The sequence below is a fragment of the Ictalurus punctatus genome, chromosome 6 (genome assembly GCF_001660625.3).
Source record: "Ictalurus punctatus breed USDA103 chromosome 6, Coco_2.0, whole genome shotgun sequence".
NCBI lineage: Eukaryota > Metazoa > Chordata > Actinopteri > Siluriformes > Ictaluridae > Ictalurus > Ictalurus punctatus.
In genome coordinates this window covers 26,236,246-26,524,603 of record NC_030421.2, presented here as the reverse complement: position 1 = coordinate 26,524,603, position 288,358 = coordinate 26,236,246, and the positions used below count along the sequence as shown (strand labels likewise).

At 38.5% G+C, this 288,358-nt stretch overlaps 10 protein-coding genes and 1 long non-coding RNA gene across 27 annotated transcripts; 5 read left to right on the top strand and 6 right to left on the bottom strand.

Annotated features, from left to right (window-relative positions):
* Nucleotides 1-7,721: 7,721 nt before the first annotated feature.
* On the bottom strand, nt 7,722-15,552 carry en1a (engrailed homeobox 1a). 2 transcript variants are annotated; one of them, XM_053681064.1, is made up of 3 exons: nt 15,376-15,552; nt 11,986-12,545; nt 7,722-8,429 (listed from the first exon to the last, which is right to left on the bottom strand). In XM_053681064.1, the coding sequence occupies exons 2-3, from the start codon at nt 12,470-12,472 to the stop codon at nt 8,119-8,121; spliced, it is 798 nt and encodes a 265-aa protein (XP_053537039.1). In that variant the 5' UTR covers nt 12,473-12,545; nt 15,376-15,552; the 3' UTR covers nt 7,722-8,118. The 2 variants fall into 2 exon arrangements, with proteins under 2 accessions (XP_053537039.1, XP_017324760.1); XM_017469271.3 differs by lacking the exon at nt 15,376-15,552 and having other exon boundaries at nt 11,986-12,884.
* Nucleotides 15,553-21,950: 6,398 nt separating this feature from the next.
* Nucleotides 21,951-30,469, bottom strand: marco (macrophage receptor with collagenous structure). The gene is made up of 17 exons (XM_047155936.2): nt 30,309-30,469; nt 28,955-29,056; nt 27,694-27,800; nt 27,480-27,603; nt 26,721-26,783; nt 25,660-25,731; nt 25,429-25,527; nt 24,943-24,987; nt 24,700-24,771; nt 24,533-24,586; nt 23,835-23,930; nt 23,703-23,747; nt 23,541-23,585; nt 23,414-23,449; nt 23,185-23,268; nt 22,838-22,999; nt 21,951-22,498 (listed from the first exon to the last, which is right to left on the bottom strand). Exons 1-17 carry the CDS (start codon nt 30,424-30,426, stop codon nt 22,368-22,370), a joined length of 1,455 nt encoding a protein of 484 aa, XP_047011892.2. The 5' UTR covers nt 30,427-30,469; the 3' UTR covers nt 21,951-22,367.
* Nucleotides 30,470-52,891: 22,422 nt separating this feature from the next.
* c1ql2 (complement component 1, q subcomponent-like 2) lies at nt 52,892-57,575 on the bottom strand. The gene is made up of 2 exons (XM_017469220.3): nt 56,145-57,575; nt 52,892-55,245 (listed from the first exon to the last, which is right to left on the bottom strand). The coding sequence occupies exons 1-2, from the start codon at nt 56,733-56,735 to the stop codon at nt 55,066-55,068; spliced, it is 771 nt and encodes a 256-aa protein (XP_017324709.1). The 5' UTR covers nt 56,736-57,575; the 3' UTR covers nt 52,892-55,065.
* Nucleotides 57,576-70,584: 13,009 nt separating this feature from the next.
* Nucleotides 70,585-82,100, top strand: steap3 (STEAP family member 3, metalloreductase). 2 transcript variants are annotated; one of them, XM_017470210.3, is made up of 5 exons: nt 70,585-70,667; nt 71,721-72,217; nt 72,879-73,406; nt 76,409-76,573; nt 76,795-82,100. In XM_017470210.3, the coding sequence occupies exons 2-5, from the start codon at nt 71,732-71,734 to the stop codon at nt 77,074-77,076; spliced, it is 1,461 nt and encodes a 486-aa protein (XP_017325699.1). In that variant the 5' UTR covers nt 70,585-70,667; nt 71,721-71,731; the 3' UTR covers nt 77,077-82,100. The 2 variants fall into 2 exon arrangements, with proteins under 2 accessions (XP_017325699.1, XP_017325698.1); XM_017470209.3 differs by having other exon boundaries at nt 70,587-70,667; nt 71,704-72,217.
* Nucleotides 79,155-81,996, bottom strand: c6h2orf76 (chromosome 6 C2orf76 homolog). Its single transcript, XM_017470213.3, has 5 exons — nt 81,862-81,996; nt 81,698-81,748; nt 81,287-81,324; nt 80,321-80,402; nt 79,155-79,711 (listed from the first exon to the last, which is right to left on the bottom strand). Exons 1-5 carry the CDS (start codon nt 81,989-81,991, stop codon nt 79,635-79,637), a joined length of 378 nt encoding a protein of 125 aa, XP_017325702.1. The 5' UTR covers nt 81,992-81,996; the 3' UTR covers nt 79,155-79,634.
* A 2,746-nt stretch (nt 82,101-84,846) lies between the features above and the next one.
* On the top strand, nt 84,847-93,276 carry dbi (diazepam binding inhibitor (GABA receptor modulator, acyl-CoA binding protein)). Its single transcript, NM_001200813.2, has 4 exons — nt 84,847-84,891; nt 90,018-90,135; nt 91,568-91,630; nt 92,955-93,276. The coding sequence occupies exons 1-4, from the start codon at nt 84,883-84,885 to the stop codon at nt 93,026-93,028; spliced, it is 264 nt and encodes an 87-aa protein (NP_001187742.1). The 5' UTR covers nt 84,847-84,882; the 3' UTR covers nt 93,029-93,276.
* Nucleotides 93,277-93,806: 530 nt separating this feature from the next.
* tmem37 (transmembrane protein 37) lies at nt 93,807-97,404 on the top strand. 2 transcript variants are annotated; one of them, XM_053680585.1, is made up of 3 exons: nt 93,807-94,204; nt 95,691-95,796; nt 96,642-97,404. In XM_053680585.1, exons 1-3 carry the CDS (start codon nt 94,143-94,145, stop codon nt 97,230-97,232), a joined length of 759 nt encoding a protein of 252 aa, XP_053536560.1. In that variant the 5' UTR covers nt 93,807-94,142; the 3' UTR covers nt 97,233-97,404.
* Nucleotides 97,405-97,685: 281 nt separating this feature from the next.
* Nucleotides 97,686-111,122, bottom strand: LOC108266633 (secretin receptor). Of its 2 annotated transcripts, XM_017470211.3 has the most exons (13): nt 110,671-111,121; nt 109,621-109,729; nt 108,123-108,218; nt 107,933-108,039; nt 106,311-106,420; nt 106,082-106,214; nt 105,721-105,874; nt 104,555-104,615; nt 101,557-101,626; nt 101,278-101,369; nt 100,980-101,118; nt 99,901-99,942; nt 97,686-99,523 (listed from the first exon to the last, which is right to left on the bottom strand). In XM_017470211.3, exons 1-13 carry the CDS (start codon nt 110,728-110,730, stop codon nt 99,374-99,376), a joined length of 1,323 nt encoding a protein of 440 aa, XP_017325700.1. In that variant the 5' UTR covers nt 110,731-111,121; the 3' UTR covers nt 97,686-99,373. The 2 variants fall into 2 exon arrangements, with proteins under 2 accessions (XP_017325700.1, XP_017325701.1); XM_017470212.3 differs by lacking the exon at nt 108,123-108,218 and having other exon boundaries at nt 110,671-111,122.
* Nucleotides 111,123-120,742: 9,620 nt separating this feature from the next.
* Nucleotides 120,743-162,300, top strand: cobll1b (cordon-bleu WH2 repeat protein-like 1b). Of its 8 annotated transcripts, none has more exons than XM_017470098.3 (14): nt 120,743-121,101; nt 121,356-121,448; nt 142,104-142,286; nt 146,788-146,995; nt 147,214-147,439; nt 147,595-147,636; nt 148,011-148,108; nt 148,502-148,720; nt 149,012-149,150; nt 155,178-155,436; nt 155,543-155,619; nt 155,825-157,263; nt 159,813-159,949; nt 160,810-162,300. In XM_017470098.3, the coding sequence occupies exons 1-13, from the start codon at nt 121,058-121,060 to the stop codon at nt 159,942-159,944; spliced, it is 3,159 nt and encodes a 1,052-aa protein (XP_017325587.1). In that variant the 5' UTR covers nt 120,743-121,057; the 3' UTR covers nt 159,945-159,949; nt 160,810-162,300. The 8 variants fall into 8 exon arrangements, with proteins under 8 accessions (XP_017325587.1, XP_017325590.1, XP_017325589.1 ...); XM_017470101.3 differs by lacking the exon at nt 120,743-121,101 and adding an exon at nt 131,651-131,734 and having other exon boundaries at nt 121,204-121,448; XM_017470100.3 differs by lacking the exons at nt 120,743-121,101; nt 121,356-121,448 and adding an exon at nt 133,709-133,844.
* Nucleotides 162,301-163,241: 941 nt separating this feature from the next.
* grb14 (growth factor receptor-bound protein 14) lies at nt 163,242-235,132 on the top strand. Of its 6 annotated transcripts, XM_017470313.3 has the most exons (17): nt 163,833-163,894; nt 164,276-164,316; nt 170,570-170,807; nt 173,719-173,827; nt 206,367-206,450; nt 214,237-214,393; nt 218,556-218,677; nt 219,192-219,266; nt 221,268-221,405; nt 223,226-223,336; nt 223,696-223,791; nt 224,057-224,119; nt 229,732-229,848; nt 230,556-230,622; nt 230,695-230,782; nt 230,930-231,023; nt 233,075-235,132. In XM_017470313.3, exons 1-17 carry the CDS (start codon nt 163,851-163,853, stop codon nt 233,219-233,221), a joined length of 1,791 nt encoding a protein of 596 aa, XP_017325802.2. In that variant the 5' UTR covers nt 163,833-163,850; the 3' UTR covers nt 233,222-235,132. The 6 variants fall into 6 exon arrangements, with proteins under 6 accessions (XP_017325803.1, XP_017325802.2, XP_017325801.3 ...); XM_017470314.3 differs by lacking the exon at nt 164,276-164,316 and having other exon boundaries at nt 163,242-163,894; XM_017470311.3 differs by lacking the exons at nt 163,833-163,894; nt 164,276-164,316 and adding an exon at nt 169,986-170,135 and having other exon boundaries at nt 206,370-206,450.
* Nucleotides 235,133-235,478: 346 nt separating this feature from the next.
* LOC108266677 (uncharacterized) lies at nt 235,479-236,760 on the bottom strand. The gene is made up of 2 exons (XR_001812929.3): nt 236,569-236,760; nt 235,479-235,728 (listed from the first exon to the last, which is right to left on the bottom strand). It is a non-coding gene; the product is annotated as an uncharacterized LOC108266677 (long non-coding RNA).
* Nucleotides 236,761-288,358: the final 51,598 nt, after the last annotated feature.

Genomic DNA, 288,358 nt, shown 5'->3' with positions numbered 1-288,358 from the left:
GATTTTTTTATTGTGTGGTTGTGCAGTTGTGCAGTTGTGCAGCTGTGCAATCATAGCATAGGTACCTTCATAATGTAGGTAATTATATACTTCCTGTTACAAACAATCAGAAATATAAATATTTATACTTTAATGTGTAACTATACCAAGTATTAAAGACATTTAACCTTTACATATTGTAGCAAAACCTGAGAAAGTCACATACTTTTTTTCACATTCAAACACACACCCCGCCAATAAAACATGAAAACAACAACAATTACAACAACAATACCAACAACAACAACAAAAAAAGAGAACAAACTTTTAATCTAGTAGTGAGCTGTATTTAAGGCACTTGTAAATATTAGTTTTAAGCAAGAGAGCTGAAAAGAGTCTAAAAACATTGTTTTACAGGTTATTTTAAGTTATTTTAAATGATGAACGCAGGCTAATTTCATTGCATACTGAAACTTTAGGAATGACTGCATAGGAACTACTTTCAAACTAATAAACAGCATTATTTCTGAATAGAGATAACTGAAAGAATCAGAAATGAAAATCTTAACTATAAACATAGAGTCTAACATCACTGTCTAAGTTAGATTCAGTATATGGAGTTTCAGGACTGTTCATGCAACGTCTCTCTCTCTCTCTCTCTCTCTCTCTCTCTCTCTCTCTCTCTCTCTCTCTATATATATATATATATATATATATATATATATATATATATATATATATATATATATATATATATATATATATATATATATATATATATATATATATATTACAGTAAACAGCAGTAAATGAACAAAGTCAATATGTGGCATGACAAAAAAATAAAAATAATAGTCTCCGGTACAATTTGTGCAGTTTTATAAGGAAATGAGCTGTAAGTTTTATTGAGCATCTTGCAGAACAAGCCACAGTTCTTCTGGCGACCTTTAACTGTTGTACTTGCTTCTTATTTTTGCAGCAAAACCCAGCAACCTTCATTATATTTTTTGTCTGAAAAGTGTCTCTTACGTAACATGCTGTTTTCTTTACTCACATAAAAAAAAAAAAAATCTGTAACTTTTAATTTTGTGCTAGAAAACTAATGTTTGGGAATCTAAAATGTTTTTTGTACTGACTTGATAATGTAGAAGTCATAAAATAAAAAATCTATAACAAAGTTTGTACTATACAAAATAGGGTAGCTCAGTTAAGATGTTGTGCTACTAATTGGAAGGTCATGAGTTCAAACCCGAGCACTGAACATGAGCAAGGCCCTTAACCTTCAACTAGTTAGATATATAAATGTAAGTCACTCTGGATAAGGGTGTCTTCCAAATGCTGTAAATGTAAATATACACTATATATCTATACAGGACTATTCTTTATGTTACACACACAAACAGAGCTTTAAATAAATATCTGAATTATAAGCTGAACTGTTGTTACAGAAGTCTGTGTGCTATGATAGTTCATTTATTTATTTAACACTTTTTAGGCTAGTTTATTCACTGAATCAATCCTCCTCCACTTTATAATAAATATACACACATCTATGTACAATATTTACTGTATGTTCACCTCTTACATTCTCACACACAAAAACACAAAACACAACACACACACACACACACACACACACACACACACACACACACAGAGCAACTTCCTCAGTGTTGATTTCACACCCAGAGTCTTGAATTTACACCCTACAGTGTATATATATGTCCAATTAGACACAAATGAACACTATGGGTGTTAGTTAAACTTTTACTGCCCACTTGCACACATACGTACACTTATACCTACCCCAACTCTCTCTCTCTCTCTCTCTCTCTCTCTCTCTCTCACACACACACACACACACACACACTCACACACACACACACACACAGCTTGAGAGAGAGCCTGGAATGGTCTAAATGGAGAGCAGTGGTTTCACATGTGTTTCCTTTTTCTCCACAGCATATGTACACACACACACACACACACACACACAAACACACACACACGTCTGTACAGACACTGACACACAGACATGCAGATGAGCACACACACACACACACACACACACACACACACACACACACACTCACACAGTCTGGGATTCACATGCTGTATGTGTCTGGGGTGCTGTCAACAAGCTTGGCCCTGACTGGTTCTGAAAAGCCTCTGTTGTCTACTTTGTCTCTCTCTGTCTCTCTCTGTCTGCCTTTCCCTGTCTGAGTACTGAAGCTAGAATATGACATGAATGATCAATTTCACTAAGCAGTCCAGTCAAACCTTGTTTTTTTTTTGCCTATCCCAGTCCCATTGCCTTGATGTGACAAACTATATTGCCGTATTCAAATAAACAGACAAATAAATAAATAGACAAATATATTAAACAAATTCTGCTCCTGCCTGACTATTTCTTCAAATAGAAGGCATTCATTTGTAGTTTTGACCTGTCCTATTATTGTAGCATGTCTAGCTTATCTATTATTTTTGTTGGGTAACCTTTTACAGCATTGTTCAATAACTCATAGATAACTATATAGTGAGTAGACACAAGTGATTTAGCTAGAGTCTCGTTTGATGATCTGGAAGAGTACAGTAAAATACACATAATACTGTAGTTAATTACTAATGATTAATAGTTCATCAAGAGATATACAAAGTAGTAATTACTGTTTAGATCAAAATGAAATATAAACCATTACTGAGCAGCTTGTAGCCCCTTGAAAAAGCAAACATGTTTCTAAACACATGAATGCTGGACTATCCACTCCATTCTGTTACGGTTAAAACATATTTCAGTATGTGTGAGAACACTGGCCAGATTTTCACGCCTTTGTGCCGGGGGAGAGTAGCGTGTGATAGCACAGTGTGTGATATTACAGTGAGATAGAACAGTGTGTAGCTATTAGATCAGTGTTTCCTGAAATAACTGCAGTCCCACAGTGTTTGTTTCCTTGCTCCAACACATCCGCTTTAAAATCAGGTAGGACTTGTTAGCTGATGAGATGAATCAGATTTAACAGGTTATAGTACAACATTCAACTGTGCAGTACAGAGTTGCTTGTGTACTCTCTCTCTCTCTCTCTCTCTCTCTCTCTCTCTCTCTGTGTGTGTGTGTGTGTATTCTCCTTTTTTTTTTTTTAAATATCCTATCCCACAAAAATAGAAATATCTGACAGTTACGAGGTTTTCAGGAAAACATTTTAAAAACAAAAATGCAGCTTTTACTAAACAAACAAACAAACAACAAGAAACACTAAAAGTGCCTAAATATTCCCTGTTACTGAGGTTAATGCTAGGTTTAGATGTAGGCATAGCATTAATCAGCTGATAGGTGTGTGTGTGTGTGTGTGTGTGTGTGTGTGTGTGAGAGAGAGAGAGAGAGAGAGAGAGAGAGAGAGAGAGAGAGAGAGAGAGTGCTGTTCCTCCATCCTTGTCTGTTTGGGCTGCGGTATTTTTGGAGCTGAGGAGCGTGGCTAACAGGTTTAACACCAGTCCCGCTGCACAGTGTGTGGTCCGGACGCAGTTTAACCATTAGCCGCATCTGTCTCTGAGAGGGTGTAAAGCCATGCCATGCCTAAATCTGTTCGTTATGTGTAAAAGCGGTGGAACGGCCTGCTGAAATCACAACCTGATATAAATCAGAACAAGCGGTAGTTTATGGTCATCTTACTGAAAGTATGTTAAGGTTAAAGCGATAGAGCTAGCTATATGATTGTTTCTGGTTTTCTTTCTTTTGTGTGTGTGTGTGTGTGTGTGTGTGTGTGTGTGTGTGTGTGTGTGTGTGTGTTCATTTAAGGAAAAAGATGTGGTCGATGTCTGCATCCTTTATAGTCTATTCCAGCAGACAAGACTGCTTCTGAAATTAGAATGTTTTGTGTTAAAATTGATACTCTCTAGGGAATTTATAAGGAACAACCATAGAATTGGATAGAATTTATTAGATTTGACTTAGATTAGAAATTGTCCTAAGTGCAAGTTTAATTCAGGAAAAGTAGTGTATTGTGCATTTTACATAGGCTGTATATAGTAATATATGTATTACTGCAAAGTGTCATGAAATGTTCTAATCAGGCCCGGATTAAGAATTCAGAGGCCCCTGGGCACAATGTCTTGTAGCCCCTTACACTAATTGACATTAGCAGCATTTTCTTAGCGATATGCTATTTACACTACGAGAAAAATAAATAGCGATATATTCTATTTACACTAGCTATATAACAGCAGCACTTCTTTGCAATAAGTGCAAATTGTTGTTAGATGCTCTTTATACTTATAATTTTGTATAATAGACATTTTTTTCTTCCCGTCGCTTGGGCCCCAATTGCGCATGGGCCCCTGGGCCCGTGTCCATAATGCCCATTGGATAATCCGGCCCAGGTTCTAATACCGTCAGCTAAATAATATTCTGTTTATAGGCAATATGCGCCTATTATAAATGGAGCTAAACGTAAACATGGAAGCTGCACTCTTATGGGCCAGTGTAAACATGTAGTCACATTCACTAAATAGTCTAGTTTACATCTAAACCCATTGTCATGTTTCGTTCACTCAAGTAGCCTACAATAACACGCAATGTCGACAGCAAGCTGAATTGGTCAGCTATGCCTCTATAATGTTTTATTTATTTACTTATTGATAAGTTTCATAGCAAGGTCTCTGGGTCTTAATTCTGAAGGTCCCTAGTTTGTGCGATGTGCTGGAGCAGAATTGTTCTGTGTTCTTGGAATGTGTTTTGAGCATTCCTAATCACCCCGCCTTTCACCCTCACTCTCTCTCTCTCGGGTCTTCTTCTTATTATTATCTGGTAGAATAAAGACGTCTTCTTTAGTTCTTATATAACTCGAACCTACGTAATAGATGTTCGGGTTTTATCTGTGACCTGTTCCTACTGATATTTATCATTCTTTATCAATATTATCTGTGTGCATATATACCATGCTTTCTGAACATTAAAACTAAGAAGCCTTTGCACTGAACTCAGTGTGTCTATGTAAACTTCTTCCTGAATTCAGACAGGGGGAAATCAGTCAGAGCAGGGTTCAAATTCTGGTTCTCTGACTGGTATCGAACAAGAGCTTAACATTTATTTATGCATTTCTTTCTTTCTTTCTTTCTTTGTTTGTTTATTTATTTATTTAGCATCGCCTTCTTTACGCGCACTGTTCTATCTGCTGGAAACTAGTCTAATGTGGCGCGCGCGGCGGGTGTCGGATGAGTCCTGTGGTGTTGAGTTCAGTTGAGTGTTTAGCCTGGCATAAGCTTATAGACAACTTAAGCCATTATAGACAACTTAAAATTTAGTGCCATGGTTCACAATGTGCATGGGAATCACGGAGCGCGTAAAGCAAAGGTCATCCTTGAGTCTGCGTTTTTAAAATGACGTTACAAGGTGTAGATCATTCATCAACCCCCATTATTATAGTTGTCCTATTATTTAGGCCTTGTTATTATTATATTTACCCTATTAGCCCAGTTGACTGCTTAATTGATTTGATACTGACCTTAAAAAAACAAAAACAAACAAACAAACAAAAAAAAAAACAGAAATGTTGCCATTTCGATTGTGATTGTAATTGTAATTAAACATAAAATGTGCTCTTCATAAACCAACAACCTTGTGATCTATATTCACAAGGTGGAGCTGTACTGCAATCGCAGGGCCGTGGACATGTTTTTAACTAGAACAGGCTACCAAAAGTTCAAGAGCTCCTGACGTTAAATATTTTTTTTTTAACACTTATAGCATGTAACATGGATTGGCATATAGCGTTGTCTTTTATAAAAGTTCAGTAAACTTCTCTTGATCAAATGTTTGAACTTGACAGTATTCGTGCGGTTCTGTCGAGCCTGTCTAGGCAAGCATAAATGTTTGAGCACAGCCTTACACACACACACACACACACACACACACACACACACACACACACACACACACACACACCAATCATTTTAGTTTCTTAGTTTCTTAGCAAGAATACACTGTGTAATGCAGTGCAGACCTGCAGCTTCAGCCTCAAGCCTTCTGAGACTATAGGTATAAACCTGAAAGACCATATCTGTTTGAAACTCTCTCTCTCTCTCTCTCTCTCTCTCTCTCTCTCTCTCTCTCTCTCTCTCTCTCTCTTTGTATGTGTGTGTGTGTGTGTGTGTGTGTGTGTGTGTGTGTGTGTGTGTGTGTGTGTGCTTGTTTGTGTGTGTGTGTGTGTTTGAGAGAGAGAGGGAGTGTGTGTGTGAGAGAGAGATTAATCTCTACATTCTACATTCATGTGTAGAGTGTAGAGATTCATTTGTGTGTGTGTGTGTGTGTGTGTCTGTGTGTGTGTGTGTGTGTATGAGAGAGAGAGAGAGAGAGAGAGAGAGAGAGAGAGTACACTGGGCAAAATGGAATGAGAGAAAAAAGTAAAACGCGCATTGCTCTTGCAGATTATTTCATCGTTATATTTTAAAGGATATGACGGTTTAGTTTGTAGCCTCAGGCAAAGCAGCTTGATAACATTGTCATCTGGATAAAGTGGGAAAATATCTTATTTTAATTTTTTGATTGATTAATTGCATCGGTTAATCTTTGACTAATGCAGTCACATCACTAATGCAGCAACAGGCGGACTAGACAAGATTTGGAGAGGCTACATTCATTTATTTCCACAATATAGCCATCGTTATAGTGCAATCCACAGCTTTGAACACCGTACATATAATGTAATTTATGGTTTATATATATATATATATATATATATATATATATATATATATATATATATATATATATCATTGCATTCATTATATCATATATCATTGCATATCATTGCATATCATTGATATATATATATATATATCATTGCACAGCCTATATATATATATATATCATTGCATTGTTTTATGCTGTGATAGTTTTACATTATTTTATGTCGTAAGCATTTGGTGCTTGTATGTTGTTTAACACTTTAACGTTTAATAACAACCACAAAACACACCAGTTTATGTACATTATTTAACATTAATCTCATTTGCAGTTTAGCCGAGTTTTGCGGAATGACCCGTAAACAAATTACGTCTTAATTAGTCTTATTTTCTATATAGCACATATGTCCTGAAATAATATTTGCTGGTTGGAATGCAAAACTCAGTAGGTTAAAAAAAAACATTTCTCAAATAAGATTTTACAATGATCAAATGGCACATAATCTATCTAGACGTACAGGAGATATACACATACACACACTTGTATGAATGTGTGTGTGTGCTATTTTTCTCCTGGAGGTCTAGAAATGTGCCATTTGACAATTGTAAAATCTATAATAACATATTGAATTATGTAATAACAATATATAATTTAATAATAAAAATATATCATATTTTATATTTAAAATACTTTACAAGGCTTTTATATATATATATATATATATATATATATATATATATATATATATATATATATATATATATATATATATATATATATATATACACATAGGCCTAATTAATTCTTAAATAGATTACTATTGCACAATACAGCAGCGCAGACTGAACAGCTAAAAGACAGCTTAAATGCCACTTTAATATGCAGTGTAATGCAAGGTTATATTCTGTGTGCATAGTGTGAGTGATATTTACTGGTGATTGTCAGGTGTGATAGGCCTGTTTAGAAGAAGTGGAATTAGGAAAATCTCCAAGACTGGAGCATTTTATCCTATTAAACACACAACATTTATTTTCATATAAAAAGAAGGAAAAAATATATCTCCCGTATATAAAAGTGTTTATTTGAACATAACAGTTCATATCTCAAGTAGAAGGCTAAAATTAGCAAAATCTTTGGCATGAGACTGAGATATTTGCAAATCTGATAGTCTGGTGGAATTTAAAAAATGTAATTGATATTGACATAACGTTAGACATAAAAACACACAGATAGACATAGCCCCATGATCGAAAAATATAGATGTGGGCCCTACAGTATGTGTTACAGGTATATTTGACAATAATACGAATTAGTGGTTATTTAATATGGGTTTTTCAAACTTCTTTTCAGACACATCGATGTGCAGCGTTTCCTCACTTTTTTTTTAATCAAGAGGGCAAACGCAGTCCTGCTGTTCAGTTTGTGAGTTAGTCCAGCTTCATGCCTCTCTCAGGCCTTTAGTCACTGTCGCCTTGGATGGTGGTGGTGGAGTGGTTGTACAGTCCCTGCGCCATCAAATGCAGCGCCAGTGAATTTTTGTAACCGCTGGCTTTTTTGATCTTGGCGCGTTTGTTCTGAAACCAGATTTTGATCTGCGACTCGTTGAGGTTCAGCTCGTGGGCGAGGGTCTGCCGCTGCTGCTCTGTGATGTACCGGTTCATCTGGAACTCCGCTTTCAGCCGCTGCAGCTGCTCAGCCGTAAACGCCGTCCTGGGCCGCTTATTCTCCATCTGGCTCTTCTTTTTCTTCAGTTTGCGGGTCCTTGGGCCTGGTGTGAATACAACAATGAGACGAATCCATGAATATCAAACGGAATACTAAACTCATGAAGCCAAACGAAAATGATAAGTTGCTGGAAAAACGATTTTATTATTAATATTATTCTAAATAAAAGGTTAGATGGCGCGTACATTGCACACATTTACAATTACATTAGGCTACATGTACATGTACATTTCAAATGGTAATAAAATGACTGGTATGCCTGCCCAACCAAGTATGTTATACTACTACTACTACTAGCACTAATAATAATAATAATAATAATAATAATAATAATAATAATAATAATAATAATAATTATTATTATTATCATCATCATCATCATCATAACCATCATCATCATTATTATTATTATTATTATTATTATTATTATTAGCAGCAGTAGTAGTAGTAGTAGTAGGTATTTACTACTGTGTAGCTTTTTCTAAGTCTTTTGAGTTGGAAGCATAATACTTCCAAGTGTGAGAAAAGATATCTTTTGGAATATCTCCCTATTAGCTGCAGTTTAATTTTAATGGCTGCTGTACTGTTTGTCGACACCATGGCTGCTTTTTATTTTATATTCATTTTTTATTTTTTATTTTTTGCAGCTCTTTCTGAGATTCAAATATCAGGTTGTGCGAAAGCTCACCAACTTACGAAGGAAGGACGACGAGGTCGAGTTTAGATGATTACACAAAACAGATTAATAACAGGCTATAACTATTTCCCGACTCAAATGCTGACGAAGACATGCAGGTTAAACGCCGTGTGTGAAGCATATGTAAATAAATAAAAGCCTTCCAGCAAATAATGTTGCTCAGTGGTTATGACTATATATATATATATATATATTTCTAGATAATACTGAAGTAGTTTATTATTATTATTATTATTATTATTATTATTATTATTATGTTCAAAATGTTTTATTTTAAGTAGGCTCACTGTGTCCCTATTTTTGCTTTTTCTTTCTTGCCGCAATCAAATAGGTTAGGCTACTGGGTTTATTTACAGTCACTCTACAGGGTTCAAATTAAAACTGGCCTGACAATATTAACCGATATAATATCCCATTCCTCACATTTCAAATGACTGGCCTCCAAACCCTAGTCTCCATTCAGCAGCTTATTTATCTATAGATCAGAAATCAAACCCAGTAAGTGTACTTGTGTAAATCTCCTGACGTGCTTCATAAAGTGCATTCCAGTTTCCCTACACTGAACTTCTGTTAGTTTCACTTAAACGACCTAAACTCCGGCCTGACCTGAAGCTGCGACTAATTAGATGTGAAACGTTTTCAGTGTCTCATTAAATCGACTTTATGTATGACTATCACATTTCAGTGTTAGTTACTGTTTAACTAATAAGTATAAATGTTATTCAGTATCTATCTAATCTCTATTACCTGTTAACTGGCTAATTAGACACTAAAATCATTCAACATCATTTTAAAGACATCAGTATTTAGAGAATAGTCATTTCCGTTTCGAATTCCTATTTCCTATTAGGAATTCGAATTAAACGAATTCCTAATCAGTTATCTAAACAGAAATTAGTCTATAGCGGAGATGAGTCAAGTCTCAGGTCTAGGCGATTCATTTGTTTGACACCGGGATATACAGGCTAGTAACACACTTACAATGCAAACTAACCAACAGTTCAGACAGTTCACCAGTTGTTTATGTGGCTTATAAAACTTGACGTTACTTTGCCAACGTCCTTTATTTAGATTCTGACGCTTAGATCACATACATCACAACGTTTTCGTAGCCGAACGTTATATTATCGTTATATTGAAGCAGGAGCATGGGTTAAAAACATCGAGGGGTTCTGGTGTGGGGGGTCTTATTTATTTATTTATTTGTATTTATTACATCTGAATATTTACAACCGCCATTCCAGCATTTGATATTACAATTAAGAACCTGAAAGAACTAAGCACTCTTTATTAACCAATTTACTTAGGACAAACTTTTTAACCAATATATATAGGCCTATGCTAGAAAACGAATGTTTGGGAATCTAAAATGTTTTTTTCTGACTTGATAATGTAGAAGTTATAAAATAAATAATCTATAACAAAGTTTGTACAAAAAAATAGGGTGCCTAAAACTTTTGCACAGAACTGTAAAGCCTATATCGCACATCAGTGCTAAATGAAAATGCATATTTTGTATATTGGCTCCACACATATACAGTGTTCTCCATTAGATTGAACTATTAAACTGATATTCAGTGCAAAAAGTTCAGATTTTAAGGAACTGCTAAACAACAGCTGAAACAAACACTACAGAATAAAAGTCTGCCACAGAAACATGAATGCAATCGGGTTTTCTATTGTTCATGTTTTTATATTTATTTGTTTGTTCGTTTTTACAGTGGGTTAAGCTAATAAAATTAGGCGAATTATTAATAATTTCTATCACGACACATCAGCATGCTCTCCACACTGTTTTAGGATGAGACATAACAATAATAGTTCCAGCTTGCCGTGTGTATAGCCAGGAAGACAAATCTATCCTTAATAACAACACTGTATCAGCTCTATTAACATTAGTTCCTTAATCATGCATGCACTCTATTTATCGTACGAGGACAAAAAGCCATGCCCCTGTGTGGCGTGTTTTGGATAGCCTATAGTTTTAGAAATTGGACACTGTGGTTACCTTTTTCGCATTTTCTGTAACCAAATCAAAAATTTAAAGTGTTGAGCGAACTGCAATAATTCTGCACATGGAAATCACGAAAATTTACTATTGCATTGTTTTGGCGGTCCTAATATATTATGGGTTTTTTTTGTCCCATGTTTTTTTATCCTGGTCGATATTTCACGAGTCTTCAGACACGAGCCAAATCATAAGTCAGTCAAGTCTCTAGAATTTTGTTTGAAAATGATTATTATTCTTCATAATCAAATATTAGATAGTGCTTATTATATACAAATGCTGGTGAAATTATTAAGTAATGCCCGTGTTAAAACATGCAAAATAATTTAAAACTATTTCCAATATTGCAAATTAAAATGAATATAAAGTTAAAGCGCCACCAGCTACATTTTGGAGCGTGTGGTTATGATGTTAATCTATTAACCCAGGTTAACGAATAAAATCCTGACATTTTAATATAATTCTAGGTAAATGTTTATCCTTCTTGACAAATATGATAGACATCTATTAACACACGAGTTCAAATTAAAATGCATAAAAAACGATGGCACTTACTGGCAGGATTATATAGACCTACGATTGCTAAATAATTAACAGGCCTATATTCCTTAACAACATAAATAGATGAACCTAGCCCTTTATGCATATCAGTTTACAAGAAATCCTAATACTGTAAATATAACGTTTCACATATACGTACGTATTTGAGGTTACAGTCAAAATTAGAACTAACTCCTCAAAGCCTAGTAAATTGTCCATTTTATTTATTTGTTTGTTTGTCTGTTTTATTTTTATTTAAGACATTTTCTACGTTAAAACTATATTAGACCTCGTATCTTTACCATTCCCCAAGTAGTTGTGAAGTAAAACAGTTGTAATGACCCGTTGCCTTACCGGATGAAGGTCGGTCTGAATATCTGGTGCAGTAAACCCAGGCGGGCCAAAGAAGCGCGCGAGGGTCCTTACCGCCCGCAGCTTCTCCGCTAGCGAGCTCTGCGCCTTGCGCTGATTCTCTAGCATGGTCTGGCATTCTCGATTTGTCATCTCTGGACTCTCTGTGGCTTGATGGTGACGAGGCCGAAGAGGACGTGCAAGAGGAAACGCTGTCGGTGTAATCTGGGCATGGAGTTCCGGGCGGTGCGGGCCTATCCTGCCCGCCCCTGTCAGAGTGATTAGGCCGCTCCCTGGTTCCTGTTCCCGGATCCTTCTTGCAGCCAAAGTCAGGACGGAGTATGTCATCGATGAAAAAGTTAGAGGTCCTGTGAGCTGGATGTAATTCAGGGTGCAGCAGAGGCGGCGGTGGGGACACCAGGCTCAGGGACAGAGACCCACTGTCCGCTTCACTCGGGTCCCGACTGGCTGGATCGTGCAGATCTTCCATGATTGACGGCTGCAATGTCTTTCTTCGCTTTCCAATACTGGCACCAGTCGGGTCTGGAACCAGCTACTCTTTCCTGAATGTGACGAGGCATACGGCGTTCAGAAATGTTATCTAAGGCGACGCGCTAATTGCCTGAGCGGATTGGAGCGCATTTTAATAGTCAGCTCGTCGACACGCCTCGGAAACCGAGCTTGCGCGTGCTTGCCGCATCCGTGTTTTGACAGGACTGACAGCGCATGGTGCGCAGCCTTCCCGCACCCTCCGCGACGTCTCCACAATTTATGACACTGGGGCAATCATGAACTCTGTTAGCCCAAGGATCTATCCCAATCTCGGACTCATTTAAGCCGGAAACAACGTCAGCTCACTCTATGTTTTGGGAGCCTATCTATGAGCGAGGCACTCTCTGCCACGTGTGTCTCCGTCCAATGCCGAATGGCTTCTGTTAGAGAGTTCTAGACGCGCTCAAAGCATTTGATCTCAAAAAAGCACACAGCCCGACTTTCCTTCTGAGCTACAGAAGTGCAGAGGGCTAATAGGCCTAAACATTCACAGTATGCTACCAAGCACGTGCGCGGGGTAATGTCGTATAATATAATATAATATAATATAATATAATATAATATAATATAATATAATATAATATAATATAATATATTAATTAGTCTAATTTTTATAATAATAATAATAATAATAATAATAATAATAATAATAATAATAATAATAATAATAATGAGCCTAACACAGTTAATAGTGATAGTAATAAGACTGTAACGACTCACTTACTGAAAATTCATTGGTTGATAAATATGAAACTTGTGCACGGCTTTGTGTTGTAATAAATTATGTCTCGGCGTGGGCAGGTCTGAGAACTCTATCCACAGCACTATTTGTTGGAAGGTAATTAAATTCTAATTAGGACACCACGGTTTGCCCGTTTTGTGAGTCAGCTCCATTCAGGCGCTTAATGGCCGAACAGCCTGCTATCTCTCCTGCAGGAAGCGCATCGAGAGCGTCCGTGAGAGATAATTTATAGGGTTTAATTACTCCGCATTCAGCGCGATCAGCTAGGCGTTCATCATGTTGCAGTGAATAGAGTAGAGTGAGACCCGCCGCTTAATCACGCGCGAGCGGGGACGAGTTTCCGCTGCCCCGCGTTCCACAGACGCTGCGCACTAACCCAGGGTTCACAGAGACAACATTTATATACCGGACTTGATTGACGCTTAAGCGTTTAGTGATTAATTTCAGCGCGTTGTATAAAAACATGATAAATGTCGTTTTCAACGCGGGAAAACATTGCTTAATGTGCAGCTAAATATGCTGCCCAGCTCAACTTGTTCCCATGAGAAATGACTGAAACATTGAGAACTTACTGCAAATGCAGCATACGTCTAGTGCAACTCTGATGAAATTAGACATGATGTAGGCTAGTTTTCTCACTTTAATTAATGCACATGGTTCATGCTTATTAAACGATTTAATTCAAGCAGTAGATTAACGTCTGATAGTAAGTGCCGGGTTCAGCAAGAGAAAATAAGCCCAAAATAAGGGTTATGAAGGATAAATTAATTATATGACTGTTTTGTTCGTTGGTCAATTGTAGCATGGAAATAGTAGATTCGCAAGTATTCAGCTGTTTAATTTCTAGAAATATTCGATTGCTTCGTGATCGTAATTTAATTTATTTTTAGTATTATTCAGGGATCTTCTGGATGTAGAAGTACACTGTATGTAATTTACGCGAATGATAATAATACTGTTGTGCATGCACGAGGATTTCATTTGATCGTGGAACCTCCGAGCTGTGCGTGACTGCGGGTTTATTCATGCGGCAAAAACGGTCACCCTGCAATCAATCACACAACACACGTGACAAGACACACCTCCATCTATTCTATTCTATTCTATTCTATTCTATTCTATTCTATTCTATAAAAATACAGAAATAGCCTACGTTATAAGGCATAACCTGCAATGGCAAAAAATTTAATAAATAAGTTTTGATTATGTCTCAGTCCAATGCCGAAACTCTTCTTTTAGAGAGAGTTCTGGACGCGTGATTGAGCTTAATTTTTTTTCGTATTGGTACGTTGAGGGCCATGTTCTTTTGTAAAAAAAAAAAAAAAAAAAAAAAAAAAGTAAAAAAAAAGCTCACAGGCACTGCGGTGGATGCAAAAAAAAATATCCAACAATAAACAAACAAACAAACAAAAACCTTTCACCTCTTGTTTAAGGTGGTAAACTGAGCAAGGAAATGACTATCGCCAACTTACAACTAGGCCTTCATTACTTTTCTTTTTATTGTAAGCGCTCTTCCATTATCATACAGAAATCATTCGTTTGAAATCTGACATTTCTGTATCTATATAATACAATAATTCGTAGACTTAAATTTAATGCGTTTAATTTGTTCGACTACAGACGAACTACTTAAAACTACTACTTTTACTTTATTTTATTCGATTTTTTGTTTTATTTTGACAATCGACTTAAAGAAAGTTAATCTACTGCGATTTCATAGCTCAGAGTTTATGCATATAAGAGAGACGCACTCCAACTATCAGCAAATGCGGATTGTTTTCAATTACCAGAGATTATTTGGTGTAAAGAGGGAGAATTTGTTTACAACCCCAATTCCAAAAAAGTTGGGACGCTGTGTAAAATGTAAAAAAAAAACAGAATGCAATTATCTGCATATCATAAACCAATGTTATTCACAATAGAACATAGAAAACATTGCCTATGAAATGTTTAAACTGAGTAGGCTAAATGTACCATTAAAAAAAAAAAATAAGGTAAGTTTGAATTTGATGGCCGCAACACGTCTCAACAAAGTTGGGACGGGGGCAACAAAAATATAAAATATATATATATATTTTTTAATGTGTTGAACAACCTACCTTCAAGCACGTGCAGAAACTCCATAGTGCACCTCTCACTCCATCTACTGGCGAATGAAAATTGAACTAGCGCTCCATGCACCATGTTGGCAGGGCAAAATGTGAATATGTGTCTAAACAGTGAATGAATATAATAAGCTTTCAGGTTGCCATTTAGCATTAATCTTCGTATACAAGTAAGACACTGCAGTTAAATCCAGCGGGACCAGTATTATATGCATAATAGTTATTGTAGGCTAAGTGTAACATTCTTGAAATATTAAACATTAAGAATGACCTAGGTTTGTTTTGAGAGTACTAAACAATAACTGGTGCCATATAAGCATTAAACCCCCAAATTCACCCGACTAGTTTACAAGGTGACTGATTTACAAACGTACTTTCAAGAATTAAATGACGCAATAGTGCTGACAGATGCTAGTTAATTTTATGTTTAGAATTTTCTCAGATTATTATGTGCTCTTCAAACCTAGGAACCAGGGGCATAACCTGGCCTGGCCATTGGGGGCTGTAACCCCGAATATCTTTTCTTTAGCCCCAAATAATTCTCCGCTTGGAACAGTTTGTCACTGCGTAACCGAACATTGGTAAAAGAACACGGCAGTGAACGGACTGTTGGTTTTTGTCTTTAGTGAACGGAGGCAAGTGCAATCAGACATGGTTTACAGGAAAATACATGGAAATACTTGTGTTTTTTTGGTTGACAGCTCTCAATTCTGCCAAAAACTAGATCATACAGTCAGTGTAAGGAAAAAATGGATTTTCACAGTTTTTAAAACAAGTAAACAGGTTGAAACAGAAACATCATCTGATGCTGAGCAGTAAAACAATGTGTGTAAATGTCTATATGAGTTCCAGTTTATGTGAACATGATATGAGCAGAGCATAAGGACAGATAATGTAATTTGCATGGCACTGTAGCAGCTAAACCCATACAATCATAGCTTAGTTGTGCCTCCCCTTGGTTAGCAACACCAAACTAGCCTAGTCTCGTGTTAGATAGGCAAAAAGTTTTATAGTTTATTGGTCTGGTAGTCCTGCAAACTGTGAAAACGCTTGCAAGTTTTATAATAAATCCAACTTTCTGCCTGATTATGTCATACATTGATAGCTAAGTTACCACAGCTTCCACAAAACAAAACTTACTACTTACAGGTTACTAGCTAAGTTGATAATTTTGAGCTGGAGAACTGACACTATTTTTGTGTCTACTGATACAAATATAGATGAGCTATACCGGATAGAGAGGGAACAGTAGATACAGAAGGAAATGAGACAAAAGAGGGTGATAAAATAGACAGTAGAGATGAGAGAGACCAGAAAAGAGGGCAGCTAATATCCCAAGAGGCAACAGGAAACATCCCAACTGAATTCACTGATTTGTGGACTGCAGATACAGGGCCAATGCAAGTAAAACATCACTGTTTTCCATGCTTTCAGCAGGTTTGACCAGCAAAAAAAAAAATTCCAACCAAGCTGGTATGGTATATTTGAGTGGCTGGAATACTCTAACTTCCAATGCAGTATTCTGCTTCATGTGCATATTAAATGGCAAACCAAACAAGCAAGGGATCAAAAGGATGCACTCACCAGCACAGGTTACACAAATTGGAAGAAAGCCTTAGGTTCTTTTAGGAAGCATGAAAAATCCAACATGCACAAGACCTCAGTGATGTGTTGGAAGAGCTTTAAAGCTACACAGGTCTACAGGGACATCATGTAGCAGATACAAGCTGCAAACATCAGTGAGATTGTGAATTGTAGGGAGTATCTCAGACGTATAGCAACAGTGACAGCCTTTCTTGGGAAGCAGGGGATTGCATTTCGAGGTCACATTGAAACGCCAGACAGTGACAATAAAGGGAATTTTATGGAGTGCATGCAGCTTCTTGAGCAGTTTGATCCTTTCCTGAAAACATACAGATCGCCAACATATTAAACCTACCTCTCAGCATTATCCCAATATGAAATAATTCAAAACACCTCTGATGTTATAACTTCAATAATCGTCTCTGAGATTAAAGAGGCAAAAATGTACTCGATTTTGTTGGATAAAACAAGGGATCACCGTTTGCAGCAGCTTACATTCTGTGTGCAATAAGTTAGCTCACAGGGCTTGCTGAAAGATAGATTCCGTGGATTTTCCCGGATTGAGGCATTTGATGCCTCCATCACTGACACCATACGCAACTTGAGAAACATGGAATAAGACAACTTACATGCTTTGCTCAATCCTATGGTGGTGCTTCTGTTATGAGTGGAGCAGTATGAGGTGTTCAAGCTCAATTCAGACAAAAGCATCCAGAGGCACTGCTATGCCCATGAGCTTAAGCTTAGCCTTTGCTCCACTTGCAAAGCCATCCCAGAGGCATGTGACTTCTTTGATCTCCTGGAGTGTCTCTACTCTTTCTTTTCCACATCTCTTGTCCACCATCATAAATTACAAACCTTAAAGAAGCAACTAGGTTAGGGGATAACTTGTCCAGCTTTCCAAGACTCGTTGGGAAAAATTTTGTTGGGCATACAGGCATGTTACCCTGCCTCAGAACAGTTCCTGAATGAAGAGGCACTCAAAAAACTTGCTAAATATTACAGCATCCACCTACAGCCTGAAGAGTTTACTGTCGCAAAGCACTCCCTTCACAGAAAAATAAGACATAGTACCTAGCATTCAATGTGTCTTTCCCTTTTGTATGGCGAGATGTTCTTAAAGCCAACTTTCAAGCTTCTTTGACCATCTCAGTCACCAGCTGCAGTTGTGAATGGTCTTTCAATGCCCTGCACCAACTGCACACATGCCTGAGAAATACAGTGGGCCAGGACCAGCTAAGTAATTTGGCTATAATGTCAATTGAGAGGGAGATGTTGGCTGATGTGGACCATGGGGAGGTCATCGACAGATTTGCAAAGCTAAAAACAAGAGGCTTCAGCCTAGCACTTCCACCCTCAAAGCACTAGGAAGAGAAGCATGGACAGTAAAGAGATTCAGCGATTCAGTTTCATAATGTCACCACCCCTTCCTTCCCTTCTACCCCTCGAATTCATGCCCTCACATATACAGTTACACACTAAGCACACATATAATATATTTTTCTCAATATAACAAAAATTAAAGGCCTACTCTATCTTCATTTCCATTCAGTATGAAGTAGCCTATATAGCCTACTTTTATGGATGGGAAATTAGACTATTTAACAAACTCATTGGCAATATAGTAAATTAAATACAGTATCAGCAATATCAGCTACCACATTGTTGGGTTTTGTTTTATTACTTTACTTTTCCATAGCCTACTATTTGTCATAGTCTTTTCATAATGTATGATAGGCATATGCACTCATCTATGTTTTTTGGGGGGGGTCAGAATTATAGCCTGGAAAGCTTCTAGAAGGACCTGTTGCTGTAAATATTTGGATGTTATTAGTTCGCAGATTATGGGCTTCCTTCACTTTAGCTAAAAAATGTAAGAATCCCTGATTATTGATCATGATAATTATAAAAATGTCTATTTTAGTGACAAATTTACTATTTAACTTACTATTAATCATTAATATATTTAAAGACTGTTCTCACTTCCTTGCAAGCACCGTTTATTAGCTTCAGCAAACATAGTTGTCTTTCTTTCTAATTGCAAATAAATTCAGTCATTTAATTTCATTTTAACCTTATGTCCTACTCATATTGTAGCCTGGGCAAGTTGGTTTGTGCCAATACTGAAGTAGGCGGAAATTTAACCAGATAATATAATTTAAAAGAAAGAATTCAGTCATTGTCAGTCATTTATTTTATTTTTAATATTTTCTCATGTTTTACTACCTGCACCACTGAGGTGGGACTTGTGGTTCATATCAAGTGGGTCTATCAACAATGATTTTGCAACCAGATTATGAAAGTTTACTTAATCATTTAGTTAGTCATTTTCAACTATCATTTGTGAAATTGGCATTGTATTACGGATTTTGATGATTTTCCATCATGTAGGCTTAATAATAATGGTAGTAGGTATCGGATATGATGCTGGGTGAGACATTTGACTGGCTGAAATGTTCATGTGCAGATTATATGGTAAATCAAATACAAATGTTCCTTCCTTCTCTCTTTAAAGCAATTAGCCCTCATATGCAATAAAATAAATTATGGAAACAATCTATTTAGAAGTACATTTAAAAAAAAAAAATTGACTGAGAAGAATCTCAGCCCCGGATGATTAACAGTACAGCTAACACCTCGTGCTACATTACAGATTTCCACACACACATATCCAGATTTTCTGAAGGGACACAGCATTCAATAGAAAAATTTTTCTTCTCTGCAAACACACCTAACTAATTTACATGGCACTTACCAATGCTTTTATCCAAAGCAACCCAGAATTGAGGTGTATTGCAGTCCAATCTTGATTCTATTTGTTAAAATAAAAGTCAAAGCAGGTGTGCTGGAGCACAGAAAACTGTCAAGTCAGTCAAATTAGGTTTGTTTGTTCGTTTATTTATTTGTTTATTTTTAAAATGCTTGCTTTACGTGCTTTTGTAAATGTTTACAAGCTTTTTAAACACTCCCAGCTTTAGTTGGTCTGAAATAATTAAATGGGGGGTGAATTCAGGTATACTGGAACATCAGGTAAATTTTACCTTAGCAGCATTTTCTGACTTATAACTGAGTCAGAACTTTAGACAATGTGGAAATTCACAAAATGAATTCATCCTACCTTTCTTCTAATAAATACTGTCAATTTCAATACTCAAGACTACTATATATATATATAAAAAAAAAACAGCCACTAGGTGGCGGACTAGACTAAAGTTCCAAAAGGCGTATTGTTATTTGGCTGATATTTGGTTCCCTTGGTTTCTATTTATGTCCTAAGGACAATTTTGCCTTTAATCTTGGCATTGTGAACTAAAGAAGTAAAGAATTCAGGCTGAAAATACTGAAATCAGTTCCATGCAGTACACTGGATGCATTGGATTCATTTGACTGTGCTTATATATATATATATATATATATATATATATATATATATATATATATATATATATATATAAATATATATATATATCACCATACATCCATTTCCTAGACTGCTTATCCTACAGGCTCACGGGGACCCTGGAACCTATCCCACCTAGCCTGGGCCACTGCCATGTGTGAGAGGCAGATAGCTCTGTGGCCCTCTCTCTTCCTTCACCGCAGAACTTTGGACGGTTTTTGACCACCCCGTGCAAGGGAAGGAGGCCGAAAACCACCTGCTTTTCCTCTGCTAGGGGCCTTGCAGTGTGGCGGAGTATTTGGCTGAGTTCTGTGTCCTGGCCACCGAGTCTGGGTTGAATGAGGAGGTGCTCCAGGGAGTGTTGCTGAACGGCCTCAGCAAGCAGGTGAAGGATGAGCTTGACGTGAAAGATGAGTCTGACTCTCTCAACATGCTGATTTCCCTTGCCATCCGGCTGGATAATCACTTGCGACAGCAGCACCAGAACAGAGCCAGCCAGTCCCTGCACCATATACGCCTGTAATAAGGCCTTACACCACCTGTCTGCCAGCCTACTATGACCGCTGTTTGTTTCCCAGTCACCCCTGGTCTCACATTGCCTCGGACTTTGTCACCAGTCTACCCCCTTCCCAAGGTAACACTGTCATCCCCACCATAGTAGACCGGTTCTCAAAAGCAGTAAATTTTGTGGCCCTTCTGAAGCTCCCTACCACCCGAAAAACCTCAGACCTCCTCGTATGCCACGTCTTCTGGCTGCACGGCATCCCCTAGGATATTGCCTCTGACCAAGGGCCTCAGTTCATTTCAAGTCTGGAGGTCTTTCTGTAATGCTTTGAGGCCACAGTCAGTTTGTCCTCTGGACTTCACCCTCAGACTAGTGGTCAGGCAAAGCGGGCCAACCAGGAACTGCAAGCAGTGCTGCGGTGCATCACTGCCAACAACCCCACCATCTGGAGTATGCCCACAACTCCCTAACTAATACTGCCAACAGCATATCCCCCTTCGAGTGCTCCCTGGGCTAACAGCCTCCCTTGTTCCTGGTCCAGGAAGATGACATCGCCATCACCTCCATGCAGCCTCACCTCCATCATTGCCGCTGGGTATGAAAAGAGGCTCGTTCCATCCTTCTCTTCTCCACTGAGTGCAACCGTCGCCTGGCTGACCGTCATGAGGTTCCAGCTCCCAACTACCAGCTGGGCCTCTGACTGAGGCTAAGAAACTCTCCCCTCATTATCTGGGTCCTTTCACCATTGAGAGCATTATCAAACCCACTGCTGTCAAATTCAAACTCCCCAGGTCCCTGGGCATCCAACCCAACTTTAACATCTAAGCCCATTCATGACAGCCCATTTTTTTTCATCTTCAGTAAATGCTTTATCTGGGTCAGGGTTGTGGTGGATCCAGCGCTTATCCTTGGAATACTGGGCACATGGCAGGAATACACACTAAATGGGAAGACAGCTTATAGCAGGACACATGGACACAGCCCAGGATCAAACCATCAACCCTGGAGCTGTGACATGACAAGCCTACCTGCTGCACTCCAACAAAAATTTCAACATAAAATTAATGCTGAGTGCTGTGGTTTCGTGCATTTTTGTTTATTGATGTTACTTTATGTTACATACTTTGGGGAGTAACCTTGTGTGTAGGAAACATAGTATATATATTGAATAAACAAATAAATAAATGTGTCTATCCTTGCTGTAATAATGTAATGGCTAATGCACAAATACAGACAGGAAGGCTCTATTTAACGGTTTATAGGGTATCTCCAAATAAGATTGAAATGTTAGAGGAGTAGAGATAGGTGGAGAAAGTCAGTGACTGTCACCATGTTATCTTTAAATCTTCAACGTGCATTACTGTATTACAACTGTGAGTATAAAAAAAAACATTGCATACAATCAGTCCAATTTGCATGTGTGTGTGTGTGTGTGTGTGTGTGTATGTATGTGTTGACTGGGTGGGTGGGGGCGGGTGGGTTGGTTGTTTTGGCCATTCAGGAACAGGTTATTCCAGCATCCTCACTGTGTTGGCAGTCATTCACTCCAATGCCTCGATGTTTACAATCAAATACGCTGGCCTCTGTTCCTGTACACTGCAAGTCATCCAGCCAGATCCGACCTGTTCCTGGAATACATCATGCACAGCACCATGTTTAGACCCACCTCCCCTCAAGGTTTTGGATGAGGATGTCAGTGTTAGTTACACAAATTTGAAAAACAAATTTTGTAAGAATTGTTTTTAAAAACCCTACTACAAATAGCATGCTGTCATAGCATGTTGCATCATCATTGAAAAATCTCATTTGGCACTAATCTTTCAGAAAAAAAAATTATTTAACTGATAATACTGTATGTGTATGCAAGACTCGCTTTGGATGTTGTTAACCTGATGTTACACTGATTTTTAACTAAATAAATGAGTATAAGATAAACAATATAGAAACAAGAAGCTGTAGTGACTCACCTTGTGGCGCTGTGAAAACACGTGTAGCTCGCTGGAAACCCAGCATTTTACACAATACTGTGGCGTCCACTGTGTCAAAGCTGTCATCACACACCGTGCCCCACTCTGAGTTATACAGTACCTCTACTCTGCCTGACGTAGAAGAGCCAATCAAGCGCACCACTAATGAGACAAACACAGGTCAGACATAAATTAGATACTCTGCAGATGATACGAGATACAATCAAGTAGATGGACACGCGCGCACACACACACACACACACACACACACACACACACACACACACACACACACACACACACACACACACAATATTCAATAATAAGTCCATTAGAAATATAATTACATGTATTAGCTTGCCGTTCTCCCTTATTTCCTTTAGGACCTGTAAGTCCTTGATCTCCTTTTTGCCCCTTTTGACCCATAGGACCTGGAGGTCATAAATATAGCAAGATAAACACATTAACCATAGAATTAAAAAGACCCATAGTTCATAAACCATTTATACTGATATATATGCTGCACAATCTACACATACACAGATAAAAAGAAAAAAAAGATACTTCTACACATACCTGCATCACCCTTTGGTCCCTGTAAACCAGGAGAGCCTACAAGATTGTGTGAGAGAGAGAGGCTAGTAAGAAGATCTTGAACATGTACAATTAATCTCAGAATAAACATTCACTTCAGTATACTCACCAGTGTCTCCTTTACTGCCTTGCGCCCCTTTACTTCCAGATAAACCTGCACATTGTGTATACTATAAATATACCTTCATAATTCCTTCAAGATCATATTATAATTATATAGTACATAAACCTAATGTCTGTAACATAATAATCAGTCTAATATTTTATTTACCAGCCAATCCTCTGTCTCCCTTTGCCCCTGGAACACCAGGACGACCTAGAGGAATTTGCATATTATTATAAAACTTCATACCTACACTATGTGTGATCCAATTATAGTCAGTGTGACTTGTGCTCTGCTTACCTGCAATGCTTTCTCCCTTGTTTCCCTTCTCTCCAGCTGAACCTTTCGCTCCAGCGGGCCCTTGCAGCCCATTTGGGCCCATTGGTCCAGGAGATCCTGAGAGTTCAAGAAAAAGTTCACATTAACTGAGACTTCAGTTAGTACCAGGTTAATTCAGCTGGACTGGTGGTTAGATGCACATTTTGCTCGCCCATCAAGTGGTTAGACCATTGTTACTGGGCAATACTAGGGATGTGAAATTTTGAGCTAGCTACAAATCAATCCAAGAATCAGTCAATGCTCTGATACTGTTCACTATTGAGAATAAGAATGACACAAAATTCTGTTTGGATATTGTTCTCCATTTAAGATCACTCAGCATTCTGATGCTGCTCTTTATTGAGAGTTTGGCCACAGCACGACTTCTTTAAACAGTCAATGTGTGCTAGCTGTAGGCCTCTAGCTGTAGTTTCACGTTGATTATTAACATCTCCTCTTGAGAACAAAGTTTCACATTCGTCACTGGAAAGTTGAAATTAAAACTCTCTGAAGAACAAAGGATTTTAATGCAACCCAGACAGCTCTCTTTTTTTCAGTGTGTTATAACACAGGATAATTTTTTTCTGAAAATTTATGACAAGAATATTGTCTAATGTACTCTATCCTGTTAAAGTATCACAAGAGTGGGGTGTTCATATGGAATGTTATCTTATTCTCACCACTTGGCCCTGGAGCACCCTTTGGTCCTTGTAAGCCTTGTATTCCTTTAGGTCCTATAGAACAGGTGGAAAATGCTTAGTACACAGCGGACTTGATAAACCGTATGTTTAAAAAAAAAAAAAAAAAAAAAAAACTTTATTATGAACGTGGTGATGTCCTGGATCACCTGTTGGTCCGCTGTTCCCTGGGGGCCCAGCACTACCTGGTTCTCCTGGCTGACCTTTTGCACCTGGAAGACCTGGAGAGAATAGACAGTAAGATCAGATTAAATTATTAATGTTATATGACTGCAATGACAGTTTTCAAACACACCTTACAATCAAATCATTTTTAATTATTTAATTTTTGGAAAATTTAGAATGTATAACACTTGATGGGTTATTTAGAAGCATTTTAGATTAATACAAACCTGGTAGTCCATTAAGTCCTTTTTGACCATTAATACCAGAGACACCTGGAGAGGAAAGAGGAGAGAGATGAGAGAGATTACTGAGAGATTTACAAGGCGGAAAGATATATAGTATATGCATGGTAGAACCTGCAGTATCTTTATAGTATCCTACTACTGACTAAAGAACAAAGCTATACAGTGCATATTAGAATTGCAGTAGAAGTAGGTGGTAGAAGAATTATGGTTTCAGGTTGTTTGTGCATCCATCTGAGATTCTCATTAGAGCGATATCTCAACAATGTTTAGTTGAATGTTTGTAGGATTTATAAGGAATTATCATCGTTATTAGCTGATGATTTTGAAATTGATCCAAACAGGGTCAACGTCACAGCAAGGTCAAATGTCTGAAATGTCAGAAAATTCTGCTTTGTCATCTATCTCTATAAATTATACATTGTATGGAGTTGTCTAAGGTGCACAGAAGCAATGCATGCAGTGCTTTACCAGGGGGTCCTGAGAGCCCAGGTGGGCCTACTTGTCCTTTAATGCCTGTTTCTCCTTTATCTCCCTTTTGACCCATGGCTCCAGGCTGGCCTGCTTTACCTTTAAAACGTGTAGGCACAAAGACATGGGCAGATTTGTATAGTAAGTACATAGAGCAAGGCTGTGACACAATAAACAGATAAGCACATACACATAGAAAAAGCCAGGTTATACTATATTTCACATACTGACCTGGTGATCCAGGGTCTCCTTTAAGTCCTGGTGTTCCTGGGAGTCCATCTAAACCTTTAGCACCAGGTGGACCTGACAATAACAGATGTAGGACAAGATCAAGTACTAAGATTAGGCAATAGGAGATGGTTGTTTTCCCCTCTAAACATAAAAGTACTTAAATTTTACTTATAAACAGGTTTCAATACTAAAACAACAAAGGCAACAAAATTAAATAAGTATAATGACTCTTTAGCACCCCCATTGTGTGCAACATGTAGTAAGTGTTTATTTAAAATAATATGCAGTTTGAACAATTACCTACAAGTATTTATTGTTATAAAAGTAGTTATTGTTATACAACCACCACAACACACAACCCCCTCCCCTGCCTGTGGGATCCCTTCATTGTATATAAATGTCTGTAAATAAGAAGAAATCAAGAAAATAACCAAACTAGTTTTGATTCATATTTATAAAGACTATGCATTTTTAACATCTTTTTTTCACTTCAGTACTCTCAGGTGAACATAACCTAACCCTATATGACCTGAACATAATCTCTGTAATGTAAAAATTATTTCAAGGCCATCTAAGGCTTAACATACTTAATCATTCATGCTGAAAATAGCTGCATTTAGTAAATAATTACAATGGATCATTTGGACTCTAGTAGTATGTAAGGGGATAAAGGATAGAACATGCATGTTCATTATTTCTGCATGTAATCCTGAGATTACACACTCCAAGTCAGTACTGGTCAGTCGGAGGCACTGTACACACAAACTTTAGTGAGCAAATTCAAGCTTGAGGATATTTGGAGTCTGTTTAAATTTGATCAAGTCTACATGGAATAGATGGGTAAAGTCGTGTATAATGTATCATTCTGGATCAGACTAGGGAAGGGGATGATATATAGGTGGGTTAGGAGCAGAATACAGATTTGACACTTTGCGTTTGGGGCATTAAGGTAATTTAGAGAGCTACTATAGCCTTGTTTTGTGGAATTTGAATTGAAGGAGAGTGTGGTAAGGTTGCTGTGGTGCTGTGATGCAGTTGCACTATTTTAATAGAGAACTCACCCCCAAAACCTTTCATCCCCATAGCTCCTGGTGGTCCAGGAGGTCCTGGAGGTCCAGGAAGTGCTAGTGACAAAAACAAAAACAAACAAACAAACATATAATACATATGTGCATAAGTATATCATGTGGTGCATGTATAGTGGCTGAATGCATATAATTTTTTACTTTACAAACACACTACAAACACACTGTCATTTTATTCATTTTAACTATTAAAGATGCATCTTGAAATGTTTGAAGGGTTTATAGATTTATAAAAAATAATTTTATTTGAAAATGCTTAAGACAAATTCTGATTTGCAGTCTTGTAATGCAAGAGATTTTGCTAATTTATTCATTTCCAGCACAGAAATTAGGTCCTACCCCAGCCAGAACCAATATGTTCAGCGCTACCCGTTTCCTAAATAGGCAACCTGTGAAGCATGTATAGGTTTAACGGAGTCCAAGTTTACTTTCATCTACAATTTCCGTCATAGGCAGAAGGGGGCACTACAATTCGGAAACTGCTACATTAATAGAGGTCACAAAACAGAATATGCTCTGGGTTTGAAATCCATGGCAAAATTGTTTGTTTACTGGAATTCTTTGGATATGTCAATGTTAATTAAAAACAAAATGAATAAATGTGTTTATGCAGTGCAGATACAGCTCTGCTAATGGTAAAATACGGTTATGCACCCTTTTGCGTGTGTGTGTGTGTGTGTGTGTGTGTGTGTGTGTGTGTGTGTGTGTGTGTGTGTGTGTGTGTGTGCAAGAGACCTTTCTCCTGTGTGATGTTGTCCACTCGATACTGGAGCTGGAGAGCACTGGAATTGAGTAGGTACACTTGTGACATCAGAGACTCCAGACCTCTCTCATCCCCACACAGGCTGGACAGGCAATGCTAAAGAAAGTCCAGAATTCCCTCAATTAAAGCTGTATTAGTATGTTTGTATCTATATGTGTGCCAGTGTGTGTATATGTATATGTTTACCTGATCTAAAGGAGAGCTCTGTTGTGATAAAATGGTGGAGGATTCATGCTGATCTGCATTTTGTTTCCTTGTCAGTTCAGAGTGAACCCATGCCTCCAGAGTGAAGACTACACACAGTACATGCATAAACAAACAAAAGAATAGACCAAGACTACATCACCACCTTTAATTTGATTTCCTGAAACATATCATGAGCTTAGCATTATCTTATATTATTTGGTTAAATAAATCTACTTTATAATCAATAAATAAATAAATAAATAATATTTTAAAGAACATTTCAAATTATATTGCTCAAAACAAGCATTACGGTCCTGTTGTGTGTCACAACAGGTGGTTATGGGTCACAAAAATCTGTTATAATGTTTTTATATGTGATTAATAGATTGAATAATTGTAAGACAAACAGTCTTCATCTAGAATATTTACTGTTCCTAAAATGTGGATTTTCTGAGAAAAATTCTGAGATTTTCTTGAAAATTATGAGATTATTATCAATGTTAATAAAAATAATAAAATTTTATATAACATTAATAAAAAATCCAAGTCACTTCATAACAAGGTACACAAATTAGTATATATTAATACTTAACTAATTTTGTACAAATTATCTTTTTAATGTTACAATATAAATTGACAGGCTGAATTACAGTAAACTACCTTAAATTAAGGCCATTTAAGACATTATTTATTCCTTTATTCCATTATTAAACCAAGCATAGATGCCAAAACCATTATCTCTAAGCAAAACCAGCAAGCATGCATTTTTAATCAATAGATGAACAAATTATAACATTTATTTAAAATGTGCTTGTCTCTCTCTGTCTCTCTCTCTCTCTCTCTCTCTCTCTCTCTCTCTCTCTCTCTCTCTCTCTCTCTCTCTCTCTCTCTCTCTCTTTCTCTCTCTCTCTCTGTGTGTGTGTGTGTGTGTGTGTGTGTGTGTGTGTGTGTGTGTGTGTGTGTGTGTGTGTGTGTGTGTGTATGTTTCTTGTGAAATTTGAAGAACTGTGTTTGTATAGGACATTTTTGGATTACTGGAATATAATAATACCATAAGTGGAAACTAAAAAGAACGCACAAGTAAAACTCATTTAATATCACATTTACAAGGACATGTTTGTGTCTATTATATAAATCGGTAATTAACAAAAAAAAAATCAAAATACTATAGTCTGTCAAGTATATTTTCAGTATATTCCATTAGCATTATCAGACTTTAGTGAAAGTATTTTACAGTCTTTATTCTCAGATGGTGCTTTACCTTTGTAAGTCAGGAAGACATTCAGTCCTAGTAGTAGAAGAAGAAATATAACAATCACTGGAACACTGTATGCCCTTCCTGATGACTTACTAGGCTTTACATCTGCAAAAGGATCATAAGCATATTATGGTACATACAAACAAGAAGATGCCAAATGAAAACTTTGAACCAAAATTAGAAAGCATTGTGATTTAGCACCTTGCTGTAAGCTACTAAACTGCAGTTTACTAGAGTAGTAGGACTTGTAGTAGTAGTAGTAGTAGTAGTAGTAGTAGTAGTAGTAATAATAATAATAATAATAATAATAATAATAATAACTTTGTAAAGGCTAGAAACCAACATCATTGTCTGTAAAACATTCCATACTGTGCTTTTCAGAACTTTTTCTGAACATTTCCAAAACAATTACATTTTTCTACCAAGAGGAAGAGATCCCTAAGCAATATTTGAAATAAGAATAAGCACATTGTTATTATTAACCACTTAAATGATTTTTTATTTGCTCCCAAACCCAATAACGCTGCTTTTGCCTTTAACCACATCCTGTTTCCCAGTGGTATAAATATGAGATTACATATGTAAAAAAAAAATAAAAATTATCCCGCACTGTGGGGGAAAAAAACAAAGATCTTTCAACATAAAAGAGATGATTGCTGACCAACACAAATCATGTAATGCATTTAAAAATAACTTTAAGCACAATAAGGACTACACAAGGTTTCAAATGCCTGAAACAGAACGTACTGTCCCCACACAGTGAGGAGGATAGTGAGAAACGGAAAAAGTCCCAAAGATTTTTTAGTTTTAGAATGGTACAGTTTATTCCGTTTATTCGCACTGGTGTTGATTCTTCAAGTATGCTTTTTGTAGTTGGAAGCCAGATGTGGATATGCAGACATGGGAAGAACATCTGAGACTCCACGCAGAAAAAAACTCAAGCTAAGGATTGTTTGCAAAGTTTATCTTCATGCAAATGAGAACAAAGGCATCAAAGTGGTGATTATTTTTTAGGAATAAACTCTAAAGAAGCTGTTTAAATTTACCTAAACTATTAAAACTATTAAAAATAACTGAAAGATCATGTTTTAAATAATTACTTTGAAAACATCACATCATTTCAACAACATTTTAGAATTTTGTGTCAGACTTCCCTGTGGTTTGCAAGTTTGCTGTTCCAGTCCATTTTTTGTGTAAAATACTCTGGATTCAAAACCTACTAGTGATATACAGAGGTAGTCTTCACAATTGTATTTACACTGCATTAGGAGCATAGCAGATGTGATGTCTGAAAATTGTGGACTAGTGCTCAAACTGGAATTAACCCAGTTCTGATTTTGGTGCATGTGATACTTACCAGCTGACTGGAAATCATAGCGGTTTGAGCTGGATAAATTCATGTCTGCATCATAGAGAGGGTTTTCTTTACAATATATTGTGTTTTTGTCCTGATTTCCATCTAGTGCTGTCTCCATCTTCTTCACCACAACAAAAAGAGTAAGAGAGCAGAGACTGCAAAACAGATATACACTGTTTTACAAGCTGACTCAACAAATTAGAAGTCATCTGACTATGGACACACATAAGGAAATCATTTCATTGGAAGGTTTATCCCAGAAAGAGGAACAAATACATCCCTTTAACAAATCGCACAATTCTGTTCTCCACCTTTACAGTATGTACACACTGATATTCCATACTGAAATAAAAATAAATATATGTATGTAAATAATATGCAATTCATCCTCAGAATGGAAACTGATACTATAAAACATAAAAGCTAATTAAAGTTGAAACTAATAAAACCTCACTAAAAATGAACTAAATGTGTGTGCATAGTGTCCTGAGATGGACTGGCATATTCCTGTCTTGTCCCCTGTGTTCCCAGGATAGATAAAATGGCTACTGAAGATAAATGAAGGAATGAATGAATGGATGAAAATGAACTAAAACTAAACTGAAATTTGAAACAAAAACAGTCTGGAAAAAGATTCCAGGCCTAAATAATTGTCTCAGTCTGGCCCTGACATACACACTTTTCACAATAACTCAACATCAGTCTTTTGCTGAAGTCGTTGGTCCAAAATCCATAAGTATAATTGTGAGATTTTTGTTTAGAAGTACAGTATTGTGTAAAGTTTTTTTTTTCCTTTTCAAATTTGTACTATATTTAGAGTTTTATGGCAATGACTTAAAGAAAAGAAAACTGAGCTTGTGTTACTGAGAATTGCAGGTAAATGTGCTATAATGCTGTGCAAGCAATTATAAATATCTGTTAACATGTATCATAGTTCTAAAAGTAGAGGCACAAGCTGATTCCGCATATCAGAAGTCATCTGATTGTGGGCACACATTAAAAACATTAACATTTACTGTTCCCCCACAACTGTATTTAAGAAAAGTTAAACAGTTCTTACACAATCAGAACTGTTCTGTTCTTCAGTACTGTGTAGACATGCAATGTATGGGAATTAGATGGATTAGCTTGAATGTACAGTAGATTATTACTACAATGTGAGCCAGCACTGCAGGCCACTAACATAACAGTGTTCAGTTATTTATTTAATTAAAAACAAAATCTTATTTATTTAAGTACAGTGCTCATTACTAGACAGTATCAACTTTATTGTAAATGATAATATAAATATCACGAAATAATATTATGAGATAATATTGTAAATATTTATTTTTCCCAGAAGGCAAAATACTAACAATTATTCTGTTCAAAAGTTTACACCCACTGGCTTTTAATGTATCATGTGGCCTTCTTGAGCATCAGTGAACGTTTGTACCTTTTGTAATAGTTGTGTACAAGTCCCTCAGTTGTCCTCAGTGTGAAAAGATGGATCTCAACATCCTACAGCCACTGTTGGAAGGGGTCACATATACAAATATGCTGGAAAAGCAAATAATGTGCAGGACCTGGAGGATTTTTCTGAAGAACAGTGGGCAGTTTAACTGCTCAGGACAAACAAGGGACTCATGAACAACTATCACAAAACAAAAAAACAGTCGTTGATCATCCAGGTAACAACACACAGGATTAATAATCAAGCGTATGTAAATGTTTGAACTGGTTCATTTGTGTAAATTCAGTTATTATTGTTTCTTGTGGCCTATATGTAAGCATCTGTTTTGTGAAATAGCTTATTTAGGGCAGCACTAAATAAAAAACAAAATGCAATTTTTATGATCCTTCCACTGTCATTTGTATCTGTAGTCCTGGCCAGATGTCAATCTGCATCTTAAAGTAGCTTACATTAAAATATAACATAACATTGTTATAAAACATACAAAATATAACTAACTTTCACAGCAGCAAACAGCAATGCTTAAATCTAGTTGAGGTACATAGACACACATACACAGAATAATAAATAAAATATACAGCTATAATATAATATATAATAATATATAATTATATAATAATATATACAGCTGTTACAATCAAGGTTATGCAGGTAACACAGTAGCTATACAAGCAGAGAAACATTCATGGGGAATCTTAGAGCAAGGGACAATTACAGGTATGAATTAACAGCAGCAACCTCTTAGTGTAAAAAGAGAACTCCTGTCACTATCTTACCAGATACAAGCATGTACTACATATACTGGTCTCAACATATGGCACTTCACCAAGCACCACTTAAGACTAGTGTGTTTGTAGGATTGTATTACTGACTAAAACTGTCTAATCTAATTTAATTATGCTAAAGACAGGAAAACTGGACACTCCAATCAATCCCTGTAACCTGTAGAAATGCATTTACTGATCACAGACCTCTGAAGTCTTTTGCCTGTTCTGAATGTGTGACCTTGTTTACTGCATGTCATTGATTTCTTTATACATTTGTCTGGTTGTGTATTTGATGAGAGCAGCACTCTGTTGCTGATGTGTGTGTTTTGTGCTGATGATCTCCGGTGACCCTGTCAGAGTTCATCTAAGAGCAGAGAGCAGGAGAGGCTTGAAGTGTGCTCTCTTTCTTCAAAACATCCAGGGCAAACAATCATTCATACCAACTAATCAAATTCATGTGCAATTCCTGAAAGGAAATGTTTGGTGTAACGAGATCTGTACATATGTGTGCATATTAATTGATGTCTTACCTGTTAAGTAGTTAAACAAAAAAGACAGATATATTATGTGTGTATATGTGTGTCCTTACACACTATTACTTTTTTGTTCTTTTTATTCCATCTATAGAAACATACAGTGAGTTAAAACATCTTTCTGTGAGAATCGAGAATTGCAACACAGTACAAAGGCTCTGTACACAGGATTATATAAGGTCATGTAGTATGACAAGTGTAAGATGTACAAAAAAAAGTTTACACTGAGACACGGGACAAAGTTTAAACAGGGACACGGTCACAATTGGTCATTCACCCCAACATCATTGTGTCACCTTGCACTAAACCTTCTTATATTTTCATTTTGGACCCTTTTGTTCACTTGTTTTTAATGTACTATATTCTCTACGGTTGTGTTTTATCAATCACTTTGGCTCGGGAATTTGGTGGTAAATGGCGCATTTATATAGCACTTTTTTCCAAAGCGCTTTACATTGTGTCTCGTTCACCCATTCACACACACACTCACAAACCAATGGTAGCAGAGCTGCCATGCAAGGCACTAACTTACCATTGGAAGCAACTTGGGGTTCAGTGTCTTGTCCAAGGACACTTCGGTATGTGGAGTCACATGGTCCGGGAATCGAACCGCCAACCCTACAATTAGTGGGCAACCAGCTCTACCACCTGAGCCACAGCTGCCTGTGGGACAAAGGTTGATTTGTTTATACTCTTTGGTTGATACTAAAGTAAGCATCTGATCAGGAAATAATTCTCTCAGGACTGCCACAACAGTTAGTCTTATACAGCCATTGGGCCTAATTTTTCAAACTTTTAGAAAAGTTGTGTGCAAATGTTTGCATAAGCCAAACTGAACTAAAAAAAAAATCCACCAGACTGAGAAACGTTTCAGACAAACTGACTTTCTTAGTAATTGCATGAATACACTATATGGCCAAACTTTTGTGGACTCCTGACCATCACACTCATGTGTTTTTTGAACATCCCATTCCAGATTTAGTGTCAACTTTGCCTTTATATTATTCAACAGTTAGTTGAGGTGCACTAATTTGATTGGACTAATGGCTTTCCAGTGGTGCTAATATTTAGTATAACCACACTGGAATGTATCACTCTGCTTGTCTGTGTTCACCACGTAAAATTCCAATTCTAGCAACAGTTCCACTGAATCTGTTACTACAGTAGAGTTAGTGAAATCATCAGCAGACATGGCAAATGGTATATTTTTCATGAGTATAATCTCTGACTTAAAATATAAAACTCATTAGATGAACATGAAAAGGAAGAAGGGAAGCCAATTTCAATGGATGTTCATTTACCAGGAATATACATCATTGAGAGCTGGTTAGCCAACGAGCCAAAGGACTATCGATGAGTGGGGATTCTTTGGGGTCTATTTTTGTTCACAGAGCAAAAATAAACAAACTATTTATTGTGTCTGAAATGTCAGTTTATACCTAATACAAATAATCTTTTAAACAGATCTGTGATTTGTTAAGATGTGTTCAATGATCCATCATTCTCATGTTGCAGCAAAGACATTGACCTCCCACTGACACTCTAGCAAGACCTCTGACCTTCCACTGACACTAATGGAATGTCTAATGATGTAGCATGTACAGTACAAAAAGAAAAGAATGAATATATTCAGCAAATTGACATTCTGCAGGTCTATTTACTTTAGCATTATCAGTGCAGTGTAATTAATAATGAATAGATTTTTTTCCCCCCATTACAATATTTATTATCCTGCTTGAACATGTAATTCTATCAAGCAGATAGGTGTTTATACCATGCTTCATTTGAATGGAAACATATGGCTCCATCTATTATTGCTCCAAATCCCTGAGATTTACAGGCTTAAACCAAAGTAGAAAATTGTATGGCTGTTCACACAAGCCAATCTAAACTCACATCTGCTTTACTCTCAATAAGAAAAGATAAAAGATCTTCTATTCTATTCAAAGGCCTCCAGAGTAATGATAAAAAAAAAATCACATAATAGGGTATGCATTTGGAAATGTACCATGCTCACATGCATGTTACCACAACCACAGTGTTTCAGGAAACCAACAAACCTAAAAATTACCACTAATATGGAAGAATGGAATGATGTGTGGCAGGGAGGTTGGGAGTTGTCAAAGAAAAATTTCACCTAGGGTGCCAAATAGATTAACTGTCTGTAGTGATCTGGACTGCTGGTGCAAACCGTACCATACATTAAACCAAGAAAGGCTGGATGAAGGTCAAGGAGGCAGCACTTAAAAGAAAGGTGAACTAATAAAACAAAAACTGATCTTTGCCCAAACCTAACTAGAGAAACAACACAATCAATCTGATTAAATATTGTGTAGATAAAATTGAGTTCTTAAGAGAGAGAGAGAGAGAGAGAGAGAATAGGAATTTATTTATAGCTGCCACAATAACGCTTATATGAAAAATAAACTCCCCTTTGCATCCTTTTAAATGTGACAGAGGTCAAATAATATTGTGCTGTAATAATACAGCTAAATATCCTAGCCAAACTAGGTATGAGTCAAATACACTCACATTCAACTGCTTTTATTTCCAGCAAATTTCTTAACATGCCTAAATATTTGTATTAAAATAAAAAACATTACAAACTGAGACATGAACTGAACAAGTTTCACAGACATTTGATGAGCAGAAATGGAATAATTAGTCCTTGAACAAAGGTGTGTGTGTGGGGGGGGGCAGTGGGGGGGCAGTGGGGGGGGGGGGGGGGGGGTCAATATTAAAAGTAACAGTCAGTATGAGGTGTGTCCACCAGCTGCTTTAAGTACTACAGTGCATCTCATCCTCATGGACTGCACCAGATTTGTCACTTCTTGCTGTGAGATGTTACTCCACTCTTCCACCAAGGCATTTGAAAGTTCTCGATCATGTCTTGGGGACACATGGTTACATGTAATTTTCCACTGCGAGGATGATCAGCTGTCCTTCCTGTCTCCCTGTAGCACTGTGTTAGTCGTCTTACATAACAGACATTACAGTTTAGGCCACATCTGCAGCCCTCATTCCTCCCTGCAGCAGGTCTATGGCATGTTCACGCAGGTGAGCAGGAACTCTAGACATCTTTCTTCTGGTGTTTTTCAGAGTCAGTAGAGAGGCCTCTTTTGTGTCCTAAAGAGAAACTCTTTAGTTTAAGTTATTGTAACTGTGACCTTAATTGCCTACCGCCTGTAAACTGTTAGTGTCATAAGGACTGTTCCACAGGTGCAATAATTGTTTATGGTTCATTGAACAAGCATGAAAAACATTGTTTAAACCCTTTCCAAAAAAGATCTGTAAAGCTTATTTGGATTTTACAAAATTATCTTTAAAATACAGTCCCCTGAAAAAGGGATGTTTCTTTTCTCTTTTTTTTTTTGTAATGCTGTGTTTATTATGGCATCTCAAACAATATAATGACCACAAAATGACTGAAATTTCTTTGGAAAGAACTGAAATCATTTTGCTGTATAAATGTGGACTCTGTTAAAATGTTTCATAATTACAAATTAAGTTCTGAAGACATAGATGTACAGAATATAAGGTATTTGTTATTCAAAAGTGCCAATAATGTTGACCAGATCTGTGGTTTAATTTTTTATGTTGCTTTATAGCTCTGTTAAATCAGATCTGGGCCCTTGGCTATGGTCTCTACTCTGCTACTTCCACCCAGTCATGTGCTAGATAAAAAACAACAACAACAACAACAACAACAACACACACACACACACACACACACACACACACACACACACACACACACACACACACACACACAAAAGAAAACACTTGTTAACAAATGATATCTATGCTTGTTCATCTTTATGAAAATAGCATGCAACAGCATAGAAATAAGAAAAGCTAAACATGCATTGTGTAATATCTATAACATAGTACCATGTTTTGTTTTTATACAGGTTTATAAATACATTATACATTATAGGTATATACTGGCAATCAAGAAAGACACTAACAAACACATGAATATAAGTCAAATCTCACTATAGACACTACTGTGATTCATCTTTGAATAGATCAGTGGCATGCTACTCGCCCATTTAATAGTTTACACAGATTAATCTGCTAGTCTGCTTCAGCGGCACACTATGAGATGTGTGTGAGATGTATGATTATGCTTCTGATTATGATATAAAAAAATCTCTTTACATCATAAACTGTTGGACCAAAAATAAACAGCTTTTTAGAAATAAACCCAAAACCCTTCTGCATGTATTCTACCTAGAGAATTATCCAAATGATTACATTTAAGCTTAGAGAAACCTAGAAATGTTTGCCAATGCTTGAGCTTCCATTAATTTTTAATTACTTAGTGACACACCTGAGAATAGATGATTGTGATTTCTGTTTACGGACATCTAAGAGTATTTTTAGCTCGTTTATATTTGCACTTATTCTCTTGGAAAACAGCTGATTATTTTGAATTCATTCATCTTAAGCAACCACTTTATCTTGGTTTAGGGGTGTGATGGATCTTGGGCACACTGGGTTTGAGGTAAGAATACACCATGTATGGGACTCCTGTCAATCGCAGGGCACCATGAGGACACCTTCCCATCTAAGGGCAAATTAATGTCACCAATCCACCTACAGGAATGTTTTTGGGAGGTGGGAGAAAATGGGAGAACCTGGAGGAGAACATGACGATGGACATGATGAGAATATGCACCGTGAAGAAAGTAACCCAAGCTGAGTATCAAACTGGAGACCCCAGAGCTGTAAGGCAGCAATGTTCCCCACTAACACAGCTGTGCTTCCTGAATATAGTTTGAAACAAGATATTATATAGGTGTTTCAGAGGAAATATAATTTCAACACATATAAACACATATAAATGCCAGGAAATAAAAGCTGGAACTCTAAACTCTCTTTTCATATTCATCTTTTGATCTCAAACCCAAATATCTTTAGTTTACAGCAAAAAAAATGCACACACACACACACACACACACACACACACACACGCACACACACACACACACACACACACACACACACAAAAAAAAACAAAACAAAAAAAAAACAACAACAACAACAAGCAAAAAGAATGGGCTTTCCAGTCCAACAGTCCAGGATTGTACAACAGATTATTCAGCTGTATTTCATTCTTCAGTTTGCTTTTCTCACAAGCTGTTGGTTGAGAATCAATTTAGAAATATTTAGCAATATGAACATTCTTGATTATGTTGAATCAGGAAATAAAATGTTCACATAACTTCCCCAAATATACAGGAAATGTCTCACAGAATGAGTTGCTGTTTCATTAAATCTCTCCAAAAATCTACACAGATAGAAGGAACTGAAAGTGTTCAGTAAACTCTTTTCATGACAATCCATCTTTAACGGTAATAAGTCATTCAAGATGGAAAAACACAGGTCAGTTCATTGGTCAGTATTTAGCTAGAAACTTGACTTGCTTTTCAGCACCAGTCACTCATAAAGTAATTTGGTGAAAATGTTCAAGGATTCAATTATGGATTTGCGTATAAGGTTAAATCCTTTCAGACAAGTTAATAAAGAAAATATATAAATGAAAATATAATAAAGAAATAAATTCACTTAAAAACAATAAGGCAGATGTACCAAACTGTGCCAATGAATGAGTGTTGCCAGTTAGTATAATATGGTAATAATAGTAAATATTAGTTTTTTATTATTGTGTTATTGTTATTATAATTTAGTTCCTGTTGTCATTTCTGTAATAGCACATTCCTCCACTCACCATTCTCTTTTCTCTCTCTCTTGAATTTAAAATCACATGCATTTAGTCATGTTACTGAGACTAAAGACTTCTTCCATAAATGTCTCCTTACAGAAAACTTGACTATTTCAACAATTATACATTTCTCTTTGTCAAATAACAATACATTTTCAATCTGTTTACTGTTACTATAGAAATTATAACTTATTAGACATAGCACATTAGTATAAACCTGTCATTTGCCTTTCAGCTGATGATGTGGTCAACACTTTCTAACCAATTAGAATTGAGAATTCAACAGCACTGTTGTATACATACATATAGACCATGACTGAATGCAGGCCAATGGATTCAAGAGGCTATGTAGAATCTAAACACAATTTAGATGTTGTGTAATATACAGCATACTGATTGAAAATTTTGAAAACAATAATTTTTTTCTTTTTGTTACCCCCCCCAAAGGATTTACAGTTACATTTTTGTCTGTGATGTTTTAAGAAGGCTATATTTTCAAATGTATATCAACTGGTTCATAAGTGAGGTTGTAGTTTTAAGACAAACAGCTTGGTCAGAATTAGGGGGTCATTTACTGTACAGTCAATTGAAAGCGTTGTCCTTTCTTTCCATACAGCCGCTGTTGAGATGTGCTCAACACAAAATCTACTCTAAGACCAAAAAAAACAAAACAGTTTAACGTCTCATTTTTAACGTCTATTCCTGTGTGTGGCAGGGAACTTAGGAAAAAAGGGATGTATGAAATGTCTGTTCAATACTGGTGGCAAGTTACTTTTAATGGCCTGTCTCCTATAATTCAGAAAGACAGATACACAGCTGCCTGATGCAGTTTAACATAATAAAAATGAAAAATTCTTATACAACTCAACAATGCAGAATTTTATTCCCTGTGCTGCTATTCTGCCAAGTCTTTTTAGCCATGTTATGTGACTTAGCAATAGTATGTGCAGTTTATTAGTATTATGTAAAGTGTCATTATGTACAAGGACTTTCAAAGGTACAGTATAAGCTAAAGACGTGATTTGCATTCTGACTCCCTTCTGGCCATGTGTCCAGCTGGGAGGCTCTCCCTCTCTCTCTCTCTCTCTTTCTCATCTCTTCTGTATTTCATAATTTAATATGACATTTGAGTGCATGTCTGTGTGTGTCGCCGCTGCGGGGCCAGTCTGCTGAGAGAGACGAGAGACAGGGGTGTGTGTGTGTGTGTGTGTGTGTGTGTGTGTGTGTGTGTGTGTGTGTGTGTGTGTGAGACAGAGAGAGAGAGAGAGAGAGAGAGAGAGAGAGAGACAGAGGGAGAGGGAGAGGGAGATGGAGAGGGAGGCTTGTTTGTCAGGCCTAATTGGACTGACCTCTTTCTTGTATGGAAAACAAATCAGGGATTATCAAGGAAACATGTGGGCAAACCTTAACTCGAGAGGGGAAAGAAGAAGGAGCAGGATAAAAGAGAGTGAGAAGGACAAAGAAAGAAGTGAATGGCTCTGTAAATGGTTGAGAATCTTTGGACTAAATGGCTAACAGAACTTTCATTTATCCTTCTCATTCTCCTTTTTCAGATGTGAGAGTATGTGACTGTGTGAAAGGAGAAGAGCACTTTGGTCTGTCTCTTCAGATCAGAGGGTTCGGCCATCAGTGCAGGACTCTGGATGGGGCAAAAGTAGTGATGTGGAATGTGTGCAGTTGTTTTATCCACTGTGACAGCAGTTGAATGTGGTGTCTGTCACCGTCAGTGCCCAGATGTCAATAGAGCCATAAAACACACCTGTGTCCTGTCAAACACACATAGCTAGCCACCCCATCAACCTAGAAGAATCGAAAAGTAAACACAAACCATTCTTTTGCTTGCTTGTTTAGCATCTTTGTTTCACTTATTGCGTTGACTTGCTCACTTGTTTGTTTGTTTGTTTGTTTGTTTGCTTGTTTGTTTTGTTTTGGCTTTTTTTCCCATTCCAATCCACTCCACAGGTAGAGACAGGACAGAGAAGGAAAAAAAGGAATGTTCAGAATTTACTCACAGTTAATACTAATACATAGCATACATCATTTTCATATTCATCAAACCATTCAGTAGGAAATACTTGAGTAAATTTACTTCATTAATATACTTAAGTATTATTTTGGAGTATGTATACTTTACTTGAATATTAATGAAATTGAATACATGTACTCATACTTAAGTACATTCTTAATAACTTTTTTTTTAATAACTTTTTTTTTCTTAATTATATTTTTATTTATATATGTATGTGGACACCTGACCCATATGTGGATCTTCCCCAAACTGTTCCCACCAAGTTGGAAGCACAGAATTGTCTAGAATTATGCGTTATTATATCCCTTCATTGGGAACTAAGAGGCCTAACCCAAGCTTGTTTCAGCATGACAATGCCCCTGTGAATAAAGCGAGGTTTATAAAGACATGATTTAGCAAATCTGGTGTGGAAGATGTTGAGTGGCTTGCACAGAGCCCTGACCTCAACCCCACTGATCACTTTTGGGTTGAATTAGAATGCTGACTGCATGCCAAGTCTTCTCAACTAGCATCAGTGCCCGACTTTTAGCTACACTCCAAAATCTAATGCAAAGCCTTCCCAGAAGAGTGGAGGTTTTTATAAAAGCAACGGGGGACTATATCTGCTATGGAATGTTCTACAAGTGCATATTGTCCACAAACCTTTGACCATATAGTGTACATGTGTGAGTACAATGAAAATCAGCATTTCAGAAAATTTTGTAAATCTGGCAGAAACTTTTAGTTCGATATGGCTTATGCAAACATTTACATCCAATTTTACTAAAAGACTGATAAATGAGGCCCAGTGGCTGTAGAAGCCTACTAACAGTATCTCAAAGGTCTTTTCAAGGGGGGAAAAACCCTCACTGCAGTGTGGAGTTTGATGATGAACATTTGAAGACATCTCCTTTGACTCCCTAGAACTTCATTTAATTTGAAAAAGCATGCTTAGGTTATTTTTTGCTAATTCTCTACATTTAACAGCAGCATGTTTGACTGGCTACTTCCAATTTTAAATAAGTAAGATTTTGAAACATTATCTATACTTTCACTTTATCTGTACTTTTACAGTAAGTATAATTTCTCAATACGTTTTCCACCCCTGCCTGTGGATCCTGGAAGAGATCATCTATCGGGAAATAAATGTTTTATCATACTACAAAGGTGATCAGTCAGAATCATTTTGTATTGATTTGCAATTACCCTTTCCTCTAAGTGGACAGAAGTGGACACAAAGCATGCCAGCAAAACACTCTACACAGCATTTAATTTGTCACCCATGTGTTTATTAAAAATAATAAATGTGTTCATTTCGTGCATTTTATATGACCAGTACAAATATAGAAATATATATTTGAATGAGGTGCAAACTGCACAATCCATCCATCTATATATCTTCTATACCGTTTATCCTTTTCAGGGTCACGGGGAACTTGGAGCCTATCCCAGGGAGCATCAGGCACAAGGCGGGGTACACCTAGACAGGGTGCCAATCCATCACAGGGCACAATCACATACACACATTCACACACCACAGACACTTTAGACATGCCAATCAGCCTACCATGCATGTCTTTGGACTGGGGGAGGAAACTGGAGTACCTGGAGGAAACCCCCGCAGCACGGGGACAGCCTGCAAACTCCGCACACACAGGGCCAAGGTGGGAATCGAACCCCCAACCCTGGAGGTGTGCGGCATCCCAGCTACGTTTGGGGCAAAAGTGCTAACCACTAAGCCACCGAAATTGCACAATTACATCTACATCTTTTATCTACATAGCTACTTGTAGTTTTAGCTTGTGGGCATGACAAAAGTTTGGAAATAGTATGGCTCATTATAGGGGTTTTTAATAAGTGTAGAGAAATTGAGAGAAAATAGCTTTAGACGCATTTTTATATATGTGTGTTTAATATATTTTATTAATTAAACTGTGATTCTGTGCCCACTGCTAGCTTACTAGGTCCCCATGACGACAGCCATGTCCCTGGAGAGGAAAATCATACTTGTAAGTAGTTAAATCATACACTTTCTGTCAAACTGTCAATCAAAGTAGTGTGCTGATATATGTGCTCTCCTGACCGACAGTTCTTTAGGAACACCTAATTTATGACCAGAGGTGGGGGGTGGGGGGTACCTTATCGATTCCCTATCGACTGTATCAGTGGGTCATTTTGGCAACTGTATGTCTGAGTTGGGTCCTTCCTTTCCAGGGGGTGTGGGTTTTGTGTATTGTGGGGGATCTCCCCCAACAAATGTGTTTATGTTAATGAGACTGTTGAGTTGTCTGAGTTGACTGTGTTTCTCCCAGTATTAATCACACACGTTTACCTTTTTGTGGTATAAGAGAATGTTTGTTGCTGAAATTACTTTTGTGGTATTGTTTTATTTTGAAGCTTATGGTTGGTTTAGGCAAAATATGTCTGATGTAAGAAAAAGTGTATCAAATGGTTAATATTGGGTATACATGTGTGCTACTGTGTGGGGGTTTTCGTTTTATGTAATGACATTGTTAGAAGAAGCATGATGGTTGAATGTGAACATATATGAGCAGAATGTTTGCTTGTGAAATAAATTAAAACAATTGTTGATTATGTTTTTGGGAGAACGGCGTGACTTTGAATAAAAATAAAACCCCTAAAACAGATAAACCATCGATATGGCCAAAGAAATTTAAAAAATGTTTTACATACCTTCTAAACATAAACCTTTCGGAGGTAAAACGTTTAAAAGTGCTGTTTAAAAGAATCGTGTGTTTTATTTAAACTATGAACAAGTTTTCGGAAAATGGTTCGCCAAAGAGGATACTTACACAGAACTGTCACTAAATACATGATTTTGTCTATGGTTTGACATCCCATGCCCCCACTGGCTGATAGTCAAGTTGTGTACATTTATGAGTAGTAGTAACACTGTTTGTGCTGAATGTGTGACCTTTCCTGGAAGTTGTCTGTCTGTGTGACATAGACACATGTTTTCTGGGGGTTTTGCTGACCAGAATAGTTACAAATGTTTTTATGTTGATGAATTAAGGAGAGAGTCGTGCGTCTCAGCGCTTAAATAATGGTTAAGACGTTGTAGTTAAAACACAGAAGAAACTCTGCAACTATCTGTTACAATGGCTGCTCCGAGAAATCCTAATACCCCTAGAAGAATGCTGTGTATTTCACAAACAAGAGGATCTTTGAAATGAGAGAGGACCTGACTTTTGCTCCAAGTAAAAAACAAGACGTTGACAATTTCTTCATGAAGATATTGTAAAGATGTTGTTGAGTAACCCTGCGCAGGGCGTCAACAACTCAGAAGAACGTCTCTTAAGTCCAAGTGTTCTTTAGGAGGTAGAAAAAACATTTAAAGATGATGTTGTAAAAGAAACGGGTGTTTCATCCATAATGGTAAAAAAGAAAAATGGTTGTACTCCAATGTGAAATAAATCGGTGGAGACACACATTTCTGTTCCACAGTCTATAAGGATCCCCGCCCTTAATGTAGTGTGAAAAATGTACATACTACTCGTGACTACATTACTTAAGGTTTAAACATTTGTATTTTGTGATGGCAGCAAGAAAAACTGATGTACATTTGGTATCTGGTGATTTTAGAATTAGTCCCCAACTGTCAAATACAGTCGGTAGGGTTAAACCCACCCCCCCACCCCCATCCCCCATCCCCCCACCCCTGTTCAGAAATTGGGTGTGCCTACAGAACTGTCGTTCAGGGGATCACAACGGGTCATAAATCAGCACGCTACTTTGATTGACAATTTGACAGAAAGTGTATGATATAACTACTCTTGTAATTTTTAAGAACCCTCCCAGCTGTCTTTACCTTATTAATTCACCACCACAAGTACCCTCATAATTTGCACCCCAGATTGTCTAATTCATGAGTGGATTAGACTATACTCAGAGTTTAAGCATGGCAGATCAGACTTTAGGTATGGGAAAGACATGGTGCATTAGGATTTAAATATGGCTGGGCTATGTAGTGTCAGGGGTGGGTTTATAATGAAGCTCTGGGGAGAAGTGCAGGAGAAGAAAAACACCTCATGAAAGCCGAACAAACTTTCTAAAATGCTAAAACGAGATCAGCTATTGAGGGCAGAAAAGATGGAGGAGCATGTCTAACTCTTTGCATCATTTATGCGTGTGAGTGTAGCGCTTTGAATGTTTTTGCTATTGGTGTTTAAGTAGTTTTGCTACATGTGCTAGTTCAATAGCTATATATTTGACCTGAGCTTTCTAATGGAGCACAAGTGATTTCAATGAAACCTCTCAATAAGGCTTTTTTCAGTCATTTCTAAAGATACACACTCCTACACACCAAGCTCTACTGTGACTAATTACCATAATGAAACTCTAACGGAAGTTAAGAGAGGTCAGCAGCACTGGCCTTTAGTTAATGAGAGCTGGAGTACCTGGGGACCAAGTGCAGGTGGAGATCAGCCACAGACACACAAACACACCATACGCACACACAAGGTTCTGCAGAGTTCAGCCCTAAGCACATGTATAATTCATATAGCTCTGTCTTTAACTGTGATTGACAGGTCCCAGTACCACTAACCAGGCCCATGCTCCCATACCCCATACCCCTCATAATTTTTTTGTTAAAATGATTGTTAATAATCTATAGAGTAGAAATACTCCAGTCTTAAACAACATGTAATATGTAGTTGACAGTTCCTAATTTTTATACATATATATAATACTGGTTGCAAAAGCAATTTTAAATAAAAAACATCTTCAGTATATTTGTCTTTGCAGGGTCATTTAATTGCAAGCAGGATACCTGTCATAGTAACTCACACACTGTGACGAGCATGTCTCGTTGATTAGAATTTCCATTGTATCATACAGTTTCATCCATGAATGCATAGAACAACAGAGGGAAATGCAGAGCCAAAAGGATTAGAAGATTTGGGATTAGGGGTTGTGTCTTTGTGTATGTTTTTTGTTATGAAAAAGGGTCAAATGTGTGTGTGTGTACGTGTGTGCGTGCATGTGTGTGTGTGTGTGTGAGAGAGAGAGAGAGAGAGAGAGAGAGAGAGAGAGAGAGAGATACAGCTGGGACCACAGTGACTCTTTAAGGGGCCACAGGCTAAATTTATATTTAAACTCAGCACCTCTCATACACACACACATAGACACCAGCTGCACTTTGGGCTCAAACTATCTTTCAGCAATAAATATTCAATATTCTGGTACTGCAACTGATCAGAAAGTTTGCCTTTGTCTCATAACTACATATATATATATATATATATATATATATATATATATATATATATATATATATATATATATATATATATATATATATATATATATATATGCTTTCATGAACTTTTCATATAAACCATTTCATGAGAATTGTTAAAAAAAAAAAAAAGTGTAAGACCATGTTGGTTTATTGAAATGCATGCAACAGCCCAAGCTTCAATTCTGTTGGTTAAATAAAATCTTCTTTGTACTGAACTTATAATAATAGAAGTTGTGACAAAGCAGCATTACACAAATACTGGTCTAGATCTACATCCATATTGAACAAGTCAGAGGAGACAGTGATGAAGAAAAAAAAATCCTTAGACAATATGGAAGATACTCAGAGAGGAACCAGACTAAAAAAGAGCCTTTTACTGGTGACATCATAATGGGAATTTGATAGTTATTGTAAACAATCACATAAAAAGCTGTGTCACACTTTTTGATTAGTGATCCTCAGCACTGCCAGATCTGCCTAACCTACCAAAATTGATTATACAGCAGGTGTTAGCATTCTTTTGGATCTGAAATTTATTTATTTATTTGTTTATTTATTTATTGGCAACTGTTATACCTATAACATCAATATATTTCATTAACTTTGCAGCAAATATGTTAAATTAGCCAGCTGGTAATCAGGTGTTGAATAAAACACTTCTACCTTTTTAACACAAATGGGAATAGCAAAGCAAAGAGATGTACACAATTATATATGGTTTATATGGAATGCAAACCACAAACCTCATCTCACATACTTAGAAAGGTCCCATATTTTGCTTAGGCCCAGAAGCATTGCTTCATGCAGTATTAAAATACCAAAGGCTATCAAGCATTAAGAATAAGCTACTTTAATTGAATCATAGAATAAAAACACACAGAGGATTTCAGCTCTTTGTGTGAGTTTTCTTATTTTTCTATATACTGAAACATGTAAAAGAAGCTCTTCAAATATTGGAGGATTCAGTATCAGAGCTGACCCTGCGGTGGTAGTCACAGTTTTACGGAATCTCATTTCTCAGCCAAAAATCATTACACTTTCGTAGCACTTAAAGAAAGAAAAATGCATCTCACAGACTGCAGCATATGATTTACAACAGCCATGTAGCAGTATGGAAAGTGGTGAATTGTGGACCTCAATAATGATGTGTCAGGATGATAAGAAATGATACACGCATGGATCATAGTATGAAGGCACACACACACACACACACACACACACACACACACACACACACACACACACACACACACACACACACACACACACAGATCCAAGTGTGAAGTGTAGAGTGCAGTGAAGGCCTTGGGGCTTGACAGCTCTTGATGATGGATATTTCATAACTCCATAATGGCCTATTATGTAAAAGACTCATGAATAGAGATGTGACGAGCAGTGAGGAAGCGCAAAAGAGGGATGAAGAGGGGAAGAAGCAGAGGAAGCCAGGGAGCGTAGGTGAGGGGATGGCCAGTGATCTCTGTGCTGCTTCAGTCTTTCTGATTTAGTCTGTCATTATCAGCCATAATTTAGTCACCATGACAACTAACCGCAGGCTGGGCTGCTTTAATGTCGACAATACAATTCAGAAGTCACACAAATCACATATGTTAGGGATATAATCCTACTGACCACACAGCATTTCACACAGAGATGACTGCTCCTCTGATAGCTTACTATAAAGTCTGTATTGGTAGAAAATGCAGAATCATTTCATAGGCCTCTTGAAGGTTTTCAAAAACAATCAGCATTATGATCTTATTTATATAATTACTGTATTTAAAAATGGTGTTATTTGTTAACTCAAATGGTATTAAATATAACAGTTCACACTTCCAGGGTCCCAGGTTCAATAATGAGCTTGGTTCGTGTCTGTGTGGAGTTTCTAATGTTCTCCCTTTGTTCGCGTGGGTTACCTATGTGTTTTCTGGTTTCCTCCCACCTCCCAAAAAATGGTAGGTAATAGGTAGGTGGTAGGTGGATTGACTATGCTAAAATTGCCCCTAGTTAATGAGTGTGTGAATGTGTGTGTCGATGGTGTCCTGTGATATCCTGGTGTCTCATGGTGTATTCTCGTCTTGTACCCCGTGTTCCCGGGATAGACTCCAAATTCACCACAACCCTGATCAGGATAAAGTGGTTACTGAAGCTTAAAGAATTCATTCAACAGTTCATTTCTCTTGTTAAGTATCCATAACAATCAAATGATTTTTGACACCTTATAGCTATTTATGACAAAAGACGTCAACTGTATAAAGGATAATAGCTAAAATGAAAATAATGGTAAGACTTTTAGAGTGCGGGCCTTCATTACACATTCATACGAACAGAAGAGAAAAGAAATCATAATTAGCATTATATGCATCCACTTCGAGATTATAATTTTTTATCCTTAGGTTACAAATTATTTATTTGTCCTTACATTCATGAAGCTATGCAATGTCTTTTATGAAGTATGCACTATGTCATCTTACATTTTAGTGTATTTATAGTAAGCAAGATAGAACTGGATGTTTTTCTGAACCAACTGAATTTTGGTAGTCAATTTGCATTCAAAACTCTTAAAAAGCATCATTCTAAATCAACTTCAATTATTTAAGAAGCCCAAAATCGCAGCTAAATGATGATCATCATGCAATTTTGCATTCATAATTTTTGTAACAACTTATCAAGCATCAGCATTCCTTTTACAACTTCCTTTCTTTTTGAAGCCCATATGTCAGCTAAATAAATAGAATTGAAAATGGAATCGATACTACATAAAAGGTTTCTTGAATGTGCTGATAGTACAAAAAAAAACTAATAACCTTTGCAAGAAGAATAAAAACACTCTACCCATTTAATTATATTCTCATGCTACATAAAACTTTGAATGTTATGTCACACGTTTTGTCATAAGCTTTTCATAAATCATCCATCATTACTTAATAAAAGATTCATGCAGTGCTTATGAATGTGAATGAAAGTCCAGTGCAAGTACCCTTTAAACAAAGTGTTACGAAAATGACTGCTAGGAAGGATTTTTTTTTTTTTGTGGTAACAGAGATGGGAAAAAATACTTTTGTGATTATTCAGCTCCTGAACTTTAACACGAAATGTGCAAATAAAGGAAATGGAAGAGTTGTGAAATGTTCAACTTTATGTTGGTTATTTTAGTGGACAATAATACACTCTCTGGAAAAAAACTCAACTAAATTGTATAATTCAGGATAATGAATCAACAGGATCATTAAGCAACATTCAGAATGCTTGTTAGTAGGGTGGTACATTCAAAGATAGTTTTTTGTACCTTTAGTTACCAAAAATGAAATTTTAAATCTTATTTAATTGACATATTTGGACCTTTAAGGGCACATTTAAAAGTCTGTACCTTTGTACAAAAAATAAATAAATAGCGAGAATCGTTTGCTTAGAGTTCTTAGAGTGTAGAACTACAATATGTATCCATCATTTCAGAGAGAGAGAGAGAGAGAGAGAGAGAGAGAGAGAGAAAACTATAGAGTCCCTCAGTCAACTCAAAGATTCTCAAGAACCTTAGTTCAACTTTAGAACTGTTACACAGCGTGGTATGTGGCATATGTATTTTGATATACTTAACCTCAAGATGTGATTGATATTTTTTGATTGATACACCCAAATGCAAAGAAGGCAGAGAATCCCACAGAGCACATATTCTGAACAACAGACCAGCAATGTGTCATTAAAAAAATACATGTAAGGATCTACAAGAAGTATGTGTCACCAGGTGCAAAATTAAAACTGTTCCCCTTACACCTACAGTAGTGTTAAGATCAGCATAGTGAAATGTCAATAATTCCCATGGCACTCTAGGTTTGATTAGTTGACAGGTCTGTAGATAAATCAGCTTATTGCACACGTGAAAAAGAGGGAGGGGGTTGGCAAGTGAGCATGAACAGATGAACTGAGGATGGATGAGGCATGCATGTCATGAGATTCAGGGAAACAATGGTAAAAAACAAACCCCCAAACTGACACTTTATATCCCCTGAAATCACCAATCTTGGGCATTCATGCACTGGAAAACCTCTCATCTTATCTAATCTAAATAACAACTGGACCTGCACCTGTTTAGGACCAGGTGATTTATTCGTTGTTAACTTGGATCATTTCAAAAAAATTTTGGTGCAGATCTGTAAAACGGATAACTTCTGCTTCTGGCCAGTTGGGCAAAAAGACACCCAGTGGTTGCAGCACTATATTTAGCCCTAATCTGGTGCAGTGTACATATGTTGCCTGAGTACTCACTGTGATAGAAGAGATTACAGGAGGCTGTCCCCAACACTGAGGGACCGGATATCTGTAGCTCTGACTATAAGCTCCATCACAAGCTGTTAAGCAGGAGCTGATAGCTCCTTATTGTGTACAAGTGGTCTAAAGTATCACACGAAGCAATGCCTCAGTCTCAATAAATAATTAATCCATCGTATAATTTGTTCAGTAAAGCCATTTTAAGCCTATAAGACCACATTGTATATTCAATGCTTTGTTTAACAATACAGTTGTAATAATATACATTGAAAAATGCATAAAATGTTTCTACCACACAAATACTTACATATTAAGTCTGCTAGCTGAACATTAGACCTGGTTACATTGGAAAGTTCAGTTTATTAACCATATTGCATGTAGTTAACTAATATTGGTAATATTTAATGCTAAAGTTTTAGTAGCAACAATGTTTCTAATATGGCATAACATTTCCACATCTAAAAACCAGTGAGTAAAGTATACTAATCTTATTTTTTATACTTACTTTTATTCCTCCAAGGGAGCCTTACATTTGTACACATCTATGGCAATAAACAAAAGTCTTTAGTGCCATAAGCAAGTAACAAGTCCTGAGCACGACTGATGTTTTGAACAAAGCTGGGTTTGGGTGACAAGTTGCCTTTGATATCTTGATGTCCAGCAGCGAGACAATGATGAAATAAAGTAGCAGTGACACTTGTGACTTATGTAATGGATAAACTGTAATCACTGGCAGTTCCAACAGATGATGCTCATGGGGAGTGATAAATGTGTTATCCAAGTGGTGAGAAATGTGTGTAAAAAAAATTACAAATATGGCTGTACACCAGCTGTTTAATTTCATTCTATGAAAAAGACTAGACATCTAAAATACTTTATATATGTATACACATATTCAGTATGCATACTTGATCTGGTATTATTAGAACTGTCAGCTGCCCATTTTTGTTGAACCTGTGCCCACAGTAGTCTCAATTTCCTTTTCTTGGGTGACCGGAGTGGACACCAACGTGGTCTTCTGCTGTTGGAACCCAGCTGCCTCAAGGTTTGAGATGTTGTGCATTATGAGATGCTTTCTGCTCACCATGATTGTAAAGCATGATTATTTGGGTTATTAGAGCCTTCCTATATTGGAGGGTATTACTGACAACAGCGTGAGTGAAAATAGAATCTTTGACATAAGCATTTCAGAGTTTCTTAGTATTTGGTATGTCCCCTATTTGCTTTAATGACAGTGTGCATTCAAGCTGGCAAATCTGACCTTTTGTACAAAGCAGTTAACATTGTCAATATTACTAATTACATTTTCAAGACATTGAACATTTACTTTCTTTATTTTAAAATATCTCAGAATTCTAAAACCTTCTGTTTATTTCCAATTGTAATACCTGTAACAATAATTATGTTTTCACACCCACACTCCCCAACAATCAAAAATTGAGGGGAAAAAAAAACCTTACAATATCTAGCTTCCATAAGTCTGCACATCCTTTTATAATTGGGAATGTGGCAGTGTTCAGAATCAACCAATCACATTCAAACTCATGTTAAATACTAACTAGTATACACCTGCCATCAATTAACGTGAACGATAAACCCCAAATAAAGTACAGCTGTATAGTTGAGTCTAAAGATACAAACAAACTATAGCACAGGCAGAAACAAGAGAGAAGTAAATGAGTCATACATGTTTGTATTTTCTTACCGAAGAAATGTATTTCAATCTTCATTGGAAGAGAGTGTGCTGCTGTTTGATTTGTTCATTGCAAACAGCTGAAAGTCTGTAAATTTTGACAATAAATCTGATTTGCAATGAGGGTTGAATAATATTATGTAGATATAAAATATATAGTCAAACTCAAATCAAAAATATATATATATATATATATATATATATTTTTTTTTTTTCTTGGTAAAATTAAATAATATAAGAATATTATGAAATAAAATGTGTATTACTACATGCGCATGTGAATCCTAATAATACTAAAACAATTAAGCTAAGAAACTAATAATATGTCTACTGTTTTTACATATAGAGTAATGTACTGTAGAATTTTCCTGGTGTTCTCTAACCTTCTGATATCTTAAATTAAATATTTGAATTTTATTATGTTTTGAGAAGGAAATAATCTCTAGCTGCAAAGGGGAAAAATATACTTGTGATATTTATCTAATAATAAAGGTTTGGGTTAGAAGCACAATCATTAAGGCCAACTTTACTCAACTGTCTGCCAGTTTTTTCAGTCAGTGGGGGGTCAGAGGTCAATCTCTCTGCTACAGTAGGAGAATGATTGGTGATTGGTAGCCAAGTTGGTGCTGAGCCAAGGCTCTCAGTGCTGGAAGCCTGACAGCTAGACCAGCCCACACACACCAACACACACACACACACACACACACACACACACACACACACACTTGCTCTTCCACACTCCTACAAAGACATCTATACAGGCTGAAATGTTTGTTTCCCAATCATCCTTTACTCATTAACTGAGATGTACATGAAAAACATTATTTGGTAATATCAATTTTATACCATACACAGAGAGCATATGTTAAAGTTTTTTTTTTTTTTAATCCTGTGATTAAAATCTTGATGTGCTCACCATGATTCATGACTCAGATGTATCTGAGGACGACATTTAATACATACAAAGAAAGCAGTTATACAAAACATCATTTATTGAAATACCTAAATAAATATTAACAGTGCAATGTATAAATTGTGCTACAGGGCAAATACATCATATAGGACTAGCAATCCATCAACATCCCAGACAGATCTATACTAATAATTCATTGTCCTCATAACTTTGCTTTGACATATAGTTTAAATACATGTTTGATACACACAACACATAGTCAAACAGGCTACACAGCAATAAGCCCAGTGCTGAATGAAAACCTACTTATTTAAATTAAATGTTCCCTATTGCAAGGCACAGAAAGTGTGTCTTTGAGTTCTTATATGGAAATATGAGAGGGTTTATGAGTCCACACTAGCTCTGAGTAGGTATGCCTTGATGGCAGTCGGTGAAATTCTTGCCATGTATTTGAGTTCCTATGTGGAAAGATAGTCAGGGTAGTATTTCTGAAAGAATCTTAAAAACAAGTTCATAATCTTCACAGCTAATATTAGCTGTAGTGGCACTATGTCAGTAATTTTCATAATGTTGTGACACAACAGAGCTGATGGAGACATAGTAATTGTACACACCTCACATGAGTCCAAGAATGTTCTTTTTGCAAACCATTCAGGCATACTGTCAAAATACTGTGTTACACACAGGTCTTGCAGCTCTGTACTAGTAGTTGCTAGGTGACATCGCTACAACTAAGGGAGCATCTAGCTAATTAAAAATATATATATATGTTTATATTTTTAATTTACTGAACTGTGGCACCTACACCAGCTATCCAGCTAAAACTAAAACTAAACTGACAGTATACCTTTGAGTTTAATCAAAACTGCCTTTGACTGTTGGGTCCCTACTAGGAACAAATATGTAAGACATATCTTTGAATTCATATCTGATTAATGGCATGCCTATTTAAGCCTACACTGTAAAGAATTTTTCCGTAATTTCAACAATAATATACTGTATTCAAAACAGTATGACAAATTAAAAGTGTTTACAGTTTGATACTGCAGCTCAGAAATGATTAACAGAACTGCTAGGTTATAATTTATCGAAGAAGCTTATTGTTTAGCCACAGTAACACTGCTGTGACTATCAACTGTAAAACATACAGCATCAATAACTCTACTGTTAACTAGTCATTAATAGCATTTACCGGAAGCAGCAAAAGAATTTTTTTTTTTTTCAGTTCTTCCATTATTTTGTCATCCTTAATTGTGGTTTGTTTGTTTCGTTGGTTTTAAAGAAAAACACAAAGATGTGGTTAGTTCAGGGAGGCAGGGCCAGCTGGAGGTAAATCTGTAGTCAATATAATCTAAGCCTAGCTAGATACATAAAGCTAGCATGATATTTTATTGTTTACGTTCTTGTTTCTTTTTTTTCTCTTTGGTGTTCAGGTCAGTGACCCATTAATTGTCACATTTGCTGTCTTATGTTTGTTCTCATATGAAATGAACTGAAATGATTGCTGTAATAAGCACATTTTATCATATTCCTTTGTTAGAATTAACTTTTCTTTTTTTTTTTTTTTTACATTTATTTAAGATTCATATTTGTCAATAAAGGAGGTATAATAATATAACTAAAATTTCATCAGTGTTTTTTTTACAGTAGTACATTGCTAACAATATATAGTACTGTAAAGTGTAATTTCACTGGACTGCAAACAGATCAAACACACTCTATTAAAATAAATAAATAAACAAATAAATAACAATGCAATGTATCATTACTATAAACAAGCATTACAATAAGAATGCTGTATATATTATTTACAATGTACTCAAAGACACACCCATCAGCCTGCTATCTTCAGACAGACCGTCTTTACTCTTCCAATGTTTATTTGAGCCCATATGGACTTACACAAACACTGTAGGTGTTAATTCTACTCTGGAGATTTTGCTGTGTGTAAAAAAAAAGCTCACTTCAAACATTAACTTCTCACTGGTTGTATACTTTATGGTCCAGTAAGTAAAATAGCATATTTCCACAGATACACAGAAATGAAGCACTAGATTGGACAGGGCTTCAACCTGTGTTAATGTCAACTTGGTAAATGACTATTCACTTCAGTGTCTGTTCTTGTGGTCCAGCTCAGTCCGGGTACAGTATGAAGCCAGAAAAAGTGCTGTATTTGTTGTTGTTTCCACCATGTGCCTTCCCGCCATCCAATTTCACATATATCTCGTCCCCTGAGTCCAGATGTAGCACTACACTGTTGCTTGCGTAGTCATAGTTCTGGTCTGCATCCTGGGCTATGGCACTTGCTCGAACCTGTTCACCAACAAAATGCCAAATGAGAGATGGGACATGTGGGATATGTGTGTATGTGTGTGTGTGTGTGTGTGTGTGTGTGTGTGTGTGTGTGTGTGTGTGTGTGTGTTTATATATATATGTGGAACAGTTAATAAGCCCAAAGCCACATACTACAGAATTTAACTGTAGGCCTAATTACTAAATTGTTAAAAGGTCACATTTTGTGCCCTGTTGCAGGTCGACAAATGTAAATTATGCATGAGTGTAGTTGTAATATCTAAGAAGATATAGGCTAGGTTTTGAGTTTAGATTAAAATGTTTACGCTGTTTGATGATAAGAACATATTTTAGTTTATACAGCTTAAAAACTTAAAAGGTTTTTTATTTCAAAATAGTTTATAGTCCTACATTGAATTATTTTAAATACATACATTTCAATTTAAATACATACAGAAATCGGTGACGTTCAGTAGATATACTTATAATTAGTGAACACGTGCAGTGTTGTATGCTGTAGTTTAATAAGTTAAAGTTTATTCCATTTGACGCATCTTCTGATCAGATCTGATAAAATCAGGTTGTCGGTTGGTACAGTATCTGTATCTACATGTTTGTTTTATATCTAGAGCATGAGAATATATAACAGATAATAGAACATATTTTGATTCTGACACAAGTTTTACTCCGGATGCCCTTCCCGACGCAACGATCCACATTTTCCCGGCTTGCGACCGGCATTGAGAGTGCTCTGGCTCGTGCAACCCTCCAGTGTCTGGGGTAGGTTTCCTGACTGGGAATCGAACCAGTGAAAGTCCACCACGCAGCCTAGAGCATGCGAATATTACTTCCCCCTAATTACTTACCGGAACGAAAATGTATATGCTGTTAAAATGGGGCTTTAACAGAAAGTCATTTACCTGTCCGTTTTTGCAGAGGTCTGCCCACATGCTGGTTCCATCTCCTCCGCGCATCAGTATATGGTAAGTGAAGTAGTAAATTCCAGACACCTGGCATGTGAACTTGCCAGTGGAAGGGTCGTAGTGGTTGCCTAGGTTAGTTACCACATCATCGAAACGGAGCACCTCGTAACCCTCGTGTGGGTTTTTAAGACCGACGTAGAAGGCGATCTTGACACTCGCAAACGCAGAGCCAAGTTCTCCCGTTTCAGTCCGAGCTGTTCCTTGTGGACCCCCGGTAAAGCCGATTTTTCCGGAGTCTCCACGCTCACCCGGCGGCCCTCTCGGTCCGGGGGGACCAGGTTCACCTGGAGGACCTCTCGGTCCAGGCTTCCCCGGGCGGCCCGGTTCACCTTTGTTCCCACGGGAGAAAGATGGAGGAGGCGGCGGCGGGATCGCACCGAGGTCCTGCATGACTTCTAGCGCCGTGGCGCTCGCTTTCGGGGTGTACGGGTCACAGATCATGCGACAGGTGCCCATCATCTCGTAGTGCGCGGAGATAGTGGAGCTCTGGACCAGCAGGGGAATCGCGACAAGCAGCACCACCACCATGACGACGAGACCAAGCGCTGCACCGATCAGCCGCTTCCTTTGCAGCCCCCGACAAGCTTGCGTTAAAACGCTGGAGTGGTTTTTGGGGGCAATGGTGGACCGCTGCAGCCGCGCAGACAAAGTGCGACAGGGAAAGAAAGAGAGAAAAAAAGAAAGAAAGAAAAGTAACAGGTAGAGGAGGTATCACTGGATGTGCATCAGGAGGTACATGGATGTGTCGTAACCTTTAGCGCAGTTGACTGGAGGCGGATTTGCCTGGTGCCACTCTCGCTTATACTTCACGGAGTTGACAGGGAAACTCTCCGCACTGGCACGGCTGTGATGCGCGCTGCGAGTTTCAGACCCAGCAGAGGAGAGACCAAAGACGCGCTGACGTAACCAACGCAGGGCAAATTGCCCGCTGCAGTTTGGATTAGTGGCTCGGTGATCATATTTACGATCCAAACGCATGAATAACAATCGTCACTTGTTCCGGAGATTACAGAGATCAAAGGGAATTAGGGACGCGCACGGGTGCTTATTAGGACGCAGACAGTAATCCTAAATCTACCCCTTTATCTCGACTTTGTCTAATTCTTTGGCACCCTGAGGCCAAGTTTAACGCTGCTAAGCCTCGTCAGCTCAGAGCTGCTTGATAACCCTAGGATCTGCGTAAAAATCTGCACATTCATGTTCATGCTGAGCACAAGCTGGAGCTGTTCTTTCAGAACCTCTACACCCGACCTTTAGATCAGGCATGAGTGACGAGGAAGAACAAAGCCCAAACTGTGCAAAGAAAGTACAGGACCCAGCATGCCTTAGAATAGCCTCAACATTAGATTGTTGAAGAATAATTTGGAGAGTGGATACATTGGAGGATTGACCTTCATCCGGGTGGTGGGATTTATAGTTTGTGTTGTGGCCTGTGGATATGTGGGTGGCTGCCGGCTCCTCCTGTTTATTCTTATAAGCATAGCAGAACAGACAGACAGACAGACAGACAGACAGGCAGGCAGGCAGACAGACAGATACAGACAGACAGACAAATAGACAGATAGACAGATAGATAGATAGATATCTGTATGTTTGCCACCCACATTTATAGAGAGATTCTCATGCAGGAAATATTCGCCCCTTCTCTAATAAAATTTTAAGCATCATCATTATAATTCAGCCCCTTTGTGCCAGTGTCTTATCCTGGGTTTAGTTTTCTTGCTGCAATTCTAATACAGCTGTATCTCTTATTATTATCACTACATCACAACATGCTCAATCTTTCACAAAACATGTGATTGCATAAGTTTTCACCCCCTTGAATTTTTCCACATTGAGTAGTGACACAAGCTGGAGTTGAAATGAATGTAAACTAGAGTCACTGTTGTGCCATAATTTTTCATTTTTAGTAATAATTTAATGGGGCTCTGTAGGATAGTTGGAAAATTGGATTTTTTTTTTTATAGCTTATCCCTGATTGACACTGACACTCATGGAGGCATTGAGGTCAATCTGACATTGAAGACACACTGGGCATGTAAAAAGATGAGCTATTGTCTCCAACTGTACACCTACAAAGTGGACCAACAAAATGTATGTGTTTTATACAGAATACACACTTACTGTACTGATGATGATGGTGGTGGTGGTGGTGGTGGCGGTGGTGGCCTTCATACCAGCACCACACACATCACCACAATAAAGACTGAATGCAAAATATATTTGCAAATTCTGGTGCCCTTTAGTATCTACTACTGCTACAAATATGAGTGAACATATAGAACTCTGCTTGCCAGAAACATTTAGCTTTTGTCATACACAATGGTCTCCCTTTGGCATGAAAAGACAGATTTGTTTGTCCTTGACACAAAACTGCTAAGATCTTGCAGATATGTGCAGTCATAACAAGTCTCCTCTTTTTCTCTCAAACTCATTCACATACATTTGCAGCTTTTGCAGATGCCTCGCTTACTGTTGGGGAGGACATCAGACAGACAAGGGCATACATGTGCTTTCTCTCCCTCTGTCACCCTTTTTCACATGCATGCATACACACATACACACACATATTGCATCATTCTGTGACAATAATATTTAGAGTGTGTGTGTGTGTGTGTGTGTGTGTGTGTGTGTGTGTGTGTGTGTGTGAGCGCGCGTGTGTTTGTATGTGTGTAAATGTCAGTTTGCCGTTGGCAGTACATGGTCCTACTTCACTTCTGCATAAATTAACACTCCTGGAGGTCAAGCAAGTTAGGGAGTTATCATATAAAGAATGAATGAAAGATGTTTCATGCAAATTATCACGATGGTTGATAAAGCCATATTATTTATAACTTCAGGCCTTGCATTTTGGTGATAGTGATTACTGCTAATTTAAAATGAAATCATTTTACATGACTGACTGTCTCCAAATGTGCAATACAATTTACTGCAACATGCTGTGTTGCCACTGCCTAAATAAATAACAAAGGAATAACAAATACAGTAAATACTTCTCATAGTTAATGATGTCCTGTTATATGTCTCTAAAGCAGTGGTCACCAACCCTGTTCCTGGAGATCTACCTTCCTGAAGACTTTAGCTCCAACCATAATCGTGCCTACCTGACCATCTAACCACTGCCTTAAGTAGTTCTTGATCAACTAAAACAGGTGTGTTAGATTTGGGTTGGAGATGAAACCTGTGCAAGGTAGAGCTATAGGAACAGGGTTAGGGACCACTGCTCCAAAGGGTGTGGTTCCCTATTTGCTATGATTGAAAATACTTTCTTTAAAATATCAGGTCTGTGTATTAGTGTATGGTAACTGGTCATTAGTGTAGAGGCTGAGGGTCAAAACCATTCAGTGTTTTAGGCCAGGTCAGTATGTAGCCTAAAGATGAAACGGCTCCCAAACTGTCTCCTTGGCCAACAGTTCAATTTTACCTCTCTACAGTTTGTAGGTCTATGAGCTGTGAGCTCCTAATTAATTGGGATTGGGGGAGTTTATTTGCCTAAAGTGTGCTGTTTGGATTGGATGTAAAAGTGGGATTAAACCCTACTACACACACACCACACACACACACACACACACACACACACACACACACACACACACACACACACACACACACACGTTTGTCTTACTATCCTTGTTGAGAACCTCCCACTGACATAATTATTAATAAATCTAATTAATGCTAAGCCTACACCTAAATCTAGCCCTAACCTAAACTTCAGTATCAAAAAAATATACACTGATCAGCCATAAAGCACCTGCCTAATATTGTGTAGGTCCCCCATGTGCTACCAAAACAGCTCTGACCCATCGAAGTATGGACTCCACGAGACCTTAACAGCAGATCCTTTATGTCCTGTAAGTTGCGAGGTAAGGCCTCCATGGATCAGACTTGTTTGTCCAGTACATCCTACAGATGCTCGATCGGGTGCCCATGAACATGTCTCTGGTCCACCAGTTGTCCTTTTTCGGACCACTTTTGGCAGGTACTATCCACTGCATACCGGGAAAACCCCATAACACCTGTTGTTTTGGAGATGTCCCTGTCATCTAGCCATCACAATGTGGCCCTCGTCGAAGTTGCGCAGATCCTTCTGCTTGCCCATTTTTCCTGCTTCCAACACATCAACTTCGAGAACTGACTGTTCACTTGCTGTCAAATATATCCCACCTCTTGACAGGAGCCATTTTAACAAGCTAATCAGTTTTATTCTCTTCACCTGTCAGTGGTTTAATGTTACGGCTGCTCAGTGTATATGAAAGCAGTTTTCCTCATGGGGACAAGCCAAATGTCACAACAATATCAAAACTACCACGTATTCCTCTCCTCCTCCTACACACACACACACACACACACACACACACACACACACACACACACACACGACACAGGTGCTTATGAGATCTATTAGAACACCATCTCCATGTTTCATGAATGACAGTTAAGATATTAACCTCAGTTAAAGTTAACTGGACAGGGAACTTTATACTACACTTTCAAGTTAGTGAAATTAAATACAAGTGAAGTAAAATCAAAATGATTTTCAGTGATGGACTCAAATCCTAAAGTAAAACCATTTTAGCAGTATGAACTTTAAATCAGTTTAAAACATTACATCATCATTCTTGTTCTTGATGAATTTGCTGTATAGTCTTTAAGAGCTGCAATGGCATTTTCATCCTTTGGTAAGACTTAACTTTGAGAAATTTGTTGTACTAGTTTTCTGACAGGAACTAGGAAGCTTAAATACATTAGACTACATGTATAACAAAATGTCTGTACTTAAAAAATAGTCATCAGCAGAAGTAGTAGAGACAACAATTATGTTTTTTAATATATGAATAAACATTAGTTCAAGCACTCCTATTTTCCATACTTTAGGTACTATTGTAGTTTGGCCCAGAGATGATACCATCATAGCTTGAGTGTGTTTATATTTGTCTGTGCAAACTACAGCTGGCTTGAGGCAGCATGATGCTTGTCTGCTTTTCAAAATACACCAGATGACTTTACCTTTAGAACTGTGCGCAGGAGTGTGGGAATGTTGAAGTTAGCATATGAACAATAATTCCATCCTAACCTTAAACTTAACATTTTTCATTTGTACTACAAATTGAGTTGTGCAACTTGTTATGGATTTACAAGTTTGAGAACAAAGCTCATACTATTCTTTACTCCACCAGCTTCCATATAGGCATAAAATGTATTCAAAATATGCTAATTGATGTGACAGCTAACAGAGAGCATTGTAACTATTCAGAATTACAGAAACTACTAGAATACGATACATAACTACAGGAATTCATTGTTTAAAGATGTGTACAACCTTCCTTTCTTGTTCATTTCATGTTCTACCTAATTTGGATGCTGATTTGACTGATTTCATGCTTTAATGCCATCTATATGTTACCTATGGCTTATTTGCTTTCATTTGCCTGAACTACTTACAAGTATAATCATTATACCATGCTCACTAAAGCAGCCATCTCTGCCCTTTCAAACAAAACATGTAAATTGAACTTTCTGACCAGTCATTGGTCTAGTAAATGCTTATGAAAAACACAGAACCCTGGTCATAGTTTAGAGATCCTCTTTGATTGGCTAAGCTTGAACAGGTCATATAACAGGACTACAGTATATTACTGGTTAACTCAAAGAAGCAGTCACCTTGTAAACTCATCACAAGTTAGCTCAGGAACTTTTCCAGGTCAAAATAAAGATGAAGGGTACAGTTGCTGTACTGCTCATCATGGGTCTTTATGGACTGACATACTGCATTGTTAGGCAACACATCTATGTGAGCCATTTACTGACTTGGCCTGAAGCTCAACAGTACTGCAGACTAAGATATGATGATCTGTCAACTGTGACAACCCAGGAGGAGATAAAGTCTCTTCCAGGTACTGTGCCTCCTTCTTGTCCCAACAACACAAAATACTATGGAGCGTGTCTGACTGGGAAGTGGATTGGAGTATATACAGACAGTAATAATCTGACAAAGTGGTCAGGAGGGGACAATGAACCATTTTGTCCACCTGCTTTTAATACAAATTATGCTACAGGATTGTGTAGTCTAGTATGGAATGCATTACAAGTATGCATTCCTGTACCATGTGCATGGAATCTCAGCTTTTACTGCATGGAGAAGTTTGACGTGATTCTAGTGGAGCAGAAAATGACATGGGAAGAGGCTCTTGACTACTGCAGGACTAACTACATCGACTTGGTCAGTCTGACATCAGAAGTTTGGATGAAAGAAGCTATAAAGATAGGCTTGGCAGCACAAACAGAACATGTGTGGACTGGTCTGCGCTTTCTCAATGGACACTGGTTTTGGACTACTCAACATGCCCTGAGGTACCACGCCTGGTCTAGTGAGGGTGAACCCCAGTGCCCTGCCAGAAACCTGCGCTGTGGAACTTTAGCACAACAAGAAGGGATTTGGAAAATGAAAGACTGTGAGGAGAAACTGAACTTTCTCTGCTTCCGTAGGTCACTGAGCTAACTCTGAGCTAGCTATGAATAGATACTATCTGTATGTCACATCACATCTAGACAATTCATTTTGCAATGTTTAAATACACTATAATCTAAGTAACTTTATAATGGCCAGAGCTAATGCTAGCTCTGCATCTCAACTTGAGGATATTGTTTTAAGCTGTTAAACATATTTTGGCTTGCATTGTTTTATATTGTTTTGTTTATCTATCTATCTATCTATCTATCTATCTATCTATCTATCTATCTATCTATCTATCTATCTGCTTATTTGTTTGTTGAATAATCTTACATATTCATAGAAATAATGGAGAATATTTATTCTGTACAATTTATTTATAGGCTTGGCTAAAGTGAATTTATAACTGTTGAGCTTTAATTCATAATAGAACTATACTGTGTAAAGTTATATCTGTTAAACTAAAATATTTATAACTAATAAGTCATTACTCCACCACTGGCGTACATATCGTTGGTGTTGACTGCTATGTTGGCACATACAATGTAAACTAGTGTTTCTGAAACTTGTTCCTTTATCTGTAACACTTTTAACATATTTCCTTAATAAATTATTAACTGAATTAAATCATAAGTTTTTCACAGTTTGATAATGAATTAAATGTTTCAAATCAGAGCTTTACCCCTTCACTGACTCCCATGAGTACATATTTATTTAATGAATATCATTAAAAAGATTTTTAAAAATTCATACAAAAATTGAAGCCATGCAGCTTTTTATTCTTTAGTTTTTTTTTTATTCCACTGAAACTGTCCTGGAATGAAACACAGTAGTTTAAGTTGGCTATAAATCCATGTATGGCCTATGCACCATGTGGAATCTATGCCTAGAGGTATTTAACCATCAGAACATTAGCATTACATTTTGATTTTATTTTATTTTTTAAATTTTTGCACATTTCATTAGAATATAAATAATACTCCACAATACGGTACTCTATTTTAATGTGTGGGGTTGCACTGCATTGTTGCCTTAGAGATCCAGGGTCCCTGGTTTTATCCTGAGCTCCGGTTGCTGTCTTTACTTGAGAATTATTGAAACTGAATAATTGTACACCTACTTAATTACATTTCCAAGAAAAACAAAACAATACATTTTACTCCCTATATTTTTATTTTGACCTTCAAAATACTCATTACAAATCATTAAGTTCTCTTCTTCTCTCATCCAGCAATTGACTGTACCCTATATAGTAAATGAATGGGCTCAGTTTAGCCTCTAATCCTTTCAGTTTAGCATTTAATCAAGTACATCAGTGTAGAAAAACTATCAAAAATCGTGTTGAGGTAAGTTTGCCTAATTTAGTATCATTAACTAGCTATCTTTAACTAACTGAATTAACCTGTTTTCTTTGCTAATGCCAGGATAGACTTGCATTGATTCCAGTAGATAACATAAACTGGACTGGACAGTTCCACTTTTAATTGAGCAAGATTTTGACATTTTTTCTATACTTTTATTTTATACATAACTTCATAACATAACATAACATGGTGGCTTAATGTTGGCACATATGCCGTGCACCTCCAGGGTTGGGAGTTTGATTCCTGCATTAACCCTGTGTGTGCAGAATTTGCATGTTCTCCTCGTGCTTCAGGGGTTTCCTCCAGGTACTCTGGTTTCCTCCCTCAGTCCAAATACATGAATTTCAGGCTGATTCCCATTTCCATATTGTCTACAGTGTGTGAATGGATGTTTGTGTGATTGTACCCTACGATGGGTTGGCACCCCATCTGGTGTGCCCCGCCTCGTGCCCAAAATGTCATGCTCCGAGTCCCCTGAGATAGGCTCCAGGCTCCCCACAACGCTGTGTAGGATAAGTGGTACAGAAAATAGATAACCTCTCAGGACCTTTTAACTCCTACTGGCATCCCATCCTGCATGTATTCCTGCCTTTTATTTGAATACACCTGCCCCACATTTGGTTTCCACTCAGACTTTGGATTTAAAGCAAATTGGAGTTTTTTTTTTGCCATCCTATGCCTCATTTACTGGGCATTGTGTATGTTTAATCACCCATAATTGCAGTGCACATGGATAAAGCCTACTCTCACTGCCAGCAAGATTTAGCAACTTTTTGACATGTTTACAATCCTGTCCACACAAAAATTAACATTATATTTAAAGTTAACAAACTAATTTATACACATACTAATTTATTTTGTTGTAAGTTTCAGAGTGATGTGACATAACCTTGAATGTGAAGAAGCACTGGGTTACACAAGTGGTGCTGTGGGTAGTGTTACCATCTCTCAGTTCCAGGGTTTCTGGTTCAATACTACAAGTTCTACTTAATGTCTGATTTCCAGTTACTATCTGTGTGGGCATGTTCTCCCCATGATTTTGTGGATTTCCAGCACTCTTTCCTACCACTGTTTAAACCTTGCTTTTAGGTAAATTAGACTGTAATTATTATTATTATTATTATTATTATTATTATTATTATTATTATTATTATTGCTGTCAATGGCAGTGTTAATATTGCCATTTTTAACTGAAATTTTTATTGAATTTTATTTATTTTATTTTATTTAACTGAAACACAGCAGTTGGTATTGCCCCAAAATCTTTTTTTGTTGGCTGTGAATCATATTAAGTTTGTTCACAAACGAGCCCATTTGTTTTTCTCCACCCAAGTATTTTTAACTTATAAAATACATTCAAAATCAGTCCAACTGGGAGCACATTCAGTCTGCCATCATTGTGTATACTGCTGTTTCTAAAACACTGAGCCATGCTACTGATGGGCTGCCAATGCCCTCTAGTGGTCCATAGATCTACATAAGAAGTCAGTAGTCCAAACCGGACCAGTGACAACGCCTCATGTCATGCAAATAGCAATGAAAAATAATAATTTAATAAAAAAGAATTAAATTTTGAAGATTTTTCTGAACATAAATCACATATATATTAACAGAGAAGTGCAAATAATCAAATATCCATTCAAGTTCAAATACTGTGGTTGACACATGAATGATATGTTTGCTGCAGAAGAAAAGAATTAACACAAAAAAAAAACCTTGGTGGATGATGATATACAAAATATTCAGATACTGTGCAGTGAAACCATTCGCTGATTTATAGGTCAGTAGTAGCATTTTATAATCAAGCATTTAGTGCAGTGTCAATAAAACAAGGGTAATGTGGTCAAACTTTTTGATTCCTAGCATAGCAATATATTGGATTATGTCTCACGCAGCTACACCAAAATGCCCATAATATTGAAGTGGGTGGAAAAATCAATATAGTTTGCAAAATTAGGTTACACATCTCAAGTCTTCCCTAGGTCTCAGTGGTCATCCTTCTTGTACTTTATTAGATCATCAGGAATGGTTGGAGGTTCTTCCACAATACTGATCACTGCTTTGTGAAATATTTGTGTAAAAATGCTAGACAAATACATTTATATAATACTAATATCATACTAATATGCACAGTAAAATCCCTAGTGTTGAATTAACACCCAGAGTGTTTATTTGAGTCCAATGGGCTTTAAGAAACACTGTGGGAGTAAATTCAACACCGTGGGTGTTAAATCAACACTGGTGATTTTGCTGTGTTCACAAACAAGTCAGTTTTGGTCATATGTCTGCTGTTGATGCTTGTGTCGCATCACTGGTGGTCTCACCACATAAAGCACTATACTCAAATGTGCACTGCCCTAATGCTGAGTACTGATGCTTTGATGAAACCCTGGTGAAATATTAAGATATTGCATTGCATGTGGAACTGGTAACCGTGCAGACAGGATTGAAGATGATCTAGGAGTTGCACACTGTTCCTGCCAGTTGTCTAGGGTTCACTGAAGAACAGTTACTTATGTAACTAGCACTGATGGGAGTACATCATTGGGTCTAGCAGGAGAGAAGAGTGACATTTATGAGTCCAGTTTAAGTCTAGTGGAGGAGTACTGTGTGCACATGCAGTCACCGGTGGACTCAGTGAAGCTCGGTGATGAGGACAGACCACTGCCTTTAAAGAGAAAAAGAGCAGAAGAAAAAGACCAAGAAAACTTTAGAAGTCTGTTTTCATTGGCTGCAATACTTTTGTGTGTATGCATGTGTGTGTTTCTTCTAATAAGACATGTACAGGGGAGCAGCATCTTTAAGTGGGATTGGACTTTCCTACAAAAGAACCATTTCACAGTAAGAGCTAGAGTAGTAAAGAATGAACTGCATGTCATGATCATGCTGCTTTCAGCAAAGAGCTGGTAAGGGCCTCTTTGTGTGTATGTATGAATTCTTAAATGCAACCAAGCATTGTTGATTTTTCAATTTGCAAAAATAGCTCATTATGATTAATTAATAATAGAAAAAAAACAACATTTGAAGAATAATAGTATCACCCATGGACATACAATGATCATAAACAGTCATTATAGTTTTCTGCTTTGTCTCAGATGTGATTTCAAAAGTTTGCTTCTAGCACTGAGATTATTTTTGTGTGGTGAAATGACAGGAGAGCAGGCAAAGACATTGAGCTGTAACTCACCTCTCATTAGATTGTACATGTTCAGGTAGTTGGTTCCTGAATCTAATATAGTGTACCAGCTACGAGATGTAGAGTGACCCTGCAGGGCATTTTAAGAGAATGAAAGTGAGGAAGAAGCAAGAATGTATCTCTGATCTTAGCCATATTATTATATTGTATTATAATTGTAGAGTTGTAAAAACAGTCTTCGATGTTGCTCATACAGAGACATATTTAATTACGCTGAATTTAAGATACTGTAGACTTACTTTCATTCCATGTACACACCTGAATCTCACAGCTGTCTGTGCTTGTGCTGCTGAAGTTAAATGTGATGTCATCAATGAACCTCATTACAGGAGTGACACGAGTGGCAATGATATCATCACCAATTACAGACACCAGCTACCACAGACATATGGAATGTTTTATTAGTCAAGTGCATGAAAATGTACTTTGACTGCAAACTAACACATTTTATCTGTTACAGTGTGGCCCCTCTTTCTCTCTCTCTCTCTCTCTCTCTCTCTCTCTCTCTCTCTCTCTGTGTGTGTGTGTGTGTGTGTGTGTGTGTGTGTGTGTAGATACTCACAGAGAACAGGCACTTTTGGCTCTTTGGGGGGCAGCTCTCTGTTGTCCACTCTTTTATCTGGTTGACCAGAAGGGAGGAGGCATCAAAGCATGGGATGTCTACAGTCCTGTGAACATCAGGATAACATTTCATTGCTTTACATTACGTTACTTATTTATTTATTAATATACTTATAATTGAGTGGCACAAATGGGCTTATGGGCTTATGAACACTTCATATTCATACATACTCTTTTTACCACTATTTTACCACATTATCACTATTCCTATACTCTATGTACATATTATTATTATTATTATTATTAATATTATTATTATCATTATTATTATCATTATTATTATTATTATTATTATTATTATTATTATGGTTATTCTCTAGTTCCTACTACACAGTATGGTGGTTGGTAGATGCTTTCAGTAGCTGTTGGTGTTTAAATGCTGTGTGTGTGCACTAGGTTATTAGCCAGGTTATTACCTACCATGTGACTGAGCAGTGCGCGTGCAGTGGTCCTGCCGCCAGAACGGAGAGAAGCCCACCGATACCGAGCACTAACACTCCCATAACGGACACACACCCCGCCCTGTGCTCAGACCCTACTGCTGGACCAGAGGTTTCCCCAACCGCCTCATCGCTTAACAAGTCTTTAGATTCGCTCCTCATGCCCGTCAGCCTTACACATCACATCCGTACAGACGTTCTCCAGCGCCCTCCTCCTCCTCCTCTTCCTCCGCCACAATCTGTCGTATGGAAAGCCACCCGGGTCATGTTTGCACGAAAAAAAAATCGCGTTAAGGTATAAATATATTGTAAATAACAGTTGCTATTAGTCATGGGAAGCTCGGATCATTTTACTGACTCGGATCTTTGAATCTCGTTCAGCAAAATGAACGAATGTATTTTTTGAGTCATTTCGTTCTTTTCAGCAGAATATAATTAAAATGCTACATGTTAAATTCCCCATCACATCTAGTACTTACTCAAACGTTGATCATTTTGGAATAAAACAAACAAACAAAACAACAACAACAACAACAACAACAACAACAAAAAACTATAGGCTAATAATAGACTTCTTTGAATGATGGATTGTGATACCTTCACCTGTGGTTGTTGGTGATGCCACTGACTGTTGTTTTTGGGTTTATCTTCACAGCTCTCACAATGTTTCTGTTATCAGCTGTTGTTGTTTTCTTTGGCTGACCCATTCAATGTCTGTTGCTCAGTACAACAGTTGTTTCTTTCTTTTTCAGGACATTCCAAATTGTTGTATTGGTTATTCACAATGACTACTTTTACATGGACAGCAGTAATCTAATTATTGACCTTATTCTGTATAAGACAATATTGTGATTAAGGTGTTTACATGAGTCGCTTTTAGAATACTCCTTTCATGTTCCCGTTTTACATGTTATAGAACATAGTTCGATTAACAGCACATGCCATTATGTCCCCGTGCTACGCCGTCCGACGTTCCCTACAGAATTTCACGTATCAACATACAGTTCGTCTTCGTTATGGTACCATATACAGTTTTGGGTGTTTTTATTTTTATTTTTTTACGAACGCTTCAAGTGCGGTTAATTATTTGTCTTGCTGTACGTGCAAAAAGACAACTGCTTGAAGCCGTGGGCTGCGTCCCAAACCATGTACTTACCCACTATATAGTAGCAAAAACAGAATTGTCCTCTCACATTCAACTGCTTTTATTTCCAGAAAATGTCTTGACATGTGTAAATATTTGTATTGACATAAAAAAAAATTCAACAACAGAGACATAAACTGAAGAAGTTTCGCAGGCATTTGATGAACAGAAATGGAATAATGAGTCTCTGAACAAAGGGAGGGTCAATGTTAAAAGTAACAGTCAGTATGTGGTGTATTTGACCTCCAGTTGCTTTAAGTACTACAGTGCATCTCATTCTCATGAACTGCACTAGATTTGTCAGTTCTTGCTGTGAGATGTTACCCCACTCTTTCACCAAGTCATTAGCAAGTTCTCATTCACATCTGGGCGGATACATGGTTACAAGTGGTTTGCCACGCAAGGACGTTCAGCTGTCCTTCCAGTCTCCCTGCAGCACTGTCTTAGGCTTCTATTTGAATTTTACAAAATTATCTTTAAAATATATTCTCTTGAAAAAGGGACATTTCTTATTTTTGCTGATTGTGTGTGTGTGTGTGTGTGTGTGTGTGTGTGTGTGTGTGTGTGTGTGTGTGTGTGTGTGTGTGTGTATCATTGGGCTAATTAAGCACATCATATCTGGAATACATTAGTAATGACAATTTTACACTGCAAGGGAGTATAAGTTTTGACATTAGTAATGCAAATTTTGACTCAAAGTAAAATGTTGCTATAGTTAACTGATGTCTGAAAACGACTTATTCACAGACTCGTTTATTACGACTTGTTAACAGACTAACGTGACTATTGTGTCAAAGCTTTAGAATATTTTACTCATAATATCTAAAAATAAATTTAAAAAAAATAAAAATAATACTGTCACATATGCTACAACTGTCCCCACTCTCCGCTATAACACCATGATCATTATCGTGATACAGCAGTTGCTTCAAAGGTTCTATTTGAAGTTTATTAGAACGAAGGAAACAACACACTTTACAAGTGTATTGGTGTTGTTGCGGCCATAATCTATACAGCACTTTTACTTGCTGAGCCTGCAGTAATCTGATAAAGGCTGTCAACGTGCCTATGAACGCACAGGCGGGCGAAGGGCGGAACTTGGGTTATATGCATACACCCTTACACCCCCCCCCCCCCCCCCCCCCACCCCCACACACACACACATATACACGCAAGCAGACGCACGCACACACTCACAGTACAGAGGGCAGAGACAAGTTGGGAGCTGCTCAGCGCACGAAGTGAGTGAAAGAATGCATTGCTTTATTTGAATAATTCTGTTTAATCTGGTTAGTCACGTGTTTTTTTCCCTACTCATGTAAATGGATAACGTGTTGTAACTGCAGTGTCCAGTTCTGTGTTTAATCAATGGCATGTGCTTCATGAGTGCACTGCTTTCTATTCTCCCGTTAGAGTAGAAATGAAACTTAACTGTTATTCTAGATGTCATCTGATGGTTCTTATGCTGGCCACTTTAAATGAAGTATGTTATAACTTATCTTAATGATTATAAATGTGTTGTGAGTACACAGATTCCTGAAGACAGAGGATGAAAGTTAGACATGGCATCATTTTTACCTTTAATATGCATCTTTCACCTTGAAACGCGAATATGGAGACTATTTTAAACTATTTAAGGTAATTGAGCTCAAGGACTATTGATGTACCTTCAAAGCGTTACTCTAAAAGCTAATTAAAGGTACACTATATGCACCTTCTTTGGTGAAAGATATACATACTAAAGATACAGAAGATGCACCCTTGATGGTACAGAGACAGAGAAAAGTAGTTTGCTACATCTATTTTTAAGTTCTTAGTAGCTATTTCACATTTTTATTATGATTGCAGAATTTTATTCCAATATCCACTTCATGTGCCATCTATAAAATTATAGCTGATACACAGTCAGCAATATGCCTTATGGTGGAGCCAGTTTATTTGGTAGCTATTGTTTGTGTAAAATGTAAATCTAGAACCCTTAAGTTCTAGTTCTTTGGCTTATCCCTCTGGGGAAACCGTAAAGCTTCAATTAGATTCAAAAGGAGATCCAACTCCATTGGGGTATTGGAATAATCAGTGGAAGCATTACTGTGGTGTTATGCTGTATGTTTATGTGACACACACACACATATATATATATATATATATATATATATATATATATATATATATATATATATATATATATATATATATATGATAATATGAATGAAAAACCAACCTGTATATTTTCTGTATGTAAATTCATACCTTAAATCTATATATTTCATTTTAAAGTATTTCCCCATACCCAGGAACAGTAGCTATGTCGAATGAGATGCATGTCCCTCTTCTCTTGGATGAATTGGACACAGTTGATGCAGTGCATGTGACTCCAGCTTCTTCCACTGTGGCTATACTGGGTTCCGGTGACTTCTCACGCTCCTTGGCTATGCGCCTGGTGGCATGTGGGTTTGGTGTGGTGGTGGGGAGTCGCTGTGTGAGGCGCATCTCTCCTGGCCTGTTTCTGGATGCGGTGGAGCTGAACAGTCAAGAAGCGGCAGTAGCCAAAGCTAAGAGTCTAGTCTTCATGGCCCTGTTCCCTGAGTACTATCCATCCCTGCTGGGCCTCAGGTCAGCACTGGCTGGAAAGATTCTCGTGGACGTGAGTAATGCTGTGGCGATGAACAGCAAGCGACCATCTAATGCAGAGCAGCTTGCAGAGATGTTCCCAGACAGTGTGGTTGTTAAAGGCTTTAACACAATTTCTGCCTGGTCTCTGCAGACTGGTGCACAGGATGGTAACAAGCAGGTCAGTGATGCTCTACACATGTGATTATTAAAATGAGGCACGCAGACTCCCAGATGTATAAACTGCAGGTCTGCAGCTTCATTATTACTTTTATATACATTACTACTATCCATTTTAATGGCATTCTAATGGCAATCACTATTAAATGCTTTTAGAGTTGCATGTTTGTGAGTCTTTAAAATAAACACAACAGTACATTTTTGCCTAATGTGCATAATAAACTTGGATTATTCTGATAAAAGTTAGTTGTTCTCAGATTATAAGGGGGTCTGTGATTTGTTTATTTTTTTACACTGGAAGAGATGGCTGGGAAGCCCTCTTGTAAATGTTTGTTTGGTTAGACAACTCAATTGAAAGTACAAAATAAGCTAATTGACATGTGTAAAGCTGTTACTTGAGATCTGTTAGACATACAACAAACCCTAAGTTCAGTTGAGATGAATCTAAAGTTAATGTTTTGTGCATGTGCATTAAAACATTTTATGTCTTTATAAAGCAATTAATTATTGGTATTGTAACATAATGATCCACATTATACTGTAATATATTGTAGTATATTTTATTATCGTCAAATAAGGGTTTGTATGCTAGGTTTGCAGCTGTAGGAAAACTATTCCCATGCCCTGTAAATTCCCTGACCTTTGACCCGACTCTACTGTAGGTGCTGCTGTGCAGTGACAGTGCAGAAGCAAAGCATGAAGTGGGCAAGCTCGCCCGGCGCATGGGCTTCTACCCAGTAGATGTTGGTGGCCTATGCTGTGCACAGAATCTTGAAAGAAAGCCCTTGCATCTCTTCCCGTCATGGCGAGGCCCTGTCCTCACCACCTTCCTGCTCTTCTTTTTCTTCTACTGCTATGGATTTATCCGTGGGATTCTTCTGCCATACTTAGCCTATGGATACAACTCCTTTTACAGGCTAGTCCTTGACCTAGTGAACGAAAGCCTGCCATGCGTGGCGCTGGTCAGTCTGGCACTAGTGTACCTGCCGGGGCTGTTTGCAGCATGGCTGCAGCTGTGGAGAGGCACCAAGTACCAGCGTTTTCCCCGCTGGCTGGATGCCTGGCTGCTGCGGAGGAAACAGCTTGGCTTACTGAGTTTCCTGTGTGCTGCTCTGCATGGAGTGTACAGCCTCTGCCTTCCACTCCGTACCATCACGCGACGTAGGCTCATCAACGCTGCTTTCTCACAGGTACTTTTGCATTTGGATAGTTTTTCTAATGAAAAACATTTGTTTTAACTTACTTAACCATGACGTCATATTCACTACTTTGCAGTAGATGTCACACTGGCCTGAGGCATCTCTTTTCACACAAGTGTGTACCTACATTTACATTTATTCATTTAGCATATGCTTTTATCCAACGCGACTTACAAATGAGAAAATACAAGCAAAGCGATATATCAAGCAGAGAAAAATACAAGTAGTGCTACCATACAACATCCGTTAATTGAGTTCCAGAAGAAGCAAAGTGCGCAGAGTAGAGGTGTAAGTGCCAGAGTAAATATTTTTATTTATTTATTTATTTATTTTAATGGGTTGGTTAGGTGTTCACGGAAGAGGTGGGTCTTTAGCTGTTTTTTGAAGATGGTGAGAGATTCAGCAGTCCGGACTGAGGTTGGAAGTTCATTCCACCACTGAGGATCAGTTAGAATGTTCTTGAAAGGAACCTTGAGCCACGCTGAGTAGGTACACTAAGCGTCGGTCGTTAATTGATTGCAGATTGCGTGAGGGAACGTAAGCCTTCAGGTGAGAGTAGAGAGTACCTCTTAGAGAGCGTTACAAAAAGAACAACAGAAGAAGCAATTAACTTATAATAATCCTAAGAACTAATTAGGAAACTTTTTTCTTAAGAGTATACTGCATATACTGAACAGCATGGTGGCTTAGTGGTTTGCCTCGCACCTCCAGGGTTGGGGGTTGGTGTGCGGAGCTTGCACTTTCTCCCTGAGCTTAGGGGGTTTCCCCCGGATACACCGGTTTCCTCCCCAGTCCAAATTGGATTGGCATTTCCAAATTGTTTGTAGTGTGTGAATGGGTGTGTGAATTTGTGTGCGATTGTGCCCTGAGATGGATTGGCATCCCAACCAAGCTGTCTCCGGCCTTGTGCCCTGAGTTCCCTGCGATAGGCTCGAGGCTCCCCTGCTAATTCCTGCTTAGGATAAGCAGTATGGAAAATGGATAGATTGATGGATACTGCATATACTGTGGCTGACTGTTATTTGTTTATACTACCTGCCTTTCATTGACAGAAAATACAATAACAAGGCCTGGATGCAAACATGGGGTTAGTTTAACTAACAAATAGGCCAGGCAATAATCAAAATCATGAAACAGTAACAGCTCAGGCAAGCTTCGAATAAGCTAAACTAGGTGGAGACATGGCTTGTAGTTTGCTGGCAGGCTGGATCATAGGAAATATAGGCCTGTTGGGGTTGGTAGTAGAGGCAGGTGCTGACATAGACATGACTATAACTAGTATCAGTTATAATCATTTCTTACTCATATATTAAATAAATACAACTTTAAGGAAATAGACAGAACCTCTTTCATTGTTAGGGCTCTTCCTAATGTCAGGTGGGAGTATATATATGAGAATGTGACAGCACCTAACAGTACCTTTATTTCTCCTTGTGTCTTTTAGACATTATTTTTCATGTTATTTAGGGGAAACTGAACCATGCATATTGTCAGCAGTGGAGGTGTTGATGGATGCAAGGTCAGATAAAGGTTTAATGACAAACACAACAAAACACAAAACAAGAACTCTGTAAACGTGAAACGCCGTAAGAAACAAAAGCATGAATCAAACATAAACACAGAAACAACACAAACACATAAAGATGAAGGACACAAGACAATGAAAGGTGTACAGACTGACTTAAATAGTGAAGCTGATTAACCAAAAGTTGAATCAGGTGAAACCGGTCATGTGACATAGCAATGGCTGCTGGGAATCATAGTCCAGGGCTAGTTCCCGTATATTCATGACACATAATAAGGGAAAACATTTTATTTTTATCTACTTTAGTAAAAATGTAAAGTGGTTTCCCCATTCACTGCATTTTGGGTACTGCTTAGTACTACTTTATACCGCAGCGCTGCTGAATTCTCAAATCTGATTGGTCAGATGGTGTTGATTAATTTTCCCTAACAGAACAGCTCTTACAATAGCTCATGCTGTAATTCATATTCACATATTTATTTTAATGTGCTCATTCTAATACATTATCATTGAATTACAGTTCTTTCAGAGGGACATCTTTGGTGGGCAATCCAAATAACCAAAGGCTAATAATAAACAGATCAAAAACATATTTAACAACAAGAAACATATAGATTAGATTAGATTAGATTCAACTTTGTCATTATGCAAAGTACAAGTACAGAGCTAATGAAATGCAGTTAGCGTCTAACCGGAACTACAAGAATATAGTATTATATACAGAATACAGTGTTGTATACAGAATAGGGTGTTATATGCTTTATATACTTTCTAACCAGAAGTACAATAATATAGTGTAATACACAGAATATACTTTCTAACCAGAAGTATAAGAATATAGTGTTATATACTTTATATACTTTCTAAGCGGAAGTATAAGAATGTAATGTTATATACAGAATATAGTGTTACATACAGAATATCGTGATTATATAAGTTATATATTTTCTAAGCGGAAGTAAAAGAATATAGTGTTATATACAGAAAAGTGCAAAGTAAGTACTACAACGTAAATGAAGCTATAACTTACAATATGTACAGTGGATAACAATATGCAATAATCACTTATACTGTGTAGCTTTCTGTAAGAAGTGTATTTAACATTTATGGAAGGATTATGAGGTCTCAGCACTTTGTAACGGTCATTACTTTTCTTAAGTACAAGACTTTAGGACAGGGGACTTTGCACTTTCCGGTTTCGTTGTAACATGATAAACTGCATATTTTTGTTTTACTTACTTAACGAGAAAAAAAAAAAAGAAAGACTGATGAGGGGGATGATGTTTATAGCTGTAATAATGTAAGTGATAACAGGAACTAATTTGTCTCGTAAAGGCCACTATAAAAGATTAAACAGCATGACGTGTTGTTAATTAACTTAAAATGTTGTCGTTGGCAAATTGCTATGGTATGAGAAGAATAAACCATATTGGGACATGCCGTTTTATCTTTTGCACGCGTACCTCAGGTGAAGTCAGGTGTGGAGATGCCATGGGATGAACAGGATGTATGGCGCACTGAGCTCTATGTGTCCAGTGGAGTGTTAGGTCTGGGCATCCTCTCCCTGTTGGCTATCACATCTCTACCCTCAGTGGGCAACATCCTCACATGGAGGGAGTTCACCTTTATTCAGGTAGGCAATGCAAACCCATGTAAGCACATAACACAGGTAAAGCAATAAAAGAGCAAAGACTTCCAAGACCTCAAGCTATAATTACACTTATACAATTAGAGTGTAATACAATCAGACCATAGCATATTTTTTAACAGATTAAGAAAGGGATGGCAATGGAAGTACAAATGTAAAGGAGATAAATACTTGACAACTTATATTTTCTCATTTTCTTCCACAAGTCTGGACTAGGATACGCTGCTTTGACTCTCTCTGTCATGCACACATTGGTGTTAGGCTGGAATTTTGCCTTCTCCCCCCAGTCCTATGCTTTCTACATGCCACCCAGCTACATGCTTGCTGTGGCTCTCCCATGTGCTGTGCTGGTGTGCCGCTGTTTCCTGCTGCTGCCATGTGTCTCCGCCAAGTTAGCACGCATACGCCGGGGCTGGGAAAGCACACGCAAATGCCCTGTGTCACAGCACCACCGAGTGCAGGCGAACAGGACAGTTCCACAGGTCTAGGTGGGACAGTCAGGTGACATTGATGATGCAGTTACTGGTTAATAACATTAATACATACAGCATTAATTAGCACTTACACAAGGTTAACACTGTAGACGTTTTAAAGACTCTGTAGTCTTATGGGCTGCAACCAGAATAGTGGCTGTCGTGTTCTCTAGTTTTATTGCAGGAGTAAACAGCACACGAAAACACCTGTAGACACACTTACTAGCCTATTTATTATTATTTATTTATTCTCTTCCCCACAACCCCCCCCCCCTATATAGTTTCACTATATAGATTATCCCACATCTCCTCTTTTAACAAAGAGAAAACAATGAGAAACATAGCATTTACATCTTACTCTTAGTAGACATCGCTTAGAACACAACTCAGCAATGAGCGATAAACAATATCTTTCGTGCAGATGAATGTTACCTGAAAACTGTTCATTTCAGAGTATGAAAAAGTTATGGAAAACACATTACCAACAGTTACACAATGCCACCATAACAGCAACAGTTTCCCTTTTTTCTTTTTGTTACTTTCAACCAGGGGTAAACTGCCTGACTACTGTGAAAACTGTCCTCTAAGGCTACAGAAGACTGACTATAAATCCAGTCTTTTAGGTGTCACGACTTGCCTCCCAGATCTGGTTCTAGTTACTGGTCCTTTTGGACTGACAGAATATGTTTACATAGATTATCCCACAGTGGCATTACTTTTTTAAATTTTTTTTTATCAACAATTAAGGGGGATGAGAAGAACCAGCAATGGCCTTTCTCAAGCTTTTAGAGTCATACACAATCCTGCAACCTATTAATGGGCTTTGAACTAGCAATTGTGTGATATGCCAGTATAATAACAAGCAATCTTTTATATAAGGTACCATTTTACCATTATGCTGTGACAGTCCAATAATAATAAAAATGCACTATTTTAAAAGTGCTAGTGAACTTTTTGAAATATTTTTTAACGGACATACCAGGTGCAAACAAGATAAAACAGTATTTCTGCAGTGTTTAGATACATTTTGGAAGATGCGTTCATCTTAACCCCCCCCCCCCCCCCTCCCCCCAGCTAATAAAAAACAATTTGTAGTTTCCTCAACAATTCAGTAACTGCCACTAAAGTATTGCTTTATGAAATAACATCCACTTGGAAATCGCCACATTGTAAGTAGACACAGATTGCTGTTCTCATTTTTTTTTTGTTTTTTTTTAAATATATAGCTTTACACCCATATTAGCAGCCACTGTCAGCCATTCCACTCGGCCAATATCCTGTCATCAAAATCTTACCTTTATTGACCCACAGTAAACATTTTACCACTAAGGTTATACCATAATCAGTACTTGCTAATGACTTCCAACAATTCCCATGCTAAGCTAGTTGCTATTCATTCTCAAACATTATTACAGCAGTTAAAAGTCTCCTTATCTAGTGAAAGTTTACCTTGATGGTTATACGAAAGGAAATGTGTTGTATAGCCCCTAAAATGAGCCAAACACAATTCCAACCTCTAGTCATGCTTACTGAGATAAGATAGGCTTTAAAGTGAAGTGTCTAAAGGACTTATCATTTGCATTTTAATTTTGGTTGCCACTACAGAAAAATGGCAATGCAAATACACATTCTGCAACTGAATTTGAATTACATCTCAAATTATACACCCTCATCAGGGAAATGCAATTACAAATACATTTGATATTTACATTTTCTAATCAGCATTGGAATTTGAAGAAAGTCCAGAAAATGATACTTTTGAACTGGTTCATTTGTGTAAATGTAGTTATTATTGTATCTCTTATTTTTTATTATTAACATTTTGCAGATTCTGCAAGGTGTATGTAAACTTATGACATCAATCATGTTCTCAGGTGTGAATAACTGAATTAGCCCATTTGTAAGATACCAAATCTGGCATGTCACTTTATCATGGTTTTGTTAAGCAAAGAACAGGGCCCAGATATTCACTGAAATTCATCTTCTACAAAAAATTTGTGTGCACTAGAATGCATCAAACACTATGATATACACTTTGGCACTGGACCTTTCAAAACTTGTGATTATTACTCTATTGGAAAAACAGACAAAAATTAGTTTTAATGAGATTCATTTAATAAACACAATTTCAGTCATATGCACCACTGTCATAAGAAATTAAAAGAAAACAGGTGGTATTAAAACTTGAAACATTATAATGCATGTAACCCCATCATTTTTTTATACTGGTAAATACTGTTAATGTACTTGTCAATGTATACATTTCTGTGAAATTGTGAAAGCTATACAAAAAAACTCTCCTCTATTAAATTTGTTATAGAACCTTAAATCATGTCTGTCTATTAAACTTATGGAACCTTAAATTATGTCTGTCTGAAAATAAAGTCTGCTGACAAAGTGAACTTTTTAAACTGGCTTGAAGAAACTGGAGTGAAATTAAAACACCATTTTTGGTCCGGCTGATCCTGGAAAAATGTAAGCGCAGGTAGATGTGAAGCCGTTCTGGATGTTGCACTGCTTCCCCTAAATAAAAACACATCAGAATTCCCTTACACATGCCACTTTACTGGGTCTCACCACACAGTCTGGGGATTGGCCTTATACTTTTCATAGTCACTCATCTTGAAGAAGGCCAGCTCTGTTTCATTGGCTGGAAGAAGAACAGAGACAGAGACAGCACAGTGAGACCAAATGGGATATACACAAAAAACTTCACACAACTGTGTCCAAAAATGGTATGCCTTAATTGCAGGTTTACAACACTGATAAATAATGATGTACAGTGAGGTCACATGATAAGCACACATGGTGACATTCCAGTGAAATGATGATCCACATTTTGCATGTGGTAAACTAAAGGATTAGAGACAATGAGCTATAATGTCAGATCACATATGTTCTTAATCTTAGTTAACATTACTAACTTAGATATTAACAAACTAACTTAGATATTATAATAGAGCTGCACAATATTAACTATATAGCACACTGGGATTATATTGCTAGACAGGTGATTTGCCTTGCAATATATTAAAGCAAACTGCTGGACCTGATGTGCCACAATTAAAGACTGAACTGCATTAGACCATAATTAGCTGTTCTGCACCATTGTTTATTCTATCACTCACAGAAAGCTTATCTGGAATCTCAGTGTTTTGATAAAAGCAAATAAGCAATACATTTTAGCCCTATATTTTAGATTGCAGTAAAATAAGAGGAGAAAGTGTGTGACAGCAGTATGGGAGAAGAGGACATTTACCTATACCACATGCTCGTAAATCGAGCCCATTTTGTAGAATCAGCTTTTCATCATCCTCTAAACTCATCACCAGTTCATTAGTCTGAAATCAGAAATGTCACATTGCATTATTCTTCAGCACATTTAAACACTGGGGAGGTTATTATTTAAAATTTTAAAATTTATATGGCATCGTGTTTATCATCTGGTTGGTTGTTAACTAGTCTCTGCTATAACTCAGTGTTACTATGGTATAGCTGTATTGCATTCTGGAAATTTGAGTCCATTGTTTGCTCTTTCTCCACTACTTCTACACTGATTTTCTCATTAACAGTGAACGTCTCTGGGAAATGGTGAGTGAGAAAAGATCTTTTGTGAAATCTGACTCTTGAAATACCATTATACAGTCCATACAGGATTTAGTTTTTTTTGTGATTGTTGCAGCCAGAAATGCTTGATTTTGCTGCAGATCTTTTTTTTTTTAAATTTGCAAGCCAAGTTGCTGAGTTTTTTTGTGGAAATTTACTTGAGTTGGTGAAATTGAAATAGCATCAAATTGTTTTGCACGGTCTTTACAGTGACGTTTGTTGTTAGATGAGACCTTTTAGCTTTACTCATGCTTGATGCACTTGAATCAAAGAGGGCTTTGGCTGAATGCATATTGTGATGATGTCGAATGACGTGTCTTGGCCCAAATCTGTAGTTATTTTGAAGAATTGCAAGCTCCTCTAAATATAGATGCTAGATTTTGTGCTAATATCTGCGATCGCAAAATTATGAAATCCTGGAAGGACTGATTATAACTGCACTAGCAATGTCCCCTTGTGACACCAGCACAACACACAACAGCACAACACAAAACAAATACAGCAACAACCAACCATTTAACACCAGAATCGGTATGAACATCATAATAAACATCAATATAAACTAATTTCACTTGTTTCAGGGTGGAGTTTTACTTGTGATCTGAGTCAAGCGCCGTACCTTTGCTCCATGTGCTTTATGAATTATCTTCATGGTGTCTGTAAACATGAGAGGGGTTTGTCAGTGTTGTGAACATATATATTTATCACATCAACCTTCCCTGCTGGGGAAAAACAAAAAAACACTAGAAACCCTCATAGAATTTGTAGTGGTTGTAATGGTTATAATGGAAATTGTATTGTTTTAATGGAAACTCTAATGGTCCCTGTAGGTCTCTACTGGTAATTTGTTACCTTCTGCTGGTGGAATATTATGTCTAGTGGATACCATTAAGGACTAATAATGGTCATGATAATGGTTTCAATGGTTATCTGATGGTTTGTAATGGTATTTGTAGTGGAAACCATTAGAATTTCTGTGATGGTTTCTAGGCTATTGATCCCCCCAGCAGGTTTTGCAGTGTTAACTTACCATAGTCATGTTTCTTAAAAGGTGGGGGCAAACCAGCTCTGGTAGAAACGTCTAGATACAAAAGACGTAAATGGTTTATAAGTTAAGCAATTTACATAAAAGACTTGTAGCGGAAAAGCCACCATAACTCAATAATTTGTAGAGACATGCATGACACAGTTTACCTTTCTTTACAAAAGCAATAAACTCCTCGACTTTCTGATCTACATTCACACCTCGGAACACCACTGGCTTGAAGTTTCGATGTTCAAAAGAGCGAACCAGGCGCACAGTGAGAATAGTTTCCGATGACATGACTGTCAAAACGAGCTCTCAAGCTAAAAAGCTTGTCGTGCAAACTAAGCTACTATGCTACTGTTTGCTAAAGTTAAGTCACTCGCGGCTTCAGCCTTTACTTAAGAGGGTCAGCTCCTCATATAAGTGAGAATAACAACGTGGTTATGAATTACACATTACCACGCACATTGTACTGTTTTGGATTTTTTTTTTCTTTTTCTTTCTTTTTTTTTTAATGTTTGGATCATTTCAGACTAAATTAGCTGCATCCAAGCCTGATGCGGAAGTCTAAAGCAATCGCACACAAGCACAATCCATCCACTCAAGTCGCTGTGCACGGTTCAATGCAATGCAATTCAATATTATTTGTATAGCGCTTTTAACAATGGACATTGTCTCCCTAATATGATAAGAGGAAGAAACCTTGAGAGGAACCAGCCTCAGGGGGGAACCCACCCTCATCTAGGTAACATCAGATAGTGTGAAAGTAAAAGAAAGTTTATTATGGTTTTAACATGAAGTCTGTTTGGTGAACTAGTCCACTGTTCACCAAGGAGACTTGAGGGCAAAACTGCATGTGGTAATTGCAATCTCAAGGCCATAGCAGCAACCACAGCGAGATTGTCCATGTGGAATTGAGGTCCAAAACCTTTTCCACGGTACTTCAAGCGATACCTAAGCAATCTCCAGGCTCTAGCCTCCAGTTGATGAGAGCTCCAACCAGAGGTAGGGCATCAGGTGAATAAATAATGATTAAAAAGTAGAGTTAAAATAATAATTAAGCAAACCTTATATTGAATTCGGATTTGGATTTAAATTCAATATAATTTGAAAATGATGTTTTACACAAATTTCCATTATAATCCTAATAGATCCAAAGTTGACATAAACCCTTAATAAAGTAAAGTGGTAATAAAACAGTTCTTGTTCATCACACTCGTGACTGACCTTTAAGATGTTTTGCCAGCGCCATCGGAGTCATTAATATCACCTCCATGTCTAATATAAATCTTTCAAAACTACAGCAGTATCCGTATAAGGCAATTCAATAAATGAAGATGAAAGATGTAGCAGTGATTGAATTATACTGATTGCTTAAATGAGCAATTCAACAATCTGCTCTTTATTATCTGTGTTTCTGTGAAACATTTATTTGATATATATATATATATATATATATATATATATATATATATATATATATATATATATATATATTTGATCTTGCTCTTATGCTATTATAAGCATAAGAGCATAAGCATATTTTGCCTCCTGATAATGGAGAATAATGCATTTTATACCACAGTGATGTGTGCGTGTGTGTGTGTGTGTGTGTGTGTGTGTGTGTGTGTGTCTCCCGCCTTGTGCTCTGAGTTCCCTGGGACAGGATCCAGACTCCCCGGGACCCTGTGTAGGATAAGCAGTACAGAGGATTGATGGATGGCCACAGTGCTGATGAATTCTTGAATCTAATTGCTCACAAGGTCTTGATTAATTTTCTATAACAGCAGCTCTCACTCAACACAATAGTGCCGGCTGTAATTCAAATGACAGGTTTATATTAACCCATACTTGGCGCTCATTCAAATAAGTTATCATTTCTATATTAACAACTTTTCACAACAATTCACAGCGACTTGTGTGACAGAAGATCTACACAATCTAAGGCTAATTACAAACATATTAAAACCATTGGTGAAGACTTCTTTAAGGAGACATATATTTAACATTTAGGGAAGGAATCTTGAGTGTCAGCACTTTGTAACAATCAATACATTTTCCCACCTGAGGAAAGTCTTCAGGACAGAGAAATTTGTGCTTTCCAGTTTCTGTAAATTGTTTTTTTTTTTCTCTCTCATTACCTTCAAGAGAGATAAATAAGAGGTTGGTGAGAGAATGATGTTTATAGCTGCTATAGCATAAGTGATATCAGGAAAGGACTTGTCTTATGATCTTTCGGAACATTAAAATATAAGAAATTAAAAGTATAACGTGTTCAAATGAAAATTTTACTTGTCACACACAAAAATAAATACATAGTATGAACTGTAGTGAAATGCTTTTTATGACTGTCTGTGACATAAAGTAGAATTTACATAGACCAGAATTTACTTGTATACAGTCAGAAAAAGAAAAAGTATTACAAAGTATTTTAAAGAATATATAACATAGTATATAAAGATGGATGGCAGCAACAATCTGACTATAATTGGTATAAAGTGCTGATATGTACAATTATTTGTGCAATGTAATGCTGTGCAACATTAAGTAGCTGTGATGAAGAGAAAGTGCAAAAAAATAAACAAAAAAAAAGAAAGAAAAGAAAAATAAAGAAAGTGTGGTCAGAGCAGTCGTGTGTCGCCATCTTGGAAATTCTTTAATAAATTACAATACTTTTAGTAATTTAAGAAATTACTATAACAGCAAGCTCTGTTGTATTTTATTCCTTACTTCACATATAGGAGCAGAACAGTTAATTTTACACACATATAATGTCATATTTTGATGTGCTTCAAGCCTACAGTCAAATGGTCGTCACTTAAAACGTATACCAGGTTAAATGTGTTACATTGGACAATAATCTAACACTTTCTGGCCCATGCTTAATTACTAGCACACTTAGTAACTCAAGTTTAGTGGTTAGGCAGTCTGAGTGCCCTATGCCCTAGTTAGCACACTTCCAAAATGTTGAGCTAACACCACTCATTTCTACCACCAGCTCATTGTTCATCTTCACAAATCCAATTGGTTTATTTTGAGCATACATGCTGAAACAGCCAATAGTATGAAAGGGGCGGGGCGGAGCATACCCTCTGGAGCATGCGTGTGAAATTGTCCATTGCACAACTACAGAGTTCATTGTGTCCAGTGTTGTGGGACAGCTTGTTAGCGGATAAGCGACAGAAATCATGACTGAGGTTAGTGTTGACTGGAATGATTATGGTTTTTCTTTTCTTCTGTCGATTGCTGTCTCTGAGATGAAGTCATTTTACATCGACTGTCACTGAAAGACACTTCGCTAGCTGCAGGCGTAACCCTCTGGCTACAGTTTATGGTTTACTAGAACATTTGATAATCTTCAGTAACTATAAACACACCCATGATTAGCCGCGATGCTACCTAATGATTCAGTCAAACAGCAGACAATAAATAGGTTATTTAATATTGTGTGTAGGAAGTCTATAAGGCGTAAATTGCATTTAGGACATTGCTAAAGCAGCTAGCAAGCTAGCTTCATAACAGCACTGAAAAGTGACGTGCTAATTAATTTCACATTATATTAGTTAACGGCATTTATGCACTAGCATACAGCTCACGACTCCCACATAAGATTACTGACAGATATGAGAAAGTGAAAATAACACGATAAGAAAAGAGTATACCCGAACTGAGACGTGGTTTCTTGCCTTCAAGTACATATCATGTTTAGTTCTTATAATCGAAAAATGAAATGAAAATACAATGCAGATGATTTTTAAAAATTTAAAAATGCATGGGCATTGATCGCGCTATAACGTGCTCTGAACAGGTAGGCCTGAGCGCCAGGTTCAGTGGATATGGATATAATTATCGGGTGATTTTGATTGTAGAGTCCAATGTTCAGATGTTGTGTAGATAAGGAGGCAACTTGCCGGTGTTGTGTCGAGATCTGTGACTACGTTTACCTGGACAGCAGTAATCTAATTACTGACCTTATTCTGTATAAGACAATACTGTGATTAAGGTGTTTACATGAGTCGCCGGTTTGTAGTAGACCGGTGTTGTGTCGAGATCTGTGACTACGTTTACCTGGACAGCAGTAATCTAATTACTGACCTTATTCTGTATAAGACAATACTGTGATTAAGGTGTTTACATGAGTCGCTTTTAGAATATTCCTTTCATGTTCCTGTCTTACATGTTCTAGAATATAGAGCGATTAACAGCACACGTCATCACGTCCCCACGCTATGCCGTCCGACGTTCCCTCCAGAATTTCACGTATCAACATACAGTTCGTCTTGGTTATATTACCATATACAGTTTTGTGTGTTTCATTTTTAATTTTAAGAAAGCTACAAGTGCAGTTAATTATTTGTCATGCTATACGTGCAAATAGATGACTGCTTGAAGCCGTGGGCTGCTTCCGAAACCGCGTACTTAACTACTATATTGTAGCTGAAATACATGCATCTCACCTACTATACAGAAGGTAAGTACGTGGTTTCGGACGCAGCAATGCTCTCTTGTTTGCCGTAAAACGGTTGAGCACTGCCGTGTGTGTGTCCTGTCGCAAAAAGCAGCAAAAACTCCCACACGACGTTAATAGTGTGATTAAGGTGTGTACATGTCTATAATGTACAGTGATAAATTGACTAAAACAGGAGTACTCCACAAGTCTTAATTCAATTTGAGTTTACTTCGAGTATGACTTTATTTTTATTAAGGTAATCAGTAATTACTGTTTACGTGGTAGTTTCTTAATCAGAGTATCGTCTTAATCGGGTTAATATCGGATTATTGTTGTCCATGTAAACGTACTGTTTCCCTGTGTTTGCTGCTTTTTTATTTATTTATTTATTTTTATATCTTTATTCACCACCTGCTGATATTTATTTCAATAAATAATGTGACGTTTGTGTGAGTTTTCATTTTGAATGTTGTACAATTTTGGATGAAATGTGTGCTCATTCACATATGAACAGAGTTCAACACCGGGAACCAGAAATGCAGTGATTTTGTTTTATTTTTCTGTCAAGGTCGAGTTTAACTTTTTTTTTTTTTTTTCTTTCTCTCCCTTCTCTGCTATACAGTGAGGGGAAAAAAGTATTTGATCCCCTGCTGATTTTGTACGTTTGCCCACTGACAAAGAAATGATCAGTCTATAATTTTAATGGTAGTTGTATTTGAACAGTGAGAGACAGAATAACAACAAAAAAATCCAGAAAAACGCATGTCAAAAATTGTATAAATTAATTTGCATTTTAATGAGGGAAAAAAGTATTTGACCCCCTCTCAATCAGAAAGATTTCTGGCTCCCAGGTGTCTTTTATACAGGTAACGAGCTGAGATTAGGAGCACACTGTTAAAGGGAGTGCTCCTAATATCAGTTTGTTACCTGTATAAAAGACACCTGTCCACAGAAGCAATCAATCATTCAGATTCCAAACTCTCCACCATGGCCAAGACCAAAGAGCTCTCCAAGGATGTCAGGGACAAGACTGTAGACCTACACAAGTCTGGAATGGGCTACAAGACCATTGCCAAGCAGCTTGGTGAAAAGGGGACAACAGTTGGTGCGATTATTCGCAAATGGAAGAAGAACAAAAGAACTGTCAATCTCCCTCGGCCTGGGGCTCCATGCAAGATCTCACCTCGTGGAGTTGCATTGATCATGAGAACAGTGAGGAATCAGCCCAGAACTACACGGGAGGATCTTGTCAATGATCTCAAGGCAGCTGGGACCATAGTCACCAAGAAAACAATTGGTAACACACTACGCCGTGAAGGACTGAAATCCTGCAGCGCGCGCAAGGTCCGCTGCTCAAGAAAGCACATATACATGCCCGTCTGAAGTTTGCCAATGAACATCTGAATGATTCAGAGGATAACTGGGTGAAAGTGTTGAGGTCAGATGAGACCAAAATGGAGCTCTTTGGCATCAACTCAACTCGCCGTGTTTGGAGGAGGAGGAATGCTGCCTATGACCCCTGGAACACCATCCCCACCGTCAAACATGGAGGTGGAAACATTATGCTTTGGGGTTTTTTTTCTGCTAAGGGGACAGGACAACTTCACCGCATCAAAGGGACCATGTACAGGGCCATGTACTGTCAAATATTGGGTGAAAACCTCCTTCCCTCAGACAGGGCATTGAAAATGGGTCGTGGATGGATATTCCAGCATGACAATGACCCAAAACACACGGCCAAGGCAACAAAGGAGTGGCTCAAGAAGAAGCACATTAAGGTCCTGGAGTGACCTAGGCAGTCTCCAGACCTTAATCCCATAGAAAATCTGTGGAGAGAGCTGAAGGTTCGAGTTGCCAAACGTCAGCCTCGAAACCTTAATGATTGGAGAAGATCTACAAAGAGGAGTGGGACAAAATCCCTCCTGAGATGTGTGAAAACCTGGTGGCCAACTACAAGAAACGTCTGACCTCTGTGATTGCCAACAAGGGTTTTTAAACCAAGTACTAAGTCATGTTTTGCAGAGGGGGTCAAATACTTATTTCCCTCATTAAAATGCAAATCAATTTACAACATTTTTGACATGCGTTTTTCTGGATTTTCTTGTTGTTATTCTGTCTCTCACTGTTCAAATAAATCTACCATTAAAATTATAGACTGATCATTTCTTTGTCAGTGGGCAAACGTACAAAATCAGCAGGGGATCAAATACTTTTTTCCCTCACTGTATGTTATTTCCCCGTCCACAACATGGATGAGCTCAAGGAGTTATTTTAGTTCAAGCATGCCTAGTGCTATCCAACAAGTTAAGACTCCAGAAAAATGCAGGATTAAGCCACTTCTGTTTTGTTCAGTGAACTGAGATGACGAAACGGTGCAAAAATAAATCTTGCCACAGTTTCAGAAATATTACTTCAATAGCCATGCTTGTGTAAGAAGTGTGTGCAGTTTCACCATGACCTTTGCACACTGCCTCCTTCCTGTTAATACTTTTGTCATTTTTGTGTGAAAATTCAGAATTTTAATTTTTTTATTATTTTTTTTTAAGTTGTTGGTAGCATGTTTAATGATTAGGCGTGCTTCTACACGCTTCTACCATCTAATTTAGGCTGCCTGTTTAGCCAGGCAGCTGCAGATGACACACTTACTCTTAACCGTTACCGTTTCATGTACTGTGAAGGGCTGTGGGTGCTAGTATGAAATAAAGATTGTGTATATAATTAAAATCTGAAATATAAATAGAGAAATCATTAAAATTACACAAGAACTTGAATAATTAAATTTAATATTTGTTTATTCAAGACTTTTAATTAGTTTTATATGCTGTAATTTGTCAGCATGGGCCACTTGTATGTCATGAAATCTGTCAGCATAATAAATAGTGGGCAGAATTTAACTATATTTGTCAGGAATAATTGATAGTAGGCTGCTCCAGAATAACGGATCAGGGGTCTAGTGTGCACTGTTAAAGCCTGACTTAACCCTCGTTTATGCTTCCATCACAACATGCTTAATAGAGATGAACACGATTTTTTAAATTAATGTTCATTTACAAAATGGTACTAACTACATTTTTAAATTGCATTGCATATTAAATTTTAAATCATAAAGTGGGACAATTTGCAGAGCAGTCATACAAGCATTCTGCTTTAATTGAAATTATTTTATGGCATGAGTAGGGTAATAAAAAAAAATAACTATAGTAAATGTTAATAGACAATTAAACATTAAAGTCCATTTAATGTTTAATTGTTTATCCATTAAAATTGTCTTATTCATTACCTTATTTCTATAGTGAACTGTATACCAGTACAGATGTATATGTTGTTTAGAGTGCTGTTTCAGTGTATCACAGCTGAGCAAATCTGCAAAGGCAGTTGGTATATTTGCCCAAAAATACTGAACACTAAAAAATAAATGTGCTCCAACATCCACAAATAACTACAAAGTATAGTAACTCATACTAAATTGTGACTGGATATGACATGTCAGATGACAGTTAATGATGCATGAATTTGTCATCTATTGACATTAATTTTTCATTCATTCTCAGCAGCTGCATTATTCTAGTTAGGGTCACAGTGGATCAAGAGCCTGTTCTGAGAAGTCTGTTACAGTCATCAGTTATGATGCAAAATTTGGGAAAATATTTCAGCCACATCACCCGTGGTTTCATATGAAACTGTTTAATTGTTCTGTCAGGTCTGGAACAGTGCTGTAGGTTGTGAACACTGAATTATTTCACTGTATTCTAGGCAGCTATGACATGATGACACTATTACCTTTGACAAATGTAAAATGTACAAATAGTATCATGAATATTAGCCCATACGTACCCTGCCTAAAAGAGGTTTAATGATTTCTCTTTAACACAGGAGGCATTTCAGAAGGCAGCGGAGGAAGTGAAGCAGCTGAAGGCAAAACCAGCTGATGCCGAGATGCTGGAGATCTACAGTCTGTTCAAACAGGCTACAGTAGGAGACGTCAACACTGGTGTGCCTATACACTATTTTATTACACAGTGCACAAACACTATGGCATTTGTATTCCATTTTTACAGCCTGTGCTCTCTTTCATGCCCTGGAACATATTATTTAAAATGCAAAAGACCGTGACATCATTATTTACATTTATTCACTTAGCAGATGCTTTTATCCAAAGCGACTTACAAATGAGAAACATACAAGCAAAGCGATATCAAGCAGAGAACAATACAAGAAGTGCTACCATACAAGATTTATTAATTGAATTCCAGAAGAAGCAAAGTGCAGAGTAGAGGTGTAAGTGTTTTTTTTAATATTTATTTATTTATTTATTTATTTATTTATTTTTATTTATTTATTTATATATATATATATATATATATGAGAGTTGGTTAGGTGTTCATAGAAGAGATATTTGAAGGCTGATCATCCAATAATTGTTGACATTTTAATTAAAGTAAATCAGTTACAAAGACACAATTACAGAATATTTTTCTGGTGGATTCTGGCACATAGTGGTGTTTTTGGTCATGAAAAAGCAGGAAATAATCAGTGAGCAAAATCCCTCCTTTTGAAATAAGAGATAAGAATCTCCATCCATCCATTTTCTGCACTGCTTATCCTACGCAGGGTGGCGGGGAACTCGGGGCACACCCTAGACAGGGTGCCAACCCATTGCAGGGCTCAATCTCGCACACACTCAAACACCCTTTCATACACTACAGACAATTTAGAAATGCCAATCAGTGTACAACACATGTCTTTGGACTGGGGGAGGACACCGGAGGAAACGGAGAGAACATGCAAACTGCGAACACACAAGGTGCTGGCAGGAATCGAACCCCCAACCTGGGAGCTGTAATAAACCCTGTGATTGGAAAGATGTACATCTACCACTTTCAAACTAGACATGATCAAGTGATGTACACAAGGTGCCGTGTAGGCCACAACAGAAAGACCCATGGGTTTTTATTGAAGGGCGAAGTACCACCATAATGTCAGTATTGTAACACTCCCTTGACTGTGCAACATATTTTTACGATTTTTATCACAAGTTCTTATGAACTTGTGTTCTTTTATAGAGTTGGCATGTTGCACAATTTTTTATTTTTTTTTTAATAAGCTGCATTTTATTGAATGTTTGATTAATATCTGCCATTGAAACTGGTATGGCAGTAAACTTAAATACAAAGAAAGAAAAAAACTAATACAATGATTATACTGATTACAGTTTTTACAGTCTATTTTCAATAAGAAGTGCAGAAGCAAATAATGTGTCTGTAGTAAGAGATTAGACATTTCAGCGATTTATCAACACAGGTCTTTATTTATTGTAACATAGCTGGTTATATGAATTGATATGAACATATATATTTCATGTTAAAATTTATCGTATCTGTAAATAATCTCAGTGTTGTAAGTTAAGCTTTCCTTTTTTCCAGCTCGACCCGGCATGTTAGACTTCACTGGTAAAGCCAAGTGGGATGCCTGGGACGCAAAGAAAGGTTGGTTCCTTTTGCCTGCCGCTGTATAATAATGTGCATATGAGGGAAGTGGTAGCTCAGCGGTTAAGACATTGGGCTACTGATCGGATAGTCGTGAGCCAAGCTGCCACTGCTGGGCCAGTGAACAAGGCCCTTAACCCTCAACTGCTTGGTTGCATTTTTAAAAAAATAAATAAATAAAAAGGAGAGGGAGAGTGAGATAAATGTAAGTTGCTCTGGATAAGGGCATCTGGCAAATGCCATTTTAAAAAAAAGAAGAAAACATGTTAATGTTGTAATGTGTAATGCTTCTGGTGTACATGTGTAATGCTTCTGGTCCTAGGGCAGCATTTTTTATTATTTTTTTTAAAGCTAAAAATCAAATCATTATGTATTCGTCATGCCCTGTGTTCACAGGAAGTCCATGAGATGTGGTGTTGAAAAGAAGCTTCTCCTGGCACTGTGTGAAAACAGAGAGCAGCTCTGTCACGGTGTGCAGGTTCGACAGGACTGAAAATACTGGCAGGCAGTTTTTACCCTAATGCTGATGGGAGCAGGCAGTTTTTACCCTAATGCTGATGGGAGCAGACAGTCAGATATAAAGCTTTTGGTACAGAAGAGCAAGAATACATTTCAAATAATGTAAAGTATAACTCTATTAGAATTGTCTGAACACATCACTTACTCAGATTTGCAGATCAAGTCCATTTCTGACCAGTGACTCCACTCTAGGACAGTATTCGTTTATCATGGGTCGTTGTGCATGCTTGAAGCATTCATTTGTTTTTGTTTATTGGTTTAGTAAATATCATGTACAGTAACTACTATCGGATTATAATAAACATGAATTGACATGGTTAAGATTGTTTAATATTTTCACTCCTAAATCTCTGTGTCAGTTAGAATATTCACTAACTTCGAAAGATTAACAGATGCTGGAACTCTTCGAGCTACAGGATGAAATATTGAGCTGACATTAAAGCTCTTACTGTGCATTCACTGTTTCAGATCATTAACTGTCTACATTAGATTTCTCAGACAGCCATGTGCACCACAGGCAGAAGTGAGGTTAAATTGCATTAACAGTGTTCACCACCCCTTTTCCTGGAGATCTACCTTCCTGAAGACTTTAGTTGCAACCATAATAGTGCCCACATGACCATCTACTCATTGTCTTAAGAAATTCATCAACTAAAACAGGTGTGTTAGATTTTGGTTGGAGATGAAAACCTGTAGGAAGGTAGAGTTCAAGGAAGATGCTTGGTGACCATTGCACTACACCAGATTAATGGGTATTATTCTGTATTGGTTTTAATGTTTCTGTTCTCACTGTGGTTTTCTCTAGGTATGACTAAGGAGGATGCAATGAAGGCTTATATCAGCAAGGTGGAAGAGCTGAAAGGAAAATATGGAATCTAAAGTGTGAAGGTGTGACTGACCAGTGTCCCCTTCTGGCAAGTCTGTCAATACCTCCGGTCCTGTGTAAAGCCTTAAACCTCCTGGTGTGTGTGTGATGCATCTCATTCACAAGATGTTCTGTTAGAACAAAATATTGCACAAAGCCCCGTTGGACTTACAGAAACTATTCAACAGCAGCTGTGTAATGAAACCCTCTCCAGCCTTTATAAAAATGTCACTAATGCCATAAAGTCATTCACATTTCAGAAGCTTTATATCTTTTGTGTAGTTTTTAATTATATTTTTGTTGAGCTAGTAATGGCAGATTGTGCATCAGTCAATCATTAACATTGATAATGAACATTGTGTGAGGATTTTAAACAGCTCTTGAGTGTTTTTCATCTGTATAAGATAATACACACACTGTTTTTGAGACCACTAATTTCTACAGATGTATTGGAATAAATAGCAATAATAGAAGTAAATGGAGATAAAATAATTAAATGTAATATGTGGATATACTCGTCCAATTTCTCTATATTAGGACTGGCTCAAACACAGGATTTGATATATTTTCAGAATCTCTTGTTTTAATCTGCCAGTACATGTGATATTGACTGACCCTCCACACAGCCTTTATACATGAAGAGATCATATTAAAACACGATGCCATCAAACCTTTGTTTTTGTCCATAACTTGGCAACAGATATTTGCAAAGAACAGTATTAAGTACAAGCTGTGACTCAGAGTTCTGATCTCTGTTGTGTCTGAAGCAGTGGAAAGTGATTCATTCCTATTGTTTACAGATGTTTGATAAGACTGTTCAGTTGTTTATCACTTACCTCAGCAGTTAACGTTAGCCTGTATATACAGAATTGTTGCACATTAATAATTCACTCCAGCTAAACTGACCTGGTTCAGCATTGACCTGCAGGTTAATGGTATCTAATTCATACCAGTCATGTACACGTGCAGTTTAAACATTATCTTCTCTACCGCTTATCCTACACAGGGTCACAGGAAGCCTGGAGCCTATCTCAGGGGACTTAGGGCACAAGGTGGGGGACACCTTGGACAGGGCACAAACCAATCATCGCAGGGCACAATTGCGCACACATTACAGACAATTTAGAGATGTCTTTGGATTGGGGGAGGAAACGAAGAGAACATGCAGACTCCATGCACACAAGGCGGAGGTGCAAGGCAAACTAAGCCAGTGGTTTTCAAAGTGGGGGCCGCCTGGGGAGCCTCAACAGTTTGGTGTGGAAAAATAAATTCTCACTCTCAGACAACCACACACACAATCAGTTCCTAATGTAATGTAAAGATGTAATTATTAATTTAAAAAAGGGGGGGGATATATTCAGAAGTCTGTATTTTTAATGTGTTTTAAAGATATCTTACAAAAGGGGGGCCTTGGTCAAATGTTAATGCCATTTGGGGCGCCTTGCTCTGGAAATGTTTGGGAACCCCTGAACTAAGCCACCATGCCCAGTTTGAACATATCCTGCATTTCATCCATAATTATGTACCTAACAGCTTTACATTTCATATGCCATGTGGGAATCGGTACTGGGAATAATACCTCTGTATTATTCTGTTAGTTTTCAAAAAAGGACAGTATTCTAAAAGACCGCATAATTGGCTTTCAGCTGTAGCCATACAGCAGGGGTGTCTGCTTAAGTTACATAATGTGGAGGCGGTCGCGCGCCGGTTTGCGAGAAAAGTGAGCGGTAATGGTCTATACCTGTGGTCTGGTCTACAAAACACAACATCGTTAGCAAAGTCCCGCACAGGTGTAGATTAGTGATGTGTCTTTCATTTGGAACGAGTCTTTAATATGATTCGGTAAAAACGAGTTGTCTCAGAGAGTGATTCGTTCATTTCGTGTAAATCCACATAGGTTCTGCACAGGAAACAAATTATTAGCTCGAGTCTTCGGGTTCGAGTCGTTCATTCTTCCAGTGACCGCCCCATAGACAATGCACCATGCGGTACCGGAAACGGTGAATGAACGGCTCAAACCTGAAGACTGGAGAGGTGAACTAATTATTTCTGTTTCCGGCTAACAGATGTGACAAATGTGACGTGACGAAAGAAAGAACGACTCGGATCGGGAGTGAGGTAAACTAACAGACTGCATAGACTAAAAGCCCAGCTAAGCTATTAATTTATCATTTCTGTTTCTCATAAATCAGCCTTGGTTGCGTTATCCTATAGTTTATTTATTTTTTTTTTTTATAGTTTATTAAGTATTAGATGTGTTGGGGAATTTAACATGTAACATTATATTATATTCTGCTGAAATGACTCGGAAAAAAAAAAGATTCGTTCATTTTGCTGAACGAGATTCAAAGATGCAGTCAGTAAAATGATACGAACTTCCCATCACTAGTGTAGCTCATTACCACTCACTTCTCCAGGCTCCGCCTACCATTCCACAAACCGGCGTTTGACCACGCCCCCGCTTCAACACATAATAATCATCAATATGTTATTGAGAAATTGCAAAAGGCAAGGCGAGGTTTTCAGCCTACCTGATTGACAGCGTTATTCTCTCTCTTTCTCCTGCTGCCGAAAAGAGACGTGACCAGAAATTTAACCACATAATGCCTCATAGCTGACTGTAGTTGGAGGATTAATGGTGAACTGCTGATTCTTGTCTATGTCTGTTAATGTTAGACCGAAGTTACACTTAGACTTTCGACCGGTACCACAGGTGTTGTTTGACACCTTCAAGGCTGTTCAAAGTTTGGAGTTGATCAGAATGACGCCAATAAGATTTATGGTAAGGATTTATTTAACTTTTTTTTTGTACATTTTGGGAATTGCTAGTTTGGGTTTAAAAAAAAAACCCCAAAGCAATAACAATTCATGTTAAGAATAACATTAGCCTACTTTAAAATTCATAGGAAGATTTCTTTCTAGTGATAAGTGAATTTGGAAACGAATCGGTGGGCGGAAGGAGCCATAAACGAAATGGAGTAATGTACAGTAGCCTGCTGTAACATGATTAAATGACTCTGACACTACAGTGAGAGAAGCGTGGCTGTAGAAAGCAAAGAGCATTTTGAACGCAGGGCACAGCCAAAGTGTTATTGTCGCACAAACATGACGCTACAGTATCTATTGTTTACAGTTTACTTTGCTGTATTAAAAAGTTCTGGAAGGATTGGAACGTACAGGTTTGTTAGCTGGAAACCCAAAACCCATTGCAACCTGCACTATCATGCAGTAGATTTACTCTCTGCACGTCATCCTTTTGACCACCAGATGCCACTAGTGTGCACTGTATTGAAACGCTACACTTGTAAAGTAATAAAATAGTGTCTGGGTGTGTACTTCGTATAGTGACCACTTTATTAGATTCATCTACCTGTCTATTTTTATTTAGCCATTTATATGAACAATTATCGCCTGTAGCCTAAGTACAGTATAGCTGCCCCCCCTCCCCATCCATCAGTAGAAAAGGACCATCAGTGGGCAGATATTTTTGGCTGGCATGATGCTTTTTTTTGTTTTTTTGATAATGGACAGTTCTGACAGGATAGCATCTAAGGCATTTTTTTGTACTATTTTATGAAAACCCTTATCTGCCTTTTTTGTGACTTTACCTAACTACATCACTCACAGGCCTTGGCTCCTGCTGCCCAGGAGAAGTCTCATCCTTTTTTCCTGGAAGTGTTGTGTCGCACTCTTATCATCCTGTGTATGGCTCTCTCCATCGTCCTTTCCTCCATGGCAGTGTGTGATGGATACTGGCTGCTGACCGAACAGCGCATGTTTGGCCTCTGGTTCTTCTGTGAGGTGGACACAGAGAACTCTGGTGCACCCCCTAACTGCAGCAGGCATATTGGAGAGGAAATAGGCCAGCTCCTGGAGCATGGACTTTGGTTGTGTCGCTGTGTTGCCTCTGTGGCTGTGGTGAGTGCCATCTTTGGCCTGGAGCTGCTGGTATTATCACAGGTCACCGAGGGACAGGCATCTAGGCAGCGGTGGCATCTAGGGGCATGGCTTGTCCTACTGGCTGCAGTATTGGCTGCTGCAGGGGTCATGATGTTTGTGTTCCTATTATGGGATTATGCTACACCTCTGGGGTTCACACTCACCTTCTGGTGCCAGTTCAATGCAACCTTCCTCTTCTTCCTCAATGGCATGGCAGCATGGCATATTCCGAATATGGCATATTTTCTGCCCTCCAGTGGTGATGTGGGGAAACCGTAGGTATTGGCCATTTTAGACTTATCACTGCTGGCTTATGTTCATCATTCACAGAAGAAAAAAACCTCACTTTATACCATAAAGCTGGATTTATTGATGTTGAATTTGAGTTATACATACAAATTAAATAGTTTATTATTAAACTTATCAATAAAGACGTTTCACAAATTCACAATTTTATATCTTTGTATGTTTAACAAAAATATCATATTTCACTATTTCACACAATTCACAAAGTCAGACTTTAATATTATTTTATTATTTATATATTGTACTAAACAGCAGAAAAAAACCCTACACCATTACTGTATTTAGCAAGTAAAAACAAATAACATGAACCAACATTATCATTAATATCTCTTTCAGTGCTATATGATCTGTTATATATATATATATATATATATATATATATATATATATATATATATATATATATATATATATATATATAAGTGCATCTAAAAAAAATTAGAATATTGTGGAAAAGTTAATTTTTTCCCGTAATTTATTTATTGTAGATACATTACACAAAGTCAAATATTTCAAACCTTTTTTGTTGTTGTTGTTTTATTCTTGATTATGGCTTACAGCTCATGGAAATCAAAAATCCAGTATCTCAAAATATTAGAATACATCATTTATAATACAGAAATGTCGACCTTCTGAACATTATGTTAATTTATGCACTCAATATTTGGTCGGGGCTTTAGTCCTTTTGTACGAATTACTGCATCAATGCGGCGTAGCATGGAGGCAATCAGCCTGTGGCACCGCTGAGGTGTGATGGAAGCAGGTGGTTTTGATAGTGGCCCTCAGCTCGTCTGTATTGTTGGGTCTGGAGTCTCTCATAGATTTTCTCTGGGGTTCAGGTCAGGTGAGATGTCTGTTCAATCATGCACAGTAACACCATGGTCAGCAAACCAGTTACTAGTAGTTTTGGCACCTGAAATCATCACTGACCGTGGAAACTTCACACTTGAATTCAAGCAACTTGGATTCTGTGCCTCTTCATTCTTCCTCCAGACTCTGGGACCTTGATTTCCAAATGAAATGCAAAATTTACCTTCATCTTCCTCATGATTGTGGTTGTGTACTGAACCAAACAGAGATTAAAGGCTTGGGAAACCTTTGCAGGTGTTTTGCATTAATTAGCTGATTAGAGCTCTTCTCAGGTCGACATTTCTGTATTATAAATTCTTTATTCTAATATTTTGAGACACTTTTATTTCCATGAACTGTAAGCCGTAATGATCAAGATTAAAACAAAAAATGCTTGTAATATTTCACTTTATGTGTAATGAATCTAGAATATATGAAAGTTCCACTTTTTGAATAAAATTATGGAAAAAACTTACTTTTCCATGATATTAAAATTTTTTGAGATGCACCTGTGGATATAGACACATCAAGCTAAATGGTATTTAAACTCAAGGATAGTGGTTTGTTTTCTTCCCTGGGAGAAGTGCTTTGAGAAAATTCTCTTTTGTAAACGAGCCCTTAGCTATGAATTAATCATTATAACTGTAGTAAACATTGACGGTGGAACATGATCCAAGATAATTTAATTTAAACAATATATTGTTTGGAGTGTTCAGTTTAGTGGAGACAGTTTTTTAAAATGTTTTAAAACAAAAAAGTTTTTTCTGCAGTTTGCAAAAAAACATTGTAAATTTATAGTATCACATAATATAACCCAAGTTTAAGAAAACTGAATAATCCACCATTTATTTAAACTGTGCTGTTGGTAGCTTTAAAGCCATTTTACAGTATCATATAAATATAGCATAAAACATTTTCCTTATATTGCAGTGTTTTAAGTAGACTCGTGAAATGCTTGTACTACTCAGTCAACTATGATTCTGTTAACAGACTGAAAACATTGCAACTGGAACTGTGTGTGTGTGTGTGTGTGTGTGTGTGTGTGTGTGTGTGTGTGTGTGTGTGTACAGTACATGAGAGAAAACAATCTTCTTTCACCCATATTGAATCTTGCAGTCAGACTACACTAAGACTGTTAATGTTTATCGTTTGAGCTATTTGGACATGTTTGTAATTAGTAAGAGCTAATGTTTTTTTGCTTTACAGTAGATTGTGTATATAATATTTTATTGAGTTTGACTGTGTTATGGTCTGCTGTAAGTTTGTTAGGATATGTTATTAACTCTGGCTAAGAGAGAGATCTGTGTGAGTGGTATGCCACTTTGGCTAAGGGAACCATGGTGCAATCTGGCGTCGCCATGGACACGCTGCTTTAGACGCCACCGTCGCCAGCGCCGCGTAATCTCATGCTGAACCTGCCAAACGTCAGAGGTTACAATGTATTATGAAGGTGTATGTACGAAAAGCAAATGCCAGCAGGGCTCAAAGATGAGCAAAAGCAGCAAAAAAGGTAATATTCCTAAATAGCTTTATGAGACAACTGAAAAGTATGTATGGAATGGTGTTATGTAATATTTATAGATAATACCTCTAGTGCCATTTGTTATATAGTGAATGTTTTAGTTCTGACTCCAGCAAGCATTTTATATTTAAAAAAAAAAAAAAATGCTGAGTTAGCTTCTCTAATTTTTCCACTTTCTTTTTGCTAGGAAACCTATTTTTTTGCACTATTGCTTTAAGCTCCAAATAAAATTCTGTAATGAATGAGTGAACATAAGTCAGAGACACTTACCTCTCCATTCAGGAAGCAGTATAGAAGTGCTACTACGAAGCCCTGCACAACAAAAAGACACAATCACATACAGTGCCCTTCACTTATATTGGAACCGTTGGTAAATATGAGCAAAGAAGGCTGTGAAAAATTGTCTTTATTGTTTAATATTTTGATCTTTTGTTAAAAAAAACAATTGCAAACAAAATACAGGTTTATTAAAAAATATATATAGGATAAATATAGGTGTGCAACAATTACTGGCACCCCTATGAATTCATATGAGAAAATATATTTGAAGTATATTCCCATTGATATTTTACATTTTTCTTAGTACACCTGGGTGACTAGAAACAGGAAATTGTTCAATCATGACTTCCTCTTTCACAGGGGTATAAATATGAGGCCAAACACATAGGCCAAATTCCCTTAGTCATTCATAACAATGGGTAAGACCAAGGAATATAGCTGTGATGTGTGGCAAAAGGTTGTTGAGCTTCACAAAATGGGAAGTGGCTATAAGAAAATAGCACAAGCATTGAAAATGCTCATTTCCACCATCAGGGCAATAATTAAGAAATTCCAGTCAACGGGAAATGTTATGAATCAACCTAATCAATAAAAAACAACTCAACGCCAAAGCAGTCAATGGACCTAGTCCTTCTTGTTACACCTTTGTATGCCTGAAATACCCTTTATATATACTCCCAACAGGAAGGAAGCTCTTGAAAAAAAATATATTTCAGACACTTGAACTTAATTTAACCTTTCCCCTTCTTGGATTAATTCCAAATTCGAATCAGTTCACCTTCATGGTTACAATGATAATTCCATATACAGTAAATCCTACAAACATTCAATCACCCATTCTTGAGCTATTGTGCTAAAGAGAATCTCGGAAAGGACAACCTGAAACCGAAACAGCTGTGGTATAGGAGGAATAAAACACTTTGGGACATGCTGCTATTGGAAAATAACTTCTGGGTAGCGATGTCGCTTCATGTCAGGCCACATTACAGCACCCTATTGTTGATTATTTTCCAAAAACAGCACACCCAGTCATGTTTTATACATTTTACATATGAACTGTAGTTCATTACCTGTGTGGAGGCCAGGGCGAGCTCGATGGTGTTCCAAATCTGGAAGGTGAGGATGTTGATTCCATCAGGGAAAAATGTGAAGAGGGCATACTGCACACCAAACAGTGACACTAGCAGCAGTGTGGACTTGGCCAGCTTCCTTCATACAATACAGCAGATAAACAGCATCACGAAAGTAGGTTAAACTAAAATACAGAATTGTTCCATCTGTTCTGTGTCTATTCTCTTTTTCCTGTTTGCCTGGAGCATTAAATTTTTTATGTGGTGCTCTGGATTGGCTGTTGCGAGTTTAACTTACTTGTGCTGTTTAAACTCATTTCCAATCATGTCAGGAGCTCTCATCTTGCTTATTATTGTTTGTATGATTCTCAGGAAAAACAGGAGGTTCACCTTATGTGTTATGATGAATGAAAACAAACACACTGGTAAACATTAGCTAATTCAGGAAAGAAATATAGATGCTATTTATAGATGGTGGTAGTAATAATAATAATAGTATGGTGATACTAGATAAAATGTGACAGTTGAGAGATCTTAGGATTGTGGAAAAATGTGTTTCTGTATTTTGTAATTTTACTGTAATGAACAGGATCACAGGAACTCTCAGAATCCACCAGATCCAGCCTCTGCTTCTTGTCTCCCAACACCTGCACACACGGCACAAAATATCACCAAGATGGCTTCATTTAATTTTTTTAAAAACATTTACTCTTTTTTTTTTTTGAAGAAGAAGAATTTATGACTAGAGGAAGTGCAAGTGAAGGATATTTGAATTTACAGCAAATACCTCTGCTTCTAGTTTATATCATCCATTAGTTCTGACTGCAAAAAGTGTAACACAGAAGATTTTATTGTCACCTCTGGTTTGGCCAAAAATAAAATGCTCCAATTTACAATTCGTACATTTTTACAATTTTCCTATGAATTTTCCTGTGATTACTCAATCAATCAAAACATGTTTGGTGGGTGAGGTTTACTTCTTTAGCTTTGTACCGGAGGTATGAATCTAATGTTCCCTAACAAATATATCTACCAGTTTAGCATTATGAAAACTGCTTGTCACCAACTCAACTCAAGATTCCTTGTCTTAGTAACATCATATACACAAACAATTTTATACAACCTCAATTCCAAAAAAGTTGGGACAGTATGGAAAATGCAGAAAAACAAACAAAAAGAGTCATTTGAAAATTCTATTCACCCCGTACTATATTAAAAACACATTATTAAGACATTATTTTATGTTTTACTTTCTGAATGTAATTTATTTTTTAAAATATACACTCATTTCATTTCACATCATTTCAAATCTGATGACTGCAACACAGTCGACTGTTTACCACTGTGTAACATCAACTTTTCCTTTAATAACACTTGATAAGTGTTTTGGCACCAAAGACACTGGTTGGTTAAGTTTAGCGGAATTTCCCCCCATTCTTCCATTATGCATTTCTTCAGTTACACAACTGTACAGGGCTTTCATTGCCTTATTTTGGTTACAGGACTGCAGACAGGCCATGCTAGCACCCGCACTCTCTGCTTATGCAACCATGCGCTTGTAATCCGGGCAGAATGTGGTTTGGCGTTGTCCTGCTCTGGATGGCAGCATATGTTGCACCAAAATGTGTGCATAACTTTCTGCATTAATGGTGCCCTCACAGATGTGCAGGTTACCCATTCCGTGGGCACTGACACACCCACATACCAAAACAGACAGGTGCTGGCTTTTGGACCTGACGCTGATAAAAGCTTCCATGGTCCTTTTCCTCTTTGCCACGGAGAACATGACAGTTGTTTTGTCCAAAAAATATTTGAAATGTCGACTCGTCAGACCACAAAACACGACTCCACTGTGCTAATATCAATCTCCAATGAGATTGAGCCCAGAGAAGTCAGCGGTGCTTCTGGACAGTGTTGATGTATGGCTTCTGCTTTGCATAGTAAAGCCTTAACTTGCATCTGTGGATGCAGCGGCGAATGGTGTTGACTGACAAAGGTTTACCAAAATATTCCCGAGCCCATGTGAGGATATCCATTACAGACTCATGACAGTTTTTAAGACAGTGACGACTGAGGGAGCAGAGATCATGTGCATTCAGAAGTGATTTTCGGCCTTGCCCTTTAAGCACAGAGATTTGACCGGATTCCTAGATTTTTTAAATTATATCGTGCACTGTGGAAAGTGAAATGCCCAAAATCCTACCGATGTGTCTTTGGGGAATATTGTTCTCAAAGTGTTGATTAGTCGCTGATGCATCTGTTGGAAGATTAGACGGTTGCCTCATCTGTTTCACATCACCTTATTATTTCAATTTGTCACATTGCTATTAGTCCTAAATTGCCCCGTCCCAACTTTTTTGGAACGTGTTTCATGCATAAATTTCAAAATAAACGTTTACCTTCAAAAAAAAGCTATGAAGTTGATTAGGTAAAATGTTCTTGGTTTAAATACAAGTAAAAGTACATTTACAAATCACTCCTCTTTGTTTTTATTAGCATTTTCCCTACTGTCCCAACTTTATCGGAATTGGGGTTGTAACTCAGCAGATAAGGCCCACGTAAAAAGGAAATTAAATATAATAATTAGATATTCAATATAAACAAGAACTATCCTATATTATCATATAACCGCACACAATGCCTTGTAGCAAAAAAAAATAAAAAATCTAACTTCAGCCTTTCAGCCAAATCAGTTATTTTGTCCATTTATATAGAAAAGTCATATAGTGCCTGAAACAAGTATATTTGAGATACCATATAACTCCTCATAGTTTAATTCCAATGTGAGATGATTTAAACAAGCAGTTTCACAATGCTTAACTGGTAGCTATAAGTTAGTCTCATAGCTCCAGTTCAAAGAAGCAAACATCAAACATGATGTTTGAATGACTGATTGAACAACCAATTATGGGGTATGTGGAAAATAGCTCAAAATTCACTTTAAATGTAAAATATGCAGACTTTGCATGACAAGCTATACATTTTGTTTTATTAACTTCAAGAGAGAGGAGAGGGGCAGGTGAGAAAATGTTTGTAGCTGCTATAACTTAAGTGATAGCAGGAAATAACTTGTCGTGTGGACGTTCCACTACATTAACCTTAATGATAAATTTTTCAAATGTATGGCATGCCTTTCTTTAATAAATAGTTAGTTGTAATAAATGTTAGCATTGAGAAAATCCTGTGGTATAAGAGGAATAAAACACGTTGCACCATGCTGTTATCACTGGGAAATAATCAACTTCCAGGTGGTGACCTTACTTTGCTTCATGGTAGTCCATGTCACACCACCCTGTCGTTGATTAATTTCCACAGTATGCAGACTACAGATATATTTTATCAATCAATGAAATTTCAGGATTATTTAAACCTGGTTTGTAATGCATGAAGTGTATATGTATTGCATATCACACAAATGTGGGCAGTGCATTTCTTTACAAACTTAAAATTCAGCCACTGGATATTTCTCTCAATGTTCACAAACTGACTGTTGCCAGATCTACTGCAGCATGTATGGAGATTTTTGAAGAGCAAGACATTATATTGTATTGATATTTTGGTCTGTGTGAACTCACCCCTCGTCCTCCTGCAGATATTTGGCGACACTCCACACGATGATGATGAGCATAGGAGTGCCTGAGTGAAAAAGAACAGAGCCGATGCTTAACCCATCAGTACTGTTCAAGCTTGAACTTCCCACCATTCCAGCATTCAACAGTGTAATAAAATATCACAGTGAGATGTTGATAATAGTTGTGTGAAAGACAAAGCATTTTTTTTTTTGCTATGAAGTGTTTACATAGCTAGGCTTACATAGCTGTATGTGTGTTTGAGAAATATCAATGTGTGTTAGAGTGTTTGAGAAAAATGTATAAAAAGAGGTTGTGGAGTCCACTGTGGAATTCATGGTAGGCTTCTTGAAAATGAGCAAAAATGAAAATAACACATGCAATGTATATTAATATGAACATACATTTTTAAGATGTATGTTTCTTTGTTTGTTTGTTTTATTAACAAAACCTAAAATATTTCCCTAGACAGTACATTTTTACTTCACATTACTTGATTCAGTGTTATTGGCACCCCTTCAGCTAATATTTGGTGAAGACTCCGATTAAAACAATAACAGCATTAAGAATCGTATAACAGTGTTGGAGATACTTACACTGAATGCTCTCTTCAATTAAAGGCCAACAATCATCCATCTCTGTTCTGTTCAAAGTTGTCTAGTTTACCACATATTGATTAATGCTAATGGGATTTTACTTGTGTGCAACCTCATATTTGGCAACTTCATATCTGGCCAACAACTGGTGCTGCAGTTTGTAGCATTACTATCCCACTGCTCCAGGGTATGTGGTACGTGTGGTACGAGCTTCAGTTACTGTCTGGGCAGAGTTTTGCATGTTCTCCCCATGTTTGTGTGGGGTTCCTCTGGGATCTTCAGGTTCCTCCCACCACCAAAACAAGTTTTAAGGTGGATTAGCTGCTCTAAATTGCCGCTAGATGTGAATGTGTGTACGCAGGTGACCAGTGATGGAATGCCGTCCCATAAAGTGTGTATTCCTACTTTGTGCCTAGTGTTCTCAGGCTAGGCTCTTGATCCAGTGTGACCCTGACCAGCATAAAGTGCTCGCTGACGATGAATGAATTAATGTTAGTCCATTCTCTTGAAGAGTGTCAATAATTCTGGTTTAAACTGTATGTTTTGTGTGTGCATGTAAGAGAGAAAGAGACATACCCCATCCAAAGCTGATGTACCAGTGCAGGCGTTTTCTTGGTGAATGTAGGCACAGGTGGATGAGGCTGTGCAAGTAATGACCCTCCACCAGCAGCCAGCTATAATTAGCCAGTATGCCATAGTTAGAGAAAATCAGTGCGACCTTACAGCCAAGCTGAAAGAAAATGCAAAGCCATATTTTGCACAGTCAGAGAATAACACATTTGTTTATGTAAACAAGTGACAGATTATTTTTTAGCTATAACTATTTAAGTATTGCTTGTGTGTGTGCATGCCTAGTTGCTGGATAAGAGTCCCCTGTGTGTGTGTGTGTGTGTGTGTGTGTGTGTGTGTGTGTGTGTGTGTGTGTGTGTGTGTATACCGGGTGGGATTCACAGTGGTAATAATCCTGTGAGTTGTGTAACGCTGCATCTCTGATGAAAATGAAAACAGCCCGCAAAATGAAGGACAGAAAGAGCTGCATGTGGATGAAATTCCGAGTGCAGTGGAGCTTTCTGAGAAAAGACAACATTCCATAATGTATTTATATTAATGACAGATTTATTATGTGTATATAAAGGAAACATACACACACACTTACAAGGCTGTACCTGAACACACACAGCAGCATGAAAGCAATGGTGAGGGAGATCACTGAGATGCTGTACCCCACTGTGTACATGATCTTTACCCACATGAAGTACTCATGTGATGCCACCATCTACAGACAGAAACACACACAGATGGGACTAAGCATATCATAAAATCACAGAATTTTATACAGGTCTACCTATTCATGGATTAATGCAGAACAGTATTTTTTATGTAGTTGGATCATTTAGACTCCATGCAACAGATATAAACAAAGATTAAACAAAGTTTAGGATTATCTCTGTTGCTGACTGAAGGAATACTTCATCATTTTTCAACCTGATGTGTGTCTATCACATCTGTAACAAAGCATAATTATTATGCCTGTTATTATTAATATTAATTATTAATAAGACAGTAATTCAGAAATATATTCAGAACCTTCACCATGTAATGCCTAGTACATGAGCACCAGCAGTTTAAAATGCATCCTAATATTCACTGTTAACCAGTGAAGGTTGGCAGGAATTGGTGTTGTAGCTGTTTAAGTAAGATTATTATGTTTATGATGTATAAATATTCTATCTGATATAGTTTAACTGAAATTTACATGAGAAGGCGTTTCCCAGAACTTGAACCTCCGCACATAATAAGACCTGTCCAGAAATAGCTGGTTGATTAAATGTGGGAAACATCCACCACACTCCAAAAACAATTTGGATCTCTTCAGTACATGTAACTTCACAGATGTAATGTACTTTATTTCAAAGCCTTTGAAAGCTTATTGGAACCATGACACAAACTAGTGCTTTGGAATAATAAATCGATCAAACTACCCGGACGTGTCTGCAAAAATACTACAGACTCCGCAATTGGAGTAAAGTGCTCCAACGTTTACTCGTTCCTGACAAGCTCCAGACAAGCTAGAACTCCATGACTAAGGCAAGTAAACAGTGTTGCAGTAGTCTAAACGTGATGATAAATACATGGATGATTCTCTCTATATGATGAAAGGCTAAGGCATCATAACAACATTGACAGCAAGAAACTGAAAACCTATTTCCTCAAAACTCAGTTTTAATAGATGTTTAAGGGCAGTTTTTCTGAATTAGATCAAAATGCTTAATTTGACTGACGAGACATGTTAAAGAATGTCGTACCAACATTTTTTTGGTAAAAAAATATTTAAGTTCTCTCTAAGGTTTTGTGTTATCTGAGCACCATCAGATCCACACAGCTACACTGGTGACACACAGCTATAAATCTGTATATATATATATATATATATATATATATATATATATATATATATATACAAATACACATTTAATATACACATTTTCCCACCACCTCACACCCACTGTTCCTGGGTTAGGTTCTGGATACACCACTATCCTGTCCAGGATATAGCGATTACTGAAGATAAATGAGTGACACTTATTGATGGAATTCAACAGATGCCATTATGTAAGTTTCAAGTAAACAGGTTTTGTGTTCTCAGTACATCTCATAAATGTGTTGAAAATCTAGCCTATAGTAATCAAACATAGTACACCACACATACAATAGATAGAGATTAGGTTGAAAAATGCTGGAGTATTCCTGTAAACCACTATTATGTGTGAGGTTGTGTTAATCATACCATGTCTGAGGGAGGGTGCACTATGCCATTCATGGATCCGCAGGCCAGCATGTATGGTGGGACTGGATCAGACCACCCATTCTCTGTACAATTTCTCCTTACAGTTCCTATTCATGTGAATAAATACATAGCATATCTATAATAACATAGCTGTGCTGAATGACTGGCTCAAAATCACTACCAAACCAACCTTTGACCCTGAGGAACATGGGGCACTGTTTAGAGATCACATCTCCAACCTCTGCATGAGGCCAACAGTTCACATCATCCCATAATCCACTGCAGCCTGCAGGGGTTATATAAGGGGAAATGATGCTAGCATTAGCATTATTTCTCTATGAACATTATATACACAGAGTGTTTCCCATTTGCCAGATGAACTTTGCTTTTCTATGACGTCTAAGTTCATAGGTTAATGACGAGAAATAAACAAAATGTTTTTGTCCATAATGTTTACAGGAAATTTAATATCTCCCCATCAGCCCAAAAATATCTTACAACCGAGTCTCCAAAACTCCTCTGCAACTCTTCCATTTACTTTAGTATTTATCCCTAAACATGCACATCATGTACAATAATGTGATAATAGATAATGCGATCTAAATGGTCTCCTCATTCGTAGTAGCTGTAATTGAGTAAGCCAGTCAGGAGATACAATCAATCAGAAGAAATCAGGAACTACACACACATGCACACACACACACGCACACACACACACACATGCACATGCACACATACACACAGTATCAATCATGAGAGAGGAGCCATTCAGATGCTGATGAATGTTTTCCTTTTAAAACAGCAGACATTAAGGATTCAGCCTTTCTCTCTAGTGCTATAATGTCTTAGTCTTCTCATGAACGGCAGGAACACATAAGAGTCTTGTTATTGTAAGTGTGTTTCACACAGGTTGATACAAACGTGGAGCTCTCTGTCTTAGATGATATATGTGATGATTGAGTATACCAGAGAGAGAGAGAGAGAGAGAGAGAGAGAGAGAGAGAGAGAGAGAGACCTGTATTGCATTTTAGTGTTATTTTAATGTCAGTGAACTGACAGATTAGTATTTACAGAGAGTGTGTGTGTGTGTGTGTGTGTGTGTGTGTGTGTGTGTGTGTGTGTGTGTGTGTGTGTGTGTGTGTGTCTGTGTGTGTGTTCAAGCCTGGTGTTACTGACAGCCCTATTAAGCAATCATACAGGTCTAAAATCAGTCTGTTGAGCTTCACATAATACAAACCATAATCTAAAAATAACCACTTGGATGCATTAGGTTACAGTGAAAAAAAAAATGCACTAACACAAAGTAAATATCCTTGGCTAAGGAAGTAAGTGACTTGTTGTTGAGGTTGTGTGTGGGAACTGGTTGAGGTGGAAAAGGCTACATGTTTCATATGATAACAAGCAACACTGCATCATGGTGGTTATTTGTAATATTCACCATCAGATCAATTCACATATTCCAAAGATAAAACCAAAATGTCATGTTTCTCCACTAACCTGTAACATACAGAAGCATGTGAGTATGAAAATGCATTAAGTGTGTGTCCAGGTATGGACGGTAATATTGATAACCCTATGTAGTTTGACCGTCCTCTGAATCAAACATTTTGGTTCCTTTTAGGAGTGACTGAATAGTGAAAAAATAGAGTGGACATGCACACGTGTGTGTATGAGTGTATATGAATTACCTGTAGAGTTAGTGTGTGTAAAATTGTCTTGGTGGATGATGTTGTTGCAATTCATCTCCTCCTGAAACCACAGGTACTCTGGATCACACTCTAAAGGGATGGATTTTACCTGCACACAAAAAACAATAATTTGGGTTAGACTACTATAAACTATAAAATCACCATGGTTTTTAAAATAAACTCATTCCAGACTGTAAGGTTCCAGCCCTTAAAATATTTTGTACATATTTTCTTGTGGCTGTCTTCTTACATGGCACATATTTTAGATGCCACCATGGTACATACAGTATATACAGCAGGGCTATTCTTAATTGCAGACATTTATTTAGCACAGATTAAACATGCCAACTACCATGAAAAAACAGCTATATAGCAAATATAAGATTAATATAAGCTATCTCATTCAGGAAAAAATGCAATGTTGAAGTTAAACACATACTATTAAAACACATACTATTAAAATTAATAATAATAATAATAATAATAATAATAATAATAATAATAATAAGTATTATTATTATTATTATTATTATTATTATTATTATTATTATTTAAATAGTTCAAAAGGAAATTCATTATAAATGTGCAAAAAACATACTTCATGAAACTAAAACAGGTTTGTTGAAGGTGAGTTAGGCTTTCTAGATGTACCTTCATTATCACAAATAACAAAATAGTTGTGTATCCTATGATATTAGAAGTGAAAGATTCAAAATGATATTCCACACTGTGATATACATTAAATGTGGACTTGCCTCTAAGTTCATTTACCGAGTAAACAGCAAGTCAGGTTTGTTTTGAGGCATTAGTCACTTGAAGCACATTGAGATTAATTAATTAAAGCATGTAAAGAAGAAAGCAAACTTTTGAAGTTGCTGATAAAGGTTGCTAATAAAATCTGCTGACTACTCACTTATTGTAATATTTGGCACCATTAAAAGAGCATTGAATTCTTGTTTTGTAATTAAACTGTACAAAACATACAAACATATTTTTTTTTTACTTAATAAACTCAATGGTGGTCAATAAACGCTGTAATAAATAACTTACGTGTGTACAGAAAGTGAGGAGAGCCGCAACTGCAGCTTTGTGGAACTCCGAGCGCTTCATTGTGCAGGAGGTGAAGTGACGCTCTCTCTCTCTCTCCTGTACCTGCTGCACAGATATTAAGCTTCCCTTCTCTTACCAGCACGCATGTCATAACCCCATATGGACATTTCTAGGCTTGTAACCCACATATCTGTGCGTGAATGACATCACTCCGCGTCCGACAAATCACAGCTTTACACTTCAAGAATTTACTCGATTGTGGTGGGGTAGAAAAAGTTGGCAATCCAACTATCCCTTTAAACCGTGCAACATGAAACGTGATCACATCCTTTACTCGAAGATTCGATCACATCCTACACTCGGATACGACCTCGACCCCAAGTCCTGTATTGTTTGACTAATTGGAGGGTCGTGTTACATAAACAGCGTCATGTGAAAATCATGTAGTGCGAGTCACTTCCCATTTTTTGGTACCTTTCTGAGCCCTCCCTCATCCCCCTCCCCTAAACGGAAAAAAACCCCTAGTTGGTCACAGTAATTCATATTAGTTTCCGACTTCCCCAAACATCCTTCATCGTTTATGTAATCTTGTAAGACCAGAAAAGCAATCATCCTAAATAAATCTATTATTGCTAACCTTGTGTGCTGTTCTGCAAGGCAGCACAAAAGTAATGATTTTCATTAGGAATTAAATCATCTCTGGGTCTCTAAATGGCTGGTCACTGCTGTTTTCTTATTTTGGGAAAATTGGGCGGGGGGGGTTTGTTGTTTTTTTTTGTATGTGGTAGAGTGTTTTTATTTAACCCTCAGACATTTGAAGAAGAACAAATGAAGAAGAACATTAGTGTGTTATATTATTAGAAGTATCATTCATTCATTTATTCATTCAATCACCCATCCATCTTCTATGCTGCTAATCCTTCAGGATATCTATCTGAGATACTCCTATCCCAGCGAGCATCAGGCACAAGGCGGGGTACACCCTGGACAATCCATCGCAGGGCACACTCACATACACATTCACACACCCATTCATACACTACAGACCATTTGGACATGCCAATCAGCCTACCATGCATGTCTTTAGACTGGGGGAGAAATTCGGAGTACCTGGACGAAACCCCTGCAGCATGGGGAGAAACTGCGCGCACACAGGGCAGTGGCGGGAATGGAACCCCAAACCCTGGTGTTGTGAGGTGAACATGCTAACCACTAAGCCCCGTGCGCCCTCATTCAATCATCTATTCATTAATTCATATTCAGTAACCACTTTATTCTTTTCAAGGTTGTGGTGGATCCAGAGCCTGTGCAGAGCACTGAGCACATGGCAGGAGAATTCACATTGATGCCAGTCCATTGGAGGGCTTCATCGACATGCATATTGACACTTAGGGGAAATTTTTTACTGTAGTCAATTTGCTTACCTGCATGTTTTTGGACACCATAAAACCCAGGGGAAACCCACTCAAACACAGCATATGAAACGCCACACTCAGGATTGAATCAGGGACCCTGGAGCTGTGGGCCAGCAACACTACCTGCCGTGCCACCAACAGTTGTAGCAGAAACATTCAAGTAGTGTAAGTTATTAAAAGTAAAAACTAAAAAATCTAATCAGATAAATACTTTGCATCCCCCTTTCTGAATGTGATATAAATGTTCCTTAATAACTGTATTCCCTACCAACTGCTTCATAACAGCCTTCAGGCTCGTATTCTCCGTGCAACTCAAATTTGTAATATTTTCCCACATTCTTTCTTGCCATCTCTGTTCTAGCCTCACAGCTCCAGGTTTAACTCAGGTTACTGTTTGTGTTGGGTTTTGCATAGGGTCTTCATTGGTTTCCTCTAGGTTCTCTGTTTGTTTGTTTTTTGAAGTATTTGTTTTGCTTTTACCCAATTTAGCAATTGCCAATCCTCACCCGCTAGCTAGTTCTTCCCTATCACACAACAGCTCCCATATAGTTGGTTTAGATGTTCTGTAGTAGTACACTGACATTATCATTTTCACTCATGGTATCTACTCTACTGCAAAGTCAGTTCTCCTTCTCTCATTGTTCTCTCTCCCTCTGTAAACAGTAGAGAGGGTAGAAGATAAAGATTATTGCTGTTCTGGCCCCTCCCCAGTAACCAACACAAACACAAGAAGCTGATTGCATACACGCATGTATTACGTATTAGGGGTATGTGAAAGAGAGAAAGATGAGGTGCTCTATCAGATGATCTGTTTATTCATAACCCACCTGACGTAATTCTGGGTCTGTCATGAAGCTCTGTATAGCTACTGCAGCCTTTGTTTGGATCGAGGACAGGACAGTGATCGAGGATCTGTCTGTATCTCAATTTTATCTTATAGTAGTATTTACTGGTATAGTAAAGCAACTGTGTAAGGTTTACCTCAATATGTATCTCTGCAATTTTACTGTTTTATGGACCTGATAATAAGTTTTCAACAGAGAAGCATGTGGTGTGTGTGTGTGTGTGTGTGTGTGTGTGTGTGTGTGTGTGTGTGTGTGTGTACAGAGATGATCAGTAATCATCAGGGAAATGTCATTGCTCTATGAACATGTATCTCTCTTACTCTACCTCACATGCACTCTCTGATGTATGGCTGTCTTTGTACACTAAAAACTGCACTATTTACAGTTGAAACAACCATAACACACCTTCCATGTGCCCAAACTGGTTGGTGCCAACATATCAACACAAGTTTCAGAAAATTTATCAAAGTGAAAGGAAATGTTTACAGATTTAAATCATCCAGTGTTACGACACTACTCATGCTGGTACAGCACAGTCGTTCCTCATTAACAGCAGCCAAAAGGAAATGAGTCTGAGAACTGTTTTAGCAGACATGCTTTGAAAAAATAAATCCACACACCTTGTTTGCAATAACAAAGGAACAAAATGTCAAACGATATGGCGTCAGTAGCTGGGTAAATGCTTTCAACATTAGGCAGCACTAAGGTGCTTTTTCATATCAGTAAAACAGTTCTCATATCAGTAAAAGACAGCATACCTGAATGTTATCGTGTTAAAGTGTTTTTTTGGCAAAGCCCTGCATCAGTGTAGATTCTATGGTGGGATCTATGCTCCATGTGATGGTAAAGCCAACAAGGAATAAAAATAACCCGTAACTGCTTCCCCATGGTTATAACAAAGCAACATTTCATTTAACTTATCGTATATATGTGTGCCACAGACAGATGATGAAATTTTAATCAGGTACAACTAAACAGATGTTAAGTTCAGATAAAAACCATACAATTTAGAACACAGTCTAAAACGATGATACAATGCATCTAAGGATCTAAGGATTCATGTTTGAAGGTTGTGTATGTGTTTGGAGCCAAGTTCAACAGAAATATGGACGATCTGGAGGAAGAAGTGCAATATATAATCTCTCTCTCTCTCTCTCTCTCTCTCTCTCTCTCTCTCTCTCTCTCTCTCTCTCACACACACACACATACACACACACACACACACACACACACACACTCTGTTGTAATCTGTTGAAAAGCTAAAACATTATGGAGCTCCCTAAAAGAATATATGTGGATTGTTATTATATTGCTATTATAGGAAACTAATCAGACAGGGTGGTGTACGTTTAGCCCCTCCCCCCCCCCCCCCCAAATTTGATGCCCCACCCCCCAATTACATCATGCCCTAAAGTGTTTTATTCCTTTTATGCCAAAATAATTTGACAGTGATTACAATTTTTTATTTACTATTGAAAAACACCTCACATTTTAACCCATATATTAATTACATTTATGATTGTGCCCTGGGATGGACTGGCACCCTGTCCAGGGTGTACCCCGCCTTGTGCCCGATGCTCCCTGGGATTAGCTCCAGGTTCCCCCGCAACCCTGAAGAAGGAGTAAGCGGTAGAAGATGGATGGATGGATGGATGGATTAATTACATTTAATGATGTGGAATGTAAAAAAAAAAAAAAAAGTTAAGTAACTCACCCCCCACCACATTAATATAAAAATGTTATTTATATTACAGCTGGAACTACTGTCAGATCTATGCTGTTGTAGAAAATTAATCACCTTCTGACCAATCAGGTTTGAGAATTAAAGAGCAAAGTGTTATTAAAGTATTTAATTATCGCATGTTTGTATGAAATTTGTATGAAACATAAGCTTTTCTTTGATGACCAGATGAGGATGCTCTTTCAGAATAGCTGGTATCCTGCTAAAAACAGTATATATTTAATATTTAGTTAGTATCACATTTTTATATTATAATCCTCTGCTGGACATTCACAATTCATAAGAGTTAAAGTAGGAATGGTCTGCTCATGACAACCCCGGCAGTGCACACACTTCAGCTTTTCCTGCTGGCAAAAGGTAGCTTAGCTAATCAGCCCTCTGATCAAGTTAAGTTGTGGGATGGCTTTAACATCATTTCCTTCAAAGTGGTAAACAAGGAAAGAGGCTTGGGTATGGTTAGTTCACAGAAAACAGATTGAAAAAAATATATTTAGTCCTTTCAGTTCCTAGAGTTCCTGTGTTTATATGTTTATGTAGGTTTGCAGCTGTATTCCTCATGCCTTGATGTGTGCATGAATGTCTAAAAATTTTAGCATGTAACATGTGATCCTGTTTAATCTAGTAGTTGGGAGATTTTTGACTGATTTGGATTGTCTAAATGAAGGACTAACTCATTAGGATTGACTGGTTTAACAAAATGAGATAACGGGGCCAGCTCCAATATCTCGGTACCATAATGCTATCAAGAGTACAGTGATTGACAGGACAGTGTGGGAAGAAATGTGTTTAGAGTTGATTAAGTATTGCATACACACTGGGAAATCCACCTCACGTGTGTATTAATCTACCACAAAAGCATTAATCAAGTACTCCTTATCAGGTGTATGACAGGCGAAACCCAGGACCAGCTTATATACACACTGATGGGAAAGAGTAGATCTAGCATGTTTCTTATTTCCTCGTTCCACTGCACCAGGAGGTTTATACTCTTTTTTTCAGGTCCAGCACAAATTAATGAGTTACTAATCTTTAGACTACATTAGAGTGTTATTTATTCCGAATATATCACTGGTTTCAGAGTATATGGGGTAAAAATGCTCTAATATTATTCAGCTAAAAAGCCATATACACTAATAATATGCCATTGTTGTTTAATAGTTTTATTAATGTTTTGTTTCAACAGTTAATTGGAAAAAAATTATATTTTATGCAAAGTCATTCATTCATCTTCAGTAGTGGGTTTCTTCTGGAAAGGTTGCTGTGGAACGTATCACAGGAGCACTAGTCATGAGGCGGTAATACAGGACACCAGTCCATCACATGATAAACGCACGCACACACATACACATGCACACACACACACACACACACACACACTCACACACACAAGCTCAGGATCAAACTGATGGACCCTGAAGCTACATGCTGCTCCACCATGCCACCCTGTAAGACAGTGGTCACCAACCCTACTATCTCTGATCATCTCAAAATCCTAATCCCACCGGCATATCATTTGCACTTTTTTGATAAAAAGCATACAGTACTTTGTTCTTAACTGTTTATAGAGCTTTTGTGCAGTATTGCTATCCTTTGTATCCTGTGAGACCATATCAACTTCATTCATTCATTCCTTCCTCTTCTCTGACTGTATTATCCTGGTCAGGGTTACTGGAGCCTGTCCTGGGAACACTGCATGCAAGGCAGGATCGGACTGCCAGTCTACTGCAGCGGCTCATGCACACACAAATTCACACACTCAGTCACACCTAAAGGCAATGCTTTTTGTTTTTATCATAGCCAATCCACACACTAAAACTTTATGTCTCTAATTTTCACAATAAGCAGAATTTTAGGCTAAATAAGGTTCCTTCTAGATTTAGGTTTAGATTTACCCTATGAGGATTATCCTGAAACTGAGTTTGCTGTACAGCATCATGGTAACCTCATAACACAGTATGTGAGTGGCACTAGTCAATTTACATTTCATTTATACTAACTCTAATACACCTCTTGATTACAGTCTTAATATGATCCTGGAGTATTTTCATATTAAACTGTATTCCATGTAAGGAGCCAGAATTCTGTTAAGTCATTAATAAGTGTGTTTATCAAAAGACGTTTAAAGGGGCAGTTATAAACAAGACCGCATAGAACAGTGAGGTCTTATTTAATATCAGACCTCTGTCATCATACTCAGATTACAAAACACACAGGGACAGTTTCATGGCGATGAGCAGTGCTACATTATACACCATAATTAAGTCTTTGAAAAGGCTTAGTCTGAGGATAGGCTTAATTAGAGCACCCCAGTCTCCTAGCTAAATGTCCATGTTCTTTCATAGGTTGGATGGATGGATAGATATTTAGCCCTTGTAACTCTTAAAAACAAACCTTCATTTTAAACGTTTAAGCCATTCAGTCAACAATATAATGTTTTTACAAGGTTTCTTCACTGTCAGTGGCTGCATTTTGCTCTTAAATGACTAAAAGTGCTGAAAGTAACAGGGCTGAGGGTTTTTTATTATTATTATTATTTATTTATTTATTTATTTATTTTAAGCATAGAATTAGCAAATAAACATGTAGTTACCTGCCATACATATTAATTACATGAAAACATTCTAATGATTTACTTTTTCCTAGATATTTACTTTCAATCTGTAATTTGGGCAACAAGGTATTAGGCTACTTCCAGAATGACCTTGTCAATCAATATCACAAATATACTGAAATTAAAATGGACACAAATGGCACCCCAATTGTGGAATCAACCTTGTATCAAACTTTCATTAGACTCCTCTGTAGGTCATGCTCTGCACCAATGTAATTTAACCACGCCCACAACCTCCCTCTGAACAAGTCTGATATAAATGCTTTTACCCAGTATTTAAACATTCTGAGCAGAGCCCACTTCACTTGTAATTCAGTGCTTTTCACGGATATGGTTAGACTTAGAAGGCTCATAAAATAATCCTCAACGATAGAAAGGCAATAGGGTTTACAGGTCACGTGGTAATATAATATAACATAATATAATATAATAAAAACTACATAATAAAATAAAATAACATCATATCATATAATATCATATAATTATTTAGTAAAGCAGTAAAATGTTTACCGTGGATAAACAATAAAAACTGTTGGGGGATGGAAGGTTTAGATACGTATTTTCTTTAGATATTACTTCCATGATTTGTTGTGTAGGCTATTACAGGTGCTACCTTACTGCTCCTACTGACCATACTTAGTACTGGCAGGGTATCAGTTCTAACATTAAGTATTTACAACAAAAATATCGAAAATCTTAGAGGAAATATTTTTTTAGGTGTTTAGGGAAAATGTGCTATTTGAGGACGGTTATACAATGGCGTCTATGGTTGTTTCCAGATTACTGGCCGTCTCTTGACACAGCTGTCTTTTTGGCCGGGTATCTCCATCACTATTATTCATAAAATGGGTCAAGTGGGCTGAAGCAGGAAAAACCTGAAAATGTAGATGACTGCGAGGCTCCACGGACTGAGGCTGAGTAATTCTTCTCCGGACTACACAGCCGTGCTACAACATTTGGGCCACAAGATGACGCTGTTGGGACAGAAATTCACCAGAGCTTTGTTTGGGACAATTGGGACGGACAACCCATGTAGCTCTAACGAAACTTTTGCCGTATTTGCATATGGGCAACCAGTAGTACAGTCAGGTTAGCGAGGTTTCTTGTATTTTGCATTTTCCCCCCTTATATCACACCATGCACAACCTTTAGCAAGATTTACACACACCTTTATCTTTATTCGAAGATGTTGCCAGGGATGGTTTCAGGGGTGGCCAGGTAAAAAGAAAAGTACCCAGAACAAATTATACAGACAGAAATTCTGCAAATTCCACAGAATTTATAGATAAAAACATGTACACAATGAATTTAAAGTTTCCATTTCCAACACCACACAAAAGAAGGAACTTTTTAAATATGATTAATTTCAGGGGAAAAAATTACAAAAAGCTTCATAAAGTCAGCAAACAAGAAAATCTTATGGGACTCTTATTAAACAAAATGAACACAATTCTTTCAGAGATAAGCAAAAACACTCATGTAGTCAGTCACTGGGCTACACAAGTTGTCTCTGCAGACTTATGTAGCCTATACCTGGTGGGCAATGACTGACTATGAGTGTTTCTGCTTGTCTCTGATTCTGATCTGAGTTATCTGTATAGGGCTCTCCACATGCTCCCTCTCTGACTGTATCTCTGCTTTCTCCTTGTCTCTGTTAGCAGCAGACATTTCCCCTGCTACTTCCCTATCTGTAGTATTCATTTCCCCTGCTTAAGAAGCGCACACACAAACACACCTATCAATAAACATTTTTATTATTATTAAAAATGAATAGCTATTTACAAAAACAGTGACAGATTCATAATGTAAGCATATGTGGTAAAGTGTGTGTGGTAAGATCATCATTATTATTATTATTATTATTATTATTATTATTATTTTAAAGCTAGCTAGCGGTTACAGTAACTTTAGCTAATATTAGCTAATTATGCCATTAATGGTAAACTAGCATTTATTTCTCATGATGAAACATCGCAGCACCTCAACTTTAACAAGCTTTAACAAAAAGGTAGTGAAATCTAGGTAAATAACAGTTTTTACTAGGGGCATTATCTGGACTGTTACAGTAATCGTCCAGGGCTGAGCCCAGATTCTTCTTCATCAAAAAACATTTAAAAATGTACTTCTAGATAGAATGTTTCCATGCATTTTTATTGCATCTGAGAGCTAATTGCTAATATATATATATATATATATATATATATATATATATATATATATATATATATATATATATATATATATGAAAAATGGACAAAAAGCTGGATTAATCATGAAACTTACCTCGGGTACCAGACTGATAAAATATAATTTTTTGGATATCTAACATGAGACTAGGCTAGTTTGGTGTTGCTAGCCAAGGGGAGGCACAACTAAGCTAAGATTGTGTGGGTTTAGCTGCTACAGTGCCATGCAAAGTACATTATCTGTCCTTATGCTCTGTTCATATCATGTTCACATAACTTGTTTTCCTGCTCAGCATGAGAGGATGTTAGCGTTTCAGTTTCCACCCCATTTTAAAAAATCGGCATATATCCATTTTTCCTCACACTGACTGTGTGAGCTAGTGTTTGTCAGAATTGAGACAAACCTTTCGGCCAATAGGACACAAGTATTTCCATGTATTTTCCTGAAAATCTGTCTGATTAGTCTCACCTCAGTTCACTGAAGATAAAATACAACACTTCATTCACTGAAGATACAAAATTGCAACACTGCCATCTTCTTTTACTGATGTTCAGTTACATAGTGACAAACCTCTCCAAGTGGAATCTTTCGGGCTAAAGAAAAAAATCAGGTTTTTACTCACCTGATCACCGTATCGCCTTGTGTTGCTCACTTGAACCGGACATCACTGGACTAACTACCAAAATTACATTTTACTGATCCTAGCCTCCTACACACAGAGGGTTGTGCCGTGTGGGCAATTTGCTGCTGGTTAGACTAATAGCACAGACTGTCAGCGTCATAGGACTTTGAGCGGCGAAAAAAAGTCACCAATCGGTGTTGTCACCTAACAGGGGTGGCCAGAGGGGTGGCCATGCTTCAATCAGGGGTGGCACTTGCCACCCACGGCCACCACGTAGCTATGCCCCTGAGCAGTTTCAATTAAAACCAATACAATTCCCAATATATTCCTTAAAACGATTACAAATTTCATGAGGATTTCTATTGTTTTTTTTTTTTTTTTTATTTCGGCAGGGTTAAGCAGTGACATTACTGAGCTGTATTAACACCAACATATATGTGTCTGTCTGCGTTTCTGTCTGTCTGTCTGTCTGTCTGTCTATCTAACTGTTTTTCTCTGTGTCCTGCATGTTGTCCCAGTTGTATGTGGGCTTTAAGCGCAGCACATTATTCCCTGTTCATTTTTGCTGAGGCGGAAAATACCACCCCTGCTCCAGCGCAGTGTACAGCGAAGGACGCGTTGAGAAAGCTGCGCACTGTGTGAAAGGGGATCGCAGGGGGGCGCTTATTGGCGCAGACTCGGGCCGTCGTGTCATGACTGGAATATGTACTCTGCTGTCTTCCACTGAAGAGCTAAAGAGCAAGTGTGTGCAGGCGGGGATCTAAAACAGAGGAGCGACTGTTGAGTGCAGCAGGACTGCTAGAGAAAGAACAAAAATGGTAGGAGTTGCAGGATTGTGAGTTTCAAAGGAAAGCGGGACACAAGCAAGTTGCCTGGATGGGAAACGATGTGGAAAGCAGCGGGGCAGAATAGTGTACGTGCATTAGGGTTACAAATAAAAGTGACGTTTAAACGGAGAAGCGACTGATGAGAGTTGAGAAGGATCAAGTTGAGGATCAAGGAGGAGCTGGGTAAGTTTCAGAACTTGTGACACATTTTGTTTGCTGATTACAGAGCATGGCTATGCTCATTAGAATATTTTCCCCATCAGTAACACTGGAGCTTTGTTATAGGCGCAGCCGGCACACTCAGCTCACTATTCCTGCCAGGTTCATTCACTGAGCTCGGAAGGTGCGCAGTCAGGAAGTGTGTGCGTGCGTGCGTGCGTGTGTGTGTGTGTGAGAGAGCGCGCTTTTCTTGTTTCGGACTTATTTCTGTTTTGCAGTCCGGTGGTTGGTTTGAGAGGCTTGCAGCCGAGCAGAGGAATGGATGGAGATCTTTCCCAGGACGCCCAACTCAGCCGGCAGACGCACAAACGGTAAGCAACAGACTTCTGAGTAAATGGAGCTACACTCTTACACTCATTACCAATCTGTCCGTACATTGTAGTCTAATGCACAGCTTCTCAATCCGGTCCTCACTCCGAGACTCCCAGACAGGATATTTTGTTCCAGTTCTTAGCAAACCTGAGCCAGGTAATCAACTGTCTACAGCAGGGCGTAGCCTTACTGTTTAGATTAGACCCAATTACTTTATTGGAGTGGAAATGAAGTTTGAGGCAAACTACTAATCCACCTCCATACCAAACAACATAATGTGGCTACCTCTATGTGAATATGGCCAGAGTAGGCACACACCTAAGCAACAGTAGTTTGTCATCTAGAAAGCTTCAAAAAGAGTTAGATCTAACATAACAGTAGGCTAATGAAGTTCGCTAGTGATATGATAACTATACAGAATATTGTTAACAGGGTTTCCTTATTGTTAACTCCAGGGAATCCCTCTTCTGCCTTGTGTGTGTGGTTTTTGCATGTTCTCCCTGTGCTGTAGGCTGATTGGCATTTCCAAATTGTCTGCAGTTTGTGAATAGGTGTATGATTGTGCCCTGTGATGGGCTGGCCTTCTGTCCAGACTGTCTTCCACCTGGTGCCCTGAGTTCCCTGGTATAGGCTCCAGACTCTACCCTGTGTAGGATAAACAGAAAATGGATGGATGGATGGATGGATGGTATATTGTTAACATTGAGTCTGTCAAGTGTTTGCTCACCTGTTGTTTGTTGCGGTCAGTGGGAACAGGGAATAGTGATAGTGTGCTTCTGTATTAACTAGCTAAACTTGCTAGTTACTGTCTTACTGGCCACCCTTGGTCTGCAGACTTTCATCCTTGTAATGTGGAACATAAATAAAATTACCCTATGGCCTATGGACCAGATTCTTATTTGCGTACAGTAGTTCTGCATTGTTTATTATTGTTCATTGTCATCACATTTCAGCCTTTGCGATACAGATTTTTCAGAGGGAATTGTGGGTGTTTTGATGATTGGATTATAAAATTTATCCCTAAATTCCCAGGACCCTTCAGTGGATCGAAACATGCATTTCTCACTCTCGTTACTGAATCCCTTCACTATTAGTTTCACTGTCGATACAGACTACTTAATAGTAGTTACTGAATAATATGCTGAAAAACGAAATACTATGCTGGGATTTATGGGGTTAATACAGGTCCATCAGTAGGCATGATGCAGCAAAGGTTCACTAGCTTTTAAAAAAATATATTGCAAAGCATATTTTATTTGCAGTAACAATGTGTAGCATTATAATTACACTATGTTTTATTTTTTTCCATTCAGTGCACTTCTGAAGTGCAACTCCAGCGTTCTACAATGGAAATTTTAATAGAATTTCTAGATGGATGTTTCAGTATTTACTGTATGTATAGAGCATGTCTATGAGATATCTGTCTTTGTGCAACACTTAATTTTCCAAAACCATCCATTTCCAACCAGGCAACAGACATTCAGTGCAGTCTGTTTGACACGCCAATGACATAATTCATATATTGAAAGAATAGACGTTTATTTTTCTGTATTACGGACTAAAGGAAAAATGCATTACAAAATTACTACAGCAAAGATTCAATTAAACCATTATATAACCATTATAAACAATTATATAAATTTGCTTCACTCGTCTGCTACTCCGCTACCCACCATTTCTGTCTCTTTTTGTTTCATATAAGCATACACACACACACACACACACACACACACACACACACACACACACACACACACACACACCCCTCTTGTCAGTGGGGTCAAGAGTGTTCAAAGTTGACTAAGTAAAGTGGTGTGCAGGTTTATTGTTCAACATTATCTGGCTGTGATGCTGTTTGTAACTTTCTAGCTTTAATTAACATCCTGGTTCTTGCTGGCTTTTACACAACCTTTGACTTTTCCCTGTTTCCTGCCCCAAGCAGAGCAAAGAGGGATCGTGGGAAACAGACCATAGGGAAGAGAGGCAGGAATCATGGTATTACATAAAGTTAGATAGTTCTTCTAATTTGTGTCTATTCAGGAAATTAAGCTTTAATTTAGCTTTAAAGGCATATGTCTTATCTAATCAGGAATCGTTTGTTTAAAGATTGATGGATTTTGCACCCCTGCTTGATTATTCAGGTGAATTACATAAGACAGATGTGATAATTGTCATCACATTATCAACATTTGCAATACAGATTTTTCAAAGTGAATTGTGGGTGTTTTGATGATGGGATTATAAAATTAATCCTTAAAATCCCAGGACCCTTCAGTGGATCTAAACGTGCATTTCTCACTCTCGTTACTAAATCCCTTCGCTATTAGTTTCACTGCAGATACTGAATACTTAGAAATAGTTATTGAATAATATGCTGAAAAATGAATGCTGGGATTTATGGGGTTAATACAGGTCCATCAGTAGGCATGATGCAACAAAGGTTCACTAGCTTTTTAAAAAATATATATTGCAAAGCATATATTATTTGCAGTAACAATGTGTAGCATTATAATTACACTATGTTTTTTTTTTATTCACTGCAGTTCTGCAGTGCAACTCCAGCATTCTACAATGGAAATTGTAATAGAATTTCTAGATGGATGTTTCAGTATTTACTGTATGTATAGAGCATGTCTATGAGATATCTGTCTTTGTTTCAACACATAATTTTCCAAAACCATCCATTTACAACCTGCAATAGACATTCTTCTATCGTTCCAACAGCGACAGTAAGCCAAAATGCTAGCTTTATAAAGAAGGTATAAGTTCAGAAGCATGGAGCTGAAGTTGGCTGAATAGTTCAGTGTCTATGGTCTTAAATAAAAGAAAATAAGTTTGAAATTAGTGCTCAGGTTCAGCTTCCTGAGAACTAAGTAAGCTGTCAACACTCTAGTAGCTGGAAGGGTTTTCTCTGGGAGTGGCTTTCAAACGGCTGTCACTGTCTTCATGAAGTTTATCCAGAAATACTAGAAATGCTATTTTAGTTCTGCTATTTGGCATATGAATTGTTGATTATATCTGATCAGACATGGGTCATACTTTTAGTGCAACCTATCCTCTTATGCTTTGTCTGTCCCTCTCTATCCATGCATCTCTATCTTTGTCAGTCCACTGTAATTCCAGTGAAATGTTTTCATAAGAGCTTAGATTTACTTCTAGAAATATCTGATGTTCATTGTCAGGGGACTTCTAGTGGGAGAAAGGGATTTTGTAATACAACATAAACCCTACTTGCAGGGAGATGATTGTGTAATATGGGTGCAGAGCCTTGGTGCCTCTGGAACTGCTACCCAATGCTGACTGTGGTGAAACTATGTGGAGAAAATGTGTGGAAATCCAAACAACCCTTAGTCCCTCATCTGTATCTGTGCTGCACTACCATACACACAGTCCTGTCAGTGTTGCTTCCTGGGTAATGGCTTTTGATGACTGGGTTTTCTAAAATCAAGATAGATTAACTACCATGCCATCACTTATATAAGTCCAATGTGTGAAACTTCAGGTGTTGGAGAAAAATCTGGGTAATGAAATGTATTTTGTACTGCTGTAGCTGGCAGGCTCGCTCTCTCGACAGCTGGTCCTGGAATTTGCCGACGAGAAAGCCAAAAGTGTGGGTTATTGTTCACCTATGATGTCATTTATTCTTTTACTCAATACCAAAAGATCACCATGGACACAGTTATTTGTGAACCACTGCACTGGGCATTGGGTTACTGTGAATTCTGGCCAATGTTTTCATTCTTTTCATTTTTAACACTTTTCTCCCAGTTGTTCACACACATGCTCTAATTCAATAATACTAGCTATCATAATTACTGTGAATGTGAAATGACAAATATGAGGTAAGAGTAGGGATGGGTAAATAATCAATTCCTATATGCATTATAATTCCAGAAGTGCCAACATTGATGGTTTAGCCCTAGCATTAAGGATTTTTGACAGTGATAGTGGAGACAGACGAAAACCTACTCTTTTCTGCTTTTTGAGATAAACCAGTGGTCACACTATGTAAATAAATTTGCTCAGTGCAAAGATTCAAGATGATGATTAAAGATTAAATTATTACGTCCTGCTTACGTCATCAGTCAGCATTATTTGGGCCATTGCCATTACAGTAGTTTTAGCTGTCCAATAAGCTTAGCATTCATGCTTCTATACTGTCATCCTATATGTAGCTTTAAATGTGTGTTGTAGCAATGGCCACATTCTGAGATTTTAATAAAAAATTTCTTGACACTGCCAGAACTGTCGAGTGTCCTTGGTTGCAATGCAACTAAATCGACCACTACATTATGCATTCTGAGATCACTGATATTAGCTCATGTCCAAAGAATTATTTTACCATGCACAGTTTTATTCCATGACAGCAAAATTGCGTTAAAAATTAAATGCAGCTTTACTGGATACTATTGCTTTGCTCCATCTTTCTGTAAGTGAGTGGGAATGTGGTCTCCTTAGTTTGGCCTTTTGCCTTGCCATTGTCTTCAGTTGCTTAGTGCCTAGAAAAAAATATATAGTCTCGTCCACTAACGTAGGCATTTTGTGGTAAAATTCATTTTTTTTCCTCTCTGCCTGCTAGGATTTTCTTGTTAGCAATTTTGGCATCTCTGTAATTCACTTTTGATGAATTTTGCACTAACGTGCTTACGCTTCTGCTTTAAAAAAAACCAAAAACATAAAACAATCAACATGACTAATTTCTGATCAAAAATTAACACTAAAAACAGTAAAATAACCTCTAATGTTTGTGATGAGAAATAGAAATGATAAAGTTTTATAATCTAGTATACATGATTGTTCTTTAGTTTGTCCCACTGGTTTTTCTGTATGTAGAACCCTACAATACAGGGTTAGGTTCTAGAGTAGAAAACTATTAGAAACCTAGAACCCTTAACCATTCAAAAAACCACAGCAGAACCCCCTTTTTTTGTAAAGGTAGAAATCTTAAATTGTTTTATAATGCTGGTATGGCATGCTGAATTGAAATCAGATTGCCACCACATTTCCATCCACAGGTAAGATAAACGTTTAAGTAAGAATTTCTGTTAAGTGTTTGTTTGCCTTAAGTGTCTGCAGGTCTTTAGTGTATACTAAAATAATTGTGACTACGTGGAAAATTTATTTCCAGATCATGAAATATATGTTTAATATAACTAACAAGAGTTACAGGGGTGCACATAAATAAGACTCCCCCAGAGTGCTGCATAATGCTCACTCTGTCTGCACGTGCCATACATCTACAGTACATACCATGTGTCATGACTCCTCCACATACCGCACAGACATGCACATACACTTTTCCCCTCCCGTCCCTCTCTCTCAATAGCCCCATTTAACACTACTAGGTCTGGTACTGTTTTGCTGAGGTCTGAAGGAAAGCATTTCCATGGACCCTAATGGACCCTAAAAGAGAGTGTAAGTGCATGTGTATCCTTCGGTCCTGCTCAGGGTGTTGAGACTCATTTTGTTTTTAGATGTTGGCCAGTCTGAGCAGAACTACAAGGTTCTATGGCAAATTATTTTGCCTGTACGAGGAAAAAATATGTGTCACAGGGATTTGGGAAGCTAATTAAAGTAAATGTTTTGGGGGAGATAATAAGGTGTTCTTGCTCTCTAAAGAACATTGCACATGGTCTGGATGGAAATTATAGGGATTCAGAGAAAGACACGGTTAATAACTACATCTTGAAGATGCCATGTGTGTGAATTCAGCATGTGTGTGAATTCCTCATGTGTGACGTGAGTTTTTTGGCAACACTACTAGAGCCCGTGATTTATCTCTGTTGTGTATCTGTACAACCAGCCTTGGAGCAAGCAAACACACACACACACATGCCTGGCCACACACCTCCTCTCGAAACATGGGGACTCAATTCTGATGAAATCTCAATGCTTTCACAATTATACACACCCATTAAGACACACAAACATGCAGGCGTGAAATGATGCATCAACAAAGCATGTTTGGTATGGCTACAATACAAGAGCCTGAAAAAAACGGAAAAGAAAAAATGTTATAGTGAATACTTAGATATGGTGAGTGTATATCATGCATCGTAAACAAGTTTTGTGATAAATGTTTTGTGATATCTCTCTTGGTATATTGACACACTACTGTCTAGAATGTAAATAAAATTTGCAACTATATTTGCATTGTAATGTAGAAGAAAACTGTAGTTTTGTATACTATTGATATCTAAGGATGCTTTGTTGTCACATAATTTCATGCCTGCATGTGTGTGTTTTAATGGGTTTGTAGACTCGTGAAAGCATTGAGATTGTCAGAATTGGGTCTCCATGTGTGTATGTATATATATATATATATATATATATATATATATATATATATATATATATATATATATGTGTGTGTGTGTGTGTGTGTGTGTGTGTGTATATATGCCAGCGAGTTGAAAAACTTCAATTATGAACCACTGGGTAACACCCCAAACCTGCAGCATGTGGACACACATTCACACACTCACTGACACCTAGGGGCAATTTTAGAGTAGACATTTGACCTACCTGCATGTTTTGGGTAGTGGGAGAAAACCGAGAACATGGATGAAACCCACATGGATACAAGGAGAACAAGGGAAACTCCACACAGACACAGACCTTGTAGCTGTAAGGCGACAATGTGCCACCCTAAATAATTCATATTAATGATGCAGTATGATGAACATATAGCTGACAATTTAGAAAAGCTTGATTTACAGTTGTTCCTGTAATCCATGCAAGCAAGCAACTACTGTACTAAATTAGAATTCAGTATATAACGTCAGTTTTTATGAAGTAAATCATGAATATAGTGGCACAAATGGTATCTTTTCTGAACTGAAAAAGAAAATTACTGCTTATTTATATAAGTCTATAACTATGTCTATAGTCTCCCATTTAGGACCAAAAATATAAATATTCTTGTTTGATTCTTGCACATTTATTTAGCCTTTTAGGATAAAACTCTAAGCCCTAGTTAAGTGTGGAATTTTTGTCTGCTCTTTGTTTTTATTTGAAGCCACTAAGCATGTGATCTGCTACTAGCTGCTGCTTCTTTGGCAAGTATTTCTGCACAGACAATGCACCTTTGTCTTTGAAGAAAGGATGCTGTGTAATGGCCATAATTATGACTCCAGACGCAATGGCAGTTTTCTGCATCTATGTAAATGTTGGCTCTTTACTAACATACTTTTATTTCAACATGTTCACACCCCTTAGTGACTTACACACAGTCGTATTAAGGCATGTGTTTTTTGTGGGCCTTTTGGGGGTGCTCGGAACTCCTAATTGTAGTTGGCTTATCTTGTAAACAGTAAAAGATATTCAAGTAAATTTCTGATTGAAGTAAGTTCATTGCTGCTTCTTTATCTAAAGCCTTGGCAGATACTCTAACCATTATCCAGAGAGATTTTGTTTGTGTGTGTGTGTGTGTGTGTGTGTGAGAGAGAGAGAGAGAGAGAGAGAGAGAGAGATTGATTCAATCTGGCCTTGGCTTGTTGTGTCTGTGTATGTGCTGGGAACTTCGTGTTCAGGACGTATTGGGCCCAGGAGAAGCCACGGGTGAATGACAGGGTGGCCGTCCTTCAGAGACCTTTTTTTTGACCTTTGCCGGATGCTACATGACAAGTAAATTCATTGAAACCTCCCATTAAAATGAGCATGAACATGAACAGAGCTCTCTCTGGAGAAACAATGTTAATGTTTGGTATTGTATTCATACCCAACAAATGGAAGATTGAATTTAGTGCGTACACTGTGAGAGACTGAAGCACATGATTTGATCAATTTCAGAATCAGTATAATGTCCTACGACTTCACTCGTGTAAATTGAATCCTCATAGAACTAAATTGGGATCATGGATGGTGATTTCTCTACTTAACAAAACTCACTTTTTCAGTGAACTCTATTTGCACCTTCAGATTTAGCATTTAAATGCAATGTATTGCTTTCAAAATTGTAAGAACCTTTGATCTCTGCCCTCATTGCTCTAATTTTTGTCGCATTATTTACTGGGTGGAATGGACTGATTTATATCACAGAGCCGTTATAAGGATGGCTGTAAGTGTGTGTGTGTGTGTGTGTGTGTGTGTGTGTGTGTGTGTGTGTGTGTGTGTGTGTGTGCATTTTGTAATCTCTCTGGGATGGTTATCTTTCTCTTTGAACGAGTGAGAAAGTTCTAGTGGGGTTTTGGGGGCAGCAGTGTGGGAAAAACATTTTGTTTTGGTTCAAATAAGGGGGGTGCACAGAGGACATGGTGATTTCACATACAAAATGACTCTCTCTCTGTCTCTGTCTCTGTCTCTCTCTCTCTCTTTCTCTGTCCATCCCCCCAACACACAGTGTCATCGGAGTAATGGTCTTCCCAGACCTTCCCTTAAGAAGCCTCTGTTTACTGTTAGTGACCCCTCTTACAATATTACCAGCTGTGGCCCTGGCTCTGGGCTTTGTCTTTCCATTGGGAATATCTCTCTTTCTCTGTCTTCGTTACACATTCCTCTGCTGCCTTACCTCCTGTCAAATATCCTGCCTTATAACAGTGCTTCTAGAGGCTTCAAAACACACCTATTTTAACTCAAATCACTGAAACCTGCCATAGAATATGACACTTTTTTGACTTTATTTAAAAGTAGTGAGAATTGCATTTGTTTTAACACGTGGCCATGCTTTACAATCCCAACAAGTATAATGCTTTCACGGATGGTCATCACACATTGCAGGCTGCTATGCCGACAGATCCTGTCTACACAGTATGTTTTTAACATTGCCCCTGTTTTCAAAAGGAGACAGGAAAACTGGCAAGATCAGCATTGTTCTGCAGACTGGGGCAAGGGGGATGGAAACTAACAAACAACAAAAAGACCCCTCTCACCATGTAGTGGTGCTTTACTCGCACTTTGTATAAGAGAGCCACCGCTGTGATCTCAAGGTCACCTCTTCCTGCCTTTATGCTTTGCCGCACTCTATGCAGCTTACTGAATAAAACTTTCCATACTGCAAACAATGATTCAGAAGTCCAAATAGCCTGCTCTGTGAAGAACACTAAATAGCCTGAGAGTTATTTTTTGTGTAAACTCCAGTGAGATTATGGGTGTTGTTTGAACATGTGGGTATAATCTACTTTTAAAGGATAAGAGTGTTAAGAGGATAAGAATTTTTTGGGCCTCTCCCTTTTTTTGTTAATTGATTATTTCAGTAGCATTTGTCCTGTTCCTGTATTGTTCTTATTATAGTACATTCACACTCAGAATTACACCTAGATTTACCTATATGTCAACAGAGCTCCCATAAAAAAGTAGTATTCACCTGAAAAACCAAGATCCATATTACAATCTAACAAAGCAAAAAATCAAACATGGAAGATATTTCTCTATTAAACTATGATAGAGACAAGGGAATTTGGCTATAGTACAGTGTAAATGTCCTCTGACTGTAGCTGTATATAAAGTAAATCCCAGTGTTGACTGTGCATTTGACGAAAGCTACAGTATACTGATATGGGTGTAACTTTCCATTGTTGATTTCCTTGTTTGCAGTATATGGAATAAGCAGAGTAGGCGTTGCTGAGTAGCTCAGACATTAGCTCATTTGGACAAACTCTGAAGGCTTTCAGTTTTATATCAGTGCAACAAGTTCAATATAAAATATAATGAATGGTAACAGCAGCTGAGTGAGACTGAAAATGATGCGGCTGGCTGTTTATACTCTCCCACAGTTTCTCTCTGCCTGATTGCTTTCGTGATCAGTATGTCAGCAGCCCATCTGTCTGCAGGTTTAAAGAGCTACAGCTGGCTCGGTTCGGCTTAGTTCAGCTCAGCGCTCTTTCCCGAGATGTCCCAGCATCATTTTGTCATCCTAAACACATCACAAATGCACTTCATTTCATTTGTGATGTGACCATGCTTAACTGGTCGCATCACAAATGACCATGCTTCACTGACCATGCTTAAAACAGATTTATTGTACAGTTGTGATTTGTGATACTAATGGAAATGCCATTCTGAAAATAAATTAACACCAATTTAACGCTAATTTAGCACCAAATAACAGTAATGATGTGTACTAGATCAGGATCAGGGTGGCATGCTGGCACATGAGGTTGTCTTGGTCCCTCTGGGGTTCCTCTGGCTACTCTATTTTTTTCCCAACTCATGCTGGCAAGTCAATTGGCCACTCAAAATTTCTTTTTGTGTGTGTGTCCAGTGAGGGACTTGTTCTCCTGCAGCCAGGGTTCCTGGGATAGGCTTCAGATCTGCCACAACCTTGACTGCAGAGTGGTTACTGAAGGTAAATGAATGTACTAGATCCTAGATCACCATTAGTACTACCAAACAATTCAACAATCAGTACAATTTATTTAAATAGGCTGACAGTACGTTGACATTTTATTATGCTTAAAGACTATAATTACACAAGATAATGGGTGGGGTGGTTATTGTGGTACTGTACTTGGTACTGGTATTGAAGTCAGAATTATGGTTTGTGACACTGCTAGTCAGGACTTTTATTTTGAGAAATGGTGAGTCCTAGATGTTTCATGTAACTTCATGTAATACTCATACAAAAACATGTTTTTTGAAAGTATTTTATGTAAATACTGATTCTTCAGATATTTGATAAACCTAAAAGTTTTCAAACAAGAACTATGATTAATTTAATTAAACTTGATTTGTAAAGCACTTTTAACACGTTGTCCAAGACACTGTCAAAAAGCAGCTTTAAAGTAACCCAGATGTAGATTTCGATCCTTAATGAGCAAGCCAGAATTAACAGTGGTAAATAAAAACTCTCTGAGACAACATGAGGAAGAAAACACTTTGAGAGGAACCAAATGCAAGTGAGAATCTGGTTGATACCAGATAGCAGTATTATAAATCCTTTCAGTATACAGTTGTAGAAAAATAATGACAAACAGTATGAAGTGTGTTGAAAGAATGTTTAATAACATATTGTGAACAAGTGTCCTGGGATAAGTAAAGGATTACTTATTTACAGCAGCAGCTATTAGAAGGCACACATCATGCACTACAGTATGCAGATGAGATTATACACGAAAGAAAGGGTGAGGCAGCAGCTGTATCGGTATTCAGAGAACAGTGACTGACTACATTGAATGTTGGCAATCTTGTCTTGTCTGAATGATAATCACTCAATCAGCCATCAATACAGAGTGAATGTAATCTAATCAGAAGTTGTTATGTCTTGATAAGCTATTGTTTCAGACATCAAGCTTTTTTATTATAACAGGTCTATTAGGTTAACTTTGCATTACAAAAGCACAGGCTTGGTAAATTCAGCTTTTTGCCACATGATTTAATTACACCACTGGGGATCAACATGCCTGTACAGGAATGTGAGTACATACATCATGCTATTGCAGTGCCGTGAAGACTGCAGCTTTTAGGTTCAGTTAGATAAAATTCACACGTTAGCTTTTTTACGTTAGCTTTTTTTAAATACACATACAGTGTCATTTCATATACATTATTGATACTAAGTTGTTTTCTGTTGTGTAGCCATTTAAGCTTTACTGATACATTATTAATAAGCTTCTTATAAATGCAGACAGAACGCTTTTCCAGTTATTATTTTCATATAGATTTTAGCTCACCCCAGAAAGGCAAAAGAATAATTTTGCCCGAGAACCCTTAGAGTGCTAGCTGGAGTGTATTATCTCCATCTAGATTATTTGAGCTATTATTTGAGACTGGGAACAACTCGATATGGTTACAAGTGAATGCATTACAGTTTAGACATACAGTTTGCGTAGTGCTAAATTGGTAGCAATAAATTTCCCTTATCTGTTAACAACAGCAGCCTTGTAGCTTTAGTGCAAACTAAAAAAGCACACTTCAGACACATAACATGTCTTGGCTGCTCGACTGAATTTGAGGTAAGGGTGGGGGGGGGGGGGGTATTGTGTAAATGTCAGCTGCAAGAATGCACATGCCCGTGCTTAGGTAAAACTGATAAAGATAAAGCCTGATTGAATTAGTGCAAGTCTTGCCTCATAGTTTTAGACACAGTATAAGAGATAAATGTATTAATGCATGGAGGGCCACACCACAGTCATTTATCCACCTTCCACAAAGTCAAAGCTGATTACTAGTCTTCTTACAATTGTCTGAGGCTGCCCTAGCAGGATCATCTAATCTTACATACACACACTCACACACATGCGCACGGCTCTTCAGCACTGGAGGAGTTCTCTATGACAGCTAGCTGGAGTGAGAGAGGTATGCGAAGCCAAGTTTTCTGATGTCATAAGCAAAGGCGTGGCATTAAGGTAGTCCGGTGTGTACAGGCAGTTTGAAACTGACTCTGTGTGAACTTCTATCAGGATTTGTGCACTATGACAGCTTTGTAAACAGGGGAATTTAATCCAGTGGATCAGGAGGTAAGAGTGAAATGAATGGAGAAAATGTGAATAGAACAAATGGTTTCTTTTACCAGGTTTGGTTTGTTCTGCTTATAGTGTGTTAGGCAGCATTTTTGACACTGTCTATTTTACTCATAGTGAAAAGTGCACTGCTTGTCCGTTATATTAGTATATGAATTATTTTCATTACGTCATGCAGAATTGATTATATCATAACCTTTTAAAAGTTTAACAAGTTATTTTATTTAATTTAGTTTATATTGAATAGAGTATACTAATTCCCAATGGACTGCTTTGTAGTGTTGAACTGTTCCTAAAATATTCTGGGTGTAGTCAAGTAGGTAGCAGGACAGTTTTGGTTCATTGTTCAGAGCTCAGAATATAAACCCACCTTTCCTCAGTGGAGCAGTGGGTTACACACTTTACAGAAGCACTGCAACAGCCAGCTGTTTTACAGCCTTTAGCCCAGAGTATTGCACCAGTTTTTGGTCATGACCTTGGCTAAGTTACAAGCTAGCTATGAACTCAGATGCCTTCTTTATTGACCGCCTAGACATATATTTTTTGCAATGCTGTGTATACTTTGTATTTGAATTGTTCTCTTTATAATGGCTTTCTACAATGGCATGATGTAACGGTATTTATTTCTGAAAGCTTTAGTACATACCAGCAGAAATAGCAAGAACTGGAATGTATGGAATCCACACAACATGTATCTCTGCCTCCTTTCAATATCTGACCATAGATACCTTGTGCTACAGCAATATATTGGTCTTGAATTCCACGCATTTAAAGTACTGTGTATCTACATAATATTTGAAAAAACAATTTGCTGAGTAAGTAATAAAAACATTAATCAGGCACACGGTAGTCACTCCTTAGCCTCCCTCAGTCCTCAACCACTTTATTAATGCTGCTGAAAATGGGCAGGTTTCCCTGTTATGCATGGCTAGTAGCTAAAATCAGATCAGTCTTACTGGGTGCATGCTTCAGTTCATGAATAGAGGAAGCAATTTAACCTGATAAATGTAACTGTAAGTTTTTTTTCCATTCCTGATGAATGAAACCATTATCAGTGATTTTAGGGACTAGTGGAAACATGATAATCTTCATGTATTATTCCCACTGTTCATGGGTGATTAGCAGAAGCTACTGTAGCTCTAAATGCAGAAACAGTAGCACAAGAGATAGAACTGAGTTAAATCATCAAGGGTGTGCATTCTACACTGCATTCTGCACAGAACCGAGCTGCTGTTTGTGTTAAATGTAGTTTATTATCTAGTCTTCTTGATTGCTATGTTCTACACTGAGGCCTGGAACTGAGTGTTCATTCATTCTGATCTACGAGAGTGAATCTCGGTCTTATCACATGATATTTGTTATGCAAATATCACACAACCTTATATAGCATAACTCTGTAATATCTGACCTGAGATTGAACCTGTCCCCCTTTCCCAAACTAATAGGGTAGCATTTCATAGCTCATTTATATGATTTATGAGTCAACGTGTGAAATGTTTTTCCTCCTGCACAATTATTGTTCTATTTTTGTAAACTCCTATTCAAGTGCAATTTCAGTTCACAGACTTTATTTACTTATTGGTTCTAATAAAGTAATTGTCTGATTTGTTTTAGTTCATGACTGCTGAGCTTGTTGCAGGAATAGAATCATATGCGGCCTAAATCTTTAGAATCAGTACTTGTTTGAGAAGTTTATTGGCATCTGATGGCCGCGTGCTCTTAGCGGCTTTCTGAATGCTGTCTGGGCTCTTGAGCCGTTCTTTTAAGGGCATGCAAACCATCTGCAGCTGTGCTGCATACTTCTCCTAGCACCAGGTGTTCCTCAAACAAAGCAGGCCAAATGCCCACTGAACATCTGTTCCCATATGTTCCTATGGCACTGAGCGACATGCTGAGTTGGCACTGGTGCCATTAAGTATTCAGACACTCCTAGGCAGAGGGAAATGTCAGCAACCTGATTGTACAGTATCAGATGTACAAGTGCTCTTCACATCTATCTAAAATATAGATGAATCTTCCTTTTGTAAAAGTGTGAGAAAATTATTTGTCACAGTGGCATGTTTTTTTTTTTTTTTTTTCCAGTAGAGTATTAATGCCAATTTTCAGTTAGGATTGCTGTAAAATTAGGTGTGCCTTTGATGAATAAGTATGCAGTGATCAAATCCTGGTGTTAGCTGGTTGGAGCAGGAGGAGGCCTCTAGCAGGTCAGGCTGGAACATGTCAGGTGTTGAAAAAGCACAGTGCCACTGTGTGCAAATAGGGCTTTGTGTGAGGCTCTCCGTCACATGTGTATTGCACTTACATGCCTGTCTGAATATTAGAGCCAGAGGGGTAAACAAAGCTCTTTCATCAAACAAACTGAACTCATATACCAAATGCTACCAGGAAGCTTCTATGTCTTTGAGAGGTATTTTTCAAAGTAAACATTCACCATCCAAAGTCTAGATCAATTTTCATCAGCCCATAACGTCTCTTTGACTCAGATGAGAACAATTATGTCTGCTCTATGATAGTTGATTAACTTTTATTAATGGTGATAAGTGTTGATGGGAGGTGGGGGTTGGCGTTCTGAAATGAGGCTTTCATATTATCCTAAAGAATAGTGCACTTCATTATAATTTAATGCTAGTTTTGCAATGAAGAGGGTGATGATTTGTAAAAACTTTGGACTTTGGAGCTTCTCTGTGTGAACCTGTGTTTGAGCATGTGTCTATGTACATTTGCTTGTCCAGCCAATTAGACATCAGCGACTATGGTATTGTAACCTCTTTTCAGAATAATTATTGCTGAGAAATATATTTAGATAGTATATTAGATACTTTTGTTATTTTGTAAATGTACTGTCAACTTATTATATATTTTTTTAAATGAATTCGCTTCTTACTCTTAGTTATAGCTTCTGTGGTGACTTTACCACCTACTGCAAAGGCAGAACAGTACTACTTTCTTTTTCATTTGGGATTTCTGAATTTCTTTTTCTGTCATTTTCCCTCTGTTTTGAGGAGGACTACATTATATACAGTTTTGAGATGGGCAGGACTATATTATATACAGTTTTGAGATGGGAAGGACTATATTATATACTGTTTTGAGATGGGAAGGACTATATTATATATAGTTTTGAGATGGGCAGGACTATATTATATACAGTTTTGAGATGGACAGGACTATATTATATATAGTTTTGAGATGGGCAGGACAATATTAGGTTGAGTGGATGTCAAAGTAATTTTATTTGTCACATGCACGGACAAATGACAGAGACAATTATACTATTGAACAATGCTTGTGGTGAGGCTCTGTAAACTCACAAAGGCAGAGATACAACAGAAAAGAAAACATAAACCTTCTTTAAGAGAAGTGACTAGAAAATAATTTCAATGAATACAAATAGAACAAATAGTATACAATACTGGAATGTGGTTGGGTACAATATGTATTTAAAGAGCAGCAGAGGATTACTGAGTACATAAAGTCAAAAAAAGCAGACCAAGTTTCTTGAGCCTCCTTAGGTCTACCACTGTACTGTACCAATCAAAATTAACCATCTGCTTACATCAGCTACCTGCTTTAGATTTTACACAATCTCAGAAACAGAAGTGACTTCTCTAGAATTTGTATCAATTTATACAGTAATGTACACACTAATTTAGTATAATAGTTTATGTTTGGTAATGCTGAGTAATTAATATTTTTTTAAACGGTGTATGGAATGAGAATGATCAGAATATCTGCACTATGACTGAGATAATCATGTTCTCTTTACTACTGTAAAAAGGTAAGCTACATTTTTGCTTAATTATTTGTATCATATTGATTTACACTGGGCACAAGACATGAAGTGACTTCATGCTTCATGATAAAATCTCATAATGCTATAAATGGATAAATATGTTTGTGATCTTGTTGAGTTTCACTGGAAAACTTACAACCCTAAATGGTTACTAAGTCTCCTGCCACAGCGTGATATTAGGCAATATAAAAGCTAATTTTAAACCATAGATGTGGTATACACATGCTCTACTTATCAGTATACAGGTGCATCTCAAAAAATATCGTGAATATCGTGGAAAAGTTATTTTTTTAATGTAAATTTAATTAATTAAGTGTTAACTGGTAAGATGTTGAATGTTATGCAGTAACACACACACACTCATTTGAACACAGTAACAGCTTACTTTATTAATGATAATGAGTCTATATTGATCACATATACACTACAGCACAGTGAAATTCTTTTCTTTGCATACCCCAGCAGGGTCAGAGCGCAGGGTCAGCCAAGATACAGCGCACCTGGCGCAGAGCTGGTTAAGGGCACAACAGTGGCAGGTTGGCAGTGCTGGGGCTTGAACCCCCACCCTTCTGATCAGTAACCAAGATCCTTACCCGCCAAGCCATCAAGCTATGTCATACATCTAAATGTATGACACTTCTTACATTTCTATACAATTACGTGTTATAACCCCATTACACTTACTGCTCTCATAAAAAACACAATTACTTTTGTTTCTAAATATAGCTAAATATAGCATCAAACAACATATTTGATCCAAATTTATATCTTAGTCAGAGTTATTGTGCTTCCTTTCTATTGCACGCTGTTTGCGTGGACTCGAACTCATTCAGTGAAGTTTAATGGAGACTCACTTGCTGTCAGGACGAGCCTTTATGTTAAATTGGAAATACTGGCATGAACATTTACAGGTAAGGATATAAAGGTAAAAATATCATTTCTGTGCCAAAGAAAACACATCTGGAACACATTAAACAGCACATGCATCTGTCGCAGCGTCTGACACGACAAGCCGTGTTAATACACTTACAAGTTAGTTTGAAGCGCTTAATATAAAACATTCTCATGTTTTGAACAATAGAAAATGAAATAGAAATGCGTTTTTCACCATTGTGAAGTACGGTGGGGTGGGGGGGGCAACTAATCCATAATGAAATTTGTTGTTGATTATTTTAATTATCGATTATTATTGTTTTTATCAATTAGTTGTTGCAGACCTAGTACAAAATACACACACACACACACACACACACACACACACACACACACACACACACACACACACACACACACACTCACACACATACACACACGAACACACACACAATGACTCACAACTTGCGCAAAACAAAAGCGCTGTGGAAACTTTGCTTTGTCATTCCTGCATGCTTTTCTAGTGCTAGCAATGTTCTCAACTTGTTTACATTGCAAGGGATACACTGCTGCCAATCACTGTGCGATCTGACACGCCCACTCTATTCTGATCAGGCAGGAAGATTTTTTCTTTTAGCTTTTAGTTATAGTTAAATAGTTGTAAAATATATAATATACTGTATACTTGTGAATATACCATTGTTAAATGGATCTTTATTACCACAATTTTTTCTTTTTCTTTTTTTTTTTATTTGAAACTGTGTTGCCAGGGGCTTCAAATTAACAACATTGTAAGTCCCACTTTGGTGTACCTTTAACCCTTAGGAAAAAAAGGGTTCCTCAAAGGTAGTTCGGGTTCTTTGCTCCCTAAAAGGGTTCTTCTTAAGAGTTTATTGCAGGGTTCTACATAAAACATTTAAGGGCTACCTACCAACCAGGTAGGGTGAAGACTAGCACATACTTACTCTGAGAAACATTAATCTAGCCAAACACATCTTTTCAAACTGCTGTTGCTGATGTGTCACAGGGCAGCTTAACACACTTAGAAGGAAGCACTATCTGCCCTCTTCTGCATACATCAGCTAATAGACACCCACAACTGGCTCTTGTCTCTGTGATGGACATGGGAGAGAAAGTATGCCATCCCTCCCATCCAGAGAGCATGGTCAATTTTGCCCAGTGAAGACCATTCAAAAGTGCTTTCTTATGTGTTCTTTATTTAATTAATGGTTCTAAGCTCTCTGAAAGAATGCTAGATGGCTAGATTAACATTAATTCCAATAGTCATAGGATTTAAAGCTAAAACATGTTTGAAGCTAAAACATGTTTGAATTTTCAGGTTTGAGTCTTGATTACCACCATTTTGCGATTGCTATCATGCCTCAAGCTGGTGTCATTTCAACATTGAGCAAATCTGATTGGTGGCATTTACCATGAAAACACCTTTAACTGATTTCTGTCAGAAAATCTGAATTGAGTAAATACTTCTGTGGTGGAAGAGGACACATGTGACTGTTTATCTAAGTTTATAGAGTACAAGGAAGTTCTATTACACAGAAAACTCAACTTGTAACGACAATGGAAGATTGGCATTGCCCATCATACGTACGAAGAGGCTTTCAGAGGATGTCATGCATTAGAGGTCAAACCAGTTTGTCTTCTTGCAATCAACACAATGTTAGTTTAATGTGTGTAGCTACTGAAGACATCCATCGTGCCCTATTTATGTGTGTTTGTATACTGAGCTTCTTAAAATAGATCTGTGGAAATGAAGCAGACGTGCAGCACCGTGAGTCTCGGTGTCTTGAACACAGTAAGTCTGCTTGTTTCGGATCTTTCCTGTCCGAAGGTCAAAATGAAATGTAATGGTCTGCTGATTCACCCTTACAAAAACAAACGTCTGTTTGCTTTGGCTTACTCCTTTTCTCAGCTTTAGTCAAATTAAAGATAACATGAAGCCTAAACATATGCATGTTCCGGGGCGTTTTGTCTCTAGCAGGAGGATATTTACTTCCCAGTTAAGGACTATACAGGGAGTCCACTAAATCAACTCACAGTCATGTCATTAAAATAATATACAGTGTGCTGGAGTTAAGTATGCTGTGTAACAGATCAGCAGATGGTTCTGTGGGGTTTGCGTTACAGTATATCTGTGTGCTACATGTCCTGTTGTTCATTGTCATGTTTAAATATGACCACAGTTTCACAGAGTGTGCTGCAATCCAGTGTTGTGTTCAATCACTAAATCATGCAAAATTGTGTAGTTATATCCAGCACAGTGGCTGGGTTTCTCATCTGTATGGTCTTAAAGAGGTTAGTGTGGATCTTATTTGTTGTGCTTTCATCTTCTGCCTCCCACTTTCCTCCTTCATCGCATTGAATAAATCACTTCATTTGAATGTCTTGTGACTTGTGTGTAAAGTGGATCCAGCCTGCTTCATTAAATAGCTGCTTGCTTTGGGTCTTCAATAAAAGATCACTTACAGCCCATTTCACACAGAGTTTAGTCCGATTAGGCTGTTTTTGCAATAATAACACAAACAGTTCTGTTTCAATTACCATAAAGCTCCACAGAGACAGGAGTCTAGATTTGCGAGATGAGATCTGAGTTTATTGTGTATACCAAGGTGTAATAATGTATAAATAATGTTTATGTTTTCTGGAATTGTATTACTGGGTTGCTAAGAGTCACATGGCTCTTGAAACATACAAAGTAGCCTTTAGTGCTGCCCCAACCAGAAAGGCTTAATAATTTAGGGACTTTACTAATTATTTTATTAGTAGATTAGGGGATGGGCTTAATCCAATCACTAAGGAATGATAATATTTTATAATGGATAAGCAGTCTACAGCACGAGCACTACATTCTATGAATCAAATCTGAGCTGTACCATATGCTGTCCATGAGTTGGTGTTTGATGTTTCACGTTCACATTAATTTGACCTCGAAAGGTGGTTTAAACTTCCATACTGCTAATATTCAATATGTGTATGTGTACATTTACATTTGCAGTCATATAACATTTAGCTCAGTATTTTGAGGTTAGAAAAAGGACTAGTGCTAGCTTTAATTGTATTTCACATGGTTAGCATTGAACTACCATAACAGAATTTGAACAGTTCATCTATGGTCTCTCTTTAAGTTAGTATTCTATTTGAATGATGCTTGGACCCCACAGATACAGCCGCTTGTGGCTGTATTAGAGTATTGAGGTTATATAAAAAAACAGAGTACTGTCTTTAATTGAAGAAGATCACTATTTATTTCTTGAACCAGAATGATCTAAAGATGAAAATATTGTGTTTGAAATGCACTCTTGCTTTCCCCAAATGACAGCTCACTGGTGGAGTCCAGGCAAGCACTCGATACTTGATTACTATCATTTGCAGGAAGTGGACATTAACAGAGGCCAGATCTCTGCTTAAGTTCAGTTCCAAATGACGTAATAGTTTAAACATACTTAATCATTGCCGCTAGCCAAAACACAAGAAATACTTAAGAAGTGTGTATCTAAATAATCAGATCACTGTCTCCATACTCTCATCTATCTCTGGCCAAAATCACCTCATTTGCATGCTGTCTTTTGTAGGAGGTCATCTAAAAACAAGGCCCCCCTGCCTCCAGCCGTTGTGCATGGTCCATGCGTGTCATCTCATGCCCCTGAATTAACACACACTACCATGGAACAGAAGGAGAATCTGCTGGAGCAAGAGCTGCTACTGACAGTGGTGCTGCCTGAAGGTGTGGAGAAAACCACAATGGTGCATGGAAGGTGAGTCAATCCAACAGTCCTGTATTTTAAGTCAAGTTATTGTTTGTTAACCAGGAGCCCAATGCAACATGTAACACAACACAGCATCTGTACACAGCATGTGAGAAATGTACAAAGTCAGAAACTACAGGATTTCTGCTCAGACATTCTATTACTGCTGTATGGTAGGTGAAGTTCTCAAGGCTAGAATTGAACCCAGACAAGGCAGTAACAGTCAGATTGTGAAACTGTGACTTCATGCCACATGTCAAGAGATGCAGTAGTGGTGTGGAGCTGCCTAAATTCTGCTTAAGTTCAGGTTCTCGTTACTTGTTTCCTTATAGCCTCAAATGGTCTGTCACTGATATAGAGCTTTTTCTGAGGATGAGTGGATGATTTCTGCATCATAGTTGTTCTACTGTATGATTTTCATTTGCTGCTCAATGTGCATTGTGGCAACAAAACTGTATTTATCTACTAGGCTTGAGTAATACTGATTTTCCCTGCTCATTTACCTTTTTTGATCAAATATTCTGATTAATGATTAATTCAGTAAGATTATGCCAATAAATTATGAACCAATTCAATCTTGAAGCAACTTTTTATTTACTCACTTCATACTTCATGGACTTTTAAACAAAACTTATAATATTTAATAGGTCAAATATACTTATGCACTAAAAATAAACTTAAATATTAATAGCATAGTCTTACTTAAAAACATCTTTGGGTTAAAGGATACACAGCAGATAAAATGATTTTGACTGCCTTGTTATGGAGTAACAGTGATTAAAGTCGAAGAATCCATTGACACAAGTTTCACAATAAGATAGAGGTGTCTTTCTTAATGGACTTTACTCACTGTCAATGACGATTTTGTACAAGTATGCAGTAACTTCAGCCATGATTCTCCTCTGTAGATAGCTGTTTTATTTTTATTCCCACAATTATGTTCACAACACATGGGTCCATAATAAGGTTACAGTGTATATTTGATACATTTTAACAAACTAATAACTAATGCAAAAATAAGAGAGGAAAAACTGAATTAAAAACAATTGCTTTGATACATAATATACTGTCATAAATGCCACTCAACTTTACCGTGGCAGTGTAAAAGCATGTAGGAAAGATTACATTGTTGTAATTATGAAGCTCAGCTACTGCTACAGCTCGTCAATAGGGTTACCATATACGTACTTCAGGATTTCAACAAATGTTAATCCACATTCACAGCTCCATACATTTAAAAATTCGATTGAAATATTAAGTACCTCTTTTGAGTGACCAATGATTAAATTTATATATATATATAAAAATATTTTCATAAATATTTTCCATTGATTTCTTCAACTTTCTGGATGTTGAACAATCATGGCAACATACTTACTTCCCCACCTAGCTTCCATAGAGTTATTATTTCACCTAGTGGCTGAAAATGGGAACTGCACAAGCGCTAATAGAGGCCTACTGGGGTTCAGTAGGAATCACAAAGATTTTGCAAATTAACAAATAATTGGAATTAAAGCTAATATATTTACATCAATAAAAGGCAGAGTATAAGTACAATGTACAGAATCACAGGCTGAGTGCCGCAGGAAATCATAGCCATGCCGATATAACAGTATGTATAACAGCATGATTGTGAGTGCAATATCGCTTTTATGCAGCTGTTTTATAAATAAGAAATTAATATTGAGTAACAGACAATATGGCCAAATAATTTTGAAGAACCCACACTCACTGAGATCCTGTTGGCTAGTTGGCTAGCTAGATCACAATGATTTTTACATTCCCGTTAAAGATGCAGCTGGGGGAAATTGGCTTCCCTTCTTCCTTTTCATCTTCATTTGACAAGGTTTCATATTATTTATTTATTATTGCAGATAAGTCAGAAGTTATGCTCATGAGAAATTATCCACTCATTGTGTAGCTAACTCTACAGTAGGAATGGTTTCAATGGGACTGTTGTTAAACTTAGGCAAACTCCGTTGTTACTGTTAGACTCCGCAAACAGGCGGAGTGATACAAACAGGGAAACATCCCAGTGCAGTTATACTAAATATAAGCACTCGTGCAACACTGCGCATACAATCAAATTAGTGGAAGAGAACAGTTGTATAATGTAAGATGCACTATAAGGCCAAACATTTGTGGACATCTGACCTTAACATTCATATGTACTTTTTGAACATCTCATTCCAGATTTAGTCCCACCTTTGCTGTTATGAAGTGTGTGGATAATGTCCACAAAGCAGAAATACAATGCCAAATAATGTGGTGTAGTTTCAGGTCTTTTGTGTGTTTTTTAAGATGCAATTGGTCTGGAATTATTTATGAAACCTGGCAACCTGGTTAATGATAGTAGTTTTGTGTTTGTCCTGCACTTTGTGACAATAGTGATGGGAAACACACCTGCTGTATAAAACACAGTTGAACAAAGGTATTCTGTATGAGTGACTGAATATTGTTGACTCTCAGCTGCCTATTATAGAGTTATTCTAAAAATTTGCTAGATAGTAGCCTGTAGCATAAGTCAACTGTTAGAATCTCTCAACTTTTATTGCTTTGTAGACTCCAATAGATTAAACCATGGTCTAAGAATACTACAAAAGCCAGGTAGAGAGAAGTCAATATTTTTACTCTGTTAGGATTTTTTCTGGGCAAATTTATTGAAGAGTTTGGTCTTTAGTCTTCACTTCTGAAAACTGAACTTGAGACTTTTTTTTGAACTACCAAAGAAAAATTCATTTCACCATCCTAGAGTCAGCATGGAAAACAATCTTGATCATTGTCTGGCTTAATTAAGATGTACAACTTAAAGTCTGCATCTGTGTGGCTACACTGACCTGCACACGTAGCCCCTATGTTTACTTCCAAGTGGTCTGTACTGAAGTTTGGTTTTAAGGACATAAGTGAGATCATTAAGGTCACCAGTCTATTACATCAGTGTTAAAGCAGCTTTTCTGAGTCAGCTGGGTGGTGCTACACAGTGCTGCACTGAGGCTAGGATGGAAAATGAGAATGGTTTTCAAACATCCTGGAGTCAGTGTGATCTTACAATACAGCAATTTATTCATCAAAATTCAGTATCTTATTATGGTTTTTTTTTTTTTTTTTTAAATCTCCAATCTTCTTCAGATCTGCCTTTTAAACGGTCCAGAGTGATAAACCTCCATTTTCAATGTGCAGCTTTCTCCTTTGCCAACTGATGGTGTTGTCTTGGTTCAGTTCTTGGCATTGCAAAGATTGCAGAAAATGAAGTGAGGTGAAAAGAAAAACACTTAAATGGTTTTTATTAAAGCAAATGAACTAGCATGCTGGTGATCTTCCAGGCTCAAACTGAAACCAGGTTCAATTTAAACGGATTAAGTATCGAATTCCTCCCAGTCTTTTCTGCTGGGACGCTAATAGTGTCCCCAACCTTTTCTTTCTCAAGATTTAACTGTAGCTGTATATTTCCGAAAGGCATTCCAGAAGCAGTTGGAAAGCATCATGTAGCTTATTCGGTGTCACCAAAGGATTTTCCATACTCAGTGTGCTCCTGCAGAAACATTCCTTCCTATATATATATATATATATATATATATATATATATATATATATATATATATATATACATATATATATATATATATGCTAGCTGCTTAATCCTTTAAAATCCCAGCTAATCATTAAATATTTTATAGTATATTAAAGTATATAGTATTTTAAAGTATATTATGCAGTAACTAGTATGTATTATTTAGTAACCACAGTGAAACTATTAGGAAAGCTCTGCATCTATGAGAGTGAGAGATGTAAGTCTGGGAGTTCAAGGGGTTCAAGAATGTTTCTGAAGCTTCAACCTGAGATAAACAGGACAGTATTTTGGTTAAAACCCAAAGGCTTTATGGAATTTGGTTATTTCTACTGGTATGACATTATTCATGCAAATGAACACACTGGAGTGTGTGCTCAACACTTTAGAGAACACAGAAGGTTCTTGTTTTAGTCTCAGATGCACATTGCCTTTATTATGTTATGTTGTACTTTTATATGTTGTTGATTATAGTGGTCGTATTGGCTACATCACCACCCAAACTATATTTTTTACATTTTATTTGAAATTTTGACTCAGGCATACAGTGTGAGAGCAGCCAATGTCATTGTTAGGGAAGGGTGGACTAAGCCTAGCCACAGAATATTAGCTAGTTTCTCCATAGCTATATTCAGTTTCTAATCTTTTGTCTACAGCTGTACTTGCCATAGACTGATTTATGTCTCCGAGTTTCATGGTGTTGTTCAAGGATTTGCACAGAATTTTAAAAAAAAATATTCCCAATACTGATGCTTATTATTAATTAAGATGATAATGTAAGAAATGGCAGTGTCACGACATATCATTTTGAACACCCAGACTTCTGAAAATTTGCCTCCACAACAGCTCCATCCAGTGGAAACAATGTATTTAGAGCAAATATTTATCTTATGAAGTGTCTAAGTGTATGTGTGTAAAAGTCTGATCTGTATGTGTTTACAGTAAGCCCATGATTGACCTACTCGTAATGCTGTGTGCAAAGTACCATCTCAACCCATCAGGACACACCATTGAGCTAGTCTCCACCAATAAGAACCACATTAAATTCAAGCCAAATGCTCTTATTGGAGCTCTGGAGGCTGAGAAGGTTCTGCTCAAACCCAAAGGTGTGGAGGACAAGAACCTGAAGACTGGACCACAAATGCCAGAGGTAAAGCTCTAATCTTTAATTAGGTCTCTTAAAATGTATAATTTTCTATTCGCAAATCAATTCTACAAACTTGTTAAGGCTTGATTTCATTCCTAATGTCAAGTTTAGCCTTTTTGATTTATTCAGTGTCTCATCTCATTTAATGAAAACACCCATAGGCTCTATTTCTCCCTCTCTTTTTATCTCTTTTTTAATTTGATCACATCTATCTCCCTCAGGCTACTGTGCGTCTTGTAATAAACTATAAAAGGACCCAGAAGACAATTTTGCGAGTGAACCCTAAGCTTGCTCTGCAGGAGCTTCTGCCCGCTATCTGTGAGAAATGTGAATTTGATGTGCAGAGCACCGTCCTTCTGCAGAACATGCACTCACAGGAGCCTTTGGACCTGAACAACTCCCTCAATGACCTCGGCCTCAGGGAGCTCTACGCCAGAGACACACGGGGTAATGACAATAACAAATAATAAAAAAAGGCTTATTAGAAATCCAGCTGGCTCTGGCTGCACAGACGTGTATTCACTTCCCCCAACTTATGTCCTCTACAGTAGCTCCCTGTCACTGCCATTTTATTAACTCATCTTTCTGTAATCTCTGAACAGTTATCAGTCTTACAGACTTCCCTTCATCACCAACTCATTCAGGTAACAGTCACTATCAGCTGTAATATAATGTAATTTATGGCTGCATAATATACATGCAATCTAATCTTCTATATTCCTGTTATATTGCTGCATATGCAGCATGTCTTACTGTATATTAAAACATAATGGAAGCCTTGATGTGACCTCGATTAACTGCTTTTGCTTAAAATTATTTGCATTGATTGCATTATGTGAATCTCACAAGGGATCAAATCATGCACAGAAACACTTATCAGTCAACATGCACTAAAATGTAGTAATTTGCAAATATTTTGATAACAATTAACAAATGATGTATTATGCAGTCATTTTATATCGTTTATAGTCGTTAAACTTATATTTCTAATCCAATTATTAAAAACTTTGTCTAATAGATGTTATTCAACCTGGCAAGGACAAACTTCAGAAAGAAAAAGAAAATAAAGGCCTGTTTGGCATGTTCAGAAGAGGAAGTAAGAAGAAACCTGATCAGGTGGGTGCTGATTTAACAGGGTTTCATATCAGAAGGTGGTAAATTGGTTATCAGTTAAATGGTTTAAAACATTATTGTTTCTGAATGTTTAGGAATCTACTGAAAGAGAAAGCAGGTTTTCCAAAAGTAAATTCACTTACAAAGCTAATTTGTTTGCCATTGCACAGGCAGGTCATAGCTGATGGAGTAAATGTTTGTTTTTGGTGCCCTTTAAACTTTGCATGGACAAGCCCTGAGCTTTTCCATTGGTCAGTGGTCATGCTTGTCCTTGTACCCAAATTCAGACTTTTGCTGGCTAGAGTCTGGTCTCAAGAGTTCCTGCCATTCAGGAGTGTTGGACTGTGATTATCTGCAAGGCTGTGACATTGTTTGCTATTTTGTCTCTTTTTAAAGGCATCAACTGTAAGTGCACCAGCATCTCCAATCAACAGGAAATCAAGACCTATGAGCATGAGTTCTCTCAGCATGCATTCCTCAACGTACGACTCGAACACTATGCCATCTGACACACCGAAGAAGAGACGGGCCCCTCTACCCCCACACATGAAGCCCACTGACCTCAACCATCAACACAGCAACTCTCAAACAAGCAGTCATCCTGATGGCAACCAGGTACGCAGTACTTATGTTACACTTCTCTTTAGATTTATATTTAACTTTAGAGCAAATCCTGTGCTATTAGTTAATAATAATGCTATCAATGTGTGTGCTATGGTCTTCAGGTTCACGTTTGTCATTTTCAGAACTTACTTATAGTCATACGTTTATATACTACACACAAAACAGGATTAATTTCATTTAAATACAGACTTAGATAAAATGAACAGACAATTCAAATCATTTAATCTTTTATGGTGAGTGAAAGCAGTTCAGTTTGTGGTCTAACTTCTCTGGATTGTGAAGGTCACAGCATCTCTGAGTCGAAGTTCCTCTACCGAGTCGTCTCTGAAGAGGAGTAAGAGGAAGGCCCCACCACCCCCTGCCTCCCCCAGCAGCCTTTCAGTGACCCATGGTGAAAAAACACAGGATACCATTGTAACAGGTCAGTCTATAGCCTCGAGCAGCTAGTAAACCGTTAGACATTTATTAAAGATGTAAAGGCTTAGGACAGTCCATCAAAAGTCATGTTTCTCCAGCTGTTGCCCTACCCTGGTTGGTGATTTGTAGCAGTGCTGTAAACATCCTTTCAGTCAAAATGGAAATATGGATAATCTGTACAAACGTATTTATTTTATTGTTATATAGTTAATCTTACGTTTGTCATTTAATAAGTTTTTGATGGTAGCCAACTATTCGGTAAGTAGTTTTGAGGTTCTGACTTGGACAGAGATAAACAGCTGTACTTTGCCCTGCATGTAAACGCAGCGACATATAGCAGGGAATGAGATTATTGACAGTGCAGGTTTATTAAGGCTCAATTTTGTGTACATTCTGCCTCCTAGTGGTCGATTTGGGAAAGTACAGCTCTTTCAAACTTACTATTTCTCTTTTCTACATTTACATTTACATTTATTCACTTAGCAGACGCTTTTATCCAAAGCGACTTACAAATGAGAAAGATACAAGCAAAAGTTTCTAAGTTTCTAACTCATCTGCTCTGTTAATGCTTTTCAATAAAGTGTTAGAATTCACTTAATTTCATCACTATAAAGCTGTGGGACTGGAATATAGCTGTAATAGAATAGCTTTTGTACTACAAGGGTCTCCCAAAAGTCTTCAAAAATAGGGGACTATGTTTGCCAGCACCACGTCGGCAATGCCTTTGTCAGTGGTTGTTCGTGGAGGTCCTCATCTCAGTTGAAGACTTACAGTCTTTTTGAATTTGTTAATAAGTTTGTGTGATGTGCTTGCCATTTTTCCTGTTTAAAGTCCATCACAGCCTTGCGACAGCTTCCCAATCCAGCCATGAGAATGATTTCAGTATGTACTTCTTTTGTCAAAAGCTTTCTTAAAGGCTATCTGAAATTATAAAGAAAAAAAAATTGGAAGACATTTTGCTAAAAAAAAAAAATGTTAATTTCCTCTGTGTGGAGACTTTTTGGATGTACAGCAACTGGCACAAGCTGAAGAATTACAAAGAGTACTACATGGGCCATGGCATTTCTCCAGTAACACTCTGGCACAGAAATGGCTTGAATGGCTATGTTGAGCTGATCATTTCAGTCAGGTTAGACTTGGTGATGTTAGTTAAAAAAAAAGCTCAATTGAACTATAGTGCTGTAGTGAGTGGCCTTGAATAACAGACCTCCCCTTCCACTAGAAAAGAAGGTCACTTCAAATCAAGCTCTTAGCACAGCTGACATTTTGAACAGCAGTACCATTCTTTTCACATAGTATCCTTAACTCTTTTCTTTTATTAGTTGTAGAATGGTGTGAGGAGAAAAATAGAATGTTTAAGCAAGACAAAAGAATATAGTTTGTCATTTCTATCCACAAAGCTAGCTAAAGTATCATTAGATATAAGATTTTAATGACACCTTTTATGTTGTGTACTGTATGAATCTCTTTAGACCTGTGACATTTATTTGAGTTGATTGCAATTATTTAAGCTAAGTAGGGAGTAAAAAAACAACAGTGTGCTGTTATAGTATTATAAAATAAAAATATGATATGATGTTATTTTCCAATACAAACACGTCCAAAAATGTTTTATACCCTTGCTACCACAGGCATTTGTCAATGCTAAAATTTATTTATTTAATAAAGAATGACACATTTTATCCGTTTAGTTACAGTTTATTATTAAAATTGTTAAATACACATCTACTAACAGAAAGCGTCACCATATCAACAATTTCACACGTTTTAATCCGTTTCTGTGGAGTCTCTGTGAATTAGTTGTTACTGTAGTATAATGGAGGATTTGAATGAACACATGAATAGAAACTGCTGTGCTGTTATAGAAATGAACACCCTCTGACCAATCATAATCAAAAATTCAACAGCGTAGTGGTATAATCTCAGTCGATAGATTCAACAGATTTCATTTAAATATACATAGTGGAGCATGTCGGCAAACATAAAAGTTCTTAAAATTTCTCCAACAGTTACATAATCAAATTGCCGCACCATTAAATTTTAATTATTGCTCTTGGCCACAGGCTTTAATCTATTAACTATGAAATCTGTACAATTATTTAATCTATGAAATCTATGTTTGTAGTTTGTGATTTAATATATTTTATGGATTAACAGTAATATTTCATGGTATTTAGTGGCAACTCTCTCAGCTCTCCTGCTGAATCTTGTTACACATGGCAAGATTTAATGCATTACTTAATAATAGTAAATTATGTATTGAGTTTATGTTTATTGTGTTATTTTACACTCTAAAAACAGCCTGTGTCTGTTTCTACAACTAATCATTTATTATTAGATTCATAATTTTGTATGTAATGAGAGAAAGATGTTGTATTCACAATTTTTTTCATGACTGTGATGCTTCCTCTCTTGCTTTAAAAGCAATTATAGTGCTTGACTTTACAGACTGTCCAGAAGGGGGCGAATAACAGACACACGGGTTTTTTTTCTCCTCTTTGCTTGCTGTTGCTCCTCAACCTCATGTGGTGGCGTCTTCTCCCTTTTCCATTTAATTAGATTGTAATTATAGGTTCATGTGAGTGTCTGTATTTTTTCCCAGAAAGTATCATTGTCTCGATATTTTTTGTGTGGATACTTTTCTTTCATTGTGTGTATAGTTTATAAATTATTCTGTGTTTTTACTTGCACAATTATTCCAGACTTTATCACTCTTCTAGCAATCTTTTAACCTGGTGCTTATTTACTGTTATCTGGAAAGGGTAACAAAGACTATAGCCATCACATTTACAGTTATTATCCATCTATCATCCTCTGCATCAGTCTCAGGGGAAAAAGGAAAAAATAACAATAACCTAGTTGTCTAAGTGTGCACACCCATAAACTAATACTTTGTCGAAGCAGAACTTTTTGATTTTATTACACCACTCAGTCTTTTTGAGTAAGAGTCTATCAGCGTGGCATATCTTGACGTGGCAATATTTTCACACTCTTTCTTGCAACAACATTAAAGATCCACCAAATTATAAGGGCATCTCCTGTGCAAAGCCCACTTCAGGTCACTGTACACATTTTTGGTCGGATTCAAGTCTGGGATCTAGCTAGGTCATTCTAAAACTTTAGTTTGGATGTATGGTTTGGGTTCGTGTCATGCTGACAGGTTGAATTCCTTTGCATCTTCAGCTTACTAGCAGATGTTCTGCACTAAAATCAACTGCTATTTGTAGCTATTCATGATCCCCCTCCTCGATCCTCCACGATTCCCTTGATAAATGCCGCAGTTCTAGCTGAAGAAAAGCAGTCCTAAAGCATGATGCTGCTTTTCTGGTAATGGTGATTTTTGTGTTAAGTCACAAAATCATAATATTCACGCTTCATTAAATTCATTAAACCTACAACTCCAGGATATTCAGATTATTCAGATTACTTCAGTCAAACAACTGTCTCAAATAAATAAGCTTTCAATCACATTATGTTTAGAAAGGTTTTTTTTTATTCTAGCCCAAAAACTCCACAACAGAAACCACCTTTCTATGGGTTCAAATTAAAATCATACAGTCCTCCAAAATTGATGTATGTCTAAGTGAAATTGTAAATATAACTGCATAGCCACTTGAGTGTCTGTCTCAGTCTGAAGCACCTGAAAAACAGTTCAAGGTGTTGCCACATATTGCTGGCAACAACAAAAAACATTATATATATATATATATATATATATATATATATATATATATATATATATATATATATATATATATATATATAAAATTATTATTATTATTATTTTTTTACAGGTCTCATTATGCTGTTTCAGAATGCATTGTGTAACTGTATATGTTTAAGGCATAAGACTGTTGTCTTTGTTGGTGATGGCTGGCCAGGGTCATGTTTTTGGTGGCTCCTATGAAAGACTGTCCTGTACTATGAGCTTTCACAAGCTGACTACTAATACATTTAGTGTTTAGTAATACAGTTAAATGTGTTTATAATGTGATGACACATACTTGGGTGCTCATCAGTATACCCAGATGTACCACAATAGTATGACTTACGTATGAGAAAATCTGCACGCAGTGCTCTCCCGACTTTTAATAAGCCACAATGTTTGTTTGTTTTTCCCGGAAACACAACTGTGTGTCATCTAGAGAGGAATCCTAACAAGAGATCTCAGTGTAACCATGAATATTTTACTTTTCAAAATGTCTTGAATACCCAGGGCCCCAGTGCCAAAAAGCTCTCGTAAAAATGCATTGTTCTTAGATGTGATAGCAAGTCTTTCAGTAAAAAGTGACTACTAAGGTGAAGTGGGGCCTAGCTGTTAGTGAGTAATTGCGCTCTAATCAGGGATGTGAATCTACAGACAGACTCAGCTTGTCATTCATAACCACAAAAAAGCAGCCACTTGAGACAGGAGAAAATCTTTACTGAGTTTGCTTTCTTCTATGTATGTCTTTGAAATGCTATTGCTAAACATTTGTTCTGCAATACAAGGTTTTACCTCTCAATTTTAACTTTTTTGTTTGTGTGCTGAATTTTTAATATCCTTTTGCCAGTATATTAGAATTTCATATGTCTTACAGTATTTCAGCAGTAAGTTTTGAAGGCTCAATAATAAAGTGTTGGCAAAGTTTGGAATCTTCTCGGAGTGCTTGTGTCTCCAGTGCTGTCTCGTTTTCCTGCTGACAGCAATAATCAGCTTCACAGAGGAGGAGAGGGAGGCATGGAGAAAGGTTATGAAAAACGGAGGGGGACAGAGTGAAAAAAGAAAGATAGACAAAAAAGGAGATTAAGATATATAGTTAGTGGAATGATAGGAAAAAAAAGCAAGAGCATGGAAATGAAAAAGAAAAAGAAAAAAGTCAATTAGAGAGTTAGAAAGAAAGGAAAAAATGAAAGTAAAGCCCAGTTTTTGATTGCTGCTATCTATTTCCATGGCACTCCACAACTCCAGAAAGAGCGAGAGAGAGATCACAGAGCGCTCTGCAGAGAAAAGCTCTCTCTTTGAATACTGCTTCTGCTCTCCAGTCCCCAGCGACAGCCCTTGAAGTGCTGAATGCAGCGGCTGGCGCAGGGAAGTGAGATGTCTTAATTAAGAGCGATCCACTCACTCTGAAGAACCGTGTGGCACAGCAGCACTCTGGGCTGGCTGCTCCATTCTCAGACTAATTCTACTCCCATCAGCCCATTATGTAAGCTGCTCCTGGACACCGTTGAGGAGCAGAATACGGATCTCTTTATTAACCCATGCAGGCCACTGAGCCTTCTGTGAAAATGAAGCAGATAGAAAATGAGCCAGGCATTATTTGAGACAAAGATCCAAAGTTAATGAACACATTATAACCAATACGTAACCTGGAGTAAAGGCAGCCCTTGTCTCAGTTTCAAGTGAAAGCAGCTTTTCATGCACTTTTAATGATCAGATCAAGTGCCTGGAAGCATAAAGAAGAAACCTAAAGAGGAGCCAAAGCTCAAAAAAAGAAAAAGTCGAGAGGAGTACTACTTTACAAGTAGCAGTACTTTCACTGGAGGAGACATTAGACACCCACCCATGTTTACTCGCCATGTTTACGCAAACAAAAATCTAATAACTTTTAAATACGCAAGGCTGTGTCTATACCTTGCTCAAAAGAGTTCATTGTGCAAGTGTTCTAATGTTTGTTTTCTCATCACAACCTACCGTACAGAAGTGAAAATACACAAAAGTATGAAGAACCAATCGGATTGAAACCTACAGTGCAAGGTTCTGAAGCTTGTGGCCAGCTAAGTGTACAAAAGATATCACATGCTCTGTGAGCAGAGTATCTGAGGACGTGACTACTTATTATGTTGGTTAGTGCAGATTATAAAAGAAACTTGAGCATGGGTTCTTGCTTGAGATAGTTGTCTTGAGTGAGTTCAATTGGAAGGGTGGTATCAGCTTTTATGTATATAATGCTGCAATTATCTTAACCCATGTATCTTCAGAACATTTGGATTTAAACATGTCTTAGGGTTTTATTATGTAATAATAATATTTAATGCAATGTTGCAGGGTTGCCAACAACTCCTGAGGAGATCCAAGAAAATCAGGAGTCTTCTATGGTCCCGGACGCCCCTGTTGTCCCTGTAAATTCCAGTCCTGAGAGCTTGAGTCCTCTGCCAGAGCTTCTGGAGAATGACAGCAGCATCAACCTCTCTGTCGACATCTCTCTGGACTCTCTGGACCCGACTCAGGATTTGGAGATGGAAAGTGTAGCTCCACCTAGGGAGAGTCCACAAGAAGTATCATCTGATCTGACCACAGATGGCAAGTACGACAGTTTTGATGAGAAGAAAATAAGGCTTTATTAAAAACAAAAAATATGATTGGGTTGATGTTTGGGTTTCTAAACCTTTGCATGATTTTTGTCCTGACAGACTAGCTGCAGACTCTGAGGTGAAAAGAAATCAGCCAGAGGCTGATTCCGATGCTCGATTACAGTCAACAAACACTGGTGTGATGTGTTTCCATATTCTTTTTTCACTTTTTCTGTTTTTTTTTTACACTACTCATATACAGACACATAGTAAGATTAGTAAAAGCATATACATGATAATAATCACATTTTTGAGAGTAACTTGATTAAAGTTATGTGCTTATGAAGTGGAATTTTTGTTGTCTGACTGCTCAACTTTCTTTATTTTTCTCCTCTTATACAGCCAGTGTTGACGAGAGGACTGAAATGGCATGTTTAACTGCTGAATGTTCTACAGCAGTGAAGGAAGAGAGCACTGCACCAGTGGATGCAGATCAGGTTTCTATGCACAAAGTTGCACACACCCGGCGAGCAGAGCCACAGGCTCCCCCTAAGCCCAGCTTTGTAGCAGCTGCAGTACAAACAACATCAAACACTTCCTCCACTGCAACTAATGCAAGTCAGACACACACTGAAATTCAAACAGAGATATACAGCTCTACTGAGGCTACACCGACCCCGGAGTCAATCATCTGTACGTCTGTAAACTTAGGGAGCCCAAAAAGGGACATGGCCACATTGACAGAAGAGTTCCAAAAACAAGAAATTCACCCAACCTCTACTCAAGACTTTGATATGCAGACATCCACATCCACTTACCTCCCTGAAAGCCCAAAATCCACACAGACTTCCAGTCCTGAAAATCAAAAGTCCACACAGATTTCCTCAGCAACTAAACATGGAAATTTACAGTACCTTGTTGCATCCGAGCCTAAGCCTAAGCCATCAAATGAACTCACCCGCGAATACATCCCCAAAGTAGGCATGACCACCTACACTATTGTGCCTCCAAGGACCTTGGACAAGCTACGCTTCTTTGAAGTAGAGCTGACGCTTGAGTCTTCCAGTGTGCCTGGAGTTCAGGAAGTGAATGTGGAGTCTTTAAGTCAAAAAGCTACACCAACAGCAACATCAGCATCTCCCACCAGGTTTGAGTGTAGGCCTGACAGTGCCAATGATCTCTCTCCATCCATTTCCCCAACTGCTGAATCTCCTTTAGACTCCTCTTATATCCCTCAGGCCAAGGAGAAGAAAGTTCCACCTGCAACCAGGCCCAAACCAGCTTCTTTCCGCTTACCGCAGCACAAAAGAACACCTGGAAGTTACGTCAGCTCAGCGGTGGTGCGCAGTAGGAGTTTGAGTGAGGAGAAAGAGCCTCTAGGTAGCCCACAAAGGGAGAGTGTCCATGGGCTTTTGGAGGAGACATTCCCCCCTCCTCCACCACCCATCCAGTGGGAGGAGGAGACAAAGACAAGAGAGGAACAGCACATTTCTCCACCAATATCTCCAGTTAAGCAGGAGAAGATGGAGAGATCTAGTCCAGCTTCCTCCCTGAGAGAGCCTGAAGTGTTCAGTGCATCAGCGCATTCGGTTTTGCCACGCCAAATGAGTTTACCGACTGCTGGCCTGACTCTGGAAAAGCTTCAGAGTTTTGCAGCACCAAAGCCATACTACTCATCCACACCATCACGCTTTGCCCAGGCTGTCAATTCTGCAGTCAAGAGATCTCAGTCTCTTACCCATAATACTGTTAGGCTGTGCGGGCACAAAGTGCCTTTGTCAATGACTAAACGCTGTACAATCAGAGAGACAGATGAGTTTGTTGAATTACCCACTTTCATGGTGAGTATGTTTTTTGTTTGGGTTTTAGTTTTTCATGCAGACATCAAGGAGGTTGAAAAACTTCTGATTTTAGATACTAATTTTTTTGAATAGTTTTAGGCTATTAGTAAAATATTTACAGTCATGTTAAAAAATAAGTACACCCCATGGAAATTGAAGCAGTGCCTATTAATAAAGCTGATACATTCTATCAAATGACATAAAATTTACATTTTGTAGTAATCAGATCAGTCACATGGAAAAAGAAAGTACATCCCTTAATTTATCACACCTTCAAATCCATAAAATTAGAATCAGGTGTTTGTGATTGGGTGCCAGTGATTAGAACCTGCTTAGGGAGTGCAGGTGGAACCTCACTTATTTATACCCCTCTCATATCATATCATGTCTGGTGTTCCCTTTGCTATTGAGGTGTGTTGTGTCATCATGCCAAGATCTAAAGAGTTCTGTAAGGCATTCAGAAAAAAAAAAGGTTGTGGATGCCTGTGAGTCTGGCAAAGGATATAAAAAGATCTCCACATTATCTGATTATTACAATTATTGTCTGATGCAAAAAGAAGTCTCCCTATGAAGAACCCCAAAATTTAATCACAGGATCTGATAGTAGGTCTTGCAGCTGTTGGCGTCAAAGTGCGTGCCCCTACAATCAGAAAGAGATTGCACAAATTTGACCTGCATGGGAGGCGTGCCAGGAAAAAGCCTTTGCAAAACTACAGTTTGCCAATGAGCATGTAGGCAAAGACCAGACTTTTTGGAATAATGCGCTCTGGACAGACGAATCAAAGATAGAATTGTTTGGCCATAGTAAAGCAGGTATATTTGGAGTGGACCAAAGACAGCTTTTCAGGAGAAGCACCTCATACCAACTGTGAAGCACGGTGGTGGAAATGTTATGGTTTGGGGTTGCTTTGTTGCCTCAGGGACTGGACAGCTTAGATTCATTGATTCAGCTATGAATTCTGCATCATTTCAAAGAGTGCTTGAAGATAATTTGAGGCCATCTGTCCAAAAGTTGAAATTGAAACAAGAGTGGACCTTTCAAAAGGATAATGATCCTAAGCACACTAGCAAATCCATAAAGGAATCTCTCAAAATGAAGAAATGGAGGGTTATGGGATGGCCTAGTCAAAGCCAGATTTAAATTTAGCCAGAAGAATATCACATCTATTGATATTTTGTTGAATGAATGATTGAAAAAGCTAATTTTGCTTCTGGTTTTGTTTAACTTTATTAATAGGCACTGTTTCAAAGATGATCAAATGCTTTCTTGTCCAAATATGTCAAAAAAGCCAGCAGTTTCCATTGGGTGTACTTATTTTTTCACATGTTAAAAAAATAATACTCAGTATGCACAATTAGCCACCACAGTGAATTTAATAAAAGCAGCACAGTATACTTTTAGCAAATTTTTGTTACTTTGATGTATGTGCAATGTGTGTAATCAATTGCGGGATTGACTTGCGTCCTTCTCCTGAACTTCTGTGACTGAGGTCATCAGTGAGTGTGTTCAGCTATGCAGGAAAGCACTCTTCTTTTCTTTCAACCTGCACAATGTGCCATTTTTTGGTGGGATCACAACACATCTCTAAGAAAAGCTTTTGTTTGATGATGGGATAGAGTGTGCGTGCTATTGTGTTTATTGACAGATGATCCTGTGTGTTTGTTTCTCTCTGCTTTCATACAATATGTCCTTGCATGAGAGGTGTGTCACAGTACCAGTGTCTCCTATCACTAGCCTGCTGCCTGAGGGACATGCCTGTGTGTGTGTGTGTGTGTGTAAGAGAGAGAGAGAGAGAGAGAGAGAGAAAGAGAGAGAGTAAAATCAGTGTCAGAAATAATTTCACAGCTCACACATTCTCGATTTAATTATCTATAATTTCCAAGAACACAATATGCCTGCTCCTTCTCCATAATTCTTATCTACTCCTTTTACATTTACTGTATATTTTAGGGGTGTAACTCAATGCCGTTATCTGTATTGGTATTTGCTAATTGCTTCAAATATCTGTATCTGTGTCTGGAATTAAATCTGAATTGGGTGTGGCTAAAAGGGTTTGTTTATTTGTTTGTTTGTTTGTTTGTTTGTTTGTTTTAATGATCCCATTAGAAATAAGTAGAAAAGCCAGCACTGTCAGCTTGTTCACTGCAAGTTCATGTTAATGAACGTTGTCTTTGTCCCACAAGCTTCATACTCGCTCCCTTCATACTCGTGCCCATATCACATGAAATATGCCTCCTATTTTTATATAGCACCTCGTATTTGTGTCTGCATCTGTATTCATTTACAATATATTATCTGTTCATTCAGAATAATGCATTGATATTTTATTATATCCCCAGCATACTAGAGGTGTTCGGGGATTTGGTGCCTTTTTGTGTGCTCATATTTATTTTTTGTGATGTGTGCACATGTGTATATGATTTAACTACTGAGGTATAATTGTTACATGAGAGAGATGAGTGATGTTCCATGACAGAACAGAAAGGGGATGTTAGTGCACATGTGTCTAAGGACTGACTGCATTTGTATATGTGTATATTCTGCGTAGGATGTGGACAGTGGGCATGGACAGAGGAAGAGCAGCAGTGACTCCTATGGTTCTCCAGTTGAAGAGAGTGAGGGGGTGTGGAAAAGGAGAGTGCCTGATCTCTCCTCAAATAGTGGATCTAATGCTCACTGATCTGAGTAAGTATAATGGCCCTTATTATTCAAAGTTGTTTAGAAATGAATACGGACTCAATGAGACGGAATGATGCACAATTGAATTTGCATCTGAAAGAACAGCTAAACGAGCTGTGATTTGAGAGCAACTGATAAATCAGCCTCAGCTGTGTGGTCACAAGCTTCCTTCCATATGTCCCTTATTTACATATCATATGCATATGGTCCCAGTTTACCCTCATATAAATCTAATTTATATTAAACACGCCCTAATATTTGCAGGTGTTATGCCAGTGAGCAAAAAAGAAGAAAGCATTTGACAATGTATACTTCTCAAAGATATAAAGTTCTATTTTATTTAAATGATGGGCACAAATTGAAAACTTGAAATACACTAAAATCAACTATTAACAGTTTAATACAGCAGTTCTTTGTTTTTACTTAATGACATCACGTAGGCTTAGAGTATATAGACTATTATAAAAGTGAACTTCAGTCATTGATTTTTATTTTAGTATATGAAAAGCTTAAATTAGATTCAACGCTTAAATTAAAACCTAAAGCAATTATTATCAGTAATACTAATTTAAATAATGTTAAATGTATAGACTTTTTAGTTGTTAAAACTAACATAGTGTTATATTTCAGTTTAGTTTTAATAAAAGGAATTAACTGAAAGTAAATGAAATTTTGTAGGCAATTTAAAAATAATATTGACTTAAACATTTCAGAAAAACAAAACAAATATACAGGGGAAAAAATGTTTTCTAACTTTAACTGTGGCAGAATTCTACCCACTACCTAGTTTTTCCCTTTTACACAACACCAGTTATTTAAAATTGAATACTGTTTCTCCAATCCTAACTGAAGGCTATGTGTATTAGTTTGCAGGGATGTTTGGTGTCGCCTGTGATGTGTCCAGTCCCGAAGACTTTGCTTGCACAGGAACAGAGTATTTAACCACTTCTTCAGCTTTAACCTTTAACCCACCTTAATGAGCCTTAATGAGCACTTTTTTAGCTCAGTGCCTTTACACCTTGTCCTCACCCCCCCAATGCCCCTTCTCCGTCCACTGTGAGGACACTCCAGCTCAGTGCACCTAAACTAGGAACAGTACAGGAGGACAACAGCTCTGTAAATGAGTTTTGGCTTGTTCTCATCTTCTGTAATGTCCCTTTTCTAATGTGTGATTGAATTTCTCTCCAGGAAGTAACATCCTCTGAGAAACACTAAAAGAACATGCCATTTGGTGCAGTATAAATATATCTTGTATAACAACAAATAGCTGCTAGAAAAGAGATATTCACAATTTGTCAGTGGACACAGGGAGAGTGATTTCTTTCATTACATATTCATTTTAATTTTACATTCATAAACTCTCACTGTGCTCAGCTGTTTCTCAGAGTTAAAACTGACATATGCTAGCAGGGCATTGTTGGAATACATTGAAAAATTATGGCTAGGAATTATTTTCAGAGACCATGTGCTCTAGTATTTGGGACATTTATAGTATTCTAGTAAGAATAGACTTTAGCGCTTCTCGCCATGTGGGATTGTTAATCAGGGTCTTGATAATTAGCTGATCATCTGAAACAGGTGTGCTAGCACACAAAACAAAATAAAATGTGTCCTGTACTGCTGGAAATGTCCATGCACCCTCTTAACTGTACTTTTGCTCCCCTTTTCAGTTTTATAGCATGTCTTTGAATAAGTGTGTAAAATCTTACTTACTAGTAGTTAATACAGACAGGGTTTAAAACATTATTATGCAGGTAATTCACAGCATTTGCCATTGCCATTTTTCAAAGCTTGACTACACTTGTTGCATTTATTATAGTCTCTATCACAAATGCATTATATTAAAATCCTTATTCTCATGTTCTGAGTGATTCCTATTGATTCTGAACCTGATATCTGATATAATGTTCAATAATTATGAATATATTCAGGTTTATGGAAAATGGGTGTGTTATTTGTGTGTGTTTTCCTTTAACTTATTAGATGTAGTGTGTAGAATACTGTGATTATCAGTTCAAGTGGAAAAGGTACTGGTGTTGCCCTATACTTGTGTGCATGTATACTGAATGCATACCTTTAGTGCAGCTAAACATTTCAGGTGGACATTACATAGCTGTAAATTACATGGATCACAATGAAGTAAGCAGTATGTAATGGCACACATATAATAATGCACTACACATATGAGGGTTATGTGTAACAAACAGGTATGAGGGCTGAGAAAAGGAAAAAAAAAAAGCTTTTTGACAAAGCTGAGCACAAAGAGAAACACACTGGTCTGCTCATGCTTGTTTCAAAGACAGTTCTGCTGTAATATATTTCCAAATTGTGCATTAAAGTGTAATGCATAAACCTTTCATGTCTGTGTTTTTTGTTGTACTTCACATAGCAGTATTTGTTTTTCACAAGCTTTTATAAGCAAGTAGCATAGCTGAGCATAGCATAGCATGCCTTTTTAATTAGATATTAATTATGTCATATTTTTGGATGAACTTAAAAAACATGAAAAAAACATAAATTATAAGATGCATATGTAAGGTACAATCTACAATATTGTGCTTATGTCTAAAGCAGAGGTGCCCAAACTTTTTCCTGTGAAGGGCCAAAAATCCAAACTTGATTGAGGGCCATGGGCCAAAAGTAAACGCTGCATTACACCAAACTGTATTATATTAAAATTAAAGTTGCCATGGTTCCCCTCATTTATGATATTTAAAAATAAATAAATAAATAAATAGAAAACATTACTCTGTTTAACTAAGGCAGGTTTATTTTCCAAGTTTTATAGTTCAGTGAAACTTATAGTACAATGAAAACATAGAAACAATCCCATTTATAGTACAGTAGAGTTCAATGCCTAATAATTCAAGATATAAGCAAGAGATCCATATTCCTGCAATATCAGTGACATCTAATGATAGACATGAAGTTAGTTCTTATTTTTCAAAAGTTTTTTCCAAATTGGGCTGCAGCTGACTTACTGACAGGGTATTATGTAGGTGAGAGTCAGTTAGTCTCAGTTTACACTTGTTCAAGTTCATCAGATTGATGGTTAGCACGTTTGCCTCACATCTCCTTGGGAGCGGGGGTTTCTCTAAACTGTCTTGTTGCCTGCTATGGGCTGGCACCACGTCCAGCGTGTCCCCTGTCTTGTTCCCCGAGTTCCCTTTGATAGGCTCCAGACACCCCACCACCCTGTGTAGGATACGTGGTATGGAAAATTTAGTTTTTGGTTCTTGTTATTAACCTGTTCGACTGGTCACTTTAACTGACTGGTTTCAATCTAAATGTCAATAACTCAAAAACAAATAGGCCTATAAATAAGTTCAACTTTGATCTAAGGTGTTCTCTTGATGTAAAGTTCTACAATTTATTCGAATAGTTGGATTAGCTACAGAATAATCATAAAACAGGCCTATGTACTCAGGGGGTGCGTGGATTTTTTTTGTCGTTGTTAAAGGAGCCCTTTGCTGCAAAAAGTTTGAGAACCTCTGTATTAGAGGATTACAAGTACATGGTAATCCCCCCCCAATTAAAAAAAAAAGAAGGAAAAAAAAGTCATTGCAAGGCTTTCGGCCTACAAGCAGTACTGCGGATTTGTATACATTAGACAATGAATTCGACACATTGGTGACAAGTAGGCTACACAATTTCACTTAAATATACGTAAAGGTAAGGTAAGGTATTTGTAGGTATCCCAGGTGTCCTCGCACAGTTTTTTTTTCCAACCAAACACATAAACACAGATCAGCATTTTCATATACTCTACAGCGCTTTATTTACAGCTGAACGTCACCGCGACATGACGTGGCGCGTGTACTCGACTAATAACAGGCGGCCCTTTAACCCAGCGCGAGCACGTGAATAATAAAAAAAAAAAATGCGCGCGGCCGTTTACCGGGTAGCGATGGGAGCACGAGGAAAAGAAACCCAGTCGAAACCGAGCAGCAGGTACAGTAACTCCATCACACATTTATGCTCTGGTGTCATGCAGATCACGCGCGCATTTGTTATAGCGTGTTTATTATGTACACTCGGTGTTTCTGAGCCATTTCCCCCCTCACAGGGTTTTGGTAATGTAACCCAATAGCTTATGTAATGTACTTCACTGCTGCTGTACATAACGAAAGATTAACGCTCCGCGCGCAGTATGCATGCGTCAGCAAAAAAGTGCGCGAGACACATTTATACCCGGGGTTAAAGGCAAACGACGAGACGCCGGGTTTTTATTATTATTATTATTATTATTATTATTATTTTATTTGTATTTTTTAAATGATTATTATTTTAATCTGATATTTCGAATGTATTTCCCCTGATGTGTGATTTAAGGCAAGAAACGGGTCATACCAGGAGGTATGATTACACAACAGGTAGGCTTTTATTATTGCTCCCCTTACTTTGTGCCAGATCAGCAGCCCTCTTTCATTTAAAAGATCCGAACATTTTATTAATAGTAATGAAGACTTTGATGAAATATCTCAAAGTGAGAAGAATTCTCGTCACATTCGCCTCTCCGTTGTGTTTGGTGTCTATTAAGAAAACTAACACTTTCTTGGAGAAATATACATGCACTTGGCCAGGATGCTTGATCTGGAGCTTGATTTAGCCAAAGTTAGGATAAGACATGAATTTGTGAGGTATCTGACTTATGCAAATGACTGTTTTAAATCATGATTCAGTGTAAAAAATTCTAAAGTATGTGTTCTAATTAGCGAGATAAACGTATCTAAATTATCCAGGAAATAAAAGTACCAAAATGCACCTTTCCTTGTTATTATGGTTGTAACATCAAGGGTGCGCCTTATGTCCCTTTAGTGTAATATTTTAAAAATGATTAAAGATAAAGTGTGTGTGTGTGTGTGTGTGTGTGTGTGTGTGTGTGTGTGTTATTGCATGTGATTGCATGTTAATGCCACTTTACAGTTAACAGGGTGAATGTTATTGCTGCAGGTAGTGTGGCTGTGTGTGCGTGTGGCTGGGAGCATGCTTCAGGCTATAATTACCTGCTCTTTTGCATTACCTGCTTCATGCACTGAAATGAAAAGGCATGCAAGTTGAAAGGCATGGTGATGAATGTCGTGCAGGGAACCGGTTGTAGAAGGTTACAACCGGTTCCCTGCACGACATTCACCAACAACTGGATCCACAGATTGTTAGTTTCTTTTATAGCTGTTCCATTTTATAAGTATAACACAATAAGGACACTGACATGTAGAGGAGGGCATTTGTCACTTGACATTCACAGTTAGGAGTCATTGTTTTCTCTTTGTGAAGTGAAGCTATTCTAGCACATATGGATGAATCATTTTAAAAGGAGGATTAGTGTATAAAGAAAGCATGTTCTTTAAGCTTCCTTTGGACAGTTTTGCTTCATCAAACAGAACTGATACTCATATGGCTGTAAGAATGCAGTCAGCAATGGTCTACTTTAGCCATATAAGATTGTGGTTAACCCAGTGGTTCCTATAGCACTCGGACCTGCTTTATGCTTACTCAGCTTATTTTGCACTTACTGTAATATACCTGATCCAAGTAGTCATAATCATTTCTTAGTTGACATTAAAAGACAGGAGTCCTTCAGGACCAGGACTAAAGTTCAGTAAAGTATATTATGCACAATTTGTGGAGATGTTGGGTTTAATTAAATAATTATAAAAAGCAATGCTCAGGCATTGTTTTGGATGGAATTACACAATCATGTGTACTCTTCTTTAAAAACAAAAACACAGAAAAAAAACCTAAAAAGCCTGTGTGTGGGGATGTGAAGAACAATTTCAGTTTAATAGAATTTTGTGACCTGTTGTCTTACCTATTAAAAGGCTTGAACTAGCTTTATATTCATCCATAAGTCTCTCAGCAAAATTACCCAAATTTAAGTTTGTAATTATTAGCTCAAATCCTTTGTATAGCCTCTAGCTTTAAAAGTCTAATCTTCCCTGTTCAGGCTTTCAGCGCCATGGGTTTCTGTGCCGTGCTTATGAATGACCTCATCGCAAGACTCCAATCTCCTGCAGAGAGACTCAGGGGAAATCATAGCAAACCTAACCCACAGGATAAAGTATAGAGTAGGTTTCTTGATTAATCATTAATTAATGATTAGGAAATGCAGACCATAAGTTTTTTCCTTATGTGCAGGCTCCACTGTGTATCAGATAAACACGTGCAGATACTGTACTGTTTTGACTTATCATATTACTAGCTGATCATATAGATTAAGCTTCATCTAGCCTATTTTTGGCACATAATGATGAATTTCATGGTGCAGATGTCTTGACAAAAGAGTACAGCCTTTGTAGGAACTCTCAAACAGATACCACAAGCTTAAACCCTGAAACTGCCTGTTTAAAAACTTGATAACATTAAAAGAAGTTAAGAAAATAAAACTATTATCATAAAGATATTTAAAGATGTTTATTGTGCACATAACTCAGAACTTGTGACTTTATAAGGAGTCCTGTAGCAGTGTTCAATACATGTATTCTTCCTCAGATTTTACGTAACTATGTGATAATAAGTTAATTTTTGACATTTGTTAATTTTGTTTACAGATTAATGACTGTAACTTTTGCCTAATTGATATACTTGAACGAATGAGAATGAACATTACCAAGACCTCTTATCAGCTCCAATATTATTGTTCATTCAGTTCATAGAGAAGAATTGGTTATAATCATCAGTGTATCCAATTATACAGTGTTATTCTGTAATGAAGAGGAATTGTATTGTGTTTCATTCAGAAAGAATCTATTAAATGACATTGACACTTAAGAAAATGAAGAGGTAAAAATATTGGATAAATGCTCATGGATAAAGATTGATACGCACAAATTGTCAGAGCCACATAATGATCTTGGTCTTGGTATTTGAGTGGGAGAGAACAGCATGAAGAGAGCACAGAGGGTTTCTATTATTTCAGCAGGGACGTGGTTCTCTCTAAATCACAAACTTCTACAACTTCACCGCCATCAGGAGATTACTTACCTCGGCAACAGAATGGCAAACATCTAAACATGTTACTATGGAGAAGACATTTTTAAAAATACATTATAGCATACCAACCATTTATAATTCCACTGATTTATAATGACACTTTTATGTGTTATCTACATTAGCATACATGTATAACAGTATATGGAGAGTCAAGATTCAAATCGTATTTAGTACAGTCAGATTTGATCCAAGATAATTGTAGTTAACTGCAACTATCTAATTAGTTCAATGCAAAACAGTAGTTGATTTATTTCACCTGTGGTGAGCCTCCTGTGCTATATTTAACCATTTCTAGATACAAACAAGTGTCTTCATTAATGAATAGCTCCTCTCCACCAGTATCTCCGATAGCCCTCTGAAATGGCCCTCTTTTAATAAGATCCCAAATAATTTGCATGTAGGGGATAAAATGTTTGCACAAAAAGTGGGTGTGGTTTGAGTGTGCTATTTGTTCATCATAGCTGTATCGAATTCGTATCTCTATGAGTTCCATAAATGTCAAAGCAAAATTAAATGTAGCCAGAGACACATCATTTATTGTTGATTAAATGTTGTGAGAGGCACCAAAACCTGTACAAAACACAATACACTCAAACTTAAATAAACTTAACTTTTCACCGTTTCTAATTGTAATTGTGAAAATGTGATAAATATCTAATATGAAACCAACCTATTGCCTTTATTACTTTAAGGAACCTTTTGATCATTTTGAGATACTGAGGCATAGCTCTTTTTATTATTAAAACCTAGCAAAATATATTATTTTTGCTTTCATTTGGTGGAAACTGAGTTCTGAAATTTAAAATATGGTTTCTGGACATATTAATTACTGTTCTTAAAGGTATTTTCAGGTTTAGGCCTAGTCCATACTAACATGGGTAATTTTGAAAACACTGTTTTCATGTGGATGGAAAGAGAAATTTTTCTTAGGGTGATACATCTTAGTATATTGCTCAGTAACTACAATGAATTATTCAGTACGTACTGTAAAAAACAACAACAACAACAACAACAACGACAACAACATAATTACCAGACCATTGTGATTTTGTGCTTCCATTTATAGGGCAGAATCTTATATCAGGCTCTTCCATGCTGCTGGAGAGCTCTTTTTTATTATTTCTTCTTGGGTCTTAATGTATAACAGAATGTATGTATGCGACAGTAGGTAAGTTTGTTTGATCGTATTAATGTTGGATTGTGTATTTGTTGTCATTCTGATAACATATACTGATCTACCTTAAGGCATGTAAATGGTATATAAAGTACTGCACTTTTATGCATTCGTATTGTAGTCACTCTAAGGTGTTTTGAAGACCATGGCATTTTTCCTTGTGTTGAATAGCACATAAAAAGCTATTAACCTACAGAAAAAGGCACAGACGCATATATAGACATTTTTGCATCATCAAGAAATTCTAGGAATACACATACTGAAAACACTACATGCACATAAACTCTTCCTCTTGTATATCAGTGTTAACTGGCCTTCATCTGCATATTAGATCAAGATCAACTTTGAACACTCAAAAGCTAGTTTTCAACAACAAGTTCTAATAAGACCTAGTTAGACTCCTATTAGATACTTAAGATACCTATTAGTCAGTTAGATACTGACTAGTATCTTCAGTTTGCCAGAAATGTGTGTTGTTACACATTTTTTGAATACATATTTGCTGAAGCTTTGCTTTACAGCTTAAAAACATGTGTTTGGAGGTGATACTAAAATATGAAAATGCAGCATGACCTGTTTTGCATTAGCATAAATACATGTGTATGTGTGTGTCTGCAACTATCTGAAAACTTCTCTTTAGTTGAATTTTCTTTTCTTTTCTTTTCTTTTATGGACACTATGGAGTTTAACAGCTCAATGGATCAGTCTACTCAATTTTAATAATTTGTATGAGATTTGATTAAAATAATGAATTTCATTAAGTTATGTATATGCATACATGTTTATCACAAAAAAAACCCACTTAGGCCCATATGGTGTCAGTCATGTCCTTTAGTCAGTATATGTTCAGTATATGAAGGTGTGTGCTAGTGTTACAGTATTGCTGTCATGGAGCCTGTGTGATGATGGCTCCTGATTTGGCTGTGCTCTCCTGCTAATGTAATTAGAAAGCATTTGCATTGACTGATTACAGAAGAATGTGACTCGGCTGAGTGTTATTTTTGGAGTCAACTGGGCTACTTGGCCTTAGTGTCCTTGTCTTAGACATGGTAGGGTATACACACACACACACACACGTGTGCATATGCACGCACACACACACACACACACACACAGACCCTGCTAAAGAGTTACTTAACCTCAGTATGTGCTGCTCTGTGTTTAACTATGCGTTTTCCTTTTCTGCACTTTTTCACTACTGGCTGATTACTGCTTTTGATGTTGATGTTGGGTCTCTAAAATGAGTTAAATGGTATAGTTGAGAATTCAAAATGCTGTCTAATGCTTATGTGAGAAATGCCATACCGGGATACACATGCATATCACTTTTAGGCCTTTGGTGTTTAGGAAAGTCTGAGCTGCTGTCCCCTATTGGACCCCTGTTTGCTGCCTGGAGATTTAGTATTTATTTATTTATTTATTTATTTATTTATTTATTTACCTTTTCACAGGTCCAGACTCACATTGTCCAGACTCACATTCCTCACTCTTGTAACAAAATATCTAAATAACTGTACATTTGCTATTGCTTTCATCATAGTTAATGAATGATTCATAGTAGTAAATGAATAATGTTTTTTTAAATGAATAACTAAATAACAAACTGGGAATTTAAAGGGTTAAAACAGGCTTCTGTGTCTAACTGCGTCAAACGGTACTGATACCAGGCCGTTGTCTTTTCAGCTGATAACATATCTCTTTTCCTCTGACTGCCAAAGTCTTGTGCTGTCATATTATATTCGCTGTCATTACATAGAAGTCTGTGACACACACACCCACACACACACATGCACACACAGCCTTCAGGATTTGTGATGCAGCTGATCCGAATCTGTCTCTGTAGTAGTGGAATAGAGGAACAGAGAAGTGGAAGGGGGTGGAGGGCAAAGCGCAAAGTCCGTGACAAAGGAACAGTAGGTTTTACTGTCTGGCTGACCTCCAGGGCTCATTATTGCACTAAGTTGCATACCAACAATGAAGAGACCTTTTGTAAGAGTGAGCTGCCTGTGCAGGTCTCCTTTCCAGGTACAAAAAAATGAACAAATAAAAGGCAGAAATGCAAAATTAAAATGAAAAAAGTTAGAAGGAAGAGGAGCGAGGGAAGAAAAATGTAGATGAGTAGTGAGGCTCTTTGAAGCAGGACTAAGTGGAAGGAATGGAGCAGTGGATGAGATTTTGAGCTGGGAAGCAGTGTGCGAGTGTGAGCAGTGTTCGTTCGCGAGTCATCGAGTTAAAAATAACTTTATTGTGGTAGATCATGTTTTGGTAGGAGGGACCTGCTTTCCATGCTAGGACAGCCCGTTGGGCAAGGGAGCAGTATGCATGTGTGTGCGAGTGTGTGTTTGTGCGTGCGGGTGTGTTCACGCTGACTGAAGAGGAGTGAGTGCTCGACACACACGTCCACACACCCCTTTGTGCTGTTCCTCTACTATTCTGACGCTGTGTGTCCTGTGCTTTAGATGATGCGGTGGATATAAAGCTGGGCTCCATGAGTGCTATGAGTGACTCTTTGGATGAGCTAGACACTCCAGGCAGCCTCGGCGAGAAAGCAGCCATATTTCATGAAGGGAAGGGCAATGTAAGAACACTCAGTGGCGGCGACCATGCCCTAATCGCTCTACACTCGCCCTACCAGCTGCCCAGTGCCGTGCACAACAGGACCGCCACCGCAGCAGCAGCTCTCTGCAGAGGGAATAGGTAGGACTGCTTTCCTCCCTCCCTCCTACAGACTTCTGTTCTCTTACCTCTAATCATGTCTCTCTGGTAATGGGCTCTGTTTGACTTACTATTGATTACGATGTTTAAACAAGTCCTGGCTTGTGGAAATGAGTGTGGGACAAGTGCGGATCTATAAGTGTGACTGAGAGTCTATGTAAGTGTACATGTGCAAATAAGCAACCCTTATTTGCACAAAGTTTCCCTTTTTTGTATGGATGTGTGTCTATCTGTCTGTGTAACTCACTTTTCAGCAGTTAATCTTTAACATATGTAATCGGTAAGAACGTCCCAACGAGACACAGAGCAGCCTTTGTGCTCTGGCACAAGTTTGGCTGAAAAGTGCAGTAGACTTTGTCCCTGTAAACATCGTCTCAACGTTCGGGCTGCACTTCAAAACCAGACAGCGAACTGGACTCACATCAAGCACCTGCTACTTTCCAGGCTGCGCTCAGTAACTCAGTAAGCGTGGTGTTAACAGAGAGCTTATGATACGCTGGGAGATGGCCTGAACTGGGAATGCAAGGCCTCTAAGTAGAAGTGTGTTTAAATTTTGATTTTGCTACCTCGTCTAATGCCATAGCCACATCACTTTTTGTTTGCTTTGTCTGGACATTCCAGGATTATATGGTTATACAGACATGTTCTGCTTATTTGTGGCGTAAACAGCAATCAAAACAACCAAAATGGCCGACATGCTTCCTCATATCACAGACACACCCCAGAAAGACACATGCCAGGATTACACACAAACACACAGTATATGTTAATACCTTGCTGCTCAAACATGTTGACATACAGTGCCCTCCACTAATATTGGCACCCTTGGTAAATATGAACAAAAAGGCTGTGAAAAATTGTCTTTATTGTTTAACTTTTTTATCATTTGTTCAAAAAATTCACAACACAGCTTTATCAAAAAAATATCTTTGTTAAATATAGGTGTGCAACAATTATTGGCACCCCTATAAGTTCATATGAGAAAAATATATTTGAAGTATATTCCCATTGATATTGAAAAAAATTTTAGTAGATAATCCACGTACGTTCCTCGTACATGGATAACGAGGAACAGGAAATTGATCAACCATGACTTCCTGTTTCGCAGGGATATAAATATGAGGTAACACATAGGTTGTTGAGCTTAGGAAGTGTTTATATGAAAATAGCACAAGCACTGAAAATGGCCATTTCCACAATAAGAGCAATAATTATGAAGTTGGAAATGTTGTGAATCAACCTGGTCGTGTGTCTATATTGTCTCAACGCACTGTGAAGAGGATGGTTTGAGTGGCAAAAAATCTCCAAGGATCACAGCTGGAGGATTGCAGAAGTTAGTTGCATCTTGGGGTCAGAAAGTCTTCAAAACTACAGTCTGACAACAAGTTGTTTGGAAGGGTTTCAAGAAAAAAGCCTCTACTCTCATTCAAAAACAAACTCAAGTATCTTCAGTTTGCCAGACACTGCTGGAACTTCAAATGGGATCGGGTTCTATGGTCAGATGAAACCAAAATAGAGCTTTTAGGCAATAAACACCAGAGGTGGCTTTGGCACACACAGAGAGGTAGCCATATGGAAAGTACCTCATGCCCACGGTTAAATGTGGTGGTGGCTCTTTAATGTTTTGGGGCTGTTTTTCTGCCAGAGGACCTGGACATTTTGTTAGGATACATGGCATCATGGACTATCAAATATCAACAGATATTAAATGAAAACCTGACTGCCTCTGCCAGAAAGCTTAAAATAGGTCGTGGTCCAAAACATACATCAAAATCAACACAAAAATGGTTTACTGACCACAAAATCAAGGTCCTGCCATCACTATCTGAGTCCCCTGACTTGAAACCCATAGAAAACCTGTGGGGTGAACTGAAGACGAGAGTCCATGGATCTGGAGAGGTTCTGTATGGAGGAATGATCTCAGATCCCTTGCCATTTATTCTCCAACCTCATCAGGCATTATAGGAGAAGACTCAGAGCTGTTATCCTAAGGGATGTAGCACAAAGTATTGACTAAAAGGGTGCCAATAATTGTTGCACACCTATATTTAACAGAGATATATTTTTTATAAACCTGTGTTTTGTTTGCAATTGTTTGATATCCATGAGAGCAGAGTATTTTTGTGAATTTTTGAACAAAAGATCAAAAGGTTAAACAATAAAGACAATTTTTCACAGCCTTCTTTGCTCACATTTACCAAGGGTGCCAATATTAGTGGAGGCCACTGTATGTAAAACTTTCTCAAAGGTGTTAGACAAGAGCTGGAAGCTGTTTAAGATAAGGCTCAGTAACACACTGTTGCAGACAAGGACTGTGTTCTCCCCCTTTAATGCACTTCTTCTGCCCTGTTTCTCTTTTTTCATTCTCTCTCTATTTCTTTCTCCTTTGCTCCCTGGGATATTTGCATTGTGTTATGAAATTTCTGTATTTTAGCCTGCATACACACTTTTACTGTTTGATTTGGACCACTGCATTCATTTCATTTCATTCATCAATGCCAGTAAAAATTTGCTTGAGGTTTATTGACAACATGCGGCCCCTTATAAAGGATGAGCTCACCACTCCAGCCTGCTGTTCTCCAGGCTGCATGAGAAATTAGATGTCTCAGGTAGACACAGTGATGTCATCCCTGGCTTAAGAGAGTGTGTCTCCAGGGAGACGGGGTTACACTCGACTGGCCCACCATCAAAATGACCTCACCTCTGTCTCCTGCCCTGCAACATAGCCTTTCCTAATAGCAGCTCTGTGACTGCATTAAGAGCACAAAACTGACTGAAGATGATTTCTTTTTAATGGTTCATATGCTTTGATGGCCTGTCATGTAATAGTGCTTGGAAAATGAGTCTCATTTGCTAGCTCTCTCTCTCTCTCTCTCTCTCTCTCTCTTGTTAGGAAATGTCGACAGGGGGAGGAGATGCAGATGAATATGGTCCAAAACCCCTTCCCAGACCTTTTTCCCTCCGAGTGTTTATTACCCTGGACCAAAAACAGCGCAACTCAGGTAAAAAAACTCACCTAGTCCTTAACTCACTCTTAGCACCTATACACATGGACCACACATTTCATAGTTGCAGCTGAAAAATATTGAGGTAATGTCTAAAATGTTATGGCTAAAATTATTATTTTCACTTTATTAAAACAAGCTGTACCATTTTTTTTTAAATCAGCAGAAAACGAATGTTAGCCAGTTGGTAAGGTTATCCAATGATTTAGGTTTCATTTCAACTTTGTGGGTGGACACTGCTTATCGCACCTAACCCATCATATGATTAAAGTTTTTAACCAAAAATTATGTAAGTGTAGTGGCAGTTCCAGTATAGTTCACAAATTTCTAATTAAACAATGAATGGACATTTCAGACAAAATTTCTACATCAATTGTGTATATACAGGAACATTTATAACATACTGCTTATATAGGCTGTACCCATGGTTCTCAAACTGGGGTCTGGGGCCTCCTAAAGGTCAGTGAAACATAGCCATAGCATTTTAAAGGCTCTATGGCTACATGGCCAAAATACACTATATGGCCAAAAGTATTTGGTCACCTGACCACACCCATATGTGGGCCTTCCCAACTGGTTGCCACAAATTTGAAGCCCAGTTTAGAATGTGTTAGTATGCTGTAGCATTAAGAACTTACTTTCACTGGAACTAATGGGCCCAAACCTGTTCCAGCTTGACAATGCCCATGTGCACAAAGTGAGGTTCATGAAGACACAGTTTGTCAAGGTTGGTGTGGAAGAACTTGAGTGACCTTCATAGAGCCCTGACCTCAACCCCGCTGAACATCTTTGCTCTTGTGGCTGAATGAGCAAATCCCCACAGCCACGCTCCAAAATCTAGTGGAAAAACCTTCCCAGAAGTGGAGGTTATTATAACAGCAATCTGGAATAGGTTGTTTAAAAAGCATATATGAGTGTTGGTCAGTTGTCCACAAACATGTGGCTATATAGTGTATCACTGCACACATTTAAACAATGTCCCTAATATTAGTAGGATTACTTTTGTAAAATAAATATTTAATGAGAGGACCTGAAGATTTTCTTAAAGTTAATGTGATCCCTGGCTGCAAAAAGTTGGAGAACCCCTGGCCTGTATCATATAGCCCATCACTCGCCTTATGACTATTCACAATTATAACTAGGCAGCTTGGCACTGTTGGTAACTGTTATACTATAACTCATTATATAAAACAGACCACAGGCTTCAGTGGTAAAATTGATGGTTTATTGCACCCACGTCACTGTTTCAGACTCTTGTAGTCATTTTACTGCAGTAATAGATATTCAGCCAACAACTGAGAAATGCAGGTGTCATAACTGTAAAGGGGAAAAAAAGAATTCTTTGAAGTTGAAAATGTGAAAAGCACCTCAGATTCAATGAAATCATACTGAACCCACAGAATCTAAAAGGTTTACAGTATATACACCATAAGCAGTTATTTACACCCATGTGCAAAACATTTGGCATTCTTTTAAATAAGATGATTCTTTTTATTCTCTTTCTGATCCCATATTATGATTTGCATAAGTTCCTGGCCAGAAGTGAGGAACTTTCTTTGTGATGAGGATTACTGGGACATTGGCTGTAATGTTTTATCAGAAGATGAAGCCTTTATTTGTCACATATACATTACAGCACAGTGAAATTCTTTTCTTTGCATATCCCAGCTTGTTAGGAAGTTTGGGTCAGAGCACAGGGTCAGCCATGATACGGCGCCCCTGGAGCAGACAGAGGGTTAAACGCCCAACAGTGGCAGCTTGATGGTGCTCCAATTTGAACCCCTGACTTTCTGATCAGTAACCCAAAGCCTTATCTGTTGAGCCACCACTGCCCTATCAGCCTTATAGCGTGGGAGAGAAGAATGTGAGGTGTTTGGATTCACATCACACCAGGTCAAAACACACTTTTCCAGAAGTCACTGCAATTGCAGTATAAACAGAATAACTGCTCCATATGGAAACCACATAGGCTACAAACAATTTATTCAATTTTGAACAGATCACGGACAACAAAGAAGACATCTAAATAATTCTCAGAGTTTTCACTATGGTTATGGACATTACAGGCTAGCATGAGATGAGAACTGACTTTGGTCCTGTCACAAAATTGACCTATACCCATGACCTTCCTCCAGGTCCACTGTTTTCTGATGTAGACAAAGTGAGAATGTCTTGAAAACCTCATGGTGCATTAATTTAAAAACTGGACACAGCATTTGTTTTCTGATACATACAGTACACAGTTCCATTAGCATTATAACAGTTTCAGTCACTCTCATGAATAAATATGGCTATTAATTCTAAACACTGACTGTATGAAGTAAGTAGCTAGCTATGTTAAAAACACCATAGGTTGTAGCATTAATATTTCCTTTCCTCCTGACTGGCAGTGTCTTATATTTTAACATGTACTTAGTTTACCTCAGTTTTAGCCTTGTCTGTCACTAGGAAAATTAAGAGGTTGTAGGTGTACCTCTACCACAGAAGAGGTGTCCGACAGTCAATTTCACACATGTGCTACATGCACAAGAATAAAAACGTAACAATAAAACGTAGAATCTATAGATTTAAACTGTTGTAGTTTCAAAATATGATTTTACAAAATTAGATTACATACACACTCTCTCTCTCTCTCTCTCTCTCTCTCTCTCTCTCTCTCTCTCTTGCTCCACAATCAGCCATGGTAGGCTATCAGTGAAAAGTAAACACGGTCAGTATGTCAACTTATCTCTCCACTATTTACACTTTTTTAATGCCATGGCAACCATTTTCCCTTGTATTAAATTTTGTTTGCCATGTTATGCAAGCTGACGAGAGCTCTCATGTATCACATACATTGTGCTGATGAACAAGATCTACTGTACACCCTATCCCTATATTTACACTGCCTCTGTGAAAGTGAAATAAAATAAATATGACCAATCTTTTATTCTTCCTTTAGTCTAGAAATTTGCCAGTTGTTGTAAATCTTTGGCACTTAGCTGGAGGTTGGTTCATGTGTGTGTGCATGTCATTAGTCATGATCACAATTATCATTAAATTAAACAAAATTCACCCGTGGTATTGGTGTGTCATGAGTTCCCTATTCATGCTTTAATTGTCTGATCAGTCTCTGACAATGCTCTGCGATTTCTATAGTCTCAAATTCCCAAACAAAGGCAATTTGATTAAGCTGCACAAAAAAATAAAGCTCAATAGATAGGGTATTAGGGTTGTTATGCTCCCTTAATTTTGCCTTTAATATTGACACAAAGTATTGTGTAATATAACAATGCACTATACCAGTAGAGGTCTACTGCAAAATAAATGTATAAAAATAAATAAAATGAAATTATTAAGCAGCTAGAAACAGTAGCAGACATGGCTCAACTGAAATTAATGATCCAGGAGCTGAGACCATGTCACACAGAGGTCTGAATTTCTCAACAGAGCCCTTCTTATAGCTCCATGGCCAGTCATCTTTCTCACCCCTAATCAGATGAGCACAATGATGCAATGTCTATAGCTTGGAGGGAAGTTCCTCCAAGCTGATAATGACCAGTTAGGTTACCACATTCAACTCCTCCAGTCTTGGCAGCATCTGGGCAAGGGCTGTTTCTGTCCTAAAGCAAGCTGTGAGAGCCATCCTGAAGATGGTGGTGGTACAACATCAAATACAATCTTCCATATGGCACTTGTGATGGCAGGGCTTGCAATGCCACACTGACTAGTATTGGAGCAGTTCCTCCAATCTATAGATGTTGACCACTCTATAAGGGTTAATACCTTGCTTCTGCTGGTGGGGAACCTGGGCCAGAACAGGGGCCTCCTGTCAAAGCAGGCCTAGACATCTAAGGGTGCAGGTTTCAGAATCATGAAGGCAGCTTGGCCAAAATGTGCCTTTAGGGCAGCACACCCTGGACCTGTCTTCTAATGTCTATAGGGTGCCTGCCTGCCTTGCACTGCCTCTAGGCTGGGGGGAACACCCTCAGTCTTTTTGTAAGTTTTTGAATGTCCGTGATCTACTCTGCAGGCAGAGGGCCCCAAACAGAGCCCCTCACTGACCTCAGCACTTATACAGATTCATCCACGGCTTTCACTCTATGCAAGATTCAGCATCTAGTCCCGAGCGATACACATGTCAGACCTTAGTCAGAACATCCTGGCAGCTTCCTCCACAATCAAATCTGCTGTCCCAGATGGATGGTGAGATTTGGCATCCTCAATCTGTGTCTGTGGGTTTGGCTCCTTGGACTAAATCACCCAGTGAAAGGTTCTTTCACACTGAACACGTTATGATAAAGCGAAGTGAATCACCAACGAACTGTGCTTTCACACCGAACATGAAACGATTGATCGCCTTCAGCTAATTCATGCCTGCACGATAGGTGGAGCTGACTGAAAATGCATTTTACGCCTGCACACTAACTGGCACAAATGACAGATAACAAATATGAGATGACATACTGAATATTGTTTTCTGCTACACAAAGTCCAACTGTAACATTATGAAAAAATATTTGCTTACATTCAAACAAATATGAAGTATTTCAGTAAGAAATATACTTTATACTACGGCATGTGTTGACGGTTTGTTTATATCTCCATGGTACGTGCACTTGTGTATGTGTGAGTGTGAGTGAGAGAGAGAGAGAGAGCACGTGTACTGAGAAAACAGCACTTTTTAATGCATAAATAACTGATGCGCACCATTTTATCGGTAAAGGACCAATTGAATGGAAATAGGTGGGAGACAGTAAATATCGCAAAAAAGGGGCAAGGTACCTCCTTAAGCCATGGTCCCATAGGAGGACCATGTTTCCATTCAAGAGCATCATCATGTCAAACATTTGTGTCAATTAATCAAGCTGAGTGTGAAAGAACCTGAAGACTATAATCTAGCAGTTCAGGAAACACTTCTGAATTCAAGAGCCCCTACCACACAGGCTGTGTATACCCTTAAGCAGAAATAGTTCTGTGAAAGGTGTTCAACTTATTGTCCAATGGTCCCTGTGCACAGTCAGGTTCCTAGCATTTTAACATATAAGCATCGCTAAACATTGGTGGTGTACCAAAAATCTTGCAGTCATCTCAGCATACCACAGCACTGAGGACAACATATCTCTAGGGCTTATTGCCTCTTGAAAGGGGCAAGGTACCTCCTGAAGCCATGGTCCCCTAGGAGCCCTGCGAGGGACCTCCACCTTCTACAGAAGTCCTTTAAAGATCATCCTTATGAGCTTTATATGTAAAGGCACCTCTGGGTGGTGGACGTAATCACCTTGGCTTATAGACAGCCAAGTGTGACATGCCACTCTACGAGAGTGTCTCCTCATCATGGGCTTTATTTAGAGGTGCCCCACTTAAGGATGTCTTTGCTGCTGCTACCTGGGTGTCACCATGCACTTTCTCAAGATTTTACAAGGATAACTTTGCCTCTCTCACTGGTGTGGATGTAGTGGTCATCTATGAGCAACCTTTTTAGGGCTGTCCTTTATCTCATGACTGTCATGGCAGATATTATCCAGGTGTTACACACCATCCCTGGCAATTACAAGATGTGAAATATAATGCTAGTTACACATGTAATTGTTGTTCTGTGACCCAACATAACCACCAAGGTGTCTTGTCTTTTGGAATGAGAAAGTTTTAGGAAATTCTTGCTGTCTGATGGAGTTATTTTGTTATAATGCCTCAACATGCATCTCTCCATGACCTTGTTGGAAAATCTTGGTATCTTGGTACAAGAAGTTACTCCTGGCTTATATCCTGGATTAATAGAGTTACAGTTACATAAGTAACTACTGTTTATATAAAGCAATTGTGAAATGTTTAATATACTATACTGGACTCTTTTTTCTCTTTACTCCTTGCAGTTTTTCATAGCATGTTTATGTAACATAGATTGCACTTGCAATACTCATGTTACATGCATCTTTTGTTTTATTTTAAATTTATAATTTGATCCTTCATCCACGAATAGACTACATATTGAATTTATTTACTTTGTGTGTAATTTATCCCCAAAGATAAATATGTCCATTATGGCACATGTTAAAAGTGTTGTGGCTTCATGTATGCAGATAGGAGGTGAACTGAGTTAATAAATGGCTAAGTGAGTGTCTGAATGAGAGGATTAAAGAAAGACAGGTGAAATGGAAAGTTCCTTGAGTGCTATTTTGAGTGATCTGTTGAGTGAAACAGTTTGAGAGACTGATCCAGGCTTTTGCCCATGCAGACATCATGACCATGTGGCTGTATAATTACCATCAGTTGTGTGTAGGGGTGTGTGATGTAGAGAAAGGCCAGATCAGCAGGCATTGTACAGTGTGTGTGTGTGTGTGTGTGTGTGTGTGTGTGTGTGTGTGTGTACAAGATATTAAAGCCGGCTTGGCAGGCTCGCTCTCTCTCTCTCTCTCTCTCTCTCTCTCTCTCTCTCTCTCTGTGTGTGTGTGTGTGTGTGTGTGTCAGAAAGGCCAGCTCGGACTTGAGTTAAAGGCTGAAATTAGAGCAGCATGCAGCTTAGTTGTGGAACTTGGGGCAGTATCAGAGCGGGCTGTGCCCAGTCTCTTAATGAATCTCTTTCAAGAGTCTCCTCCAAATTACAACTTTTACCATTAATTAACTATATCCTTAATGCCTCAAACTCCCAAAACCCTGTAGTTGGGTTCAGACATAACATATCTAACTCTCATAACCACATCCTGCTTCACTGTGGTTACTGAGTAATATGTTTTAAGGTGCATAACTTAATATGTCAGGAGTTTAGGGTATTAAAGAAGATGCTTTGTGTACCCTTGTTTCAGGCTTACTCATGCAATGAGAATGATCATATTCAGGAAAGAACATAATACATTTAAATAGTGAACTTCATGCACATCAGAAGCAGATGTGAAAATATTTCAGTATTTTTACATCAACTAGGTAGTACACATTCCTTGTTTTAATGTGCAACTGAATAGTTCCTACCCTAAAAGCATCAATACAAGACAGGTGTCCTTAAACATTACAAAACTGAGGCATTGCATATTTTCGTCATGGGGCAGATGCAAGTGAAAAACATGTTTATTTACACAGGCCAAGTAACAAACAATCCAAAATCATGAGACTAATAAACAGTATAAAAAAATTTGCAAGGGCAGAATATCAGTAAACAAAACTTGGCACACCAGAAACAAAGAACATTTACCAAGACTTCACACTTTTGATGTGTGATTATATAGTCGTAAATGGTGATTGAATCCAGGTGTGTGTAATCAGAAATTGGGTGACTATGACAGTGATTGTGTGTATGCTGGGAGCTGGAGTCCAAGATAGCCATGTTTCTAGCCTGTTATATGTTGGAAATGGCGTTTGAGGTGGTCATATCTGTAGGCATCAGGCTGCGTGGGATTTGGAGTCCCACATATATGTATGACAACTTTTCCTAGTAGTGTTATTTAACAAAAAATTTTCAGTGGAAAATATTGTTATGTTGCTTATCTTAGACTCTTTGACGTCACACATTAGTCTCATCAGACTCAGTCACAGATCAGTCACAGTACAACTTACAATTTGATACCTCCAAATGAACATGCTAAAGCCTGTAATCTATTGTGTTGTTTGGCAGTTGCTCCAATGAAAACACGAGTTTGAGGGGAAAAGGATTCTGGGCTCCTGTTCATTCTGTATTCTTTCAAAAGTTTGCCAGACAAGTTGATAGCTATTATGGTAGATTTGTTATAGCTGAAAAGTCATAGTTGAAAGCTAGCAGTCCTTAAATTCTTTTGTTATTGCTACATATATACTGACAAAAAAACAGAAAAAAGAAAAAGAAAATAGCCCAAAGGGGTCACTCTGCATTTTATTACAGCAATACGGTAACTAGGCTTTTTACAGCGCTTTTCTTAACAATATGTAACATTATTAACATGTCTGTCTTATATTTTGGGCAAGGCCAGTAAGGATCTCCAACATTACCCACGGTTCAAAACTTGTTTTAATGGCATGATTAGAAATGTTTGGTCAGGTTTTGCCTGTAGGAAGGTTTTTCAATGAGTTAAATGTACTAGGCACAAAATGTGCCGGTGTACGCAACCCTGTGGTAAATGCCTTTTAGTGATCACCAAATCAGACTTCTGGTTATTCTTTTGCTTCTCATCTTTAAATAACTTATAACAAATAGCAAATATCTTTCATGGGGTATTCATGTCTATTATATGAGGCAAATTGTCTACTCAACAAATAAGGCCAAACAAGGCTTTGCTATCTGATTCGGCTCACACTTGACCCCAATTCGACATCTCTGCATTCGCAAAAACTATTGCACTTCTCTAATGGCTGTTCTGCTATTGTTCAGGACTTCTGGGAGGATTAAGTCAGGCTTTCAGCTTTTGTTTTTCAGTGGTTGGCAGGAGTGGAGCTGTGAAGTCACAACTATAGAATCAGGTTGGTACCTCTGTGACCTTGGGCTCCTCGCTGGCCTGTGTGAATGGTGTCTTATGGGCCTGACAGGCTTTTCATGGAGCTGCTGCTATGGCCAGAACAAAGGGAGCATGTCAAGGAGCCCAGCTGTTTGTCTGTCCCTACCCTGTAGATATGAGGGTTTGTATGCTCTTTCTGCACACAGTCTTGACATCATCACCTCCCCCATCTTATTGTTGAATAGAGGAAGCAAGCATTTCATCACTCACTATCTTCCACTCTTTGTAGAAAAAGGTCTTATAGCACAGACAGCTGGGAGAATAGGTGCACACTTTGCTTGACCATGTTTACTCACGTAACTTACATCTTATATAAATATTTAAATATTTTGGTTGAACAATTGTAGATTCTGTTGGTCATCTTATTTAACAGCAGTTAGAGCAGAAATGGATGTCTGTTTTTCTGAACAGTGTTATGATTATCAACAAGAGGGCACTGTTTACCAGATAAAATAATACAGAACATTAACACAAAGAATGCCAGGCCTTTCATCTTGCGTCTATGTAAACAAAAGAAGGTCATCATTGCAGTGTCACTGTCTACTGTTTTATAACAATGCTAATAATTTCTGGACTCTAAAGATGGAACCTACTGTGGCTGGCTGTCTTGCCATGTTTGACTTTTAGCAATATGAGTAAAATGCGTACAGGGTCGACTTTGAGTGATGGGTGAGTTGTTAGCAGGTTTGTCAGAGTGGAGCCATGAAATGTGGAAAGGCCCTGGCTGCTGACATGCCATTGTTTTAGCTGTGGTTTTAAGGAGCTATTTCAGTCGTGAGAAATCGCTTCTCCCAGGCCCCACATTTGCAGTGTCATGATAGATTTTCATGACAAAGGCAGCGTGGCAGACCTGCTGTCTCAAATCTCTATTGAATGTGAGAGCCATAGCCCTTGTATTATTTGAATAAGCTGTGCCACTGCCATCAGACTTCTGTCCTGATCCGCTTTCACACTTCAATAAATCCATATTCAACAAAAGGACTTCACCTCCCATATTAGAGAAGCATTATATACAATTCACCCCCCCCCCCCCCCCCACACACACACCCAGATCCTCCATGATGTCGTATTATAAGAAAATGTGAATTTTTCAGCTTGTGTAAAATGTACACAGTTTTAAAGAGAATTCGTGATTGAAGTTGAGAGAAGCTTCCCTGTTAGACCTTTTTATTTTCTGAGCGCATTGCTGCAGCCGGGGGTTTTGTGTTTACATTGGTCTCAAATAAGTATCTTATCTCAACCCTATACTGCTGCATATACTTATGTAATCATCCCTATACGTATGGTCTCATAGTAATTATGTAACTTTTGACCATGACCGCCAGTGTATTTATGGAGCAAATTACAGCTCTAAACACATCTTGACATAATGCTTTATAGTTCAAGGACTGCTGCAGGTTATCCTTCTCCCTCGGCACAGACTAAGAACATGCTGCAATATTTCAAGGCAAGAGAGAAGGTATTATTAGCCTAAACACTCATACTCTTTCCACGCACCATGGTTTGTCCTTTCTTTATTTGCCGAGCATGCTAAATGTGTTCCCCCAAGAGCAGATTTGGCTTTGTGAATCCCCTTCCCTTGAGCTTGTCTTTATGTCCACAAGCTGAAGCTCTGTTTCCATAAGCACTGAGTGAAGGGTTACATGGAAATGACCCATACATGGTACTTCTTCATATCGTGTGAAGAGTGTGTAACTGTAAATTTGAACTTTTATTTATTGCATTCATTTATGGCATCTACACCACAGCACACTGACATATAGTACTGTGCAAAATTTTTAGGCACCCTATTTTTTTGTACAAACTTTGTTATAGATTTTTATTTTATGACTTATTACATTATAAAGTCTCCTGAAGAACTGTGGCTGGTTCTGCAAGATGCTCAGTAAAACTTACAGCTCATTTCCTTATAAAATTGCACAAATTGTACCTGAGACTTCTTTTTTTTTTTTTTAAAGCAAAGGGTTGTCACAACAAATGTTGACTGTTTCATTTATTACTGTTTACTGCTCTTTATAGTATTTTTTTAAATGTAGAAACGTTTAATTTCATTATTTTTTGAAGGCATCTTTGCTCTACAGCATTTCTTTGCATGAGCCTAAAACTTTTGCACAGTACTGTACATATTAAGTTTTGACATGATGCTCTAAATGCCTATGAGTGTGATGTCTCAGGACCATTAAGCTCAACTTTGTCCAGCTTTATTGTGTATGTGCTATTATGTGTATGTCCAAAATATCCATTCAGTAATGCTAAAAATGCCAGTATCTATACAGGACGCTGCACGCATCCTACATATCCTACATCATGTATTAACTTACCCATTCACTCAGACTGTAATAATCAAAAGTGTTTGTACTTATGTTAACTAACTAACTAATGTTAGTAGTCTTAATGTTCATACCTTAATAGCCAAGCTCTATGTGTGTGTTTGTAAGGTATTTGGTGGATGAACTTGTGAAATAAAATCCTGCTGCTCTTTGGATTGTGACCTCAGTCCCAACCATCGACCACAGGGACCCAAAACCCCTTGTTCCAGACAGCAGCCTGCTCTGCTTTCCTAAAATGGCCTTATGGCATGGAAAATCAGCAATTGGCCTGTTTACTTCCTTTTTCTGTTTATTTCTTTGTCATAATCGTTTAGATTTCAATTTGGCTACATTTCCATTCTGTTTCTTCTTGGTTAGTTTGATTTCTTTTGAGAGCCTTCATGCTTCCCAGAATACTGCAAGACAGTGCACATACCACGCAGTCATATATTTTGTATATATGTTGTTAATTAAGTTTAGGTGTACTTTTGTGGTCAAAGCTGCTGGCTTGAAATAATGATAAGGATTTATCTTGCTGACTGTAAATTTGACTCATGATGACCAACCCTGTACAGCTCTGAACAAGCAACTTTCTGATTAGACAAAACCAAACAAGCAACTCACGAAGTTCCATATTTTTCATGTTTTTTTATGTAAGAAACATGTAAGGTGAGACACTCTATCAAATGACAGATAAAATTGACATTTTATAGTAATTTTCGCAATTTATATTAACAAAACAACAGCTCAGTCACATGGAAAAAGTACCCTGATTTATCACACGTTCAAATCCATAAAATTAGAATCAGTTGTTCAAGATTGGGTGCCAGTGATGAGAACCTGCTTAGGGAGTGCAGGTGGAACCAGTCTTATTTATTTGTTATTGAGGTGTGTGGTGTCATCATGCCAAGATCTGCAGATGTGGTGTGTCAAAGGAAAAAGGATCCTGTGATTTCATGCAGTATTAAGCATTGTCATGCACATGTTGCAGGTGCAGGAAAGACAAGACCAGGTGGCAATCATGTTTCATTTGAGCAAACATGGCTTGCTAAGAGATACAGTAGTTATGCCACAACGTGTTTTTAACAAGTTTCTAATTACAAGATTCAGTTATACAAAATAAGCGTGATTGAATTACATAGTACAGGTAGAATGCCAGCAACTGGGGTTGGAACCTCAGCTCAGTTGAGAATGTTTAATTAAATAAACATTTATTTTCAGTGTAGAAAGTCAATTCATGTGTGTATTAATGTTAATTAAATAGTAATGTCCTTCCTCAAAGTAGCATTGAATGAATTCCATTTCTCCCTTCTTGCCAATGGAATCTTTTTTATTTTCTTAGATTTAAAGTTTCACTATTGAAAAAAACGGGTTTAAAGTGAACTCAGAAGTCCACACACTGAAAAAGAGCTCATTGAATTTACTTAATTCAAATGTGTACATTGGTTCCATGCTCGCACTGCTTGTTAGGCTGCCCACCTCCTCTTAAGACTTTTTTCCTCTGTCCTACAGCTGCCCACCTTACGGACATGACTGAGCTCTGTGCTTCACCGCCATGGCACGTACTAAACTGAATTCGGCTTCCGCCGGGGATAACCAGTCGCATGCCTGCCTGGCTGCGTGTGGTGCTCTTATCGCAGCTATGGATTCTCATCCCTTCTGTATGGTCTTTATGGGCCTCAAACACATGGAAGATGCCTTCTACAGGGTTCAAATGATGATGAGGCCTTCCCGTCTTCTTTAATGCCCCAGGCTAATGTTCCTGTGGCCTTACCTCAGTCTGCCCTGTTCGAGGTCTGTGAGCGAGTGTCCGCTCGCCTCAATATCAAATGGCTTGCCCTGCAAAGTGCCACCAACCAAGAGAGGGATGTTTATGGTGGGAAACTCTTAGGACCCCCTCCCACCTGGGAAAACAGCTCCTCCCAGTCCTCCATGCGGGTGCCAAGCACATGAAACACTCGAGGTTACGGAAATGCCGGCTCTTGGCATGAATGACCCCCCCACCATTGAGCCCTCCATCGCCAGACACCTTAACCCCTCCGAAGGTGGCCTACTCGCTCCCCCCAAGCCCACTCTCACCCAGTAAAATGGACCGTTTTTCTACGTCTATCCACCGGGCCTCTTATAAGGCCTCAGCCTTGGCTCTCAGGGCCCTCAATATCTCCTTGCTTACCAGGCTGAGCCTGGTTGACATGGGGCAGCAACTGGAGAAAGTGTGTCCCTCACCCTAGCTCTGGAAAAAGATCGTCACCATTAATGACCTCGTCCTCTGCAAGGCATGCCAAGCCATCCAGGCAAGTGGGCATTCCATGGCCCTCGTGGTGGTTAGTGAGTGTGCGCTCTGGCTTAACCTATCTGGTCTCCCTGATAGCGAGAAGCGGCGCATTGCAGGAGTGCTGGTGGAGCCCGACCAGGCCCTTTTCGGTCCCACCGTCACTTTGATGCAACAAGGCTGTGACGACAAAAAGAAGGAGGACGAGGCTCTCAAACTGTGTCTGCCGAGGAAATCCATGCCGTGATCCCCCTTCTGCCAAGCCTTGGGGAAGAACGTCCTTCGCCGCAATTGCGGCCAAAAAACCCTCTAGTCTGGCTACCTCTGACCTCGAATGGAAGCGGCCTGATGCACAGGCCGAGGGGGTTTGAGTCCACATTTTTGGGCAGCCAGCCCTCTGGACTCAAGTTTTGCTCTCCTGTCACACCCGTCCAAGAGAAGGAGTCTTTCTGTTGGTGGGGTTAGCCCCCCCTGCCATCTCCCTCCCCAGTGGGTGCCCACCTTGTGTTCTTAGTGGCTTCACAGTTCCCAGTATGACTTCCCCCGGCAGCCCCACAAGTCCCCCAAACTGTCTGCTAGATGGCCCCCTTGTATCACAAATGAATGAACCGGGCGCATGCACAGTTCTGAGCGATTGGCAACACTCGCAAGTAACATAACAGCTTGGCAGTATGTGTCGGCCCCCAAGTGGGTGATTCAAACTCTAACCAAGGGGTACAGACTTCAGTTTGTGAAGAGGCCCCCACTTTCCAGCAGAGTTATCTCTTCTCATACAGAGGAGAGCTCCACTCACATTTTGAAAGGCGAAATCTCCCTCCTTGTGAAGGTGGCAATTTGAGTGGTTCCTCTGCATCTACATCATCAGCAGGTTTACCCCGTTATTTCCTGGTTCCAGAAAAGGATGGCTCACTTCATCCTATTCTGGATCTCATAGTGTTTAACAAACATTTGAGGAAATACTTTCAGAATGCTGACACATGAATGCTTGTTTAATTCATCAGAATGAGTGGTTCATGTTAGTCAATCTGAAAGATGCTTCTTTCCACCTAAGCATTTATGCCCCACACAAGAAATTCCTTAGTTTTTCCTCCCAAGGCATACATTACAAATTCACAGTTCTTCCTTTCGGTCTCTCATTGACTCGGAGAGTGTTTTGTCTGTGTGAGGAGGCGGGTTTAGCCCTGTTGAGAATGACGGGTCTAACACATATAGATGATTGGCTTATCATAGCCGATTCCAGAGAGTTAGTGGTGCAGGACACTCATAATGTGCTCCTGCACATCACATCACTCAGTTTCAGAGTGAATGTGAGCAAAAGCAATTTCAATCCCCCTCAGAATGTTATATTCCTGGGTTTGGAGCTGAATACTACCCACAAGTAGTGACTTACTGTGGGAGAGATTTGGCCAAGCTGTTGTAGATCTCTTCACCTCATGCGAAAACATCCATTGTCCTATGTTCTTCTCGCTAAGAGACAGGGACACATCCCTTAATGTGGACGCATTGGCCCATCCGTGGCCCAACATGCTCTGTGCATTCCATCCCCTTTGCTTAATAGCCCTAACCATAGCCAGGATGAGAGTTCAGAGCCTGACCCTCATTCTTATGGCACCCAGGTGGACCAAGGCTGGTGGAGATAATTCCCCTCCTGTATGCCCAGCTGTGGCCCCTCCCATTATGCACAGACCTCCTGTCTCAGGCAAAGAGAGAAATCGATCACCCCCACCCAGACCGGGTGGCTCTCTGGACTTGGCAGTGGGGATCCCTCCACGTGTAGTCACCACCATACAGAATGCTAGGGCCTCCTCCATGCATTCCCTTTATAACTGTAAGTGGCAAGTATTCGAGGAGTGGTTTGATGGGTGTTCAGTTTCTGACATTTTCTGTTTTTTTCAATACCTTATGGACTATGGTAAGTCCTTTTCCACTATCAAGGTCTACCTAGCAGCTATCGCTGCATGTTATGCTGGGTTCGATGGTACGACAGTGGGTCATCACCCACACGTTCAGCAGTTCATAAAGGGCTTTGTCACTCATTTCCACTCATTAGAAGAGCTGTTCTGGAGTGGGACCTCTCCATGTTGCTGGAGGCTCTGCCCCAATAGCCTTTTGAGACCCTGGGGGACATTTCCCCTAATCTTCTGTCCTTGAAGACAGCTTTACTCCTGGCCCTGGCTTCAGCCTTGAACCTTCTTCTCCATCTTGAAGCTTTGGCTGTCAGGATTCACTTATTTATGCCACCAGCATGTCCTTAATGTTCTGCCTGCATACCACTATCTCTTTCGTGCATGGTTTTACCAGGCACATCATTGTGGGATACGTCAAGCACCACCTATCTAGGTGACCATCCCCTAGGGTTACAGGGACTCACTGTGAGTTTGTTGGGCAATCAGCGAGTTGTCCATTTCTCCCATAGGTGGATCTCGAACACAAGATTGCATTCCATTGGCATGAAATGACAAAAAACGGAATTCATTTAATATTACTTGAGGAAGGACATTCATATTTACACATGCACGCACAAATTGACTTTCTACACTAATTAAATGAACACTCTCAACTGAGCTGAGGCTCGGACCTCGGTTGCTGGTGTTCGTCCTTGGTGTAATCTCTGCACTATTCTAGCACACGTTCATCCATGTTAATTTAAATAATATAGTTATTGTACCTGAAATACGTGACTCGATCACTCTTACTCTGTATAATTGAATCTTGTAATTAAAAACTTGTTTAAATGAGGTTTAACATACGTTTTGATGAGAAAAGTAATATTTTTATGTGAACCATATGCAATATTTTTTCTTAAATCTAACCGACCACACATTCCATTTTTTATTTATTGTACTGTGTTCAGCTACAGTATGTTGTTGCATGCACCACCTGGTGGTTATTGTGTGAAGCACAACAAATGAATTTAAATTCTAAGAAACATTCCTGTAGGGTGCTGCATGATCACACATGACGAATCACGTGAAACCATGTGAAAAAATGTGCATTCTTAAAGGCCACATCTGTAAAAATTTCTGTAAGGCCTTCAGAAAAAGGTTGTGGATGCCTATGAGTCTGGCAAGGGATTTAAAAAGATCTCTAAATTATTTTAAATACATCATTCCACTGTAATGAAAATTATCTATAAGTGGCGCTGATTTGAAATGATTGCCAATTTGTCCAGGACTAGCCATCCGAGCAAATTCAGCCCAGGAGCAGACCGTCTGATGCAAAAAGGAGTCTCTAAGAACCCCAAAATTTAATCACAGGATCTGCTAGGAAGTCTTGCACCTGTTTGTGTCAAAGTGCATGCTTCTACAATCAGAAAGAGAAATGTGAACTCAACAGACCACAAAACATGATTCCACTGTGCTACTGTCCATCTCAGATGAGACTGAGCCCAGAGAAGTTGGTGGCGCTTCTGGACGGTGTTGATGTATGGCTTCTGCTTTGCATAGTAAAGCCTTAACTTGCATCTGTGGATGCAGTGGCGAATGGTGTTGACTGACAAAGGTTTACCAAAGTATTCCAGAGTCCATGTCAGGATATCCATTTCAGACTCATGACGGTTTTTAAGACAGTGATGTCTGAGGGATTGGAGATCAGGCGCATTCAGAATTGGTTTTTGGCCTTGCCCTTTACGAACTGAAATTTTGAGGCTCCTTATAATCTATGATTATACGATTGCCTCACCTGTTTCACATCACCTTCTTATTTCAACTTGTCACATCGCTATTAGTCCTAAATTGCCCCTGTCCCAACTTTTTTGGAATGTGTTGCATGCATCAATTTCAAAATAAACTTTATCTTCAAAAAAACTATGCAGTTGATTAGGTAAAACATCAAATACCATCAAAAAATAAGTTTTTTTGTCAAAGTACATTTACAAATCACTTCTCTTTTTTTGTTATCATTTTCCATAATGTCCCAACTTTTTCAGAATTGTGGTTTAATACTGGATCAAATATAGCCCATATAACAAATAAACCATAAAATATACAATGATTTGAGTACTGTTTTGTTGTCATTTATATATTTCTTCATTGTTCCGAAATATGTACAAAAGAAAAGAGTACAGAAGAATGTTGAGCCCAAAAGAAAAGTTAATCTTGCAGCCATTTCTGTCTACTCAGTTTAAATAAGTCAAAAGAAAGAAAGAAAACCCCTTTTATTTATTAAGTATTCAATCATTACATTGCAAGTACATCATAAAGTTGAAAGCTTAAAGTGTATTAAAGGGTTCTAAGTTATACAGTAAGTGTGTTAAGGGTAATACATTTAAGGTCACAGATTTAATTTAAATGTTATAAGAGGCTATTGAGAAAATCACAGTGGTTAGCTTTACCCTGGCTGTGATGTATTATGAATAAGCCATTGGAGTTTATTTCTGCTGGCTAAGACATTATAACAGGGCATAGAGAGAGAGAGAGAGAGAGAGAGAGAGAGAGAGAGAGAGAGAGAGAGAGGCCAATCTGGATTCTTAGCAGTCACAGACGCAGCAGTCACAGGCCTTCTGGTGTTGCATTTAAACACATGGCATTGATTGCGTGTGTGTGTGTGTGTGTGTGTGTGTGTGTGTGTGTGTGTGTGAGAGAGAGAGAGAGAGAGAGAGAGAGAGAGATAGAGAGAGAGACTCATGCACAGGTCAGCATTTACATTTTCAGTCAACACCCAACTAACCCAAATTAAAGAACAACATATTTATACACTTGTATTTTCTTTTCTCATAGGTGTATAACATTTGTTTCATTTTATGTACCAAAAAAAAGTAACCGTTTACCTAACCATTTTATATAAACATTTTTCCAGCCTCTTTGTGCATCTAAGACTGGAATGTGAAAATGACCTTTTATTGTCATCAATATCAATCAACACAACATATGACTTTGTAATTTATTATTAAAAGAAATTTTGTAAGAAATCTTTCCCTTATCAGAAATTGTATATTTCCACCTCCACAGGCTTAATACCAGGATTGAACAATCACCCTATTTCTAGCTATGTTTTACATAAAATTCAGGGGATACTAGCTCTAACTCAAGGTACTTTATCTTTATACAGTATCTTAGATAATCTAGCAAATCTGTAGCTAGGTAGTGCATTACCAACATGTTCTGTATCTATAGTTCAGATAAATATGCTTCCTTTAATATTCATACTAAGTATTCTTCAGTAGATATAACAATAGACTGAAATGGACAACTCACAGCTGTTGTATTTGCTGTCATGACAGTAACCCCACTTCTTATCACTTCAGCAGTTTTTTAATTCCTTTTTTTCCCCTTGACGTTTTGAATCAAATATAGGAGGCCATTTGTATAGTAAATGTACTCATGGTAGTGATGAGCATGAGGAATTCCAAATGAACTTTTTTTTACAGCTTACATTCCGCATATGGAGTGAGGTCTTTTGAAACATCAACATACTATTCTATGTTTTAAACGTTGTATTTAAAATCTACAAGTTTGGTCCATTAAATAATAGTAATATAATCATGATGACTGAAACATTGAAGATTTTCATTGATTAATTTTCCTTCTGTTTCTCCTGTTGGGGGTCATGGTGGCAACAGGCTGAGAAGTTCAATAAAGACAGAGATAGGAACTCTCCAGTGGGTCCAAGGTCTGCTCTGGGGTCTTTTTGAGTGAGACATGCCTGTTACAGCTGTAATGGCATGGGTGCCATTTTAAGATGCCTGAATGATCTCAGTTGGCTCTGCTTGATTTGTCAGAGCAGGTTCTTTAGTCTTAGGCTCTCCCAGATTGGTGAGTTCTTCTAAAAGCTTCAGAGAGTAAGCACAGCAGCCAGAGGAACCTCATGTCTGACATCTGTATTTGTGACCATTTTCTTCTAATTGTGACCATATGTGAGGATAGCTTATATATATACACATGGGCGTAGGAGCCATTGTACATGGGGGGGCCCCCTGCATATTTCAAAATCTAGGTTTTGATGTCCACCCCCCCCTCCACTTTTTCCTAATCTCAAATTTTATTTCGTATTACCTGCCTGTCTCAGAGGATTTCTGAGTTGGACAGTCTCCAAATTAACCCCTTCCACAACTTTTAGAAACATAATACAATAAATAAAAACAACTTTTGCTATAATAAGCGAAGGGGTAAGACTTGAGTAGCTAGGGCTCCCTGGGCTGACTGCCTGTTGCCAAGCTTGATGAGACAAGCTTGTCTATCACTGCAAGGTAACAAGCAAAACCTGGTATGGATTTTCAGAGAGGTGGCTACTTACACAATGAAAGCAGAATGGATTCATTTGGAGATGACTCGAATGTACCGTGACCATCCGTGGAAAAAAATACTCGCATCCTGAGGTGAGGGCGGTTACGATACAGCATTCAGGCGCTCTTGAGCACACGAACGTACAGATGAAAGATATACCACTTCATAATTGAGGTGGGATATTGTAGCTATTTCAGCCCATGAAATTGCTGATTGTTTGCTGGTTTTGATCGACAATAATAATTAAGCCTATTAAACTGTCAAATAAGCTAGCTAGCACACCAAAACTGTGTGCAAAATGTTCACACAGAGATGAGCATCCTTCAGTATTTTAAAAGGAAGAGGACAGAGGAGGATGAACAGCAGGTCATAGAAGTAGAAAAGACTGAGGAGAATGAGCTTGTAATTGTATGGATAGCTACCAGTTAGCCAGCTAGTTCACATCACACCATATTGGATGTTTGTGATGTGGGCACCATCGTGTGAGGATCGCTCCTACTGTTGGTGAGTTGGAGCTGTGAGTTGGAGACTGAGAGTTCTCATAGCTTCAACTCACCAACAGAAACAGCAATCCTAACAAGATGGCACCCATGTCTCAACATGCACTGTGGCTAGCTACATTAACTAGCAGCTGTTCTTAATGATTATAGTAGCTACTGTTTTAAATGAACAATTCTCTGTTTGGAGTAATAAAAAATCTAAATAAAAAAGAAACTGTCATGCCACGGCAAACTAGCGACTCCATTTCCCAGAATACACTGCAAAGTACAAAAATGGCCGATGACTACAACTCCCAAAAGTACACACAGTCATGTCACCATCTCCTGAGGACTAATCGCACACACCTGTTCCCAATCACACTCACAATCACACCACACTATATAAGAGACTGTTCAGTCACTATGTTTTAGTGAAGTAATACGTTCAGCTGCTATTATCTCTGTCGTTTACCAAGCCAGTCCATTGTGTTGTTATTCTGGTTATGATTCTGCTTTACACTTGACCTTGATTTCTGCCTTGCTTGCTCTAGCCTGTTTACCTGATTGCCTGAACTCTGCCTGTCTTCATTGTTGTTTTCTCCTTGCCCTTTGGATTATATGCTCTTCAATAAAGCTCTTAACTGTGATTGCATCTGTCCAAAACCTCAGTACTTTGCGCATACCATGGATGCAGCAGGAGAGCAAGGAGAGTGTCACACTGGGATCTTCATATCAGCTTTTGATTCTGTGCGTTTTCCCAAGTGGTACCACCTGGATGTTCCAGCTCTCTTCAATGGCTTTGAGGTATATCCCGATTGTATATCCCAATCTCCTGCTATGCCAGTTTTATTTTTCTAGCCTGGAGAACCCCAAGCCCACAGAAGAGCAGTGAATGGGATTCATGCTATCCTGGCTCACTGGCCCAGCCTGCAGTTGGGCAGAGTTCCTAATTACCAAGAGGACTGGCGAGCCTAGCAGCGTAACACTGTTAGTAAAATTTTTAGTTCAGGTGTTTGGAAGTCCCGAGTTTAAACCTGACCTGGAAAAGATGTTAGGAAGGCTCAGCTAGAACCCACTCAAACTTTCACCACCTTTTACAAAAGGGAGCTGGCAAACAGGATGGCCTCCACAGTTCAGCCCCAGGTCGACAGGCGATGGAGGTAACACAGACATGCAGGACTGAGGGCTGCAGTAAAGAAGTCAACCTACAGTGTCCAACATGCTGTAAACTCGGGATACACAAATCATATTTCTGCTCCCAGGAATGTTTCAAGAGCAGCTGGCATACGCACAAACGGCTCCTCAAGAGAGCAAGAGCAGCGTTCCAGTCAGGGTTCACGTGGTGACCTCCTCCCCAGAGCTCCAGCATGAGACCCATAAGGGGGTCTCATCTCTGGAGTTCCAGCATGAGGCCAATGAAGCAACCTCAGCTCCAGACCTCAGCTCCAGAGCTCGATTCGGAGGTCAACATGGCAACCTTCTCCCCAAATCATGAGGTCAATGAGGCGACCTCCCAAGCCAAACTCCAGCCGGATGTCAACACGGTGACCTCATCTCCATAGTTCCAGACTGAGACCCTCAAGGTGGCCTCCTTGGCCGAGCTCCAGCCGGAGGTCTGCGTGACGACCTCATCTCCAGAGCTCCAGCCTCAGACCCAAGAGGCGGTCTCAACTGTTAGAGGTTGAAGAGATGACCCCCCAAGACATGTTCCTGTTTGAGGCCAATGAGATGACCTCCCAAGCCATGCATAAGATGTTTCCCCACTGTCCCTCCCCTACTGTGGATCTCATTCAGCCTGCCAAGTCAATGGAGAATGTCGCTCAGTTTCCCTGCTTGACTGGTGGCGCTGCTCAGCATCCAAATAAGCTTTACAGAGCTTTATCTGAAAGGGTTTAAACAATGTTTTTCATCCTTGTTCAATGAACCATAGAGAATTATTGTACATGTACCTGTTGAATAGTCCTTAAGACATGAACAGTTTACAGGAGATAGGAAATTAAGGTCACAATTACAACAATTTAGCACACTAAAGAGAACTTTCTACTGATTCTGAAAAACACCAGAAGAAAGGTGCCTAGGGTGCCTGCTCACCTGCGTGAACATGCCATATGCCTGCTGCAGGTAGGCATGAGGACTGCAGATGTGACCAGAGCAATGAACTGCAATGTCCGTAATGTAAGACACCTAAGACAGTGCTACAGGGAGACAGGAAGGACAGCTTATTATCCTTGCAGTGGCAAACCAGGTGTAACCATGTGTCCCCCCAGACGTGATCGAGAACTTGCAAATGCCTTATTGGCAGAGTGGATTATCATCTGGGTTACGCATGTAACCCTGTTCCCTGAGAAGGGAATGAGACATTGCGTGAGCTTCACACTGTAGGAAGCACCCTCGCACATGCCTGGTATCTGAAGCTTGTGTAAAATCATGCCTATTTATAGGCCTGTCACGATCAGGTGATGTGGCAGTTAAGCATGTCATGTAATATAAAAATGGCACCTGTGAACCGTGCCATCAGTCTCTATTATCTGAAACAAAGATGCAATTTACAGGCATGCCCCAGTATGACAAAGCAACACATTTTCTCGTTCCCTTCTCAGGGAACAAGGTTACATGCATGATCAAGACGTTCCCTTTCAAAGGGAACTTAACGTTGCGTGAGCTTCACGCTGTGGGAATGAGAATACCCACTTCATCATACTGAGGGCACGGCCTGTTCAAAAGATCCGAGCCCGAGGGTCACTGCAAGACACTCAAACCTGGGGTGGAATGCATATCTAGGCTGTAATATCGAATGAATGTGTGCGGCGTAGACCACCCCGCCACAGCACACACATCCTGTAAGGGTACCCCTTTGGACAAAGCCTTCAAGGAGGTGACCCCATAGTGGAATGAGCCCTCATGCCCAGAGGCGTAGCGAGACCACGCACCTCATAAGCGATAGAGATTGCTTCCACTATCCAATTAGAGATGCGCTGCTTAGACACATCACCTCTACTATCACCGCAAAAGCAGATCAGCAGCTTCTCTGACTTATGCCACTGGCCAGTGAGGTGGACATAATTACAGAGAGCCCTTACTGGACACAGTAGGTGCAGTTTCTCTTGTTCCTGTGTGAGGAAGAGTGGAGTACATTCAGGCAGTTGCCCATCCTCTCTAACACACGGTGACCTCTGAATTAAGGAAGAAAAATTTCAGTGCTAGAAATGTGGCCCACATTTCTAGGCGATTTATATGTCACTCCAGATGAGGGCTGTTCCAGAGACCACGAGCTGGACAGCCATCTAAGAGCACGCCCCAGCCCGTGAGGGAGGTGTCTGTCATTACCATCTTGTGATAAGGAGACACCCCTAGAGTGTGACTTGAGGCTAGAAACCAGAGAGACACCTCCAAATTCTCAGAGCACGTAGGCATCGCCATGTGTCCTTGATTACTCTCAGAGGTTTCGTCCTCAGACAAAACCCCCGACTTTTCAATCACTACTGAAACGGTCTCATGTGCAATAGGCCCACTGGAATGATGTTGGCTGCTGCTGCCATAAGCCCCAACAGTCTCTCATAGAGACTGAAGGGAATGCCCAGATCCAGCTTTATCTTGCTCAATGTTGATAGGATTGACCCTACGCATGTTGCGGATAGAAATGCCCCCATCATAGTAGAATCCCATATAACCTCTAGAAAAGTTGTCCTCTGCACTGGAGAAAGAATACTTTTCTTGAGGTTCAACCTGAACCCCAAGCTCTTCATGTGGGCGAGAACAACATCTCTATGTTGAATCGCCTGTTCCCTGGATCGTGCTAGAATTAACAAGTCGTCCAGGTAGTTTAGTACACAGATGCCCTGGAGTCGCAATGGAGACGGAATGGCATCCATGCACTTTGTGAAGATGCGAGGGGATAAAGCTGGCCCGAAGGGAAGAACCCGATATTGGTATGTGTTGCCTTCAAACACAAACCGTAGGAATTTCCTGTCACTGGGCAATATTTCTATGTGGAAATATGCGTCTTTTAGAGCTATCGTCACAAACCAGTTCTCAAACTGTATCTGTGGAACGATAAGTGTGAGCATCAGAATCTGGAACCTGTATGTCTGAAGAGTACGGTTCAAATGACAAAGATATAAAATTGGCCACGTACTCCCATCATTTCCCTCAGGGAAAGAGTTACATGTTCTATGGACCCTTTGTCCAAGAGGGATCTTAGTTCCTGCGCTAATGTCGAACTCTGCTCTGTGCTGATATCTGTGGTGAGCGCAACTCTCAACCGAAAGGGGTCGAGCTCTGGACCCGGTAACTCTTTTCTACAGTAGACAGAACCCATGGAGACACATTTGGCAGTAGTTTCCATGCTAACTCTTCCACATTCTGTTGGAGGGAAAGCATCAGATTTTAGTTGCCCTGTGGCAGCTCACCGACCAGAGAAGACTGAAATATATATATATATGCACACACACTACCGGTGAAATGTTTGGAGACACTTGACTGAAATCATGATCTTAAAAAACTTTTGATCTCAAGGTGTATGATTAAGTGTTTGAAATCGGTGTAGACAAAAATATAATTATGCCAGCATATTCATTTCTTTCATTAGAAAAGTAACATTTTATTTACAAATAAATATTTTTTAAGTGGATGACTTGGAGCAAAATATTCCAGAAAAGGAGCCAATAAGTGTCCTTTAATACTAAAAAAGCATATCAAGGTGATTCCTCAAGAAATTAGTTTAGAAAATTAGATTAGAAAATGCCAAGAATACGATAAAATATCAATTTTTTCTAACTAGGCTAGTTTGGTGTCACTAGCCAAAGGGAGGCACAGCTAAGCTATCATTGTCTAGGCTTAACTGCTACAGTGCCATGCAAAATACATTATCTTTCCTTATGCTCTGCTCATATCATGTTCACGTAAACTGGAACTCATATAGACATTTACACACCTTGTTTTGCTGCTCAGCATTAGAGGATGTTACTGTTTCAGTTTCAACCCCTTTACTGGTTAAAAAAAAATTGCCGTATATCCAGTTTTTCCACACTTTGACTGTGAGTTAACTTTTGGCAGAATTGAGAGCTGTCAGCCAATAAGTCGCAAGGGTTTCCACGTATTTACTTGTAATCCCTGTCTGATTGTTCTCGGCTCCGTTCACTGAAGATCTAAAATTACAGGTTACTCTTTTACTGACGTTCAGTTACATAGTGACAAATCACTCCAAGTGGAGAATTATTCGGGGCTAAAGAAAAAATCTTTGGGAAAAAACGTGATTTATTTTAAAAATGCATTTTACTCAATATTGTTTTTTTAACACTAAATTCGTAACACAAGTAACAATTTTATTGACATCAGTAACTGTAATCAAATTACATAAATGTACAATGTAATGTGTTACTTTACTGCATTAGCATAAAAAGTAATTAAATTACAGTAATTTGTTACTTTATAACGTTACTCTGATTACAACATAGGCCCACCTCATTCTACTGGATGACGTACTAATTAGGTGATCACCTGTATCAAATCTTAATTAACGAGAAAAATGATTAAAAAACACTTCTGTGGTCATCACAATCCTCTTGCAATAGGACCAGCTGGATGGAAAAGACAAAAGTAATTGCAATCAAAAAATAACGATTTACCATGCCAAAAGAGTTTAAAAGGAAGGTTTTGAGTGAGGAAAAGAAGGGTTCAATTCTGGCTTTACTGGCAGAGGGATACAGTGAGCGTTGGTTTGCTTCCATCCTTAAAATTTTAAAGATGGCAGTTCATAAGAACAAGGTCAAGCAGCAGACATTGGGGACAAGAAAGCTACAGAATGGCAAAAATGACTCTCCACTAACCCAGATGACTGCCAACTCATTCAAATGTCACTCAACAACCATAGAATGACATCAAGTGACCTACAAAAAGTATGGCAAATGGCTGCTGGGGTGAAGTGCATGACGAGGACGGTTCAAAACAGGCTCCTAGGGGTAGGGATGAAGTCATGCAAAGCTAGAAAAAAGCCAGTGAAAAGCATTGAGAAGCAAAGAAGAAGCAAAGAAGAGCCAGGCTGAGGTTTGCATAAGACCATAAGGATTGGACCCTAGAGGACTGAAGCAATGTCATCTCTTCTGATGAGTCCGATTTCAGCTTTGCCCAACACCTGGTTGTCTAATGTTTAGATGGAGGCCTGGAGAGGCCTACAAACACAGTGTCTCTTACAAACTGTGACAATTGATGGAAGATTGGTGATGATCTGTGGGTGCTTCAGCAAGGCTGAAATCGGGCAGATTTGTCTTTGTGAAGGACGCATAAATTAAGCCACATACAAGGTTGTCCTGGAAGAAAACTTCCTTTTGCCCTGACAATGACTATGTTTACATGGACAGCAGTAATCTAATTATTGACCTTACTCTGAGTAAGACAATATTGTGATTAAGGTGTTTACATGAATTTCTTTTAGAATACTCCTTTCATGTTCCAGTTTTACATGTTATAGAACATAGTTCGATTAACATCACATGTCATTAAGTCACCGCGCCACACTGTCTGACGTCACTCCAGAATTTCACGTATCAACATACAGTTCAGCTTCATTATGGTACCATAAACAGTTTTGGGTGTTTTTATTAAAAATTTTTACGAACGCTTCAAGTGCAGTTAATTATTTGTCATGCTGTACATGCAAATAGACAACTGCTTGAAGCCATGGGCTACATCCCAAACCGCATACTTACCGTCTATATAGTAGCCGAGATACATGTATTTCTCCTACTACAGGCCTATAGTAGGCAAGTACACGGTTTGGGATGCAGCCGTACTCTCTTGTTCGCCATAAAACGGTTGAGCACTGAAGTGTGTGATTGTGTCCTGTCACAAAATGCAGTGAAAACTCTCACATGACATTAATAGTGTGATTAAGGTGTCTGTAATGTCTGTAATGCACGTCGATAATGCGACTAAAACAGGAGTACTCCACATGTCTTCATTCGATTTGTGTTTATTTCGAGTATGACCTTAATCGGATTAAGGTAATTAAAAATTGCTGTTTACATGGTAGTTTGTTAATCAGAGTATTGTCTTAATCTTGTTAATAGTGGATTACTGTTGTCCATGTAAACGCACTGAGTGTTCCCCAACTCTGAGGAGGTCAATCAAGATGTGGATGAGGACACCAAATCAAGACACTGTCATGGCCAGCCTAATCTCCAGACCTGAACCCAATTGAAAACCTCTGGAATGTGATCAAGAGGAAGATGGATGGTCAGAAGCAATGAAACAAAGCCAAGCTGTTTTAATTTTTGTGCCAGGAGTGGCATAGTCACCCAACATTACGTTTTAATTTATTTATTCATTTTCATATGATTCATTTACATGTGATTCATATTCATGTGATTCATTTACATGTGATTCATTTGCCTTTTCTCTTATCTCCTCCCTTCCCTTTCCCAAATATTTCATTGAGAAGAAGAAGAAGAAAAAGAAACCCCCCCCCCCCCCCCCCCCCCGCCCCCCCCCGGCTCATCATGGCTACTCAATAACTGTCGCTGGCTATATAAATATTATAAAACCCAAGAACAGGCACAAAAATTTAAGTGGGAAGTGTCTGTAACTCCATAAAGTATAAAATAAAGGGATGCCATTTATAAAAAATAATAATAATAAATTAAAATAATAAATTAAATAAATAAATAAATAAATCATATAAGTTAGGAACGTATACAATACCTGTCTTTGCATTAGAATACCAGCAACTATAATATATCTACCGTTCGCATCAGCGATAACGTTAGTGGACGAAAACTGTAACCTTTTGTCAAGTAAAATAACGACCCCTCCTACTTTCAAATTAAAGTTCGAGTGGAAGACATTTCAAATATGTAAAAACCTTAGATCTCTTGACAGGATTACCTCTGACGTTCCAAGAAATAAATCTTAAAGGCGTGCCTGTCCCAGCCGGAGTGGGACCCCCCCTCGCCCCCAGCACACCCAAAGTCTCCATAAAACAAAGGGAGACAGCAGTGTTTCCCACCAAGAGTTGTCCACAATGTGAAAACAACTCAAAGAGTAAGCTGAACTAACCAACTAAATTACCTAAACAAAAAAAAAATTCCAGTAAGAGAAAAGTCCCCTACTGACTTCAAATCTGATAAATAGTCTGCGCACTTTAACAAATATAATGTCCTTACCTTTTAAAGACTTGTAACAAATAATATAACACAGTGTAGCACATAAAGATGAGGAAACAACACTAATAAAATAAAATAAACTCTAACCCAGTCAGAGCATCAAAACAGAGAAGCACGTTAATACAGAAGTACATTTAAGAGGAGTGAGTCCACAAAATCTAGACGAAGTAATGCAATGACAATATCTTCAATAAGAATCCGAATTCTGTAGATCTGGAAGGCCAAGTACAAAAAAAAATAAAAGTGAAAAAAACTCCACTATATAGGTGATGCAATTCATCCCGATATCAAGAGTTCAATGTAGACTCCTGCTTTCTCCGCTAAAATAAAGGCCTTCTGGAGACCGTTATATGTAATGCGAAGCCGAGCTGGGTGAAGTATTCCATAGCGAGCTCCCTCAGTACCACGAAGTTGATGCCGAACCTCGTTAAACGCGGCCCGGGCGAGGGCCGACTTGGCTGTGTAGTCAGGGAAAACTGAGATGGTCAGATCCCTTGTTTTAATCCGCTGGAACTCTCTCGCACAGCGTAAAATATCAACACAGTCACTGTAATAGTGGAATCTGCACACAATAGCTCGTGGTCGTTCACCAGGCTTGGGCTTCGGCTGAAGGGTTCAGTGGGACCGGTCCAAAACCGGTAGTCACCCAACATTAATGTGAAAGACTAGTGGAAAGCATGCCAAGACGCATGAAAGCTGTGATTGAAAATCAAGGTTATTGTACCAGATATTTGTTTCTGAACTCTTCCTATGTTAAAACAGTATAGTGTTGTTTAAAAATGAATATGAATTTATTTTCTTCGTTATTATTCAAGGTCTAACAACTGCATCTGACAACATCTTTGTAGTTATTTTGACCAGTTGTCATTTTCTGTAAATAAATGCTCTAAATTACAATAATTATATTTGGAATTTGGGAGGGAATGTTCTTAGTAGTTTATAGAATAAAACAAAAATGTTCATTTTACCCAAACACATAGTACAACCAGAAAAACCGATAATTTTGCAGTGGTTTCATTTTTTTTTTTTTGTACAGGTGCATCTAAAAATTTTTTAATATCAAGCTAAAACCCTGTTAGGTGGAGGTTAGACTCATGTTTGGACAGCCTGAGGAAGTTAATTCCACCACCTGGGTGCCAGGATTGAGAAGCGTCCTTCCTTGTACCTTGCTGGATGTTCGAGCCAACACTAGAGGCTCAAAGGGATTGTGGTGCAGAACATAATAGATAAGTGCCTTCATATAGGAGGAGGCTGGTCTGATTATGGCTTTGTAGGTAAACATCAGTGTTTTAAATCTGATGTGGGTGGCAACAGGAAGCCGGTGGAAGGAATGCAGCAATGGTGTGATGCGGGAGAACTTGGGAAGATTGAAAACAAGACTTCTAGATGCATTCTGGATCTGTTGCAAGGGTCACAAGTCACACACTGGGCAGACCTGCCAGGAGTGAGTTGCAGTACTCCAGTGTTGAGATGACAAGAAAAGATCATAGTAACTTCAGCCACAAGAATAGATTCCAAAACACCAGAGATTTCAGATTTCAGACAAGCAGAGCTCCGTACCAACCTCTCCTGTAGGATCTCCAAAATAGGACAGAAACTATCCTCAGTTGAGAAGTTTCAGAGCAGAGCCCATACTGTGTGAATGAAGGCCCGAATAGATCTAGTCCCTACCTTTACCTTTTAAAGATCAGCTTTTTCTGTAGGATTTGCTTGACCACTTCTTGGTTTCAACTGACTGCTGAAGCCATGGTTCGCAAAAAGAGTTTACAAAGAATGTACATGACATTGCCAAGAACAGGACTCCAAAATCAATGAAAGGACAATAAATTGATGCAAGGACAGTCACACCAAACCATGTGGCAAAATGTGTTGTGGTCTGATGAGTCCATGGTAGAAGTTATTGGGCATCTAAATCTAAAAGATATTTTTGGTGCAAAAACAAGACTGCTATCACTCAAAACACCATACCCATGGTAAAACATGGTGGTGGCAGCATCATGCTTTTGGGCTACTTCTCTTCAGCTAGGACTGGAGCTCTATTCAAGATAGAGGGAAACATGGAGAGCTCTATATACCAGTCTAGTTTGTCACAAAAGATGCAGGGTCAACAGAAGAAGAAGATAAAGATTTTGGAATGGCTCAGTCAGAGCCTAGATCTAAATCCTATTGAAAGTAGAAAGACTTAAAGAGGTCTGTGATTTAACATAGTTAAGGGGTGTGCACACTTGTGAAACCTGGTTATTGTAAGTCAACCCTCCCCAAGCCCCCTCCCTCCCCCTTCTATTTGTATTTGACTTGAATTTTGTTTTCTGTTTTATCACATTAAAAGTTTAACAGGGGTATGTAGACTTTTTCTACATCAACTGTATGTTTCCAACAGGAATGTCTATGAATGCCAGAGTCACTCAAATCAGTATGGGTACGTGATCTCAGCACAGTCATTCCTCTCTTGTAGCCACTGAGTAAATCTGTACTTTAGTACATGACAGGAGCTGAAGATAGCACTGCCTTTTTCTGGCCTCTGCTGATGGAAAATGTTTTAAACAAAAATATTTTTCTAAAAACATATTTAGTAATGTAAGAAGCATACATTTGAACTCTAATCTATAACTGCTTGGAAATTATAAATAGAGCTATTGTTGCACCCAGAGTTGCCCTATAGCAACTGTATATGGTAACAGCTGCATGGCTCAGGATATTGCATCTCCTTTTAGCTTACGTTATAGAAATATAGAAAACAATATGCTTTGAAGATTCAAGATATGTGCATATGCTGTGTGTATGTGTGTATGTTCTGTATACTGTACAGTATATGTGTGTCATTCTATAAGCCAATATGTAAACTGTGGCATGGTAGTTAGATCGCTGTCTTTCTTGGCCTGTGTGCTGATTGGTGCTTGTCTTTTGTGGCCGGTCAAGGTCAGTGTCTCTGAGGCTGCCTATGTTTTGGGAATGGCAGAGACTTTCTTATCAAAGGGTTCTATTTAATTCACTGTATTTCTTGCTAGCTATGATAAGTATTAGCGTCTGCCTGTCTGTGTTACCATCCCTGATAATTCATGTGAAATTAGTGGAGCACATTGTTATACTTAACAGACAAATAGACAGACAGGCAGAGAAACAGACAGGCAGAGAGACATATAGATAGATGGTCAAACAGTGATCGTGCCCATTAGACATGTGATGGACATTCAAGAAGATCATATCAAACTGTAAAACAACAACAACAACAACAACAAAACAAACTAAAATGTCAGCAGATTCCTAAAGCAGATCAGGGGTGCCAACACAGTCTCCCTGTCTCAAACTCCCACAGATCCTCTTAGGAAAAGAAGAATATTGAATTCTTAATTTAAAAGTTCTTTAATCCCTTCTTCCCCTCTCTGGTTCAGACTAAGACTAGACTGACTATAAGCAATGTGTGCTGGAATGTGGGTATGTGTCTATGTCTGTGTGCTTCTGATGCTGTATCTATGGACATTTGCTGAATTATAAAAGTTGTCCACTATAGTTGAGTTAGCTGGGTAGCGCCAGCTATTGCTAATTTAACCCAAATTTCATTTCACTGATCTTAATATATTTTGAAAAGTTTTGTTCACTAAAGGCAGCAAGTTATTAACAGCACATTTTCTTTAAGAACAGCCATGCGAACAGGATGTTAGTGCATACTTTAATATTTAAGTATTTAAATTGATTTTGTATATCTCCCTCATAATTTTGAACATATCTTGAGGACCTTGTTTTGTTTTGTATAGATGTAAAAATCATGCTTTGCCATTTAAAAACTGCATATTGTCACGTCTCTCTCTCATAGACACTTCCTTGGTCTAATTTTTTCTCTCTCACACACACTCGTCCCTTACTATTCCCTCTCTACTCTCCCTCTTCTTCTCCTTTCTTTTATCAGCTCAAATATCCATTGTCCCTTGTGAGGCTCAGCTGATGTCCTCTGTGCTATGGGGACAGAGGTTGCCTTTACCATACTTCATTAGTTTATTTAGACACCTCTCCCTGTAGTCTCAGATTTTTTCACTAAAAAATTACTGATTATTTTTCTTGATTATGTATATTGTGCAAATGTAATTGCAGACTTACATGTATGTTCTCAGTATGATTTAAATACAATGTTACGTTCTAATGGGAATTCCAATGCTGCTTAAATGTCTTTGTCCCAGGAAATGTGGTCTAATTATACTGTTTGCTCTGTAATATGACCCAATAATACTTAGGGCTCTGAAACAAAAGAAAAAGTATATTTCTGCCTTGTTTAGTTCTTCAGAGAGGCAAGTGAAGTATGGAACTCATACCATCCTTGGATGCCTTTTTGAGGGAAGGTTTACATGTTGTCAGCAGATAAAGTTACTGTAGGTCTTTTCCCTGACCTTCACTGTTCACATTTAGCTCCTCAGTGCTTTATCAGGAGTTTTTATTAGAAGGGAAAGCTTTTCTTACGGGAAAAAAAACACGGCATGTTTCCAAGGCCACAGGAGGAGTCTGAGTTTCAGTCTCGTACAGACACTGTGCCTGCTACAACTCCAGACATCTGGACAGGCATTTTCAGCTAGCTAGATCTTCAGAAATATTTAGCTGAGCAAGGAAAGTGACATTTTTCAAAAAAAGATAAAGAAATTGGATGGACGTTTTCTGCCCAGCAGCCTGCTGAAGAGAGCAGTATGAATTTCCAAGCCAGACGAGTCACGCTGCCTGCCATCACTCCACTTTGCCTGCAGAAGCGGGTAGGAATACAAACACTTTCTTGTACAATCAATCAACTAACATCTGTTTTCTCTTCTTTGGACAAAAGTGTAGCAGACCAAAACACTATCTAACATTTGTTTGATTGCTTACATGTGCTTGTTTCATCAACTTTTCTCTAATATTAGATATGGTTTAGAATGTGGTTTTCCTGTGTTGTGGCGTGTTTGGAAGGCTGGTCTTGTGGTGGAAACCATAGACATTTATTCCCTCCACAGAGTTTCTCATGCTGGAGAGCCTGATTATGCAGGAATTTTGGGAACAGAAACATTTCATTCAGTTGCTCCTGCTCCTTTGAATCTGTAATTCTCATATAATAGAAAATGTCATCTGTAATTCTCATATAATTGAAAATGTACTGATTTATCATATTATAGTGTGATGTGCCTTTTGATATCATGAGGTTCTGTAGGCTTATTACAGTTCACTGACTACCAGTTATGCATCCACGTTCATGCACTTAGCGAAAATGCTGTGTTTCCGCTGGAAAACCAGATAATTTCATGGTCCCTCATTATGAGGAATCATCAGTGCAGTTTAGAGAGCAATCCAATGGGACAGGGTGCCGTGGAGCACGTTAAATTCACACACTTGTCCCTGTAGTGAGACAGGAAGAACAAGCTGTATGTTTTGTGAGAGTTTTGCGTAAGGTTGGGTGTCAAGTGCATGTGCATCAAACGGGTTAACCCCTTAAATGCTCGAGAATCTGTGGATCCAGATTCTTATTCCACAGTTTTATGAGGACTACATGTATTTCCCATTTAGTTTGATCATTATTAGTTTTATTACTAAGATGTCAGTGAATAACATAACCATAAATGAGAAAGGGTTCAAATCATGTGGAGAAAATTCAGAAGAAAGCACATGTGTGGATCCAAAATATTTGTCTTGTGCAATGGACAATTCACTAAGAATTGAATTAACAATTATAGCCAATTTAACAGTTCTAAAATGTAATTTCGAGTTGTGTGCATGAGAAATGTCACAGCTGTTCAGAGATGTCGGAGCTGTTTGGGACCCTGCCATTCATGCCGAGAACAAGAGATGGATGGATGGCGAGAGACTGAGAGAGCATTGGATAAGTACTGGCCAGGCTAAGGCCAGTTGTCTGATTCTTAGATAAAGATGCAGCTGTGGGGTGAGAGGTCATACAGAAGGTCTAACAGAAGGCCAGACTCTAGTGAACTGGTCTATACTGTCCTGTCCTTGAGTTCAAGACTGTAAAGCATCTCTACAGGCTGAAGAAGGGCTAACCTGGAGAACACATTCTTGTCTTCATTGGAGTTCAGCAGTTCAGTACACATCGTTCTGCAGTGTGCAGGGTTAAATGGCAATTCTAACACTTTTTTGTGACTAAGCATACCCAGTTTGTAACCCCTTAAACCCCTTAATTTCATCATGCTTACAGTACAACTTAAAAATAAACTGGATGAACAGTATCAATTCTGAAACTGATCTGAACAAACAAATTAAAGCTGTTTAAAAGTTTTTCCCCCCAAACCATCTCTTACTTTCGGTTTGCAGTCAGGTTCAAGATGGGAAACAGAAACTTCAGGGCACAAAATGTCTGTCATCTATATTAATCTAAAGTAGAATAGAATGTGTTTAAGTCTACTCACAGATACATCACTGCTGAATGATTACTACTGAAAATACTTTAGTTCTAAAATTCCCTTTTACAAAATGTGCAAATGATGTGAAATAATGCACTAGTGTCTGTGAGGAAAAGTGAGGCATATTTATTTTTCTAAGAAAGCCACTATAAAATGTGGTTTGCAAAGACATCACACTTTTATTCCATTATTCTCTGAGGAATGGAAAGATGGTGCAGTGTTTGTGTTTTGTTAAGGCACTATACACCCCTTAGGCAAAATAAATACATTTATAAAGGGTTGTAAAACAGCAATACCTCCATGAGAACTAATTAGGAACTGGAAAGAAGGAACAAATATTTATCAATGCAGTTCCTTAATTGCATTGTACAATGAGATGCTGACAGTTGGTGCATAAAGCTGTCATGGGTGTAATCAGGTTACTGCTAATCTTATTTCCTTGTTTAACTGAGCGATAGACTGAGGGAGACAGTCTCTCAGTGTTCTACTCTCCCCAAGCATGCTCTGCTTCAAAGCTTATCTCTACACACGGAGAGCCAGACACCCATTATACACACATTTTTTAACACTTGACTTGTGGACTTCCTCTATCTCAGGTTTTAGAATATGCTGAATGGAGCAGCTGAGTTAGTTGTGTATGTGTCTTTCCATGTGTGCATAAAGTGTATGATTGTATGATTTAGAGGTGCACCAGGAACAAACAAAACCTGAACTGGACCTGCACAAACTCTTCATTCCCACTTACCCTTCACAGAGAGTAGAACTGAACATACTCAGAAACCGATCGTACACATGCGTTTACTTTAATCGGCTACTATGTCGATAAATGGAAAATTCATTTATCTTAGATAAAATTTGTAATACATTTGAAAGTGGGAATGGAGTGGTAAGATTTGTAATTGGCATTCCACATCAAAACAGCATGAAAGCCAACATGCTAGAAAGAATGAGAAAAGAGAGAATGAGTGATGAGAGGTTGTTGAAAATTGTATGTAAATATATATATATATATATATATATATATATATATATATATATATATATATATATGTGAAGCCCTGTGCATGTACGTGTGCATGTGTGAGTACGTGAGAGAAAGAGAGAACGATACTACTGAATGCAGGTCTTTGTGCCCAGTGATAGTACTCGGCACAGCTTGCTCTGCCCTTACAGATGTTTTATCTGCACTCTGCATTGTGCCTTTATCACACACACACACACACACACACACACAGACGTGCTGTGTAAAAAAGAAAAGAAAGAAAAATCAATCACTAACTAAAGACGTCATTTAAAGTTATTAAGTGACAAACTAAAACGTTTCAGCACTGCACCAGACAAATGGGTTCTCTAACAAGCAGCATTTGAGGATATCTATGAACTGTTGTTTTTTTTAGTTAGTTTTTTTTATTCTCCCTCATCTGTCCTCAAATTTGAAAGGACAGCTCACTCAGGGATGCCAAATAAGGGCACAGTGAGAAAGCTGAGCCTCTGCACGGTACTGCATGTATATTTAAGTATCTAATCAAAGAAGAGTGAACTGTGGCCACAGATGTGTGTGTTCTCAGTGAGGAAGAAATGGGCATTTGAGTTCCCCATATACAGGGCTGTGAAAAGTATTTGTCCCCATACTGATTTCTTCTGTTTTTGTGTATATCTCATACTAAATAGTTTTAGATCTTCAAATGAAATACAACATAAAACAAAGGCAACCTGAGTAAACACACAATACAGTTTTTATATATTATTTTTTTATTGAAGCAAAAAAGTTATCCAACACCTATCACAAATGCGTAAAACTAATTGTCCCCTTAAACTTAAAATCTGATTGTGCCACCTTTAGCAGCAATAACTACAACTAAACACTTCCGATAACTGGAGATCAGACTTTCACTTACTTCTAGGACTAGGACTTACTCCTATGCTTTGGATCATTATGTTGCTGCATAATCCAGTTGTGCTTGCATTTCAGACTGAAGTATTTCAATCACCTTTTTCCTCATCATTTCTGGAATTTCTTTCAACTTTGGCATAGTGTGTTACTGGGTAAGACCTTTTAATGAACTTCATGCTGTTGATAAAGTTCTATTTAAGTGTTGATTTGATTGAACAGGGTTTGCAGTAATCAGGCCTTGTTGCGTCTTGTCCAGCTGAACCCCATTATGAATGCAGTTTCATAGATTTGGAGAATTAGTAACTACGGGGCAAATACATTTCCACACAGGCTCAGTTGGTATTGGATAACCTTTTTGCTTCAATAAATAACATTATCATTTAACACTGTATTTTGTGTTTACTCAGGTTGTCTTTGTTTTAGCTTAGATTTTGTTTACATTTCTGAAACAATTTAGATTGAGATATACACAAAAACAGAAGGAAAAAACTTTTTCACAGCACTGTACAGCACCCAAAAAGTGTACAGCAGATAACTACAACTTAAAAACTTGAGGTTTGAGCTCAGCTCATGAAATGAGTGCTCTTTGTCATCATTCAGAAATGCACTGCTTTTTTTAAAAATTGACTTTGCAACTGTGTACCCCAAACATCCACATACAAAATCAACGTCATGCATACAAATCTGGAAGCCATTTTAACTGTACTGATGCTTCCTGTGACACTAAAGAGGAGAGGAGAGTCATGATTTAATACAGTCTGAATTTGGTGTATGGACTATATGTTCCACAATATCTGTTTCACTATATCTGTCTGATACCAATGCAAGACACACCCTTCAGCAGTGGAGACTGAAAAGTATTCCATCTCCACAGGCTGCATAGGAAGCGAAGACACTTTTGGTACTTGATCAAGTCAGCACTGATTTGAAGCTTTGACAGTCTATGAAGGAACTGCAATCGTACAAATCCAAAAACACCCTGTCTTTTGGGGTCTCTAAACAGCACTTATTGTTTCAAAAGTAGATTCCTTTTAGAGATAAGGCTATCACAGGAGGTGAGGATTGGTGGGTGAAAACAATTTCTAGCACCTTGCAGATTTTGCTTTACTTTGGTAAAGGAACATAAGTAGCAGGTGATGCTGCTTTAGACCAATGTTGTAAATTCCAAAGGTTCTTCACTTTGTAAAAATAGTTTTTACAATCTAAATAGTGTGTACAAACAGAAAGTAGCTGCTGTAATAACTCTAATAATAACTAATAATGCTGTAATAAAAATAAGTGTCAGTGCCTTATAAGGCAGATGTTTGTTAACTCTGATGTGGCAGTGAACAGTTTGTGATGGCACATGTCATAGTTAACCTGTTGAACTAAGAGTATTAATTGTACTATTTTTTTATAGGGCTTGGGAATAGAAAGCATTTTATGTTGTATTATGCGATCGTTGGTGAGGTTAATTATTTGTTTACATGCTACAAACACATTCACTGACACTGTAAGAGCCGAAAGAAATTTCGGTTTTATTGTGTTTTTTTTGGCGGCGGGGTGGAGGGGGGGGGGGGGGGGGGGGGGGTTTGGTTCGTGCTTGAAGGAGGAGGGAATATACAGTATTGCAAAAAAATCCAGAGGAATGCCATGCAATGTTATACGGATATAATTTCTCTTATTGAACATGTGGAGCCATATGAACTGCTAGAGAGAGTGGAATAATATATTCATATACTGCCTCTATAAGCTAATGTTACAGTTAAAGTGTCATCATTGTTCTCCACAGCAATTTTATAAATGTTTTCCCTAAGGTGTTTTGATAATTAAAATAAACATTTAAGCATATATTACCTCAGAAACATATCTTCCCTTGTTTCGCTTCCACATAAGAAATCATTATAATGGTAGTCCATTTGTAGATTCCTTATGATTGCTGTCGTGGGTGCTGCTGTGGCAGTTTATAACACAACAATATCTTCTTACCATAATGATTCAAACACTAGTTAGGCTAGTTATCTGATTAGATGACTGACTGGCCCTTCCAAAATAACGGCTCACCTATAAGATACTGCGTCAAGACCTCACATTGACAAGCCATATACAGGACATAACAGATGCTCTCAATTGGCTCTGATTGATGGGCAGAAGGGAAGGCCATTCCTCCCACTCAGAGAGCAGGTTCTCTTCAACTCTCAGCCACAGCTGGTTATAGCCTTGCCAGAATTCAATGTCATGAACTCTCAATGATGGGGTGACTTCAAAAATCACTGCTCCACCAAAGATACTGACAATATTAATGTTTTCTAGCTTTAAATGGTCTGTAAGATTGGAGGGAATAAAAATAATTTCATAATCATTGGAGATAATAGACCTAATGTTCCCTGACAACACAATCTGTTTATTGTCAGAAATAAGATCTTAAGGCATTTGTGCACAAACTTATCCAGGTCTCTTGCTGTGTTTGGTGCCATTTTTTTCGTTTGTTGCACTGTAGATATAGCACAGGGTTATGGGATGTGTAGGACAATGTACACTCCCTTTAAAAGTTCTTCATATGGCATTATGTCATCAATCAATATTATATGCACACGTTTGTTTATGACGTGCTTGGAAACCATAACTGGATAGCGTTTGTAAAGTTTTGGTCCCACGTTAGGTCTACCACTGCTGATTAGTAAAATTAAGGGACTTTTTTTGTGAAGGTTAAGAATATCAGAGCAACATAAGTAGCACATCTGTGTGTTTGCCATACACATGAATTGAGTGTGTGTGACCTGTTTATTTTCACCTCATCACCCTGAAGTCTGATATTACTATGAGCATAAATAATAAACTGAGCCTTGATTGGACAACCTAACACCAGGACAACAGTCTTTCTGTTTCTTTTTGCCTCTCTCTCCCTCTCTCTCTCCCTCTCTCTCTCCCTCTTGCTCCCCCCTCCCTCCCCCCATGCTTCCTCTCCTCACATTTCATCTCATGTCTCTTTACCCCTCTCCTTCCTTTACTTCCCTTCCCCCCATCTTTCTCTAACCACCTTTTTTTAACTTTACACAGACTTGATCTGAACTAAAATTACATTTAAGCAACACGGTCATAACGGGTGCAGCTCCCATGCTGAGCATTATAGACAGGGCAGGGGATGGGGTTGATCTCGGCCATGGGAAAAGCTAGGTGAATTGAGCCTTGTGACTTTTTCTACCCATTCTCCACTCCACCTCCTTTTTCCCAGCTCCCTTCTCTCGCCACTATCCTCCTCCACTCCCCTCTCTCTGGTGGTGGTGAGGGGTGGGCGGAGCTTGTCCTGGTATGGGGTGGGCAGGGCTTACCCCTGGAGGCTGCAGTTAGTGAGAGATGGCAGGTGATTGGGCAGAGTTTGGGTGACATACAGCAGGAGAGGCAGGAAGTACTGGAGCTCGGAGCCTGTTCTCTTAATTACCTCATTTCAGTTCAGCTGCAGAGAGAGACAGACAGAGAGAGAGAGGAAGGAGAACGTCTGGGAAAGACAGAGAGGAGACAGTAAGAGACAGAGGAGGAGGAGAACAAGAGAGACAGTGAGAGAAAAAATAGAGGGAGAGAGCTGCTGCTCCCTCAGTACATGCATGTTTCTATGTTTCACCTAAAATCCTGCTCTTACAATGCTGTGTACGCAGCCTTACCTAAACTGCAGAGCTAGCCCCAAATCACAGCTCTGCTTGCCGTCTAATACGGGGGTAAGTTATGCTAAAATACAGATTTTCTGATTTGTTTTAGTGCATGCATGTGTGTGTTTGTGGTTGATGCCTTGCAGAAGAGGCTAAAACAATCCTCTTTTTCTGTAAGGGATAAGTCGAGCTATCATTGGTAGCTGTTCTAAACTTAATCTGGACCGAAGGGACTCCGATTTGGCGATAATACGCACTGCTCGTTCTGCTGTTCCTTTTGGAGAGTGCGAGACAGGGAACTGTGAAGCAAGTGAAAGGGAACATTCATGATCTGCTCCCTGCTTGCTGGCCTGGTTCTCACTGCTTCACTGTCATTCGAAATGAATGGGGTGTTGAGTGTGGAAGGCGTGAGGTGTGAGGTAGCTTGCGGTATCAAATGAGCTCCATTAATGACACGATTCTTTGCCCTTGCACAAAAGGCATATACTTGAGCATTAGGCTCATATGTTTGTTATGTCATTTTTGACACCTTATCTGGATCAGTAGTTATAATTGTATATCAAATTTCATATGATTTCCCAGTCACTGCAAAATAACTTTTTCACTGCCTAATTAATGGGTTACTGTATGGAAGGTGATCAAGGTATACAGTGAGGACAACAGCAGTCGAGCCGTGGAGGTCCCTAGTGACATCACTGCCCGGGATATCTGCCAGCTGTTCATTCTGAAGAACCACTGCATCGATGACCACAGCTGGACGTTGATTGAGCACCTTGCTCATCTGGGTATTGGTAAGTGGATACATCTGTGCCCCCATAATGCCCGAAAACTAATTTAGCTTTAGTGGAGCATAATGGTATCACTGTTATGTATGAATTTTGTTTTTCTGGCTTTCTTGCACCATCACCCCTTGCCTATAGCTGTAATGTAACAGAAACCAGAACAAGAAATACGGCCTCTTTCTGGTCTAGCTCTAAATCCTCTGATTTAGTCACTTGCTATGGAATGGGTCTTTTGACACAGATCTTATCTAGTCTTGAACAAAACATTATCAGTGGTGCTTTAAATACCTTTTTATTATATCAGCAGTCGGTTTTCCAACCATGCTTAATCTTTTTCAGAGTTACAGTGCCATGTAAAGCTCCACAGACATTGTCCATGTTTTAACCTAATTAAGAAGATATTTGTGTGCATATGTGATATCAAGTTCTTGAATCTTGAGAGCAGCTCTCAGGGTGACTACAGCATCAGTGGCCTAGTAATGCTTTGCATGATTTGGATAATTTCAATGTCAGAAAACCACATACATTGCAGGATTTTACTGTTGCATGCATGTGTTAGCACTGGTGATCAAATGATACTAATTTACAGATAGCATTACAGTTAGAGACCTGGTTTGAGATTCTGTATGAACACTCTACAAAATATGTCATTTTATGCAATTTATGCTACAGCTCATATCAGACTGCAAACTCCCTGATAACCACCTCCAACACGTTAGACAATAATCAGTGCTTAACAGACCGTGGGAGACCACCATCTCCAGACTGTTTCTTATACTGCAAGACTGAAGATCTGTGTCTGTGCGAAAACTTGCCCAAGCAGAAAACCTCCTATAAACCCCCCCCCCCCCCCCTTTTATGTGTCAGGCAGAAGGATAAACAGCCTTTATGGGGTTAATGCTTTTTCAGTCTGAAGCAGACACCAACGGTTTAGTGTAGTGTCTGAGAGTGCAGACCTTACCTTCAATTAATCGATTGTGGTTTGAGTAGCAAAATGTAGAAAGGCAAAAGAACTCAAGAGAACTCTGTCTCTAGTGCTAAACAGCTTTTGCTTTGTGCTAGAAGGCTGAACCCTCCTTAATGAAGATGTAAGTGAGGAGTGTAGGAGTCATGGAGAACAGAAATAAGACAAGAAAATAGTGGGGTATAAAAACCCATCTTGGAGACACACTTGGAGAACTTGGGCTGGAGCTGCAGCTTTATCCTCTAAAGTTGGACATCCAAAACCACCAGCTGATCTTAAGTACAACTGGGGAGTTTTGATGCCCTACATTTGTATTGGGCACGAGGAAAGAATACACCCTGATTGGCATGCCAGTTCACAGGGCATGGTTTCTGAGTTAAATGGATAAGAAAAAGCTCTGTCAATTTGTACATGATTTACATTTTTGGACTACTCTTGTGGTCACAGACTGAAGTGAAATTCGGGAATGGTTGATTATAGAGGGAGTAGTGGAGCCATGAGGAGCAGGGAGCTCAAATGTGTGCTCTTGCTTCAGTATTTATATGGCTAAGCAGAAGAGTTTGACAGAGTGAAAGGGAATATCGAAGCCCTCAGGTTCATATTTTGCCAAGACAGAGGTAACAGTGAAATAAGAGTAGAAGAAGGGAAGTGAGCATGACTGAGAAACCTTTGGAGAAGCTAAAGTCATGCTCACACCACTTGGAATAATAGAGAAATAGATGTAATCAGAAAGTCAAGCTGGAGGAACAGTGAAGTCTGCAAATGGTGTGAATGAACGGGTGGTGGTATAAATGGATTTTGGAAGGTTACAAGTAGAGTTTGGGATAAGAAATGGTAATGATGAGTACAGAATAATCTATCTAAGAGGTCTTCTAAGCATGGTCTTTCTTCCAAACATAAATAATATTCAATATCCAATGGGCAGGAAGTGGTTAACATTGGCAGTGACTTCTGCCCGGTGTAGGCTACCTTCCATACAGGAATATTCCTCAACACAATTCTTCACACCATTGCATAATTCAACCATCTGTTCCTTCCATCCTCTTTTTCAGTCCATGTATTTCTTTCCTCTGTGTATCCCTATTATGCATCTATCATTTCTGCTGCTTCATAATGATTGCACATTCCTTCTATCTTTTTTTCCTCTCCTGGGTATATTTTTAGAGAAGTCATCACTGAGACTTAACTAGCACATATATTAAACAGGCCTGATTGAATGCTATCATTGAAACAGCATGTTTCCCTGAAACCTACCTCTGTTTAAATCATTGACTCTAAGACCTGCTGCGACAATTTAAATGTAATTTGTTCCATAACTGTATGATTAGTGCCATAATGAGCCTAGTTGTGGTTAACAGGCTTTTGCCTAAAGGAGTCTGATTTTAAAGGTAGCTAAAATACATTATTCAGTTTCTAATATTCTAAATATCAGTTAGAATATTTCTGTTAGCGGTGGACTATTGTGGACTATTGAGAGTGATTTAATTAAACAGCGGGGCTCCTCTTCACATGATGCACACATGTAACAGTATATTTCTTGATGGTCTGATGTGTCAGCCGTTAGCAGTACTGCTTGCCTGTAATATTTTTAACCAATGAGACACTGTTATCCTCAATTGCTCTCTAGCTAAACCGAAGGCCTAAAAAGAAATAATTTATAAAAGAATGGCCAAAATAAATCCATGCAAATGTGTGACAATGGGAAGAACTAGTGCCACTGTTTTGCTGTTGGGGGTATAAGCTTCATTTGATGGACGGTTCACTCAATACAAAGTTCTTCTGACTGATTACCTTCATCCTCTGATGAAACATTTCTTTCCAGATGGGAGTGGTCTCTTCCAGGATGATAACGTCTCAATCCTTCATGTTGTTTCTTCCATTAATTTGTTACCCAGACATGTGCACAATACAGGCCCAACCATTAGAATTAGAGCGAACAAATTACCTCATGGTACTAATGTAATAAAGAGTTATTATTTCAGGGAAAGTGTTGAAGTTGTACGCGGTTAAATATGTAAGTAAAAGTTTATCGGACTGTGCATCAATGGCAATGTGTTTAAGATGTAAAGGACACTGGAAAATACACAATAAGCCCAGTGGACCTTGCTGACTGCCATTAGGCTCTGTGGTGCTAGATAGTGATCTTCTTGAAAACAACATAAAGCTTAAATGAAGTGTAAGATTCAAGAGCTCTAGATATCAATGGGAAATTTGTTTACTTTGTTTAATTATTTAATTATTGCATGACAACTTTATTTTAAGCCATTAGTAAATAGCTACAATAAATATTAAATCTTGCATAGTGTATTTATTTTGTATTTTTTCCCCCTCTATGTAACGTTTAACTTTTAAAAATATGACTGCTTGAGCTCATATGGTCTTGTGATGAAAAAGCTGGACAGAATGATGGATTCATGTGTCCCTAGTAATAGCTCAAGAGCTCCATCTTACTTTCGGTCCTGAATTGTTCTCATTTTCTTAGTAGTTTCTGCAAGTGCTACAAGAACATTTACACACAACTTATCCACAATGCATAAAATGCTGATTGGAGATTCCACAGCCTGCTACTGGCGGAAGCTTTTAACTGCCCACAGATAAGCAAAGAGTAGAAATACCCTGTGCCTCACAGCAGGAGATCACAGATACCCAGAGAAACACCCAGGATGCCAGTGCATTTTGATGAGGCTCGCCAGCCCTGATTGCAGTTATGCTATGGGAATTAATTAGTCTTGAATATCATCAACTCTTCTCACTCTTCCAGATGGCTTGCTCTAAATAGCCGCTTTCCATTAATTCATTAAACATTCGTTTGGGTTTCAAGGAGCTGAATAATGTTTAATGATAAAGTGAAGCAATGCAGTTGACTCAGTCGGCTTCTGACTCCCCTGCACCTTGCACTCGTTATAATCAAAGATTACTCATTGATGAAGCATATTTTAAAAAAAGTCAAACTTTGTTAATAATTTATTTTTGTAGCCCATATTAGCTGTATGGGAGTAAGTCAAAATCCAAACACTGAAAGTGCTCCTAAAATATAAAGTGCTATACAAAAAAATACATTTTTTGTTGAATATAGTGCTCTCATAATAATCATTTACTTTATTGAATTTTGTGTGTTTGTGTGTGTAGAGATAAGTATGCAAATGTACATAGGTGTATTTTTATTTTTATTTCACTATGACTTCTCTTTTCTTGTATTGCTTACAGAAAGAATCATAGAAGACCATGAATCAGTTCTGGAAGTGCAGTCTAACTGGGGCATGGACTCAGACAGCCGCCTGTATTTCAGGAAGAATTATGCCAAATATGAATTCTTCAAGAAACCTCTGGTGTGTGGTGTGTTTGTGTGTGCGTTATTCTTGGAAAAAAGTCAGTACGTGCTGCCTAAGTAATGTATAACTGATTGGCAGAGTAGCAGAAATGCAACACAAGGTCTCTTTCTAATTTAACTAATTTATAATCCATACACAAAATAAGCAAGTTATATGCACTCCAATGACCCAATCATCAGGCCTTTGAGGCCTGTGCTTCAATGGACAAACATAGATTCAACTCAATTACCAGTATTATTAGCAGAGATCTGTTTGAAGGGCTTCACTAGAGTTTAAAGACAGACATGGGGTTTTTAGAGCTCTGTTTGACTTGGAACTGCCTTTGATCAGTCAATTTAGAGAGGATTATTCCATTCCAGAAGGTTTAGGCAAAATGATGAGTTACAGAGGTGACTCAAATTTTAGGGCATAGACCATGCAAATCTTTAGAGTCTGTTACTCCTTCATAGTCTTTAGTAATCTTGATGGTTGGTGTTTGTTGTAGTGATTGATGTTTTCCTCATGTTAACAGGATTTTTTCCCAGAAAGCATGGTGTCTATATCAAGTGAAGCCAATGGCCTCATGAACCACTCACAGCTTATCCAGGTATCACCTTTCAGCAGTCTCATTGTCCCTAAATCTCTATTTTAACACCTTTATGTCCCAAAATACTATTCCGTTATTTATCTTAAAGCATGTTATTCTGTAAATATTATAAGGGTGATTCCATGATTGGGGTGCATTTGTGTCTCACTTGTATTACATTTACAAACATGTATTTAAAGTAATGGTACAAGACATTTTAAATGTAGGTAAAGTGTCCTTCACAACAACCTATGTACATATTTCAGATAAATAAGGTAAAACATACAACAGATGACACCATTAGAAAACAGAATTTTTACCTATCCCAATCCCATTACAATACTTCAAAAATATTATTTTCGCATTAATGCGTGAATCCGTTTAACATTATGCTTGAAGCATCCATTTTCATGATTCATGCATCATAGATTAAGAAATTATAGATTTTAGTGACCCACATCATTCACTTAAGCCTGTTAACTAAATATAGTCACCCCATGAAATATTTAGAATATTGAACAAGTCATAGTTCAGCTGTAAGTAGCATTATCCAAATTCACTGAAGATCATAGGAAGAAGAAAAGTTCAATTATTCTCCTTTATTTTCATACTGATGTGTGACTGACATGGTTACCCAAATTATAGATTAAAATGTAAAAAAAACAACAACAAAAAAAACTGTATGTGAAACATTATATTGTGAATCATTATGTGAATCATTAGATTAGGACACATGTCCTTAATGTCCTCATGCCATAAGTGTGAATGCTAATTAACCACATGGTGTGTATTTGCTAATTCTATGCTAAAAACTCAACCCTTTTATTCATTCTAGAGCAAAATACAGCCATTGTTAAAAATGACACCTTGTAGAAAAAATAAAATTTTATATATATACCTGAGACAGGTTAGCACATTTTTTGAATGGTTAAATGCATGTTGTCTTAGATTCAGTGTTGAAAAAAGTTACATTTTTCCCAATTATTTATTTATTTATTTATATTTGTTTACTTTATAACAGTTACAAAGGCTAAATGGCACTCCAATTGTGGAATCACCAATAAATTGTTCAATCTAGAAGTTTAAGTCTAGAAGGGGTTAATATAGGATATATGTAGACAAGATCTATGTACTCGTGTATTTATCATTTTATTATTCTGAGAGTTCTTATGGGAAGGACTGTCACAGTGACTATGTTTACATGGACAGCAATAATCTAATTATTGACCTCATTCTGAATAAGACAATATTGTGACTGAGGTGTTTACATGAGTCGCTTTTAGAATATTCCTTTCATGTTCAGGTTTTATATGTTATAGAACATAGATCAATTAATGGCACATGTCCCCATGCCATGCCATTCAACGTTCCCTCCAGAATTTCACGTATCAACATACAGTTCGTCTTTGTTATGGTACCGTATACAATTTTCGGTGTTTCACTGTTAATTTTACAAAAAGTCCAAGTGCAGTTAATTATCTGTCATGCTATACGTGCAAATAGACGTTTTTTGCACGTATCCAGAGGGATACGTGCAGAGCCAGAGGGATTTTTTGCAGAGCCATCCGGCTCTGTCCAACACCAGATGCTTACCTACTATACAGTAGCTGAAATACATGTCTTTCCCCTACTATATAGTAGGTAAGTACGTGGTTTCGGACGCAGCCGTGCTCTCTTGTTTGCCGTCTAACGGTTGAGCACTGCCGTATGTGTACGTGTCCTGTCGTAAAATGCGGTGAAAACTCCCACACGACGTTAATAGTGTGATTAAGGTGTGTACATGTCTATAATGCACTTTGATAATGCGACTAAAATAGGAATACTCCACGCATCTTAATTCGGTTTTTGTTTACTTCGAGTATGACTTTTGTCAGATTAAAGTAATCAATAATCACTGTTTACATGGTAGTTTCTTAATCAGATTATTGTCTTAATCGGGTTAATATCGGATTATTGTTGTCCGTGTAAACGTACTAACTGAAAGATGTCTGACTGGCGCTGTTTGTGTCTGTGCACTCTTAGACATTTCTCAACTCCAGCACATGTCCTGAGATCCACGGCTTCCTTTACTCGAAAGAGCAAGGCAGGAAGTCCTGGAAGAAGTTCTATTTTGTTTTGAGAAGGTCTGGACTGTATTTTTCCAATAAGGGCACATCAAAGGTAATACAAAAAAAAACACTCAGTAATCCATTGCATGACCTCTAATTTTATGCAATAATCACTCTGTTTCTCTTTCACGTAACCCCACAATACATAACTAAGTATAAGTGGGTTGAATGTGTTCAACTCTATAAAGGTATATAATACCTGCACCTCTTGGTTCTAATCATGCATTGCACCACTTGATCTTACCGCTTAGACTCTAGAGGCAAGTAACATTACTTACTCAAATCACTCCTAGCTTATCCAGTCTGAGACAAATAGAAGTGACGGACAGAGCTTGGTTTGATAAGCCTGCCTCAGATCATTTCAAAGCACCCTCATTCAAGCACTAATCTCCTGCAGTCCTGCTGTTAGATGTGACAGTTAGATCGAACAGCAAAGCATTGTGGCCATCGGCTGGCCAGAACTGGTCGGGCAGGATTGTGTGCGGCAGATCCTGGGGCTGTGCCAGTGTCTGAACCCTTCCCACTCACCACAGGTGAAGCTTATACCTGCTATTTGCCATGCCAACCAGTGCTGCCCTCTTTCCGTTTTTTTCCTTTTTTATAACAAAGAGTTGTTGTTAGGTGCGTAAGCGGAGCCCACTCACTACTAACTAATACCGGCCCTGTGCACAAAGCTGCTCTGGTTCTAATCCATATTTTTTTTTTAATTTTATTTATTTTTTTATAACTTATTCCTGCTACAAATATATTAAAGATGGTTGGTTTTTGCCTCTGTAGCAATCTTTTTTCTGTCCACAGGTCTGTCAATCTCTGTCTTTTTTGTGTGTCTGTGCCTGTTATTCGCTGTTGGAAATTAGAATAGTGTAGCACAGACAAAATTAGACAAAGGCTTGCTTTGTGTTGCTTTGCTTGGGAAAGGCTTTCTTTCTTTCCTCCCTTTCTCTCAGTCTCTTCTTTTCACTTGGCTTCCTTTCACTGTTGTTAAGATAAAGCTTCTGGCATTGCAACATGTATGCTACTATCTTCTCTTGTACATATTACACCCTAGTTGTAATTGAGAGGGTAGCCCCATTTGAAACAGAAGAGATTGCTATATAATTGTCTTACATTGTGTGAGTTTGGCCCTTGATTTTAATCATAACATTGCAAGACATTGAGAGTGTTTCCAAACACTGAATGCTTAATCCACATCTTTTAAGTGGAGCTTACATGAACCCTCAAACTAAATCCACATCATTTTAACTGGTCGAGTAATTTTAGTCCCACTGCTGCAATGTAAGCCACAGTCTTAATGTCCTCCTACGCGTTAAACCCTGTTGCTGCTCTCTCAGCTTCTTCACTGTAATGTCTTAATACATTACAGTATAACAATGTTAAACCATGACAGCCTCAGCTATGCTCCCTGTGCTTCAGATCTAGGCCTTTACCTTCAGCTTTAGTGTTTTTGTTTAAACCATTATTCGATTTGTAATTATTCACATTTACCTTCTGCCGTGATTTTTTATTACTAGAAAATTCCTAGCATCTTGCTTTGCTCTTCTCCTCTTTGCTGCATAATTTTCTGCCTCCAAGCACTTCCCAATTCACACAATTTGCCAGGCTTGCCACATTTTAGTACACTCTTCATTTATTTAGTGTATTTACTGACAGTGTGCTGGATGCTGGACATAGTTTACATGTTTGCATTCATCCCTACTATGGGATGACTACGGGCTTAGTGTTGGAACTTGGGGATAGGGCAGAAGGTATTTAGGGCACCCCCACCCCCTCATCATCTCCACATAATCACCACCACACACATTTTTTACTGCATTAAAACTCAACCGATGTGTTGCGACAGGTAACTCTCTGTCTTTCTTCCTCATATGTAAGGAACCCAGACATCTGCAGTTTGTTGCAGAGTTTTGTGACAGTGATGTCTACACTTTGTTATCAGCCAGAAAAACACACGGCGCTCCCACAGACTACGGATTCTGTATAAAGGTATTTGCGAACGTTTCTTTACAACACACCCAGCTAAATCCACAAACACACACGTTTCACATATTTGATTGTGCAATGTTGATGTTGAATTATATTACACATACCATCTGTGCATAGTTAGCTTTATGATATAATAACCCTAATTAAGTGTCCCATTTGTCTGTGTCTCATTGTTTAATGGGTGTTATATAAAGCCATAATCAAACACAGTGTCTGGCGTCTTATCTCCATTTATCATTTTAGTGTTATGAGAAGCCAGGAATGATCTTAGTCATGGAGATATTATAAAATGTGATTAATATCATGAAATGATCAAGAATGTGACTAGAAAATGTGTCTACGTGTGATTCGGTGTGCAGCCGAGTAAGTCAAGCTCAGCTCGGGACCTCAAACTGTTGTGTGCGGATGTTGAGCAGACCAGAACCTGCTGGATCACGGCTATGCGCTTCTTCAAGGTGAAAACTCTCTTCATCACTCTCTGGCATTCTCTTTCTTCCTTCCTCTCTCCTTTCATCTAAGTCTCTCACAGTCTTTTTGTAAATGACAGACATAGTCTTTATGGAGCATATCTGAAATGAGGCACTGAGCCATTTGAGAGGAGGTTCTTCTCAGAGTAGAATGTGTTCACATACTGTCCTGCAATCACTACCTGCTCAGTGGATCTTTCTCTACCTCCATAACATCACTCTGACATGGTTATATGTATTATAATGTGTGCAGTTTGGGATGCAGCTGTACCAAAACTTCATCCAGCCTCATCAGAAGCAGAAAAGCTCTCCAATGGTGAGTTCATCTATCTATGTCCTGAAATTGGTCAGTAGTTAATTAATCAGTTAAACTGCTCATGTTAATTAGGAGAAATCCAATAATCAGAGTAACAATCCAAAACCGTGGTCAAAACACAGTCAGAAGAAAACATAACATCATAACCCAGACCAAAAAAAGTAGGAATAAAAACTAGTTGCCAGATAAGACATAGGTGGCATGTAACAATGGTATACATGAGCAGTACAGTCTCAGATGTCTTGATTCTGTTTAAACCCTTGTTCTCAAAGCAAAGGTTTTGAAATAGTTCAAAGCGCACACTCTTGGTGTCATCACAAATTGAACACAGCTTCAAGCGAACATCCCAATCAGAATTACTTATGCCCTTGCTGTTTTGAGTACATTTACTCCAGCCACAGTATGTGTGTTTTAATCCTGTATATATTTGAAGCATTTTCAAAAAAATCCAGCATGTAGTCCCATCCCATCCCATCATATACATATTACATAATTCTTTCTAAAACAGCATACAGTATGGGTCTTCTTTGGGTTATTCCTTTTTTATATAGTGCTTTTCTAGGCACTCAAAACGCTTTATATTATTTGGGGGAAATCTCTTCAACCACCAGTGTGTAGCATCCAACTGGATGATGCGACATCAGCCATAGTGCACCAGAACACACCGGCTACACCAGCTATTAGTGGAGAGGATAGGAGGGTGATGTAGCCAATTCAGGGATGGAGATTATTAGGGGGTCATGATAGATAAGGGCCAATGGGGGAATTTCGCCAGGACATCCCCTACTCTTTTACGACATAGTGTCCCATCACTATACTGGGACATTAGGACCCACACAGACCACAGGGTAAGCACCCCCTGCTGGCCTCACTAATACCACTTCCAGTAGCAACCTTAGTTTTCCCCAGGAGGTCTCCCATCCAGGTACTGGCCAGGCTCAACCCTGCTTAGCTTCAGTGGGTTGGTCTAACTCAACAACTAGAGATGCACCGATACTAAGTTTCTCAGCAGGTACTGATAACCGATTATTCAGAGTGATATCAGCCGATACCAATAGTTCTGCTTTTTATGCCTTCTTTTAAATTAATAACAATTAATTCCACAATTCGGAAAGAATTGCAAATAAAAGCTTTATTCTCTCCATTTCAACAAGTTTTTTCACAGTAACTGGTATCATAAACAGAAAACACATTACTCAAATTAACATTAACACATGAACTAAATTCTGAAGATTAAAGTAAGATTTCTTAACTTATTGAATGTTATTAATTCATATTAACAGAATTAATTGACTGAATTCTAAAAAAACCTCCTGTTAGACTCACATTCACTCACCACAAACAAAAGTATTTCTACTTCACCACTGAACATCAAACTGGTAATATATATTATATGCTTTATATATATAATATATAAACTGGATATGAAATATACTACTCTACAAATATATTTTTCTGTGCAATATATACTTTTTGTCAAGTCATCTTCATTTAAATCTTTCAACGGTGTACTGGTGCTTTAATTCAGTGCAAGCAACTCGAGCAGCGCAGCAAAAAAAAAATTTGACTCGCACACCAAAACTCCCTCTTCACTGCTGCAGCGTCCGGTGTAAAATTTTAGCAGTGCAGAGCTTACAAACTGCAGTTTTATTATCATTCCACATAAGAGACATCATCTTTACACACAGCACGAAATCAGTGAGTTTTCCCGTCCTCTATTGATTGCCTGGATATAATCAGCTCTGATCATCAGATTTTTTTAAACTATTGGCCGATGGCCGATTGATCGGTGCATCTCTATCAATAACTATATGGGAGTAATTACTTGTCATTACATGACATTAGTAGACAAATGTCAATTAGCAGAAAATTAAAGCTGATACCGTATTGGTTAGCTGATCTTAGTGGTTTGACAGGTCAGTGCCCTTGGTTAAAAAGAAATATGTGAGAGAGGAAGAGAGACTTATTTGGAATTGTGACCCGTGTTTCAGTCTGAGAGCCATGATTTATATGGATTCTGGACTGTACGAGGAACACACTATGCATATTTGGATGATCAGTATTGTTTATTGTTGACATTATTGACTGGATAATGCATTTCGAAATTACATATTTTAATCATCCTAATACAGTCAGTTTGGTTAATCAGGTCATGCCCAGAACTAGTTGCTCAAGGGTCCAGCAGTGGAAGCTTGGCAATGCTGGTATTTGAACTTACGACCTTCTGATCCATAGTCTTACCATATTAATATTGTTAATAGACATAGGACATAAAATAACTTTATGACAGCTAGTAATAGGGAAAAACATTATAACACCAGATCTGCCCTTTTTTTCTCCTCTTGCTGGAAACCTCCAGTACTTCATTAGCCATCACATCAATTTCCCTATTCTCAGACTGTATTGTATTGTATTGTATTGTAATGTATATTGTATTGTATTTTTTTTAGGTGTATTCTCTAAAATCTACCAGAACCACATGAGCGTCAGTTTACATAATTTCATCATTCAAAGTATTTTCTGCGTTTGAAAAATGCAAAATTACAGAAAACAAAATTATAGAAATCATTTAGATACAAATTATGTACCAATTCTTTTCTACAACCATTAAATTAAACAATAGATTTTATTTTATGTATTAATAGTAGTGTATTTTAAATATATGCATCAGTATTATGGTGTTTGGACAGTTATTTGTAAGGAATAAAACGTCAAGTTATAATGAAGCAGATAGCCATTATAATAATGAAGTTAATTATTTTCCAAAAACAGCATGTTCTGATGTGTTTTTTTCCTCTTATACCCAGTCCCTCCAGGATTTTGTGATTGCAGAAATGAACACAAAATCAAGCAAACAGTGTAATATTCAGATGCGCTTGCAATTTTTTTAAATTACTACAGATTTTCCTCAGATATGGGCCCAGATGCGTATGTGAAATCAGTTACATTCAGCCAAAGCCATCTTCAATTCACGTGTTAAACATGAGTAAAGGTAAAAGGTCTCATTTACCAACAAACATCACTGCGAAAGACCACGCAAAACAATTTAGTGTAATTGCAATTTTGCTGATTCAAGTAGTTTTCAACAACAACAAAAAAGCATTAAAACTCTACCACAGCAAAATCGAGCATTTTTGGCTGAAACAATCACCGCAAACCCCATGTACGGACTTTGTACCACAATAATTTACCAACCCTAGCATTTTTTATTTAATAAATAACAGTAGATTGTACATTTTATCTGTTTATAGTCACATTTAATGTTGTGTAACATCATGTTGTGGAAGTTAGTTCCTGTTATCACTTATTTTATAGATGCTATAAACAGTCATTCCGTCACAAGTTTCTCTTTTTTTCTCTCCCTTAAAGTTACTAAGACAAAGAAGTTGCTTGCCATGTTACTGAGCACAAAGAGTTTTGTTCTGTAGACTTTCCTATGGTAGATATTGTAACTTAAAGGAACAGCTTTACAAAGCACTGATAAAATGCTTAATAAACATATAGAAAACTTTAACATATCAACAATTACGCACTTTCGGAATTAATTTATGTGGAGTCCTGCATAATAGTCCATGTGAATTAGCCGGTACTATAGTAAGCATCATATTAGAATGAATGCAGTATCATAAAACTGTGATTTGTCAGCGCTGCTGTTATAGAAAATTAATCAACCTTCTGAACAATCAAGAATTCAGTGGTGCAGAATACTTTTCAGAATACAGAAATAAAATAAATAGTCTCTCTCAGTGGTCAGAATATTCCCCTTAAAGAGTCAGCATGATTCAGCTCTGTAGAGCTCCAGCTGGGCTGTTTTATAGAGCTTCAGGCCACAAGAGTTCTCTACTGATGCCATAAATAGGGGGCTACAATTTCATGCTCATTTCTGAGAGCAATTTACTAATGTTGCCTCCAAATAAGAGTATTGTGTGTGACTAAAGCTCCCCGAGTTATTTTTAGTGTGTTGGACATGATAGAGGAGCCAGACTGACTCTAAATTTATCTCAGCATCAGCTGCTGACTGACTTTACAACTCATCACCTCTGCCTTGTTGAACACAAAAAGTGAGTCCTAACCTGGACAGACACGGAGTGTGAAAGCATTTGCGGCCAAGTCTAGAGTCTGACATTGGAGTAAAGTTTGTAGCCACAGTATTGTGAAAAATGAGGAGCAACCCATCAGTATTTAATGTGGGGGTGAGGTGCATCGTCATATGAGAGTCATAAGGCTTCTCAATACCCCCTGTTCATAGAAGTGTTCTCTGAAACATTAGGATCCTGTTACTTTTAAATGTGAGGCCCGTGGCTCATAGTGATTATAGTAATTCTATACAGGACTGAATGGAGTTCAACACTAGAATTCTCCGAGCTGTTCAGAAAACAGACTCACACCTTCTTCATTCACCATCTCCAGCTTGGCAACAGGGTCTTACCCAGGAAGCGATGTATATAAACCTAGAAATTAGGCCTGTGGCAAGAATCATTTTATTTGGTTAACCATGTGCAAATTAACTGCAGTAAATGGTTAAACTGAACACAGATTTCAATTGAGGTGATTTATTTATTTATTTTACTTTTCTATAACTTTAATTTTTTTTATTTCCAGAAAGTGTTTACACACATACAGTTCAAAATAATGGCAATAAAAGTAATAATAATAATAACACCTTTGCTATCAAACCCTCACAAATTTAACTTGTTCTATTTATTCATTTTCTGTAACCACTTTAACCTGGTCAGGGTCATGGTAGAATCCACAGCTAATCCTGGTAACATGGGAGAATTCCTCTCTAATGGGACACCAGTCCATTGCTGGACACATATTGACACACATTCACACACTTATTCACACCTAGGGGTATAGCCCATATTAGTGTAAACAAGCCACCAGCCTGCAAGTTTTGGGACAATGGGAGGAAACCAGAGAACCAGGAGGAAACTAACATGAAGACAGGGAGAACATGCAAATCCATCCATTTTCTATACCGTTTATCCTACATTGGATTGCGGGGGAGCCTGGAACCTATACTAGGAGACTCAGGGACCAGAGCGAGGGACACACTGGATGGGTTGCCAACCCATCACATTGCACAATCGGATACAAACTCACATAACCATTAATACACTACGGACAATTTAATGATGCCAGTCAGCCTACAACGAATGTCTTTGGATGGGGGGAGCAAACCCGGAGTACCCAGAGAAAACTCCCAAAGCACGGGGATAACATGCATGTTTTTCATAACCTACTCATTACGACTTGGCAAAAAGTCTACTATCCCATTTCTTAGTGCTTATAGGGGGATTGTGAGCTAACGAGGGTGACAGCTTAAATGTGGCTGTTAAGAGTTATGTGCCCAAGCATCAAACTATACAAACCCACTAATCCACACAAATCACCCAGTCTTAAAGCCTAATACTGGTGGTCTGAACAAGAATTGCATTGTTAGAACACTGGATGGCAGCATGACTCCACAAAGACAAAAGACTGTCTAAGACTGTGTGTGTGTTTGTGTGTGTGTGTGTGTGTGTGCAGTGAACTGAGAGAATAGAAATTCTGAGTTCTTCATGTGTGTGTGTGTGTGTGTGTGTGTGTGTTTTTGTTTTGTTTTTCAGAGAAGCATTTCAGAGAACTCTCTCGTAGCCATGGATTTCTCAGGGCAGAGGAGCCGTGTGATTGATAACCCATCAGAGGCTCTGTCAGTGGCTGTGGAGGAAGGTCTATCATGGAGGGTGAGGCACAGATCTGCCTCTTAACATAGCAGCATTGCATTAGGTGATCTACAGCTAGTCATCCGTTTCAACTGAACCCTTTCCACTCCAAATCATGCTTTTTTGTGAACTTGATTCAAGCTTAACCTGTATTCCCCAGCCACCCCACTGGCAGAATGAAAGCTCCAGTGTCCTTAGTAGTCCTGCGTCTCAGTTATTTTGCGTGAGAGATGCTGTTTGTTTCCCTGTGAAACTGGAGATGTCATGTCCTCAAACTACTATGTAAATTTTTTGTCATACATAGTGCTGATTGAGCTTGGATATTGATCAGTTTTCATTCACCCTTTCTGTTGTAGATGTCTAAATATATTATTTATCTGGCTCTGACAGGTTGTGCCACAGCCAATCAGAGTGTTTTATTTAGAAGTGTGAACATGCAGGCATATTTTATCAGGTCTGGCACTGTGAACCAAAGTGTCTGCTGACTGATATGAGGAGCTCAGGCTGGCAGGTTCTGTGATGATATAGTCTGCCTGCAACTCCCATACTTAATATAGGAATCAAAGGGTTAATAAGAAACTTTATAGTATTGACTATAAAGTCAATTGGGTCATCGAGACTCACAGCAGGATCCATGTACATAAAGGACTGTAAGTAATGATAGTTGCCTTGACGGTAGTAATAGGAGTTGTTTGGATGTTTGGATGAAAAATAACTTTCTCTTTCAGAGGAAGAGCTGCCATCGACTCAGCCACGGAAGCTGCTCGCCTTCCCAAAGCTCCCTGTCCAACATAGGTCAGTCTCCGATTCTCACTCCTTTTTTTTACCTTTTATGGTTTTCACTTAACATGCTCTTCTGCTCTCTAGCAATCCACATGGCTCAGCCGTGGTTCCACAGCAAACTGTCTAGAGATGAGGCTCACAAACTGATCACCCAGCATGGCCTCATCGATGGGTACTTCTTGTTCCATGTGCTTTTTTACAACACTAATGTATCATTTATATTAATCTTTTATCCATATCTGTATATTCTCTATACCTTCTATATTCTCCTCCATAATTTGAATACAGTGGTATAATTTTCTATTTTGTTTGTATTCAGAGTGTTCCTCTTAAGGGACAGCCAAAGCAACCCCAAGACCTTCGTCCTGTCCCTGTGTCATGCACAGAGAATCAGACACTTTCAGATAGTCCCTGTAAGTTCTGACCCTAACCCTAAACCTAACTTTGGATATGTTCAGACAAGCAGCTCAAATCAGATTTATTCTTGACAAAAAAATAGCAAAATTGAGAGGACATCCAACATTAAGGCAGGCCACATAATGCAGTCCTCTGGAAGAATCTCATCTTAGGTTAACAGTATAAACAAACATTGCATACAGTACCCTCTTCAATGCTTATTACTGTTGTCACTGCTGAATACATTCAGAACTATGACTGAACGCTGTCCTTCTGTAAAACATAATCCATAGCAAAACCTAACAAACTAATTGTAGCATGCCACACGCCACTTAACATTTACACACTATAACAATTAATGTAGTTACAATGCTGTGAAAAATTATTTGCTGATTTTCTTCTGTTTTTGTGTATCTCATACTAAATAGTTATAGATTTTTAAACAAAATACAACATCTGAGTAAACACACAATACTTAAAATAAAAACCTTTTAATTAAATTCAATTTTTTATTGAAGCAAAAAAAAAGAGTTATCCAACACATATCACCCATGTGAAAAACTAATTGCCCCCTTAGACTTAAAATCTGATTACTCCACCTTTAGCAGCAATAACTGGAACAAAACACTTCTGATAATGGGAGATCAGTTTTTCACACCGCTGTGGTGGAATTTTGGCCCACTCTTCTGCTTTAGTTCAGCCACACTGGAGGGTTTTTGAGTATGGACTTCCCATTTATGGTCCTGCCAAAGCATGGACTTTGACTAGGCCACTCCACAACCTTAATTTTGCTTTTTTTTGTGTCATTCAGAGGTGGACTTACTACTATGCTTTGCATCAAATGTCTTGCTGCATAATCTAGTTGCGCTTGAGTTTCAACTTACAGAGTGAAGACCAGATATTCTGCTTGAGGATTTTCTGGTAGAGACCAAAATTCATGTTTCCCTCAATTATTGCAAGTTGCCCAGGCCCAGAAACAGCAAAGCATCCACACACTCTCACACTTCCACCACCATGTTTGACCGTAGGTATGATGTACTTTTTGTGGAACTCTGTGTTTGGTTTACGCCAGATGTAACAGGACCCCTGTCTTCTAAACAGTTCCACTTTCGAATCAGTCCACAGAATATTCTCCCAAAAGATTTGAGGATCATCAAGGTGTGTTTTGGCAAAATTCATACGAGGATTAATGTTCTTCTGGGTTAGCAGTGGTTTTCACCTCGCCACTCTTCCATGGATGTCATTTTTGCCCAGTGTCTTTCTGATAGTGGAGTCATGAACAGTGACCTTTATTGATGCCTGTAGTTCCTTTGATGTTGTTCTTGGCTCTTTTTGTGACTTCCTGGATGAGCCATTGCAGACTTTTGGAGGAATTTTGGAAGCTCGGCCACTTCTGTGAAGGTTCAGTTCTGTGCTGAGTTTTTTCCATTTGGAGATAATGGTTGTCACTGTCCCAGACTCACTGAGTCCCAGAGCCTTTGAAATAGCTTCATAACCCTTCCCAGACTGATGTATTTCAATCACCTTCTCCCTCATTATTTTTGAAATTTCTTTCAACTTTGGCATAGTGTGTTACTGGGCAAGACCTTTTAACATTCTTCATGCTTAAAAGCTTTGATTGAACAGGGTTTGCAATAATCAGGCCTTGTTGCGTCTTGTCCAGCTGAACCCCATTATGAATGCAGTTTCATAGATTTGGGGAATTATTAACTACAGGGGCAAATACATTTTCACACAGGCCCGGTTGGTATTGGATAATTTTTTGCTTCAATAAATAACATTATCATTTAAAAACTGTATTTTGTGCTTACTCAAGTTGCCTTTGTTTTATCTTAGATTTTGTTTTAATTTCTGAAACAATGTAGTATGAGATATACACAAAAACAGAAGGGATCAGGATGAGACTTTTTCACAGCACTGTATATAAGCAATCAGAAATCAGATTTAGGTCATTTGTAATGTAGACACTAGAAGTAAATCTAATATGTACTCCAACTTACTTATTACTGTCCATTATTTTATACTATCAGATCAATGAAATGTGTGTATTTATGGATATATGTGTAAGGTTGAGGATGATGGGGAGCTCTTCTACAGCCTGGACGACGGAAACACACGCTTCAGTGATCTGCTTCAGCTAGTGGAGTTTTACCAGCTAAACCGTGGAGTGTTGCCCTGCAAGCTCAAACACCACTGTGCCCGAACCACCCTGTGAACTCACCCCAAAACCCCTGTCCAATCACCCTTTGACCTGTCAGTTTGTTTTATGGATTTCCTCAAAACCTTCTACTCCAAACCCAAAATCACCCTGCTCCAAACCCAGACTCATAAAACCTGTCCCCTGTCCCTCTACCAACCCTGATGTTCACCTCTGACCTCTTTGAGCTCCATCACACGACCACACACATTCACAGGGTGACTTTGGACAAATCGCCAGCGCAGCTCGTGCCTTGGACGGGAAACTCAAATGGACTCTTCCTGTCTAGTTTCAATGTTCACTCCCTATGTGAAATTATGATCATAAGCTGTGGGGTGCTGCAGGATCAAACAGACTTTAGTACAGTTGAGAAAGGACTTGTTAAGTGCTGATGAGTGTATGAGAGTCCACTCTGAGACTGTGTTTTATAATAAGGCAGGATTGATAGCGCTTTATTATGAAGGTTTTGGTTGATGTTCTGTACAAAAGTGTAGACATTGCAGCTTGAATGATTCGTATTTGAAGCTTTCGAATTCTGAGGTGATGGGAGAAGCTAAAGTAGCAAACTGTCAGTCAGAGCTCTGCTCTGAGGGCTGACAACCTGTGTGTCCATATCATGTGAACGGAATAGACAGACATGGTACAGCCATAATCACATGTGCACAATAAGCTGAAACTGTTGGTTTTGCCAGCAGGAAGAGGGCCTTTGGGGGATCTGGACACCCTCCTTTGAGCTTTTGGGTAAAATGTTAAAATGTCTCCTTCTTTAACTCATGTGACAAAATAATTCAGGTATTTTATAAAAAATGTGATATGTGTAGTTTGTTTGAAAGGTGAGACTTTGTGCATGCTGTAGGCTACATTCTGTCCAAATGCATTGGGTTGTGTTAGCATGATGAGGCAGCTATTGATGCTGCTTCACACACTCCAAGCAAACATACACACTTCCTTTTGGTCTTTGTTCTACCAAAACATGGAATGTACATACACAGACACATACACTACACATTGACCATAAAAAACATACATATGAACATATACACACACGGCACCATAGAGTGATGCTGGATCACACTATAAGTGGCTTACATGCTTAACATTTAAACTAGGACAGAATGTGTGAACTTGCTTGTTATTAATAATTGAACAAATCAAATTTTATATTGAAATGCATATTTTACAGATACTTGTTAAGATTCAGGTTCACATGTGTTTACCACCTGAAGTGGTAAGTTTCTGTTTTACAGAACAGTGAAGATGACCACTACAATCATTGTCTGGCGATGTGCTGTTTCTTCAGGTTATGAGATTTCACCCTCAAACCTTCCCTTAACAAAACAAAAGCTATTAGTGATTGCAAATCACACATGACTAACATGTTGTACTGTAAAAACAAAACAAAAAACAAAAACAAAAAAAAATCTAAATAAAGAACACTTGATAAAAAGTTTTAATACTGTAAGGAAATTAATGCATTTGAGTTAAAAGCCAGGAAAATCTTTCTTTGTTAGGTCTTGATTTCTTTCTTATGAATGAAAACCATGCTTATATCTTAGGTTGCAATTCTTTTTTCCTTCTTTTTTTTAAAAAGAAAAGTAAACAACTTTTCTGTCTGTGGGTACTACTTGAGTCACGTTTTGTAAACTTTAGTATGCAAAATGAACCGACCCCGAATGATAAATTGTTTTATATTCATGGATAAAAGAAAATGTATTTACAAAGGTCACCAAGGTATTTGCACTGAAGTTGAAACACTGGTAACGTTTCATTTTCAATGCTGAGAGATAACTGTGACTTTTAAATCCTTTTGGCAAGGAGTAGATTTATTTCCATGCTACTGCTGAGAAATGCTCTGCTCTTTTGATACAGGCCCTGACAGTGTAGTGTATAAATGTTTATATATGTCTAATATAAAACTAGCTTTGTTCACATGCCTCTACACTGTCATTATTAACACTTCAACTCATCAACTATTCATGCTCCTGATTTGTAACACAGAGTGTGGTGTAAAGTTTTACAGTACACCCACTTTGTTAATGTATTTTTATAGACTTTATAAGGACATCTGCTCAGCTTCATCATCCTCATCTGTTTGATCTATATAATGGCTAATCCTTTATCCTTTCATTTGTTTGTTGGCCAATTTGCTAAATTAAAGATGTAAGCAATAACACTGAATGGGTCTATGCAGAGAAATCAAGCAGTATGTAATATGTACATATAATGATATAATGATGGTTTTATGTAGTTATGAATTTCTTGATGTTGATGAGCACCAGTACATTCAATATGTTAGTTGTTAGATGATGAGGAACCGAGATTGTTTTAACAGGCATCGTTTATGCTATGCAGTCAGGCACTAATTGGGTGATCTACATTAAATTTAAATTAGCCAGAGCCATAATCCGCTTGTTAAGTCATGACATAATGAGCTACCGAGAATACTGTTTCCGGGTCCCAGCTTCTATTGCGTTGACTGACGCTCTCGTATTTTCACCATGCCGCAGTGCTGTGTTCCTTGTGCTCTGAATAAATGTGAGATTAAAAAAAAACATGGGATTATGATTAGGATCATGTTTTTATTTTATTTATTTTTTTTGTGGTAGTAGCCTACTACAGCACACCGTGAGTGAGTGTTTGATAAAAACAGTTCATCTTCACACAATACAATGCCTTTAAACCACATAATGTTTAGCAAATAATTAAAACCAAACAACATTAGTATCAAGTGCAAATGTGTCATCTAAGACACTCTTTAGCTCTTCCACACGTATTCTACATCGGTGCGGGACAAACAAATCAATAAGGTCGACGTGTGATGTCAGACTTAATAAACGGATTAAAATCTACGTGATTCTTGATTATCTCTAGATTATCAAATCTAGCATCCAGCCAGTAAAATTGTCATAACCTGTTTTCAATTAATGTATAATAACTGGGCATTGGAATATTTAATATTAATCATTTAAGCTTTTTTCCTCTTATTTTTATTTATTTTAACCTTTACTTTTGGGTCTTCAGCGTGGTTTTAGCCATTGCTCATTCAAGGCACTTAAAACTACATGCTCACTCAGTGAACCATCAATGAATGCATGCATACATACACGCGCGCGCGCACACACACACACACACACACACACACAGTGAGTGAGACACACAATCTCATAAAATAGCCATGGATTCCTGAATAATTAATTAGCAATCAGTATGGTACAAAAATAAAAACCAATGGTAACAACAAATACACTCGAATTCAGTCCAGTGGTAAATTTCAATTTGTCTCACAAGAAGCAAGCACTAATCTGAACTGAAACCTTTCACTATATTGTGCTCACTAATCAATACAATATCTGTGCATTAATTACCGTAATTTCCGGACTATAAGCCGCTACTTTTGTCACACGCTTTGAACACTGCGGCTTAAACAATGACGCCGCTAATTTATGGATTTTTACGGGCTAACGAGCTTCATGCCGCCAAAACATTTAGCCTCGTCACATCGGACCAATGAAATTACCGAACAGGTCACAGTGGACCAATGAAACTGTTCGAATTAAATCAAACGCATTGCGCGCGTGACCGGTATCTGAAGCTTGTGTAAAATCATGACTCTATTTGTAGGCCTGCCATGATCAGGTGACGTGGCAATTAAGCGCGTCGCGTGATATAAATATGGCACCTGTGAACCACGCCGTCAGCCTTATTATCTTCAGTGAAAGATTGCATGTCGGTTGTTTGTGTAAAGAAACAAAAAGACGATTTATTTCCTCTCTATTTTTTTTCAAAAATCTCAGAACTTTTCTATTCCTCTTAAAAAAAAAAAAAAAAAAAAACACACAAAGAAAAAAAAAAGGACATATGAGTGACAGAATTCAGGAAGTGTGTTACGGCTTGCTCCCGTTTCTTCACGGGGAACAGTGCACACTTTTTGGTGAAGTGTCTAGGGGGTGTGTCATGCGATGGCAGCCTCAAGAGGCTGCGCATGGTAATGCCTACATTAGGACGCGACTCGCGCTCTTCTCGGAAGCCGAAGCGAGTTGGGTTTCAGAGCCTCGCGGGTCTGGACCGGCCGCTGCCAAGGCAGCTAACCGTCTCAGGTCCAGGGGATCTCTTATGGAGCCGGAGAGGAGTGCTGCTCTATCTCTTGCTCTGTCTTCTCTCCGCTGGATTTTGGAGCTCACTTCGCGACTCCTGCTTCCGCTATGGAAAGCCAAAAGGGGAAAAAATGAGAGAAAAAACACACAAAAATGATAATTCCTCTCTGACTCTGAGGAGCCAGAAGGATGTGCTAAAAACTGAGAGCAGCATATAAGGAGCCGCCTGAAGTGATTACTAAGGCTGGATGAGCCTTTTTCTCCCCCAGTGAAAGTAAATCCCTCACACTGCAGAAAACTCCCCTTTCTTCCAGAAGTGCATGACAAAATATCAGGCTTTTTGGGAGGGGGGAACCATGCATAAGCCGTATTTATAAGCCCACGATGTTGGATTTTTCGGCCATTGAGGGGAATGAATGGCATGGCTATTTAGCTATGCTGAAGGTGGAGGAGGCACTTGCGGGCTACCTCTCTCCATAGACGGCAGGTAATTAGAGGGGCCGACTTTGCCATCCAAGCCACCGTGTAAGGCCACTGTGGCAGTGATGAGCAAGGCCTATGCAGTAGTAGTCTTGCTTGTGGATCACTGTAGACAGTGACAGTGTTGCAGGCCTAACAAGCAGACCTGCTGAGTGAGTTAGACATATGGTGGCATTCAGCCAGTTCCTTCGCTGTTGTGTCGAGTTCACCTGGGCATCCACGAGTGGAGCCAGGGCCAGTACTAGTCCGAGGGAGACACAGAAGCTGAGTATGGCAGCCCGCCAACCCCCGCAGACATCCGGGGAACCGGGTGGCCACAGTCGTGGCCTGCTACTAGGCCTGATCTGAGAATGCTCATAAAGGCCAAGCAGACAAAGAAGAGCAGTCCGGAGGGGCCGTTGAGGGACGTATCAGGGGACATGAGGTTGTTAGGCCTAGCCAGGGCTGTCCCAAGTTTTCAGTGTTCTCTAGTCAGCGAGCTGTCACAGGGCAACGAAAATCTGATGCTTTCCCTCCAATAGAATGTGGAATACTTAACTTCACTAAAAGAGCATCTGGCAGCGTGGAAACTTCTGCCAAATGTGTCTCCATGGGTTCTATCTACTGTAGAAAAGGGTTACTGGTCCAGTTTAGAGCTCGACCCCCCGGTTCAGAGGTGTGCTCACCACCGTAGTCAGCACAGACCAGAGCCTGTTAGCACAGGAAGTAAGATCCCCCTTGGACAAAGGAGCCATAGAACATGTACCCCGTTCCCAGAGGGAGGGAGGTTTTTTACAGCCGTTATTTACCGGTCCGCAAAAAAAAATAGAGGAGTATGCGGCCAATTTTCGGATATACAGGTTCAAGATGCCGACGTCGAAACTTATCATTCCACAGATTCAGTTTGAGGACTGGTTTGTGACGATAGATCTAAAAGGTGCATATTCTATCCATCCATCTTCTATTCTGCTTATCCTTCTTCATGGTCACGGGGAGACCTGGAGCCTATCCCAGGAAGCATCAGGCACAAGGAGGGGTACACCCTGGACAGGGTGCCAATCCATCGCAGAGCACAATCACATACACATTCACACACCCATTCATACACTGCGGACACTTTTGACATGCCAATCAGCCTACTTGGGGAAGGAAACCGGAGTACCCGGGGGAAACCCCCGCAGCACGGGTAGAACATGCAAACTCCGCACACACAGGGCCACGGTGGGAATCAAACCCCCAACATTGGAGGTGTGAGGCGAACGTGCTAACCACTAAGCCAAGGTACATATTTCCACATAGAAATATCACTAGCTTTATCCCCTCACACCTTCACAAAGTGCATGGATGTCACTCTGGCTCCATTGTGACTCCAGGGCATCCTTGTACTAAACTACCTGGATGACTGGTTAATTCTAGCACGATCCAGGGTACTGGCGGTTCAACATCGATATGTTGTTCTCGCCTACATGAAGAGCTTGGGGATCAGGTTGGACCTCAGAAAATTATGCTTTCCCTAGTGCAGTGGACAACTTTTCTAAGGGTCTCATGTATTGACCACCAGGGAGGATTATGTCCACGCCCCCTGTTCAGGCAGGCACAACTAATTCTTCTCTGGGCAGGAGGAAAGTTTGTCAGTGAATGCAATGTACATTGTGGGAATATGGGGGCAGACATCCCGTTGAGGCAGGGGCTGAGGCCCAGGAATTGGTGGCTCCATCCACAAGTGGTGGAGTCCATATGGCGTGGTTTGGCCAAGCAGGACTGCATGTGTTCGCCTCCGAGGGGACAACACATGCCCCGCTGTGGTTCACCCTCACTCCTCCCGCACAATTAGGGCTGGACGCCATGGTGGACATGTGGCCAAGGTCACATCTGTACGCTTTTCCCCTGATCACTCTGCTCCCACAAGTTCTAGCGAGAGTTCGCCAAGACAGTCTATGTCTGCTGCTAGTAGCACCTTATTGGCCAGCTCGAATATTATCTCAGAGATAATAGCCCTGCTAGATGGCACTGCTTGTGCGATTCCCATCTGCAGGGGTCCTCTGTAGGCCCAGTGAACTGCACAATAGCTACAGTCCTGGAGTTCTTACAAGAATGTTTCTCAGCAAGGTGGTCTCCTTCTAAAATCAGGGTTTATGTGGCCGCCATTTTGGCCAGCCACGCCCCTGTTGATGGAGCATCTGTGGGGCAACATCCTCTAACTTTGAGGTTTATGCATGGTGTCAGGTGGCTGAGGCCCATCTGCAGGCTGCGCATACCTTCCTGGGACCTTTCTGTGGTCCTGGAAGGTCTGTCAGGGACCCCATTTGAGCCCTTAGAGTCAGCCTCTAAGAAGCTTCTGACTCTAAAAGTAGCTCTTCTGCTGGCCCTGACATCTCTCAAGTGAGTAGGAGATCTACAAGCTCTCTCTGTTGCACCTTCCTGCCTTGACTTTTTCCCTGGATTAGCCAAGGCCTTCCTGTATCCTATGCCGGATTATATTCCTAAGGTGCCTACATCGGCTGACCACCCTGTGGTGTTGCAGGCTTTCTGCCCTCCTCCATTCCCCACACCGGAGCAAGAGAGAATGCACCTGCTGTGTCCAGTAAGGGCTCTCTGTACTTATGTCCACCAATCCGGCCAGTGGTGTAAGTCGGAGCAGCTGCTGGTCTGCTTTCACGACGACAGTGGAGGTGATGCTATGGCAAAGCAGCGCATCTTTAATTGGATAGTGGAAGCAATCTCTATTGCTTATGAGGCGCGTGGTCTCGCTATGCCTCTGGACATAAGGGCTCATTCCACTAGGGTGGTTGCCTCAGCGAAGGCTTTGTCCAAAGGGGTAGCCTTACACATTCATTCGTTATTACAGCCTGGATATTCATTCCACCCCGGGCTCGTGTGTCTTGCAGTGACCCTCGGGCTTGGGTCTTTTTGAACAGGCCGTACCCTTGATATGACGGAGTGGGTATTCTCGTTCCCATAGTGTTATGCGAAACGCAACATCGAAGTTCCCTTTGAAAGGGAACATCTGGGTTACGCACGTAACCCTGTTCCCTGAGAAGGGAACGAGACGTTGCGTAGATTTGTCATACCAGGGCAGGCCTGTGAATTGCGTCTTCGCTTCAGATAATAGAGGCTGACGGCGTGGTTCACAGGTGCCATATTTATATCACGCAACGCGCTTAATTGCCACGTCACCTGATCATGGCAGGCCTACAAATAGAGGCATGATTTTACACAAGCTTCAGATACCGGTCACACGTGCAAGGGCGCTCCCATTGTGCTATGCTAAACGCAACGTCTCGTTCCCTTCTCAGGGAACAGGGTTACATGCCTAACACAGACTTTTCTGTGGGGTTTTACTTTCATGAGAGACAGACAAAGAACAAAAGAACACATTCATTAACATGAGCTAGAGTTGAATTCATCCTTAGTAACTTCCTGGTAAGGGTCACAGTGGTTATAATTAGGCTACTAGTGTGTTTAATAGTCATAATCATAATCCTAATAATCATAATAACTATGCATACAGGATTAAAAAATAGAGACCAGTTGTGAAGTCAAGTGATTTAGCTGAAGTTGAGGAAGTGTCAGAGTCATTCACAGACCATGCTAACACTGCTGTCGTTTTTACCTCTGGGTTTTCCCCCCATTCTTTCAGTGTGTGTCTTTGCATATATTGTCAATTTTACCCAAGACCAGTAAAGCTATTCAACGGATAAAAAGTTGCCATATCATTCAAAAGGAGAACGTTTTTGTCATCTTTCTATGAGTTTCAGACATGTCCTGGGGCTTTATGTAATTTTAAAAGCATTCTGTTGAACTTAAGCAACCTATTCGCTGGACAAAATGCAGTCTTTGTACAATCACCTTCAGCCATTCTCTTGGTTGTAATCACTTTCTAAGTCAAGGCTCAAAAAGCATTTATCACCACCAGACTCATCTTTTAGGTGAAGAATGAATGTATTTCACTTAGTGCTACAGTTCCATTTACTTCGAAAGGCTACTTTATTCAGCTTAAGAAAATATTTATAGACTCTGGTACAGAAAGAAAACATGGCATTTCCTGACCTTATACCATGGATCACCATCCTAAATTGATCTTGCTTCAGAATGATGTTTTGATGCTCTGTTTTACTACAGAAATATCATTAAAAGTATCATTAAATGCACATGTCTCTCAGTTTATCAGCTGCATAATTCCCTGTTCAGTTTGAGGCCAGCACTCTCTACAAAATTAGCAATAGGCTTAGCATAAATATATATCCTTATGTTAAGCCACTGTAATTAATGATGTAAACCATTTGGTATCATGCATACTTTTATGCATTCATTCGTTTGTTTGTTGAGTTAGATGTTTGAAATTTCCACCAGATGGCAGTAGATGACTTGCTGAGTCTGCAGTTTCAGTTTAATCTATTCAGAGTGCCAGCACAATATTGATTGCAGACAGCTTTTGGTTTGAAGGAGGCATGAGCATTAAAATGAATCATTTGAGATATAATTATCTTAAATAGCTTTTTATATAATTATCTATAAGACTTGATTTGGATGATTTGCTTTAGACACTCTATGAACAGTCAACAGACCATCTACAGAGTTGCATCAAGCAATTTAACAGCTGATTCAACGATATCCTTTAACATAGCATATAATTAATTACGAATGATATATAAACAGATGTATATTATGTTTCTATTTCTATATAATGAAATAATATAATGATTAATATATATTTGAAGTTATGTTTAATTATATGAGTACACATTTTCTATTAAAAGTCTATAAATTCTTTATTATGAAAATCAACCATAAATTCTTGATATGTTGGGAATCAGGCCATAGACTGATCTATAGACATTGCTAATGATCTATAGACATTGTTGCCTGATCAGTAGACATTGTTAATTGTTAAAGTAGACTATCCAAGAACAGAGTAACCTAATTATCTATACTGCTTAGAAAATATTTATCTTTATAAATGTGTGGCAATCTGCAAAAAAAACACTGGATGTCACTCTCATTGAATTATGGAAAACAACCAAAAACTATAAAGGTGTTTTGTCAAGATTAAATGTTTCTGCTAGTAATATACTTTGACTTCATTGAGAATATTTTATTATATTTTACCAAAATATATAATTTAGGCTATTTTCTAACTTTGCCTTGGCTGTCTGCCTGCAAAGATCATTTCAGGTAAAGAGCCAGGTTAACAAACAATAATTAAAGAAATCATTAACAGCAAGAAATTTAGTCAACAGCACAGAACTGATTAACCTATTCAGTGGTTATTAAGGAGAGGAGTAAAGAGATGACTATCTATCTGTTTATATTCTGTGAGTGATTTTTACCACAGGTGATGAGACAGAGACTGATGTAGATGATGCTGATAATCAAAGTGATAGCTCATTTCTCATTGCAATCTTGTAATTCTTAATAATTTGGCAATAATGTTTTTTCTCCAGTACATTAGGTTTTAAATGTAGAGGTAGGCAGAGTGTCTTTCAGTGGAATTGTAATGGAATTTTTAAAAACGTGATTTCCTCCATTTTCACTTTTGGGGGTAACCAGAATATACAGGAAATAGAAGCATAAAGTACTTCAGAACAGGAAAATCTGCAGATTTCAGAACTCTATAATAGAAATGTCAAAATGTGTACATCTATAAAATACCCTATATCTATATACAAAATCATAATAGCAATCAGCTGTTTTATCATTTCACCAAAAACTAGCGTACATTTTTTTAATGATTTCATTTCTTTGTCAGTGTATTTTTTTTTTTTTTGGAGGTATGCGGTAGAACTCAAACCCTATCAATACTAAGAGATATGGAAGTTCACACCAAGTTCATATGACATATTGTGTTTCGTCCACATGCTCCTACACCTGTACCTATTACCTACTGAGAATATGAATATATCACCTCTCCTCTTCCCTCTCTCTCTCTCTCTCTCTCTCTCTCTCTCTCTCACACACACACACACACACACGCACACACACTCACATTTCTCACATTTATAGACTGATATCTTAAACACCCCCCCTTCTTTCTTACATGGTTTGCTGCTGTTAAACGCTCTCTTGGATATGTTTCTTCTCCCATTGATCCATGTCTAGCTCCAGGGCCTTCCACAGACAGCAGCTGTCAGAAAGAGAAAAAGCTGAAGCTCTGGAATAGATGCTCCTTAATGAATTCACCACGTTAGTTACAGCCCAAAGTGAGCTATGCCATTCTGAGGCCTTTCTGGCTGCAGTACTCTCAAGTCAGAAGCTCTGTAGATCTTGGCCAAAGGGAGGCCAGGAACAGCTTGAGGAATCAAATTCACTCTTGCTCTTAACTGTTACATGTTGCACATGTTGCACTTTAAAAAAAAAAAAAAATCCTTTATGCCAGTGTATATCATGTTGTGCCATAATGCTGGGGTATGATGCTTTTGTCCCTCTGTATATGTGCATAAGGATGGGATGACAATAAATCTTGACTTAGGCTGTTAAATGACCCCTCGACTGGACAAACCTTGAACCTGAACACAGGCTTATATGACTTTGCTTCCTACTGTTAATGCCACAGATAATGTCATCTAAGCCCCCAAGGTAAAGGATGAACTACCATCAGTTTAGGTAAGAATCATAATAAATACACACACATACACACACACACACAGAGAGAGAGAGAGAGAGAGAGAGAGAGAGAGAGAGAGAGAGAGAGAGAGAGAGAGAGAGAGAGAGAGAGAGAGAGAGAGAGAGAGAGAGAGAGAGAGAGAGAGAGAGAGAGAGAGAGAGAGAGAGAGAGAGAGAGAGAGAGAATGCATAGGATAATCAGAAATAAAGATAGAAAGATATGCAGGATATTAATGACAGTACTGATATACACAGACAAGCCCAGATAGTGTTTGTAACTGAAAAAGAGCTGTCAGTTGTAAACACTTTAAATCAAATCAACAAAGTCAGCTCAATCCTCAAGACATGATATGTTATATTTATACAGATGTCTAATGTACAGCAAGTCTAATATTCATGTATAAGTAAGGTATACTGTCTTTATGTTATGTTATGTTATATTTGTCTAGGGCACTCGCATGCACATAAATGATGCAACAATAGAAACAACAAAAATGTCCTAACAATACAATAAATAATTCATAAATGACATTAGAATTCCTTGGAGCAATGTAAAACAGAACAGCAGAGTTCTAATCATTAATTAATGTATGAAACTGAAAATGCTTAAATGACATATAACATGCTTCAAAGAACAACAGATGTGTGTCATGCAGAGGCAGCAGCTTGGCCATATGACTCGAATAATAAGTTATTGTTTCTTCCAGTTAACGTGAATACATCACTTATGCTGAATATTCATAATTAAGATCCATTTTAGCCTCCTGGAAATGAATTGAAATTGGACAAACATTACAATACCTAAGCAAATATGCTATAATAGACTGTTTAAATAGGCTGCTATATAAATAAGATACCACCATTGAATTAAATCATCTGCTATCTGGTACAGTCTTTCAATACATTTTGTATCAGCAACTTGAACTGTACACTTGAATATTTACACAATTTTACCACAATTTCTCTCCCTTTGAACTGTCTTTTTGTTTTAATGCTGTATTCTTCATGGAGTCACAAGAGAGTCATTAAGTCTCAAAAGGCAATGAAAAAAAAACAATGTATGGTATTCTTTCCAAAGCTCTATTTTTAAATAGAACAGACTCAGTCTTATTCACTTGGTCATGTTATTTTAACTGAAAACTGCCCAATTACAACTGGACATAGAAATGGCAACAACTTTATGTATCAGTATGCTAGAATAAAAGTGACAAGTGTCTTGTGAAGGTGTTAAATGAATATTGATATTATCCTAGATGCACAAGTGGAAGGTTTATGTTTTTATTTTTCCAGAAATGTATGCAATACATTTCTATTCTTCCTAAATCAGTGGGGTTAAAATTCATTTAAAATAGAAAAAAAACAATGCTTTAGAACTTGAAAAATTAACAACAAAGAAAGTAAATGTTCAATACCTTGAATATTCAATATTTATGATTCTGCATTTTTAGTAAGACACTATTTAAATATAAGCAAATTTGTGATATTGACCATGTTTACTACTTTGTACAAAAGGTCAGATTGTCCTGGAGTCTTATCCCTTCCAGTTAAGTACGTATTCAGATGACATTCCAGTGGATTTGATCTAACATTGATAATTTACACAAATGTGTGGAGTCCATGTCAGCGCAAGTGTGTGCTGTCCTGAAAGAAAATGAAGGACATACCAAAAACTAAGAAATTCATGTAATATTTCTAAAGATTCTACTTTTCATTTGTGTTTCCTGATAATATAATTTGTAATAAAAAATTCTGCAAAGAATGCAAAATTTGTTTTTCAATCTTCACAACACAAACACTGAATTATATGAAACATATGTATGCAGTACAATAAAAAAAATTTGCAGCCCCTGATTACACACATTGTTTGCTCTCTTGTAGTGCATGGAATTCAAACTATATGAGTATGTATTAATTCTAATAATCATTACAGATGTTGTCATAATGATAATAATTCTAGTCATCATCAGTATTATCATCACTGGTATTATCAACATATTCTCATAAAATACAGACATATTGATATCTGATATAAAATACTTCAATATAATTAAGATCAGGACATTTATTAGAAAACAGATACACATACATGCCTCTAAAGGGATTTCCAATCTTTTGTTACTCCTGTCTTTTGTATCCATTTTCAAAACACATGATTGTGATGACATTTAGGTTATCATCCATCTGCTTTTATCACAATATGAGGACAATGAGAATTTTTTACCTTGAAATTATGAGGCCAAATATAAGAAGGGGGAAAATAACACTTAAGAGACAGACACAATCATAGTGAAACAAAAAACAAACAAACAACATAAAAAAGATGGACAGATATAAAGGGGAAATGTACATTTTTGCACATATTCCCAAAACATGTTTAGCAGTATTAGGATTCGCATGTACAATTGGATGCAACACTTACAATTACATTGGTATACATTAGTTAAGAGAGGACAACCGTAAAGTAAAGCAGATCATCAATTCTTTCATTTCCCAAAAGTATTTAGTATTCATTGCCATCTTCTACTGAAAACCTCCAATCTATCAGCTAGCATGTACCTTAATTGCTTCAGTGTATGCCATGCACTGGCAAAATCTCTAATCCTAAAATGTCTCAAATGATTTGGTCTCCTGTTTCTACCATTTTAATCCAGAAACACCAGGAAAGTTTCCACATAGAAAGTGTAATCTGCTGTTCCAAATATCAGGGAATCTAGTGTGCAGTCTCAAAAGAAAATCAAAATCCTGTTCTCCATTTCGACTTTACACTTAGTACACAAAAGAGTGTGTGTGTGTGTGTGTGTGTGTGTGTGTGTGTGTGTGTGTGTGTGTGTGTGTGTATGTGTGTGTGAGAGAGAGCTTTATTGTAATGTGAGCTTTATAGTATAGCTTTAGCTTTATTTTACACTGTCCCTGTAAAATAAACTATAAACTAACGTGTAATTCTTTATGAAATTTAACAAATTGTGTTTTGTTTTAACCCTGAATGATCACATGTTCACACAGAGAAACTATCAATTTGATATAGATGTCAATGAACAGATTTTTTTATTTTTATTTTTGCTTGGCTATATGATGCTGTTTATTCCGTATTCGTTTTCTGTTACAGCTTTATCTGTACTCTATATGGGACACCAGTCCCTTGCAGGGCATCACTCTCTCTCTCTCTCTCTCTCTCTCTCTCTCTCTCACACACACACACACACACACAAACACACACACACACACACACACACACACACACACACACACACACACACACACACACACACACACACACACACCTACCTAGGGCCAATATAGAGTAGCCAGTCCATGTTTATTGACATGGGGGAAACTGAAGCACCCAGAGAAAACCCAAGTAGACATGGGGAGAACTCTGCACAGATCCAAATTTAGACTCAAACCCCAGGCCCTGGAGATGTGAGGCAGCTCAGCAAATAAAAAGGAGGAACATTTATTTTATTTATTTATTTTTTAAATTGCTACAGTGCAGTTCACATCACTGTAGCCATCACAACTCACCTATGGTGAAAGGACTGTCTGACTGATACCCCACTTTTACAGCATGCATGAGTGGAAGTAACTTAGGAAATCTGTAGGTGGTAGCATGCACCTAAACTGTAGATCAATATCAATAAACTGAGAAAAGAGACTTTAGTCTCTCACAAATAATCGGTTAATTGGAGTGAAAATCTCTCAGTTCCCTTTCAAAGGGAATGCAACATTGTATGTATCTGTATGAAATCACACCTATTTATACGCCTTCTGTGGTCAGGTGACATGGCATTTCGCTCATTGTGTGATTATAAAATGACACTGTAAACCACGTCATCAATCTTGTTATATTCAACAAAAGACCGCATGTTGGCTGGTTGTGTGAATGCTCCTAAAAAACTATTCACTTCCTCTTTATTTTTCAGAAAAGAATATATATATCTTACTTTTCTATCCCTCACCTCTTTGCGAGTATGTGTCAGAGAGAATTCAGGAAGTGTTACTCCATGATCCTGTTTTATTTTGGGGACAGATGGACACACTTTCTGCGTGAAGTATTTGGGGCTGACTGCACGCATTGTGAACTCTTCAAAACAAAAAAAAGAAGAAGCAATTAGACAGCTCTGTTCTTTTCATCTGAAGGGAGTTGGGTTTCAGAACCTCAAGATTCTGGGCTTGCCGCTGCCGAGGCAGTATGGATCTGGAGGAGGAACCAGAGATGAGCCGTGCTCTATCCCTTGCTCTCTCCTCCAGCTCCGACTCTCCGCTTCTGGGTTTTGGAGCTTGCATCGTGACTCCTCCTTCTGGTATGGAGAGTTGACCCACCCTCTCTGACTTATAGCAGGCTGGATGAGCGTTTTTCCCCAGTAAAATTAAAAACACCCTGACACCCCATAAAACTCCCCCTTTTTTTTCCAGAAGTGCATGATGAAATACCAAACACCAGCCGTATTTATAACCCAGCAATGTCTGATTATTAGGCACATTGTGCTGAATGAACAATACATGTATTTGGCTATGTCAAAGGTGGAAGAATTTAGGGGAGCCGGTTTTGCCACACAAGCCATGTATTGCCACCTCAGCGTTGGTTGGCAAAACCTATGTGGTGGCGTATCACGCTTGAGAGAGGCACCTCTGGTTCAACCTCTTAGGAATTGGGGATAAGGATAAGGTCTCCCTGCTGGACACCCCTGTTGAATCTTCCGGCAGGTTTTTGCGAAACAACAAATGGCAGCCAGTTAGTTCCCATCATGTCAAGATCTGTGGGAAGCACAGAGAGGAGTGTGCTGGCCCTCCTCCCCCCACGGAAAGCCAGGAGTACAATGCAACCACAGTCACAGCCTGCTAGTAGGTCCGATCTAAGAATGATCATTAATGCCAAGCAGGGAAAGAAGAGGCAGTCCTGATGGTCTGCAGAGGAAAGTATCAGGGGACGTGAGGTTGTTAGGGCAGTTAGCCCCCAGTATTTCTCTAGGGCCCGCCCTAGCCAATATTGTTCCAAGTTTTCAGTCCCCCCTTGTCAGCAAGCTGTCACAGGGTAATGAAAATCTGATGCTTTCCCTCTGATAGAATGTGGAAAAGTTAACGTCACTAAAAGACCATCTGACAGCATGGAAACTACTGCCAAATGTATCTCCATGTGTTCTGTCCACCATAGAAAACAGTTACCAGGTCCAGTTCGGAGCTCAACCTCCCTTGGTTCAGAGGTGTTCTCACCATAGCAGTCAACACAGACAGAACCTCATGTTAGCACTGGAAGTAAGATCCCTCTTGGATAAAGGGACCATAGAACATGTACTCCTTCCTGTGAGGGAGGGAAGTTTTTACAGCTGTTATTTCCTGGTACACAAAAAAGATGGGAGCATCCAGCCAATTTTAGATCTGCATCACCTGAACCATACTCTTTGGACATACAAGTTCAAGTTCAAGCTCAAACTGTTTTATTGTTCCACAGATTCAGTTCAAGGACTGGTTTGTGATGATAGATCTAAAAGACGTATATTACCACACAGAAATATTGCCCAGTCACAGGAGGTTCCTGAGGTTCACGTTTGACGTCAATGCGTACCAATATCGGGTTCTGCCCTTTTGTCCAGCTTTATCCCCTTGCACCTTCAAGAAGTGCATGGGCATCCTGGATGCCTGCTAAACTACCTGGATGCCTGCTTAATTCTAGTGCTATCTAGGGAGTTGGCAATTCAACATGGAGATGTTGTTCTTGCCCATATGAGGAGCTTGGGACTCAGATTGAACTCCAAGAAAAGCATGCTTTCTCCAGTGCAGAGAATGACTTTTCTAGGGGTTATATGGGATTCCACTACGATGAGGGCATGTCTATCCCCAACACTCAGTCAATCCTATCAACATTGAACAAGATAAAGCTGGGTCTTGGCATCCCCTCCAGTCTCTGTTGGTGCTTCTGGCAGCAGCAGCCAGCGTCATACTGTTGGGTCTATTGCACATGAGACCGTTTCAGTGTGTGGCATTCCCAAGTGGACGGAAACGTTTATCCTGCCAACTACGCCAAAATGTGGCATTCCTAAGTGGAGGGAAAACGTTTTCCCAAATTTAGTAAATCCAACTACGCCACCCTGGGGGAGAACCAGGGAAATACTCCCAAATAAAGGCACACAGATAAGTTTCACCAATCGGGGCAGGGAAAATGAGAGTGAGACGTGAGTATGAATTTAAAAATGATATTTTATTATGACACTTAAGCATAATTAAAACTTAATATACAAATATAAAATTGCTCTCCCATGAAGCACAATAAGGATTTTAAACTAAGCACTTCTCCAGGTCAAGGCTCGGTGGGAACAAGGTAGGCCAGCTATAGCTCGGGAGGTCATCCAAACTCATTGCAAGTCACACCAAAATCATCAAACACTACCTACACCATAAGGAAGTTGTTGTGTTGGCACACTGAGCACACTGTGAAGCACACACCACCGAATAAATGCAGCTAACCTCCCCTGTCCCACCAAGACTCACTGGCTCCTGGATAGAAAGAAAACACCAGTTAACCCACAATTACACAAACACTAAACAACAAACAAAGAAAGACAAATATTACAGACACCATGGTGTGGTGGCTATAACATCCAGGCCCACTGATACCACCACATGAAATAGAGGCAGTTAACAGCACCTAAGCAGGATCAAAGTTTTGGTAAACAGTAAATAAAATGAAAAATATAGCAACTATAGCATGGAGACAGTAAGGCTTAACATACACACTCTCAATAGTAAGGTGGTTGTGTGGAACAACAAACCTGAAACAGGTTTGAGGCTGGAAAACACTAATTTACGACTTAGCCTCTCAGACTACATGTGGTTCCAAAACATAAGCCAAACATACATCCAAAACTAAAGTAAAGCAAAACACTGAAGTAAAGCAAAACACTGAAGTAAAGCAAAACTAATCAGATGAAGCAAAATAGATCAAGAAAATAACCATAAAACAAAATTAGGTAAAGCAAAACAGATCAGCTGAAACAAAACAATAAATAAAACAAAAAAAATAACCGTAAAAAAAAAAAATCAGGTAAAGCAAAACAGATTGGATGAAACAAAACAATAAGTAAAGCAAAACAATAAATAAACCCATGAAGCAAAGCAACAACAGCGTCATGTGTAGTGTCTTCGGCTAGGAATTTGTCTTAGAGAAGACTTAGATGCTCAACTCCCCACTCTCACCTTAACACAAAGATCAGAGTGTCAACCTAAATCTACCAAGTCCCAATGTGAAAAAGGGAGAGATGCACTTACCAGTGGGTTGAACAAACACCAGACATGAAGTTGTATGATTACGGCTTGACATACATATACATATCATTCAGCCACCAGCTAAATGTTGCAATCACTGAACGCGATCTCCGGCGCCAACTTGCCACATTGCACGTGCCACCAGCGTCGCTCTATGACTATAAATAAACAAATTAGCCTTGAGATGTTCACCTCATTACACCGTGAGCAAAGCCTGAATATACCTGAACGGAAATGGGAACCGGAAATGCCAGGGGAGCGAGGAACACTGAATCACCAAGACACCCATGCGCCTACCAAAATAAGGGTTCTTAAATAGTTGGGTAGCTCCCACGCTATTAGTCTGCCGAATCTATACCCCGAGCAGAGCCAATAGGTTAGCCAAATCACTTACCCTACCACAAGTGGTGGCTGAAAAGTTGGAATAATCAGTGTCATGCAGTGATGCCTACATGCTCTGAGAATTTAGAGGTGTCCCCAGTTTCTAGCATCAGGTCACACTTTTGGTGAGTCTTCTTATTGCAAGACAGTAGTGACAGATGCCTCCCTCATGGGCTGGGGCACAGTCTTAGACAGCCATCCAGCTGATGGTCTGTGGAACGGCCCTCATCTAGAGTGGCATATAAGTTGCCTAGAAATGCGTTCCGTATTCATAGCACCGAAATTCATTTTTCCTCAGCTGAGAGGTCACCATGTGTTACAGCTGTGGTCTCATATATCAACCACCAGGGAGGGTTACATTCGCACCCCCTGTTCAGGGAGGTGCAAGTACTTCTTCTCTGGGTGGAGGGAAAGTTTTTGTCAATGAGTGCAATGTACATTCTGGGCAACTGGAATGTGGGGGCAGACATCCTGTCGAGGCAGGGGCTGAGGTCCAGGTATTGGAGGCTCCACCCACAAGTGGTGGAGTCCATATGGCAGAGGTTCAGCCAGGTGGAAGTGGATGTGTTCACCTCCGAGAAGACAACACTGCCTGCTGTGGTTTGCCCTCACTCCTCCAGCACCACTTGAGCTGGATGCCATAGTATACACGTGGCTGATGTCACATCTATATGCCTTTCCCCCAATAGCTCTGCTCCCACAAGTTCTAGTGAGAGTTCGCCAAGAATGCTGTTTGTAGCACCTTATTGGCCAGCTGGAATATGGTTCTCTGAGATGATATGCCTGCTAGATGGCACTCCCTGGGAGATTTGTGTTTGCAGGGATCTACTGTCTCAAGCCAGAGGGCTGATTTATCACCCTCAGCCGGAACTATGGAAACTGTGGGTCTGACCCCTGAGAGGAACCAGCTCATAGATTCTGGTCTCTCAACTGAGGTTGTAGCGACCATGTTGAACTCTAGAGCACCATCCATGAGAAAATTGTATGCACTCAAGTGGCGACTTTTTGTCTCATGGTGTGAGGAACATCAGTTAGACCCAGTAGACTGTGCAATAGCTACAGTCCTGGAGTTCTTACAGGAACGTTTCTCAGCAGGGTTGGCTCCTTCTACAATCAGGGTCTATGTGTTTGCCATTTCGGCCAGCCTCACCCCTATTGATGGAGCCTCTGTGGGCAACATCCTCTAACATCGAGGTTTATGTGTGGTGTCAGGTAGCTGAGGCCCATCTGCAGACCAGACCAGACCAGACCTTTCGGTGGTCCTGGAAGGTCTGTCAGGCACCCCATTTGAGCCCTTAGAGTCAGCTTCAGAGAAGCTTCTGACTCTAAAGGTAGCTCTTGTGCTGGCCCTGACATCTCTTAAGTGAGTAGGAGATTTATAAGAGCTCTCCGTTTCCCCTTCCTGCCTTGCCCTTAGCCCTGGATTAACCAAGGCTTTCCTATATCCTCGGCCGGATTATATTCCAAAAGTGCCTCCGTCTGCTGCCCAGCTGATAGTGTTGTAAGCTTTCTGCCCTCCTCCGTTCCTCATGCCAGAACAAGAGAAATTGCAGCTACTGTGTCCAGTAAGGATTCTCTGTACTTACGTCCACCACTCTGGTCAGTGGCGTAGTCAGAGCAGTTTGGTCTGCTTTGGCGGTGACAGTAGAGGTGATGCTGTGACCAAATAGCGCATCTCCAATTGGATAGTGGAGACAATCTCTATCGCTTATGAGGAGCATGGTCTCACTACACTTCTGGGCATAAGGGCTTATTCCACTAGGGGGATTACCTCCACAAAGGCTTTATCCAAAGGGGTACACTTACAGGATGTGTGTGATGTGGCAGGGTGGTCTACGCCACACACATTCATTCAATACAGTTTGGACATGGATTCCACCCTGGGCTTGAGTGTCGTACAGTGACCCTTGGGCTCGGACCCTTTGAACAGACCATACCCTCAGTATGACAGAGTGAGTATATTCATTCCCACAGCATGAAGCTCACGCAATGTTGAGTTCCCTTAGAAAAAGAACGTCTTGGTTACGCATGTAACCCTGTTCCCTGAGAAGGGAATGAGGCATTGAGTAGCTTTTTCATACTGGTGCATGCCTGTGAATCTCACACAATGTCTTGTTCTCTTCTCAGGGAACAGGGTTACATGCATAACCCATACGTTTTGCCATAATCAGCTGTATGATAATCCTGGAAGTAATTGCAATGCACTTCAGTAATTATAGTGAATGTAGTAAAAAATTTAAATTAGGAGATAAAGTTTCCAGAGAATCAGGACATTTCTGACAAAAGTCGTTCATCAACAGTGCAACCAATCTGCTTCTGAAGATGTAGGAGGTGAAACCAGTTCATATTCATATTCATGCTTATATTTATATTCATGACTTAAGAATTATCAGCACCTTCATGAATGTGAGTAAAAGCTGAAAAATAAAAAGGATTGGAATCCTTAAAATTAGTATTTGTGACGCCTGCCCTGGAAAGAATAACAGCACTGAGTCTCTTGCAGTAAAATCTTACAAGGTTGGAGACACCTGTAAAGGATCTTTGACCACTTCTCCATGCTGGATAATTTGAAATCAATTGCCTTCTCATGTTTGTGAAAGTGGACCATTTTTCTTGAAGGAAATATTTGATTGCAAAAAAACAAACAAACAAACAAAAAAAACTTTTGTGCTGCTATTGCTTTCAGGAAACTCAGTCTAAAATTGCTAGGAAATATTTGGAAATAACTTTCCAAAAATAATGTTTATGTAGCACATATAATTAGCTAAAAGTTCTCTATCTCTGAATCAATGAACAACCAATCCTGAATCACAGGCCATAGGAAAGCTGTCACTGTCTTTCAGTCACACTACAATGAACATGCACAAACTGCAGTACTCTTTACATGTGAGTTTCTGAGGAATTGGTATGATGCAAACCATGATACACTTTCATGCCTGTCTGATTCAGATAAAATTTAGTACATCAACTCAACTTCTGAGTGGAGAAATAGTATAATTTTTAAGACTGGCCATGAAATATAAGCCTATACCAGCCTTTTGCTCCACATGTGGCAGGAACCCTGGCTGTGCTACTCTGAGTTTCCTTTCCCCTAAATTCACTATCTATCCTCAGAAAACCACCTGGCAGATGGGTGGTCTGACATGCTGATGGGTGAGCGGGTAGGTGAGTGGACGAGAGACCTGAGTAGAGGAGCACTCATAGTGAGATTATAGGAGGTGGTTTGGACATTGAGGACATGAAGAGGAGACAGCTTGGAGAAGAGATAGATTGCTGTTCCAGGTGATGAAACAATAGGATGAGAAAGAGAAGAGTGTCAGTGGAGGCACAGGTGAAGAGGCCGAGAAATATTCATATAGAGAATAGAGAAAGAGAAAGAGAGAGACAGAAAACAAGGCGTGAAAATAAAACAAACAGTAGATTTGTGACAGCAGCACACTGTGCAAAAACCATGAAAATACTTTTTTCTTTCTTTCTTTCTCTTTGCTTGGCCTTTATGCAAAAATAATCTGTGACTATAGAAATTAAGAAAATACTTCTGACTGTATTTTTTCATGACTTAATTATTATCTCGTAAAATACCATATAGTAGTTATAATAGGAACGCACACAGTATTTAGTGTGAACATTTACAAGCAATTCCATCGTGTGATTATTAATTATGTAGACAAATCAGGGATATGTGAAAGGGAAAATTCATAATGACTTGCTCAGTTAATGAAGAAATTATTCATTTATACAATTAAAAATGAAGATGAAGATGAGTTGAGGATATTCGTATTACAATTTTCCTGGTGATGTGAAAAACTTGGTGATGTAAATACTATATGCAAGAAATGCTATTGTTTGTAGAAGAAGCTGAATTTCAGAGATACAAAACAATGGAATATATTAATCTGTAATTAATTAAACCCATTGGTTTAGACACATTATGGGTTTAAACAAGCAGCCCACTCATACCCCATGTGTGCTTAAGGTCCATTTACGTGTGTGTGTGTGTGTGTGTGTGTGTGTGTGTGCGTGCGTGCGTGCGTGCGTGCGTGCGTGCGTGCGTGCGTGTGTGTGTGTGTGTGTGTGTGTGTGTGTGGCAGAGGAAGGCAGATAGAAGAGAGAGAGGAAATGGTTCATTTCTCTGAGCACTCAGGAGTGGAAGTGGAGCAGCATATGTTGGGATTTGAATAGTCAATCGATGAATAACCCAAAGCACTGTTTCTTTTTTTTTGTTCCCTCTTTCTCGTCTTTCTGGACAGCCTAGCGGAACAGCAGCGCTGTGCTGGGAGAGTTGGCCATCCCTAAAGTACTAGGCTGTAGTCAAAAATATTTACAGCGCCAGGAGGTATTTAGAGAAATATTCGAAAAATTCAATACTGGGCTGACCTCTCACTGGGCATTCACTGCTTCTCAGTTTCTCCATCTCTTTCTTTCACCATCTCTCTCTCTCTCTCTCTCTCTCTCTCTCTCTCTCTCTCTCTCTTACTCTCAATTTTCACATCTCCATCAGAAAAAGAAGTAATTCTATGCATTTCTGAAGACAGGGCTAAATCTGTGTAAATTAAAGTGTGTAAATTGCACAAGTGACATTGTCCAATTTTTTTCTTTTCAGTTATTTTCTGTCACATATTGAAGACAGCTACATTACTTTAGTATAGCTCTATAACTCTTTATATGATTTCTTTTATTCTTGCTCAGTAAAAGGGTGCAATATGTCAGGGTTGCTCAGTATTCATTGCATGCTTGAAAAGACACATTAAATATTAAGCACATTTGTGCAAATTCAACTTTATATTTATTTATCTGCTGCAAGTAAAATGAAACAGTGTTTTCTCCATATTCTATTTCATTATGATCATCAATGCAAGCAGATTAGAACTAACCATGATTTATAAATTATATAGATATATGTGTTCATGTATGGTTATTTAATTTTTTATTTCTGCTGTACTGTTTGTCTTGAGCTTGTCATGTTTCACACTAACGTATCAGTGGAACACTAGAGGGCAGGCCAGAACCAGCTGCAGCCTTCTCAGTCCTGATCTTAGACCACATTCTTAAGTTAAATTTCATGCAAATATACACCATACAGTCAGTGACATGTTCGACACTTCAAACATGTGTGTATGTGTGTGTGTGTGTGTGTGTGTGTGTGTGTGTGTGTGTGTGTGTGTGTGTTTGTGTGTGTGTGTGCACAGCTCAGCATGTTTCAGGGGCATTTTTATCCTTATAAACTGCCATAGAAGAACATGTGTCAGGACACATTTCACACACTTTTACATGCTCACAAAGTGAATGGTCTCACATGCACATGCGCACACACACACACACACACACACACACACACACACACACACACACACACACACACACACGCACACAGCTTCAAATCACATAACAAATTAACACTCCAACAATTGTTTTAAATATAGATGAAGAAAGAAATTTAGAATTAAATAGGTAAATAATAATAATAATAATAATAATAATAATAATAATAATAATAATAACAACAATAGTAATACTACTACTACTACTACTACTACTACTACTACTACTACTACTACTAATAATAATAAGAAGAAGAAGAACAAGAAGAAGAAGAAGAAGAAGAAAAGGAAGTGGAAGAATAATATTTTCCCCTAATTGATAAGTATAAATCTATTACATATTCATTATTTCATAATATCACTATGGCAAAATATAGTGTCAAACATGTCATTTAAATTGATATTTGGAAGAAAATATTATATTTTAAAGAATCACAGCTGTATATTTGTACATTATACATTGAAAGTGTTGGCAGATTCAACCGATGCCGATGCCTCAATTATTTGCTTGGCTTATATTTCATTAAGTTTTAAGAGCAAAAATGCCTTCTGTCATATAGCAGGTTTGTCAGTCCTGGAAAAGAGGAATGTCTGAATATGAAGTACATCTGGTGATAATCCACCATTAAAAAAAAGAAAGAAAATTATTTGGTAGCATTTAGAGCCTAAGTATATTGTATTATCTGCATGTTTGCCAAAGGCCCCAACAGTTTCCTTCCTACTCTAACATGTCCCAATGGGGTATTAGGCTTTATCTTAGTTATTGCTATTATTCTGCATTTTACTTCTATGTCTCCAAAACATGACAACTACCAGGACAACAATGCTAATATATTCGGTGGAAACTGAGGGATAGGGAAGGATTGTGAAGTGTGCAGCCAAGTGAAACATGAAAGGTTCCAGACAGGATGTGACATGGTGTCGTTCAGCTTTGCACAGATAAAAAGCCCTATCCTCGCTAAACCCCCTGCAAGTATTTTCTCCCCTATGCAGACATCAATCCTCAGCAGCACAGAAACCACTTGCTATTAAACCATTTGCGTTCTGAGTGTTTATACAGAGCTAAAAACAAGGCTGAGAGCTTATCTGCACATGCAGAGACTGCAACTACTGAGCAGCCACTTATTACTCTACACAGCCCTCATTAAGGCGTCCTGTTTAAATCTCTTTATGATTTCTCTCTTTCCCTTCTCATTTCTTGCTCTCACACTCTCTTTCTCTTTCCTCTCCCTGGCTGGCAGCAGAATGTCCTTCACTCGGTTGATTTATGGCTCAGGTCTCTGACTTGTTAGATCTATCCACAATAACACAATATGGGCCTGTCCCCAATGTCAGCTCCAACAGTCGGTTCGGCTGATGCTTAATTCTTCTTGTCTGCAGATATCTATATATATTTTTTTAAAGGACAAATAGAACTTGTGCTTAAAAGCTGTCTTGCTTTTACTGAGAGCATTTAGCAAACACTTGCTACTGTGTTTGTTTACATTGCACTTGGCTTTCGTGTATGGGTTGAATCAAGACTAACCCCAAGCATATCTTGGCTCCTCAGGCTTGTATAGCTAACTCTTTCACTTTGCTCCTTCTTACAGGGCGAGTTAATTGAATCCGAATTCAATTCGTCTGTCCAGATGCTCCTCTGTGCAGGAACACAAAAGTACCAGAGCAGGTGTAGCTGCATTAATGCTTCTTTTCCATTAAATATCTGGTCAGAAGCTGATGTTTTGGCTTCGTAAACATTCTACTTTTTTTTCCACCTCTGGATATTATTCTGATCGCTGCAGAATTCAAAAGATTTGTTTCTGACCTTGGTACATATCAGCCTATTGATACATCTGAGAGAGGTCCAGCCTACTGTGTGTGCATGTTCCTCTGGCCAGCGAGAGAGCAAAGGAAGGAAAGAGAAAGAGAGAGAGAGAGAGAGAGAGAGAGAGAGAGAGAGAGAGAGAGAGAGAGAGAGAGAGAGAGAGAGAGAACGAGATATCTGTGGGTTTCTTCTCTGATGTGGACACAGGCAGAATGGCCATGACCCCTGCGGCCTGCAGCTTTTAGACAGCAGGGTGAGTAAGTCCCCCCCTTGCTGTATACGGCAACACAAAGCATGTTTGGCCTGACTACTGTGCTGTGTTCAGCTACAGATATGCTGCATTCATGGCTTTTCGCACAGGGCTAATGGCCAGGCTGTGTGCTGCCTCTGAAATGAGCTTTGTAATTACTGCCCTTAGACACTAAAGCGGACGCAACAGAGCCGCTTTATGAAGCCGTACCGTGTTTTTCTGTCAATAAGGATTGATGTGGCTTTCAGCAGCGTGTGAAAGACCTGTTGTCACTTTCATTACCTGAGCAATTTCTGTGTAATTCATTACTGAAAAGAAGTCTCTTAGGTTTATACATGAGATTGTACATTTCTTTCAGTACCAGCAAGGTGATTTGTCAAATTGAAGTCTAAAGTGAAATTGAAAAGAATATAAGTATGACGTGGTTCAAGACTGTATATAAACAAGTAATGTGTTAAAATCTTTTATTGAATTTCTTAAGGAAGTGTATGTTCTAAAAAATAATAATAATAAAATTGTGTGTACTGTAATGCCTAATTTATTTCCTTAATAATGCAACAACTAATACTTTTGAGTTTTACTTAAATTACATATGATGCTCATGACATTGCTGCTGCACTTATTCTGATGTTACATGCTCAACTGTTGAACTGACTGATAAGCTTTAGAAATAGGCTATTTATGCCTTCCATCCTCCCAGGGCCAGCCACAGAAAACTGAATGCTGCGGGTGCGAAAAGACCTAAAATAACTGAAAAAAACCCTGAAATATACATACTGCACCCATAGTTTTGTTACACTTTATTTAAGCCACAGCTCCCATTTATACAGATCATGGGTCTTTAAGTCCACAGACCCAATTGAATTTGAACCCCAATCTCAACAATGACAGTCTGCAGATTTATATGATCTGTATTAGTACATAAATCATCAAAGTAAACTTCATCATCAGGTTTTATGGTCAATTTATGGTGCTATTAGATGAATTCTGCTGAGACAAATGCACACATATACAGTACAATCAGTGCAGAGAATGATCCATGACACTGCAGGCTGGGGGTCATACAACATACTCATTTAACATGTGGCAAAAAAAAGTTTTGTTAAATTGTCAAATATCAAGCCAGACAAGATCAAAATGGTCTTCATCAATATCGGTGTCCGACTTCTCTTTCTGCACAGCGATAAACTCTGACCCTGCAACCACTCACTCAGTCCTGAGACAATTCGTCAACCAAGCATGCGACAGAAAGAGAGCAGGGCAAAGACTGTGTGTGTGTGTGTGTGTGTGTGTGTGTGTGTGCTGGCATGCATGCTCTATACACACATGCATGCTCACATTATGAAAACCTAATGTAATTGTATTCAAATCATCATCATTTCTTTCTTTCTTTCTTTCTTTCTTTCTTTCTTTCTTTCTTTCTTTCTTTCTTTCTTTCTTTCTTTCTTTCTTTCTTTCTTTCGTAAAATCATAAGTACTGTGACTAAGCCTCTTTCCTGCTTTTACTTCTGTCTGGCTCCTGATTCTTAAGACAGTCCAGACACAGGATTTTATTCTGAAATTATTTGTCTCTTAAATTTTCTTCTCAGAGATTTATACATTGTTCCCTCTGTTAGCAGGATTAGGCTTAATGAATATAATCTAGCTGCAGATTAGTTTTATTTGAAATACCTCATTTTAGGTAAGATTAAATCCACTGATTATAACAGTGTAACAATGACAAGTAGCAAAACTACACTAAATAAAATATAGAAATTTTGATTTATGAAAAGGACATTTACTCTATCCTCATGCACCTGCATATCCTAATAATAGCCCTCAATCCATTCCCAATATAGCAAAGCAACAGCAATAAAACACTGAAAAGCTTATTTGGATTTAAATAAGCTCATTCTTACGCATAAATCTAATGTCCCCCAATTAGTGCTAAAGCAAATATGCTTTGCCCTTCAGCACAAGCTCTAAAACTGATTCATATTGACTTATCTTTGATCCCTTCAATTGAAGGGGAGTTGGTGTAAGCAGGATCATGGGGCAATATCAGGGTCAGAAAGTTTAACCCTTAAATGCCTGAGTGTTTTGCAACTGTTCATATTTTGGTTATTGACTTTCAGCATTTGTAGCTAGCAACTAACAAAGTAACTGGGGTGTCCATTTAAGGTTTATTAATGTATAGAGAGTGGAAAGAAGGATATATATATATATATATATATATATATATATATATATATATATATATATATATATATATATATATATATATATATATAAGAGAGAGAGAGATACACATCAATAAGTGTAGTCTTAACAACTATTATATATTGTATATTGAACATGAACAGACCACGAACGTCATATTCCATAGGTCATGCAAGGTAACATACACTTGTATTAATAATAAACCAATAAACCAAATAGTCAACATATTGTTAATACTGTCAATAAGTAAAAGTAATCCCACAATGAGCAATATGAACCAGAAACTGTTTACTATTTTCCTTGTTTGCTAGGGGGATAACTGTTACCTGGGGATAAACAGCAAGCCAATATTTACATCTGGAGACCAGAGTTTAGTATGTTTTCAACATTTATAGTAGCAACATGCTGTAATTGAATTCATGCGGATTTATTTCTGTCACAGATTGAATAAACACTATGCAGGTGAATTTCATTAGCATTTAAGCAAATGTCAATTAATACATGTGTTAAATTATTTTGTTACTTTGTTAACATTAGATGTATTGTATAAGTGCTGCAGTTCATGATTTGTTAACTAATGCCATAAATAATGTTAGTTAAGGAAATGTAAAGTGTTACCTAATTGTTTATGACAAGCATAATGTAATTCAAAACCAGCACCACTAAGACATTGTTTTGAGTCTTGTTTAGTATGCTAATAAGAGTAGCAATTCAGTTCTTACATAGACTTATGAATAGAGGCATTTTTGAACACTGTAAATAAAAATGTTTCATATCAAAGGTGAATATTTAAATAATATTCATATTTAATTTATATTTTTAATATGTTAAGGTTTAGTTTAAAAAAATACAGAATGGCCTCAAATTGCCTATAATTTGGATTTACCTATATTGTTTTCAAACAAACCCTTTGAGTAAATTATTTTTATTACAACTGCAAGTCATAATATTCCTTGACAGAATAAGTTAACAGGATGTCAGTATTTAGCAATTACCATTATTACAGGCTGGTCATATATGTCTCAGAGGCTGGTAATGTATACATTTCATTATATCCTAATGGGCTAAAGATTAGTGCATATAATAATTCATAATTATGAAAGCATTATTTAAATATTAATGTAGGATTTGTGTACATTATAGAAAAGCATTACCAAAACAAGTAGAGAGGAATGGGGCGGGATAGAGATGAGTGGAGGTGAGAAAGGAAGGAGTAAAAGAATGAAGTAGAAAGTAGAGGAGTTTAGTTCGAAGAAATAAATTAGAGTAGGCATAGTTGAGAGAAGTAGATGGGAGAGAAGTATAGATGAGCAATGAGGAGACGAGAGGAGAGGAAAGGAGAGGAGAGGAAAAAGGAGTAGAATTAAGAGATAAGTAGAGATGATAAAATTTTAGGGAGAGGAGAAGAGGGAGAGAGAGAGAGAGAGAGAGAGACAGAGGGTAGAAATAGAGAAAGAAGTGGAGAAGGAAAGAGGAGTGGAGGGAAGACAAGTAAGTAAGAGAGGAGTGAAGAAGAAAGAAAAAAGAGGGGAGTGGTGTAGAGATAAAAAGAGCACAGAGTAAAGAAATAAATAGGAAAAGAGAAGATTTCTCTTTAGAGTAGAGATGGGGAGAAAAGAGTTGAGGAGTAAAGAGGAAAGAATTAAAAGCAGTTAGAATTTTTTATTATTTTTTTTAAAGAAAAGTTAAACACAGAAACCTTGTCAGTCTGTCCCTGTGAACCCGTATAGGTTCTGTGTAGAACTATACAACTGAATGTTTCCCTACCAGAAAGGATTTTAAATTAAAGACCTTTTAGGAAACAAAGAAGCCTTAACTGTGCAAAGAATCATGAAGAAAGCTTTGAGGATTTCTATGAATGTAGAGAGTAGATGTAAAGCAGAGAGGTCAGACAAGGAGACTAATATGGAGATGTGCCGTGGAGAAGACGGGGTAGATAGAAAATAAGTAAGGATGACAGGAGCAGAGGGGAGAGATGAGAAGAACAGTAGTGAGGAGATGAGAAAATAGAAGTTATGAGAAAAGATGAGTAGAGAGGATCAGAGTGGAGAGAGGAGGGAGAGAGAGATTAGGGGATATCACTCTTGATCTGGACATAAGGCCACATCAGCACGATTACCATGTTTTCACACAGCTGTGGGAATAATGGGAATGGAAACTGGGAACTGTGTATGTTTTGTGGGTAATGCGTGAGAGCATGTATTTTTATGCAGTGATTGGATTTATTATATTTATTTAATAATTATGTAATTTTTTCTCCATAAATTTAAAACTTTGTAATCCAGTAAATTATTATTATTATTATTATTATTATTATTATTATTATTGTTATTATTATTATTATGTGATTATTGATTTATTATATTTATTTAATAATATTATAATTGAGTTCTCCATTAATTAAAAACTTTAAAATCCAGTAGATCCAATGAAATAAATAAATAAATAATGAAGACTGATGATGATGGTGATATAATAATAATAATAATAATAATAATAATAATAATAATTATTATTATTATTATTATTACTACTACTACTACTAGTATGCCTTTTACAACCTGTATTTTTTTTTTGTAATTTCTCCATCTGGGGATTAATAAAGTATTATCTTATCTTATCTTAATATGTTATTGTAAACCACCTGAACGATACTTATGCCAGTGAAATTACATTCTGTAGTGTATTTGAAGCTGGTAGTAGCGGCCTCTTGATGTGTTTGCTCTCCTAACTTTGACACAATTTGGGGTAAATATCCTGTTTTGCTGAACACTGAAGTGAGTTGTTATTGGAAACTTCACACAATGAAGCAGCAAAGTGAAGCACTACTTGAGACAAGGATAGCGTTTCAACGCTATCGACAGAAAACCATTTACCTCCCAAGAGCTTACAGACTCTTCAGGGGCTTCAGTGTTATCCTAAATGCCACAGAGAATCAATTCAGAACAAGAAGAGTGTGTTTTTTTTTTTTTTTTTCTGATCCGCTGCAAGATTTTTCATTAATTTACAGCACTCCAAACACAGTAAGCGTAGTAGAGGAACCATAGTGAGTTATAAGAGCTACTGAGTGTGTGTGTGTGTGTGTGTGTGTGTGTGTGTGTGTGTGTGTGTGTGTGTGTGTGTGTGTGTGTGTGTGTGTGTTTAGTCTTGGTCCAGCTGTATTAAGTTCCTCAGAGAGAACAACTTCTGTTGCGTTGAAAAGGAACATGATGGATAGTGTTAATGCTCTACTTCCTGTTTAACACATTACACTGGCACCTGTCAATATTCAGCTACACTGTTTGCATGTATTCTTAATCGCATGTGAGGTTAGACTGTATCAAAATGGATAGTAAAATTCTCTTGAGTCTATAACTTAAGATGAGATAACATAACATAAGATGCAGAGCACTGAATTTATTTAAGTAGACACTTGTTTTAATTAGTTATTTAAAGGATCTAGATGATACTACACTCTAAAAAATACTGGGTTATTTTTTCTACCCAAACGCTCAGTTGAGCCTTCTGGCTTATTTTCTCAGTCTTGGGTAGTTTTTGGGTAGTTTTGTGTAATCCATCAACTGGGTTAGTTGCTGGGTCATTTTCGCTGACAGTTGAATCAATGCACCCCTCCTCCACCCTGACTCATCAGTCCAGCTCCTTGGGTCAGATCAACTCAGTGAAGACTGTTCGCCTCAGGTGGCAGTAGCGGTTTTCACATTGACAGACTATAATCTTTATTTTGAGAAATGTAAGGTTCGTATCAATATGTTTATCCATAAAACCATTACTGTACACTAGAAAAAGCAAAAATGTGCGATAACAGGCCAGCTTACATAACATTAAATGCACCACTATCCTCGTTAGCTTTGGCTTACTTGTTTGCAATGCCCACTGGATTGTAAGTTGGTTACTCAATTTTTTGGATGTTTTAAATGTCTCTTTTGATCAAAATCTGACAGATTTGTCTTAAATATATTACTTATTTGAGTAATTTACTTAAAAGTCTATATATACACAACACTTTAGCAGATCTAGCAATACATTTCTGAACACCTTCTTGTGTATAAATCCCATGTTGACATATTTGTTTATAATGTGGTATATTTGACATTTCCGAAGGGTAAAAAATAACCCTGAAAATATTAACCCATTTATAAAATAAAGTTATCCCAGTGTTTTTGTAAAAATGAAACAATCTTTTGTGTTGAAAAACAACCCATTTGCTGGGCTAAAATGAACAACCCAACTTGATGGGTTAGTTTAGCCCAAAATGTGTTCTGTCCTATATTTACCCAGCCATTGGGCTAATAATAACCTAATTTGGGTGTTTTTAGAGTGTACTTATCAAGTTACTAAATAACTGAGCTCTATTCAGCAGTTCCGGCAAACTAACATCACTTATACCAAAATATAATGCTCAACATATCAAAGTATTTTAGCTGGTAAGAGGTTTTTCTCTTTTCTTTTCTTTTTTTCTCCATTGGGCTGTTCTCATTATATACGTCTAAGCACATCCTTGACACAGAGGGAATTCAAGATAGGAGACATAAAAATTCAAAGAGCAGAAGCCAAAGTGATAGAAATTCAGCACCATGCAGACAACTGAATAATAACATTAATGAAATTTTTACATTGACTAAAAGTCAGAGTTCGTCCTTCATTAATTTTAAAGTCACTCTCTCAGACTTGGAAATGTGTTCGGACAGGTGGCTCTTTTTTCCATCTCGGCATGGCCTCGTGGAGAAACCTGCTACTGCACAGACATTCTCTTCGTGCCACTCATCATTTTCAAACATGACAGCTATGGCTAACCTTTCAGCTTGAGACACACTTTACTTTTTGGTCTTCCACATTTTTCTATATCACCCTTTTAATTCTGCATTTTATGTGTGCTGATGTGCCCCTCGCATGCAGCTACCTATAAAACTTAGGTTTTACTAGTTCTCACTTAGGCTGTAACTGACACTGTTTAATTGGTGTTTCTGTGGAAAGAAAAGAGGTTTGTTTGAATGATGTTATCTCAGACCTTGTGCTGTGTGGGAGGCTCCTCCAAAACCCTCCATGATGGAAACATACTGAGGTGAGGAGGTTAATGCAGCAAATGCTTTGTGAATCTGCTGCTGAAGGCGTTGACGGTCCATAGACAGATGTATTTATGGCCTTTGGTGTAGACTTTCATAATGTTCAAGGAAATGACTGAGCATAATGTTTAACAGTGTTGAACTGACTTTTTTCAACTTATTGCGTTCATCGAAGCACAAGTGTTTCACTCATCCTGAGCATTTCATAATGGTTATAAATGGGTCACATTTGTTTGGCTGGTCTTAAGAACCTTATTATAGTGTTGATTTATATACAGTGCAGAAACTAATGCATTACAAAGGTAAACTGACAAGCTAAGATTTGCTAGAGAAAAATGAACAAAGTTTAATATATATAACAAAGTGAGATATGCCTTGTAATGGCTATAATGACAACATAAAACAACTGTTCATTTCAACTCAATTCATTCATCCTCAGAAATTAATTTATCCTGGTTAAAGTTGTGATGGATCCAGAGATTATTGCAGGAACACTGGGCATTAAGCAGAAATACACCCTGAGTGGGATGCTTGTCTATTGCAGCACACCATGCATACACACATTCACACCTAGAGCCATTTTAGAGTAGGCAATCCACCTGCTGGCATGTCTTTGGAGGTCTGAGGAAACCCACACCTGCTACTTATCATGATACCTGCTGCACCACCATGACTCACTTCAATTTAATTAAATCCAATTCATCCCTCCATCCACCCATTTTCTGTACCGCTTATCTTACACAGGGTCTCTGGAGCCTATCTCAGTGGTCTTGGGGCACAAGGCAGGGGACACACTGGACTGGATGCCAACCCATTGTAGAGCGCAATCACACACACACACACACACACACATTCACATATCTTGGACAATTTAGAGATGCCAATCAGCCTACAATGCATGTCTTTGGACTGGGGGAGGAAACCGGAGTGCCAGGAAGAAACCCCTTAAGCACAGGGGGGACATGAAAACTCCACACACAGAGAGCAGAGGTGGGAATCGAACATCCAATGCCAGAGGTGCGAGGCAAATGTGCTAATTACTAAGCCACCATGCTTGAAGAGGGGCTCAATTCAATTCAATTCAATTCAATTCAATTCAATTCAGTGTAATTCAATTCAATTCAATTCAATTAAACCTTATTGTCATAAGATGTGAAGAGCTATACATTAAATTATATAAAATTAAATGCACCTGAAAAAAGATTGGTCTAATATAACTAAATTATTTATGTCATCTCACCAAAGATATTGTATAAACATGTGCCCAGTGGGGTAACACATGACACATTGTAAACAAAAATTTGACTGTTGATAATATTAACTAGCCATACTGATGTAAATTTAAAAATTCTGGTCTTTTATTACCTTATATTATTTTATTTACAACAAATTGAAAAGTGGGTTACTGTATGAGCATCATTTTTAATAGTTCTAAGTAATCAACTGATAAAATGTTTGACTCACTTTTGCCTCAGTTTCCCACAGGCCACTCAATAAAAACCTATAACACTTTTCCAAAACAAATGTTGAAAAAACATGCAGATTTTCCCACAAGACTAACAAATGATCAAAACTCATGCACTCACATAGCTGAGATTAAATGGGAGGGTATTGATATGTGATTAATTCCAGGAGACAATAAATGAAGCATACCGTATAATGCTCCATATTGTCTAAGCAGCACCATAGTATAAGGGTCCAGCTGGTGGACAGGATTTGGCAAAAAAATAAATTGTATAGGTAGGTAGGTAAATATACAAGATATCTTTACATAGAAGAGTATCAGAAACATTACAGACTAAATATAATATCTAAATCACTTAAAACTAAAATCTCTCATATGTTCAGTTGATAAAATTGCAGTATAAACGGTTATTATTGATATCAAGGGCTCTTTAATCTCTGTCTCTGTCCTCTTCCTATCCTAGCACACCAGGCCATTATCCCAACAGACACTTCTTTCTCTGATCAAGAGTCGCATGACTGCCTGCCTCCAAAGCCTTCTGCAATTATTCTGTCTTTCTTCTAAGGGTCTCACTCCTTCTCTCTCTGTCGCTCCTCTGTAAGGGCTAGAGCTCATCCCTGCCCATCTCGTGTTTAAGTAGCTTAGTCTCTCTTCTCTGCGTTGCTGATTTCCTTGTAGGCCTGAGCATCCTTTAGATGTGATCACCTTCCTTCGACGCCCTGGGATTAACCAGGCCAGGCCGCCGCTCTCACCAAGTCTCGCCTCTACCTTTGTAGTCAATAAAAGACTAACTAGAAAAGAACGAGAGAATAGGGGAATCAATCTAGTGGAAGCCACCCCACTGTTTTCTCATCATTTCTGGTGTCGTGTGTCATCTCTGACTGTAACTTGGATAAAAGCACTGGTTCAGTATGGGGGATAGTGTTTTTTTTTCCTCCCTCCTGTCTCCTCTCCTCCTGTTATTCAGGGTTAAGAAAAGACGGGATATAGAGGGGATATAGAAGATTTTGATTCAGGGCTCATGAGGATAAGAGTTTTATGATGTGTACATTCACACAGGAGGGGTGACTATTATGTGCTTTTGAGTACTCATAACACTTTAAGACCCAGAGATATGGAGAGATGTGCTCTGCTGGGATCTGCTGTCACATGAATGTGTGTATAGCTGCTTAGTAACACAGCCAGCTGGGTTAAATGAGGATGTATATTTGATTTGCTTTGTGAGAGGTTGGAAGTTGTGCTGATTGGCAGTATGTGGACCAGACCCACTCAGCAGTATTGTATTGTGATCGATAACTAGGTGTAGTGCTGACACTCTAAAGACTTCTGTAGTGAACCAGTCACAGTCCATGCCATCAGCTATCTAGTATAATATGAGGATACTCAATATGTTCTCCGAGGACAAGCTCATGTCAATTTATTGTCTAAAACATGATTGTTTTTAAGATATTTAATATAGTGGGGGGGGGGGGGGGGGGGGGGGGCGGGACACGACTCTTTAGGCCTGTGTATATATATATATATATATATATATATATATATATATATATATATATATATATATATATATATTTGCAATTAAATATAACAACTTATAAAATATAAGAATTTATCAAATATTGTTCTCGCATAACAACATAACAATACTTAGTAACTTTGCTTAGCATTTGGCATAGTGGTGCAGTGGAGCATTGACACAGCTTCTAAAAACATGCTGAAAGGTGGTTTTGCATCTAAGGGTGTGAGTGTGTGTGTGTGTGTGTGTGTGTGTGTGTGTGTGTGTGTGTGTGTGTGTGTGTGTGTGTGTGTATGGATTGGCATCTCATCCAGGACGTTTTCCCATCTCATGCTCATTTTTCCCCAGACAAGCTACAGATCCACCACAACCCTGACGAGGATAAAGCAGTTACTGAAGATGAATGAATGGCTGCATTTTTCTAGCCATGCACCATCATTTTGGGTGATAGAATCAGAACAGCTCTGTTTTGATCTAAGGTTTTCTTTTAGCAAATCTACTCAGATGTAATACTCAAAATTTACAAAAGTTGTAAATGAGAGGTGACTGCATTGAACACCAGAAATGTGAAATTGCTATTGCAATTTAATTAAACCTTCCATGTATCCAAAACGTGGCTCACAAGGACAATCAGGACTATTACATATGCAAACTTTAAGCAAGTGCATGCATATAGTACATGAATATATACAATATAACATATACAATATGTGGCTCTTTATGCAGATTTGTAAAAATAAAATAAAATAAATAAATAATGAATAAATGTAAGATGTATTAATTTAGAGGTCAACTAAATATTGATCTGGGCATTTCTTTACATATCCTCACTGACAAATGTGTGTGTGTGTGTGTGTGTGTGTGTGTGTGTGTGTGTGTGTGTGTGTGTGTGTGTGTGTGTGCCACTTTTCTGTCCCCCTGTATGTTTTTGTACACTTGCATGCTGATGAGATGAGCCCTGTCATAGCTGGCTGCCTCTCTGTGGGTTTGTTTCCCAGACCCTTTAAAGCTCTCACACGACACAACCATAAACAGTTTTGACGGGTTTGAGAGACTTGATCACAGCAGAGGGGAAAAAAGAGAGATGTTCAAAACAAAGACAGAAATTTGGTTGACAGTTACAGTTCAGCTGAATATGTATTGTTCTCAAACATGGCAAGCGGGGGAGTGCATATTTGTTTCATGAGGCTCTCTCTCTCTCTCTCTCTCACTCTCTCTCTCTCTCTCTCTCTCTCTCTCTCTCTCGCTCCTTTTGCCGAAGACTATATTTCTTTGTTTTCTTCTTCTCCCAGAACTCTTAAATGGTCCAGACAGAACATCAGGCACAAATAACATCAGACACTACTCTAGTTTTAGTATCTCAGGCAAATGACTGTCTTTTAAAATTGGCCCTTGAAGCTATAAAGCTATGCAATAAATATTATTCCTTTTAAAGACTGTTTTTGAATTTTAGATTTTCTTCCTCTTGGTTGCTCCTCAGACCCTCATGCTTTGAAAGAGGGACGAGAGATAATGTCTGTAGTGAAATGACTACAACAGACAGCCCTCTCAGGGCCCAATGGATTCCCGTTGTATTATTTTCACACCCTTGCTTGCTTTTTTCTGTTTTCCTTTTTTCCCTTCTTTTTTAAGTTTGATTCAGAAGGCCATAGCTATAAGATGAAGACATAATATAAATGTGCAGCATGAAAAGATGAAAGTTTACAGACTGGCCATTCATCCGAAAGAGAGCGGGCAAAAATATGATGGGGTGGGTGGTTTCTCATTCTAAGAAATTCTCACTCTGAGTATGATGTGAGGGTGTTCTTCATGTTTCATCCAAGAGGAGATTTTAAAAGCTTGTTTTATTGCTGTTCTTTCATCGGGATGACTCTTGTGCACATTTTGATAGCACCCCTTGTCATCACAATGTGAATGTTTGCATAAAAACATGAATGTGGCATTATTTCAGACTCAAATGGCATTAAAGTATGCTTTTATTCTTCTCTTTTTACCTCTGTATAAGCAACTGATCCCCATTGTGTGGGCACTGGTGTGCATAACTTTAATGTAAGACTATTCTATATCAGGGGATGAAGCTGTCTATTTGGGTGATTGACACAAAACCACATTAAGAGGTGGCTTTGAAAATTAGTCCATGGAGACCTGGTGAAGGTGTGCAGGAAAAGGAGAATCGTCTCCAAGAGGAGCCGTGCCTTTTTAACCCCACTCATTGGTATTCTGCGGTGCAAGTGGAGAGCTGCTCTCTAAATGGCTGAGGCATGCGGCTCGCCGAACCCCTCGACACACACACACGCAGCCGGAGCCCATGGAGAGCCGCCAACAATATGCAGCCCGGAATACAGAAATCAAAATGGGCCCAATTAATAATCACATAGTTAGTTCATATTTTATACACCGCACAGAGCCTGTGCTGAAACAAGTTCATCTGAGCACATGGACTGGTCTCACTGACTGTCTTTCTCTCTGTCTCTCTCTCTGGCTCTCTCTCGCTCTCGTGCACTTTTCTGCCTTTCTACCTTTTTTCTCCATTGTCTTTCTCTCAATCTCTGTCTCAGTCTTGCTCTCTCTCTCCTCTTTTCTCTTCTCATATTTTTATTCTCACTCACCTTAACATTTTGAACTGGTGTTTTTCTGTGCTCTCCTCACAGGCAAGATGCAGCAGCCATAATGAAGTGCTTGGATATTCTCTCTATGCCTCTGCTTTTAGAAACGGTCAGCCAATTGTGTGGAAATACAACAACAACAACAAAAAAGAAAACCCACCAAGGAATGGGCATGAAATTTCAATGATGATTTTCCTTAATTAGAATACACTGAACACATATTCAAGTTTGAAAAATGCATATATGTTTCACCTATAGAAGAGGCATTTGCCCAGCTCTTGATTAAAATAAGAACGAAATATTAAGTGCTTCTTTTATGCAGCATTATCTCAGACACACACACGCGTGCGCGCACACACACACACACACACGCACACACACTCACACACAAACACACTATTCTGCCCACGTTTTAGCTGGCCTTGACCTTGTTACCTCAGTCTCGTCTAAGCGTAAAGCTTTTCAAAATGCAGCAGCAAGCATTTTGACATATTCATTTAATTACTCTGAATAACGCACAGTAAATGCTTATATTATTATGACTCTAGTTGATTTACACATCATGCCCCAAAAAAAGATGCGTTATCAAGTCAGCTTTGAAATTAAGTGATAATTTATGCATTTCCTTAAAATTAGGGCTTTTTTAAAACTGAACTTGTATGTTTGTATGCATATGATATTTTTTCTTCATTGTTTTATCAAACAAAAGCTTCCTGTAATGTGTGCGTGCTATGTATGTGTGTTCAAGCATGCATGAGTGTGCGTTTATGTGTGCATTTATGTGTGTGTGTGTGTGTGTGTGTGTGTGTGTGTGTGTGTGTGTGTGGTCTTTCAGTCCCCTCAAAGTCAGTGATGAGCACTTTACTGATTTTGACATATTCATTTAAAGTTGCTAATCAGATGTAAATATGCAGCACAGGTTCCCCGAGGCTCTCTTTGAAATGCAAATACCATGTGCAAACAAAGGTGCTGCTGGACAGAGCTCCTGTTCTGGAAGAATCAGAGGTCCTCGCATTGCTCAAATCTTATTAGGAGATGGGGGAAAATGAAACTGTTTATTACACTTTGTTTTTAATTTTGATAATGAGTATCTTGTTCCTTGTAAATATTTAGTGAGGAGTACAGTATATATGATTAGTGTGTGTGTTATGAAATAGGAATCTTTGCCTGTAAGCATAAAAGGCAGTATATAGTGTATGATATGATTAATACATCATGCTAGTGACACTTACCTGGTTCTCTATTTCAAAATTAGAATAGATATTAGGTGTTTGGTTTACATTAAGAAAAAAGAATTCAAAATGTATTATCTGACTGAAATCAATGGAAAATTAAAATGAACAGTGCAAAACTACAGATCCTGTAAAGAAAGACTCTGAAAAAGACATTATGGAGCTTTGCTTACATTTTGTTTTATCTAAAGCACTAAATATCAAATCCTTCACAAGTATTGGGTTTATTAGAACAGGTGTACTAAAACATTTTGGAACAAGGAACCCCAGGCTCTTACTGAACGAATAGAACACATTGGGTCCAAGTTGATTTTGAGTTTTTGAGCTTTGAATTAAAATCATTCAATTAAATTGAAGTCAAACAGGCTAATAATTAATACTGATAATGACAGGTTATGACTTCCACTACTGCAACAAAATAAATAAATAAATAAACGAATAAATAAATAAATAAATAAATAAATAAATAAATAAATAAATAAATATTTATTTAAAAAACAAGGACCCACTACCTATGCTTCATATACCCCACTTTGAGAACCACTTTGTCAGCAAACAGTGCACTAATACAGGACTTCGGGAATTTGCTCTCCTACATCTAAATTATGTAGATATTACAGTATCTACGTCATAAATCTGTGTGATAGTGCATTATGGGTGAAAACTGAAATCTCATCGTAGCTGAGCACCTGTGTTTGACAGGAAGCACTTTCATGCTTACACATGCCACACATAGAGGCCCAGTGGAGCGTTGGGATGATCGGTGGTGAACGCAATCACACCGGCACCTAGCCCACTCCCACGTTGTCTGTGTGCCACAGGCTCTCTGCTGGCACTGTGCCTTGTTGTTCCACTATTTCCAATTTCCAGCAGGCAAATTGGGATTCCTGACTGCACTCACAAGTGTCTGAAGCACCATTTTCTGACTCTATGGAGTGGAAAATATGATTCAATTCCTGCTCAACGCCTTTTCATTAACTGACTGCTGAATGTCATCCACAGAAAGTGTGTGCTTGTATCCAAGTAGAGCAATGATTTTGTATTACTGTTAATCCCAATTATACATTTGAGACTTTTGTTGTATTTTTTTCCACCCTCCTCCTTTTTGAAATTGAAAATTAGCCGTGAAGAGGCTAGAGGAGAAATTATGTAGTGGCTATGGGGTTTCGCCACTGAGCCACACTGGTTTTAATAGCTGAAGATTGTAGTTAAAACAGCCGATCCCTCTGAAGCAGGGTTTGGACCCACTGTTTGTATATCCACTTAACCAGACTCAGTGATATTAGCCCTGCCATGACTCAGCTGCCAATCCATATCCCAGTACCACTGTACTCCCTATTAAAATTTTACAGGTCAAAAACCTAAAAGGCAGTTAAGAAAATGTCCTATTTCATTACAAGTGACAGAAAATGAACAGGGCAGGCCAAGCTGTAATAGCACGATAATTAGGACCTCTCTACTTGATAACGTGTGACTGTAAATCAATGTTGGACTAATTAATCAATATTTTAATTATTAGACCTTTTAACGATCATTTTTGTCAAATTCCCCTGGACCTTGTGACTACATGGCCTGCTATGCCATCATTAGTTCCAACAGAGAGCTTAAAGTGCTATCATTTAAAATGTTGTCCGCCACCTCTACCTCTTCATCTAAAAACACATTACCGTGACTTCCTCTTAATTCACTTCTTATATTCTCTGAATATTTTATTCCTAGTCATGTTTAACCATGTTTTGAGTTACTATAAGTAATTTTTCTCATGCTTTGTTGGTAGGTCACATACACCATAACATCAGCAATAACATTAAAACCACCTGCCTAATATTGTGTAGATCCCCCCTTGTGCCACCAAAACAACACTGACCTGTTGAGGCATGGATGCCACAAAACCTCTGAAGGTGTGCTGTGGTATCTGGCACCAAAACAGCAGATCAATAGCAGCAGATCATTCAAGTCCTGTAAGTTGCAAGGTGGGGCCTCCATGAATTGGGCTTGTTTGTCCAACACATTCCACAGATGCTTGAATGGATTGAGATGTGGTGAATTTAGAGGCCAAGTCAACACCTTGAATCTTTGTCATGTTCCTCAAATCCTGAACATTTTTTGCAATATGGCAGGGCATATTATCCTGCTGAATTATCCTTCCATTAAGGAATACCGTTTCCATGAAGGGGTGTACTTGGCCTGCAAAATGTTTAGATAGTTAAATAGGTGGTACATGTCAAAGTAACATCCACATCATGAGTCAGGACCCAAGGTTTCCCAGCAGAACATTGCCCCGAGCATCGCACTGCCGTCTGCCGGCTTGCCTTCTTCCCATAATGCATCCTGGTGCCATGTCTTCCCCAGGTAAACAACACACACACCCGGCCATCTAAATAATGTAAAAGAAGCTACAGTAGCACGTCTGTGAGATCAGAGCAGACGGGCTAGCCTTCACTCCCTAAGCGCATCAATGAGTCTTGGGCGCCCATGACCCTGTCACTGTTTTACCGGTTGTTCTAGGGGCGGCTGTGGCTCAGGTGGTAGAGTGGGTTGTCCACTAACCATAGGGTTGGTGGTTCGATTCGTGGCCCACATGACTCCACATAACGAAGTGTCCTTGGGCAAGACACTGAACCCCAAGTTGCTCCCAATGGCAAGCTAGCACCTTTCATGGCAGCTCTGCTACCATTGGTGAATGGGTGAATGTGACACAGTGTAAAGTGCTTTGGATAAAAGCACTATATAAGTGCAAACCATTTACCATTCTTCCCTGGACCACCTTTGGTAGGAACTAATCACTGCATACTGGGACCTGCCATTTTGGAGATGTTCTGACCCAGTCATCCAGCCACCACAATTTAACCTTTGTAAAAGTTGCTCAGATGCCTTATGCTTGCCCATTTTTCCTGCTTCCAACACATCAACTTCAAGAACTGTCTGAACTTGCTGCCTAATCTATCCCACCCTTTGACAGGTGCCATTGTACTGAGATAATCAATGCCTCTCACTTCACCTGTCGGTGGTTTTATTGTTATGGCTGTTCAGTGTATATCTTGATTGTGACAGGTTGACTCCCTTGTCAAAAAAATTTTTTTAAAATAATTTTTCAAATGATTTACCCTTCATTGATTCCCCTTTATGTCTAAAGTTAAGACATAACTTTTATGTCAAAATTATGCAAAAAAAACCTTGTTCAAGCTCCCATCAGTATTTGCATATTAACCACATACAGTACTTATGTTGTCTATTTAAATAATTACATATTTATGCACTTATGTAAATACATACTTATTAGCACACTGTGTAATTATGACTCAGAGTCATACACTTCTCACTGCCATTGATAAACCACTTTTGCATGTGTGTGTCTAAAATATGTACATAAACAATTAAGAAGCTCTATATTTTTCTACATTTGATAAATTAAATTTCAGCGCATGAAGGGGCTATATTTATACATTTGCTGGTGCAAACCTGGTATCTTTACTTCATATGATTCAAAGTGTATTACTGGCTCTTTGCTAATTTTTATCCAAATATGTTGGACATTTTACTTTCCTTAATGAAAGGGGATATTTAAATTAATTTGTAGAAAATTTGAATTGTCATGTCCTCCTAGTGTCCTTATAGGTCTGCTGGCCAACCTGAACTGTCTGTAGATATGAATTAGCATGTGAATATGTCTGTGCAGTGTGGCCTGTGATGGACTAGCATCCCATCCAAGGTGTATTTTTCTTGTGTCTTCATAAACAATAAAATCCCATAGAGAGTTAAATTAATGAGCAGTGATGCTACTACATTCAGTCATTTGTTTCAACCTAAATCTAAATAAAACTACTTACACTAAGCATGTCACAGATCTCTTTCTGATTTGTTGCTTTTTATAGGTTTACCATGGCTAATCTTTTTTAAGATTTGTCTGCTCATGTAACTTGGATAAAAGCAGACTTGCTGCCATCACAATATCCACCATAACCTTGCAGTCCAGGAGAGGAGTATGTCTCTGGAAAGTCTAGAAACAGTGGGCAGTGGGCCGTGTTGGGAGAGGGAAGGTGTGTATCATATGACTGAAGCATCTCTGCTTTGGTAAAGCTGTCGGCTTGAGTTTGTCTGGGTGGCTGGGTGGCAGCAGACAGCAGGGGTCTGTTTAATGTGGCATAACTGCAGAGCAGACACACAGCGAGAAAACCTGCTCTGCTCCCAGTGTGAGAGAGAGTGACCTGTCTGACCTGGGCAAGACTTTACCTTCAATACATCAGAGCAGTTCCTGCAGTAACACTGAAGAGGTCTTTGATGTTTAATATGGGTATGTTTTATATGGCCGGTGTATTTACCTCTATTTTGTGGAATCACCAAATTGATTCAAGATTTAGGATGCTGTCCCGACTACACTGATTGAGTGTGCAGGGATTCTGTCTCACTCTGTGGTTAAACAGTATAATGGATTGAATCATGAAAAAATCCTCAAACATCACACTGTTCTTTTATACAAAAAATGTCTGGGTTATGCCTGTAACCCTGTTCCCTGAGAAGGAAACGAGACGTTGCGTTAGCTCCATGCTGTGGGAAGCACCCTCGCGGATGACTGGCATCTGAAGTTTGTGTAACATCATGCCTATTTACAGGCCTGCCGTGATCAGGTGATGTGGCAGTTAAGCCTGTCACGTGATATAAAAAAGAATACGCAATTCACAGGCATGCCCCAGTATGATAAAGCGACGCAACGTCTCATTCCCTTCTCAGAGAACAGGGTTGCATGCGTACCCCAGATGTTCCCTTTCAAATGGAAGTTATCGTTTTGTGAACACCACGCTGTGGGAACGACAATACCCGCTCCGTCATACTGAGGGTGTAACCTGTTATGTTAAAAAAAATCAGAGTCCGAGGGTCACGGCAAGACACATGAGCCCAGGGTGGAATGTATATCCAGGCTGTGATATCGAATGAATGTGTGCACCATAGACCACCGTGCTGCAGCATACACATCCTGTAAGGGTACCCCTTTGGACAAAAGCCTTTGAGGAGGCGACCCCCCAGGTGGAATGAGCCCTTATGCCCAGAGGCGTTGCGAGACCATGTGCTTCATAAGCGATAGGGGTTGCTTCGACAAACCAATTAGAGATGCACTGCTTCAACACAGCATCACCTCTAATGTCACCGCCAAAGCAGACCATCAGCTGCTCCGACTTACGCCACTGGCCGGAGAGGTGGATAATGATAATGAGTCTTTATTGGTCACAGCACAGTGAAATGGATGGATGTGAGTACAGAGAGCCCTTACTGGACACAATAGGTGCAATTTCTCTTGTTCCGGTGTGAGGAAGAGAGGAGGGCAGAAAGCCTGCAACACTACTGGCTGGGCAGCAGATGTAGGCACTCTTGATAGATAATCCGGCCTAGGACATAGGAAGGCCTTGGCAAATCCAGGGGCAAAATCAAGGCAGGAAGGGGCAACAGAGCGAGCTTGTAGATCTCCTACTCACTTGAGAGTTGCCAGGGCCAGCAGAAGAGCTACCTTTAGAGTTTGAAGCTTCTCTGAGGCTGACTCTCAGGGCTCAAATGAGGCACCTGACAGACCTTCCAGGACCACAGAAAGGTGTTAGAGGATGTTGTCCCACATAGGCTCCATCAATAGATTCTAGAAGGAGCCAACCCTGTTGAGAAACGTTCTTGTAAGAACTCCAGGACTCTATCTATTGTGCAGTTTACTGGGTCTAGCTGATGTTCCTCACACCACGATACAAAAAGTCACCACTTGAGCGGATACAATTTCCTCATGGATGGTGCTCTAGCATTCACTATGGTTTCTACAACCCCAGTTGCGAGACCAGAACCTATGAGCTGGTGCCCCTCAGGGGCCAGACCCACACTTTCCATAATTCTGGCTGAGGGTGATAAATCAGCCCTCTGGCTTGAGACAGTAGATCCCTGCAGATTGGAATCTCCTAAGGAGTGCTTTCCAGCAGGGATATTAACTCTGAGAACCATATTCAAGCTGGCCAATAAGGTGCAACTAGCAGACAAAGACGATCTTGGTGACTCTCGCTAGAACTTGTGAGAGCAGAGCGATCAGGGGAAAAGTGTACAGACGTGACCTCAGCCACTTGTGCACCATGGCGTCCAGCCCCAATGGTGTGGGCAAAGTGAGAGTGAACCACAGAGGGCAGTGTGTTGTCTCCTGGGAGGCAAACACATTCACTTCCGTTTGGCCAAACCTCCAGCATATGGACTACACCACTTGTGGATGGAGCCTCCAATCCATTGGCCTAAACCTCTGCCTTAACAGGATGTCTGCCCCCACATTCCAGTTGCCCAGAATGTACATTGTACTCACTGACAAAAACTTTCCCTCCGCCCAGAGAAGAATTAGTTGTGCCTGCCTGAACAGGAGGAGCAAACGTAACCCTCCCTGGTGGTTGATATATGAAACCACCTCTGTTTTGTCTGTCACAACTAACACGTTAGAAAGAAATGTGTTTCTCAATTAAGGAAGAAAGAATTTCAGTGCTAGTAATATTGCCCAGGTTTTTAGGTGATTTATATGCCACTCCTGATGAGACCCACTCCAGAGACCGTGAGCTGGACAGCCGTCTAAGACCGCACCCCAGCCCATGAGGGAGGTGTCTGTCACTACTGTCTTGCGATAAGGAGATGCCCCTAGAGTGTGACCCGAGGCTATAAAACCGGAGACACCTCCAAATTCCTAGGGCACATAGGCATCACTGCATGACACTGATTACTCTGGGAGGTTTCATCCTAGGACAAAACCCCTGACTTTTCAGCCACCACTTAAACGGTCTCCTGTGCAATAGGGCCAATGGAATGACGTTGGCTGCTGCTGCCATAGTCTCTCGTAGAGACTGGAGGGAATGCCCAGATCCAGTTTTATCTTGCTCAATGTTGATATGATTGACCCTACACATGTTGGGGATGGAAATGCACTCATCATAGTAGAATTCCATATAACCCCTAGAAAAGTTGTCCTCTGCACTGGAGAAAGCATACTTTTCTTGAGGTTCAAACTGAGCCCCAAGCTCTTCATGTGGGCGAGAACAACATCTCGATGTTGAATTGCCAGTTCCCTGGATCGTGCTAGAATTAACCAGTCATCCAGGTGGTTTAGTACACGGATGCCCTGGAGTCGCAATGGAGCCAGAACGGCATCCATACACTTTGTGAAGGTGCAAGGGGATAAAGCTAGCCCGAATGGAAGAACCCAATATAGGTATGCGTTGCCTCCAAACACAAAACTTAGGAACTTCCTGTGACTGAGAAATATTTCTATGTGGAAATATGCATCTTTTAGCCTTATCGTCACAAACCAGTCCTCGAACTGTATCTGTGGAACGATAAGTTTGAGCGGCAACATCTTGAACCTATATGTCCAAAGAGTATGGTTCAGATGACGCAGATCTAAAATTGGCCGTATACTCCCTATTTTTTTTTTGCAGACCAGGAAATAACGTCTGTAAAAACCTCCCTCCCTCAGGGAGTGGGGTACATGTTTTATGGCCACTTTGTCCAAGAGTTATCCTACTTCCTGAGCTACCGTTGGGCTCTGCTCTTTGCTGACTACTGTGGTGAGCACACCTCTGAACTGCATCAGATTTTCATTGCCCTGTGACAGCTCGCTGACCAGAGAACACTGAAAACTTGGGACAGTCTTGGCTAGGGGAGGCCCAACGGTAGTACTGGGGGCTAACTGCCCTAACAACCTCATGTCCGTGATACGTCCCTCTGTGGCCCCTCAGGACTGCTCCTTCTCTTGTCTGGTTGGCCTTCATGATCATTCTCAGATCAGACCTATTAGCAGACCGCGACTTTGGCCGCCCGGTTCCCCTGGCTCTCCGCGGGGGGAGGTGGACTGCCACACTCACCTTCCGTGCCTCCCTCGCACCAGCACTGGCCCAGGCTCCACTCGTGAATGCCCGGGTAAACAAGAGACAACGGGTAAGGAACTAGCTGAATGCCACCATATGTTGAGCTCACTCAGCAGACCCACTACCGCATAGGCCTTGCCCACCAACACAGAGGTGGCCTTACATGGCACTGGCAAAGCCACCCCCCTTAAATTACCTGCCCTCAATGGAGAGAAGTAGCTCACAAGCGCCTCCTCCACCTTCGGTATAGTTAAATAGCCCTACCGTTCACTCCCCATGATAGCCAAATAATCTGACATTGCGGGGTGGTAAATACGGCTTTTGTATGGTTTTCCCCAGAAGCATGATATTTCGTCATGCACTTCTAGAAAAAAGGGGAGTTTTCTGCAGTGTGAGGGAGATTTATTTTCACTGGGGAGAAAAAAGCTTGTGCAGCCTTAGTAATCACTTCAATCAGCTCTTTATATGCATGAGACTTGCTTTCTGTTTTTGGCACACCTCCTCAGAGTCAGAGAGGAATTCATTTGTATTTTTTTGGCTTTCCATAGTGGAAGGAGGACTAGCAACTTGCGCTCCAAAATCCAGTGTAGAGCTGGACCCAGAAGACAGAGTAAGAGATAGAGCAGTGCTCGTCTCCGGCGCCTCTTCCAGAGCTATATGAGATCCCCAGGACCTGAACTGGCTGGCTGCCTCAGCATCAGCTAGCCCAGATCTGCAAGAGCAAGGATATCTCGAGGTTCACCAATCTGCCAACAGATGTGTCAGCGAATAATCCAACACTTTGACAACAACATTCCCCAAAGACCAATCGGTAGGATTTTGGGCATTCCATTTTCTACAGTGCACAAATAAAATAAAAGATTCAAGGAATAGAATACGGTCAAATATCGGTGCTTAAAGGGCAAGGCCGAAAATCACTTCTGAATGCGCATGATCTCCGATCCCTCAGATGTCACTGTCTTAAAATCCTTCATGAGTCTATAATGGATATCCTGTCATGGGCTCAGGAATACTTTGGTAAACCTTTGGCAGTCAATATGATTCAATGCTGCATCCACAGATGCAAGTTAAGGCTTTACTATGCAACGCAGAAGTCATACATCAACACTGTCCAGAAGTGCTGCCGAATTCTCTGTGCTTGGCCTCATCTGCGATGGAGAGTAACACAGTGGAATTGTGTTTTCTGGTCTGACAACTCAACATTTCAAATAGTTTTTGGACAAAACAGCCATCGTGTTCTCCGGGCCAAAGAGGAAAAAGACCATCCAATCACCGTCAGGTCCAAAAGCCAGCATCTGTCATGGTATGGGTGTGTCAGTGCCCATGGCATGGGTAACTTGCACATCTGTGAGGGCACCATTAATGCCGAAAATATGTACACATTTTGGAGCAACATAACATATGTTGCCATCCAGAGCAGGACAACAGCAAACCACATTCTGCCTGGACTATAAGCGCATGGTTGTGTAATCAGAGAGTGCGGGTGCTAGCATGGCCTGCATGCAGTCCTGACCTGTGTCTGATTGAGCATGTGCATTATAGCGCATTATCAAGTGCAACATAAGGCAACAAAGGCCCCATAGAGTTGCTCAGCTGAATAAATTCATAATGTATGAATGAGGGGAAAATTCCATTTGCTAAACTGTCTTTAGTACCCAAAATCTTAATAAGTGTTATTAAAAGAAAATGTGATGTTACACAGTGGTAAACAGTCGAATGTCCCAAGTTTTTTGGAGTATGTTGAAGTCATCAGATTTGAAATGAGTGTATATTTTCAAAAATAAATTAAATTCACAAAGTAAAACATCAACTAATGTGTTAATAATGTGTATTCAATATAGTTCAGGGTGAATAGAATTTTCAAATGACTCTTTTTGCATGATTTCCTGCATTTTTCAGAATTGGGGTTGTAGATTAAACCAAGGAGCTGGAGCTGAGCAACAGTGTGTGTGTCTGTGTGTGTGTGCATGTGTGTGTGTGTGTGTGTGTGTGTGTGTGTGTGTGTGTGTGTGTGTGCGTGCGTGCAAGTGTATATTGGAAGTGCTGAATATAACCTGATGAGCTGGGGGAACAGAGTGCAAGCCTGTCTCTGCACGTATTTACATCAGAAAATGTCTTGTGTGGCATTTGTAGTACATTCAACCCCTCTGGCTCTGATGTCCTGAATATCTGTTTTGTGACAATTTTGGTTTTTCATTTTTACACACATTCACAAACTCAATCACACCTGGGGACATTTTTGCAAACTTAATAGCTTGTTTGTGGTAGGCAGGAGGAAACCAGAGAACTCAGAGTAGAACATGTAAAACTCCTCATAGACAGTAACCTTTGCTTAGGATGGATGCTTTGCTTAGTTTTGGTTGTGTTTCACATGTTGGCAGAGCTGAAGAAAGAGTGGAGTAATCATATGGCACCAGAGGAGGTGTGACAGTCAGTAACACCATAGCAGGTCAACATCTACTTGTGTAATTTAAAGTAGCGCATCACCCTTACTTAGCACTTTTGGCTAACAGGCTTTGGGAATAGTCATCTGTGGTTGGTCAGCTGCAATGTCAGTCCAATGTCCTCTTCCTTTGAATATACTCTAGGTGGTTCATGGCCGTGTTTAATGATGAAAAATATAGCCTCTCTTGTGAAAGGTCTGTAAGAAAAATATGCTGCTAAAAATAATGTTGCCAGATAATGTTATTCATTATGCACACGTATTAGCAATGAATTTATGTCTAATATGTGACCCCCGCTATACTGAAGAACTACAGTCCATTAATTTCTATTCTTGTCAACCCTCACAATAGACTTCACTTGTTTCTTGTTTGCCTTCACCTTTTTAAGCATTTTTTTCTCTCCCAACGTCCTTGAAAAATTTTGTGAGTCTGTATATCAATCAGTATTTTGCCTAGTCTCTTCTCTATTGTCTGGCTCAGATCAGCTTGTGTTTTCCTTATTTTGACCCTCACCTGTTTACATGCTTTGTTCATACAGATTGGTCATTGTTGATGGTGTCTTGTCTGTTACCTGACTGTAATGATGATTATGGGAAAAACTATAGATCTTTTTACATGTGGTCCTTTTTCACATTGGGTCTTTAAGATCATTAAACAAGTAGAATCGTTAGACATAGTCGTTAAAAAAAAAGACGAATTCTCCAGAGGGAAGAGCTTTTTATTCTACCTTGCTAATCTTATGTGGGTTACACAGTTAAAGTTCTATGAAATGAGAAAACACAATCTGATGGAGGTTAATTATAATGACTGCACTTCAGCGTGTCCGTATTGTTACTATAGTAACCAACTGATGAGTTAATCACAAATGCAGATGGAGTTGTAGACGTTTAGGCAGGGGAGTGAAACACTCCCTTGACTAACAGATCCTTGGATATTTTTAATATAGAAGACAAGGTCTATGCAGTCACACATAATAACAAAACATTCAGGAAGGACGGAATTGCAAAAGGGATCGAGATTTTGTTAAATTGGAAAACATAAAAAAAATAGTTCAGTTTTAATGTAATGAATGTGTAGACGCATTGATGGTGTTCGGTGTGTGTGTGAGTGTGTCAATTTGTCCGCAGCAGAGTGTACACATTGTAGCAATTCAGCTGCTGAATTATTGAAAAACACGGCCAGAGAGATGGAGCAATGCTCTACCCCATTTCTGCACTACAAGACAGAAAACATGTACTGCAGTGTGATTAGATTTTTACAGATTTGTGTAGCATGGCTCTAAATTCCTGTTTGTAGAAGTTTAAGCAGCGTCATGACACAAGCAGTGATAGTTCAAGTATTGATTGGATTACTGGGCAGTGAAACCCTTATAATGATGTTTTCCTGTGTGTGTTAGTGCTTTTTCTCATTAATAATAATAATAATAACAATAATAATAATAATAACATTTAGACTGTTCCTGAACAGTTTTTCCCCCCACCATTAGTGTTTACTAGAAAGACTAAATTAGACTCAATTAATTTTATTGAAGGTCTAAATATACTGGATAGATGGATTGATGTGTAGAGAAGTTATAATCTAATTAGCAAAATTACTGAATTATTGAGCGAGAAAGAGAATACTCTTGACTGAAAATTCACAGGGCTTAAGGGTATATAATTAACCAACTTCTCCATTGTGTGCTGAGTCCCAGGAGGGATTGGGAGACTTATGTGTGTGTGAGGGGGTGTATTAGGCGGCCCATGAAGTGGAAGAACAAGCAAGGTTAATGAGTGAAAGTAAAAAGAGCAGAAATTACATTTGTTTTTTTTGTTTTTTTTTAAAAAAAAGCACAAAGAGAGCTTGAGAGAAGCACTTTCTTTAGCCCTGTCACATCTGAAATAGATATTGTCCATTCCCTATAATTCCACACACACATGGCATGTTCAGTCTCCATCTCCCAAATCTGAGCATCAGGCAATAGTGTACTGGCAATACTGTAACTGCTGTAATGGGCATGCCAATAAGCTTAGTGAATTGAATTGAATTGGACAGTTTCACTACACTTATGTGCTTCACTGTTTGACAGCTAAGGCTTTGTAGATCAAGTGTATTAACTGTTTTACTTACATATTGTTGCATTTCAAAAAAGGGGACAAGAGGTCAAGTCAAATGTATTTACTATATAACACATTTAAAATCAACTTTCATTGGCCATATAAAAGCTAAATATAAATATATACCACATTGAAGTAAAAATAAACAAATAAACAAAATACTATTACCACTACTACTACTACTACTACTAGTAGTAGTAGTAGTAGTAGTAGGAGTAGTAGTAGTACTAATAAAAATGTTTATTATTATAACCCTACTCTGGGGGATTAGGAAACCAGAGTACCCAGAGGAAATCCCCAAAGCATGGGGAACATGCAAGTCCACACACACAGAGCGAAGGCGGGAACCAATCCCTAACCCCAGAGGTGTAAGGCAAATGTACTTAAAACTAAGCCATTGTACCCTCTCCTTCATTTTCTTCTTCTTCTTCTCCTTCTTCTTCTTCTTCTTATTATTATTATTACAGATTGTATAAAATACAAGATATTAAGAAGGCACCTCTGCCCCAACACACACACACACACACACACACACACACACACACACACACACACACACACACACACACACACACACACACACCATTTAGGACCATTTCTCAACAATCCTCATTGCATTTTCTTATTCAGTGTCACATCTATTTTTATATTGCCGATTAGATGTTTTTCCCTTTCTTTAAGCATGGTTATGGAGCACATCATAGGGCTGCTTGTGTGTCAAACTGCATCTTAACCATGACTGACAGAATGTGTGCAGTGTAGCTCATCTCCGGCGGAGCAGAACTAAAATCTGGAAGTAATCAGCTAGTGGTGAACATGAGAAATTCTCCAGAAAACACTTGAGCACTGCTGGAGCCCAAGATTGGATTCAGGTATCTAATCCCAGCCGGCAGTTCCCCCTCCCCCACCCCATTTTCTCTTCCACCTCATCCCCTTCTCCTTCTCTCTCTCTGCTCAGCCATGGGGTGTTGCAGGGCCATACAGAACACTGAATCTCGCACCTGCTGAGTGCTATAAATATAAGGAAAAAAATTGCACTGGTGCTGCCACTGTTAGTTTGTGCCTCTCACTGCTTCTTTATTGTGCACTGTGTTGGGACACACTACTTCAGGCCCCAGTTATCACCATCTAAACGACTGTGATTGGTTTAGTAGGTGCGAGATTGCTAAGAGAGTGTGAAGCAGAAGGAAAGAATGACCTGTACAGCAATAGGACGTGATAATGCTGCCCCAGTCAGTGTATCAGCAGTCACTGATAAAAGCACCTCAGCATGGTTACCAATTAGACAATGGGTTACACAGTGCAGTCACAAAAAGAAAAAATCAGATTTGGCAGAAGTTGACTAACATAATGTTAAGGTTTGGTCTGGAGCTTAGGGTTAAATTTGTATGGTTTATTCTTCTGAGGCAAGACACTACATGTAAATAGGGTAATTTTTGCATGTCACAATCATTCTTTGCTAATTCTTTCACAGTTTCTTCATTTAAATAAATATGCATAAATCAGTAAAAATATACTGCATAAATAATGCATATTTAATAAAACATTTTGTCTTTGGATTATATTTGGATTAAAATGTTTATTTTAAGAGTGTTAACACTCAAGAGAAAGATAGGGGATTATAATTTCTTTAAATCATTTAAATCATTTTTAAATTGTTCAGTATAAAATCATTTATTCAATTTATCCAACATGAGAAATTCCTCTGTAATCTTGTTGAACACAACATATAATGAACAGAAATCACAGATTAAAGCAAGACACTTTGGGTAGAAATGTAATGTAATTGTAATATAACTGTAATATAGCAGTATTAACATAACAGTTCATAACAGTAGATTTATAAACTCTGAGGCACCTTAGATTCTTATAATTTTCCCCATTTTGTCCCTAATTTAGTCTTGGCCAATCCTCACCCACCAGCCAGCTCTCCCCTTTCAACCAGGATGGTGAAGGTTGACATGTGCTTCCTCTGAGACATGTAAAACCAGGCTACAACATCTTCTCAAACTGCTGCTCATGCTGCATCACACACCAATGTAACACACTTGGAGTTAACTGTTATCCACTCTCTTTTGCATACATGAGATTACACTTGCCCGGGATTGGCTAATGTCACTATGATTGACAGGGGAGAGAGAGCATGCCATCCCTCCCATCCATACAGCATGGCTAATTTTGCTCTCCTGGACTTCTGACCACGGGTGACTATGGCGTCAGGATGTGAGCTGACAGTTTCCGCACAAAAGGCGAACTCTTTTCTATCTGCCTGTCTGTAACATATTACACCAGTCTGTCTCTATGTGTCCTACCCAATAGTGAATCTTGATTTACAGTACATGTTGCTTATGATATTCCAGTATTGTTTGAAATGTTGTTCACTCATCTGACTACAGTAACACTGAGTGAAACAAAAACAAGTCACAATGATTAGTAACCAGTCTTCATCAGAAGCTGCACTGACTGATTTTCTTACTGTCTTATCCATCTGTTA

Bases quoted from the DNA above. Each gene is read 5' to 3' on its own strand.
- c1ql2 (XM_017469220.3), bottom strand. From the start codon at position 56,735: ATGGTGGTGGTGCTGCTTGTCGCGATTCCCCTGCTGGTCCAGAGCTCC. The intron at 55,246-56,144 runs GTAAATGACTTT...GTTGGTGAACAG, and splicing joins ACCTCTGCAAAAACGGACAG to GTTCGAGCAAGTGCCATAGC.
- LOC108266633 (XM_017470211.3), bottom strand. From the start codon at position 110,730: ATGAAGCGCTCGGAGTTCCACAAAGCTGCAGTTGCGGCTCTCCTCACT. The intron at 108,040-108,122 runs GTTGGTTTGGTA...TCACATGAATAG, and splicing joins CATGTTCCTCAGGGTCAAAG to GAACTGTAAGGAGAAATTGT. The intron at 101,370-101,556 runs GTAAAATTACAA...ATAACACATAAG, and splicing joins CTGTGATCCTGTTCATTACA to GTGAACCTCCTGTTTTTCCT.
- en1a (XM_053681064.1), bottom strand. From the start codon at position 12,472: ATGGAAGATCTGCACGATCCAGCCAGTCGGGACCCGAGTGAAGCGGAC. The intron at 8,430-11,985 runs GTAAGGCAACGG...TATTCACACCAG, and splicing joins TTCAGACCGACCTTCATCCG to GCCCAAGGACCCGCAAACTG.
- cobll1b (XM_017470098.3), top strand. From the start codon at position 121,058: ATGAGAGTTGAGAAGGATCAAGTTGAGGATCAAGGAGGAGCTGG. The intron at 142,287-146,787 runs GTGAGTCAATCC...ATGTGTTTACAG, and splicing joins ACCACAATGGTGCATGGAAG to TAAGCCCATGATTGACCTAC. The intron at 155,437-155,542 runs GTACGACAGTTT...TTGTCCTGACAG, and splicing joins GATCTGACCACAGATGGCAA to ACTAGCTGCAGACTCTGAGG.
- c6h2orf76 (XM_017470213.3), bottom strand. From the start codon at position 81,991: ATGTCATCGGAAACTATTCTCACTGTGCGCCTGGTTCGCTCTTTTGAA. The intron at 81,325-81,697 runs GTAAGTTAACAC...TCATGTTTACAG, and splicing joins TTTTAAGAAACATGACTATG to ACACCATGAAGATAATTCAT. The intron at 79,712-80,320 runs GTAAATGTCCTC...TTCTTCTTCCAG, and splicing joins TTTACGAGCATGTGGTATAG to CCAATGAAACAGAGCTGGCC.
- grb14 (XM_017470312.3), top strand. From the start codon at position 169,925: ATGCAGCTGATCCGAATCTGTCTCTGTAGTAGTGGAATAGAGGAACAG. The intron at 173,828-214,236 runs GTAAAAAAACTC...ACTGTATGGAAG, and splicing joins CCAAAAACAGCGCAACTCAG to GTGATCAAGGTATACAGTGA. The intron at 219,267-221,267 runs GTATCACCTTTC...GTGCACTCTTAG, and splicing joins ACCACTCACAGCTTATCCAG to ACATTTCTCAACTCCAGCAC.
- tmem37 (XM_053680585.1), top strand. From the start codon at position 94,143: ATGTCTTTGGATTGGGGGAGGAAACGAAGAGAACATGCAGACTCCATG. The intron at 94,205-95,690 runs GTGCAAGGCAAA...TGTTAATGTTAG, and splicing joins TCCATGCACACAAGGCGGAG to ACCGAAGTTACACTTAGACT. The intron at 95,797-96,641 runs GTAAGGATTTAT...CATCACTCACAG, and splicing joins TGACGCCAATAAGATTTATG to GCCTTGGCTCCTGCTGCCCA.
- steap3 (XM_017470210.3), top strand. From the start codon at position 71,732: ATGTCGAATGAGATGCATGTCCCTCTTCTCTTGGATGAATTGGACACA. The intron at 73,407-76,408 runs GTACTTTTGCAT...CGCGTACCTCAG, and splicing joins TCAACGCTGCTTTCTCACAG to GTGAAGTCAGGTGTGGAGAT. The intron at 76,574-76,794 runs GTAGGCAATGCA...TTCTTCCACAAG, and splicing joins GGGAGTTCACCTTTATTCAG to TCTGGACTAGGATACGCTGC.
- marco (XM_047155936.2), bottom strand. From the start codon at position 30,426: ATGGAGACAGCACTAGATGGAAATCAGGACAAAAACACAATATATTGT. The intron at 25,528-25,659 runs GTCAGTATGTGA...CACGTTTTAAAG, and splicing joins AGGAGACCCTGGATCACCAG to GTAAAGCAGGCCAGCCTGGA. The intron at 24,988-25,428 runs GTAAAGCACTGC...TTTCCTCTCCAG, and splicing joins TGGGCTCTCAGGACCCCCTG to GTGTCTCTGGTATTAATGGT.
- dbi (NM_001200813.2), top strand. The intron at 90,136-91,567 runs GTGTGCCTATAC...CCTTTTTTCCAG, and splicing joins AGTAGGAGACGTCAACACTG to CTCGACCCGGCATGTTAGAC. The intron at 91,631-92,954 runs GTTGGTTCCTTT...GGTTTTCTCTAG, and splicing joins TGCCTGGGACGCAAAGAAAG to GTATGACTAAGGAGGATGCA.